The sequence below is a fragment of the Podarcis tiliguerta genome (assembly GCF_965153285.1).
Source record: "Podarcis tiliguerta genome assembly, chromosome: 2".
In the NCBI taxonomy this organism is placed as follows: domain Eukaryota; kingdom Metazoa; phylum Chordata; class Lepidosauria; order Squamata; family Lacertidae; genus Podarcis; species Podarcis tiliguerta.
The window spans coordinates 41,808,533-42,095,512 of NC_139535.1; the positions used below are offsets into that span (position 1 = coordinate 41,808,533).

A 286,980-nucleotide genomic window follows, 5' to 3' on the forward strand; every position below is an offset into this window, starting at 1 on the left:
TATAAATTCCACAAAAGAGGTGGGTCCCACAAAACAAAATATCTTAACTGTCAAAGGCCAGGGGAAATATGTGAGTAACAGCGCAGTCCTGTACATGTTACATAACAGTGCAATCTTGTACATGTCTAGTCAGAATTGTGCCCAGTGAAGAAACTACTTCTGGGTAGGTGGGGTAAGATTGCAGTCTGAATGAATTAGGCCTCTGATCTTCAGCATGCACAGAAGAACTGAGAATAGAATCATAGAATTGTAGAATTGGAAGGGACCCTAGTTGTCATCTAGTCCAACCCCCTCCAATGCAGGAACAATGCCTAAATCAATGCAATAATGTATAATTAAGCAACAAAACAGCCTAACATAGATAGTTCTGTGGAACATTTTACTTCCCCAATTCCAATATATAATATGGAATAGTAAATCTCCCTAACAAAGAAAAAGGGCACTTACTTCTGCTTCCTTGGATTTATTTTTGTTTGAAAAACCTCATAGGGCATATTATAGCACAACACTTTCTATTGTCTAGGATAGGAGTCAGAACTGGACCTGGCTAGGGGCAGGGTGTGTGTAGCAAATTTGACAGGTAGGTGGGACTGGCCACCTGTCAGCTACCTGACAACACGATCGTGATGTGGGGTGACCCGTTGTCAGTGTTCTGAAATCAAAGGGCAATGTCACAGCACTTTGCAATCACCCACAAGCAGCTGATTGGTGGCACTTCAGAGCACCACTTTCAGCGGCCGCATCTGACGCCATATTTGACATTATTCATTTGGGATATTTTGTGTTCCAGGTCCATTGCTCAGAGGTAAGCACAATTATGCTCATGGTCTTTATAACCTGGAAGTATATTGAACACCATAATTTTATCTATGTCTACTCAGTAAACACCACAGATATCAGTGGGACTTACTCCCAAGTAAGTGCCATACTTCCATTAATTGACCTCAGTTTGGCAATTAGGCTTAGGAAAAAGCTCCAAGTCTTGTAAATGGGAGGGGTTTTTTTTTGTAAAATTAATCATTATGCTGCTGCCGGGCAGATCCTCCCCACAGGCCACTAGTTCCTCACTCATGCCATAGGCCAGGGGTGTCAAACTCAAATTCATCGGGGGCCGCATCAGCAGTTTGGTCACCCTCAAAGGGCCAGTTGTATCTGTAGGACTATGTGTCCGCCGCCGCTCCTCGGCTTCCTCCGGCTAAGCTTCCCCTGGTGCACGGGTTTTGCTTTCGTGCTCTCTTTATTTATTTTTTTGCAGCAGCGACCCGTCGCGCGTGGGTTTCTTGGAGGGGGGCGCGCACAGAGCGACCCGCGCGGCTTTCCGAGCCAACCCTCCTCCAGCCCACCTTAACAAGGGCCTAGGCTTGCTAACTTTGCGGCTAGACCTCGGTGTTTGTACACACAGCAGAAAATGTGCAGCACTTTAAAGGTGCAGCGACCCTCCCGCATCCAGCCTGCCTTTCTGGGAGGAGAGGAGGAGGAGGAGGCGGCGGCGGGGGCGGGGGCGGGCGAGTCACCCATGCAGGAGGGAAGAGCGAGCAATGGCCCGGGATCAGGCCTCTCCGATCAGGGCCAAAGGTGAACTGAGGGAGGGAGAGAGAGAAGGATCCCTAGCCTCGTGTGCAGCGGCGGTTCTTACGCGCGCGGACCCCGTGATGGCGCAGCCGGTGTCGTGTGCTTTGCTCCGTCCAAGCGGGCAAAGCGAGGGCGGAGAGCCGGGAAGCAGTCCACATTTCCCAGAAGCAAGCGCCGCAATGGGTACTGCGAGCCAGACAGGCCTTGACAGCGGAGGGCGGTCTCGATTCGGGGCTCGGCGAGGAGAGGGAGAAATCCGAAAGGGCACCGCGCGGCTGAGTTGGGTTGCAAATCAAGTGCGTGAAAGAGTTGCCTTTTGCAGAGCTGGACAGGCTTGGAAGGAGCGTTCCTGCCTTTGTCATTGATAAAAGGGCTTGCGGGGGAAGGGGGGCGGCCCTTACGGACACCAGGAATTGCTGGCTACACGGGCCACATGACGAGGTCTGGCGGGCCGGATTTGGCCCGCGGGCCTTGTGTTTGACACCCGTGCCATAGGCAGTACACCATCAAATACTGTACTTCATTTAGGATCACTCCCCTTTTCCTATTCCAGTATCCTGTCCATGCTCTAGATTTCAAGGTTGATGCAAATACCTATGGCTCTAATGTGACAAATTCCATGCAAACTACCATTAAGGAAAGTGCTTTCTATTCCATTTACTATTGTATGTACATTGTTTCTATTTTCAAGTACTCATATAATTGCTAACGTTTGTTATTAATCTCAGGCACTTGCTTGAGATGTCATGATGGCACATTTTGTACTGTGTGTTTTTGTATTCTGAATTCCTTTCTGTCTTGGTTAAAGATGTTATCGTGTGTAAACATGGGTGTGTTTCTATGTGTGGGGAACAGAGAGGCCAGTTCTGCAAATTCTTACATGCTAATTGCCTGAGTCTTACTGCATGTACAGTTCTCCTAATTTAATGGATCATATAATGAAGTTAAGCTACTCAAAATCTTTCTGCAGGTGTGTAGCTGTAGCAGTATGGCTTAATTATTTAAGCTGCAGCCTTTTTAGTAATATTTTTAAGCAACATTAAATATTAAGAATAAAATAATTACATATTGTAAACAATTAACTCAGTAAGGGAGTTCAGAATAATTTGGATGTGATCCAGTGAAGTAAACTAGAAAAGGGCTTAAATGAACTTATTCAGTTTGTGGAAACTGCCATTTAGAAATGGTTGGTTTTTGACAGATGCTGCCTCTTTTGCATCCTTACTGGTTGTTTGCCATGGTACACACCAGCTCAGGTAGAGTTGCCACCATAGACAAAGGAAAGGCTGCCACACATCTCTGTAATTCTATGATAGTCATCATAAGTAAGAGCCTAATTGCTCTTGTTTGTTATATTTACCATATATAGATGTATAATTTCATCTGCGCTATACATTTAAAGCAGGGGTCGGCAAGGTTTACCAACCATGGGTCGGATCACTCCCACAGAGATCGTCCGTGGGCCTGCATGATGCCAGAACTGGCTTCTGCGCATGTCTGCAGCGCCGGAAACTGATTCTCTGCATGCCCAGACGCCAAAAATCGCGATTTTTGGCCCCTTAAAAATCGCGATTTTTGACATCTGGAAATGTGCAGACGTGATTTCCAGTATCTGCGCGTATGCAGACGTGATTTCTGGCGCCACTTGGTGAGTCGCTGTGCTGCACTGATTTAGTGCAGCACACAGGGGACTCGCCGAGTGGGAGGCTCAGTTCCGGGGTGGCTCATGGGCTGGTAAAACTGTCTTTGTGGGCCGCATCCGGCCCATGGGCCGCATGTTGCAGACCCCTGATTTAAAGCAATATAATAGAATGGCATTCTGCAAAGAATCCTGGGAAATGTACTTTGTTAAGAGCGACAAGCATCAGAGTTTCCTGGGAAGAGGGGGTTGATTGTTAAACTACTTTGGGAATTGTAGCTCTGTAAAGGGCATAACAACTAGCAACTCTCAGCACCTTTGACAAACTACAACTCCCATTATCCTTTAGGAAAAGCTGACAGTTTAAAGAAATATGATACTGCCAGATGGGGCCTAGGAAACCTTGAAGATGGAAAGGTTGAAGAAGCTTCAGGAAAAGGAAATGTGATATTCAGGTTGGGTTTTGTTTTCTTCTTCCTGGAAGGAATCTGGGGGAAAACACATTTGTAGGAGCCATAAGACAGAAACAGCCTGAAGGCTTCTAGCAAAGGAAGAAATGAACGAGAGGATGAGGACGAAGGGAAAAGATAGGTCAAGGTTAATGGAGCAGGCTGCAGGGCTGCAGATGGAGTGGAGAGAATCTACTTCAGGAGCAAGAGGCAGGGAAGGAGGTATGTGTAAGAGACTGGGTATGCAATGTGAGGAAAGCAAAGAACAGACGGGAAGGGTTAATAGAAATTCAATGCAGTTCTTGACTCCTTTTTAAAAAACATTACAAAATATTTGGCTGAGGCAAAAGTAAGGGCTAAGGAGTGAGGATCCTAAATGATGAAAGGGTCACAAATAAAATTAATATTAAGTATTTAACCCCACTAGTGATCCATTTTTTATCAATCATATCATTTTTTATTACTGTATTTTGTGTGTGCAATTTTGTAACAGAGAAATAAAAAAATAGATCTTTGGGAAAAAGGGAATATAACTATCATCTGGTATATCTAAGCATGCTTGGAATTATCTAGCTAAAAATAATATTAATTGCAAGGAAATATGTTTATGGTCAAGGTGTCATGTGTGTTTTAAAAAAAGGAATAATAATCTGTTATTTTCAGTGTTCAGATTCTAAAGTTAAGGCAATATTTCAAAAGACTATACACAAAAAAATGGTTGCTGACATATCATGATACTTGACCTGCAAAATGACTTGAGGCAAATCAAGGGTCAATGTAGAATTTAGATAATAATTTATGGAAAGTTACGCAATACAGACAACCAGTTCTGACTACACTAATCTACTTAGACTTTGCTGCTGCCTGGCAGGTTGCCAATGATTATCAGCAATTTTTTGCCAGGAAAGCTTCCCATCATCCTTTCATAAAAACAAACTAGCTCAAATGCATCAGTTAAAATGCTTTAGGGAGAAGACAAAGCTGTTTGGTTTACAAAATGTCAGCAAATGTCCTCTTGTGCTGGCATATAGAAGGAAAGGGCAGTTCAAAATGTTTTGGTAAAGTACACGTCCAAAGTTTGCAATAAAAATGCAAGACACTAAGTAGATCGTGGTTCTACTTCAGAATAAAAAAATTAAGACATTTTGTAGGCTGCGGTTCTATAATTAAATTTAGTTGTCAGCTCTGTGTGAGAGTAGAACTGTGAAAGCTTGAAGGGGGTTGTCGCTATTTTACTGAAGCTTGAAATGGAGATTGGGGGATTTAAAAGCATGTTTGCTTTTTCAGAATGAGTGAACATTTCAAAACAGTGTTTTAAAATTAATAGCTTCCATAGGGATGTGAAACCTGAGGCCTAAGACCCAAATGACGCCCTCCAGGCTTATCTCTATTTGCTTCCCTGTGACTCTCCCCAGGCCCACACCTCTCCCTGTACCTGATCTGCACCTTCCTCAAAGGCTTGTAAGATGTCATTGAACTGTGATAATACCTCCTGCTTGGCTGAATGGACATGTGCATGTGTAGAAACCCCCAAATTTTGTGTGGCTGAAATGCAGCCTCACAATCAAAAGTCAGCATCACAGCCATTGCTTCACCCAGTTTTTGCCTCTGGTCCCATGCATTACCAGAATGAACCCAGGTCTTCTTGTGCCCACAGCCAAACAAAATAGTCTGTGCATGGGCAGCAGTGAGCCCTCTGCAGCAATTAAGCTTTCCTAGAAAGAAAGAAGAAGAGAGATTTTTGAAAGACAGGATTTTAACTAAGGGCCAAATGACACACTGCATACAAATGTGTGATCCCAACACCCAATATCTACCTTGTTTGAGGAAAAGGAGATTTAGAAGAGGGAGACCCACTATTAAGTAATAGTAGTGATTTGTGATTTTGTAGCGATTTGTGATTTTGATGACTACATCTAGCTACAACCCGATCCCTCCCACCTGCAAGTATAATCACTCAAGAGAATATTGTAGTTTGGGAGCAGTCATAGGTCAGTGGTAAAAATGCATGTTTGTATGCGTACATTCCCAGGTTGAGTCTCTAGCACAGGCTTCCTCAAACTCGGCCCTCCAGATGTTTGGTGTTTTTTTTTTTTTTTGAGACTACAATTCCCATCATCCCTGACCACTGGTCCTGCTAGTTAGGGATCATGGGAGTTGTAGGCCAAAAACATCTGGAGAGCCGAGTTTGAGGAAGCCTGCTCTAGCATTTCCATATTGTAGGATCCCATGTAGCAGGGCTGAGAAAGTTCCCACCATTAGCCATGCTACATCTGAAGAACTACAGGGTTCCCCACCACCACCATTTTACAATCACTGAGTGAGGCTTTCTAGATAGATTATATCTGGAACCAAGGAAACAGGTCCTTTTTGTTGGTTACCCTGCACCTATGAAATTCCCTCTCCCAGGAAATACACATAGGCCCCAATAGGTAAAAAGGTAGCATGACTAAACCGCTTTGGCGCAACGGAACACTGTGACGGAAACCAGAGCGCACAAAGCTCACCCCATTGCGGTGATTCGAACCATCAACCTTCTGATCGGCAAGCCCAAGAGGCTCAGTGGATTAGATCACAGCACCACCCGCTGTGACCCCGTTATTTGGACATGAACATGGAAGTTATTTTGGTCTGCTTTTTATTAATTGCTATGATAAATTTTCAGCAGGTATATTGCGGTTTTAAATGTGTGGGTAATATTTTATTTAGCCAGATGCAGCTTGTCACGCTGGCCACGTGACCCGGAAGTGTCTTCGGACAGCACTGGCCCCCGGCCTCTTAAGCGAGATGGGCACGCAACCCCAGAGTTGGACACGACTGGCCCATACGGGCAGGGGTACCTTTACCTTTACTTTTTAATATTTTATTTACATGCTGCCCGTTATCTGAAGAGCTGAGGACGGTTCACAATATATTTTATGATGTTGATGATATGGTGGCAGTGCTCTTATGATATGATATATTGAATATGATATGAGAGTGCAATTGTCCTATGATGGAGTGGAATATACACAAAAAAATGGATTCAGGGCAGCTAAATTTAATTTATGGCAACTATGACAGTTGCAGCTCAAACCTGTGTATGCTTATTCAGAATCCAGTACAGAAAGGATTGGATGCTTTTGTTTGTGATGGTATATTTTTATAAACATAACTGAATTGCCTTCAGCTGCATTATAAATATATAAACTGAAAACAACCATTGTAGGGGTGCTTGTTTCTTGAGCTCTTTAGCGAGACGTGTTTTTCTTCTGTTTCTGAATGATAACCCTGAAGTCTACAAAGTGGCAGGGATCCAAATAGATATGTTAGGCTGGGGAACTCAAGGGTTTGGACATGCCCAATCATTTGTTTTGTTTTGAACAGCAGACCCCAATGCCATATCACAAACTGCTTTAAAATTCAAAAGAGATTTGCCATAAGCAAGAGGGATCTTGTTTGAGAAACACAATTACAAAGCCTTTATGAGCATGCAGAATAAATTAAATGATTACTTCCATACAGGGATACCTTTTCTAGACCCAAATAATAAAACCTTCCTTTTTGTAAGCAAATAAATAAAATATTGAAGCCATTAAAATACAATTTTCAGCTATTTTCCTAGTTGGAAAAGCCAAATATATATACATTGCAATTTACCCAGAAGCAAGTCCTACTGAATTCAGTAACACTTATTCTCAGGTATCTTAGGGTTCAGTTCAAACTATAACACTGACTATATTTGTAATTCTTGTTTGAATAAAATTAACACAGGAATGAATACAGAGCCCTGCTGGACCAGACTAAAGGCCTATCTAATTCAGCATCCAGATGCCTATGGGAAGCTCACAGGTACAGTGGTACCTCGGGTTAAGAACTTAATTTGTTCCGGAGGTCCATTCTTAAGCTGAAGCTGTTCTTAACCTGAGGTACCACTTTAGCTAATGGGGCCTCCTGCTGCTGCTGTGCCGCCACCGCACAATTTCTGTTCTCCTCCTGAAGCAAAGTTCTTAACCCGAGGTACTATTTCTGGGTTAGCGGAGTCTGTAACCTGAAGCGTCTGTAACCCGAGGTACCACTGTATGGCATAAGAGCAATAGCTTCCTGCTGTTGTTCCCCAGTGACAGGATATTCTGATACACCCTGCCTCTGATTCTGAAGGTAATTTATAGCTATCAGAATTAGTCACTGCTACTTATCCCCCATGAATTTGTCTTTTCAAGGCATTCAGTTAGTGGCCATCACAACAACAAGTGAATAATATGTACCTTTTGCAACTGCCAATTTTTGTAATCAGGTTTATACACCCAAATAAAAAACACTGTATGAGAAGCCTGGCTCAGGCTGCAACACTAAATGCTCTTACTTCGAGCAAGCTTCATTGGAGTTGTGAGTAAACATGCTTTGGATCACAGTCTCTGACACAACCTTAGCACATTCTGTAGGAGTTAAAGGTTCTCATAGTCGAGAGTAGCCCCCTATAGGCAGCTTTAATTTCACACTGTTCCATCACTTATATAAGTAATTTAATGGTAAACCTACAAAGGCTAGAATGTACATTTGATTAAAATGCATTTTCTATTTGCAGTAGAAACATCTACAAGGGACACATTCCAGATAAAATATGTTATTAGCATCATTTGTGAAAGCTTCCCTAGAATATAAGTCTAGATTGAAGAGAGAGAAAACATAGATGTGTGCTTCAAGGCACTAATCTAACTAGTTTTAATCTAGCTAATAATTAGAATGCAATTAATGGTTACATAATGCTAAAGGTTGACAGTACCTTTATCCCCAAGAAATAGACCTACCAGGAGACATAGTGAGGTGCAATTTCCTGGTTTGTTTTCATGTGCATGTTCCTTCCTGGAAAATACGTCAAAGCTCTTTTTAACTCTTTACCATGTAAAATGAAAGAAATCAATAAATTATTAGAGCTCTTCCTCAGAGCTAACTATCAGAGCAACTATTCAATGTTTAATTCAATCATCTGCTTGTTGAAAAATTGATACAGCTAATCTTTGAAGCTCCAGATGAAAGTTCTGTAATGCGATTGTAAAACTTACATTAGTTAGTGTAGAATTTAAAAAATCACTTTACAGAATATGCATGGGGGGGGGACACACACTCTTTTTGGTGTCTTGTGAAACTGCCCTAACACCTTTACATTGGTGATAAGCAAAATGCCACCCCTCTCATCTGGCTCTCAGAGCAGGTCTATATAATCATGTATGTGCTTGGCTAGCCAATCATTTATATTAGTTAATGACCCAATTTTGCACTGAGGAAAGCCAGAAATATTGGCTCTGTCTTAGGGAAACTGTGCAGCTATGTGGTACGGCATCGGATTTGCATGCAGAAGCTCCCAGGTTCAATCCTAGTATTATTTTTTATTATTACTATTTATTAAGTTTTTATTTCACCCCTCACCTGAAGATCTCAGAGTGGTTTACAATATAAAAATACATACCATAATAACAAATAAAAACAATACCCCTCTATAGTTTTAAAGGCCATAGATTATTTAATTAGCCAAAGGCATGGGATTAGAGGAATGCTTCTGCCTGGTCCCTAAAGATGTGTAATGACGGTGCTAGGCGAGCCTCCCTGGGGAGAGCATTCCAAAGTGGGGAGCCACCACAGAAAAGGCTCGTTCTCATGTTGCCTCCCTCTGGACCTCTCATGGAGGAGGCACACAAAGAAGGTCCTCATATGATGATTGCAGTTTCCAGGTCAGTTCATAAGGGGAGAGGCGATCTGAGGCATCTCCAAATTGGTTTGGGAGAGACCTCAGTCTGAAACTCTAGACAGCTCTACGTCACAAAATTCAGAGAAGTGCAGATTTCGAAGGATGGCTATGTTTTGGTTCTCATGTTGCTTTGAGAAGTGCAAATTAGGTAGTATCTCGCTAAAATGCAAACAAAGTTAAATTTCTGCCCCCATCCCAAATCCTAGTGCCTGCTATTTGTGTCAGGAGAAAAGCTCCCATTGGTGCCAGATCAGATACAATTTCAGTGATACCCTAGGCTTGGGTGCAGATCTGTGACAGGGATCTTATGGAGTGTAGAAAAAAAAGTTCATAGCAGTTGCATAGATGCATCCCAAATCAAAAAGAAGTATAGCAGCGGGAAGGATAGAATTTACCCATCCCCACATGAGTATTAAAAATTGCACCTTCAAATTGGGGAGGGAAATATATAGGTGTCGATATATATTCAGGATCAATTCCTGCAGATAAAGATGTAACGTATTTTATAAACCACCCAGAAAGCTTAAAGGGTAATAAAAAGCTTTGTTTGCTGTTATTTTGAAAGTTCCTTTGTAAGTTGCTTTGGAAAACCCTTTGAGAACAGAAGAGCAAGGTAGCAAATACTGTACCCTAAATAAACAGATGTGGGTTGCACATGAATTATGCAGTTAGAATTCTGCTTAATGTTCCTGGTTGCAAATATAGAAGAGAACTGTAGTTATTCTGGCTTCATTAAGGCAAAATCAAAATCGTTTGTTTGTGTGCGTGTGTGTGTGTGTGTGTGTTTGTGTTTGTCTATAATACCAGAATGGGGAAGAGAAGCCTGCCTCAGTGCCTGGGACTGGATCAGATGTCATGACCTTAAGTGCTTCCCAGCCTTACGCCAACAAAGTTGCCGTTTTAAAGGGCCTTGAGCTAAATATAACCGGAGAAGCGCCTGGAACGCTCTATGGCTGCGTATTCAGGGTGGGGAAAAGGCAGATTTGAAAGTATGCGTAGGAAAACTCCTTCCCCTGAGGGTCTGTACCACCAACCCAGTGAACATAGCATATTCTTTGGGAGGGTTGCTTTTAAAAAAAAATCCTTGAAGAAGCTTCCTACACCCCCTCCAAAGACGGACTAAATACTCTCCCTCCTCCCTGCGGCCGCCAAAGGGCTATTCTCCTCCCCTCTGCTTGTCTCCACCCCTATGATGCTCGTTTGGACTCTTCCACCTCCCTCTTCTCGGTCTGCTGTGGACGTTCCCATAGCGGAGCGGGAGGGGGGGAGGTTAGGGGCGGCCGCGGCCCCAGAGACCCGCGTCACGTGGCCCTCCCTCGGGGTTTCTGGCAGAACCGGCTGCACGGCGGCTTAGGGCGAAAGTGAGGGGGAATCCGGCTGCTGCTCGGGTGCCGGCGGCCGTTTCGGTGCGGCGCCGCCAATCGCCATGTCCCTGCGGAAGCCGGGCGATGGCGGCGGCGGAAGCGCGAGGCGGGCGGGCTCCCCGGAGGAGGCTCGGGAGCTCCCGGAATGCGCGCCGGGCGGGCGCCTGATGCCGCTGCTGCCTTGGGACCGCTTCTCGGCCTGGCTGCACTGCGTGTGCGTGGTGGGCTTCGACCTGGAGCTCGGGCAGGCGGTGGAGGTGAGCGGGGAAGGGACGGGGAAGCCCGCCGGTCCGTCCTCCCACCAGGAGAGATGCGGCGGGTTCTGGCTGCAGGTGGGGAGGAGGGCAGGCAAAGGCGGAGCTGGCTCGTTTCCTTTGCCCAGGGGCTGACACGCGTCGTGGGAACGCCGCTCCCCAAGGATGGAGTGGAGACCCTCCCGGCATCTCCCCGGGGCGCTGCGGGTCGGTCGCCAGTTCTTGTGTTTTGCGCCAGGCTGTCTTTGTTGATACAGCGGCTCTTAATCGCTTTTTTGGAGCATTATTCAGGATAATAGTACTGCTGCTTCCCGAGAAGAGGGTGTCTCTATTTTTCCCCCCGTTTGCTGGTCTTGCTCCGCGTAATAATAGCAAAAGCAGACGCGTGTAACGTGTTTTGAAATGTGCGGAGTTTGGGCGGCTCTCCTTTTATCAGCTGCTGTTGCTCTCAAGAGCCTCTACTTTCCTTATCCAAGAGGCTCCGTTGTTTGGAAAGCGGGAAAGGAGGCTGCTTCATTAACGAAAGTGATAGCAAAAGAAATACAGTAAAATAAAAAACAGCGCTCTTGTTACAAGTTCCTTCAAGATTGGCTTGTTTGAGAAAAGTAGCTACTGTATTCCGCCCAGATTCCTTTCCCAAGTACCTTTTTAGTCCAAGATTTGTTTTTCATGTATCAAATGTAATATGTGACTGGAGGCAAAATACAAGGTTAATTGTGATGTTTGGGTCTTATAATTTTCCTCATCAGTTATCCCAAAAACTCAGTCATAAAAATTAGATAACAGCTCTATGAGGCAAGTTAAGCTTGGGAGACATGGGGTGGACTTCAGCATGTACAAGCATTGCATCTTTCTGGATGGAATGATCCCGGTGCCTTTTTTCTCATGACCCAGTCAATTTTGGGGGAGGAAGAGAAAAGGGAGGCTGTGTTGTGCAAGTGAAAGTCCTTGGGCTTCCACTGATGGGGTGCATTAGGAGAAGGCAGCCGAGGGTGATAAGCCCAAGGCTATACTTCATTGCTGAGGATCATTACACTGTGAGCTTCATTGTAAAGGGCCACTACAGTACAGTTGTCACAGCATCATGGTATATTAGTGTTCGTTCAGTGAGCCTGGGAAGTGTAAAAGCCATATCTTAACTCAAGTGAGGGGCAAGGCTGTTCTGCAATAGTTTTTGTTGGAGTTCGGTTCATATCCAGTGCACATAAGACACTGTCATCTATCGACATGCACCCTGATCTTCAGTTTTCATTGGCCTTCACCAGTTTGGATTAACTAAGGGGGTGATTATTTAACTGTTCATAAAATATATCAAGGCAGCTTACAATAAAAAAAATAGAATCATAGAATTGTAGAGTTGGAAGGGACCCTGAGGATCATCTAGTCCAACTCCCTGCAATGCAGGACTATGCAGCTGCCCCATACAGGAAGCAAGCCTGCAACCTTGGTGGTATCAGCGCAGTGCTGTAGCCAGCTGTGCTATCCAGCTACAATAAAAGCAGTCTACAAATATCCATAAAACATAATGAAACGTATCAATAAAACATCAGTAGATAGTGGCTGATTAAAAATAAAAAAAATCATATTCTGAAGGCTTGTCTAAAGAGTACAGTTGATAAAAGACTTCTGAAAGAAGGTAGGGACGGATCCTGCCACATCTTTAGAGGTAAGGAGTGTCACAGGGCACATAAAAGACTTAGTTCCTATGTGTGATTTGTGTTTTCTGAACTCCAATCATGTTAAGATATACATAATAGATTACAGCTGGTCCCAAACATTTTACTCTGGGGGGGGGGAGTATCCTGTAAAATAATGGATTCTATAACTCTAATGTATTTGGAATAGATTAAGTATGATAATCCAGTTTAACAAAATTGTGCGTGTCTTATGATCATAGACCACAGTCCCGAGTTCCAAATAGCAGCCCCGCCCCCCCCCCCGCCCGCCGCAAAATAACCAATTAACTTAGGGTATTTTCATTTGTTTATTTTTTACCTCTTGCTAGCAGTGGCTGAAAGAGAAAGAACCTCCAGTTGTTTGTCTCCTCTTGAGAAAATTAGCGTGCAATGGTCATTGGAGTGTTAAATTTGAATCTAGAAAACCCAGGATGTGTATTCCTGCCCAGCTATGAAGCTCACTATTTAACCTTGAAACAAGTCTATAATAACAGCAAGAAACAACAAAAAGAGTAGCTTTGCAGGTGGTGGACTAGATTGGGTCCCTTCCAACTCTACAATTCTATAATTCTAGTAGTATTGTATATTTAAGAAATCATAAATTACTAAAACGTGATAACTGCATATATGTCTCTCTGGCTCCTTGAAGGAATAGGTGATTCAAATGAACTAAATTAATGCGTTTCACACGTCAGAAATGTAAACCTGTGGCTGTATTCAAAAGTAAGTTTTAGATTCTTCAAACATTTTAAAAATGCACTGTGGCACTTTCCATTTAAATACTGATATCCTTTTAGATCCCTCTGTAGAATTGAAAGCTGACAAATTCCAAAGCAAACACACTTTTAGCCTTAGCTAGCCTATATACATCCGGCACATTATCTTGAACTCCTTAAAATGATAATGTATGGTAAGCAGAGTTGAGGAAGTGGATGACCTCCCCCAACCACTGTGGGCAATTTTGACAGGTGGGTGCAGCCACTAACCTGTCAATTACCTGACATCAGGTGAAGCTTTTTTCTTTGCCTGTGTTGTTTGAAATCAAACCATGTGGGCAAAAGGAACAAATTTAGCACATGTTCCTGATCAGCTGATGGTCAGTTCCTGCAAACTCTGCTTCCTCTGCCATTGCACTTTGAAACCACATTTCATGGGCAAAGGCACAATGGTTTGTAGGCACAGAGAGTCAGCTGATCAGGAATGGCTGCAAACCCTGCAATCATTAGGTCTAGGGCAGGTGAGTGTCTAGCTAGGCTCATGGACTGGAAGTTCCCTAGAACTAATGTTAACTAATGAACATCCAAAAGACAAAATGCTTGCAAGCCATTATTCTGATCAGTAAACTGAAATCTTGTAATGCAATATGGTCTTTTTGGTTCAGTTTAGAGTGACTGTCTTTGAAACTATGGAGGTTTGGAATGTACACAATCTCTAACTGTGATAGCTGAATCAGGCAAAAGGTTAATGGTAACCTCCAAAAAATGATTTATAACTATTATTTTAAATCGGTTTACAAGGCATTTGTAGGATAGCACTAACCATCGTTGCCTTCTTTCGAGATCATGGAGAGCTATGGCTTGAGCAACTTGCAAATTAAGGAGGGAAATGGTAAGCGAGAGGGGAGTCTTTGGCACATTCCTGATCCCTAAACTGCAGTTGAGCTATAGCATGTATTATCAGTTGAAAGTATGCTATAATATAAGATATAAATGGATATAAGTGTAACAGGTTCAGCTCATCTGCACAGAGCTATAAATAGCTGGAAAGAGTTCTTTGTGTTCCAGGTAATACCATGTACCTTGGAAGGTAAAGCATTGTGATTTATTAACAAAAATGGATGATATAAGCAGGAATGAACAGGCCAAAAATGTTTGCAGGGAAATGCATGGAGTTTGTTCCTGATGTTCCCTGGATATCGTTGCTGCCTTTATGTAATGGATTGGATTTTGAACTTTCCAAATGTTGTTTGCAGTGTAAAGTGAAGGGACTGGTCAAGAGAGAAAAAATCTATTGGATGTATGCAAAGCTGCTGTGAATAAACCTTGAAATCTCTAGATGGGGGCTACTGTCTATAAGTGCATACCCCACCATTTATGAGAATATGTGGTCACAGGTATGCTAGTGCATATAACTTTGCACAATTTGTAATGCTGGTAGATTGCACCATCTTTTTCTCGACCAATGCAAGTTTTATCATTTGCAGGTAATACATCCTCAACATGCAAAACTTACAGATAAAGAGGTGAGTTGAAGTTTTAAAATACATTTACGATGGCGCTTTTCTCCTGCCAAAATGTAACTTCTATTTTTCTCCCCTAGAAAACCAATATTTGCTATTTGTCTTTCCCAGATTCCAATTCAGGTAATTATTTATTAGATATTCATGCTGTACGCATATGAAAAATGAAATGCTTCTGTTAACTGTACTGTTAATACCATTGTCGTTCTAATTAATGTTCAATTTTATTAAGTGCATGTGATAGGAAAAAACTAAACACTTATTGTTTGTCCTACATGGAGAATTCAAATCAAGGCTGGCATAGCTGATGGGTCTGAGTATCTGGCCCTTCAGGGTATCTGCAGGGCTTTGGGTCCTTTAGATTCAAAGTTGCTGTGGCACTACCCCATTTCAGGACTTTCCACTAGCTGCCACCAGCAGCTGAACAGCCAGCGGTAGCTCTCTCAATGACGGGGTAAAGCAGCCATCAACATCCTGAGGTGGGGTGGAAGGTTACGATTGCACTGTAGAACTCCGTACTGCTGTTGGCAGGGTGGACGGGACTCCAAAATTAAGCACTTGGAAGTCCCATTGATTTTAAACACTTGCTTAAATGTCTGAATGAAATCAATGGGACTTCAAAGTGCTTAACTTTGACTGGATTACGTCCAGTATGTAGAAGGATTTGCAAGTGTTAAAGTGCTTTTGAGGTATGAATTAATTAACGCAGTCTCATGTATAGGTATCAAATACATGTTCAGCTCTGATCTTTCTTTTTGTTAAAAAAAGTAACAAAGTAAATTCAAGCAAAATAAAACATTTCAAACTGGATGCCCCATGGATAGGATTTGAAAAATTAGCACTCAGTAGTGAACAGCATTTTCCCCCTTTATCACTTTGCAATAGTCTGTGATATTTTCAGTGTGGTTGGTTTTGGGCAATTCCAGACTCCCATTGCATAACTAGGTGCTCATCTACAAGTACATTACAGAAAGCCAGCAACTTACGCACATTTCACTTGTGAAACTTACGCACATTCAGCTTTATGGCAATTTTTAAAATGAGATAAACGGGAAAGGGGGCAAGATTCTGGGAATAATGACTTTGACAATCCTGCCTGCCATTGCACTCAGTGTGTTTTGACCATACATGATTTTGGATTTAGGCGCGATCTCCAGAACATAAGCCCTGCGTAAGTTGGGGACTACTGTACATGCTTTTCATGTTGGAACATCAAAAAGAAATAAATTCTTTTAAATTATGAGGTGGTTAAGTTTGGCTGTTTTATTTATTTGTTTTAAAATGTTCAGCACCTATATTATACTTGCTTTTTCTTTATGAAAACGGGTACCACCAACCTTAGTCATAATTGTTGTTCAGAATCAGCACTGTTGATTCAGTTCTCACATTTCTTTTTATGTTTTTGGTTACATAATATACGTATGTCTGGAGGTTCCCTGGGTGTGGTGGTAGGACATGGCAGAGCACGTTGATGGCAAAAGAGTATGGCTCTGGAATTCCTAGGTATGAGCAGAAATGGGCCGTGAATCTGGCGGAAACATAGTCCGGCCTGTGCATCAGCCTGCCTCCCCATGCTGCGCTGCCTAATGGACAACCATTCCAACGAATGTGTGCTTTCTATTTTAGAGAGCAATTTGGTATACTACTAGCTACATTTATGCTATTATTTCTTTCTAAGCAAATGGGCTAGAGGCCTATTTTGTCGTCGTTTTTTTCTAAGCTGGTTTTCTTTTCTTTTTATAAAGGAAAGGGTTGAGAGACACTGGCCTGCATAGGTCCTTCCATGATTTTGGCCCTGGCCAAACCAATAATTAACTTTTATAATTTTGTTTTTTATTTCACCTTGTGTAATCCTGCACTCCATCACATGGAAAGTTTTCCTCTTTATAGTCTCTAAGCACTGAAGTTGCTTTTTGCCTTAGAATTGGATAATCAGTTCCCTGTGATGTAGTAGCCAATTTGTATGATACTGCATTAACAATGTTCTGGGGAATCTTGATCAAATTACATGTAACTCTCCTATTCAATTTATTGTTGAATACTTCTTTCAAGACACATTATTAGCTACAGCTTTTTATACCAGCATTGCAACAAAAATCAGTTAGTTACAACTTGTGTTTCCCTTTAAAGTTGATTTCCCACCCCAAGAATCAAGGTCTCTATGATTGCTCTTTAGCAAAACAATAACCTGTTTTGGATCAGCATTTTACTGAAGGAAGAGCCTGGTTTGCTGCTGCTATAATTTCTTAATATTGAGCTAATGTTACAGTTAAATATCAACTGGAGAACCTTAGAGATGGAAATTTGAGTATGAATATGGAATTTTGGGAATCAATTTGTAGTGTAAATAATTGTAACCTTAAATGATGAGCTTTTACCCTTATGTGTACATTTTTGTTGTCCCGTAGCTTTTTTCTGAATATTAAAAAAAAATAATCAAATGTATTTTTTTTTAAAATGCCTATACACATGCCCCAAAGATTGCCCAGCCCATTGGATAAATAGTTCAAAGTCCAGCTCTTGTACTAAGATAGTGTATATATATCCTTGCAGTTCTTAATCAATATCTTGTTTAGCTTAGCATTATCACTATATAAACCAGCAAGTACTTAATACTCTTTGTTCTGCTTCTGAAGTGTAGAGCATGGAAAACAGAATGGTCATTATACTGAGCCACTGGCAATAAGAGATGGGAGAAACAATCATGTTTTTTTGTAGAAGTTTAAACAGTTTATCTACTTCTGTTTTATTTGTAATTACTCCATTATGGCATATCTGGTATAGCTCCAGCTCTGGCATATGCGATACAAATTTGTTAGTATTTCCTAAACCTTGTTCGGGTAAAATTTCCCCGTGCCACTGGATCCACAGATTTAAATTGCATGGATTTAAATATGGTGCTTCCTAGTTGCTGCAGAGAGTGCAAGTTTAGTTGCTTTAACACAGGGGTCAGCAAACCTTTTTGCTAGGGGGCCGGTTCATTGTCCCCCAGTCCTTTTGGTGGGGCGGGCTGAGTGCGCAGGGTGGAGGGGGCTTCTCTCTCTCCCCCAGCCCTCCCCTCCCCCTGCCTACCTTCTCCGCCGCTCTGCCTGCCGTTGGGAGCCAGCGCCAGTGCCTCTCCTTTCTGTGCCAGCTTTCCCCAGGTGGGCGGCGAGGCTTCCTATTAAAGCCCAGCCCCCTTCCTCCGCAGGGCAGGAAGAAGCCAGCAAGAGGGAGGGAGGAGGCGCCGGTGCTGTGTGCATGAGGGGAGGAGGGGGGAAATCGTGAAAAAAATGGCAATCACGCCGATCCAAGTGGCAACTCCAGAACCGTCCGCAGGCCGGATCCAGAGGGCAATTGGGCCTGATCCGGTCCGCGGACCTTAGTTTGCCCACCCCTGCTTTAACAGGTAATAATACCGTGGCAGCTCTCGACGATCTCCCTTTAAGCACAGAATGTAAGCCGGGCAATGGGACAGGAAGCCACACCACATTAATACTGCCTGTGGAAACTTTGCTGAACTAAGACAGGAGCTTTATCATGACTCGTTTTCAACTATTCAAACCATTACCCCGTTTTCCTGTGGTTTGGACAGCGATGGTAGGAACTCCAGTACTGTTCAACCTCTAATGCATATTACTGTAGACAGGCAGGAATGGACCCATTCTTGGTGTATACTAAGCATGTGTATTGTGTGTGCACCCTCTTTCTCCCAAGAGAGGAAAGTTAGAATTTGCAAAAACCATAGTATGCTGCTATATTAGTCTAATGGAGAAGCACAGCATCCTGCTTCGGCTGTCCCAGTATGGGTGCTCTCTCTGTCTTTCAAAAGAAAACAGCACAGCTACACCAGACCTTTGTCTGTCTCCTACTGATGAACTCTAGCTGCTGTTAGACACAAAATGACGGGACATTTCAGTAAATGTATTTATTGATTGTATTTACTTTGTGTGTCTCCCCCCCCCCCATTTCCTTTTGGCTTAGGTTGCCTTGGAGACACACAATTTTGTTTTAGATTTCGACAGTCTTCTAGCAGAAAGCTTTCATGGCATTCTCTACTGGACCAGTTTGACAGAGACCTACCCATTTACTTGAAGGTTGGGAAAGTAGCTTATCTTCACTTGGCCAAACATTATACTGTAGTGCTTTTCTGTAACTGGCAAGCAAGTATTGCGTTGATACTTCATAATGAAATTGTGAGGTCCATTCTGAAACTTGTTCTTCAAGAGGCACCGCTCAGCAAATAGCTGGTGGTGTACTGAGTCATGTAACTTCTAATGATCAACATATTATTTCTGGTGGCATGGAAATATTAACTATTATAGCATATTTAATCTTCCACAAATACTTCCACCCTTTGGAAATTTGTTTTCAGTGTTCCTATGTACAGTGTTTTCAAATGTTCTGTTTTGGGGAAACCCTTACTTTGTCAGTTTGTCTGCCAAATGATTCCTGATTATTGCAGAGGAGTATCTATGGTGAACATTCAGTTGTGTATCAGTTGACCATAAAGCAGCAATGGGGAACCTGTGATCCTGCAGACATTGCTGGACTCCAACTCCCGTTATCTCTGAGTATTGGTTATGCTGGCTGGGGCTGAAGGGCCATAGGTTTCCTATACATGCCCTAGAATACATTCAGCACACCCCTATGGTTGCAAAATGCAGAGGGTTCCAGGAACACCAAGTTGTAAACCATTACTGTTTACTATTGGTAACCTATTCAAGCCTTTAAGGGAATTTAAATCTCAGTAGTTTGAATGATTAGTATATTTATTTGAAAGTTTATTTTATTTTAAATATAGTTAGAATCACAGCCCAAGTTAGATGGAGGCATTTTTTATTTCATAGCAGGCTTGCTTTTATTTGCCTCCTTTCTGTGTTCAGATACCTAGTTATAAAAATATAGCTAAACTATGCAAAGATTTTTTCAACAATCTCAGAAAACATTTGCTTCTAAGTTATAACAATGGATTTTCTTACCTTTCATATTCAGATGAGTTGAAGACTTAAGTATTTTTACAGTGCCATATATAGCATTAAGCAAAATTAAATATGAAAACTGATTCTCTTATGAGAAGGAGGCTTATTCTCATTTTATTTTTGTACATAATTGACGCATCCCTAAAGTTGAAATATTGCTCAGAAAGTATAAAGTATTATGGAATGTATTTGTTTTTTAAAAACAGTAAAGGTTTTGGTTTCTTTACAGAAGGATCCTGCATATTATTATGGTTATGTATATTTCAGACAAGTACAAGACAAAACCTTAAAAAGAGGCTACTTCCAGAAGGTAATCTAGTTTTGGAAAGAAATAAGTTCTGTTGAAATCATATAATATGTTTAAGAATGAGAGGTGAATGCCCTTAGTCTTGGCTGTTAATTTTCAGACTAAAACCAGCATGCATAAATGCAAAGTAATATATCCAATGTACAGTCTTGGAGATAAGTAAGTAAAGGAATCATTGGATTACAAATTGTGTAGTTGATTCGCTGGATTTACTGTTGACAATCTGGTTTATTTCCATATTTGCTTTTTGGCCCGCCCACCCCCAATGCAGTGAACAACATATTTAATCTCTCCCTTTTTTAGATCTAGTTATGCACAAGTTTCCAAATGCATGTTAGTAGAAAAACCTTGAACCTCCAGGGGGAAACACGGGGCAGGGGGATATTGCAACTTGACATGGGGGACAGTGGCATTGCAAGGGGGGGCGTGCGCCCTGGGTGCCATGTCTAGGGGGGTGACAAGAAGACACCCCGCGGGCAGAGGATCCTGCCACTGTCCGTGTGGTTTTTGAGTGGCACCAGTGGCAAACCGCTACATACAGTGCATGTGCGGTGTTGCACGCATGTGCTGTATGCAGCGACGCCGCACATGCGTTGTACGTAGTGGTTTGCCGCCAGCGCCGCCCCGAGCACCGTATGGACAGTGGTGGGATCCCTCCGCCACTGCTGCAGCTGCAAGCATAGGATCCCGCTACCATCCATACGGTGCTTGGACGGCGCTGGCAGCAAACTGCTACATACGTCGTACGTAGCCACGCCACTCATGCGTCGTACATAGTGGCACAACGCGTGCACAGCCAGCGGTTTGCCCCACCCCAGGTGTCGGTTAGCCTTTGTTCGCCCCTGATGGGGGATTGGTAAACAGGGAGAGATTAGCACCCATCCCTGCTGATGCTTTGCTCAAAATCACAGTCTTCCCAGTTTGCCCCATGGACTTTCTCTGCATTTAAGACATTGTCACATAATAGGTGCATCATGTAGGTTAGGAACAATGTTACTGCTTGTAGCAGAATAAAAAATAACAGCTAATTATAGGCATTATAAGTATTTAGTGAGGAACTGATGCTTAATTTATAACTCTAAATACCAGTACTGGCTTGAGGAAAGATTAATTTCAGATTATTTTCTTTCTCCTGTACTAGTCCTTGGTTCTGATCAGCAAGCTGCCTTATAGCCACATTTTTCACACTGTGCTTGGAAAAATTGCACCTGAATATTTTGAAAAAAACGAACCTTTCTTGGAAGCAGGTTGGTAATATTGTTGCAAATTACAGTTAACTGCACATTTGTGCTGTTCTGGGGACCTTTTAAAGTTGCAGTGCACTATGAATATATGACATTCAGATGGGGGGGGGGGGGATGCAGCCGAGAAGATCAGTAGGTTGGAAGGTGTTTATTCATGTGTGGGTTGCCAGTTTGCCGGCTGAGAAGCCATATGGCATGACAGAAGCTGTAGCCTTGGTCAGGGTGGGTTGTTGGTAGGTCTCATAAACCACAAATCTTAAGAGATATTTGTTAAGGGAGGGTTTGTTGTTACATGGAAATCCTATTGCTTTATTATTATTTTTCAGCTTGTAGCGATATTGATCGATGGCCACCACCAGTCCCAGGAAAAACCTTACATTTGCCTATTATGGGCATTGTAATGAAGGTAATGCTGAGCCTCTTCCCTTCTTGTTTGCTGTATGAATTCATGCTGTGGCTTTGTAACAATGCAATGAACATTCAAAACCGTAGTCCCTGTATGTTTGCGTTGATTTTATGCTTGTGAGGTTCACATAATGGGTAGGAGCAGAGGGTGTATTTGAATAGAAGGGATAGGTATGAAAATTCTGGTATTCTAGAACTTGAATTTTCCCCATCATATTTAGACTTGTCAGCATGTGTTTCTTTATTCTCCTGAAGCTGGATTATTTCAGTTGGAGTAATTTAAACATGCAATTTACACTGACCTATTGAAATCCATATTACTGAAGAGTATTTATTTACATGAGGCCTGTGGCTGCACTCATGAAATGGACATTGTGTTAGTATTTACTTAATTTACTTCTGTGTTTTTTAAAATTAACATCTCTGTTATTGCTCTTAAGTAATTAATAGTGGCTTCAGTATGTCTCCCTGTTTGTTCTTTGCATAATTTCTTTGAAGACTTCAGATGTTCACAGGGCTAGTACCCATAGGTTGGGATGTTGAGATTGACACAATGGTTTTTAGGGAAGAATATTTTAGTTTGTTTGTTACAATGCTACACATTTTTGTGTTTTTATATTGTAAACCACCTTGTGATCCTTGGTTGAGGGGTCATATCAAAATTGAATAAAAAACATTAATAATAAATATTTGTACCAATATAATTCTAGCTAAGTATTGCTTTCAGAAGTGGCTGATGCCTCTATTAACTTGTCAGTTTAGCATATTAGGTTATTTGTATTATTCTTAATAATAAATGAAGCATATAATATCTGTTTCCTAAGGTGCGGATTCCTACCTGCCACGACAATCCTGGAACAACCCAAGTATTACAGTCCACACAGCAGGTAGTAAATGGTTCACCTGCCACTTAAATACTCCATCAAAACAAGGGGCAGACTTTCAAATGTTATTTCCAGACCTTAAGTATAAGGGAATGTGTGTTCTGTAAATGAGGACTAGCTGTAGAGTTGCAAGTACAAAACTGTAGCGTAGGAATTGGAAAGGGGAAATCTGCACAAACATTTTTTGCAAACAGAGATTAGATTCCATAAGCTTTTCTGTCTGTTAAAACTGAAGCATAGTACAGCTTGCCTCCAAGCCCTGTGTCTTAATTTAATCCTTAATACCTTAAGAAGTTATTTGAAGCCCCTTTAAAACATAAAATTCATATATTAACATATCATCCCTCCAGCACAGGCTTGGTCTGTAGACCTTGGTCTGTAGCCAGTGGCTAATTGAGGCCCTCTAAGCCTCCCTATCTGGCTGTTATGACTCTTCCCATACTCCTCCCTGGCCCTGTTGGTTTTTCCCCCCTTGCTCAAAAGTTTCATTGACCTCTGAGAAGGCCTTTGGCATGCCTGGATGGGAGATAAGAGAGATGTGTGCAGGAAGTAGCCTACTTTAGAAAAGTAAGGTGTGCTTTTCTACCAGAGCTGTAATGATGTAGAATGAGGGGTGAGTAGTTGAGGTAACCATGTTTGCTGACAATACCAAATTGTTCAGGGTAGTTAAACCAAAAGGGTATTGTGGAGAGTTCTAGAAGGATCTCTCCAAACTGTGTGGGTAGGCCATAAAATGGCAAATAAAATACAGTGTAAGCAAGTATAAAGTGATGTACACTGGATTTTAAAAATGTTAATTGCACATATATACGTTCATGGAACATATGGAACACCAGTTCATGAAACTGGTGGCGAATGACCAATAACGAAACCTTGGGGTTATAAGTAGATAGCCCATTGAAAATGTTGACCCAGCAAGCAGCAGTTGTGAAACCCCGTTCAGGGTATCAATTGAAATATTCACTGAGAAAAAAGTAACTCTGAGAATGTTAGTCACTGTAGGCAACAGGCAGAGAAGTCCAAACCCCCCCCCTTTACTTCAGATTGGGAGGATGGAATGAGCAGCGGTATCTTTCTGCCCAGCTCTCCTGGCTAAGCCTCCTGCTAGCCACTGAACATTTAGGTGGGAATTTCCAGTGGGAGCCAGCCAAAGCCCCCAAATGGAGTGGGTCTGGGCCAAGCTACCTGCTATCGTGCTCCAGGCTGGCACAATGTTCTTGCTGCCTGCCCCATGCCTTCCTTCCAAGCTGCCATGAATGGTAGACTGTGGATGTAGCAGGGTCCCTGATGCTCCATAAAGCCCTGCTGGCTGGGAGCGGGTGGGTAGGTGAGGAAAGCTTAAGACAGCAGCCATAAGAGAGCAGGGCCAATCAAGACTTTTGTGATATACTTAGTAAGAGAGTTCATCATCATTTTAAAAGTAGCACAGTACACCCGGCCTTTTATTGCATGATCTGCTGCTAATTTGACCAAAAGCTTTTTGTTTTGCTTTTAGACAGACACACAGGTCTCCATTGCGTTGCCTACTGTCCATGAAGTTGATCTCTTCAGGTAAAAACTGAAAGGCATATTGGCTTAATCTTTCTGAAGTCCTGAAGCTGTCATACCCCATCAAAGAGAGTTTCAAACACTCTGGGTTTTAATCACTGCCTAGCAAATGGATATTGAGCATAAGCAAGGCGTTGTTGGTAATCTAGAGCATACAAAAGGAGGGATTGTTTATAAACGTTGTGGCATGGCAATTAATTTAACTGTATTATTAATATGCCTACAAATATGTATACACTTACCTGGGAGTAAGTCTCATTTAATCCGGTGGGGCTTATTTCTGAGGAGACATGTTATGTTGGTGCTCTCAGTCTCTCTGTTGAGTGCATTGAGAACACAGATTTTCATTACTCCTTTAATATAAACTCTGCCATTTCTCAGGGATACAGTTTGCAAGAGTGTAAAGGGAGAAAGTACGCATATTCTTCTTGCCGCTGGGCCACGCTACTGCAGCCCTGTCCAAATATCTTAGCACCTTTATGCTCTCTTTATAGCAGGTGCAACACAGTGTAATAATTATGTATTTGGCCACCACATAACCTGGCCAAAGCTGGACAGCTGTAGTTGTATGGCCTCTGGCTGTAGATCTATCCACACTTCATATTTGCGGCTTTCCTGTCCCTCACTTTTTACACCCTTCAATAAGCCTCAACGGCCAGGCATATCTAAGACTCTCAAGATGGTTGTGAGCCAAGGTCACATTTTCAGTTGCATGTTTCTCCCCGCCTCTCTTTTTTGCTTTTCTTTTTCTTTGCTCCCGTTCTCTCTGCTATAACTAGAGAGAAAATGAAGAAGAAGAAAAGACTATTCTTGTAAATCTGTTTCAGATGTTTCTTGCCAGTGTTCTTTCACATCCAGATGCTATGGGAGCTCGTGTTGTTAGGGGAACCGCTTGTTGTCATGGCACCATCACCATCGGAGTCTTCAGAAACCGTTTTGGCACTTGTAAGGTAAACATATGGAGGAGTCGAAAAAGCTGCATGACTGTGATCTCACCATGAGTCACAGAATGTGAAGGCTCTAGCAGAATCCTAGGAATGGCTTGGTTTTCATTAAAAATGACAACACCCCTGCGAAACTGAAGAAAAGTTTTGAAAAGCATGCAAAACCGTAATACTTTTGGGGGGAGGGGTATTGCTGATAGTCTGAGAAGAGTCTTCGCAGAGCTTCCAGCCTCACCCTCTGCCTTTTTAGTGACCCAGAATGGTTCTTGTTTTCCAAGGCACTTAAAAGAAAACCACAAATTGTGCAAACCCCAAAACTTCAGGAAACACCTGCTACCCTACTTGCACAAGCTGATGTAATTTGCATTATCTTTTAAGCATGGAATGTGGATTAAATAATAATTACAGTGATTTTTTTCTGAGAAGTTAATATTCTCAAATGCTACAAAATAATGAGTGATATCCAACATTGTGTGATTGGAAGTGCTGGACTTTCCTCCATGTGTGCCCCCAAAGTGGTGTAGTGGTTAAGAGCGGTAGTCTCATAATCTGGGGAACCGGGTTCGTGTTTCCGCTCCTCCACATGCAGCTGCTGGGTGACCTTGGGCCAGTCATGCTTCTTTGAAGTCTCTCAGCCCCACTCACCTCACAGAGTGTTTGTTGTGGGGGAGGAAGGGAAAGGAGAATGTTAGCCGCTTTGAGACTCCTGAAGGGGAGTGAAAGGCGGGATATCAAATCCAAACTCTTCTTCTTGAGCATTCCCCAACCCTCCAGACCAGATTTATGGGGCATTGGAGGTGTCTACATGAGGAAGGAAGTACTGTTGTGCAAGCAGAAATGTGTTCTCCCTGTGGATAGACACAATTGAATGTCAGAAGGACATGGGTTGTGTTTCACCACCAGTATTCGATGGAACTGACCCCATGTACCGGGGCTTAAGCCTCTCTGAAACCAATAGGACAGATTACCATAACTTCAAGTGGTGGAGACTTGGAGTTAATCCCCTAAAAATTCTGTTGATGTCTTTTTAATTTTAAACAAATACATTTATTTTAAAGTACAGTGGTACCTCTGGTTACGAACTTAATTCGTTCCGGAGGTCTGTTCTTAACCTGAAACTGTTCTTAACCTGAGGTGTGCTTTCGCTAATGGGGTCTCCCTCTGGTGCACGATTTCTGCTCACATCCTGGGGCAAAGTTTGCAACCAGGAGCAGCTACTTCCGGGTTAGCAGAGTTCATAACCTGAAGCGTGTGTAACCAGAAGCATGAGTAACCAGAGGTACCACTGTACTTCACTTTAAAATAAGTGAAGTGTATAAAATAAGCGAAGTGTTCGAAGCAGCTTGCAAACACTTCGAAAATAGAATCAAATTAATAGCAAGTGGGACTCAGGACAAAATGTTTTAGTGTGGAGAGTTCCTGTTCAGGGTTTCAGCGAACCAGCTGTGCTTTTTTCTTTGACACTCCATTCATCCCTTCCCCCCAGCACTCATTTAGTCTGCTGATACTTCTAACTAGTATGCTATTTTGGCCACATAAGGATCTACATTTGGAAAATATGTTCTCTATTAGGATAAGGGTAACAGTTCAGTAGCATGTATTTTGAAAGACAGTAGTAAAATAGCAACAATGTAGCAAAATTTATCTGTAAGAACCCAAGAGAGTTTCTTTTTTTTCATCTAATGGACAATGTCAACACCAAGCTGACATCCCTGGGTAGGGGATGTTCCAAAATCATGGAAAAGACCCTGTCTCCAATTGATAATTTATAGAGTAAATTTATAATAATCTCTCTCTTTCCACTCACACACTTTTCTTCTGTGTGTCTGTTTCACAGCTGTATCTCACCTCTGAAGTACTATAGTGATTTTAGGCCTTATTTTACAATACATGACAGTGAATTCAAAGAATATACCACTCGTACTCAGACCCCGTAAGTAAAATGGATTATAGTTTTGATATTTAGACTCATCATTTAATCATAACTCTTGACTTTAAAGGATCCATGTAGAGTAGGGACCTTAGCCTAGGAAACTTTAACAAAAGCCCTGCCCTTCAGTTTTCTAACAGTGCAGGCCACAGTCAACTGTTTTAATGGAGTCTTGTGTTGAGAGATGGAAAATAGAAAGCAACTGATGTTTTGATATATTCCAGTATATAGAGTTTCAACTTGTAGTAATACAAAGTCTGATTACAGGACTGTCAAGACATCCTCCTAGTCAGAATAAACATTTCTTAAATCTAGTAAGATCTTATATGGTAATAATAGGAAAAATAACACCTAAGAGTGAGAATTGCAAAGGACTCTAGAAATAAATTCTGGGAAAACAGGTTGCCCCTTAACACAATATTGTCAAGAAAGTAATGTCATCCCATAAAAAAAGATTCAAGTATGTTTTGTCTTTCTTTTTTAAAAGAAGTATTGTAATTTTACATTATGTCATATTTTCTTGTAGAACATTGTGGACCTGAAGGGTTTTTTCCCCCTTTAGCAGCTTTGTTGATTACTGTTAATGATTGTCAAATGATTGTATATATTTTAAATAAATAAATTTGCAGTTAGGGACCTGCTTTGAAAAGAATACCCTATATGGTATACCAGAATTCCTATGTATGGGTGACATTCAACTAGTTTTACGCAGAATAGACCTATTGAAATTAATGAAAATTAATTAATTAGTCCTTCCTCTTCCCCCTTGCACCAATGAAAGGAGCTTTCCTCTTCATGGAAAGGCTACTGTAGATCCAAGCCTTAGTCTTCAGTTCATCACGAGGCTAATATTGGTGTTTTCTACAACAGACTATCCAGACTGCTTCTCTGGAATGTGGTTACTTTAAATCTATGCAGAGGTTATTGATCTTATTGATAATCTTCCATATTTCAGGCCTTCTGTCATATTAGGAGTGACGAATCCATTTTTTGCTAAAACTCTGCAACACTGGCCACACATCATCCGAATAGGAGATCTTAAACTGTCAGGTAATTTTTTTAATTGACTGAAGATTTCTTCTGCAGTGTACAGAGTATTACAAGTTACTGTCTTTCCTCCTTTAGCTTAGTTAAATGTGAACAAAATATGAAATAATAGGGGCATTATTGTTAAGAAGTAGAGAGGTGGTTTCGATTTAATGAAAATCTACAGGCTGGTTTTGCCTCTTCAGGTTGACTCAAGTCACTTTATAGATTAGACTTTGCAAAAACTGAACTGGAATAGGTATAAGTAGTGATAGGAAAAAAATATGCAAAGTACAGTGGTGCCTCACAAGACGAAATTAATTCGTTCTGCGAGTCTCTTCGTCTAGCGGTTTTTTCGTCTTGCGAAGCAACCCTATTAGCGGATTAGCGCTATTAGCGGTTTAGCGGCTATTAGCGGCTATTAAAGGCTTAAGGGATTAGCGGATTAGCTGCTAAAAGGCTATTAGCGGTTTAGCGGCTTAGAAAAAGGGGGTGGGGAACGAAAAAAAATCGCAAGACTCGCAAGATGTTTTCGTCTTGCGAAGCAAGCCCATAGGGAAATTCGTCCTGCGAAGCGCATCGAAAAACGGAAAACCCTTTCATCTAGCGGGTTTTCCGTCTTGCGAGGCATTCGTCTTGCGGGGCACCACTGTACTATCTTTCATAACGTATTTCCAACTTTTTTGAAATGTGATGAAGTGTACATTTAAACCAACAAAACTCTGCATGAAGCTGAATAAATATGTTTTCATCTATGAAAATATTTTGTAAGCTTGGCCGTTTACAAAATTGTATTAAACTTATGTTTTACATGGTTACACCAAAAGATGTGCAACAACCTCTTGGATGAACATGCCCAGGGCTCTTCAGATCTTAGTATCTGAGTGATTATACTCACAGTGTCTCTTCCTTCATTTTGGCAGGTGAAGTACCAAAGCAGGTGAAAGTGAAAAAGCTAAAGAACTTAAAGACTTTGGATTCTAAGCCTGGTAATGTTTCATCACTATAACCTACTATTTGCAGAATATTGTTATGGGCCAAAACCAGAGGACAATCCCATGGTGATTGTTTTTCCCCCCATAGGTGTTTATACATCTTACAAGTCATACTTGAACAGAGATGAAGAAATCATCAAGCAGTTACAAAAGGTAATTTTAGACTTGTAGTTGAACTATATGAATGCACTCATAGTATCAAGTCTGTTAAATATTAGATACCCTTATCAACAGTGTATTGCTATAGCTTGAGGTTCTCCTCGTTTACTGTGATTGCCTTTTTTAGGGAGTACAGCAGAAGCGTCCCGGAGAAGCTCAAAGCATAATCCTTCGTCGTTATTTTTTGGAACTGACCCAGAGCTTCATTATTCCTCTAGTAAGCTGCTATGTCTATGACACTTCTATACTGAACAATGAACATAACCAAGGCTTTGTAATCTAAACCTTTAAGAAGCTAAAATAAAGTTAATAATCTGAAGAGTAGTCACAGTGGGTTCTGAGGCCAGCTTTTGAACAGCCATCAGAAAATGCTTAAGAAATGTAATAATATGGATTTGCCAAACGCAGAGATTCAACATCATTATTTTTGCATCTATTTGTTGTTCTAGGAACGATACGTAGCAAGCCTGATGCCTCTGCAAAAGAGCATATCACCTTGGAAGGTGAAAATTCATTGATAACCTAAATATTCATTTTGTGAATAGCTGCCGGCTTCTGTGCTTATAGCTGTGTTTCTCTCATAGAGCCCGCCACAGTTGAAGCCATTCAACCAAGAGGAATTTATGAAAACTCTTGAGAAAGCAGGGCCTCAGCTCACCTCTAGATTAAAAGGAGACTGGATAGGACTCTACAGGTAATTCTGTTTTATACCTTGACTATTGCTAAGATTACAGCCTGAGAGACATCCAAATTTCATGTTAAAAATATTTTGGAAGCAGCAAAACAACAACAAACAACCCTTGCCTCTAATGCTGATTGAACTACTTTGTAAAATAATGTCATGGTTGTTGCCCCTTTTCTCTTACAGGAATTTATAAATATGTTTAACTTGTTGTTCACATTAGTAGAGTCTTATATATCAGTGGATTTTCATGACTAATTGATCAACAGTTGGCTACCAGGCTAAGTTCAAAGTGTTAGTACTGATGTACAAAGCCTTATGTATTGTTTGTTTTTAAATTGCTTGTTTTGTGGGAAGCAGTTTATAAATGAAATAATAAAGAAACCTTTTTGAGCTGAAGCAAGAAGAATAGTATACAGTATTCCAAGTGTGGTCACACTATAAATTTGTATAATGGCATTATGATAGTGATAGATGCATGATATAGCATGGATTTAATCTTTTTTTCCCAACTGCTGGGTCAACCCCAAGGTGTTGTTGCTGGTAAATCACCACCATTTCAGAACCCCTGAGCATATACAGTATGTGAAAAAATTTGTTGTAGTGCTGTGCATCATTTTACACTTGTTTACATTGTGTTACATTTGTTATTTTACCCCCAATTCACTCAGTTTGGAGAGGTCCTTTTGGGGACTCCACTTTCTACATTATTATTATTTATTGAGTTTATATACCACCCTGTACCCGGAGGTCTCAGGGCGGTTCACAGAAAACATAACAACATATAAATCAGAATAAAAACAACAACCCAATAACACTCCCGCATTCAGAGAAGTGTCCATTTAAACCTACTCTCTGCTGCCTACTTCACCAACACCTGATCCATAAGTGAACCGCTCCTCTTATTCCATAACTGTTAACCTCACTCAGGAGTCTTTAGCGAAATACCTTGTCGAAAGCTTTTTGAAAGTACGTTATGTCAACCTCTAGCCATATGCTTGGCAGAGCAATCTTGTAACTTTGATTTCGGAGTGTCACCTTGTTCCACTAGTAGAACTAATTTCCCCTTTGTCTTAAAGGCATTTTTTGAAATCGTACAACTTTGACGGCTGGTTCAGGACTCGGCGGAAAGAAATGACACAGAAGCTGGAGGCATTGCACTTAGAAGCGCTAAGTAATGAGGTCAGGAAAAACTGCTTCGCTTTAAGCTTTTTCTTCCTTGTCTTCTCTGTAGAAATAAAAAGCATAATTTGTCCTTGAAAACCCAATTTAAATGGTATGGCCAGTGAGGGCATTTCCACACTTTTCATTTGCCCTGTGCCTAGAAAGCATGGGCCCCAAGCAGTTTTCCCCTTGCCCTACTCCTTTCCCAGGAAAAACCTACTATTTAGCTCTAAATTATGAGCAAACAGCAAGCTGGAGAAAACCCAAATACCTGTTTGCTCCGATGGAGCACTAAGGAGCAGCTTCCCCTGGGGGAAAGTAGTGGAACAAGAGGAAGTGTGGATGAGCCCTGATTAGAGTAGCATTTGTTAATGGCTGGGATCCAAAGGGCTATGCATATTCTCCCTTATGTACATTGGGTCTTTTCAGCTGCTGTCTTCTAACTTGAGTTCTTTGTGCCCTCTGAAATTCTATCCAAAGTCAAGGGACCCTTGGGAGATCAGCACTGCCTTAGGTACAGGGGCTAACACTCAATAAAGTGGGCATTTAAGACATTTCCTAAAGCTCCAATGATAAAAGCCCCCCCCCCCCCCCGTGCTTTCATTGTAAAGAAATTAACTGAATCTGATTTTTGAACATTTTCTTCTGATAGGATTTGCTTTTCTGGAGTCAGAAGCATACTGAAGTGGAAACAGTGGATTTAGTTTTGAAATTAAAGGATAAAGTGGTAGGTAGACAAATTGGTGGGTAAATGTGTTCAACGTACTATTCGTCCATTATCAGTACTTTGTGTTATGTTTCATTCTTACTAGTCTAGTCAAGTATCATCTACTCCATCAGAGCTTGAATTCACTAATGAGAGGTTTCCATCTCCCCCACAGTCTCATTGCTTAACTTGTTCTTGTCGTACTGGACCTGTCCCTAAGACCTGCTGGAATGCTCAATCGCCTCATTTTTTGAGTACTATTATTAGGGGGAAGAGTAGTGATTTTAAAGAAGCTCCATTATTTGGTTTCTCTAGGAGAAAGGAGAAAGCTACAGAGCATGATTATCAAGCCTCTCTAAAGGCCCAACATAATTCTTCATCTTTAATCACAAAGGATACTCAGGAGACCTCTAGAGCAGATTCTCAGTCCTATGGGAAGAGCTAGTCTTACTTGACTTCTGTCTTAACTGGGCAATGGAAATAGCTTATAATTAAGATACTACAACCCCCTCTGTCAGAAAACATTTAACGTGAATGTTCTTCCTCTTCTTATCAGATGAAAACCTGCACAGCAGCCAAAGTGATTCTAGGGAAATCCAGCACACAGCTATCGTTTACTGTGCATGCTTTCCACTCCTGACCAGAAAAGGGTGGGAGGTAGCAGGTTGAGCTTTCTCTGCTGAGTTTCTTGGCTAGACTGGAAGGATGTGGGTTGCAATAGTCCATATCCTAGGTTCATTCTCTCTCTTATTTCGCACTGTTACTCCCTTTTTATTGCTGGGTTTGTCATGTGTCTACTTAAGCCCCCCTTTTTGAGGCGGCTTCCTTGCATGTTCTCCATGGGCACACTTGTTGCTTTCCAGCAGATCTAGGTAGCCATTCCTTTGGTAGCTTGCATTATAAAGGTACATCATTACTATACTTCCAACATTTCCCTACCTGCAGCTTTACTTGAGATTGAAGAAAGTTGCTTGCAGAATATGCTTTCTTGATAGTAAATCCCTCTGGTGGTCGCATGTAGTTACTGAAGAGAACTGCATTTACAAACATTCTTAGAGAATACTTGGTAGCTGTGTTTTCCATTAAATGTTATTTAAATCTGCTATCACTTCTGTTCAGTGTGAGAGACCACTTCAACCAAAGGTTGATTTTAAATAAGAACATAGGAAATTTCCTTATGTCAAGTCGGACCATTGGTCTGTCTAGCTCATTGGTCTGTCTAGCACACTGACCAGCCGTGGTTCTGCAGCATTTCAGAGGAATCTTTCCCTAGCCCTACCTGGACATGCCAGGGATTGAACCTGTGACCTTCTATATGCAAATTCTCCTTTAAAAACTGGAAGAATAATGAAAGCTTATCTGTAAACAAAAAGCCAAATCAACAGATGGCAGCCAAGGGTATGTCCCAAGAGAAGGTTCCAGCTACAGTGAGCTCAGTTTGTATGAATCCTGAATGTACTGAGGCCCTTTTAGTCTCAGTTACACATGAGCCACTTCATGTCTCTTTTTGGATGCTTGCACTAATATTTCGCCAATGTGTGTATTTTCCTGATCCTTCTGTCATGCTTGTTTTCATAAATGCTGACTTCTTATGAATTCTTTTAAGATGACCATGGGTTTTTAATTGCAATTTCTGTGGTTATAGGCCGATGGAGAAAACTTACCTGTGAAACCAGGCACTGTGGAAAAGTTACAGATGCACATTGATTCAATTATTCTTGCACTGCCAGAAGATTTACAGGGTATACTCATCAAAACGGGCTCAACGTGACTAACTGGACTTTTATGCAGCCATATGTACCAGATCGCACATTTGAAAGGTGTAAAGGCACTTGCAAAGAACAGTGGACATGCAAAGTATATGGTACTGGAAACAGACCGTGTTAATACTTAAAACTTTTTAAGCAGCCCCTTAGGTTCAACTTGAATATGGAAGGAAGTGATTTTTTTATTTTTATTTTTGCATACGTTTAAAATTAAGTGCTCTTACTGAACATCTGCATGCATCTTAAACTTCCACAATGCAGTGCAGACACTGCAGAGCTTCTTAAATGGGTGGTGATCTGCCCAATTGTATTAAACTCAGGGGAAGCAATATTCCTGTTGGTTTCAATGACTATCACACTTAATGGAATAACTAGTAGCTGTCCAGTGAGAACTTCGTCTTGATATTTTACTTCCTCTTAAGATCTCAAATGCTAGTCTACTAAATATTATAATTCAGTTCAGTTATTACAGAGCTGATGGCCAAACCTGAATTCATTTATTCAATTTATATCCTGCCTTTCCTACAATGAGCTGTATATGATTCCCCACGCTATTACCCTCACAGCAACCTTTTGAAGTAGACTGGGCTGAAAGATAGTGACTGCTTGAGGGTCAGTGAGAGTCATTGCTGAGTGAACATTTGACCCCAGGTTTTTCCAGTCCTAGTCCATTACTAACCACTAGTACACCACCCTGGCTCTCACACTGGTTTAACAATTGGGATCATCCCTGTAGTCTTGGACACTCCTCCATTTTCCTTCTGTTAGGTCCATGTATATTCTCCCCACATTCCTAATTACAATAATTGGAGCCTGCTCCAGTATTTCAACTGGGAAAACTCGGGTTACTGCTTATCATAGTTTGCAGGGTGTATTGATTTTAAATCAAGGCAGTACAAATCCCAGTTTAAATCAGCAAGAAAAAAAGGCTGGTTTAAATCATTCTCATGGATAAATCTTATTATTTCCTAAATAATGGTGCAAATCTCACCACTGGGGCCCTACTAATTAATAACTAAATTAGTATTTATACTGTTTCATTCTTGTAACCAGGCCTTTTGCCTCACTACATATATTTTGTGTGCTTTCCTTCTTCAACCTTTTAAAATATTTGCATGTAGATTCTTTCTTGCACTTGGCACCCATGACAGTTTGTGAGGTTAAGTTTGGGAGTATAGGAAACTGAACACTGGACAATTGTCTTCTCTTCTCTCCAGCGTTGCTCCTTTCTGCTTCGCTATGCTTTTGCCAAGCCCTAGCCTCACAGAATCAAACAAAAGTAGCAATCAAAACTGAAATGCCCATGACTGATACAACAGAAGTAACTTGGCAAAGTGTAGGTGGAATGTAAATATTAATATCTGATAAATTATCCAATTAGTTCATACATAGAAAAGCCTCCTTTAATTCAATGGATCTGGTATGGTATATGAATATATTCAGTTTACAGTGTAACTTTTAGAGCCAACGAGCTTATATTGAGGTTATTTAATATTAACCTAGTTGGTATTTTAGACTTCATATTTACATTTTTAAAACTGAATTTCACATTTGAAAAAAAACAGGTGGGGAATTGAGCTTTTTAAACAACAAAACTGAAACTAAACATTGCTTTTTCAATCCACTTCGATTGTGTCCCCACCCAGGACTGAAACCCGATTCATTCTTAGTTTTGAGGCAGTGTGATTAGAGGTAACCATAGTCTATGCAGTTCAGATATTACAGCAGCTCAAGCTTATTTTAAACTATGGAAAGGAACATGGAAGCCCAGGGAAGAGGAGCACACAGACTTGTGATTTTCCTCCCTCTCACATCAGCTCTGAGACATCTGAATCAAATGACTTGAGATTACAGTGTGTAATAGTGAATTTACTACCTATCAGGTCACAGATCTGTTTCTAGAATATAAAACTAGTGGTGCCCTCCTTAAAAAAAAAACACAATTAAAATTAAGTGGGTGCTTCTTGTCTAAAGTCTTAAGCTTCCTAACATAAGTCTAAATTTTAAATTGTGGCACAAAGATTAAAATGGCAAAGGTTGATTAACAGAAACTTTGCATAATGGCCATTCCAGAAAATACACATTGAATGTGTTGCGGAGTTTGTTGCACATAGACCAGGCTGCTGAACTAAATGCCTCTTATTTCCTCATGCCCACGCACGAATGGGGAGATGAGAGTGCCTTGAGGACAGCCGCAGCCTTCTTTGTATGGTGGTGGTTAGAGAGAGCTACCTCACCTCCCCGGCCCCACGTTAGGGCTTTATCTTTTCCAGCACCATTATGCACACACGGGGCTGATCATGTGCAAAAACCGCTTTGTGTGTGTGGATTGCCCTTGGTGGGTTGGGGTGATGATCGTTTACACCAAAGTATGTCAGTTGAATAGCAACAGGAATACTAACTTGCATCAAATCAATGTCCGTCCCAATTCTGTTAAGTGCATTAGGTGCTTTGCTATCATGTCATAATACTTAATTTTAACTGCCTTCAAAGAATGTGGTTATGTAAGAAGAGGCTGATTTTAATCTCCTGTTTCTCTAGGGAAGCCTTTTGTGATTCCCTGCTATAACAATAACCTTCAAGTATTCTGTCCACAGGTAAAAGCAACAGACAAGTGTGGACAAGTATGCTAAGTTCAACCTCCATGAGCTGGAGAACAAACTTCTGAAGCTGGGAGCCCTTCTGGGTTTGTGGATGCTTCCTGTGTGATTTTAAATTGGGGGTTCAAAAATCTTGAGACCTTTCACAAGTACTGGAGGCTCCCAGCTTCTGGGTAGTACACATTTAGTGCATTTCTCTCCACTCAACTTACTTTTACAGAGAAATAGAATACCTGAAGAGAGTTAATGTATATACTATAAATACATGCATAATGAGCCATTTCTCATTGTAATAAATTATTCTTGCTAGATGCATAACTTTTTTTTGAACACAAGAACATAGGAGTTTGCTAACTCTTATGAAATAGGACTTGGAGGAACCTTCCAAGAATGTTATACCAATTCTAACATGTACCAGCATATTGTGGTATGTTACCATTAGGAGCAGAAATGCAACAGCTGGGTCAAGATTTAATGATGATCAATACTCCAACACATTTTATTCATTTATTTCAGGCCCGTTGTAGGAGAAAGACTGCCTTTCTATGACATTTTGTACCATTGTTTAGAGTCTTTAATTTTAGCTATACACTACCCTCTGTATTTTTAAGGAGATGTATTTTTAATATTCACTTACATGAATTCCAAATCAGAAGTTGAGAATAACAGGTATAAAAGAGGACTTCGACAATTATGCCACTATTGCATTAATATTTAACTCACTGTTTTGCACAACTAAGTAGCATTTTTAAAATACGGCCATTAAATCTTCATTAACTGAAGCATTGCATAGTATATTGGAACTAGCTACATTAGCTTATTTTCTAAATGTATTTTTTTAAGGCAAATAAATTTCACTTTTACAGAAACTTTGTCCGTGTTTATTCAGTAAACCACATGAAATAAAAACATGTATCCAGTGGAATTCTTACTATGATGAACTTCATTCTTGCTTATAATTCTGCGGCTGAAATCCTATGCATAACTGTGTGGGACTTTTGACACAAGACTTGGGGAAGCAAGCATTGGGTCAAAGTGCATGCTACTTATCAGCAGCAACTGCCTCGAGTCTTGTGCTGCTTCCCCAACTTTGCCTGTCCCTTCTTGCCTTCTTTGTGGACCACACCAGAGACAGACGGTATCCACTTGGTGGTGCTCCATTGGCAGATGGAGGCTGTAATACTTCTGAATACCAGTTGCTGGAAATCACTGGGCAAGGGATGCGGGAGCGCTCCTGTGCTCAAGTACTGTTTGCAGGTTTCCTACAAGCATATTGTTGGCTGCTGTGAAGACAGGACTACCTGGGACATTGGACTGATCCAGAAGGCTACTGTTATGTTCTCCCTTCCGTTTCCACTCGTGACAGTGTCAGGAGCTGGCTAGGTCAGCAATAAAATAATAAAGCACCTGATGGCGGTGAAGTTAACTCTTTATTCAAAGAAACAAAGCAACTCAGTCCTAGTGGTCACAGCAACCCTTCCCTGTAGGTCTAGACCCAATGACGCAGTTCTAAAGACTGAAGATCCCCACCTTCCCAAAGCTTTCTAAGGCTCCTTCCCAGGTTCGTTCCCCAGCAGCCGACAGCTCCATCATCTTGTCTCTCATGGCTCTGCCCTCTTCATTTCACTGCAAGTTCTAGGAGAGCAGGGGAGAGGTGAGCTGGTCACAGCAGGAAGGGGAGACTCCCTGGACTCTTCAGCAGCCTGCCTCACTTGTCTCCTGGCCCCACTCTTTGGCTCTCTGCCACAGCCTCTTCCTGCTCACTAAACCCTGTTACCTCTTCAGCTTCTGACACCTCTCTTAGTCTGCTCCCTCTTCTCTGACCATTCACGGTCATCCCACCACCAATCCACTGGCTCTGAGTCTTCTTCCCTGAGGGTTTCCTTGAGGGCTCTCCAGTTGGTGCCTCCCGCCACTCCTCTGCATCTAGCCAGTCCATGGCAGAAAGATGCCTTCCATCAGTAGAACAACAGCAATTGAATCGTTACAGTGAAACATGAGCCCTTAGGCCAAGAGATAATAGTGCCAAATTATGAGACGGCAGGGCTAAATTTATCAGCAAGGGCAAGAAGGCCATTACTGCTAATTTAAGGGTGCATCTAGACCAACACATATTGCATTTTATTTGAGCTTTAACCTTTGAAGTTCAGGTACTAATAGTTGACACATTTTACTATTTTTAGGATAGATCCAATGCCGTCCTAATGGGCACAATGGAATTCCTCTTTCTCCTCTGCCTTGTGCCCTTCAATGCACCCAGTGAGTCCCCTAACCCACTGGAGCAGATTTTGGGGCCATACAGAGGGGAGTCCTGTTTTCACAAAAGCAAGATGCCACGATAACAATCCATTATGATTATTTTAATTAAGTGCCTATTACTAAAAAGAAAAAAAAATCTTGAAATGACCTACAGGGATCCTTGGAACCAATAAATGTGCTGTGCAGTGAAAAAAAAAATGAGGAAAATCTTCATAATGCACATATTTTTTGACTGTGAACTAGCTTTAGCTAAAGAACCTTTAGTAAATGAGCACATGAGTGAAAACGAAAATATAGCAAAAGAACAAAAGAAGCTCTTTTAATTGAGAACAATGGCCATGGTGAGACGGTTGGAATTCTGTTCGGCTCATTTTCAAGAAGGCCTGTACCTCATTAAGAAGGTTCCAACCTTTTGTACAAAAAAAGAAAAGGAAAAGATGTAGACAGTGTGGAAAACGCTTGGTCTGGGTGCCCTGAAAAAGCATGTGACTTGATCAGCAGAGTTATTGGCACATCAGTGACAAATAGCTCTAGTACAAGGTTGGTAAAGGGTGACATAAACAATACTTATTTTACAATAATAAACAGTTGGTCCTTTCTAAAGTCTTTATGAAACTTAAACACTATCAAAATTAAGTTATTAAGAAAAGCGTTATAAAAAGTTGAAGGGAGCTTTTATGTGGACATACTAGACACTGAAGAGCAATACCTGGAGAGGAATGATAAGTGTGTTTCTGTGCTGTGGTAGCAGCATTCTTGCCTTGAACTCTGCCTCCACCTGTCAACTGCCAGCTGCAAGAATAATAATCAAACAGAACTACCATGAATCTATTTTTGCTGAGGCATCCCAGCCGACCTTTTCCCTGGCTGTAATATCATACCCTATACCAAAACAGTGATCCAAAGCAAACAATTTAAGGACACCTCTGCCTTGCAACACAAGTGACAAGACCTCATCATGTACAGTACTTCATTCTAGTGATTCTGTTACAGATTAGGATTGAGCAGAAGCTATTTCTCTTTTTGTAGATGGAGTTGAGAATTTATTAATATACTCGTATCAGATATAAAATAAGGGACGCGGGTGGTGCTGTGGGTAAAACCTCAGCGCCTAGGACTTGCCGATCGCATGGTCGGCGGTTCGAATCCCCGCGGCGGGGTGCGCTCCCGTCGTTCGGTCCCAGCGCCTGCCAACCTAGCAGTTCGAAAGCACCTCCGGGTGCAAGTAGATAAATAGGGACCGCTTACCAGTGGGAAGGTAAACGGCGTTCCGTGTGCTGCGCTGGCTCGCCAGATGCAGCTTGTCACACTGGCCACGTGACCTGGAAGTGTCTGCGGACAGCGCTGGCTCCCGGCCAGAGTGAGATGAGTGCACAACCCTAGAGTCTGGCAAGACTGGCCCGTACGGGCAGGGGTACCTTTACCTTTTTTTTTTATCAGATATAAAATTACAAATAACCTGTAATCCAGCACAACTACTGATGGGCAATATTTCATAGCAAACATTTATTAACATTTGAGAAGTCTTGTTGCCCTTCCCACTTTGCTTTCATTACAAGCATCATTTATAGACAAATAAATCTGGGGACCATCTACCTGGAGTTGTTTTCATTATGTAGGAATATGTCTCCTTCAAAATTCCAAGGAAATAATTAAACAGGATCCTGAGTTGAAAGGTGAACAGGCACCACTCTCTCAAATGCAGGCAATCTGAAATCATTATGGTCTTCTTCTTCATGAGAAATAACATGATTAACTACAGAAATATATAAGGAGAAAAAAAGGATGTGTCTGTGTCATTAATCCTTCCAGATGAGAAAGAATTACTTTTGAGGGAAGCAGAGATTTGGGGATCCAGGATTTGATTCAATGTGACATTACCAGTTCCTTCTAGTATAATCTGGACAAGTCTCACAAGCGGCTGGTGCAGTGGTAAATCTGCTGTACCACTTACAGCGACAAGTACATAAGACTCCTCCCTGCACCTAGAAATAAAGCATGTCAGGGAGAAGCAGAAGCGCCTAACATTTAGCTTTTAATATACACGATTTCCACCCCCAAACTCTGAAGTGCTATAGTCCAGGACTAGGTTTGCCACCACTGCATTTGCTGCTTTGTGGAAATGAGGTCTATGGCTGCCGGTGGCTCCACAACTACCTTTGCTCTCTAACCATCCACACGAAGGGGCTAGGCCTCAAGCTCAGCACGAGGTGACAATGACTCCCAGCACTCCCTGCTGCAGAAACAGCAGACGGGAAGCCGATAGAAGAAGAAAAAGGAGGGGGAGACTACTACACTTCCCAGCACTCCCTGCGCCTCTTTCTCTCTCACACACACACAAACTCTTTTTCCAGAGGGGCAAGCAGCCGAGCCTCTTGAGGACTACGTTTCCCATCGTGCCTCGCGAGCCGAAAACCAGACCCGCCAAGGCTGCGGCGGCGAGAGGCGGCCTGGGAGCCGTAGTCTTCCTGCGTGTCGTGAGGCCTGCTCGAGGTTCGTGTGGGTGGTGCCGCGGTGAGGATGTGGCGGGCGTGACGCGATTTTGTCCGCGTTGGAGCCGGGGCGGCCGTGACGTGGCAAAGAGAGAGAGAAAAGAGAGAGCTAAGAGAGAGCCAGGCTCCCCCGACACAGATTAGCCCTGGTGCGCGGACGCCGCGGTCGCCCTTCGCCCGCTCCCGAGGCTCAGCTGGTTTCGTCGTCTCTGCGGGAGCGAGAGAGGAAGGAGGAGGAGGAGGAGGAAGAGAAGCAGCGAGAAAGAGGGACCGGGGCCTCTTGCTTTCGCCTTCCCCGCCGCCGCCGCCTTCGCACTCGGCCCGCTCCGCTCTTGCGCCGCCGCCGCCGCTACCTCCGCCCAGCCGGGAGCCGCCATGGGCCTCACCATCTCCTCCCTCTTCTCGCGCCTCTTCGGCAAGAAGCAGATGCGCATCCTCATGGGTGAGACGGGCGGGCAAAGAGAGAGAGGCGCTTCACCCCCCCCTCAATTCCACACCCGCTCCGCCCGGGGTAGCGAGCCGGGCCTGAGGCGACCCCACCCCGGGCAGAGGAGCCGGCGGCCGGTTGCTTCCCTCGCTCCCCGTTCGCCTAGCGAGGGGTGGGGGGGGGAGTGTTGGAGTCTTCGCGGGGGCTGGGATGGGAAGGCACAGCAGTGGGGCGGGCGGGCGCCAGGCAGGCAGGCAGGCAGCATTGTTCGGGCCAGGCCTTGTGCTGTCGGGAGACAAGGAGAGAGGGAGGGGGGAGAAAGGAGAGGAAGGGAGGGTCTCCATGGCCTCCCCCCCCCCCCGCCCTCCTTGCAGGACGTTCTTAAGGAATCCACCTTGGGAGACATTTTTAGAACGAGCGGAATTTATCTTCGCCCGGGGCCTTCTGCTCTTTTCAGGATGTGGGTTCGTTTTCCGTCCCGATGGGCTTCCTGTGTTTCAAAATAAGTCCGGTGCCGTCAGTCTGATCCCTCGTTAACCCTCGGCGCGCACAGAGAGCCTTCGCGTTTGTTGTTGTGATCGTAGGAATTGTTCTTTTAATACATACATACATACATACATACATACACAATACACGCACCATTTTCCTTCCAATGCAGGAATGTAAAGCGAAATGCGGTAATAATTATACTGCAAATAAAAATGGAAGAGTCAGTTACACTGACGGCTGTCTCCTAGTTTTTTTTTGTTACAGACAATTACATTAGCATAACTTTTTTTTCCCTCCCCCTTCCTCTCATCCTATCCCACAACACTTTTGGGATGGTGAAGAATCAGTGTGCAGATATCCACATTGCTTCATATCATTAGTATTTTGGATAGGGTGGGTTCTTAGTATTTGTTAGTTTTTATTAAAATGAGATGCACATTTTGTATTTGCTTTTTTATGTATGGAGTTAAGGGGCATGCCCTGCCTTGTTGGTTCATTCAGTTTAAGATTACACAAATCAATACTGTACTGAGCTGGGTGGTTCACAGAAAGATGCTTATAACTCTTTGCCTGTATCCTGTTGATAGCCTGGTATGTTAACTTAGGATTTTGCCCTAATTATATACAGTGGCTGTTGTGAAAGGTCATTGGTTTTGAATTTGGAATTGCTTTGTTGTCTCAAGGATGCATAGCTGCAATTTTAAAATGGTAAATGTCACCCATATGTGCTTTGTCTTGTCTTGTCATCCTTGGGCAGAGCAGCCCAAGCGTCAGATCCACCATGCTGGAGGGCTTTTGGATGGTGTGGAGATAGCCCTCTGTCCAACCCTGTGCAAGGGAGCTCTCCTATATGCTTGCCCAAAGCTGGTGTTTTTTCCCTTGCCTTGGCCAGCATGAGCATCACACTGTGAATGCATTACTGGCTGTACAACTCCATAAAGCTCCATTTCTGCCAGCCAGGGTTAACATTGCACCCTAACCATTCCCCATCAAATTAATGAGTGCTAGTGTTGTTTTATCCTGGATCCCTGAGTGTCCATGGTCTAGACACAGCTTTTTAAATACCAGCTCTTAATTGTCTCAAATGGTTGCTGTTAAGCACAACACAAGGGGTCTTTCCTGGCGGATCACTTTGCAGCCAATTGAACTATGTTAGTGAGAGAACTGAGACTTAAAATGGATTATTGTTATAATGCATGTGGGAATATCCTATGATTATGATGCTAAACATGCTGACATACCTCCCCTTAAAAATTTCATTTCAAATTCCAGAATGATAGTATGTAGTCACAAACTGTTTTGAGTGTTGAAGTTCTGTTTGGACTTCTGTTACTGTAATCTGAATTTTATAAGGCCAGTGTCTGTTCTAGAATTATCTCTTGTGTTTGTGTCTGAGATGATAATTCGTAAAGGGACACATTGGGCGCAACACTAAACAATGGCATAATGCTACTCAAACAGGCCTACTTGGACTTGAGCACTCCCTCCTCCTTTTTCTTTGGACACATGCCAGAGAAAGAGATTGAAAGAATCCATTTCCAGATTTAAAATAAATTTTGTTTGTCATTACATCTGACAATCACAAACCATGGTTAGCATAAACTATAGTTTATTGGAACAAGTCAAAACCATCTGTGGTCTTGTTGCAATAAACCATCATTTAAACTAACTACACTTCACGGTTTGGATTACTTCAAAGAAGGAAATGGAAGCTTCCAATCTCCTCCTGGCATGTGTTGGAGGGGGAGGGGTGAAGTAGGCTTGTATGTGTGTCACTGTAGGTGAAGCACTCTTCTTAGCAATTGCTGATGAGACAGTACCATGTGTGTTTAAGTTTTCATTTTGGCTGGACTACACATAGATGTGGACTCAAAACCAGGTCATTTATCTCTTCTGCCAGTATTAAAAATACTAAGATGTATTCTGTGTCTCTAGTAGTGCTAAGACTTTTGGAGTCTTACCAACTACTTCAAAACACTTAGCATTCTCATGTTGCTTCCCACAAAGCAGCTGATGTTTGGTTTCTCCCTAGCAATTACTGATATTGTTAGAGATGGTACATTAGATATTTATATTGCTAATCTGAATGGTGATGCTTTCATTATAGTAGACAATCAGCTTTATAGAAAAGTAAAGTGGATCTTTCGTGTGTTTTTCAAAAATATGCCCAACCCATGCAAATACCTTACACACCAAAGATTTTCCTGTTACACCTTCACCTGGACTGTCCTCAATTTTCCCTTCAGTCAAAACCAGTTGCCTTCAGCACTTCTCAATGTACACTAAATAAGCAACTTCATTTTTATCCATCTTTCTTTGCTCAGGCATTAATCAACACAAAGCAATGCCTTCTAGTCTCCCTTATCTGTGCACTTTGAAGGTCAAAAAAAGATGGAATCCTAGCCCTGAAGACCTCCCAGAGACCTCTGAGTATAGGGTGGTATGTAAATTCAATAAATAATAATAATTATAGTCCCCCCCCCTCCTTTCTCACAGGGAACATTTTAGGAGATAGGTACCACATGAAGTGGTAATGAACCTTGCTTACATCTAATACTAACTTATCTGATGGTAACTTTGTTACATAGCTTTAGATTACTGTAGCTTGTATATTATATATCCAGCTTTACCACTGTTGGTGTTAAGAGCAGTTTGATCATCTAGATCTTAGGCTTCCATTAAGGCATCCTAAATTGTTGTTGCCTTCAAACTCAGATGGTGTACAGCTGGAGAAGGGGGGAGGCATTTTTTGCTGATTCTTCCCTGCACCATTTCCCACATCATTCCAAAATTTCATCCATTGCAGAGCAAAAGGTCCCCACCTCCCCAGCAGGAGACTCCTAGAGTGAAGTACCTCTCACTGGAGTTCTGAATCCCAGCCACAGGATTTACAGGTCACAGGAAGATTAGATGGCATGTATTCATGCACTTGACTTTTTCTTTATAAAAACCTCTTTTGTAAATATTTCTTGGCTTAACTAACAAAACAATTTTATAACTTAAAAAACCCAATTTATTCACTGGTCATTAACCAATGCGTTAGAAGTTGCAGATCTTAGATTTGTACATTTTATATACTGTCAATATGTAAGAACATGCTGAATGTATTTTTCACTCAGCAGAGCTTGAAAGAATAGACAGCACATTAAACTTTCCAGCCTGTACGGAAAGTTCTTTAGATAACATCAAAAGAAAGCATTCTCATTTACCAAATGCCAGAAGACAATATAATAAGCACTATTCCAAGATCCTAAATATACTGTAGGAAAGAAGACTCTGCACAGGCTTCTCACATGCAAGTGAAGCACCTGCATGTAGAGGGATCTCAGTTGGACATAACAAGCCCCCTTTTCATTCTTAGGGCTTACTCAAGTTCTCATTCCTTGACCAAGTAGAGGGGGCTAGAAGGAAGCCTCCCATTCCCTGTAATAGCCTGAGGTGGTGATGGGGAATCATTTCTAGTATGTTCTGCAGTGGCATAGTTCATGCAGGTGCAAAGAAGCGCTATGCCCAACATGTATTCTCTTTAAATTGAAAAATTATCAGCCTGATTTGTTAGCTTGGATCCTGAGAACTGTGAGTGGAAGTGTGGTTCCTTGTCCCTTCTTATTCCTTGTAACCCCACTAATCTCTAATAGCTTCTCTAGTTGGTTGTGCATGTTTGAGCAACAATCCCTGTGCCCCATAAAATACTGTTCAGGAGGTTCTCCCCACTTTCAGATAAGCTGTTTTGTGGCTGCAGAGGGCTGTTGTGGTATGTGACAAAGGAGCAGTTTTCCTCCACTCAGTTCTCAGGGTAGCAGCCTCATTGTATACTGTCATTGCTCAACACTGCTTGGTGTGAAATAATGGGTAATAGGGGAGATGCAAAAATAGAAAAGCCGGTTTTTAATATGCAGTATAGGATAATTCTGATAGCTTAGTCAAGAAACGGAAGATACCTTGGACAGTGCCATAGTCCTTGGGCTCTACCCTAGCAACTATTTGCGGAAGGTTTTTTTAAAAAATTAAAGATGCAGTAATTTGTTTTTATTTAGTGTTTTAGCATTCAGTCCCAGATTGCACTGTGCTAAGAATGCAGTGAAAATAATTTATAGCACAACTTAATTTTTTTTCTAGCTCAGACACTGCATTTTAATATTTCCTTAATTAACAATTAAATAGTCCCTAATGATTTACTATTCTGCCAAAAAATACATTCGGTGTACTCAAGTCAAGTACAAGTCAGTGCTGCAGGCAATCTCAGACTACATCTTGTCTTGCACTAGTAAAAGACCTATTCCACTACTATTTGAAGACTTATAAACTTGTTTTATTGAAAAAAATGTACTAAAGCATTTGTACTTGATCAGCTAACAGTAAAATGGGGAAAAGAAACTAAAACATTTTAGTTATTCCATGTAGAGCTGGGTCCATAACCATATAGGGTAGAAACCATAGGATTTTGAGCTTATATAATTTACAGCTGCAATTTATAGTAAACCAAGGTTTCTTGCACTATGTTATACAAGGATAATTTTCCTTGTTTTCTTTAAGTTTTAAGCAGTAAAAAATGAGCTTTGGAAACCGTTTTGGATGCGTGATCTAAAAATGAGCTTTGGAAACCGTTTTGGATGCGTGATCTTTCATTATTGTTTACTCATGTTCGAAATATTCTGAAGGTTCATGGAGAAGAAGGGAATTGCTCTAATGGGTGGGAGCTGCCACAAAATACTGCAGTGTATCCTCTACTCCTAGCAATAGTGATTCTGTTCATGCCATTACTTTTACAAATTTTGGGGTTCCCCTGACCTCTTGTTTCTCAGTTTCCCTATTTTGACTACAGCACTGTCGGCACTCCTTCCCTCAATTCACTGTCAGATGGAGTAATATAGAGGTCTCAGGATTCCCCCACCCTACATCCCACTCAATTATTAAAGAATAAATTCTTTTATGCTCTGATTGCTTTGTGTTAACCTCTGCCATTTACAGTGGTACCTCGGAAGTCGAACAGAATCCTTTCCAGAAGTCTGTTCGACTTCCAAAATGTTCAGGAACCAAAGTGCGGCTTCCGATTGGCTGCAGGAAGCTCCTGCAGCCAATCGGAAGCCGTGTCAGACGTTCGGGTTCCAAAGAACATTTGCAAACCGGAACACTCACTTCCGGGTTTGCGGCATTCAGGAGCCAAAACATTCGTCTTTCAACTATGGTTTGTTAATAGCCAACACTGAGTTTGTTAGCCGTACTCCGAGGAAGCTACTGGGAACTTCATGTTATGTTCATACATAATCCCAAGGACGTTGGTCTCATTTTTAAAAGCAGTAAAATAGTCACAGAAAGCCAAAAACTGCAATTTTCAGTTGATGTTACAGGCTGTCTGTCTCTGAATCTATTTCAGAGAGCCGCACTTCTCAAAATTTTGGTTATCAGCTGTTATGAGTGAGGTCTAGTTTGGATGTAAGGCAAATAAGTGGCTTACTTGACAAACTAGGGAGGGAATTGCAGAGTACAATGAAAGAATGGAACATGTGTTATATCTAGTTTGGTTTACATGGTGTAAAATTATGTCTGAACTAACCCAGAATGGAAATTCTATTTTAAAAAAAATCTTTAAAAGTAATAACTAACTATTTGATTTTAAAATGTACCACAGTCTTTGTTTTTCATTGTCAAAACAGATTTTATGAAATGGGGTGCTCATTTTATTAAACTAATAAACATTTGTTTTCTCTAGTTGGTTTGGATGCTGCTGGAAAAACGACCATTCTGTATAAGCTGAAGTTAGGAGAGATTGTCACTACAATTCCCACAATTGGTAAGCAAGATCAGATACATATTGCCAGTATTAACAACCGTTTTTGTTTAAAACTTTGAAACAAAAAAAAATATATTCTATGTTTTCAGGAATTGATATAGAGCAACTTGCCAGAGAATATGATAGAGGTAGAACTCCTGAAGTTTGTTCCCACACTATGTTTATGGTACATATTACTGGATTTCACAATTCTTGAAAGATTGTGAATTTTCCTTGAAATGGGGGATTCTTTCTTTGGGTAGCAAAGCCAACGAAGAGAGCATCCTAGAACCAATGTAACACTTGGGGATGAAGATGTTTGTGATTGCTACATAGATTTTAGCAACATCTTCCATTTGCTTCCATTGTTAGAAACTCAGATAATAGGCACCAAATGGCTCCTTAAACCAGGGTTACTTACAGTTGCCAAAACAGAATGCCTACTTACCATTTTTGGGCCCGGTAGCTTGAAAGTCGTATTTTTCAATATGACTTTTCCTGAAATTCATTCTGATTGTGCAGAGAAAAAAATAACAGATAGAATTCTACAGGATGTGCTGCTGGTGTGTGAAAACAGTCAAGATCTAGGGATCCCCAGGCATGCACCTCCAGATGGTGGAGACTTCAGGTGTCATCCTGACGTCTTCACTTGGTCGCAAGCGGCTGATAGCCATGTGCAAAAATGTTCCTGGTGAATTTGGAACACTGCTTGCTTCTAAGCCCAGCTTTTCTTCTGACAGGTCTTAATATATTTCTTTGTAATACAGTGGTACCTCCAGTTGCAGATGGGATCTGTTCCGGAGCTCCGGTCAGATCCTGAAGTTTCCACAACTAGAGGGACCGCTTCTGTGCATGCACACGCAATGAAAAACTTCCGGGTTTGCCACTTTTGCAACCCGAAGTTTATGTTACCCGAGGGTAACGTAAGCCAAGGTGCTACTGTATAGACAAATTAAAGAAACCAGAATTGTTCTGAAAACTAACATGTAATAGTCTTCTGAAAATGTTTGGCAAATACCTGCTCTACCTAGAGCTTGAAGCATGAATATGTAAAATTGTAATTGCAGATCTTTGTGACTTTACATTTATTAAATTTATTTCATAGTCCTTTATGAAGTTAAGACACCCCACGCTCTCCTGGTCATTGGGCTCACATCTGCCTAGCTTGAGTAGTGCTAGAAAATTGGTTGCTTGCTGGTCCTTATTGTCATAATTGTGTGTGTGTTTTTCCATTTAGGTTTTAATGTGGAAACAGTAGAATATAAAAACATCTGTTTCACTGTTTGGGATGTTGGTGGTCAAGATAAAATCAGGCCACTCTGGAGGCATTATTTTCAGAACACACAGGTAATTCCTCTGACATATGCTTTGCCAAATCCATTTTCACTCTCTCTTTTGTAGACTGGTGTAAAGTTATACTGCCTAGTAAAAAGATTTGTACTAATACCCCCCACCCCCAGTATAATCCCAATAGCAGCATAGGCCAACACTAACTTTCAGTGCTACTTTAAAACACTGGAATTTTCAAATCGGCATTGTGATACTTTTCCTGAGACCATTAAAGCTACTGTGGACGTAACCAGTACTAAGGCACACAGAATCCAAGCTGTCCAAGGTTTTAATAGGCAATAATTTGCATTCAGTTAGGCCTAAAAGGAAAATATGGTTCCATGTGCTCTTTGTCACCCTTCCTCAAACTAATAAGTAGGCTGTGCTTCCTCTCTTGCTCCCTGCAGCCCTCCATATACATTCAGATTTTGCTTCAGAGGATTGGGGGACCCTCAAGCATATTTTGGGGGCACATGGGCTCTGAGTGGGCAGAGGGAGGGAGACATCTGTTTGTGCAGCCTTGCATTCCACCTTTTAATGGCCTTGTGCACATAGCAGGATGTATGCTCAAGTTCTTCAGAGGCCAAGCAAATAATGATCTGAGTTCAAGAGCCAATTATGACCTTGCCACAGACAGATCACTAACTGCATCAATGAAAATAGTATACCTCTGGAGACTAATGGCCCCTGTCAGGTGGGTGGGTGTAGTTTATTGATGGTTCTCTCTCTTACCTGTTGGGCTTGCAGAGTGAACAGCTGCCTCTCTCTGACCAGGCAGTTCAAATACTTTTTGCTGCAATTTTACGAAAAATTACCAGCAGTGAAACAGCAATGAGGTCTGTGGATCACAGCTGGTGGAAAACATGAGCCAAGCCTGACTATTCACTGATTGGAGCATATTTTGAAAACCTATACTTGTGGTAGGGAAGAAATTTCATTCACCATCATCATTGCATCTGAACAACGTGACTTGGCGTAACTGTTCCACGCATTGCAACAACTATTACAGCCAAACCATCCTAGTGATGTAGAAGCACTCTTGGCAGCCTGCTGTGACAACTTTGTGAATTGCAAATAAAAATGTTTGTATTCATGTTGACTTGGATGACACTGTCACAATAATTCCTCTGGTGAAGAGAGTATTGCTTTCTGCTAGAAGTTGTAATATGTTACTGTTGCTTTAAAAATAAACAATGAGACTAAACTGTTAGTGTCCCTGGCCCTTCTGAGGTGTTAGCCCATTGTGATAGAATAGTTCGCATGGATCTTTGGTCTCTGATACCTTCTGATTTCTTGCATATGTTCCCATTTGTCACAGGAGTAAATATCTTTATAATGGTGACTTCAGATTTTATTTGAATGGTATTTCAGATGTCAAACAAGTTTGATAAGAAATACACTTTCTTTTCAGGGTCTCATTTTTGTGGTAGATAGCAACGACAGAGAGAGAATCCAGGAAGCAGCAGAAGAACTCCAGAAAATGGTAACTGCCTCTAACTCAATCTGAACTCCTTCTGTGTCTGACTCCGATGGTTTAGTCTTCCATTTCTAACAAAATTGAGAGGTTAATTTACAAAAACATCAGATATTTTAGTGTAGGATGTTAGGATGCACTGTTCTGTGTTTAGAAGCAATAATATGAGAGGTGGTGGTTCTCAGAACTTCCCTGTTGGGTTTCAGTGAAATCCTTCTTGCAACTATCACTCTTAACTTGACATAGTGTTTCTTGTCTGAGTTGCTTACATGCACTGATGGTAACTAAGTCAACTAGCTACTGAAAACCACTGGGAGAAATGTGAAGGACAAAAATATTGCCAGCCCTGAAGCCTCCCTAACTTGTACTTTTGGTGGTAACAACTATCAACAGGGGAAATAACTAGCATGGTGTTTCCTCCTCCAGCTTCAGGAAGACGAGTTGAGAGATGCAGTGCTGCTTCTCTTTGCAAACAAACAAGACTTGCCAAATGCCATGGCAATAAGTGAAATGACAGATAAACTAGGCCTTCAGTCCCTGCGCAACAGAACTGTAAGTACCGTAAAGCAAAAATAGTTTGCCATGTGGCTTTCTCCCTATCTTGATATATTCTGTGGGTTGGAACGTATGAATAGCAAGTGCTTTTCTTTCCCATACTATGTAGGTAGAAATACCTAACAAAGGCTATTCTTGGATCCAACTGTTGAGTTCCTCTGCTAGGTTTTAAATCACAGAAGGTTGTTCTTGGAGCTAGTACTGTTCTGTTAAAAGGGACTCAGGTGGCGCTGTGGGTTAAACCACAGAGCCTAGGACTTGCCGATCAGAAGGTCGGCGGTTCGAATCCCCACGACGGGGTGAGCTCCCGTTGCTCGGTCCCTGCTCCTGCCAACCTAGCAGTTCAAAAGCACGTCAAAGTACAAGTAGATAAATAGGTACCGCTCTGGCGTTTCCATGCGCTGCTCTGGTTCGCCGGAAACGGCTTAGTCATGCTGGCCACATGACCTGGAAGCTGTACACTGGCTCCCTCGGCCAATAAAGCGAGATGAGCGCCGCAACCCCAGAGTCGGCCACGACTGGACCTAATGGTCAGGGGTCCCTTTACCTTTACCTTTACTGTTCTGATATTATGCATTGGCGCGGAGAAAATGACTACTATTTATCTTTTCTGATAGTCATAGTTAGTCATAGTTCCATACAATAAAGTCCTGTGTGTGTTTACTAGCGATGGCATCTGTCTTAACCCTTTACATTTTGGGGTGGTGGAATGTCCTGCTTGTATGTTCCTGTCTTCAGCAGTTCTATGGACTGGCTACTTTCCCTTTATGCTGAGTGATGGCTCTTTAAGACCTTTCATTTGATGTTTCAGCTAGAGATTTCATAATGCCTGCGTTGCCCTTCTAGTTTTTCACTTTACTTGGTCTTCCTGCCGTGTTCTAATCTATGCCTTGGCCAAGTGAGCTTCTTTATGTTCTGATGTTTGAATTTGCCTTGCATGATGTGGGGGTGGGCATGAGAATATTGTCTTGGAGAGCTGTAACGTGCTAAAAAATGGACTGTATGCTATTAAATATTTCACTTTCTCATTCTCAACAGTGGTATGTTCAAGCTACCTGTGCTACACAAGGAACTGGTCTGTATGAGGGACTTGACTGGCTGTCAAATGAGCTATCAAAGCGCTAACTGGATGACTTTCGCACCAGGGACATGTTTGATATAAGTGGTCTAGGCTTGTTACTTCAAAATTAGTTTGCATCTTGGTTATTATACAGTACAGTATCTGGAACTGGTTTGGGCAGGATATTACAGCATTTTGACTTATTTTGTTGCCAATTATTCTTCACCCAAGCTATATGTTGCCAGGGTAACAATATGCTTGGGTTAAAAAGAAAACTCCTTAATTTGGAAAAAGCGTATCTTCTGATTTTTACTTCTATTGTTAGCCTAAATGCCTGAATATAGTTGTGACTTTTGAAATCTGTTTGAATGCTTCTTGAGCCCCAATTAAATTAAGTACATTTTAAAAAGATTTCCCCCTTTTCTTCTTTAAGTTACTGATATCTTACTTCATTCCTTAAGACAGTCTGCTGACTTAATCTAGCATTCCATTTATATTTATTTCTCTCTCTTATAAAAACACTTCCTATTATTGTTCGTCAGAAAAATGCTCTAAAACACTATTCAAATATTCTGCACCGAGGAACATTTAATTAACCCCTTGGGTTCTGTCAACCCACTTTTGCCTTTGTGTGAATTGAATCTGATTGGTAGAACATTTTTGTGCCAGTTGCGACAAGCTCTTTGAGGTTTTCAATATTCAGCAGATTGTCTTCCTTTATATTGTATCTTTTTTTCTGTTGTTGCATGTTGCTTTTTGATATCAGCCTGTTTTGCCCAGTGTATAATAGTTCTGCTAAAGTTTACTGTTTATTGGTGAACATATCTTCATGAAGACAGATTTTGGAAAATTCTTCAGACTCAATGGATTAATTTCTTCATAACCTACTAAGAATTATTCTTAATAAAAATGAAACAGATGTATAGCTTTGTGTATGCTCCTTGAATCTTAAGTTTGTGGAACTGATAATATGAATGTGTGACAGATTATTCTTTTTCAATAAACGGAGTTTTTTCTGTACTTTGAACACAAACACAGATCTGAATAGCCTTTGAATTGTTTTCAATTTGGCAAAAAATTAAGATGGGCAGTTAAACTTGTGTACAGTGTAGTTGGTTAATCATCAAGACTAAAATCCTGTAAAAGTGTTTTTTGAAGCTGTAAATCTAAATTAAAATGTCCAGATATGAGAGTACTAACAGTTGAAAATTGTAATAAAGTACAAACTGCCCAAATAGTGTGTCAGTTTCATACTTAATTGGAGAGGACTGCATTGTGCTTGCTAGCAACCCTTTTCCTGTAGTTCACTTGCTTAGAAAATCTAACATCGTCTGTATTTTACTCTCATATCCCTCTTTCCTACGCTGAGTTTTCAGTGTTCCTCCCCCCCCCCCCCATTTTACTCCAGCCAAATTCGGAACTGGCACTTTGAGAGGAAATACAGTAAACCAGAAATACAGTGGTATTTTGGTTCTCAAACGGCTTAGTTGTCGGAACAAATCGGCTCCCAAATGCTACAAACCCGGAAGTAAGTTTTCTGGTTTGTGAACGTTTTTTTGGAAACTGAATGTCTGACACGGCTTTCACTTAAGTGCAGGAAGCTCCTGCAGCGAATCAGAAGCCACTCCTTGGTTTTTGAAAGGTTTCAGGAGTCGAACGGACTCCCGGAATGGATTAACTTCAAGAACCAAGGTACCACTGTATTAGATTCCAATGCTGTATCATTATCTGCAGTAAGGAACTCCCTGAATTCTTATTGTAGTTTATATAGCAGGCATGTCCAACTCCCAAGAGACTGTGATCTACTCCCAGTATAAAAAAAACTGGCAGTGATCTACCCATTGTCATTGGAGGGAGGAGGAGCATGCGTGGGTGGATTGCCCAGAGTTGAGCTTTTTGGGGGGAGGATTGCCCAGAGTATTTTAGCTTTCCCCCCATAACTTTTTGTACATGATAAGGATCCCAATCTACCAGGATAAGCTAGGGATCTACCGGTAGATCACGATGTACTGGTTGGACATCCCTGGTATATAGTTACAATAAGAGATTTTAAGTCCTCACCAGGCTGAGGGCACTTCATGCAGTATTTATGGGATAACTCATCATATAGGACAGGCACAGTTGCTTTTGAAATGTCTTGGATGTTCTTATTTAATCTTTGTGGTCTAAACCACTGAGCCTAAGGCTTGCTGATTGGAAGGTTGGCGGTTCGAATCCCTGCAACAGGGTGAGCTCCCGTTGCTCAGTCCCTGCTCCTGCCAACCTAGCAGTTTGAAAGCACATCAAAGTGCAAGTAGATAAATAGGTACCGCTCCAGGAGGAAGGTAAACGGTGTTTCCGTGCACTGCTCTGGTTTGCCAAAAGTGGCATAGTCCACATGAAACAGAAGCTGTACGCTGGTTCCCTTGGCCAATAAAGCGAGATGAGCGCCACAACCCCAGAATCATCCACAACTGGACCTAATCGTCAGGGGTCCCTTTACCTTTATAAAGTGAAAATTAGTGTGCTTTGCAAGAGAAATTCTCACAGCAACTTCATGCTTCTACAGTCTTAAGGTGTGCAACATTGACTGCTGTACACGTAGGACAGAAGTCTAAAGCAGCAGTAAATGTGAAGGGAACCATTTATTTTTAACACATCTGAATCATGCACTTTCTCCAGACAATTAATTGAAGCATGTGTTGAATTGCCACCTCGCAGAAACCCTGTGAGGTAGCACATGCGTGAACAGAAATCTGAACCTGACATTTTGTGAAATACACAGCTTCTGCAGTTGTGTCTGGAATCTTGACAGCTCTGTTCTTTTTGTATCTCTGATAATTACAATCCTCCCTGTTGCTTTTGTCATAGGGCCAATTAATATTTACTTTGTGTCAGGTGCAGGGAACTTGTTGCTCTCTAGATGTTGGATTACAGTTGCCATCCTTCTAGTTACAGGTAGGTAGCCATGTTCGTCTGCCGTAGTTGATACAAAATAAAAAAAATCCTTCCAGTAGCACCTTAGAGACCCACTAAGTTTGTTATTGGTGTGAGCTTTCGTGTGCATGTACATTTCTTCAGATACACTGAAACAGAAGTCACCAGTCCCTTATATATAGTGAGAGGGTGGGGAGGGGTATTACTCAGAAGGGTGGTGGGAATGGGTGATTGGCTGATTGGTGTGGTAAACCTGTTAACGACTGCAATTGGTCTTACAGGAAAAAGCAAAGGGTGAGATGGCTAAAAATAGCTTTATCATGTATAATGAGATAAGAATCCATTGTCTCTATTCAGACCAGGTCTCCATGGTTTTAAGTTTGGTAATAAGTTGCAATTCAGCAACTTCTCTTTCCAGTCTATTTCTGAAATTCTTTGGTAATAAGACAGCTACTTGGAGATCTCCTGGCAGATTGAAGTATTCTCCTACTGGTTTCTCTGTCTTGTGATTCCTGATACCAGATTTATGTCCATTTATCCTTTGGCATAGGGTTTGACCATCCTTGACGGGAGTTGGAGGCTAAAAGCTCGAGGTCTCCCCATACCTGTTCAATATAGTGTCTATATAGTATACCACTATATAGATCCACTATCACATCACCAGACATACCAGAATCCCCCACTCTTTTCTCCCACCCCCACCACCACATTCTTTATAAAAGAATATAAAATGTGGCATTGTTACACAACACTCGGGTCAGTAATAGGCCAAATCAAGAATTCACAAGAGTTGGAGAAGATTGACAGTAAAGGTTAAAGGTTATATGCTGCTGGGCTTAGTAATTCTTCCATCCTATGTTGGAGGTTTGCAGTGTTTGGGACATTCATGTTCTGAAGAGCAGCTTGAAACAAGTTGATTTACTACAGCCGTGCTAGAGGAGAAGCATAAATAAAACTGATCTACTGAAGTACATGGTAGTGTAGGAAATGTAGTGTAGGAAAGAATACAGCTGAAAGGTCAATGGCAAAGTTAGGTTTTGAAGCTTGTTGAATGTGGCAGAAGTAACTCCAATTGGAGAGTGAATATTTCATGATGAAATTCACTAGACTCAGTGGCTAGATTAATATTACGAGTATGCCTATAATTTAGGTTATACCTATAATCATAGCATAGATTTGATAGATCTTAAGTATTGCCAGTTTATTTTTTACATATGAGGGGGTAACATAAAATGCATCAAATATGGCTTACCTTGTTCAAAGCTTGAAAGCTATCCAGGATTCTCATTCTTAAAGGTTCTGGAATATAATGCTGAACCCAGGAATGGGCATATATTTTGACTCTAAGATGGCAGACCCTCTCTGTTCCACCTCTTATATTTTTATATTTATATCACCTTTCATGGTATATAGTATAGCAGATAGTTTGTCATAGACTGTATTTTCCATTTTCATATAACAGAAATTTCAAAGTAAAGGTAGAAATAGGTAGGCAGCTGTTTGCTTCTATTTGCAAGAAGTATGAACAAGTATCCTTCCAGTTTTCTTCTGGTTGATCTAGCAAATCTTAATCCAGGAGCAGCTAATCTTTTTCCCTCCAGATGTTGGCAAACTAACTCTTATTGACCATGCTGGCTGGGGCTGATTGAATGCAATATCTGGATGGCCACAGGTTAGCTCCCCTCCTTGGACAAAAACATTTAGAGTGGTATTTCTGGCACTTATTTAACACTCCTACCAATAGTATGCTGAAACCACAGACGTTTAACTGCAGACACTTAAAATCAACCTGCAACAAGCGTAAAAAGCGTAAAAGTGCTTTGGGGATTGAGTGGCAAGGTCAGGGAGCAAAGACATGGACTGTTAAAAAATAATAAGGCGCAGTTAAAGAGGGATTTAAAGAGGGAACAGAGTGGGTAACCTACACCTGATTAACAACAGGCAGAGGTTAGGGAAAGACTTGGATAAGTATGGCTAAGTAAGTTGGTGAAGTCCATTCAGGCATTTTCCTGAACATGCAAGGCCCAACACAGATGGTTTAAGGGCCACACACACACAAGCCCTGTCTCCAATATCACTGAGCTCTTTAAAGCATCACAGATACAGCACAAAGGAGGGCTTCTAAGCATTTGTAAGCATACAATGACCCAGTCTGCATGCAGCACTAAGGCAAACCATGCCAAAGCATGAATGTGTGCGGCTATTCACAGGCTAAACCAGGGCTGCTTCACCTTTCCCATGGTCCTCCTACTGCACGTTACCACCAGCTGAGCCCTGGTTTGGCTTAGTGCAAGCCTAGGTAAGCCAAGAACAAACCTTGGTTATAGCTTTCGTCTGGCATTAAAGCCCAGGTTCAGACGGACCATGGTTTAGCTCCAAGTAGTATGATAGCAGAACTGGGGGAAGATCAAATCAGTAGTGTTCTCTCTCTTAATCACTGTTATTAGCAGATAAATCTGTTATTTTTTCACGTGTTCATGCAAGATTGTACACATTGGGGCTGCCCACATTTTGTCTTCAACAGTTCTTGGAGGGGTCACTATGCTCATACAGCTGAGCAAAGCAATGGACTCATTTAACAAGGTACAAACATATCAGAACCTACAGTATATATATGAAGGTTTATACAGTCCACTCCCTCTTTTAAGGGCATTTGTGTTCCCATACTCATTTACCTGTTGCTTAAACTTGTGCTCTAGTCTAGTCAACTTGTGATTACACTACTGCAACTTTCTCTTGTAGACTTTTCCTCCCATGTCACTTTTCCCAAATATATATCTAAATATATAACACGTATACAGATTTATCCTCTCACCCCAAAGCGGCCCTGTATGATACATAACATGACATTTTGAAGTGAATCGTTTCTATGCTGTGAAGCATGCATAACTGGAAATTCAGAACTTCATTGCATAGAGACACAACCAACTAGAAAAATAAATCAATTGCAATATTAAGAGCAAATGAGACAAACTGTATTTTTCAAGTTCTGTTTACACTTCAGTACATTATCAAAAGACTTCAGAATCACTGTAGATTACCTTTTACATACTCCGGGGGGGGGGGGGGGGGAATCAACACTTTCACATATACTCATGATTTTTATTTATTTATGCACAATTATTTTGGTTTACATGGACAGCCCCCCCCCCAACAATGCCTGAGAGCAGGTAATTGTGTCAGATCATTTTTGGAATGCTAACTTTTGATATGGACATTTGTGTTGGGTCAACATAAGTGTATTCAATTTTGGCAGCTTGTCAAGGAATATCTTTTCAAAAGGCAACAGCAATATATTGACAGGGCATACTACTTGCTGAGAATACCAAAACCCTTCTAGTTGTTCCAATTCTTATATAAATTCAGTTTAAACAAAATACCCTTAATCAAAAACCATATGAAAAGGAAACAAGATAATTTAACTTTAAAAGAAGCATTAAACATTGATTGCTTTCCTTATTAGTGTAAAAAAGGGGGAGTATTTGCCATAAGAACATTCTGCCATAAGAACAGAGAGATGAAAATCTGGTTTAACATTCCTAATAGGCATATAAACACTTTTTATCCAATTATCTTTTGTAAAAGCTGGTAGCCAAGCCAGGATTCAAGTTGAATTCTCCTAAGTAGCCCAAATTTCTTGCTTAAGAGAAAGGAACAGATACCAACTTTTTTTTAGTCTACTTCCACTTTAAGTCACATATTAGTGCTATATGATCTGAAGGGTGTGAAACGCTTGGTAAGGCCTGATGAGTGGTTACTTCTTCATGACTTGGCAGTGGAATTACTTGTTCAACCTCTAAAGCATTTGCATCAATGAAAATGTAGTCCAAACATCCATGAAAGCCTCCAACGTAATTAGTATAAGCTGGTTCTCCACAAGCACTTTTCAGTCTGAATGGATGGGCTAAAGACATTGTGCACCGCTGCTCTTCTCCATTTGAGCCCCAATCCTCATGCTCTTCAGCAATGCTGCCACAACTGATGAAACTATATGCTCCACTTGATGGTGTGCTATTAAAATCCCCACAGAATATGACAGGAGTAGAAGGATATATGTCATGTGTTACATGCCTAATATGAGACAATGCTATTGCAGCTTGGATAAGACGGATGTTCCCACCTAAGGACAAAATAAAAATAAGGACCTATTTTTAACCTTCAGGCTTAAAGTCATTTCAACCAATAAGACTTAAAATTCAGCTTAAGTCGTTCAACATCCACCCCAAACCGTCCAAGGAATTTTTATCACCACTTACAAGTACAAGTCCTAGTTTAGCTGAGAAATCTTAAGCACTAACACCCCCCCCCCAAAATAGTATTTAGCCCCATCCATGCTTAACAACAGCTCTTCTGCCTCACATAGTTACAAATCACAAGGGTGTGTCAGGAGTACCTTGGTTCTCAAACTTAATCTGTTCTGGGAGTCCGTTCAACTCCCGAAACCGTTCTGAAACCAAGGCGCAGCTTCCATTTGGCTGCAGGAGCTTCCTGTACTCAGTCAGAAGCCACATCGGACGTTTGGCTTCCGAAAAACGTTTGCAAACCGGAACACTTACTTCCGGGTTTGTGGCGTTCGGGAGCAGATTTGTTTGACATCTAAGCCATTTGGGAACCAAGGTACCACTGTATTTCTTTTCCTTTGGAATTACACACATTTGTCCAGCTATTAGGCTAGGAAGCATTTTCCTTACTGAGACTACTCAGGATGTCAGTTCAGTCAACAGCTCTCATGGAAGGATTCACACACTGCATATGTATTACTACTTGATAACCCCAAGACTTGCTTTATGTGGAGCTGCCCGTGCATCTGAGCTGGAAATTGCAACTAATGCAGCAGCTGTTCACAGGAGAGTGTTGCACTGGTTGTCAGTTTGCTACTGGGCTAGAGTCAAGGTTCTTGTGCTAGTTCACAAAGCCCTAAACAACTTGGGCTCTTAGAACTGTGGCCACTGAGATCCTCTGATTGGATACTTCTGGTGGTTCCCCACATCAGGAATCATTCCTGCCTACTTTTATACGTCTCCAGAAAAGTATGATATTCAGACAGGTCTTTGAAACATGGCTTCTACCCCACCCCCCAGCTTTTACTGATGGCATTGTAATTTTGTTTGTTGTTTAACACATGCTGTATTGTTTATGAAAATGTGGACTAGAAATACTGAAATACATAAATATACTGAATTTATAACCCACCCCAGGGCCCAAAATATACCCTAGAACGGTTCATAGTATTTTTAACAGAATTACCTTTTGGGTGCCAGTATAGGTGGGTGTTGGCAACACAAATCTTTCTGGAAGAATCGTTTGTTGACTGAAGAACAGAAACCTACAAGGAACATGGAAATTACGGTAAGCCAGAAAGTACTGTAAGCTGGCAATGTGCATCTATATTGTGTGCATTCAGCTTTACACATGTGGCGATAGATGGATGGATAGATAGATAGAAGGTGGAAAGGGGGCAGGGTTCCAGGAAAAATGACTTGGGCAACTTCATCCACCATTGAACCCAATGGATTTTTACTACAGTATACATGATTTTCGCTTTGGGTGTGAACCCTGGCACATAACTCCTGCATAAGTTGCAGGCTTACTGTATTTTAAAACTGACTTCTTATAACAATTCTGTGCTTGTAAAGCTACCGGCCTAAAATAACAGATGTGATGTGCGGGTCTCTCATTCACCCCACCCCCACTGTCAACCAGCTGGACTGAACTAAGCTTACTCTATTCCCCTTTCTTTATATCCTGGCATCCATTTCCAAGCCATGTTCTGTTACAAGTAGTGTTTGAATGCACCATTGTTCTAGGCGCATTTTGCGACTGGGAATTTCATTAGCAGCAGCAGTTTCCGAGCTCTGGGCGCAGTACCACAACTAAGATTTCAGATTAAAACGGCAGAGTGGAAGGAAAGGAGGACCTTTTTCTGCCTCCCCACTTCTGGCTACTCTTTGAAGACTGGAGAAGAGACCCTCTTAAGAATATTAGGGGAGTGGGCAGAGGAAGGCCTAGACCATGTGAAAAATCAACGTAATATTTTAGCCGCAGTTCATTCATTTTCAGCACTGTATTCTTGTTATAAAAAAGCGCACCCAGACATTCTGTTGTTGCACCCATAACCTAGGTTTAAGGTACCATTTAATTCCTAGTTTTCATATCTCAGTTTCTAACACTGCTTACAACTATTAAGTGGAACTCCATTTGGAATTGCTAGCTGTAACTCCAGCCTAGCAATCCTTCATTTGACATCAAAGTTGTAGAGCAGGAATAGGGAACCCTCTGGCCCTTGACCCCCAGAGGTTGCTGAACTACAACTCCCAACATTCCTGACCGTTTGGCTCTGCTGGCTGAGTGGATGGAGTTGGAGTCAAACAGCATGTGGAGGGCTACAGGTTCCCTACTTCTGCTCTAGAGGAAAAGAGGCACTTACAGACAACAATGCAATGTCTGCTTGGGGATTTAGGATACATGACTGATGGTCTATTTCTGATGGTTTTTTTTTTTTTTAAAGTTCTGCTCGAACCTAGCTATAGACCAGGGGTGGGGAACTTTCTATTCCCTTATGGGCAACCATCTGGAGGCTGAATGCCTGAGATGGGCTGGGCAAGAAGTAAAAGAAAGTGGCCAGAGCAGTGGATGTGACTCTTACTATTATGCATTTTTGACACACACAAGAATCAAAGGTTTCCATATCCCCTCCCCCAACATAGAAATCTCCACTTAAGGCAAGCAAGAGGCATTGCTACAATTCAGACACATTCCAGCAAGACAAAAGGACCTGAAGAGGGCCTGGAACAGGACCACTGAGGTGTGTGGCCTGGGAAGAGTATAGAGGGGAGAGCAGTTGGCCCCAAAGCAGTGGGATGTAAAGGGAAGCAGCCTGGTGAACCTTTAAGGGAGAGACAGCTTTGAAAAAGGGGTACCTATTCAATTTCTGCATGAAAAGCACAGGAAGCCTGCCTTTCTCTGGATCTGGTCCCCTTACTTAGTTTAGAGCAAACTTCCAGTTCCCTATCCCCCTCTCCCTTTAACTTCTACCTGCAACACAGAGGACCGCTGGTGCACTTTTTCCTGCACCTCCGGATAGGGGGCCAGCTTGTCTCGCAGTTCTTTGTGCAGGGGATCCTCGAGGAGCGCCTGGTTCAAGGCGATGTCGTGCTGGCTGAGGAGGCTGAACTTGTCCCTTCGGTAGAAAGTGGCCAGGCCCTCGTGCTGCTTCTCCTTGATCTTGAAGAGGCCTTCCAGGCCGAAGGCGTCCAGCGCGGGGCCCAGGCTGTCGGCGAAGACGGACTTGTCCACCTCCTGCAGGCAGATGATGTCGGCGCTGTAGCCGGCCAGCTCCTTCTTCAGCAGGTTCTGCCGGTAGTCGAGCTCCAGCGAGTACGGCGCGCAGTACGGGTACAGCACGGTCCGCGAGAGCTCCGTCTGCGCGTAGACGTCGGCCAGGACGTTGTAGGTGACGGTGCGGATGAGGCCCGGCCCGGTCACTTTCTTGGTGTAGAGGTGGCGCGAGTCGAAAGTGCAGGCGCCCGGCCCGGCCTCCACGGGGCCGCTGCTCTCCGCCTCGCGGGGCAGCCCGTAGCGCCGCTGCCCGTTGCCCGGCGTGCAGACCAGCTTGAGGCGCAGCCCGATGTGCGCGTTGCTGGGCGTGAAGACCCGCTCCGCGCCGCCCGGAGCTTCCACCCAGCCGCCCGGAGCTTCCCCTCCGGCAGCAGCGGCAGCCGCTGTCCCCACGGCCGGCTCGGCCTTCTGCTCCTGGTACCAGCGGAAGAGGCAGTCGCGGGGCGAGCCGAACTCGGCGCGCAGCTTGGGGCAGACGGGGAAGCCGGCCAGCAGCGAGCGCGGCAGCTGCAGCTCCGTCAGCGCCGGCGGGTTGCGCTCCACGCGGTAGCGGGCCTCTCCGATCTGAAGCACGGCGCCGTCCTGCCAGGCCTCGGCGTTGGGCACGTCCTCGGCCACGGCCTCGCCGTCCTGGGAGAAGAGGCAGACGGCGGGCGGCGGCGGCGGCGGTACGGCAGCCTCGGCCTCGGCCCGCGCCTTCTTGCTCTTCTTGGCCGCCTTGGCGTGGCCTTTGCCGGCGTTGTTGGCGATGCGCGCCAGCGCCCGGCCCAGCGGCTCCGCCTGGTCGCGCTGCATGTGCCGGGCGCTGCCGTCGCCCAGCACGAAGGACACGCTCAGCTTAGGCTCGGCCGGCACGCAGCGCACCACGGCCCGCTCCATGGCGGGCAGCGCGCCGCTGGCAGAGCCCGAACTGCTCGGCCGCGGCTGCGGCGGCCGCCGCCTCCTCAGGCCGGGAAGGGCTCTCAGCGTGCCGCGGAGCAGGCGCCACATGAACTCGCAGCCGCCACGCGAGCACCATTCGCGCCGCTCTGCCCTGCGCCTCCCGGCCTCGCTCTCCGGCTCTCCTCCGTTGCCAGGCAGGACTCAGCCACTTTGGCTGCCCCGCCCCGCAAGGGACGATGGGAAAAGCAGGGGCGAGAGGCGAGGAGGGCCGGAGCAGGAAACGCGAGGCCTGCTGGGAAATTGTGTCCACGCCTCCCTTAAAAGGGGGAGGGGCCGGGAGCGTGGAGGGAGATGGACCCGGAAGTTGGAAACCTGTGAATCTATCAATAAATCTTAATGCGGGGGTTGGGGTAGAACAAGCTGGAAGTGCCTGGTCGTTATTTCCCAGATCGCATCTTACGTATTTCGCAATTATATTGAAGAAGGCTGGACTTGCAACAGAACGCTGCAGCCGTTTTTTATCAGCCGACGCTCCATGCTAGCTGAGCATGACCTCTTTTGCGGGGGGGGGGTGTCCTCTCATTTAAGGGATTTTTGTCTCATTTTTGTTATGTTACATTTCTTGGGGTTCCTGCCTCCAGCCCTGCTAAGTCTTACCGCTTTGTGTGTGGTCGTAGTTCTCTATTAGTACAGTATATGCAGGTCGGATGTACAGTCAAATGTAGCCGTGTGCAGCGTTCAGGCTTCTCTCAAGCCTGCTGACACTACCCTTTTGTCCGTGGGTTGTGTCATTTTGGCTACCTGAACATCTGAACCAGAGCGAATGGGGGAACATTTCAACTTCCCAGAACATTGTTAAGGGGCCTTAGAATGGCTATCCTGGGGGGGGGGGATTTCCCCCTCCATTACATTACTGTACAGCTTTACATTGCAATACATAAAGAGTTTTAGTGGGTTAAATTGAGAAATAGTTCTTTCGTGAATTAGAATACAGGAGTAGAATTGGTTCTGGTCCATGGGGTCATGAAGTGTCGGACACGACTAAACAACTAAACAACAACAATAGAATTGTAGATTTGGAAGGGACCACCAGGGTCATCCAGTCCAACCCCTTGCAATGCAGGAATCTCTTGCCCAATGTGGGGCTCAAACCACAACCCTAAGAGTCCCATGCTCTACCAACTGTTAATTATGTAATTAGCAGTGTCTGTACTTTTCTGCACTTTATTTCCTCTCACCCCCAGCAGTGTAGCTAGGTGCCCAGGGCTTGCATGTGACCCTTGAGTGCCTGCACTGCCCACAGGTGTGGGGCGCCCTTCCTGGGTGTTTTCCTGGCACTGTGCCCTGCGCTGCTTTTTCCAGCAGTGCTTGGGCTGCTGGAGGGTGGCCATGGCTGAGTGGGAGGCACGGTTGGGCCACCCTCTGGAAGCTGCTGCCCAGTGCGGACCACCATTAACTACAATACTGCTCACCCCACTGTTTATTTATTTTGATTTATTTAACAAGATATAATACATTGCTCAATCAAAAAAACCAAAAGTTTTATATAAAATGTTAATTTAAAAATACTGATAAAATCAGTGGACTTTAAGAACAAGCAGATATAATAAAATTATCAAAATATAGATAAAATCAACCATTTTCTTGGTAGACTTACCTAAACAAATGTGATTTTAGCAGATATGAACAACAATAGAATGAAGTGGCCCCCGTAGCAAGAATCAGCATATGATTTCCCTCCCCACAACCATTCATGACTCAAGATAGTAATTCATACGGATAGAAGTAGACTAGTCCATGAAAGATTATGCCTTCACCAATGTGTTTGTCTTTACGGTGCCATAATACTCTTCTTTTTGCCTCAGGTTAACATGACTACCATTCTGGGCTCCTCTGTTGGATTGGACCAAAGGCCTATATAGCTCAGCCTTAAGGTACCACAGTCTCCCACCAGATCCCTATTGGAAGCCAACAAGCACTGAAATAAAATAATAGACAAAAGGAGAAGGGGCCCCACTAATCTGTTTTAGAATGCTGTTGAAAAGGCCTTCTCTTTCATTCCCACCCACTACATCTCTGTTGACAGGGGAACAAGAAGGGTATCAGAAACTGAGCAAAGGTCATGAGCAGTTTCATGTGAGATTGGGGAAGGTAGTTCTTGATATGCACTGATTCAACACCAGCTTGAGACAGTGCCTTGGGTTTAGCTTGAAAACAAACTGGAAATGAATTAAACTGATTCACAAACAGCACAATATGATATTTCCTGCTAAGCCCAGAAAAAAAAAACTCCAGCCACACCGTTCTGAAGTGGTTAAAGCTGTGGACTGTCTTCAAGGACAGCACCATCTAAAGTGCATTACAGTAATCCAGCTTAGAAGTGATTGAGGTAGCAATCCTATTTATACACCTGGCTCCTACATTTGAGGAGACGTGTATGATTCTACTGCAAAGTTTGGATGCAGGCCTATCAGTTCATTCGAACAGTTTGCAGCGAACCTCCACAGTTCTGCATGCCAGAAATGTTGTGTGGCATTGGGCCATATGATAGAAGCAGTGTTTTTTTTATTAAATCTTATGACAAACAGCATTCTGTAACCTGTATATAAAGTTGTTGTTGTTGTTTAGTCGTTCAGTCGTGTCCGACTCTTCGTGACCCCATGGACCAGAGCACGCCAGGCCCTCCTGTCTTCCACTGCCTCCCGCAGTTTGGTCAGACTCATGTTTGTAGCTTCGAGAACACTGTCTAACCATCTCGTCCCCTTCTCCTTGTGCCCTCCATCTTTCCCAGCATCAGGGTCTTTTCCAGGCAGTCTTCTCTTCTCATGAGGTGGCCAAAGTATTGGAGCCTCAGCTTCAGGATCTGTCCTTCCAGTGAGCACTCAGGGTTGATTTTCTTAAGAATGGATGCATTTGATCTTCTTGCAGTCCATGGGACTCTCAAGAGTCTCCTCCAGCACCATAATTCAAAAGCGTCAATTCTTCGGCGATCAGCCTTCTTTATGGTCCAGCTCTCACTTCCATAATCACTACTGGGAAAACCATAGCTTTTACTATACGGACCTTTGTTGGCAAGGTGATGTCTCTACTTTTTAAAATGCTGTCTAGGTTTGTCATTGCTTTCCTCCCAAGAAGCAGGCGTCTCTTAATTTCGTGGCTGCTGTCACCATCTGCAGTGATCATGGAGCCCAAGAAAGTAAAATCTCTCACTGCCTCCATTTCTTTCCCCTCTATTTGCCAGGAGGTGATGGGACCAGTGGCCACGTAGAGTTTCAGCCTTTCCCAAACCCTACTGGCAGATGCCAGGGTTTGAACCCAGGACTTTATGCGTGCAAGGTGTGTGCTTTGCCGCTGAACTACAGCGCCTTTCACGATCACCTTGGATGGCACACACACAAGGTTTTCTGCCCTGGATCATGCTTTTTCATATTTTGTACAAGTTATGAAAAAGCATGATCCAGGGCAGAAAACCTTGTGTGTGTGCCATCCAAGGTGATCATGAAAGGCGCTGTAGTTCAGCTGCAAAGCACACACCTTGCACGCATAAAGTCCTGGGTTCAAACCCTGGCATCTGCCAGTAGGGTTTGGGAAAGGCTGAAACTCTATGTGGCCACTGCCCACAGTATAAGGCACCTTGCTATGTCCCTATGAAGACTTGGCTTCCCTCTGATTTGAACCAGCATCTCTGATAGCACATGAAGCTATACCAAGTCTACCTCTGAGCAGGTGTAGGGTGCATTTCCTATACACTATGAAGTAAATGCAGGCACTCGGGCGGTTGAAGGATTGGTTTTGGGGCCAAAGCAGCATGGCTGAGCCTAGCCACCACTTTTATCTGGCATAGGCAAACTTGGCCCGCCGGGTTTTGTTTTTTTTAAAAAGACTACAATTCCCATCATCCTTGACCACTGGTCCTGTTAGCTAGGGATGATGGGAGCTGTAGTCCCAAAAAATCTAAAGGGCCGAGTTTGCCTATGCCTGCCTTTTATCATAATTGCGATTGTGATTGTGATTATAAAGGGAGCGTCAAGAGTTCGCTTCAGCAAACCACGTCGTCTTCCAGCGCCCCTCTCTCCGGTAGCTCCGCTCAGCCTCCGGCTCCCTCTGTCGGGAGCCTTCCCTTGCTGCGCCCCGCGGGCTCCATTATTCAGAGCCGGATTGCAGCGCCCGCTCGCGAAGGAGCCTGGGGGAAATGGCCGGCCTCTTGTCGCCATAGCAACCTAGGCGTTGTTGACAACGCGCTGCCGCTGCCGCCGGCGACGAACCGCGAAGCGTGTGTGGAGCTCGGCGTCGACGCAGCTCAAGCCCGTTCCTGTCTCCCCCAAAAAGGGTAGCAGACTCTCCGCCGCCCGCCAAACTTTCGCCCTTCTTGCGGGGCTCCAGCGCTGAGAAAGGTAAGCAGCCGGGAGGCGAGTAAGGCCGGAAGTCAGACCGGCAGTTCTTTATGGGCCAGGGGTCGGGGAGCCTTGGCACCACCAGCAAGTTGTTGTTTTGTTTTGTTTTGTTTTGCATTTGCATACTGCCTTTCATCTGTCCATCTCAGGGCAATTCACATAAAAAGCATAAAAAGACAAGATAAAAATTCAAAATACATAATAAAAACTAGAACAGAACGAAACAAGAACCTCTTCTTATAAAACACCCTCCTGGGTTTCATAAAACGAGATGAGCTGCTTAAAAGCAACATTCCTTTACCTCCAGGAATCCCACATATGCTGCGGAAAAGAAAAACACTGCTCACAAGGTGATGCTGGTGCTAACTATTCAACAAGTGCCATGGCACTGACTGAGAAGAGGTTCTGGAACAAAATCCCAGTGCAGATGGATCGCCCCCTTTAAAAGCATGACAGTTACACGGACAGGGCTAGACAGAGGCACTTTTGCTTTCTCCACCCCACCCGCCATAGCAGCTGCTCTTCTGTCTTCACAACCTCTGCAGAGGACTTGAAAAGTGACTGGACTTACATTGGTCTATTTGGCAAGCTTAGTGCTGCTTAAAGTGATTTGTTCTCCAGGATTGCAGATGGGAGCCTTTCCAAACCCTACATAAATATACCAGGGGTTGACCCTGTGGCCTTCAGTGAGCTACAAGATACTACCCAATCCTACGCATGGTTTCTGCTTGGAAGTAAGTTACACTAAACCTGCAATCCTGTGCATGCTTACTTCAGAGTAAGCCACCTTGAATACAGATGAATTTACTTGCAAATAAATACATATAAAATTGGGCTTGTAAACAAGCCTTTGGGAAAGGACAGTTCTATCCCCATCAAGCTCAGCTCCCTCATATTAAATTAGTTGGCACAAGATTTCAGTCCTAAATGCACAGTGCCATATTATGCATGCTTACCTGGGAGCAAGCACTGTTGAACAGAAAATCACACTGCCATCTAGCAGAGCTGTTCTGAAAAGTGAAGGGCTCTTGTCATTAGCCCCAGTCAATGGCAGACTGGATCGCTTGCACAAGTATGCAAGGCACTTTGAGGATAAAATTGCTTACCTCTGTGCTGAGATGGACTCTAGAGTAAATATAACAAGTCCAGGGAAGGAGTACAGTTCGCTGGCTGGTCCAGTTTTATAGTCTCAGTTTCAGCTTTTGGATCCTGAGCATATGGACAAAACACACAGTGGTATGGAGTATCATGTGCCCTCTGGACCCTTTTCCTATGTGACTTGTATGAACAAGCCAAAAGAGGTTGCCTGAATGGGTCTGATATGCGATGAATGCATTGCTGCAGGAGAAGTCGGTGCCTGCCACTCTGAAGGAGGCAGTGGTGCAACCACTGCTTTAAAAACCCAGATTAGACCTGGAGGTTTGCAACAACAACTGCCTGGTTGCAAATATCCCCTTCTTAGGAAAAGTGGTCAAGCGGATGGTAGCAGTGCATCTCCAGGCAGAGGCGTAGCTGGGGGGGGGCAGAGGGCACTGGGCCCCACACTGTGGGGGGAGGCACTTACTGTGGGGCCTGCAGTGCACCTGAGCCACGCAACTCTCCTGGGAGTGACGTGGTGGCTTGGGCGCCTGCAGGTTCTGCTCTGCTCGAAATGGCAGTGTGGGGCTTGCGTTCGCCTGCCGCCTCCCCCTCAGCCACCCTACAGCTGAGGGGGAGGGTTTGAGGGGGAGGACAGACTCCTTGGAAGCTCTACATAGTCCATCCTGTCCCAGCTTGCCCCACCCCATGGGTGGCTTGCCCCCCCCCGGGAACTGGACATGCATCACCCTGGGCACTTGAGTGGCTAGCTACACCGCTGTCTCCAGGTACTCCAGGAAACAGTTTATGTAGCTAAATTCCATTCTGGGTTCAGGCCTGGTTTGGGAGAAGAATCAGCCTTGGTTGCTCTGATGGATGATCTTTATTGGGAAAGAGACAGGGAGAGAGTGTTCCTGTTGGTTCCCCTCAATCTCTCAGCTGCTTTTGATACCATCAGCCATGGTATCTGAGAGTAGGGAGCTGTGACACAAGAGTGCTGTACTCTACTACAGGGTCACTAACACAAAGTGACATTTGGTGATACCTACTTGACCCCTTAGGATCTTTTGGTCTGTGGAGTACCATGGGGTTCTATTTTGTCTCCAATGCTGTTTAACATTTCTATGAAGCCATTGGGAGTGGTCATTAGAGATTTCTGAGATGTCATCAGTATGTAGATGATACTCAGCCCTGTATCTCTGTACCCATTGAATCAGGTAAGTCTGTGCAGCTGTTGGACCAGTGCTTGGATGCAGGGTGTGGAGTGGGTGCTGGATAAATTAAAATGGAATCCAGAAAAGATAGGGTCCTGTGGGTAGGTAGTTCCAAGATCCAGGAGTTGGGGATGTTGGCAGTTCTGGATACAGTTGCATTCCAGAGGTGCAGAGGAACAGGTACATAAACTGTAGGTGCTCTTAGAGCCATCATCAGAATTGGATGCTCAAATGCAAGTGCAGTTTAATCATATGAACATTATTTCCTTGTTATTTTAGATGTCAGCTCCAGGAAAATCTTCACGCTCCCCTGATGATGACGACGACGATGCGTGGAATGTTCAGCTGCCACCTATAGCTTTGCCCTCCACATCCCAGGGTTTGACAGAAAAACAAAAAAAACTAATGCGATACCGAAGAGTCAAGGAACAGCAGAAGATGCTTAATCAGATCATGTAATATTCCTGTCTCTTATGTATTATATGTGGTATTGTCAGTCTAAGACATAAGCAGGGCCATACTGAGTATCCCCACACTCACCTCCAGCGACAAGCAGTCCCTCCCCCAGCATCAGATTATACAGCGTGAGCATCTGCAGAGAGATGGCCTTAGCGCATAGAATTGTAAGTGTGAAGGCCCCTTTCATGCAAAAGTTTATGCTGTATACATGGACATTGAGGGGAGGAGTTACTTAGTGCAGGGAGGTGCTACTGCTTGTGACCCTGTTCCCCTCTTGTGTGTTGGTATAGTACACATGGGTATAGTACCTGAACAGAGCTATTATGAAAGGACAAGAGTTCTCACATCACTCACTGTATCTTTTATCAAGTGGTAAGTTCTATGCAATGAGGATGGCTCCCATCCGTGCCTTGAACTTCTCTACTGCTAGGAGGATGCTAACATTTCAACCAGCCACTGGTGCTCTGCTTCTAACTGCTGCTAGCCATGCAGACATTGGCAGTTGAAAATGTGTATATCCACATTGTGAAAAGCTTTACTTGCTGATTTTTGTACATCATGACTCAATATTTCTATCCCGCTTTTCCAACAACAAATGTTGTGCTCAAAGCAGTTCACAATAATCACAAACACATTTAAAAAAGACATTGTGGTAACTATACTATCAAACACAATAACATATAAATAAAGCAAGCAACTTTATTTAATGATAAAAGCAAAAGAACAGACCAGGGCAATTTTTATTTCCTGATCAGTTGGCAGCGTTACCAACCAGCCAGTTATGCTGCTTGGAGCAGCTTCACATTGTTACCAGTACAACAGTTATCAACCCACTCTTCATACTGCTAGTATGATATCTTCAAATCATTTGTGCCTAGATCACCTTCAGATTGGACTACTGTAATTCACTCTGCATGCTGTGCCAAGCCATTATTGCCATATCTGATGGGGTCAGCAAACTTTTTCAGCAGGGGGCCGGTCCACTGTCCCTCAGACCTTGGGGGTCGGACTATATTTTTTTTGGGGGGGGGGAATGAACGAGTACCTATGCCCCACAAATAGAGATGCATTTTAAATAAAAGGATAAATAAAAACACGCTGATTCCCAGACTATCCGCAGGCCAGATTTAGAAGGCAATTGGGCCAGATCCAGCCCCTGGGCCTTAGTTTGCCTACCCATGGATTAGATGATCCGCCTTGCCCTGAAAAAAACCCTCCCCCTGATTCCATATAAGATTAGGACTTGTGAAAATTTGTTGTCTGTTGAACATCAAGAGTGATCTTTGTCCTTTACAATTTAAAGATTCTAATTTAAAACTTTCTAGTGTAGGTTATTTAGAGAATAGACTCTTTGTTTAGTTTTATTCTTTGTTAACTTCCCCCTTGTTCCTTATTTCTCCATCCTTAACCTCAGTAAAGCTTCTTAATCTGATATTTTGAAATCAGTGACTGGGGAGTTACTTGGTAGCTGTCTCTTCCAAGATTGAAAATTCACCAGCAGCTCTTGGAGTTTTGTTTTGTTTTTTTGCTCAGGAGGCAGAGTAGATTGAGAGGTGATGGCAGATGTGTAAGCTGCAGTGTTACAGCTTGGTATTGCCTTCAAGCCAGTTGAGCATATTTGTAGCACCACCCCCATGTATGCGTTCCCCATGCATTTGGTTCAACATCTGAGTGCCTTCTTCATGTGCTACCAATAACTGAAGTGCAGTTGCTATACAATAGAAGCATGGCATTTTTAGTAGTGGTGTCAGATTTATGGAGTGTCCTTCAGGAATGCACACCTCCCCCAAACCTCAGGGAAAATAAGTATCATTTTACTACTTTGTAGTTTGATATTTCTTATTCTGGTGATTTGTTTGTTTGTTATTTAGTAAGTAAGTAAGTAAGTAAGTATACCACCCTTAATCCAAGGATCACAGGGCAGTTTACAGTATAAAAACCTCAAAAATACATAATATACTAACAATACCCCCCTCCCAGTTTAAAAGGCCATAGGTTGTTTAATTAGCCACAGCCCACTGCAGATAGAATAGGTTATATCTTTTTAAAATAACATTAATAAAAATATAGTAATCAAGCTGTTTAAAGTAGAGGCCTACTACACTATGGGACACAAGATTTAGCCAATCACCATTGTGTAAATTCAGATTCTACTCCAGTAAATAAAGATTTTCCTGGTCCTGGGGAAGATGGATACATGTGTGTTACAAGTCCGGTGAGTATACTTCCGTAGCAGGCTCACTACCAAAATGATGTACATCAATACACATACATTTTGTTACAGTCAAATGTATGTTTCAAACGTTTCAATTTAGGGTAGTAAACAGACACCAGAGGTACTCCAGGGAATTTAGAATACTGGGCTATTGCCTTCTGTTGTCTGATTGTTGTATGAATCATTAACTTTATTGGATTAGGATCTTACCTGAAAGTAAGTTCTACAAAGATACACCGAGAAAATATGGACAACATAATGAATTACTATCTAACCTGGCCCACCTTTACATAATTTCGTTTGATTATTGCTGAGTGCCTATATGCTGATGGAATAATTGTGGAAGGGGACAGACAAAAGACTAAGGGACCATTTCTTTTGCTGTATCTTGTATTTCTGTTCGAATCATTGTTTACAGTTTTCAGATTTAACTGAAAATTTTACTTCAGAGTTAAAGAGGCCCAAAGAGAGTATGAAGACGCCACAGATGAATTTCTTAGAAGAGAAGCCCCGTCTCCTATTCCACAATTGCCTTTAACTGTACGTTTCTCATTTATTGAATAATTTCTTTGGGTTCTGTTGTTGTTGTTGTTGTTAGATTATTGCAACACAATATGTGTGGTGGGCAGGCATAGTGCATTAATGACTTACTGTCCTCTTGAACTCAACCCAGCCTCACCCCTTCCTTTGTCTTGGAAAATCCCTATTGCAGGCCAGCATTAAGAACCTTGCCAAGGAGTTGATAAACCAGATTTTCTGGTTTATCATGATTTACTGTGAGTTAGTAGCATGCTAATGCATGTTACCTGGTTGTTCCCATGCACCTGCATGGAACCTGAATTCTGTAGTAAAGTTTCATCAAACACATAATCCACAAAGATTTTTGGTATATCTAAGACCTACGCTCATGTTGCATCTTTGGGAGGAGGACAGAGTTACACGCAAAGCACACACTGCCTCAGCCACTGTTCAGAGTAATTAGATTATGTTCATGGGCATAGCTGGGGGCAGATGCCCCCCTTAAATCAAGTAAATAAATAAAAATAATGAACTAAAAGTAGAAACTGTAGAAAGATTTTGACAGATTTTTCTGAGCACTTGCGATCAAAAGGAAGTAATTTGAAATAACTGTTGTTGAGACATTTCATTCCGAATCTGCTAGACGGAGCCAGACAGAGGATGATGACAGGTGGGTGTCCTGCTCCCCCAAATCCTGGCTGCTGCCCCCCCAACAACAAAAATCCTAGCTACGTCCATGGTTAAGTTCAAAATTCCTGTCACCTCCAGAAAAGCAGAAGATTCTACTTAAGCCAAAGAGGGATCTAGAGACTCAAGCAAAAATATCATGGATTCATACTTGCAAAAACAGTGCCATTTGCTAATGCCCGCACTGCTAATGTTGTGTTTTGATAAAAGGATTGTGCATCTATACTCATTACTAGTTGTCTCTGTGTGTACTGCGCTTTTTGGTAGGTATTCCTGGCCTCTGAGTATTGTGCTTGTGTCCGTTGTGCAAGTGGACTAGTGTCCAGTTTATGGAATTGCATTTGATTGATAGAGATGGCTTCCCTTCGCTTTCTCATAATAACGTGTAACAAAGTTACTACAGGTTAGATTTGTAGTAATTTCAGGACCCTAACTGGCCCCCTCTTTTAGGATAGATCTCTGCAAATCTGCTTCCCTTGCCCTTTCCATTTTTCTCACCCTAGTAAATTTATTTGGATCCCTGGGTACAATTCAATTAAGTTGTGTTCATGGAATGAGGTCCACTCACACAACAGGGCTCCCCCACCCCCTGCTTCCTATATGCCCTCTGAACCTCCTAAATCTGCTTTGGATTCTTTGGGCAACCCACGAAACAGGTTTCAAGGGAGGCATGGGGAGGAAAAGGGGAGAAGTCTTGTTGCATGATCAGACCTCATTTCATGCATGCATGTTGAATTCTGCCCCATCTCTTTGCAGAACTGTACTAGTTGAATGAGCTACGCTATTGTAAACTTAAGATAGTGTGAAACAGGGAGCTTAGAGGCAAGGAAGTGTTTAATAGGAAAGTAGTTGGCTCACTTTCCTGCCTTGAGTGAGAGATCAGCGTTCTTTATTGCTTCCTGTCTTAGTAGGAAGTTGTGTCTTGAACTGGTACAAAAGTTTATATAAAGCAAAATCCTAAAAAAAACCATGCATATACTTTGGTCATTATGAATATTTTAATTATCAAAAGTGTTCACGGGCATATGTGTTTCAAGAATAACATTTAGCTTTTAAAAACTCATGCATAGCCATCAATAGGTTGTATTGGAGGCAAATGGTGTTTCAGTCAACACCAGAAAAGCTTACAGTTGTGATGATTCTCAGCCCCTATTGACATCAGCAGCCCTTACGTGTATTGCATCTACCAACCAGCCAGGAAGTGCTCAGTAGCCTGGTGCTGAATGAATTGACCTCTCCCAGCAGTTATCAGTAAAAACATGCTTACCCTCACTGGGTGCCACTGCAAACAAATGATTTCTTGTTCTATTTTGTGATTATTTCTTGATTTATATAACATATTTTTGTTGCATTTCCCCCACAGATGAACAGTGAGCAGAAACAAATAAGAGTAAGTGTTGTTTTTTTAACTTGTTGCAAGATTCTGATAGATTCTTTCTAAAGAGTGTGTACATAAGGAATTAGAAATTATGTAAATATGTCCAGTATCTAGTTGCTGATCTCTATATGGAGAAGTAACATAGGCCTGGTTTGCAGGTCACAGTAAGCCAAACTATGGTTTACTGGGACCATGTGAACAAGTGAGCTGCTTTTCCCCTCCCTAGTATTCTTTACTCATGCACTGTGTGCTGAGCTAAACCAATATAATTTATGCTGTTTTGTATTCTAGGTGTTAGATTATATAGTCAAGCAACGTTTACTTTTTTACTTTTTTGCTAATACATTTTTTGCATTTAACTGAAAGTTGCCTAATTTCCTTAATAACTGATCTGGTCGTGTCAACCAGATTGTGTTCATGATCATTTCATTGTCATTGTCATGTCATTTCAGAACAACTATCTCTTTTTGAAGAATTGTGTTGAAAGTAATCCAGTAGTGCCTATTCAGCAAGAGTGGTTAGAGTCCATGCTCACTTTGGTACCTAATAATCTAATGGAAGGCAAGGGCAGAATGAAATTGGTGGAGGAGCTCTTAGCTGAGATAACAAATGATTATGAAATGAGCATGAAGAGATACATGGGTGAGTTCCACTAGCAATATTGTCTCATGTCTATACAAGTTATATTCCACCTTATGTTTATGTTGATACTGCAAAACATCCATTAGCAAGTTATTTTCCCCATATATACCTACAAATGCTTTTGTAGAACATAAAGCATATTTTATAGCTGGTATTTTATTTTAGAGGAGCAGTAATGTAAATCAAACAATAATAGCTTTCAGCTACATAAAATCTTGACAAAAGAGGTACCAAAAACTACATTATTTTTTTTCTTTATGACGTTTTCTGCATTCTAATTTCCTTCAAAGCATGCTTTTATTTTTGTTCTTCGTAATTGTTGGTATTTGCATAGCACATCACATACATCACCTCAGTACAGTAGCACGTCTGCTAATGTTACTGTCGGGTAACATAAACTTTGGATTTTGAAAGCGGCAAACCTGGAAGTGTTTCACCACGTGCACATGCTCAGAAGCACTCTACCGCACCGCGCACATGCGCAGAAGCGGTCCCTCTGATTGCAGAAACCTCGGGATCCGACCGGAGCCCCGGAACGGATCCTGTCCTCAACCGGAGCTACCACTGTAGTGCTGTCAACAACTGTAGTAATTTATTTATTTTTTTACTTTTATATCCTACCTTTCCTTCAATGACCCCAAGGCAGTGCACATAGTTCTCATTTCCATCTTACAATGATCCTGAGAAGTACTTTAGTCTGAGAGATAGTGAGTCCATGGCCACCCAGGGAAGTTCATAGTCCAGCATTCTAAATAACTTGCATCTTAAGCAAGTGTTTGGTTCTGGGGATCCACATGTAAATGCATGCTTACCTGGCTTTGAGAAGGAGGTATAAGGGTTCTGGCAGTGTTCTAGAGCCATGTCCCCACTCAATTCACCAACCCTGGTAAGCAGGGCGCCAGCCTTTGGGGAGAAGCCATGAGAACTCTAGGACACTGCCAGAGCCCTCACGCTTCCTGCCCAAAGCCTGGTGCCTGCCTTACCCAGCTTTAGCAAGGAAGAATTAGTGCTCTGACAGCAACCCACAGCACTCACTTACCACTTCCCAAAGCCGGGTAAGCCTTTGATCGCAGCTCTGCATGAGTGGGTTTGGGAATAAATAAATGGAGAGTAGGTTTCTTCCACTCGTCATTTATTTATTCCCCACCCCTCCTACCTGCTCAGAGCTGTGATCACGTAAGATAGCTCAGTTGGTAGAGCATGAGACTCTTCATGTCAGGATCATGGGTTTGAGCCCCACATTGGGCAAAAGATTCCTGTATTGGAGGGGGTTGGACTAGATGACCCTCATGGTCCCTTCCAACTGTACGATTCTATGATTTAGTGATTCTAAGGTGCGAGTTACCTGTACTACACCACTGCCATTGTTATCATCCCTATATTGTAGGTGGGGGTTGAGGCTAAGAGATGGTGGTTTACGTGCTTGTGGGTTTTCCAGGGGTATTTGGATGACCCCTGTTGGGAACAGGATACAAGTGAGTTCATAGTTAAGGCAAGACTTGAGCTTGGGATTTTATAGTCTCCACACTGCTGTCAGACTAGTGTTCGACCGAGTGACTCCTCCGGTCTATTCCTCTGACGATGATTAACAACCTGAGCCTTTGATAAGGCTCCAAGCATGTTCCCCCATTACGCAGAGTATCCAGCACAGGGAAGGACGAGATAGTATGAGCTACATGGCTAAAGAGTTTTATTTCTCACTACGCAGACAGAAAAGAAACATCCTCTCTCTGTGAGAGCAGAGAGCAACTGAACAACAAAGGAACAGGAAACCAGTAACATCACATCCGTCTCCTGTCTTCCGTGAGACTTCCAACAGTCTGGAATGTCTCTGGAATGCAAAACAGAGTCTTGTGATTCCAAGAGCACTGCACAGTGGCAACACACAGAAACCAACATCTGTACCCTTACTTGACACATGCCAATATGTTTTTTTTTAAAAAAAAATCAAAATCTCTGTGCTAATATAAAATGTAAAAGTTGTTTTCCCATAGTACCTGAGGGAACACATTAAAAAATGTAAGTCCTGTTGATTTGGTTAGTAGGAAATTTAAAAAAATTAGGTAGCATTCTTTAAAATAATGTTTCCTAATTTATAATATTGTTACTCCCTTCAGTTGTATAAATGTTACAATTTATACATATGTTACAGTGCGAAGTGTTCTTGTCAAACCAAACGTAAAATTGCTTGAATATGAGAAAGAGGAACCTTTGCCGGTTGAACCTATGTGAGTAAATTAAATTAATGAATTCTTTAGGGTCTAATCAACCCACCATTTGAATGTATACCCAGTACAAGGCACCCTACTCACATCTGTAGTTTGCTGGTGGCTAATATTGAGATGGCAATTCACTATGAGCTGGTTTAGACATAATACTAAGCCATAGTTTTGTGTTGGAGACATGGACCTACTCTTGCTTCCCCTGCTTTAGTGCAAATATAAGGAAGAGATTGGAAGCATTCCCCCCCCTGTTTTTTTGCTAACCAAGTTTGTCGTTATGTCCAAACTGGGAATTGCAATTAGTGTTAACTATGATTGATCTGAACGATCTATGATTGTAAACCATGGTTTCAGCCATATTTAAAATTAACTACAGTTTGTCCCAGTTCAGACATAATGACAAATTATGGTCATTTGAAAACAAAGAGCAGATTTTTCAAACATAATTTCATAGACGTTCCACATCATTATTCCATTTGAGTGAGCATATGCAGTTGGAGCAGCAAAAAGATCACTGGAATATGAGGCTAGGGGTTGAAAATATAATCTCTTGAAAATTGAGTTTCCATGTCCTTGTATGGAGATGGTATTAAAATGCATTAAGACCATGAACATGAAATTAGTTACAGCAGGCGGTGTGGGCGGGTTGTGAGGATGTGACCCTGGGCAACAAAGAGAGGAGGGGATACACTGGCTGCAGCTTTAATCACATCTTTTGTGATTAAATTTGTGGATGCCATGTGCAAGAACTAAAGTGTGCCTTAGGCCTATAACATCACCAAAGAGAGCATACTTTTTCATGTGTGAATGCAACATGTGCAAGAACATGATGTTGCAATACTCCCACTCTTTTAAATGGGTCCTATGCAGGAAAAGCTAAGGAAAAGTTGCCTCTGCTATGACCTGGCAGATATTAAAATGAGCAATGCTGTGTCTTGGAGTTGAGTACTCCATTGTGATGGATAACCACAAACTGAAACCTCTTTTTTTTAAACTGGATACGTTTTATTTTTTATTGGGAAACACAGCACTGTCTTTAAATGATCTGAAACATTTAATGTGCTGCAATAGTCCCCCCATCCCCCTTTATAGCATTTGAATTAAATGATTGAGATTATTGGAATTTCAACTTTTGAAACCACAGAGAGGCAGTATGCTTCTTAATACCAGTTGCTGGAAACCACAGGGGTGGGGGGAGAGAATGGCTGCTCACCCTTCCCAGGTGGGTGGTGGTTGCGGACCTTCGCCCCCATCCACCACAGCCAGCGGCAGAAGCCCATGTGCTTGCCAGCCATTAAGTACTGAGCTGGATTCCCTGCCAGAAAGTCAAAACTAAATGGGCCAATTAGAGGCCCTGCTGGAGGGGCAGTGCCTTGCCGCCTGGCCAGCCATTCATTGGCTGTGTGCCATGCCCACGCAGGCAGCAATGCACAAAAAGCCGGCTGTGGCTGCTCTCCGCAGCACAGTTGGCCAAAGAGAATACTGTTGCACTGAGATCTTGCTTGTGGGCATCTCATAAGCATCTGTTGCTGGGCCAGAAAGGCCACTGGCCTAATCAAGCAGCCTCTCCTTCTGTTCTTATGCTAGAAGTGTGCACTCTGTCCTCTTAGCTAGAAACTTTCTGAATATTGAAGGATCTTAAGCAGTTGGTGAAATGGTGCAGCTTAGATTCTGAACCCCTTGCCTGAAAAGTGAGTTCATGTACAAGCCATCTTCATACATTGGTGATTTTAAAGGCAAAAATTATGTATGATCCGCTTCTATTTCCGATTAAGCTTTGTTACATGGGCTTCTGTTTAAAAGCTTAATTTTATTCATTTCCTCCTCTCTCAGAGGATTAGACTTTTCCAGACCCTGGCATAAAAGCTTTCTACAAGCAAGAAAACAGATATTTGCAAATCTACACATTCTGCACCCAACTCTAAGAATTTTACTGGATATTGGTTACAAAACCTTTTCAAAGTTACTTGTAGTAGATGTGTCAAATTTCAGGTAAAGATGTTGTTGCATTAATATTCTAAATATGGTGTGTACGTGTAATTCTAATTAGATTCACATAGCATGAAACTGTGGAAGACAGGAGTGCCTGGCGTGCTGTGGTTCATTGGGTCACGAAGAGTCGGACACGACTAAACGACTAAACAACAACAAAGCATTAAATTGCAGTTTATTTTATGTAAAATATGTTTAATGTGTCATACTAAGACCACAATTCCTATTGAATTTAATTAGATTTACTTCCTAGTAAGTGAGTTTAAGGCTGTAGTCTAATATCTTTACATGCTAGTGATGTAAGGCAGCCAAAATGAAATGTTGCTGCACTTATGATATCCTATAACTATTATTTTCCTATATATTAATGGCAAACTCATTCTCTCTATGGATCCTTATATAGTGAAAGGGGCACCCCTCATGCAAAAGAGTGAGGTATTGGCAGCCTTGGGGAAAACTCCCAAGGTTTTCAGAAGTACAAAATATTTAGGGGGAAAAACCTAAGTGGGAGGGAAACCAAAAACAGCCCTATGAGTACTGACCACGCTCAGCAGGCACAAAATGCTGACTGTTGAGAGACTAACAGAAAACTGAAAGGAAATGGGGAATGGAATGGAGTGTCCTGGAAGTGGGTATCACCAGCTGTCTGGAACCCTGAATAGGAGCATGTCATACTGCAGTGTTTTGTTGAAGGTCCTATTTGTGTTATCTTTGGTTTGGAGGCTTGGTTTTTTGTTTTTTTTGCAACTGATGTGACTAAGAGTCTTGATATATAAGATATGGGCTCAGTATTTAATTTTTTAACATGACGTTTTTATTGTGTATACTAATCACATTTTTTTCTGATAAGCAACATAATTACATGTGTTTCAATGCAGCTTCCCTTTCCAGACCAGTCTTCTCTTCTTAATATATAGGTCCAGGGGCCCAATTGAGTATGAATCTCTTCAGAATGATGTGTCTATAAACTGCTTAAAAACTGAAGAAAAGTTATTAAATACATGGTACCCGAGGGTTATCAATCTCTTCACTAGAAAAGAAGCACTGGAGGGTGTAAAGCCCGACAAAGTTGATAGTTTCTATAATTGTGTGTCTACACTTATGTCTAATCAGGTAACACTAATTTTTCATGTCAGTAACAAATGTGTGTCCTATCTAGAGCCTCTGTTGTCCCACTGTGCATCTTCAGAAGTCCTGAGTTCCCAGATAATTTTAACAGACAAAGAACCCTCTGCCTTTGTTGAAATGCATACAAACCCTCTTGTGGAAGAAGTAGAGCTTTGTGTGTGAATCAGAAATTCTGCACCTGCTTTACTCTACTTCTATAGTATGTACTACTTTTGCAGCAAGAAGGTGGGAGAAGGGAACAGTAGCGTTGCTATATTTCAAGAACTGTAAGTCCAGACACAAAAGTTGTTAACCTTTTTTGGGGAAGTCAACAATGAATTTGTATTGGATGTAAGTTTGTTAAAACTTTTGAAAACTAAGAAAAATTAATTGGCAAAAAAAAAGAAAAAAGAAATTCTGTACCTGCAAAAGTTCATTTCTTCAGGGTGCGTGTGTGTGTGTATGTGTGTATATATATATATATGTATGTATATGAGAGATAATATTTATTGTCCCCCAGCAGCTGGAGATTAATGTTATTTTTTAAAAGCAGGAGAAAATAATATTTCACCATACAATGTTAGGTGTCATTCTGAATATTCTGCATGAAACAAATTAACATTGTAAGTTAATTTGAGCCCTGAGTGTTTCAGCAGATTGGCAGGTAATAAATGGTTTAAATTAATAAATGCAATTCTCTACCAGTGAGGGCCCCAAGCAGACATAATATTTAGGCTGTACACCTGCCAGAGGAGTGGCAGCAGAGAATCCCCTCTTGTTAGCACCCGCAGGAGTGGTACAGATGGTTCCTGTGGTTTGTTGCTCTAAATTTTCATGCTTTACTTGAAATTTCAGAATTTGCATTTTCATATAATTTGGAATTCTTAATGCTGAACTAGATTTTAGGCCTGGTGTATTAAAATAATTATTTAGATGTCTCTAAAATACATGTTGCATGAACTTGCTATGATTGGGAGTGGGGGGTTAGCTTTATGTGGTTATTTATTGGCCACGTGCAATGAAATCTACCTGTAATTTATGTATTTTTTAGCTAAAGGAATTATTGAAAAGAACGGTTGAGGCTTATGTGAAACTATTTGATCTTGAAGACCAAAGACGTCTGCCTTTGTTTAAGATGGAGCTAACTTTTGATGATGAGAAAATGGACTTCTATCCATCCTTTCAAGATCTGGAAGATGCTATTTTGTTTATAGTTCTTTTGATTTCACAGACTCTGCAGGTTGTTTAATCTGTTGTTACTTTATCTCATAAATTCTTTAATAATTTAAGTAACTTACACCTCAGGCCTCATATTCTATATATTTCAATTGAACACAGGTAATCATAAATGTTACATGCCAGCTCCACTGTTGAATGTATTCATTAGTCATCTGTAGCAAAAAGCAAGGGTTTTCCCAGAAGGGAGTTTGTTGTGAAATCCCTGCTGCTGATGCTTGGACATGTATTTTTTTTGCATTGTCCCCACAACATCATTGTCATCAAATGCCGGCCCATACTTTTTATTCATTTTAGCAGATTGAGCTCTTCTGCAAAAAATCAAATTAATAAAAATTATTATACAGTGGTACCTCGGTTTTCTAACGTAATGTGTTCTGGAAGACCATTTGAGTTCTGAAATGTTCAAAAACCAAAGCGCAGTCACAAAAACAAATTGGTTGCAAGAGAGCTCCTGAGATTAGCAGAAGCCACGTGGCATGTTTGACTTCTGAGGCGTGTTCGAAAACTGGAGTATTTCTGGGTTTACGGCATTCGAAAACCGAAATGTTCGTCGACGGAGGCGTTCAAAAACCGAGGTACCACTGTACATCCACAGTCACTGTGGGGTGTGGAGCCTCATTAACACATTTTTGGGGTTGGTGACATTCTGATGGGTGTCCGGTGTCAGCGCTCCCAACTTCTGTTTGCTGCTTATCTCAGCATGACCAAGACATTTTGTTTCTGGCAGACCACACGTGCTGAAAGCACACCCATATTTCAGCAACCTGATTTGAAGAAACAATTCACTCTGGAGAAAACTGTAAACACGTTGTGCTTAAAAAAAATGGCGGTCATGTACATGACCTCATTATTAGTATTGCATTATGGCTGTGGTTTATTCGGGGGGTGGGAGAATGTGTGATTGTGCTGGTAGTGGTAAGGGCTATTCCTATGGGCTGTTCCTAATTCTTTGGGGTGTTGTCATCCATCTCACTCCAAACTACAGACTGATATACCTATCAATCTGGTTCAAGGCCTCAGTATTAAAAATTTTAAAACAAACAAATGGAAATTGATATTCTCCCCTTCTCCCAGAATACAGCCTTCCATTTTGCCTAATGATAGATATCTATTCTTGTGCTGTTGTGCATTTTTTAAAGGGCCTATACACAGATGCAGAAATACCTGCACAAATGTCAGAATGGAAAAGGGTAGTGGAGGGTGCGGTAGGAGCAGTTGAGGGTATGGACAAAATAACAGAGCCCAGACACATTCTGTGAAGCTGCACCCATTGGGCACGAAATGTCTGATTAGCAGTAAATATCCAAATGGAACGTGTGGAATGTAACATGTTAATCAAGCACACATAACAGAACCTGATCAGCCCATTTGTACTATAAAGCTTCCATTTGAAAGTATCCAAAGTGTGATGGCAGAATCTGTAGATGAAGCAAAATAGCTGAACAGTCAAATCCGAAACAAATTGCAAAGAGGCTTAGAGAACAATTTGATTTAAAAAAAGCAATGTGCAGCATGTTTACTCGCAAGTAATTCTAAGTGCATATTAAATTAATGTTGATCACTGTAAGGTGATATAAAACTTTTCTAAAAGTTGAGTTATTCTTTTGGATGTGTTTTAAGGAATCATTGACAAGTTTATTTATTATTGCTTGTAATCATTATGAAATTGCAATTTAAAGGCCATAAAGAACTCTTGCATGTTTTGAACAGAATGTCCAGGCAGTACATTCCTGGCTAGCCGGTGGGACCACAGTTACAACTATTGATACGGAACTTCCTGAGCATGTTATATCATGGGCAAACGCTGTACTGAGGGAAGCAATTAATGAAAACTTGAAAGGGCCAAAAGCACAGTTGGAGTATTATTGTAAGTCATTGGAAGTGGAGCTTTGCAATATAGTGGTCTCAAAATAACCTTGCAAAATAATAGTTAACAAACTTTTATTGTGATGGTTGCTTTGCAGTAGACAAATATGGCTGGCTAGTAGATGGGACTGCAGATGATCGAATAAGAGAATTTGTATCTGAGGAGCATAGTTTTGATGAATATACAGAGGTAATTTTCCTATATAATTACAGGTAAATCCAGCTTGCAAAGCTGTAGTTAGGTATGTTTTGTCTCTGGATTTAGCACCCCCTTTTAGACAGCCACATGTGTGTGACTTCAGTTGTGAAGCACATAAGTAACATTTATCTTCTCCCCAACACTCTTTCCCATGCATTACAACTGTTTATATTTTTTGATATGTTAGATCAACCCCCCCATGTTTTCCAGCCCTGATTTTGAAAAAACCTATTCTTTTTCTTTCTCATTTAAATCATGACATCATCATGCCTGTAGGAATAAAATGGTGTTTGATTCTGCTGCCCTAGGGGTGAACACATTTACATAGGAAGAAGTATAATTTTGTTGCAACAATATTTTTTTAAAAAAGGAAAAATAATTAAATTAACCCCCATAATCATGTACATGTCTGTCCACTGCTTCCTGCCTGTAACAACAACAACAACAACAATAATAATTTATTATTTATACCCCGCCCATCTGGCTCGGTTTCCCCAGCCACTCTGGGTGGCTTCCAACAGAATATTAAAATACAATAGTCCACCAAACATTAAAAGCTTCCCTAAACAGGGCTGCCTTCAGATGTCTTCCAAAAGTTTGGTAGTTTTTCTCTTTGACATCTGGTGGGAGGGCGTTCCACAGGGCGGGTGCCACTACCAATAAGGCCCTCTGCTTGGTTCCCTGTAACTTGGCTTCTTGCAGCAAGGGAACCACCAGAAGGCCCTCGGCACTGGACCTCAGTGTCCGGGTAGAACGATGGGGGTGGAGATGCTCCTTCAGATATACTGGACCGAGGCCGTTTAGGGCTTTAAAGGTCAGCACCAACACGTTGAATTGTGCTTGGAAACATAGTTTTAAAAGAGAAGAAAGAAGGCTGAGGTGACCAGCACCAGCCCTGCTTCCATGAACTCTGACATAATCATACTGGCCCAGGTGCTGATGCCAGGCCTTTTTGTTTGTGCCTCCCATAGTCTGACCCCCTCTTGGTGGTTATTAAGGAGCAGGCTGGACTTTAGCCCCAAGCTCCCAGCAGCACAGCTGGCAGCTTGTGTTCTGCAAGAATAGATAAAATGTATTGGCTGCTATTGGAACGCCCCTCATCTCCTGCTCTCCAAGTCTAATTCAGTTATACTGTATTAAAAGGCAGCGGAAGTTCTGAAGTTCCACATTCTGTCCTATCTGTAGCAAGAGAGATGAGACATTTTGGCAGCAGAGCACTGCGTGTATGTGAGTGGACAAAGGGGAGACAATAGGAGGCCAGAAAGAAGGCTGCAGCAATCCTTACAACCACATCATTTTATTAAGGGCAGTCCTCCAGGGATTGCTTGGTTGGATAGAGCAACGGATGTGACTCTTACTTTTGTATGGTGCACTGCATTCCAGTCATAGAGAAGCCTACACGCACAAATCCCTCCAGGCAAGCACGAATCATTATCACAATTCAATGATCCATGCCAGCCAGGCAAATTACTAAAGGAAGGTGTGGAGTAGGGCCAGTAAGAAATGTTGCCTTGGCAGAGTCCTGAGAGCTGGATAGAGAAGTCTCAAGGGTCACATTTGTCCTCCATGCCTGAGGTTTCCCACCCCTGGTACACTGCATAGGATTGTGGTCCTATTCAAGAACGTACATGTTTTAAAGACTGCAGTTTAAATTAACAAATGTAATGTTCTTTTGAAGTTTATAGATGACTTTTTCAGTCTTGCAAAGGAAATCATGAGCTTGCCAATGATTGCTCATTTCCCTATGGTGCGATTAGACTGTGAAGATTTGAAGCAAGGTTTGAGCGACAAGGCAAAGAGCTTTGCAAATAAATTATTGTACGTAATAGCAGAAAATCACAAATCGGAAAATAAAATGTAAGTAAATCGTGCTATTAATCATCTTTCACTTAAAATAGCTTTTGCCATATATATAAAACATTGTTAATTCCACCCCACCCCGCTTTGTGTATTATTCTCTAGAATAATGCTTGTAATTCACTGTTGCTGCACACTGCGATCCTGGCCTTAAGCTCTGCTGTATGATGTCTACATAGTACAGTGGTGACTGTTGCCCTTTGGGGCTGGTGGGTCAGAAGGCAGGCTGGTCAACAGTAGTTGGAGCCAGAACCAATGACAGGCAGAACCAATGAGTTCTGCCAGAAGCGAGCCCGCAATAAATCACACGGAGTAGGTTCAGTTAACTCTTGATTAGAAAAGCACTCTGTACAGGAGTGCTAGGTCTAATGAGCACAGCGACTCTCTTCAGTAGGTCTTGCAGATACTAAAGGTCCCTGCCTTCCTACAGCTGCCCAGGTCTCCTCCTCTCCAGGGTTTCTCCCAAGCCATCTGAGACTATACCAGTGTGCCTGCCTTTGGTCCTCCTGCTTCATGCCTCTTAGTGTTTCTTATTTAACTGCGGCTCTTTTTATTTTCACATTACTAGCATTCTTGGTTTTGTATTTAGCATATGTTTAACTGTCTTATGTCATATTAAATGCTGATGATTATAATATTGCTAAGCATTTAGATGGTAATTTTACAGATAGTAATTTGTGCTTTCATATATTGTGAGCCACCTTGGAAGGCTTATTCCAGGAAGATGGCATTGCAAGTGCTGAAAATAAGTAAATCTGTAAATAAATAAAATTATATAAGCAAAACAGAAACAACCAAGTTTTAAATGGTGCAAAAGACTATGCAAATAGCTGGGGAAAGTTTGTGAAGGGAGGCAGGTCTACTTGACTTAAGGCGGGTAGCCCTGTGCCTTAGAAGATGGTGGAGAAATGTGCCATCTAATGTGTCAGTGAGATTGACTATCGAAGGCCATTGTAATTCAAGTTGGGATTGAGACAAATAATTCTGTCAAAGCTGCCTTCCATAATGGTAGGTGGATGAACTGCTTAGAATGGTGATACATTGCTTCCAAATGAGTTTTTATGGATTCTGTATTCTGTCTTGAAGTTTGAACACTAGGTGGCAGTCATAGCCATGTGTGTTCCCCCCCCATCTTCAAAGCTGCATTTCCAGATACACTTACCTGGGAGTAAGCTCTATTGAATTCAGTAGAGCTTCTTTAAATGCAATTACTCCCCCCCCATTAGATAAGTTAAATAATAATGTTTATGGTTCAATGAAAAAACAAATTATTTCTCTTAAACTGGCATATATCAGCATTAAAAATTTTTTTTAGGATATGCAAGGAATTTGAGACCATCAAAGTACGTGCATTAAAACCTCCTGAGACAACAGAAGAAATGATGGAAAGCATAGTATATATAGACAAGGCTAAAACCGTAGGAATCCATAGTTTATATGAAAGGATCAAGGTAAGGTATCATATACTTTTAGGGTTGGGTTGTTGTTGTTTTTAAACTAAATGCACAATGATAGGTGGGATGTTGATTTAAAGCCATTTAACTTCAACTGGCTTTTCATTTTGTGCTGTTCCTTCTTCCTTTTTTCACTATGCGTACTGTAAGCGCCAGCATAGTAGAACCCAATAAGCTTTACTCACCAAGTAAACCTGCTCAGGCTGTACAGCTGCAACCCTATCCAACCTGAGGGATGGGTACATATAATCCTCAAGGAAATTACTGAACCATTTTGGTTTGGCTTCTTTCCCCAACCTGGCCACAACTCCTAGTGACTTTGAATGGCTGGGCAAAGGAAAAACAAATCTGCTGGACTTAACATTAGGGACACGGACACACACACACACACAATTATGGGATAAGAGAGAAGGGAAAGCAAACAATAGAAAGTTCTACATGCACTAAAAGGGGAGGGGCTCTTTCCTTAAGACATCTTGGGGTGGGGAGATGGAACACAAGTATGTACAGAAATTCCAACTATGTTGAGTTTTTGGGAAGGAAGGGAGAAAAGGAAGATCCCAGCAGTCTTTCTCAACTGAACTCTAAAGCATCCCTTTCATTGTCTCAGTAAAGAGAGAGCAACCCCCTTCCATCCATCCAGGAGCAGGGTAAAGACTGCATTGCCTCACTGCATCCAGTTAGGAAGCTGCAGTATTCCACTGGGTTCAGCTTGCCTTTTGAATCTCTCTCCTTTGAATATGTGGGCTCTTCTGGGGCAACAGCAGCAGCAGCTGTTTGCCAAAGCAATGTATTTAGTTTCTGTTCTGGAGGGGAAGGTGGGCAGTGGGCCTAAGAGCAACTCAGACTGTCTGGTGGCCTATAAGCTACTTGGGGGCCTCCTAGCATGAGGCCTGCATGCCAAAGCAATGTATTTAGTTTCTGTTCTGGAGGGGAAGGTGGGCAGTGGGCCTAAGAGCAACTCAGACTGTCTGGGGCCTCCTAGCATGAGGCCTGCATGGAAGAAAGATAACTTTCAGACAGGCTGCAAGAAATGGTGGCTCCTGTTAATTTAAAAATAGATATAAACTATTTAACTATTCACTTTTCTAGGAAAGTCAACGGCGAATGAACTACCTCCTAGATGTTTTTACCTTTGACCCAGAAGGCTTGACACTGAATGCCGCTGTCCTACTATGGCCTCAGAATATTAATCCCATCTTTGATGAAAATGATGAAGTAAATATATGCATTTTTATATCAGATACTACACTATGTGAAAAAGCAACGCTTAGACTGCAGGGTTGGAAACACTGGTACTCTTGAGAGCTGATTTTGAAGCCTTCTGTGGGTCATGTCTAACATTAGAGGACAGCTGAAGTTGGTCTGATATCGTGTAGTATAGTGACTCTAGATAATGTTCACAAATCTTGATCCTCATGGATGCCTGCCACTAACTACTTCTCTGTCTTATAGCTTATTGAAAGGTCTAAACGTAAAGGTGAAAGTGACTTACTGGCCAAACGTGAGAAACTGATACTGGAAATAGATAGGCAAACTCGTCGTATGCACGAGTTTACAGAATACCAGGATTTGGATCGCATGCAACAGGTCTGTGGCACATGGTGTAAAGGGGATTTTTTACTTTGCATAAGGAATACACATTCTTTGTGTGTAACGGTGAAGCTTTATCTATGTGCTATAGTGCTAATTAAATTTAGCACTTTGCTGTTGAACAACATAATGGAATTTTGTTGCTTGGATCAGGGGTCACCAAGCTTTTTAGGCCCAAACCAGGAAAACTGTTGTGGGCACTACACATACACCCTGCAACCATGCACACATGACAACTGCATAAGCAACATTCATCATAACCACACACTCATACTTTCCCCAACAGCAATTAGTCTTGAAAAGAAGTGTTATTGACTTTTTTCAAGCCTAATGTGTGGGGAGTGATCTCCCAAGAGAGTGCATCTATGGAGGTAAGAGTCAGCCTCCCCCACCCTGAACTGCAATCTCCATGAAGATCACTCCTCCACACAACAGTTGGGCTTGAAAATAGCCCTTTATTGGTGCCAATATAATTTACCAATATAATATATTTATCAAGCCTATTTGCAGCAGGGAAGGGGTGAGTTATTGAACCTTACCCAGCAAAAAATCCAACAAAATCCATCCATAAGAATCCAACAGCAGCTCATACAGTGGTTCACTAGTACACTTCCAAATTCCACATTGAAGCTCCATTGAATGGTAAAGGCAAATGTAAAGGGCCCCTGGACTGTTAAGTCCAGTCACATTTGACTATGGGATGCGGCGCTCATCTCCGCTTTCAAGATAAGGGACTCAACGTCTTTACCGAAGAATGTTAACTGGCATGGGTGGAAGCATGAGGGCTAATATATTTTCTCCTTGCAGGCACTCAGTAGTCATCTTCATGTATGATATTGAAGTAGCAGTTGCCTTTGCTCTACTTGCATCCTGCACCTTATAGAAAGGGCATTTGGTCCCATTCTACTATTCCATGGTACTCAGCAGCAGAAGCTGCTAGTCCACCATCAAACCACTCATCTCACAAGCCACAGCTGTCAGTCTCTCAACCTCTTGAAAAGATTATTGCATTAAACTAGGGGAATTCACTATTCACATTTATTTAGAAGTAAGTGCTACTGAGTTCAGTAGGGCTTACTCCCAAGTACATGCCTAACTGAAGGCTAGTGCAGTTGGATTTGCCTGTTGCACAACATTAAAACTCTCCCATCTGCTAGCACAAGAGACTTGCACTCACAGGTGAGAAGATTGGATACAGCCTGTTGTCTTGTAATGTTAAGGACTACTACATTATTAAGTGAATTGCCCTGTATTTCTCAAGAGAGATAAATCTGTTTCCAGTATGTGACCGACATGAGAACAATGCAGAAACGCCTTCAAGATGCTGACGAAACTGTTGCCTTCATTAACAAGGAAGAAAAGCTTTTTAATTGGGAGCAGACTGAATACCCAGAGTTGGAGACCTTAAAAGTTAACATTGAGCCCTACCAAAAACTTTTTGCTTTTATATTGAAATGGCAGCGGACTGAAAAAAGGTAATTATATATACAGAAAGTGACTGAAATTTCAAGGGTGCTTTTATTTGTCATAGAAAAATGTGTGACCAAGTTTCTTTTTTAAAATTAAATTCTTCTTTGTTTTAAGTAATTCTGTTTGTCCAGAAGTATGCATTCCTGGCTAATGTAACAAGGCTGTAATTCTTGGTGTCTTATGGTTTATATTTTACTTCACCATGTTATGTGATGGGTTTCTTTTTATGACCCATGATGCATTAAAAACGTTGTTTTTCTTATGATAGATGGATGGATGGTGCTTTTTTAGATCTCAATGGTGAAAGTATGGAAACGGAGGTAGATGAGTTTTTTCGAGAAATTTATAAGACAGTAAGGTTCTTTCAACAAAAGCTAAAGAAAGCTGAACTAGAGAGAAAAAAGTCACTGCAGCGGAGAGCAGTAGTAGAAGAGAGAGTAGAGGAAGAAAAGAAGGACAGCCCAACTATTTCAATGTGTACTGCAGTAATGGAGCAAGTTAAAGATTTCAAGGTAACTGGAGATCTATAAAATTAAGATGGCCTTAACATGGAAAATGTTTTAGAGTCTGTTGTACAAATATTATTTGAGCACTTGAAAAAAATATGTGGCCTCTTCATGAAAGCTCACAATCCCCCACATCCATAACATTGAATAATAAGATACATTAGAAATTATTTGAAGATCTAAGCTACGTCCAAGGGATAGCTCTGTCAATAGAATATGAGATTCTTAATCTGAGGGTTGTGGGTTTGAGCTCCACATTGGGCAAAAGATTCCTGCATTGCAGGGGGTTGGACTAGATGATCCTTGTGGCCTCTTTCAACTTTTCAATTCTAGGATTAAAGATTTTAGATGAATAAAACATAATTTCCAAGTGATTTTAGTTACAACGGTGACAGTTGTTTTGCAATGTGTTTTTTTTTCAACCAGGAAAATATCCCTTTGGTGACTATACTTTGTAACCCAGGCATAAGGGCTCGTCACTGGAAACAGATGTCAGAAATTGTTGGCTATGATTTAACTCCAGATTCTGGAACTACCCTAAGAAAGGTTTTAAAGCAGAACTTGACCCCTTTCCTAGAGAAATTTGAAACTATAAGTATGGGAGCAAGCAAGGTAAGAACAAGCATACGCTTTTCTGCCCCAGCACAGATTATTTTTTATTTAAAAGACTTCTATTCTGCTTCTTAGGACAGTTGCTTCAGAAAGTGGTGTGCAGTCCATAAAACTGTCAAAATTGTTAATTTAACAATTGAGTTAATATAACTACCCAGCCTGGATAGCTTGGTTGGTTAGAGCGTGGTGCTGATAATGCCAAGGTTGCATGTTCAATCCCCATAAGGGACAACGGCATATTCCTGCGTTGCAGAGGCTTGGACTAGAAGATCCTCAGAGCCCCTTCCTGCTCTACCATTTTATGGTTCTAATATAAGATTTCATATATCTTAAAAAACCCATTGCATTTGAACAATAAAACTATTGGACAGTAGCTTCATTATCTGATATCCCAATTTAAACACCAATTATAAGAAGGCCATTTAATGTCCATTCTAAAAAGATGTGTCTTCAAACAACGTTTGAAGGATATCAGATATGATGAAATTTCATACATAAGAATCTGTCTGAAATGAATAATAATAATAACACCATTTATTTCCCTTTGATGTAGGAATTCTCATTAGAGAAAGCAATGCACACTATGATGGATACCTGGGATTCAATTTCCTTCCAAATAAGCTTATACCGTGAGACTGGTGTTAATATTCTGTGCGCCGTCGATGAAATTCAGACTATTCTGGATGACCAGATTATAAAAACCCAAACAATGAGGGGATCGCCCTTCATAAAGCCTTTTGAAAAACAAATGAAGGTATTTGTAAACTTTTATGTATATAGCTTCCTTTTATTCACTTCTTTTGTAAAGTGTATACAGTACACTTTTGAGGCACTTGAAGGAAGGTAACAATTTCTCTTGAGACTTTTAAAAAAACCTTAAATTCATAAATTTATTTTCAGATTTGTTTGTATCTCATCAGACCCCAAGAAGCTTACAATTCAATTATAAGAAGCAAAATATTGTGTCATTCATGTGTTTAAATCACTGCAACTAAAATATAACCCTACATCTAAACTTGTTGGTTAGTTCAGATGAAACTGAAACTCTGGTAAGCATTAACCATGGTTCATGTCTGTCCTGATGTAAACATTAACCATGATTAAAGCTGGCTGGTGAAGTCTGGAGAAATTTTATGTGCTAGCAGGAAGAGAGTGGCCTTTTTCTCAGCCATGGTTAAGAGGTCAGAAGTGGTAGCTCAGATTGTCCCCAAAATTAAAGAATAAGGGACTTGCGAGTTGAATGTTTTGGCTCCTGAGCACCGCAAACTCAGAAGTGAATGTTCCGCTTTGCAAACGTAATCCATTCTAGAAGACCGTTTGAGTTCCAAAATGTTTGAAAACTAAAAACTCAGTACGGAAGTCGTGCGTTCAAAAACCAAAGCATTTATTTCCGGGTTTACGGCGTTCGAAAACTGAAACAGTCAACGGAGACGTTCGAAAACCAAGGTACCACTGTATATATATAAGTTGTTTTATTTTCATGCCTTTTATTTTGTCTTTTGCTTTACATGCTATGGATGTCTTATGCAAATAACTATACTGTGTTTTTTAAGGAATGGGAAGATCGCTTGATTAGGATTCAAGAGACTATTGATGAGTGGTTGAAAGTACAGGCTCAGTGGCTTTACTTAGAACCAATATTTTCTTCAGAGGACATCATGCAACAGATGCCAGAGGAGGGACGTCAGTTCCAGACGGTGGATAGATACTGGAAAGACATTATGAAATACTGTGCCAAAGACCCCAAGGTGAAGTAGTAATGATGAGCCTGTAGTTAGCAGGTGAAACAAACCACAAGTTCTTAAACTATGCACAAGCACATTTCAGGTTCTTCTTTCTTTTCGTAGCCATTGTGCCCACCACAAAGGTCGTATCTGCCAGAGAATACAAAATAGCAGTCAGAATTAAAATCAAGGCAGTCCTTGTTAGCACACAGAAGATCTTACACATACCCTCAAACAGAACTTTTTTCAGGGGCAACTAGGGATTGGTTGCAGCTGTAAGGGTATTGGCGGCAAGCCTTTCAGTTCGGGTGGCGGTTAGGCATTGGAATAATGTGTTGTGATGTGTTGAAGAGCTAGGTGTGGCCATCGCCTATGCCCTCAATTTTTGGGTATTCCGTTAAAGGAATCTGGCGGTCGTGTATTCTGTCTGATGCCTGCTTGGCGGGAGGCCATGGCACGACCCTCGGTGACATCAGGGGAGAGCCTATAGTTGGATTAGCATCAGCAGGCTCCACCTATTGGTGGATGAACCCCCCTTGTTTTGGTCATCCAATGCCTAAGCCAATACCTTTTCACTGCTGTAATCAATAAAGTTGTGGCCTTTTCTTGCCCATAAACCTTATATCACGTGTCCTGGTGTATTCATTCCACATCGCGGGGGACGGGTCCTCGAACCCACAACTCAGTTTCGGCACCTCAGGAGGGGGCCATTGGGAGGCATTCATGGTGAGTTCCTGCAACTCTTTTTCTAGAAAAATAGCACTGCCCTCAAGGCTCTCCTTATCCCAACCATATTTACGAATTCAAAGAAAATGTAGACTGTAACTAAAAACTTCAGTATACTTGAGACTAATAATTAGATTTTAAAAACTGACAAAAGTTGTGGATGAGAGTTAGTGGGTCCATCTACAAACAGGGGCGGAGATCAGGTGGACAAATACAATTGGTACTCACTGTCTTCATTTCTCCCCAATCTGCAGTATGCTGGGGGTCTCCCCCACCCAGTCCACATTCCCCACCCAGTGAAATTAATGGTGTGGGCTGCAGCAAAAAGGAAATAGCACTGCTGGCAATGGATGCAGGGCGGAACAGAAAACAATGTCTTTTTATATGACCAATGGATTGATATTCTGTTTGTATTACAATTTTATTCTCCACTGTAAAGGTGTGCTTATTAAATAACCTGTTGTTTTTTAGGTTCTTGCTGCTACTTCATTGACAGGCTTATTGGAAAAGCTTCAGAATTGTAATGAACTTCTGGACAAAATAATGAGAGGACTGAATGCATATCTTGAGAAAAAGCGTCTCTTTTTCCCGCGGTATGCTGAGTGTTGATTGTCATTAAGCTGGAATAAATATTTATTATTCTCGATTAGTATTTGATTCCAAACAAATATATGCAGTCATAGAAACTTAATGCATTTGTACTTTCTTTTCAGCTTTTTCTTCTTGTCTAATGATGAAATGTTGGAGATCCTGTCAGAGACTAAAGACCCTCTCAGAGTCCAGCCTCACTTGAAAAAGTGTTTTGAGGGCATTTCTAAACTGGAATTTCTTTCCAATCTGGACATTAAGTCAATGTTCAGCACTGAAGGTGAACGGGTGGAATTTATTTCAACAATCTCAACTTCTGAAGCACGAGGTGCTGTGGAGAAGTGGCTAATACAAGTGGAAGATATCATGCTGAAAAGTATACATGATGTCATTACAAGGTCAAGACTGGTATGTTTTCCGTTAAATATATAGAATCTGATCTTGCCAAACATGCATGCATTTCATTTATTTGATTTCAGGCTAGTTCTGTTCTGTTTTTAGAATCCTATTCTTTTTCTTCTTGCTATTTAAGCAAGTAAAAACTGAAGTTACTAGAGGCAGAATTGCACACACACACAAAAATCATAATGGAACAATGAATTCAATGAGAATTTTGTATCTGTGAGGACTTAGCTATATTGTTCCACTTACTGTCATCCAACATATAAAACTGGATTGTTATAGCAACTAATACATTAAATTCTTTCTTAGTAAAATGTAAATGAGAACAAAGGGGGGGGGGGAGTTTTCTGATATGCAGTCATAGCTCACGTTGCGTCCACTTCAGGTTACGTGTTTTCGTGGTGCGTCCTGCGACAACCTGGAAGTACTGGAATGGGGTACTTCCGGGTTTCACCGCTCGTGCATGTGCAGAAGTGCTAAATCGTGCATGCACAGAAGCGCTAAATTGTGTCATGCACGTGTGCAGACACGGCGCTTCGGCTTGCATCAGTTCCGTCTTACAGACGGGCCTCCAGAACAGATCCGTTCCATAACACAAGGTTCCACTGTATTACATTTACTTAAAATGGGGGTGGGGAAGCTGCGGCCCTCTAAGTGTTGTTGGACTCATAACTCTCCCATCTGCCCCATTCAGTATGACCAATAGTCGGAAATTATGGGAGCTGTAGTCTGGCAACATCTGGGGAACTTCTCCAGTGGACACTGCCCAGTCCTCTTCATGATACTGCTAGTGCCCTTGAGATACTCGCTTCGGATGAATTCAATGAATCCCTCCCTATCACTGATCTAAAAGACAACCTAGATATAAATATTTTACAATACTGGACACAGTTATCTGTGTTCAATCTGTGGAAATCTGTGATGTGAACACATTATAGAAGGAGGAGGGGGAGACTAATGAATGACTTTTTTGGAGTGGTTGATATGGAAGATGTTGGAGATTGTCCCAGACATAAACACTATACAGTGGTACCTCAGGTTACAGATGCTTCAGGTTACAGACGCTTCAGGTTACAGACTCTGCTAACCCAGAAATAGTACCTCGGGTTAATAACTTTGCTTCAGGATGAGAACAGAAATCGTGCGGTGGCAGCGGGAGGCCCCATTAGCTAAAGTGGTACCTCAGGTTAAGAACAGTTTCAGGTTAAGAATGGACCTCCAGAACGAATTAAGTTCTTAACCCGAGGTACCACTGACCTTTTTATAAGGGAGTGAGCACTGAGTGATTTCATAACAATTTGACTTCACCTGCAGAGACACACTCCTCCTCCTCAGACTGATGGATGCCAACAACAACAACTCTGATTTCATAATAGGTTGTATAAATGATTCAGCATAATAGTTTCAGTGGTTAGTAGTGATCCTGTTGGGAAATGTCTTTTACTTTTCCTAGGCATATCCAGAAACAGAAAGAAAAAATTGGGTGAGAGAATGGCCTGGTCAAGTAGTTATTTGTGTCTCACAAATGTTCTGGACAAGTGAAGTACATGAAGCCATAGCTAGTGGCCCAGAGGTATGGTGACACAAATCTTTTTGTTTCCTTTTAATGTTTCCTAGCTTTATTTTGGTACTTTGTTCACATTGAGCCATATTCAATTTAGATGTTTATGAAATTGTCACCAGCCTCTTTGAATTAATAATGCTTGATATAATTTCATAAAATAAATGTTTCATGTTAATTTTCCTCTTTTTCCCTTGAAGTAAAACTGAACACAACAATTAAAAATGAATCCTAATACTCAGGCAGGTATAATTTGGAGGGACAGATAAATGTCAGATACTGAATGTGCACAAATGAGCTCTTGAAATGTTTCACAGTATTTGTGTAGAAAATTTCAGGATAAAAAAACCCTGAGGATTTTTCATTGAAAATTGTCTTCTGAGAAATTTCAGCTCTAGTATATATGAGAAGCTGTTGTTCATTTTACCTTATGAACTCCCAATGACGTAAATACTTTTGTAATATTACATGCCAGCATCCCAATCCAGCAATTGTCTTTTTGGTACAAGAGCTTTACACACACACACACACACACACACACACACACAGGCTTCTTCTGCTTCCAAGAGCTTCCCAGTTAATTTTGGTGCAGAGACCATGTTCTTGCTCACACAACAATATGTGCTATCTCTCTGTCTATCTATCTATCTATCTATCTATCTATCTATTTATTATATACTGCCCTTCATCAGAAGATCACAGGGTGATTTACAACATAAAAACACAAAATACATAACATAATAGCAAAAGAACAGTAAATATGAATGGGAATATGTTATGCAAGCCAGATCTACCTGACTGGGACATCTATATTAAAAATTGGTATAGCAATCACTAATGAGCTTTTGAATAAATAAATCACAGGATAATAATATAGAGAGACCACTAAGCTTCCTCTTGGTAGTTGTTTGTGGCAGAATTTATCAAAATCCATTTTCATTCTGCAGGGCTTAAAGAATTATTACGCTAACCTTCAGTTTCAGTTAAATGATATTGTGGAGCTGGTAAGAGGGAAGTTGTCTAAACAAACAAGGACTACACTCGGTGCTTTGGTTACTATTGATGTACACGCTAGAGATGTCGTCCTGGAAATGATTGAAAGTGGTATGCAACCTAATAGCTTGTTCTTGTTTGTCATAGAATAAATGAGAATATTAATACATTGCCAGATATTTCTCTGTTGTTCCAGGAAATCATTGCTTTTTAAACTAATCTTCTCAATGTTAAAATATTGATTTTATTATTTTAAGACATACAGTGGTACCTCTGGTAAGAACTTAATTCATTCCAGGGGTCTGTTCTTATCCCAAAACCGTTCTTAACCTGAGGCACACTTTCGCTAATGGGGCCGTCAGCGCACAACTTCCGCTTGCATCCCAGGGCATAGTTTGCTACTGGGAGCATCTACTTCCAGGTTAACGGAGCTTGTTACCCGAAGCGTTTGTAAGGAGGACAGTACGTAACACAAGGTTCCACTGTAAACCCATTGCTTTAAGTGCTTTTTTTCCTAAAATAATTTAGCGGTACTCTCATTTTGACTCAAGAAAATCACCATTTTATAGTTCAAATCAAGAAAAATAAATACAGTAAATGGACAAAAGTACAAAGATTCACAACATGTTTAGGGGTATGTGTACCCCTGCGTACCCCCAGAAAAAAGCACTGTTTAAGAGGAAAGAAAAATTGGAGCTGACAGCTGCATCTTCAAAACATTTTGTTTCCCCTTCCTACTTCATTTCCATGGTATGCTGAGGAGTAGAGCCTAAGACATTTTCCATGATTGTATTATTTCAGGTGTGTTGCACGAAACAGATTTTCAGTGGCTTGCTCAGTTACGGTATTACTGGGAGTATGAGAACGTCCGGGTGCGCATCATCAATTGCAATGTAAAATATGCATATGAATACCTTGGCAACTCTCCTCGACTTGTCATCACTCCTCTTACAGACAGATGTTACCGCACTCTGGTATGTTTTTTAATATTAAATTGCTAATAAGAATTCTTATAAATCTGAATTAGCTACAATGAGGCATATTCTCCACCTATGCTTATGACAGTAGCTTGTAGAGATTTTGTCTTGTTGAGGTTCTCAGAACTACTGTATTAAACACTCTAACAATAAGGGAAGCACTCTTGACTCCATTAAATTCAATGGGACTAAAGCATTAATGTTCTCTTTACTGGATACATAGTTTAAAATTTAAAACTGATTCTGATTAGCTGTAAATAAAATTGTGAGACAAGGCAAATATAGATCCTTTTGTGCTAGATTGCAGATCTCTTAGTAATGCAGCAAAAAATGTCTTTTTAAATTGATCAGTGAATCAAAGAAAATAACACCTGTGCTGTTACAGGCTATTTCATTACCACTATGAAAAAGTTGAAGAAAATGTGATAAAGTTGACATTAGGAATGAAGAATGGAAACAGAAAAATGGGTGGAGAAATAGAGACGATTGATGTGCATGTTTGCATTAGAATTTGCATAGGTGTATTTTCCCAAGCGGAACAACAGAAACCTGGGATAAATAGATGAATAAATAATGGTTTAGGGTGAGAGAGAGCAAAAACAAAAGAAAAGAAGAATTTGGTGGGAGGTGAGAATGCAGTGACAAAGTATGTAAGGCAATGTGTAAGAAAATAAGGGGGAGGGTACATGTTTTCTACAATATTTCATCTCCGCCATATACAACTGGATGTAGGTTTTTTTGTATCCAAACATTGTGTGACTTCTGAAATATTTTCATGAACTTTTCTTATTCTTAGATTGGAGCATTTTATTTAAATCTTGGTGGTGCTCCAGAGGGCCCAGCTGGGACAGGTAAAACAGAGACCACCAAAGATTTGGCTAAAGCTCTTGCCGTGCAATGTGTTGTCTTCAACTGTTCTGATGGCCTTGATTACCTAGCCATGGGGAAGGTAAATTGAACCCATCTTTTATCGTCTGATTTCCAATTTTTAAAGGTGGCACTGTTTTTCATTTTCAGTAGATGCTAATCTTTAACAAAAACATTTAAAAACAATAACACATACCTTGGTCACACAATCCAATTGTGCACAGAACTGTACAGTTAACTTCACAACTATCAGGTGAATCAAAGGGGCCCACTCTGAATCAGGTGCAAAGCCCAGGAGACCCCATAAGGCAGCCCCTACCATTTCATCCCTAGGGGTGAGAGGAGACCAGCAGCGCCTCCTATTCACCAAGAGGCTGCTGTAGAGGACTGTGTGTTCCTTGGAGGCCAGATCTGCTAGCCCTGTGGATCCTGCTGCCTGAGGTGGTCACCTCATCTTGCCTCATGGGTTGGCCAGCCCAGGAAGGCCTTCTCTATTCCTGGAAGTTACAAATATCAACAACTACTAAGTACGTTGTCAAGGAGGGCATCCATCCTAATACTTAAGCTGCAGTCCTATGCAAACTTAACTTGGGAGTCTGAGTAAACTTGCAGAGGATCTTTCTCTTTAAGTACAGTCGTACCTCGGCCCCCAAACACCTTGGGAGTCGAACGTTCCGGATCCCGAACGATCGAAAACCAGAAGTGAGTATTCCAGTTTTCAAACGTTCTTTCGGAAGCCAAGCTTCCAATGGGGCGTCTGCGGCTTCCAATTGGCTGCAGGAGCTTCCTGCAACCAATCAGAAGTTGCATTTTGGAAGTTAAACATTTCAGAAGTCAAACAGACTTCTGGAACAGATTCTGTTCGATTTCCAAGGTACAACTGTACTTCATCAGTGCGTTGTGCTTTTAAACTTTGAGGGGTCAGGATAGTTTGACAAGACAGAGGTTGCTAATGTGTCCAAACCAAACAAGTTCTGCAGGTCTTTTTAAAATTGCAATTGAAGCAGTATCCAGGAACATAATTAATGCTGCTGCAATCAAAGAATATACATTTGATGTGATTTGCTTGGGCACTTGTGAAACTCATTCTAAGGCAAGTAATGTACTTCTATGCCAGCTTTGGAACTGATTTTAAAATGTTCTTGCAAAATTATTTTTAGTGTTTGAACAGCCCACAGCCACACATGAACTCATACAGCCCTTATAAGTTAAAGTACAGTTTCTCATAAGAGTGCTTTTGATCTGATTTAATTGGTTTCACTACTTCATCAGCTCTTATGGGGTTGGTTAAATAGCTGTAACTGGGAGTTAGGAAACATGAAGAGAACAGACTTCACTTCCATCACTGCCTCTCTGGTATTTATGTATTTATTAAGTTACTAGTAGTTGATCAGGAGGACTACTGTCATGATAGCTGTAACAGGGAAATAATTCCTGCTTCTCCACAGAAATCATGTCCTGTACACAGTCTAAGCAAGCAACAATTATATAGAGGCACCCCATTTTTTTCATTTGCCTAATACAGCTAGATTTGATGAGGCTGTAAGAATAGTAGTAAACAAATGTTCCCAAGGCATCACAATACTCCTAGTTATATAATGCCTGGCTTACCATTTTGTTTCTAGTTTTTCAAGGGGTTGGCTTCTTCAGGTGCTTGGGCCTGCTTTGATGAATTCAATCGCATTGAGTTGGAAGTCCTGTCTGTAGTGGCTCAGCAGATCCTTTGCATCCAGAGGGCTATACAGCTGAAGCTGGAGACGTTTAATTTCGAAGGGACTGAACTGAAGCTGAACCCCAACTGCTTTGTTGCGATTACTATGAATCCAGGTTATGCAGGGCGCTCTGAACTGCCGGACAATCTCAAGGTAAAATAGTGAAAGAAAAACCATGTTAACTGAGAGTCATTTCAGATACTGCTTTTAAAAGCATGATTTCTCTAAAAATCATTTTGAGATCTGTGCATACTTCTAAACTCCTTTCAGGAGTGAGACTACTGCTGGCTGAGCTGTCCTAAGGTGAGCGGGGTGGGGGTGGGGAGCCTTTAAAATAAGAGTTTGTCTTACTCCACCCTTTTTCAAGTGTAACGTCTGCTGGATTGCTAGGTCATGTGACTGAGCTGAATCAGTTTTGAGTAGGAGTAAACCTATCCCTACCCCATGTTCCTGCCAAGCTCCACCACTCCTCCAGAATGTACCCTTCTCATGACTGAGCTGGCTGAGTCCCAGTTGGGCCAAGATGAAGAACTGAGATACTCTGGCATATCTCTGAGCTGCAATGAGGGATTTTAGTCAGTGTAGCCCCAGCTGAACCACAGACCTGCCTATTCCAAACTCTGCTTATCTCAGCGGATTTTGCGTTTGGCTTGCTCCCTATGCATGGCATATAGGTGGTAGTCAAATAGTAGCTTTCTTGCACTGGATATTCTTGGAAAAAACAGCTCAGTAGGTTTTTTTGTATGGCTCAGCTTGGATGGCAAGTCCTTTCTTCTTTAATAAGAGGGTGCTTAGCAGCGATGAGATAAAGTTTCCAGAACAATTGTATGAAAATTCATTAAACATTTGTGGAGGTTTTTTTTTGTTAAAGTGAAAGACAAATGTATATATTAATAAGCATACTAGTGCCACTGAAAAAATATAGCCTTGGAGGGGGGGCAGAATTGCCATACTTCCCCCCCAATTTGTTCATATATTTTATTTTTCGATTTTTGAATTTTTTAACAATCATACTTTCCTTGATGTGCCTTTTAGGTCCTCTTCCGAACTGTTGCCATGATGGTTCCTAACTATGCTCTCATTGCCGAAATCTCTCTCTATTCATATGGGTTTCTGAATGCGAAACCTTTATCAGTGAAAATAGTAATGACCTACAGATTGTGCTCGGAACAGCTTTCATCTCAGTTCCATTATGACTATGGTATGCGTGCAGTCAAAGCAGTGCTGATAGCTGCTGGCAATCTAAAACTGAAATTCCCTTTTGAAAATGAAGATATACTGGTAAGTGGCACATTATTAACTTGACATTAGAAATAGTCATTAGTTCTCAAATGGACTTAGAGCATTTTAGTATCTTGCTGTTTTATCCCATCCCAGTAGCATTGGTGTAATTTTTCCATGTATGAAATTTAGAAGATCAGCTAGCAGATGTCTTTGTAGTTCAGTGGTCTAAAGCAGTTCAGTTCAGTGATGTCAGTACACAACAGACTTCTCTATGACCAGTGAGAAGTGCAAAATGAGGAGAGGGAAGAGCCTGAGGAGAGTCCCAGGGGCCACATTTCAGCCCCGGGATCTGATGTTCCCCACCCAATTTAAATGAATATTTTTTTTGTGATGAATTATAAATAAAGTCAAGAACAGTACAGACGTACCTTGGTTTTCGAACAGCCTAGTTCTCGAATGTTTTGGCTCCCAAAAGATCGAATCCTGGAAGTGACTGTTCCAGTTTTTGAATGTTCTTTTGGAAGCCAAAACATTCGAGAACTAGGCTGTTTGAAAACCAAGGTATGTCTGTACTGTTCTTGACTTTATTTATAATTCATCACAAATTCAGTAGGGCTTCCGCAGCTTCCGATTGGCTGCAGGAGCTTCCTGTAGCCATTCAGAAGCCACGCTTTGGTTTTTGAACGTTTTGGAAGTTAAACAGACTTCCGGAAAGGATTCTGTTCAACTTCCAAGGTACGACTGTACTAGAAATACCAGAGAGAGTCTTGTGTGTCCTTAACGACTGTCAGTTACATTGTGGCATAAGCTTTCATATACCAGACCCTCAGAGTACCCCAAAATTATACATGTAAGGACTTTCCCCAGCAACTGTAATACCAGCAGCAAGTGGGGGAGAAAGGTACTCCTCGTAAAAGCACAAGTGTTTTATGTGGCTTTGAACTATGTTTGCTTTGTCACCTATAGTGTTCTCCCAGGCTGTGATCAACATAGAGATCAGCAAAATCCTTAGATGGATTGCAAGTGTTAGGCATACTGATTCAGCATAACTAACACTTACAAAGCCCTTTCAGTCTAGAGGTCATAGAAGTGGTTTGCCATACCCATTGTAGGAGTGAGTAAAGTATCCCTTTCCCAGGTCTGTATCAAGATGGGGGAGCAAGTGGAGGCACATGCCCCAGGTGGCAGGTTAGGGGGAAGCAAAGCAGTGTATTGCTGGGTAGACAACTCTTCTAATAAGTGGAACCCGGCCAGAATAGAGTCACTGAGCATACACATGCCTCTTTCCTCCCTGATGACAATGTGCCATGGCTGGCTACAGCCCACACATCTCTTCTCGGCCTTTTGGCTAAGATCCAGTGTGGCATCTCTTCTAATAAGCAGGAGTTCCACTTATTAGAAGAGGGGTGGCTATAGAAAGGCCCACCTCTTTGCTCACCCCATAAAGAAGAAGGTGAGAAGCTGCTGTGGCAGAAGGAGATGAAGGGAAGAAATGCTCTCTTTTGTTGTGCTATCACTTCTGCCACCAAGAGAAGGAAGCCTGCATAGACCATGAAGGGGGAACAAACATTCCACTTTGTGACTTTCCCATGGTGGCACTGCCACCAAGAGAAGGAGTTGTGTGTAGGCATTCTTCTCTTGGTGGTGTCAGCGGCAGCAAGAGGCAGACATGAACTTGCAAGAGAGGAGAGTAGCAGTAAAGACTTTTGCCTTCCTATAGTTAAATATGTAGATCCAGCACTGCCCTATCCTCCCTCCCCACAACTAATTTCTCTTTGTTGGAGACAAGTTTTGATTCATGTTAGGATTGTATTGCTTTAACTTAGCAATGTGGTTAATTATCAGCTTGAAAGAAGAATACTCGTAGGAGACACAGTGCAGTTGATAGAACTTTGTTTTTATTGCTGAGCAGCTTAATATTTGTGATATAAACTAGAACATTATTTCTGTCCAACTCTGCTGCTGTTTCTCTTCCTTTGTTCAGCTCCTTCGATCAATCAAAGATGTAAATGAACCTAAGTTTTTGTCACATGACATACCTCTGTTTATGGGCATTACAAGTGATTTATTCCCTGGTATTAAGCTTCCTGAAGCTGACTACAATGTGAGTATATTTTTAGTGTATTGTTCCCCAGTAATTCTTCCAGTATTTGACAGTTTTAGCTCATGCGGTTGTCTGTTTCTAACTGAATGATGTGCTGTGTCTATTTTTTAAGTGGATTGTTTTCAAAAAACTTCAGTTCACCCAGTCTTACCATGAACCCAAAGTCTGCTTCAGAACTTGATGTGTTTGCTTATTTTATTTTCTCACATTTATATTCAGCTGCTCTTCAATCATGGAACCCAATGTAGTTGTGGTTCCCAAATGGTCAACCATTCAGGAACTGATCAGAGTCAGACCTGCTCAGCTTTAGCAAAGTGGTAGCCTCAAGTACCTTCCATCACTTCCATCAATTCTCTGTTTGTAGAAGTCCGCCAGCATTTGTAATAGATAGCAAAAAGGCTTCATCCTTTTGCAATCTTTCAGTATCTACTTTAGGCTGCACTGCTACATGCGTTGTTCTTTAGTTGTTTAGTCGTGTCCAACTCTTTGTGACCCCATGGACCAGAGCACACCAGGCACTCCTGTCTTCCACTGCCTCCCACAGTTTGGTCAAACTCATGTTCATAGCTTCGAGACCACTGTCCAACCATCTCGTCCTCTGTCGTCCCCTTCTGCTTGTGCCCTCCATCTTTCCCAACATCAGGGTCTTTTCCAGGGAGTCTTCTCTTCTCATGAGGTGGCCAAAGTATTGGAGCCTCAGCTTCAGGATCTGTCCTTCCAGTGAGCACTCAGGGTTGATTTCCTTCAGGATGGATTGGTTTGATCTTTTTGCAGTCCATGGGACTCTCAATAGTCTCCTCCAACACCACAATTCAAAAGCATCAATTCTTCGGCGATCAGCCTTCTTTATGGTCCAGCTCTCACTTCCATACATCACTACTGGGAAAACCATAGCTTTAACGATACGGATTTTTGTTAGCAAGGTCTCTACTTTTTAAGATGCTGTCTAGGTTTGTTATCGCTTTTCTCCCAAGAAGCAGGCGTCTTTTAATTTCTACACACACTTACCTACAAATAATCCCCACTGAATTCAGTGGGGCTTATTTATGAGTAGATGTGCATGTGATTGCACTGCTAGTAATCCTGACATCCATCTCATTCCTACTAGGTTTATCTTCCTAGTCTCTTAGTAACTTGTCACAAACGTCCCTCAAGATTTTCTTCAGCTTCCAGCTGCCACTGCCTCATGTCATTTAAAAAGAAGGTCCCCAGTCTGATGACAGCGGTCTCAATATACAGTACATACGTGTGCCTTATACATGTCTATTTAGAAATAAGTCTCTTTACTGTATTTTCAATTGAGCTTACTCCAAGGTGTGTGCAGAATTGCAGTTGAAAGCTTCCGAGTAACATGTATATGATTGTGAAACACGTTCCTATGATTTTGCTCAGTTTTAAGGTGCTCAAAGAGCTCCTTTCATTTTTATTTCTTCATATCCTTTTTTTTCTTAACTTGGTAACTACATAGTATCATTCCTTTTGTGACTCTACAACAACATAGCAAAATTCTGTTCATTTCTGTAAATGCATAATTTCACCTGGTTTGGATGTTTGTTGAATTCAGATTACCATTCTCTAGCCTAGTTAAACTCAACTGAAACACTTACCGGTAATTGACAATTCGAGTTGCATTTTAAGAAAAAGAAGGAAAACTGAATGTTAATCTTTTTTCAAATGAAAAGTGTGTTTGTGTACATGTGCAAATGCATACCAGAAATGAGAAATAGCTAAGATTTACCTTTTAAAATTTCAGGATTTTCTGGAATGTGCAAATGAATGCTGTAAAGCACACAATGTTCAGCCTGTTAAAGTTTTTCTAGAAAAGATGATACAGACCTATGAAATGATGATAGTTAGACATGGGTAAGTATAATTATGATAAATAATATTCATAGGTATGGGGTTCAGAAAATGGCAACCAGCCTGATCAAAGGGATAGAACAACTCACATCTGAGGAAGTGTTGCAGCATTTGGGACTTTTTAGTTTAGAGAAAAGGCAAATAAGAGGTGACGTGATAGGGAAGTTAAGAAAGTTATACATGGCATGGAGAAAGTATACTTCTATCCTTCTTGGTTGACTGTGCAACCAAGTTCTTCATGGAGAACTTGATTGTACAGCTGATCCCTGCAGAAAGTAGGGTTGAATTCACAGCTATGGGTGGTGAGTTGAACACTGCTGGTTTGGCTGCATGACTGAGTTCCCTTTAGGAAAATCAGTTACACCACTGATCCCTGAAAAAATCAGCTTAGTAGTCCTACTATAGGAGCTCAATGTTCTAGCTTTTGCAATAATAAACAGTTAAATGTATGTTCATGTTTAGTCATGAGACTTACTGGAAAAAAGGAAAATACCAAATAACAACTTTTTATTTATCAGTTTTATGCTTGTAGGTGAGCCTTTTGCCGGGAAGACCAAAGTTTTGCATGTGTTGGCAGATACACTTTCCCTTATGAATGAACGTGGGTATGGGGACGAAGAAAAGGTAGTTCACAGAACTGTGAATCCAAAAGCTATTACTATGGGACAACTTTTTGGAAGATTCGATCCAGTATCTCATGAGGTAAGTTAATCACAAAATAGAACGGAGGAGCGGGACGCAGGTGGCGCTGTGGGTTAAATCACAGAGCCTAGGACTTGCCGATCAAAAGGTCGGCGTTTCGAATCCCCGCGATGGGGTGAGCTCCCGTTGTTCGGTCCCAGCTCCTGCCAACCTAGCAGTTCGAAAACACGTCGAAGTGCAAGAAAGATAAATAGGTACCGCTCCAGCCGGAAGATAAACAGCGTTTCTGTGTGCTGCTCTGGTTCGCCAGAAGCGGCTTAGTCATGCTGGCCACATGACCCGGAAGCTGTACGCCGGCGCCCTCGGCCAATAAAGCGAGATGAGCGCCGCAACCCCAGAGTCAGCCACAACTAGACTTAACTGTCAAGGGTCCTTTATCTTTACCTTTTTAGAGCAGAGGAGCAGGGAGAAATAAAAAGTACCTTACAGTAATGAACCATATAAGCCCTTGGGTGAGGTGTTAAGGGTTGGGGTTGGCAGTGGGGAGGGTAGGTGGCATTGTGAACAGTGTGGGCAGGGACAGCAACCCTTAGCATGAATACATATTCATACAAAGAAAGGTAGTATTTTTGCACATTCTCCGCCTAGCTCATATTAATGGTAATATATCTACATTTTATTCCAAAGTGTGTCCAGAAAACAATTTAAGCTTAGCTTTTTCCTGGATGTTTATTTGCTTAGGTTTTGTCCATTCAGTAGAACAGATTACCATATTCAAATGATTTACACAATTGGTTTCTGTTGAATGCTTCCGTCAAATTTTAAAAAGTCTTTTGTCACTTATTTCAGTGGACAGATGGCATAGTTGCCAACACTTTTCGAGAATTTGCTTTAACTGAGACACCTGATCGAAAATGGGTTGTTTTTGATGGTCCTATTGATACCCTTTGGATAGAGAGCATGAACACTGTGTTGGATGACAACAAAAAGGTAATGCCTAAGTAATCCAAATACATCAGGCAATTGTAAATTTCATTGTACACAGGTTGCACATTGACAATAAAGGTGTTGTTGTTGTCGTTAAAATTGTTCAAGGAATTTTAAAATGTATTGAAATAAAATAGGTTGAGAAGTTACTCATTGAGCCTTGACCCCAAATAGCTAGCTCTTTGTGTAACTACAGCACAATTGATATCACAGATGCATATTGGGTTTCAAAGAAGACTTTTAAAGAAGAAACACTTACAGGAAAGAGGAAACTGGAAAGAGTGCCAGTAGCAGAGCTGATATATAAGCAGTCAGGTCTTTTGTCAAATCATTCTAACATTCATTCCATATCATGCACATCTAATGTTATCAACATCATCATTATTACTTCATTACATCATTATTTCTGGCACTCATGTTTATATTTTTGAGAGGCACTTTGTTTTCTAAGCTTGTAGTACCAGATTTAACAATAACTGCAAGTAGGAGCCAGCTTACTTGAGCCAGTCAGCACACACTCTTGGAAACCTGTCAGCTACTAGGTTTTCTTAATTCTGGGAGGAGGGGGAATTCATCGTAAAACTAATATGCTTTACAAACTTCTCTCCCAGAATTTCTCAGGACCCTATGGCACTATAACTGACTAAATGCCAGGTTTTGTAAGTAGCAGAAAAACTAGCTTAAGAAGAGTCATACAGAACCAATGGATGCATATATATCCAGTATTCGGTACAATCTGCACTGATATCCAAATCCAATTATGATTTCAGTATTTCAAGGCTTATTTTTTAGCGCAAGGACTCAGTCACGCAACAGTTTCTGAGTTGCATTAAATCTTAACTTAGTGCTTCCTCTTTCATTAAATAATTGTTCAGTGGAACTATAGTTTTAGATAGGATACTAAGCATCAAAAAACAACAACAGCAATACAGTGATTGTGGAGCAGAGCAATGGCCAAAAACTGGATATTAATAAATTAGCATTTTTCCAAATTTGATTATAGAAGATCCTGACATTTCAATAAATGAGATAAGTAGCAATACCTATACATGCTCAAATTTTCCAATACCCTCCCTATTTCAAATTGGGGTTAAACAAGATAGGTTGCTTCTGGTGCATAAAATTTGCAGCAGTCTAAAACTGGGTGTGGGTTTTGTTTTGTTTTTTTGTTCTTAGCTTTGTTTGATGAGTGGAGAAATCATTCAAATGTCCCCTCAGATGAGCCTCATCTTTGAAGCTATGGATCTGTCTCAGGCTTCGGTATGTTAAAGGCAAGATCTAATAATTCACAAGACTTGAAATTGGAGATATAATGAAATTTTAAGAGAGATAAATATTATTATCCTGCAGCCTGCTACAGTCAGTCGTTGTGGAATGATTTATTTGGAGCCTTTACAGCTGGGCTGGTTGCCGCTTGTAACATCTTGGTTGAGTACACTTCCTGAACCTCTGGACCAAAAGGAGTATCAAGAACTTTTTGAAGATCTCTTTAATTGGATAGTACCACCAGCATTAAGAATGCGTCAGAAAAAATGCAAAGTAGGTTGTTCTAAAAAAAAATAGTTTAGTATGTCTATTGTTAAGTACGTGGGTTGGGTCTACAGGTTTGTTTTTTTTTTGTTAAAGGTGTTAAGAGTTGATAGGAGACGGTAATGCTAACCCTCAGCTTCCAGAGTTTCTCACTGTGACAGGCAGGGATCCTCCCAGGAAAGATACTCATGGAAAATCTCAGTTTTCCCTCAGTGATTCCTTTCCACAGTCTTTGTCTGGAATAAATCCCTATCCCCATTAAGGCTCAGGCAGTGATGGAGTGATTGATAAGGCATCCCTTGAGACCAAATTGAATTTCCTCCTTTGGTTCTCTTAACTGTATTAAGTTAGTTTAAAGATCTTACCTTTTAGAAGGGTACTGGCTGGTACCTCTCTGAAGTGGATCCTGACTAATCCAAAAAGAAAATTGAAGTGTAGGCGGGTTCCCACGAGGCAAGACACAGCGATAACAGCAAGAATCTTTATGGAACTACATACTGTAACTGGGAAACAGGGGCAAAGCAACTGCTTATATACATTCCTGAAAACCACTGAATACATAACAAAAATAGTAAACACAGTTTGCAGGCAAAGAAACAGAAAGTAGAAGCATGGAGTCTAGCTAAAGCCTAGACAGGAGAAAGAAAGAATCCACTGTTGATGGGATTGGCGCAGGGTAAATAAAGAAATATTCAGTCTTACCATAATGAAATCTATTGTAAAACATGTTAACTGAAGTGAAGGAATTAATGTTGAACCAAGACAACATCAGTTGGTTTGCTGTAGTATTTTTAGTAACTATTTTGTGATCTTTATCAAGTCTATACGGAACACACACACAAATATTAATCAGTACACATTTTAAAAACAAAAGATTATTGACTGAAATGTTCTATAACTGATTAAGTTCATGAGGCATTTATATATATATATATATATTTTAAAAAATCTTTTACTTTTATAGGAGCTGGTTCCCACCAGCAATAGCAATAATGTGGTTTCTCTCATTCGGCTTATTGAAATGTTGCTTAGTGACGCGGTGGAGAAGGAGCCTACCAGTCCACACATCCGCAAATGGATTATGGTTGGTCTGATGTTTTTATCTTTTCGCTTCTTTGAGCAAACTGTTTGAGTTATTTCACCCCACTTGAATTGAATCCATATTTAGTAGCGTAGCTGGGGGGGGGGTGCACCCCTGATAGCACTTACCTTGGAGGTGGCACACTAGAGCCCAAGGTGACATGGAAGTCCAGGTGCCCCAGAGCCCGGCACACTCTCCCAAAAGCAGTGCAGCCCGGGGCTGGGCTTGCAGCGCTCTGGGTTGCTGTATCTCTCCCAGCCACCAGAGGGCAGCCGAGAAAAACTCAACTGGCACCCACCTGCTACCTCCCCCTCAGCTGCCCTCCAGCTGAAGGGCGCCCCACCAAGAACATGGCAGCTTGGGCTCCAGCCCCACACTGCTTTTGCAAGCAGTGCTGGTGCACACACACTGCTTCCCCCTCAACCGCCCTCCAGGTGGAGGGTGCTGGGACACAGTTCTGGCAGTGCGCTCTGCCCTACCAGCTTGCTCTGCCCCATGGGCGGTGTGCGCACCAGCCCCAGGCACTCCAGCGGCTTCCTATGCCACTGTCCATAATTGACATGAGTTATGTTTCTCTCACAAGATTCTCATGCTGGAGAAAGGAGTAGAGGTGTGTTTTGCTGATTCTGTCTCCTCTGCACACCCTGAAAAGCTGCTGCACCTGTGGACCTTCTGGAACAGCATATGGTGTGGTGCTTGGGGCTGCAGTGGGAAGGTAGAATCTGCAAAATTGCCTTCAGTTAGCAGGTTGCCTTCATTGGCTCTCAGGGCGTTCCGCAAAGTGACAAGAGCCCTTCTATTCACAGAAGGGCAAATCTAGACCCAGCCTGCAAGAGATTCTTAAATGGGTAAACAGACTTACAATTGCAGTCCCAATAGGTTTATTACGTAAGTCCCACTAAGTTCAATATCCAGAAAACTGGCTGGAGGATTGCATCCTCAAAATATTCTTTTTGCTATAGATAAAGAGTATAACTTTAAAGCCTTTCAGGTGAGATTTGCCATGATTACATTGTCGTCCTCGTCATTTCTTTCTCTTTTTAAAAATGGAAGGGTTGTTTTGCTTTTGCCACGGTCTGGTCCATTGGTGGAACCTGTGATGGTGACGGTCGGGTTCTGTTTGACGCCTTTATGAGGGATATTATAGCAGGGAAGATGGACAATCATCCGATGCCTGCAGCTGTGGGGAAGTGGGAACATCCGTTTGAAGAGAGAGGCTTGGTGTATGATTTCATGTTTGAGGTACGGAAAAATGTATATAATTATTAACCAGTATTTGAATTTCTTAAATATTTCATTAGGAATGAATAGCTGTTGAAAGCCATAGAATTTGAAAACATGAAGCTGCGTTATACACCTATATATATGGTACATCCACAAAAGATTTGCCTTCAAATATAGGCGTAGCCAGGATTTACTTTAGGTGGGGCAGGCTATGTTTGTGGGGGGAACAGAACTGATTTATCTGCAATGCAATTGGTCAGTTAAGTATTTTTATTCATTTATTTGATTGGGGGGGGGGGAGCTGCCCCCCCCCCAGCTTTGCCCATGCCTTCAAATGGCTTTGCATTACCTGGGAACTGCATGACACATACAGTTGGAAATACTGTATGGTATCAGTACATTCCCACTGTTTGCATTAAAAGCAATTAGAAGAGGGCTCATGGACTTGATACATGGGCCTCTTGATCTGCACTTTCCTTAACAATGAAATATGTATGCATGTTTATGTTTATATATAAACAGGACTGCATAATAGAAGCAAGGTTGCTGAATTATGTGCCTGAATAATTACTGCCGTGTTGTATATGTGTTAAATAAACCTAATAAATTGCTAAAATATCGCTTACATTTATTTTTAAATAGATATTTTGCAAAAAGGGCTAGAAGTACATTGCTGCTGCCGCCTTCTACAAGAAACCCAATGAGACAGGAGAGAAACAAAAGAAAAGTCTCTTCCTCCTCTTTCCCTTCCTCCTTGTTTTTGCAATATGCAATAATGAGGAATGGCTACAAATAGAGTGCGGAGACAATAGATGTACCTTTCCCTTTTTGTTTTGTAGCACAAAAAGCCTTAATAAAAACTTTTTTAAAAAAACACAAGTCAGCTTGCAAGGCGGAGGTTTTATCTTCTTTCCTTCCTTTTCTCTGCAGAGATAAGAAAGGAAAGGTTTTTGGAAGTAGCACAAGCACTAGTTTGCTGCTTCTTGCAAAAACTGAAAAGAACGAGACTTCTCATCCTTTTCTTCACAGAGAAAAAAGGGTATTTCCTCCTTCCAACTAGGTTTTTGCAAGGAAGCTGCAGTGAGGCCAAAGCTCAGTTTGAATAAGTGAAAACACATTTCTTTTCCTCTTTGGGGAAGGAGGAATTTATTATTTATTAATTCATTGCATTTGTATCCCACCCTTTTTCCTCCATAGAGCTTAAGGTGGTAGACAAAGTTCTGCTCCCCATTTTACCCTCACAGCAACCCTGCAAGGTAGGTTAGGCTGTGAGAGTAAGTGTCTGGCCCAAGCTCACCTAGGGAGTTTCATGTGGATTTGAACCCTAGTCTCTCCCAGCTTAAGGGACACGGGTGGCGCTGTTGGTTAAAGCCTCAGCGCCTAGGGCTTGCCGATCGAAAGGTCGGCGGTTCGAATCCCCGTGGCGGGGTGCGCTCCCGTTGTTCGGTCCCAGCGCCTGCCAACCTAGCAGTTCGAAAGCACTCTCGGGTGCAAGTAGATAAATAGGGACCGCTTACTAAGCGGGAAGGTAAACGGCGTTTCCGTGTGCGGTTCTGGCTCGCCAGAGCAGCGATGTCACGCTGGCCACGTGACCCGGAAGTGTCTTCGGACAGCGCTGGCCCCCGGCCTCTTTGAGTGAGATGGGCGCACAACCCTAGAGTCTGTCAAGACTGGCCCGTACAGGCAGGGGTACCTTTACCTTTACCTTTACCTCTCCCAGCTCCTAGTCCAACACTCCAATACACCACTGTGCTTTATGTCAAGTAAGCCTTTTTATATAAACACAGCTGTGCACACCATATGTAGAAGGAGCAAGAAAGAGAGTGAGCTTATTGAGCCCCAGTACTAAATACTTGTTAGGAAATTCAAAAATATATTGCAATTTACCCTAAATATGTAGCAAATTATATTTTTTAAAAAAATCTTTTTTATCAAATTTTCCACTTTAACAATCCAGTCAAATCACATTAAATATTCCAAATTATACATATACATATAAAATAATCTGAATATTCTGCAAAATTATAAATTTTTAATAGGACTTCCCATGCTTCAAGTTCGGAGGGTACAATATTATACGTCTATAATGCTGATAATTTTGAAACCATTGCTTTGAGATTCAATTAAATGTTTTAAAACAACTAAATGCTAAAAGCATCAAGTTGTAGTGAAACAATTTTGAATATATTTTAACTGTACCATATCATTTGCAAAACTTTATTTCTGCGTTTCTTCTTAGATGAAAGGCAAGGGCCGTTGGATGCATTGGAATGAAGCCATTAAAAGTATCAATTATAGTGATAAAAATCTTAAGGTTCAAGACATTATAGTCCCAACAATGGACACAGTGAGATATACCTATCTGATGGAATTGTGCATTAAATATGGAAAGTAAGAAAAATTTCTTCCTATAATAGTGAAAATGTTTTCATTGTTCATGAGATCATACTATTCTAATAATGTTATTAATACTCCAAGAAATACTCTAAGAAATAAAACCCCCAGAAAAACAATCCTCTTAGATTTGTGTCCAGCTGGGGTTTTTGTGTGCTCCTTAAGTTTCCATAATAATAAATTGGGGGGTTAATTCTGAGAATTGTCATCAAGAAGTAGGGTGCTAAGTTTCTTTGAATTGTTCCCAACTGCACTTTTTAGTATGTATGTTCCAGCTCAAAGCCATGGCTCTTGCCCAAGATCTATGTGAAAAGTTTCCCATTTGCTGAAATAAATGGTATAGATGCACACAGCACGCTGTTGAAGCTAACTGATTGTTTCATATTTAACCCCGGTTTAATGTTGGGGCTTAAATGCACTGATTCATCTTATTCAAGCTGTGCAGACTACTGGGGATCCCTGCTGATACACACACATACACACACACCAGACAAATTGGGCCATTATAAGAATTAAGATGTGGAATAATTGGATGGCTCAAACTGGACTTTGAAAAACAGTAAAAAAAAAGAAGTGCTAGATGAATATGTTTGTGAAGCGTTTCATGATTTGTATGCCACCACCAAAAAGGCCCTCTACCTGACCTCCAAAGTATCCAGGTTCATTTGAGGGAAAAGTAGCCCTTTGGATACCACTGTTTAAAGGTATCCAATGGCTTTAAAGGTAAACTATCACTTTGCATTGTGTCTCAAAAGTAAGTGACACTAGTTAAGAGTTTAGAAACATTAATCTACACTAGTCTGGTCTTAAAAATATTCTTTATAATTATATAATTCTCAGTTATAAACTCTGAAATACTTATTGTTCATATAAAAAAACTTGAGTTGTGAATAAAATTACGGGGACCAACTCTGTAATATAATTCAGGAATTGTAGCTAAGAGTCTTTTGCCTAACATATACTTCTACATCCCATTTTATTTATAGTTGTTCTCTTACATTTCTGTGATTTTAGCTATATATTTATGCAAACAGAAAAATGTGATATGTTTATAAATCGCTGTAAAAATGCTACCATCAACAGTCTTTATTTGTTGAGAATTTCCAAGCATTATGTTTAATTTCCAAACAATATGTCTACACTAATGAGAAACTAATACAAGTATATGAATTTCTTTCCAAGACCGCTGCTTTTTGTGGGACCAACAGGTACTGGAAAATCTGTATATGTGAAGGACAAGCTAATGAACCATATAGAAAAGAATCTCTACTTTCCATTCTTTGTTAATTTTTCTGCTCGAACCAGTGCCAACCAGACTCAGGTTGGTAAAAATAAACAGCAGGCTGCTTTTGATGCAAATGGGCCCTCGGGCAGTTTACAACTGCATATTTCATTATATAATAAAATTGTAAGGCTGTTGTCATGCTGCAGTTTGTATGGCTGTCAGCATGTGGCCATGGCAACTCCTCTGTGACAACAGACCAGCAAGCAGGCGAGCTAGCAAGCATGGTTGGGGAATAGGTGAATGCAGTCAATATAAATTAATAGAATAAACTTACCTTTAGACACACCTGTATTTATTATAGAATACATGCTAGAATTTGATGGATTGGATCCAGAGAAAAGCATGGATAACAAGCTGGCAGAAGCTGATTTTCCTGCTCCCTTCTCTCTCCAATAGATCCCACAATATTCCCCTGAGGGCTGCTGAATGGGGTGGGAGGATGAACAAACTTCTGCGAGTGGAAGGCAGTAAAAAAGTCGGCTTTCACCAACCCCATTATGCACACTTCCCTCTGGAAACAACATTAACTGTTCTTTTGAATGAGCTGGTTTTAATCCTTAAGAAATATGTTATGCTTTTGAATTTTAGAACATTATTATGGCCAGGCTCGACAAGAGACGGAAAGGAATATTTGGCCCACCTATGGGAAAGAAGTGTATAATCTTTGTGGATGACATGAATATGCCTGCATTAGAACAGTATGGAGCACAGCCTCCTATTGAACTTCTGAGACAGTTTTTTGACCATGGCATCTGGTAACTATTCAGACTAAATTATTTTTATGTACATAGTTAAAAGAAAAGTGTAATTTTTATCAGTTTGCTTTTATGTAATGCATTTGTATACTAGATTTGTGAACATTGGCCAAAACTTTATTTATAAGTCCCAGACTACTGATATTCAGAGTGTCCATCTCTAATTTTCATCTTCATCTAACTTTCTTTTGTTGTTTTGGCTGAAATTAGTCATAAAAATAAAGGAGGTATCTTATGTTGATGTAATGTGTTCATATAATTATTGCTGCAGAATACAAACTCCATGATACTATACATGAGAGATTTCCAAGTGCAGAAGTACTGTTCCATTTATAATTGTCTGATGATCATACTTCTATTTCTTTTGAAGGTATGACCTAAAAGATACAAATAAAATTGTATTAGTTGAAATACAGTTGATGGCTGCCATGGGTCCACCAGGTGGTGGAAGGAATCCAGTCACACCTCGTTTTCTGAGACACTTCAACATTTGCACGATTAATACCTTTAGTGATGAAACAATGGTCCGGATTTTCTCTACTGTTGTATCTTTCTACCTCAGAGCAAATGAATTTATCCCAGAATACTTCACAGTTGGAAACCAAATTGTCAGTGGCACTATGGAGGTACAATGCCAATATATACACTGCATTTCTGGTTTACCTGCACAGGCAGAATATATAGGTGACTTCCAGCCGGGTCAGAGGGTCTCAAAGGCATATCAGTTCTGAAAGGCACGTAGCTGGTGTTTTTTTAAAAGAAAGGCACATGAAAAGGCTTTTGAAATTAAGATTTCAGAGGGCAGTTCAGACATCTCTGTGTATGTCTGCACATGCACATTCAATTAAAACTCCTTTTCTTGACTCAAAGTGCTTTTTACTGTTACAGATTAATTAGACTAACTATGGACTAACCATTTAGGATGAAAGGTATAGCCATCTATCTGCCTATTCTGGCTAGTTTCCAAGGGGAATAGTTTCTAATGCTACTTTCTCCTTTAGTTTGTTCTTCATGTTTCTGCTGCCAGTGGATGGATCGCAAGACAGTCTGACCTCTCTAGGAAGGCAATGCCAATGTCTGAGAGCAACCGCTGAGAATCCCTTCTCCTTCCCACCCCCCCAAATCTGCCTGTGAGGGGGGAGGGAATGAGAGAATGGCCTACCCAGAATATCTCAGAACCTGGGCAGGTTCATATGGGAGAATGTAGTCCATCAGATAGCCTAGCATTAAGCCATTATGATGACTGCTTACCTTCTATAGTTCAATCTGCAATACTGATATTGTTCAATTTAATGCCATGTAGTATTATTCAGTTCTTCATATATTATACACAGCTATAGAGGCTCCAGTACTGATATTTCAGCTGTTTTCTGACTTCACTCTTATAGCACTTTAAGGATGTGTCGGCATAGAGGATATTCAGGAATCTGATGCTCTGTAGTTATTCAGCATCCAGTCTTCTGTGGTCCTTCCCTTTCATTGTAGCTCATTTATGGCCAGTATGGACATTGTCTCAAGGGCAGAGCAACAACAATGCAGTTTTTCTTTTAGATTCTGCATTCACAGGGAAATATTCTACATGTACTAAACCAAGAGTGCAAGAAACATCTGTGTGCCCTAAGTATGAAAAGTATTTAAGTACAAAACTTAATTTAAATAGTTTTGTTAATTTTTCTTTCAATTTTCAAGGTATATAAGAAGGCCATGGACAACCTGTTACCAACACCCGCCAAATCCCATTATACATTCAATCTGCGTGACTTTGCACGAGTTATCCTAGGCTGCTTGCTCATCAAGAAGGATTCAGTTGTAAACAAGCATACAATGGTGCGTCTTTTTGTACATGAAGTATTTCGAGTATTTTATGACCGCCTTGTGGATGACACTGATAGAGCTTGGCTGTTCAAACTAATGAAGGATATTGTGAAAGAACATTTCAAAGAATCATTTGATGCAGTGTTTTCACATCTGAGACAAGGAAATGCACCAGTGAGTATTCATATTGTTCATTACAAGATGATCACTCTTTTTCTCTCCCATATTCATGTGTATTTCTGCCTGACTAGTTTTATTGGAACCAAAGCAAAACCATAACCACCTTGTATCATTCCATGTGCAAAAAGCAATCTTGTCTGTTGGGGATTAGGAAAACATTGATATTATTTATGTACATATAGATACATAAAGTATCTCAATTGCTGTAAATAAGTCTAGCAATTCAAGATGCAACACTTGATAAGTAATGCCGACTAACAGACAGACACACTACTGAGCTGACATGCATTTGTCACAGATATAGTAAAGACACTGTGCCGTTGTCATAGCAATTGGCTCGGCTGAGCTTGCACCTGTGATTAGTTCACCCATGAGGTGATTTATGCTATTGAAGGAAATTAACTCCTGCTCATGTCCAGTTATTTCAACAACACACACACACAACACACAACAATTATAAAATAATAGACATTTTGTTAGACACAAATAAATAAGTAGATAAATATATTTATTTGAGACCATATGTATCCCGTATATTTATATTACGAAAACATCACAGCTGGGTTGCCTGTGCCCATGGGGCCAGATGCAAAATGTCAATGACTGAAACAGCAAATATATATAATTGTATAATGTTAAGTTAACAAAACAAAACCAAAAAATGAAAAGAAGAATAACTTCTATTGTGAATGTATATATTTAAATTGTACATAGAATTGTCAGACAATTGTCTTACAATTTGATACAGTTACTGAGGACCCAAATGGGTTGGGTTATGACTCCCGTCCTGTGACGAAGGCAGGAGAGCAATGAACTCTGGGAGGGAGGCTCAGTCCCCTTCAGTTTTTTCTCTCCTGTCTGACGGATCGGGTCCTTTTCTCCCGGCTCTCTCTGATCTTCTCTGTCAGCTAAGTGTTTTTACCTTTAACAGTACTTCATTTCTACTCCTTTTTGGTTCCCTCCTATATCCTTTCACTTTATAGTATTGTGTGCGTGTCCGTTTTTAAACTTTCCTCATTTCTTTTCTTATCTCTGCTCAGGAAAAACAACAACAAAGAAACAAACCTTTCCCTCTTAGGTCTTACTTTCACTTTCCTTCCCATTCCCTTGCTTCCTCTAATTGACTGCAGGCAAGGGTTTATTATTATTTTTATTTTGGATCCCTAACGTGCCAACGGTTTTTTCTCTCCAAAGTGACTGTTGGCCTCTGCAACTGTCCTCTGCCATCACTGGCTCCTTAGCAACAGTTGCCACCACATTCCGATTGGATTACAGTGGTACCTCAGGTTACATATGCTTCAGGTTACAGACGCTTCAGGTTACAGACTCCGCTAACCCAGAAATATTACCTCGAGTTAAGAACTTTGCTTCAGGATGAGAACAGAAATCATGCTCCAGCGGCACAGCAGCAGCAGGAGGCCCCATTAGCTAAAGTGGTACCTCAGGTTAAGAACAGTTTCAGGTTAAGAATGGACCTCCGGAACGAATTAAGTACTTAACCCAAGGTACCACTGTACAATTTCTCTCTCTCTCTCTCTCCTGTGGATAGCATTCATGCACTCCAACTGAGGATTGGAAGTGTGTTTTAATCCACAAAAACTTATGCCACAATAAATGTTTTAGTTTCTAAAAGGCACCACAAGATCCTATGTTATAACGGGGCCTTTATTACCTTCTTAAAATAGGTTGTTAAGACATTTAGGCTTGCTTATTTGTTTATTGCATTTGTATCCTATCTTTTTCTCCAAGGCACCCACGGTGGCTTGCATAGTTCTTTCCCTACTCATTTAAACTCCACAACAACCCTGTGAGGTAGGTTAGGCTGAGTGGCAGTGACTGGCCCAAGGTCACCCAATAAGCTTCATGGCTGAGTGGGGATTTGAACCCTGGCCTCCCAGGCCCAAGTCTGACACTCTAACTGCTATGCCATAGACTATATGCGATTTATTTTCTGCCAATAGGTAACTGAGGAAGATATGAGAAATCTGTTGTTTGGAGACTACATGAATCCAGATCTTGAAGGAGATGAAAGACTTTATTTTGAAATTCCAAGTGTACAAATGTTTAGTGATGTTGTGGATTTGTGTTTGGATGAATATAACCAAACTCATAAAACGAGAATGAACCTAGTAATTTTCAGGTGCATACCTTTATTTATTTATAATGATTCATGTGGTACTTTGTCTTAGGGTTTGTATGGATTATTTCTCTTTAGAACTGTGGTATCTGGGGCTGCTTCTGAGGGTGCTTCCAGACAGAATTTTACTTATGATGATCCACTTAATCAAATGACTTGCTGATTCTCACCAACTATCTGTACAATCTGCTGAAACATGTCAGCTGTTTCAAAAAGGCCACAGCTGGTGGTATACACATGCATTACCATGAAAAGTCTTAGTAAATATCTTCTCAAATATCCACAGTGTGTAAAAGACTGTTTGCTTTAAATTTAAATGCACCTACTCCTACAACTTATAAGGGGGCAGCACTCTTTCATGATCTGGCCAAAAAGTCTAAATCCAGAGTAGTAGTAACAACAACAACAACAGCAACAGCAACTTATTACTTATACCCTACCCATCTGGCTGGGTTTCCCCAGCCACTCTAGTGGCTTCCAACGGGGGATTAAAAATACATTAAAGCATCGGTTATTAAAAACTTCCCTAAACAAGGCTGCCTTCAGATGTCTTCTAAACGTCAGATAGTAGAGAGTGAGTAGTGAAACTCCCTTCCATGCTCCCTAAGGTCATATAGTCTGAATCGGATAGCCCAGTGAAATAAAATAAGTCAATGCCATATTTCAAATCCAGACAGAAAAGTTGTTGAGTTTTTTAAATTTTTGCCCAAACTTTTAAGGAAATTTGCACTTCCGACATAGAAGTCAGATTTTCCTGGACATAAAGGTGATTTCCTCCCGGACAATAATAAATACTTAGCTAACTGAGATTCTGCCCCCTCCCCCCCAACATAAATCCTAGCTATGCCCATGAACTAGAGTGAAGTGTTAGTGCTGCCCACTTAAGCCAAGGTGAGGGATTATCCAAAGAGAGAGAGAAATGAGAATACTCTCTGGGAGTCTGTATAACTATAAGCACTAGATTTGTGATTTTTGTTTTTAATAGTGATGTATATATATATTTTGTGATAGGTATGTGCTAGAACATTTGTCTCGGATATGCCGTGTGCTCAAGCAGTCAGGAGGTAATGCCTTACTTGTTGGAATGGGAGGAAGTGGGCGTCAGTCCATGACTCGTTTAGCTACATCTATGGCAAAAATGAATATATTCCAACCAGAGATCTCTAAGAGCTATGGAATGAACGAGTGGAGGGACGATCTGAAGGTAGAGGTTTATATATATTTGCATTAGACTGGAATCAGTAAGCTTTATATTGCTCAATGCTATCTTATTTATTGGATGCAAACTGTAACTTTACAAGTTGGGAGCCTAGGAAAACTCACAGGAAGATGCAGTCTCCCTTTATACCCAAAGTGATTTCTAGCAGGAAGAATGAATTGGTTGTGGGGAAATAGTGAGGGTGGACTCCAATCTGAGCAGTACAGTGTGAGGAGTGGAGTTTACATGCCAGTTCCCCGTGTTGTATCACTAGTCCCGAACCTGAGTGCTATTAAAAGGGGATTAAATGCAAGAGCAACTTGCTCCAGCAACTCCTGTCCTGAACAGAACAGTAAAGGGCAGCTTTTATGAATTAAACTTTTTAAAGCCAGGTAGTTAAAAACCATTCATAACTATGAACTTTTGCTTGAAGGGAATAAACCTCCCCACAGCTCTTGCTCTTCCTCTGGCAAGTAGCTGGGGTGTCCTTTCCCCTCAAAAGACAACTGATTCTTGCAGCAGAGAAGAGGACCAACCATCACCATCAGAAGATTTACCAATCAACTTCTCATTTCACTGTTCTGTTTTTTACACAAATTAAACATTTCTGTACATCTAGCGTAGGCATACGCAACACATTTCATTAGGATGTGCACCCAGGAATATTTTTTTTAATGCAAGCATTTATTGAACACATTTAAGTACATTTATTGTACTTAAATATTTGTTGTTGCTTTTAGAGTCTTTTGAGGAGTGCAGGCGTGAAGGGCTTGAAGACTGTATTTCTGATCACAGACACACAAATTAAGGAAGAAGGATTTTTAGAAGATGTTGATAGTGTGCTAAACACTGGAGAAGTCCCCAACCTTTTTGCAGCTGATGAAAAGCAAGAAGTTATGGAGGTGCTATGATGAGAAATGCATAATTTATTACTTCTCGTAAAGTATAATGTTACAATTAAAATAAACATTGCTTAAAAAAATATGTAAACCTACTGCTTAGAATTCAGTTCAAACTATTAATTTCAATGGATCTTTTTAAAGAAGGACTTGGCTGAGTACAACCATCTGCTTTGCTAAGACAAGTAGCTGATTATTTTTAATTGCTATGTGCTATTTCCCTTTTAAAGATTAAACATTAAAGAGGAATATTTCTTATGCTCATAATGAGGTCATTACATCTGATTAGGAGCTCTTATAAACTAGTTTAACAGGCATGATTTTCTTGCATATTAACAAAGATTGCTGATATCTAACTTGCAACTAGAAATAAAATTTCTTTGTCTTATCCTGCATAGATTATACTACTTATTTTTTATTACTTTTCAGAATCACGTTTTAGAATTTTTGTAATTCTTTTTGGTACATTTATTGTCCTTTAGGGTGTTCGTTCAGTAGCCCAGGCAGGCAGTAAGCATGAAGAGCTCAGTCCCTTGGCTTTATTTGCTTTCTTTGTGAACCGCTGCAAAGACAATTTGCACGTTGTGGTAGCCTTCAGCCCAATTGGAGATGCTTTTCGCAACCGACTGAGACAGTTCCCATCTCTCATCAACTGCTGTACTATTGACTGGTTCCAGGTACTTAAACTATGTACTGAGACTTCAATATAGCTTCCTCAATATAGTCTGGCCTATAGAAGCTTGCTTTCGCCTCTCTTACATGTTCTCTCACGTTGCAAGAATTATGTATGCCTCCTCCCATAGAGAGTAATCCAGCTTTGTAAGTACCATGTACATCTGTTACCAGGTCACAGTGAATTGGTGGGAACTTGTGCTATAAATGTAAGGTTGCTTTTGTAAAAGCAAAAAACTAAAAACTCCCTCCACAGCAAATTGTCTCAAAGCACACTGGTTTGTATTATAAAGTGTGCCATTCACAGGCAATCTGACATTCAGCTCTGGGGGTCTTTTGCTGTTGAGAGTTGGATTACTCCAGAGTTTGGCACCCCAAGAGTTAACACAGACAACAGAGATAAATCAGAAGTAAATCTGATTACATCAAAAGGGAATTAGCACGTTTACGAAAAATCTTAAAATCAATAAACAGCATGCTTATAGTAGGCTAAGTTTAGAAGAGGTTAAAACCTATGTAAGAGTTGTTCTTAACATATGCCTGGAAATACACAGAAGAAACTAGGATGCAGTCAGGAAAAGGCAGTGGGGGATGCTGGTTGAAGGGGTAAGGTGGTTCTAGAAAAAGAAGATTTGTGTTGACTGCTGCAGCTTGTTTGCCAGGGGAATAAGAAATCCAGAAAGTGGAGCACAGACATTGACTTGCAGGAAAATAATATGAACCATTCCTCCTTTCCCAAACTGCTAGCAGCAGATTTCATGAGGAACTCCTGATGGGGACATACTCAAATATGCTGTGCTATGCTTAAGAATGAAGAGAATATCACAAGTAGTGTTTCTATTCTTATGTTTTCCAGCCATGGCCTGAAGATGCTCTTGAGCGTGTGGCTATTAAATTTTTGGAAAGGCTTGAGCTCACAGACAATGAACGTCAGGAAGCTGTTCCCATCTGCAAACACTTCCATACTTCTGTGTTGTCCCTTTCTGAAAGGTGGTCTTTCTAAAATACATTCATAAAGCAAGCTGTTGTAAATAAAAGGAGAAAGAGGGAAATGCTAGAAGGGAAGAGAAAAGTTTTAATGTTTCTGATCAATAATATTAAAATAATATTGTTAAACAAAATTAAAATTTAGTACAGAAATAAACAAAATATTTTAGCAGTAATGCTTGAACACATTATGCAAGCCAGCTTTAGATTATCTCATTTATATGACTTGAATTTACCCAGAGTAAATAGACTATGAGTAGCAAGAGCCTCATCCTCAACTCAGGATCAAATTAGAAGCATGAAGTGTGTGAATGGGATCTCTTGCATTATTTCTTTAAGCAAAGAGATGGAGAGATTCAGATAAAGATTATGATGCTGGAATGTTGCCTCCCTCCTCCCCATATTCCTGATTTAGATCTCAGCCTCTCTTACACACACATGATATTTGTGTATTTTCCTCTTCATGGCAAATCTCAGCTTCATAGGGGAATAAATCAGGTAAATGGGCCGATGTGTTTGCTTCTCCCATGCACCACCTCAGGTAGGAATGGAGAATAAATTAAAAAACAACAGCACAAGATTCTGTTCACAGATCCTCCATGTCATATCTAGTTTGACCCTTAGCTAAACTGATGGAATAGGTTTTACTAGTGAGTCATTCTGTTATAGCTTTCCCAGATTGTCTTTGTACAACAGTCTCACTATCCTTATTCAAAACTGAAAATAATATTTACCGTATTTTTCGTCCCATAGGACGCTCCGTCCCATAGGACGCACCTAGTTTTGGGGGGGGGGGAAATAAAGGAAATTTCCCCCCCCCTTTATTTCCCCCCCAAAAGCAGGTCGGGGAAACCCAACCAGGTCGAGGAACAGCGGGATGGCGGCGGTGCGCCTCCCTGCTGTCCCCCGAGCTTGTGGGGCTGGCCGATGTCTGCCTGGCCTGAGGGGCGCTCTGCTTCAGGGCGCCCTGCCCGCCGGGCGGCAGGCTGCTATCCGCAGCGTGGGGAGCACTGCGGGGAACTCCTGCAGGGTTCCCCATGCTGCGGATGTCTGTCCGGCGCGCGGGGCGCTCTGCTTCAGGGCGCCCCGCCCGCCGGGGGCAGGCTGCTATCCGCAGCGTGGGGAGCGCTGCGGGGAACTCCTGGAGGGCTCCCGATGCTGCAGATGTCTGCCTGGCGCGAGGGGCGCTCTGCTTCAGGGCGCCCCTCACGCCAGGCGGCAGGCTGCTATCCGCAGCGTGGGGAGCCCTGCGGGGACCTCCCGCAGGGCTGCCTAGGCTGCGGATGTGTTCCCGAAGCACCGGGCGCTCTGCTTTCAGGGCGCCCGACGCTCCGGGAAGCAGGCTGCTATCCGCAGCCTAGACATCCCTGCGGGACCGACCCCTCTCGCTCTCCAAGCTTCAGCGAAAGCCTGCATTCGCCCCATAGGACGCACCCAGATTTCCCCTTCATTTTTGGAGGGGAAAAAGTGCGTCCTATAGGGCAAAAAATATGGCACCCCACTAGTAATAAAGAGCAGGAGATAGGCTTACTCAAGGGAAGAGGAAGCCTTACAGATTTAAGGGGGGAAAGGAGGAAGACACTTGGAAATTGCACAATCAGTAAGTAACACAACTGCATTTCTAGAAAAAAAATGATTGTCTGAAAAAGCATTTAGTATCATAACCTTGCAAAGTTTGACAAATATTCAGGTAATATCAGATGATCAATGAAACAAATAGATCCTTTTGTTTTAATACCTGGTAGAGTGCAATACTTCTTTCTCATTCCACAGATTTTTGAACCAATTGGGACGGCATAATTACGTTACTCCTACCTCCTATCTTGAACTTATTGCTTCCTTCCAACAACTTTTGACTCAGAACCGAGATAACGTCATGAAAGCAAAGAAAAGATATACTAATGGCTTAGATAAACTAGCTTTCGCTGAATCTCAGGTATGTCCATTGTAACTAAGGTTGCTTACCCATTCTTGGTTTTCATGTAGTGTGAAGCTGTGATTTGTTCAAGTATTGGCATAAGCTCAACACATCATCACCCTAGTTACGATGTCCTTGCAGCTTTTCAGCTGCTCTGGGCAACAGTCAAACCATACCATATTATTTCTCTGATGCTGGTCAGAAACACAGATACTATTCTCTGCAGTGTAGTCCAGAATCCCAACTACAGTGGTGCCTCGCAAGACGAAATTAATTCGTTCCGCGAGTCTCTTCGTCTAGCAGTTTTTTCGTCTTGCGAAGCAACCCTATTAGCGGCTTAGTGGATTAGCGCTATTAGCGGTTTAGCAGCTATTAGCGGCTATTAAAGGCTTAGCGGATTAGCGGATTAGCTGCTAAAAGGCTATTAGCGGTTTAGCGGCTTAGAAAAAGGGGGTGGGGAGCTAAAAAAAATCTCAAGACTCGCAAGACATTTTCGTCTTGCGAAGCAAGCCCATAGGGAAATTCGTCCTGCGAAGTGCATCGAAAAACGGAAAACCCTTTTGTCTAGCGGGTTTTCTGTCTTGCGAGGCATTCGTCTTGCGGGGCACCACTGTATCCAGAAGGGTGGTGAGGAGATGTGGGTGGGGCACTGCAGCTTCCCAGGCTTCTCAAAACAGATTGTTGCTCATGCTTAACAAGAGCAAGAAGGAAGGGGTGAGGTTCAGGAAGTGTGGTATGGTGCAACCATAGTTGCACTAAAACAAACCACAACTTAGAGAAAACACAACAGGTAGCCTGGTTTGTTTTGCCCTTTGTTTTCATTCATTTGTTTCTGTGTGCTCTGTGTTTCACTCCTAAAACTTGTTGATTGTGTTGAAATTAGTTTTATTCTATCTTTAGAGCATATTATATTCTGTACTCTCTTCTTTTTTTTGGTAACTGTTTGGATATTTAAATGTAAACAAGTCTAAAAATCTTTCAAATGAATGAATCAATCATGTTGCCTTATAATACTTTGCTTATGGCACTATCCAATGTTTGTTCAGAAGTAAGGCCCATTGCGTTCAGTGGGACTTCCCCCTAAGTAAGTATTTCTTAATGACACATTTAAATGCTTCATTTATCTTTCCCCCCCATATGCCATACTTTAAAACAACTCATGGAAAATTGCTCTTCATTTTAGGTTGGTGAAATGAAGCAAGAATTAGTTGATTTGCAGCCTAAGTTGGAGCAGGCTAAAGTGGACAATGCCAATATGATGAAGGTAACGTTTCTGTTCCTAAAGATGTATCAATGCTGCAGCGCACACAGTGGTCTAAATGATGCTGGTGTAGCTTAACTGGGCATCTAGCAAAGGGCAGCTGGGGAATGTCCAGTTTGCTTTATTTCAGGCCAGTTGCAATCCAGTATGCTATTTGTTAATTAACAGGTTAGGTCTAGATTTCTACACACACATGCACTTTTATTGAAATATCAGCTGCGGCCCTTTTTGTAATAATTTCACTCTACCACACTGCACCTCAGGGAGGGTGTAACTACAAAGTGTGCCTCTAGCTGTGTTATATCAGCTGATTGGAATCGGGGCTTAGAATTTTAAGTAAAGTTCTCCTTTATAACATCAATTCATCTTTTCTAAAATAATAGCTTTTCTGAATAAATTAACAAAGAAATCTGATGGAGCTCTACAGGACTATTCTACTACATGGAACATTTCATGTCTTCTTTCTTTAGATAATTGAGAAAGAATCTGCAGAAGTTGAAGCAAAAAGCAAAACTGTAAAAATAGATGAAGAGCTTGCTACAGAAAAAGCAACAGAAGCCACAGCACTGAAGAATGAATGTGAAAGTGATCTTGCAGAGGCCATTCCAGCCCTAGAGGCAGCATTGTCTGCACTTGATACACTGAAGGCAAGTTAAATAAATAGAATAAGAACATGACCTGGAATTATTTTGATATGGATGAATTGAAGGGGAGGTCCCAAAGCTTAGCAGTAGAGTACATACTTTGCATGTAGAAGGTCCCATTTTCATTCCCTGACATTCTAAGCTCAAGGATCAGGTAGCCTGTGATTGGAAAAACCTCTCCCTAAAGCCCTGGAGAGCCATGGCCAGTCAGAGTCAAACTGCAGGTTATGTTAATCACTAGGTTTGCCCTCAAATACAATATTTTGTTCTCCCCCACATAATCAGCATGAAGAGTCCATTCTTGTTCAGGACACTGGTGTGTGGGATAGGGGACTTTAACCCTTTGGTCCCTGCTGTCCGGATCAGACATTTCCATCCAGGCCTGTTATTTGCATGATGGTGGAGGTGATGGGGAAGTTCCTATCGGAGTGAATGGGGCTTTTCCCCATACCAAGTCATGGTGATTAATGTATCAGCAATTTGTAGAGTTAACTTCTTGTAAAGGGTTCAGCTTAGCTTTACTCTTTTGCCTGCTCATATTTTAATATATGAAGATAAAAATGAATTAATTGGACCATGGATTTCTAAAGATTCCAGCTGCTATATGTTGACATAAATAAGTCACATAAATGTTATGTGTTGACTTATCATATTATTAGGTAAATCCTAGATATAGGTGAAAAATTCAACATGAAGACTGATTTTGTTTTAATATATCATGTTTTAAGGCATTCTATACTGTAATAGAAGTCAACAATCTATTTCATTCTAGCCTTCAGATATTACAATTGTGAAATCAATGAAGAATCCACCATCTGGTGTTAAACTTGTTATGGCTGCCATCTGTGTCATGAAGGACATAAAACCTGAAAAAGTTGCAGATCCTTCAGGGATTGGAGGAAAGGTAAAAAAGCTGACAGTAGAACAACAAATATCTAATTACAAAATTTCTAGGATGTATAAAGGGAATATTTTTGATCTTCAAGCATGGAAGTTTTACTTCCTCATGCAGGAAGCTTCAGCTTCCATCACACTGCTCAAAATCTCATGAAAAATGTGAATTACATTGTTAATTATTATCTGAATAGCTCTTTAGCATCTTTTGTATTTTCTTATTTTCTTTTGTGTTGAAATATTTTACATACTGCTTTAACTTTCTTTTAAAGATTTTAGACTACTGGGGACCTAGCAAAAAACTTTTGGGTGACATGAATTTCTTAAGAGATCTGAGAGAGTATGACAAGGATAACATTCCAGTAAGTTTCGTATGTATGTTCTTATTTGCTAGAGTCAGTGTGAAAGTGGCTTCCTTCCTTCCAATTTTCTTTTTTTATAACAATTTTTATTAATTTTTCAGTTTATACATCTCAAAATAAACATTTTACATAATACCATGTAACACTTGACTTCCCTTCTTCCCCTTTCATAGTTCATTTTACTTATCCTTACTGCATATTTTACTATAGCCAATCTAATTGTTTCTCCTTTACCATACTGTTGAATTTATCTAAATGCTACCAGCATTTAATTGTACACAATTATTTTCTAAATATTCAGCAAAAAATTTACACTCCTCTTTGAATAAAGATTCTTCTTGCTCTCTTACTCTATAAGTAAAACATACTTCCTTACTAGGGATCTCGCTCACTTTCCATCTTTGGGCTACTAAAATTTGAGCCGCCGTGGTTGCATACATAAAAAATGTGGTAAACAGTGGGTCTTCCTGGGGAAACAGCAGGGCAACTAAAAAAGCTCTTGGGAAACATGGGACAAGCAGAAGTGTGGCTGTACATGTACACCATTAGTGCATGCATTAGCAGAAATTGAATTACTGGATCCTAAATATAAATTTATAGTCAACTTTATGTAATGTATTTTTCATATAGGTATCTGTGATGCAGAAGATTCGTGCTGAATATCTAACTAATCCTGAGTTTGATCCCCCTAAAGTGGCCAAAGCATCCTCAGCAGCGGAAGGTTTATGTAAATGGATTATGGCAATGGAAGTTTATGACAGAGTAGCAAAGGTATGATTATTTACCTTATTTTTTCTCAACACTGAAAATTATTACATAATGCTAATTTATCCTCTAGGATTCTCACATATACACCTGATGTATACTGCATCTAAATATAGTGGTTACCAGCCCTGGATAGGCTTATCCTCAGTGATTTGTCTTATCCTTTTCAAGTCATAGTGTACTAACCCTAGAATGGGCTGAAAGTGTCTGAAAGATTCTATTACTGAGCAGTGGCGGAGCATAAAGAAACGCTGCCCAGGGCAGGATGCACCCCTGGGAGGGGTGTGGTGCAGAAGGAGCCCCCTGCTGCTCTCCTTGCAAAACAGTGCAGGGGGTGGTACACTTGCATGCCACAGTTAGGAGAGTGAGTGGCAGCATAGCCAGCCACCCACCGTCCTTTCTCCATTGGGTGGGTCTCTCTGCTCCTCAGGTCAGGCTTGACCCATGGATGGAGGTGCTGCAGCTGGGCACCTCACATGCCTGCAGCCTCTCTTCCCCTGGGTCAGGGTGGAGCTGGGGTGGAGCTGTCACAGCTGGCGGCTTCTCTCCACCACGGTGGAGCTTTGTGCAACACAGCTCAGCCAAGGAGAGAGACGGCAGCTCTCTGCCACCAACTCTCCATTCGCCCTGGGTCAGATGTGACCTGGGAGCAGAGCTGAAACAGAGCTGCATCTGGGCATAAGGAAGCTTTCTGGGTAGCTCCCTCGCACCCTGGAGTCTCTTGTGGGGGTGCCCCTTCCAGAAAATGCACGCAGGGCAATGCCCCGCACCCCAACCCGACCGCTACACCTCTGCCACTGAGGGTGAGTAGATCTCGGTCTTGCCAGTAGTGAATGGAAAGCTAGTTGGAAAGCCCATATATTCTCTGAGGGAAGGGATACAAAAGTGGCAAGTAGACAAACAGAAGGAAACAACACACTGACCAGTTAGCTGCCAAAACCCCTTAAAATCCTGCATATGATTTTTTTTGGCCAGTATACATTTGCTATAATAGGCATCTGGGTGAAAAAAGCCCAAGGTGCAGTATGAAATTAAAAAGTAATATTGAATTTACTTCCAGTGTAACCAGAGTTTACAGAAAAATTAAATGGGGGCGGGGACTTGTAAACTAACTAAAAAAGAAAACTTAATTTTTCTTAGGGCACAAGTCTTAACCAAATGCCCGGTGCATGGAAGCAAGCAATGTAACCCACTTACCTGAGAGTAAATCCCACCCAGATACACCGATTTCATGTATTTTTCTAGATTCATTTTATATTACTTTATCACCCATAGTAAAATTTAGTAAAATTCTATTAAATGTATCTAATAGGTGGTTGCTCCTAAGAAAGCCCGTTTAGCAGAAGCACAACAGTCGTTGGCACAAACGATGGCATTACTTAATCAGAAAAGAGCTGAACTTCAAGCGGTTGAAGACCGTTTGGAAGCATTGCAACAAACCTTTGTTGAGAAAACTGAAGAAAAAGCTCGCCTAGAATTTCAGGTGGACTTGTGTGCTAAAAAGCTGGAAAGAGCAGAAAAGCTTATTGGAGGACTTGGTGGAGAAAAATCAAGGTCAGATGAAAATACATTCTAGCAAGAACTAGATTTAAGACACACATTTTGTATAAAATAAATTATATTTAGTAGAATACACAGAAACATTTTGAAATGAAAAAGTTAGCTTACATAAATAAAAAATTATCTGTATTTCAATTGTTTAAATAACATACAGCATGATTTTTAAATAAGATACAAATGCCATTTTTAATCCTTATAACAGCTCCCATGTAACTGGAATAAATGCTGATGAAATAGGCCATTTTCTTTACCTAATTTAATATTGTGTTTTCCCCCTAGGTGGTCTAATGCAGCAAATGACCTTCAAAACACATATGATAATTTGACAGGAGATGTCTTGATATCAGCGGGAGTGATAGCTTATCTGGGTGCTTTCACTTCTGGATTTCGACAAGAGTGTGCAAAAGATTGGAGCAGGCTATGTAAAGTAAGATTGTGTGAAACTAGTAGTTTTCATCCAGTGTGCCATAGCACCCTGGGGTGCCTTGAATGATGGTCAGGATGCTGCAGACAACACTGGCCTCTGTCCCTCTCTCCTTCCCTCCCTCCTCTGATGCCCTCTCACATCTTTCTCCCAAAGGCTTGCATAGCTGTTTGTTGCAGCAGCCCTGGCTACAAGCTCCCCAGGCAAATGATGCCTCTGGGGCTGGCCAGGGGTTGCTTCCCAGCCCCCTGTGGGGCAGTTTGAAGAAGCACCTCTCTTTGGGGCAGAGGGGCAGCTCATAGACCAGGAGTGGCAGCTGCCGCTGCCCAGAGGACTCCCAAGGAGAGGGGAGAAGAGAGGAGGCTGAGGGAAAACTCCACAAGGGAGGGTGTTCGAAAAAGGGTGAGAGGCTGCCCTTTCTGCAGGCAAGGGGTGACACAACTGGGCTCCTGAGCTCCACAGGGGTGCCACAGAAAGAGTGTAGTTGGTTGTGGCAGCCCTGGGCCCATAAAAGTTGAAAACCTCTGTGTTAAAGTATTGTTATTAATTTCCAGAACAAAGTCCTCTCCTAGTGCTGGCTCTTTCAGCAGATCTCATATCTACGTACAGGTCAGGGAACAGTGAAATGTATTTTGTTGATTATGGTGGGTGAGTTTCAAGTGTTTATGGGGATTTTTAAATTAATGGAATTAAATAATTATTGATGGCTTTGATAGGAGTTCAGTGTAGCACTATGGCAATTGTTACATTAGTGCAAACATTTCAGCTTGCCAGGTGGAATGAAAACTCCCTCTCTTTCTTCCATGTACTGTTTTGGGGGCTTTCCCAACACCCCCTGAGTCAATTTGGGGGTGGGGAGGTAGAGGTGATGGGGGGGAAGTCCTATTGTGCTTGTAGAAGTCTATGAGCAGGCTTCTGCTAGCAGGACTTGTTAGTTGAATCTTGCCCTTTGAGTTGCATCCATTGCTAGTGCTGCTTTGAGTAGATCTATTAAAAAGAATTAACATGACTAATTTAGGTCCATTTATTTCAGAGGGTCTACTGTAAGAAGGACTAACATTGAATACAACATAATGGGACGCATGGCCTGATCCTTTGTCTCTCATTTTGCTTTCTTGTTGATTTAATGTTACCTGAAATGTTTGGATAAACTTTTGCTAGGAATGTGATTGACTTGTCAACAGATGGAAACAATATAAATAACTGGAGAAAAAGTCAGCAGCTTCAAATAATGTATGGCCAAGTTGTATGCAAGGATCCCCACTTTCTGGGCCACTCTTGTCAGTCCAAGGAAACACACTCGAGTAGGTTTCAGGATTTTAAATGTGGTTTTGTGGCTTTAGCCAAAAACAAAACAATCCCAACTCAAGAAACACCCTCTAAGAGCTTATTAGCCAGAACATATTCATAAAAGGTGCCTGATCACCTCATCTGTCTCCTGAGAAATCTCTATGTGGGACAAGAAGCTACAGTTAGAACTGGATATGGAACAACTGATTGTTTCAACATTGGGAAAGGAGTACGGCAAGGCTGTATATTGTCTCCCTGCTTATTTAACTTATATGCAGAATTCATCATCCGAAAGGCTGGGCTGGATGAATCCCAAGCCAGAATTAAGATTGCCGGAATATCAACAACCTCAGATATGCAGATGACACAACATTGATGGCGGAAAGTGAGGAGGAATTAAAGAACCTTTTGATGAGGGTGAAAGAGGAGAGCACAAAATATGGTCTGAAGCTCAACATCAAAAAAACGAAGATCATGGCCACTGGTCCCATCACCTCCTGGCAAATAGAAGGGGAAGAAATTGAGGTAGTGAGAGATTTTACTTTCTTGGGCTCCATGATCACTGCAGAGGGTGACAGCAGTCACGAAATTAAAAGACGCCTGCTCCTTGGGAGAAAGGCGATGGCAAACCTAGACAGCATCTTAAAAAGAAGAGACATCACCTTGCCAACAAAGATCCGTATAGTTAAAGCCATGGTTTTCCCAGTAGTGATGTATGGAAGTGAGAGTTGGACCATAAAGAAGGCTGATCACCGAAGAATTGATGCTTTTGAATTATGGTGCTGGAGGAGACTCTTGAGAGTCCCATGGACTGCAAGAAGATCAAACGTATCCATTCTTCAGGAAATCAGCCCTGAGTGCTCACTGGAAGGACAGATCGTGAAGCTGAGGCTCCAATACTTTGGCCAGCTCATGAGAAGAGAAGACTCACTGGAAAAGACCCTGATGTTGGGAAAGATTGAGGGCACAAGGAGAAGGGGACGGCAGAGGACGACATGGTTGGATGGTGTTCTGGAAGCTACAAACATGAGTCTGACCAAACTGCGGGAGGTAGTGGAAGACAGGAGTGCCTGGCATACTCTGGTCCATGGGGTCATGAGGAGTTCGGACACAACTAAACAACTAAACAACATTCATAAAAGTTGGGTTGCATTCAGCTGATTCTCCATTCTTAGATGTCTCTTCAGTTCAGCGGGTGTTTCTGTGAATGGAATCTGGGAAGCCCAATTTTGCAGATTCTCTCTTCTGCATCCTTCTGTGCCCCCCCCAACTGCTCCAGTGTGGTTGGGGACCCTTTGAAACATGGTGGGAGGTGGTGCCAGGGAAGGCTGCAAGGGCATTTGTGAAAATTGCCCCTTTCCTTACCGTTCAGAGAAGCCTCCACTGGAGCCAAGAGCCTACTATGCATAATTGTATATAACTCATTGTAGTAGCTTGGAAAAATATTTTTGTGATTGCCTGCTGTGTCCTTTCCTCATTTTCTGTCACCTGCCCTGCTAGAAACTGAGGTTCAGTGCAAGCCATTAACTGGTTTTTTATAAATAGATACTTGATATTAAGGAAAAAATTATTTTCTTTACAGGAGAAAAATATACCTTGTTCTGAGAGCTTCTCCCTGAGTAAAACACTTGGTGATCCAATAAAAATTAGAGCCTGGAATATTGCAGGTCTTCCAACAGATCAGTTTTCTATAGACAATGGTGTGATTGTCAACAACTCTAGACGTTGGTAGGTAATGCAAACCTATTATTTTGCTAAACTAATTTAAAATTAGTTTACTGAAGTAATGCTTTCCATAACGCTGATTCAGTTTTCTAATATTCTTTTTATGATGGCCAAAATTGTCCTCAAAATGATTTAAATATGTATTTGACTGCTTGTTGAGAATATAAAGTGTCAAGTACATAAAATAATCATGACAGTCTGAATACATAGAACATAGGAAGCTGCTTTACACTGAGTCAGACCATTGGCCCATCTTGCTCAGTATTTTATACAGCAAGGAGCCTGTGGTCTTTGGTATTGGAAAGTGAATGTCCAATGTATGGATGAGCTGCCAGTCAATTTTTGGACTAAGGGAGAGAGCAGGAGTAAGGAACTAATGATGGAGGGTCCTTGGGCATTTGCAGCAAAATTGATGAGGATGGGGGTGTGTGTGTTGCAAAATATTGTTACAGGTAGGTAGCCATGTTCGTCTGCCATAGTCGAAACAAAATAAAAGAATTCCTTCCAGTAGCACCTTAGAGACCAACCAAGTTTGTTACTGGTATGAGCTTTCGTGTGCATGCACACTTCTTCAGATACACTGAAACAGAAGTCACCAGTCCCTTCTATATAGTGAGAGGGTGGGGAGGGGTATTTCTCAGAAGGGTGGTGGGAATGAGTGATTGGCTGATAGGTGTGGTAAACCTGTTGACGACTGTTAATGACTGCAGTTGGTCTTACAGGAAAAAGCAAAGGGTGAGATGGCTAAAAATAGCTTTATCATGTATAATGAGATAAGAATCCAATGTCTCTATTCAGACCAGGTCTCTCCATGGTTTTAGGTTTGGTAATAAGTTGCAATTCAGCAACTTCTCTTTCCAGTCTATTTCTTTTTTTTTTTTTTTTGTCTCCCTGCTTATTTTTTTTTTTTTAAATTTTTATTAAGGGTTTTCTTGTTTTACAGAAGTAAGTGTAATGCCTCGTTGTTGTTTTTCCATGTAACATTTTTACAAATCCATTTCATTTGTTGAGGCATTAGGGGGAGAGGAAAAGAAAAAAGAAAGAGGGGGTGGAGAGAGGGGAAATGGAAGGGGTTGGGGTTGGGTGGCGGTGTTTCTATTGTGTTTAATGTATGTAGAGTTTGGGGTCAGCGTTGTTTGTGTTGTTTGCTTGTGTTCCTTTGGTGGTGAGAGAGGTTGGGGTTGGCCTAGGGTGTGATTGTTTGCTTGTGATTGGCTGTGGTGATCTTTGTTTTCGTATGTGAGTGAGGTGGGTGGGTGTTTTGGATCAGGTTAGCCATATTGATTTGTATGCTGTTGGTGGATTTCCAGTCTATTTCTGAAATTCTGAAATTCTTTTGTAATAAGACAGCTACTTGGAGATCTCCTGGGAGATTGAAGTGTTCTCCTACTGGTTTCTCTGTCTTGTGATTCCTGATGTCAGATTTATTGTGTTGATGAAATGAAACAAAATATGGGGGAAATATATTATGTCAAACTTCATGGGGTATCTGAAGAGAGAGGCTGACTTTGATCACATTCTCCTCAGCGATGATATATGTCATAGAGAGGGTAAAAGCATTTGGTTTGCATTTCACTCACTTTGCCTATGAATCAAAAAGGCAAAAAGGTGCATATAGCAGCAAAGCAAGTTAAATTTTGATGCAGTAGGGGAAAGCCTGAAAAACTGCAACTATTATTTTAGCTAGTAATTTAAAAGAATTGTAGTCTTTGAAGGGGAAAAGAGTTACTGACTCAAATGCCAAATCAATTTCTGAGAATGAGGGAAAAAAATATTGTAAAGGTGTAGCCCAGTAGTCATAAACTAGTAAATCATTCAGATTATGAATCCAGAGATTCCAGTTATATAACCATACTGTGGATTCTATTGTAAAGTTCCCTTTGAGATCCAGTTCGAAAGCATACCACCACGAGTAGATAAATAGGCACCAATGCGGCAGGAAGGTATATGGAATTTCCATGTGCTCTGGCACTCATTACGAAGTCCCATGCGCCAGAAGTTTAGTCATGCTGGCCACATGACCCAGAAAAGCTGTCTGCAGACAAACACTGGCTCCCTCGGCCTGAAAGCGGAGATGAGTGCCGCATCCTATAGTCAAATTCAACTGGACTTAATGGTCCAGAGGTCCTTTACCTTACCTTACCTTACTATTCTAATGTGTTTTTAAAAAGTAAATTGCTGTAGGCAGTAATTGATTATTAAGCATTTGTTCTTTTTTTAAAAAAATGAAAATCTGATATGTTGCAGGCCGTTAATGATTGATCCCCAGGGTCAAGCAAATAAATGGATAAAAAATTCCGAAAAAGAGAACAGGCTGAGTGTAATAAAATTCACAGACACAGACTACATGAGAATTCTAGAAAACTGCATTCAGTTTGGAACTCCACTTCTGCTTGAAAATGTTGGAGAAGATATTGATCCTTCACTGGAGCCTCTGCTTCTTAAATCAACTTTTAAACAAGGTACAACAAATCATTATGATCTCCAAACTATATTGGAGTATTTATTGGATATTTCTTGTACACTTTATTGCATTGTGTAATGCTTTTCTTTTTATTCCTTAAATACTGCTCCATAGCAACAGATGAAGGTAATACAAGAAAGCATGTTTGAGTTTAGATCTTTATTTTATGAAATAGTCTGCATGCAGTGTCTTGTATAGTAATAGACTGAAATAGAAGAACCTTAATACTATTTTCTTTAAGATCGAGTTACCATACTGCATATACAATAATCAGTAATGTTTTGTGCTGCTTTGATCACTCTCTTCTGATAAGCAGCAATTACAAAGTGAAGAGAGCTAGAAGGACCTATTTTAAAGAAGGACCAAACTTAATTTCCTTAAACAGTTGTATAAAGGATAATATTTTGGCAGGTGCAGATATTCTTGTCATACACTCTGCTAGTTTTAAATAAAAATAAGAAGCCTCACTCTTTTGCCAGTGACTCAGCTCAGTCACAAAATTTGGTTTCTCCTGAATGCATACAAATTAATTTATACCCGTTTTAAAACATCTAAGAGGGAAACATTTGCTTAATGCCACCAAAATACACACTAATAGCAGTAAGGAAGTACTTTGCTTCCTCTTCCCTGCTGTTGCACCAATGAAGGATCCAGCCTGGCCATGTGAGAAGTAAAAATATATACATCTTTCTGTTTAATTCTGGTGCTGCAGAAGAGCCCATAGAGAAAAGCAGGTTTGTTGTTGCAGTACCAAGGACAACACCAATGCCTAATGAGCTACTTGCTCCAACAGAGGTTGGAAGCACACTGAGTCCTTTTGAGGCTCTGCCTCCAGTCCATCTCTCCAAGGCTATGTCTCCTCATTTCTCATTTCTTTTAAAGTGTCAACCCTCTCATCTGAAGATAGGCATTTCTGCATTCCAGGGCCTCCCAGCTGTCATGCTCCCTGTCGTGTTGGGCAGGAGAGGCATTGTGGAAGGCATTCAGTTCCTCAGACCCAAGGGAAGGTGTCTATGAGGGTTTCTGGCTGTGGTTCTAGGGACCATGGTGCGGTGAGAGTTGGTTCAGTGGTCTTCTGCCTGCCAGTCTCAGGTTCAGTGTGACCTGTTTACCAGCATTAGGTAGAGCAAGGAACCTGGTCTGGCTCCTTAACACCACTGTAGCCTCCAGCTCAGTGTTCTGGTCACTGCTGACAATTTCTCTTGAAGCAGGAAAGTAGGCAGATTTTAGACACCCAGGTCCCAGGGTTCCCATTAACAGTTCAAGTCACGCAGCCATAGGAACATGACTTGAATTCATGTTGAGACTTGGAGAAATCAAATGGATTCTCTTTAGTTTTAGCTCCCTTGAATTAAAATAAACATCAGACCTTTCTGAAAGCAATGCAGAATGCTGTCTAGCTCCTCTGCATTTCTCCACTGCACACTTTGGATGTTATTCTGCAATTAGGAAAGCTTGATTGCAGAATATATGTTGTTTGTGAATAGGAAAAACAACTAAATATGTTTGTCTTTTCAACTCCAGGGGGCATGGATTGCATTCGGCTTGGTGAAACAATTATTGAATATTCCTTTGATTTCAAATTTTATATTACCACCAAATTAAGAAATCCACATTATTTGCCTGAACTAGCTACCAAGGTTTCTTTACTCAACTTCATGATTACCCCAGAAGGACTTGAAGATCAGCTTCTAGGCATTGTTGTAGCAAAGGAAAGGTAAATGTTCATATTCTCCACAGGGCATTTTTGAAGGGTGGCAGGTGATGGGCTTCAATGTGGAGTGTGGCTCCTCCCTGTGCAACCAGCATAGTATGTAATATTTGATATATACCCTTTTTCTAGACCAGAATTAGAGGAGGAACGGAATGCTCTTATTCTCCAGTCAGCCAGCAATAAAAAACAACTAAAAGATATAGAAAATAAGATTTTAGAAACATTGCAGTCTTCTGAAGGGAATATTTTAGAAGATGAAAGTGCTATTACGATTTTGGACTCTGCCAAACTAATGTCTAATGAAATTACAAAGAAACAGCAGGTAAGCAACTTCAGGGTTCGTAAGTGATTGTTGTATTAAATGAATGGTGCGCTGTTTGTGAAGTTATCCAAGCTCAGGCTTGGAGCTGAACCTCAGGAACCTGTAAAACCAAGAACATAGAAAGCTGCCTTATCCCAAATCAGACCAATGGGCCAACCTCTCTGCATACAAAGCAGCTGCTGTAATACAGAGCGTTTCCCTGTCTCAAAAGTAGCTTTAACAGGTTGCTGATGACCAGAATGGGACCCATCCCTAGTGTGGTCTGCAGTTACTGTATTGTTAACATAAATTTCTTTACCTTTAGTTTACATGGGTAGAGCTGGTAGGGAGGTAGGCAGGTTTGTAGAAATTTCCTTTTTAGATAGGTGCAATGACTGATACTGCTTGGTGAATCCAAAAAAACTGAGGGGAATGCGCCTGCCTCCCAGAGTGCTTTGATCTCCTGCCTCCTCAGGAGCCCCAAGCCTCTTCAACGTAGATCAAAATCTGAGTGGGAGAAGAATACCTGGCAAGCCCCTCTCTTGCATCTCTGTGCCCTTCCTCATCCCTAAGCATTATCACTGCCCCCAGCACTCCCAAATCACACTCCTTCCTTCCATTAAGGTTAGTGGTGGCTGCACAAACATAGGAACAGGAGATACTAAAAAAAGGGAACCTTTTCACTCTGCTTCTGTTGTTCTATTGCCCTGGCTAACAGCATGATCGAGTGCAGAGAATTACTGGAACTGCTACTCAGAACTTGTAGGAGTCGTTTTTGAAAACGACAGTTCCCATATTCTCCTTATGCTGTAACACTATTAACAAGGGCAGTGGAGGGGTGTGAAGGAGGCAGCCTCACCTGTTGTCACTTCTGCTCTCATGCTGCCAATGTAAACAATGCAAAGCAGGGGTGGGAGACCTCAGTCTTGGGGTAAAAAGAGCATTCAGAAATACATTATACCAGGCAAACTTGCTTGGCAAAAGTGTTTATACTAGAAGAAATTCACACAAAAATGCTGATAAAATTTTCATGATCTTTTGAAAATGGAGAGGTGGTGTAGAAATGTTAAGAACTGAACTTAAGATTGGCAAAGTGAGAAACACAGAGAAACTGAAATAGACAGGTTTGCCCATCCATAGGTGCTTGTGTGTGTGTTTGAAAACCTCTGGCTTTGTCATAGCTGAAGTGACTGTACAAAGATAAGAGTCACATCCATTGCTCAACACATGTTTGCATCTCATCCCACCCTCCATGTTATGTGTCCCCACAATGGAATATAACCCTCAGGGTGAAAACATTTTCCTTCTCCTAGTGTAAAGGATCTGGTTCCTCTGATCCCTGATTCCAGGTGTCCTTCATTCACATCAATATGCTTTGCATGGATACATTATACCCTATCCCACAGTGGGAGTCGGATCATAGGACTCGCTGCACAAGCCATGACATTATACTGACATTGCACGGACAATTGCTGTATGAAAATATAATGAGAAAAAGGTTTAGGGCCAGCCTTCTACACTGTTGTTTGTTGAAAACAAGGGGAAGTGCCATATCATGTGCTACATTTGGACATCATTTTATTAGTTTCTACTAATAAATATATTCTCTTTAGATTGCAGAAAAAACTGAAATTAAAATAGCACAGTCTCGAGAAGGCTACAGACCTATTGCAAAGCATTCATCTGTACTGTTCTTTAGTATCGCTGATCTGGCTAATATTGATCCTATGTACCAGTATTCTCTCAGTTGGTTTGTAAATCTTTACATCAACTCTATTCATGACAGGTGAGCAGTTACTAACTTTAGTTCTTTGATTTCTGTTGTGTTTTGAAATACTGAAGCCAATTTTTAAGCACATGTACCATATTATTCCAGGTATAAGACGCCCCCGATGTATAAGACAACCACTATTTTTTTGGACCGCAAACATTTTTTTGGGGGGTGGGGGGATGCAGAAAGTTTATTTATTTCTTTAGATCAACATTTTAAATTAAATATACATATATGTCCTTTCTTTTCTGTTTTTAGCAACAAGTCTAAAATCTTGGAAAAAAGGCTGCGATATCTGAATGACCATTTCACATACAACTTGTATTGCAACGTTTGCCGTTCCCTGTTTGAGAAGGATAAGCTGCTGTTTTCATTTTTATTGTGCTGTAATCTTCTAATGTAAGACGCTCTGTTTCCTGGAATCTTTTGATTAACTAGTAATAGATTGATTTTTTTAGGCAGGAGCATCTTAAAAACAAGAAAAGCAGCAGTTATCTTCCAAGTACCAGTGTTTTTGCTCTGGGAAATTATTGCAGCCAGGGAGCCTGAGGAACCTGCTTGCACCACAACTAATGAAGTAGGGGGTGTAATTGGACTGTGCAGATTAGCCACTCTAGCTATTTTGTCAGATGGTCTCATTTCTCAATTCTTTGCCTCTTTTCTGTCCACACGTTTCCTTTCATTTTTCCATAGACACTTCTGCTTCAGTCTTGGAGGGTGCTTGACTGTTGAATTGGACTGGGGTGTTCCAGCTTGTAATTCCACCACTGGATACTATTGGTGAAATTGCACAAGTGCTTCCCCCAGTCCCTGTACAACCCAACTATGCTACACAAGAGCATTAGTAAGTGTAGGTAAAAAGTAAAGGTAAAGGGACCCCTAACCATTAGGTCCAGTCATGACCGACTCTGAGGTTGCAGCGCTCATCTCGCTTTATTGGCCGAGGGAGCCGGCGTACAGCTTCCGGGTCATGTGGCCAGCATGACTAAGCCACTTCTGGCGAACCAGAGCAGCGCACAGAAACACCGTTTACCTTCCCGCCGGATCGGAACCTATTTATCTACTTGCACTTTGACGTGCTTTCGAACTGCTAGGTTGGCAGGAGCAGGGACCGAGCAACGGGAGCTCACCCTGTTGCGGGGATTCGAACTGCCGACCTTCTGATTAGCAAGTCCTAGGCTCTGTGGTTTAACCCACAGCGCCATCCCGTGTGTAGGTAGGAATGAATAAAAGCAGATGGAGGCATGCTTTCCAGAGAACCACTGGCTGTCAGAAAATGTGTAGTAAGTTTGTTACAAGTAGGACATGAGCTCTGACCCAATTGCCCAGAACAGCATGTCATTTTAACTGCAGGAGCAAAAGTTTATAAATCAATACATGGACATTATTCTGTGATTTTTTTAAAAAGAAAAGATTATGTCACATAATTGCATTTCAAACTAGAATAATGATGTAGGCTTAAAACAACGTTGTTTTTTTAAAATAGGGCTAAAAAAGAAATAGAGCACCAAGAATTTATGTTCTTATTAACTGGAGGAGTTGGCCTCAAGAGCAAATACAAGAATCCAGATCCATCTTGGATACAAGATAAAAGCTGGGATGAACTCTGCCGTGCAAGTGATATGACTGCTTTTAAAGGACTACGGTAAAACAGAAAATCTGCTGTAACATTGCTAGTTTTGTTTCCTTGGGGTACAAGCCCTCTCCAATAAATGTAGGGAGGTGAATGAGTGCTAGGTTGTGGCTTTCCTATAGTCAAGGTCAGTACAAGGTGACCTTAGAGCCCCTCTCCAGCAAATACCAAGTAGTGGACTTCTGCACCCTGCCCTGGGCCCCACCCCATATACCGTATTTTTCCGTGTATAAGACTAGGATTTTTTCCTAAAAAATAATGTCCAGAATTTGGGGGCATCTTATACACAGATAGATCTCCCCCCATTTTCTTAAATCGGAGTCCCCCAAAATAGAGGGCGTCTTATACATGGGGGCATCTTATAGACAGAAAAATACGGTACATACTGTTAGTGCAGTAGTGATATTGGCATTGCAATCCCCCTGCCCTACAGACCACCTAAATTCAATGAAGCAAGACATGACAACTGATACATAGCAACAACTTAATTGGCTACAGATATAAGAGGTTTGGCATAGGTAGAACCACCCACTTCTGGCCTGCCTGCTGCCCAACAAGCATGACTTCTGGCACCACTGCAGCAATCTGCTGGGTGCCTGAGGACCTAGAGCAATTTTGGAGCTACCACGGGGCCCCACACTCCTTGTGGGTCGCCCACAAGCACCATGAACTCTAGGAAAGGTTGACATCTGGAAGAGCTCTTACTAAGTGGAAAGCTGAAGTCTAAGCATTTCTAGTTTACACTTTCCGTAGGAGTCATATAGCTGAAGAACTCAAAGAATGGCGTAAAATCTATGACAGTAAAGAACCCCAAAATGTTCCCTTACCAAATCCATGGAATACAAACCTGAATGAAATAAAGAAGATGATTGTTCTTCGATGCCTGAGACCTGACAAGGTAAAATACATGAATGTGATTTCAAAAATGAAATAAAACATAAATGCATTATTGGTTTCTTTAAGGCTATTTCAAATATTCAGATCAATTTAATATTAGTTTCTTTAGGAAGATTGCTCTTAAGCTATGAGCTGAGTCTACCTATGTGTGTATTACAGTCATTGACTACAAGATTTAGATTTCTATTTCTTCGAAGTCCCTAAATAGTTACCATTTAGTGGTCCTAGATGAAACAAGCTAGATTTTATGTTTTTTTGCAACAAAATCCTATTTTATGCTGAAGATTTCTTTTAAAACAGATTTCACCTGCTATAACCACCTTTGTGACTGACAAACTTGGAAAGAAATTTGTTGAGCCACCACCATTTGACCTAACAAAAAGCTACTTAGATTCAAATTCTACAATCCCACTCATCTTTGTTCTGTCTCCTGGAGCAGATCCTATGGCCAGTAAGTTAAACGCTGTGGTGCATTTTTCTTTTGAATCAGTCTTCCAGTTAAGGCTCTTATTCATCATGTGTCTCTGAAAGATTAATTTGAAACTCTGTATATTTTAAAATCAATAAAAATTACTTAATATTTTTTACACAAATCTGATTGTTAGTCATCTGCATTTATAAGTGTAAATGAAATGATACAAATAGCTTCAGTTTTGCATTTTGTACTCCGCCTTTTCCACTTAACACAGAATAAAATATAACACCTTTCATGACAGGTCTTCTGAAATTTGCAAATGACAAAAATATGATTGGAAACAAGTTTCAGTCCATATCTCTGGGACAGGGACAAGGACCAATAGCGGCAAAAATGATTAGATCAGGAATGGAGGAAGGGACTTGGGTTTGCTTACAAAACTGCCACCTTGCTGTCTCCTGGATGCCAATGCTAGAGAAAATCTGTGAAGAGTTCAGTGCTGAAACTTGCATTGGCACTTTCAGACTCTGGCTGACTAGTTATCCATCACCCAAGGTACTTTTATTTCCCAAGGATCCATTAATGAAAGATGTAACAATCTATAAAATCATGTTATAGGTTTTCCATGAGTGCCAAACTGTCCCATGGGTCTTCATTTCCACCTGGCGTCCAAGGCAGGAAATGCATGAGAGTTGAGGAATTTGCAACTGCTTTCTTTCCTCACTTAGTCCATCTCCTGCCTTCATCTGCTTTGTCCTGTGACCTCTTTGTCCTGTGACCTTGGCTCCTCTTGTTTGATGATTTGTGTGTGTGTTGTCAACTGCGTACTTATAAAACTATTTCATATTCTGTACTAAATAAGAGGTGCGTAATCTGTAAATGAGCATGCCTTTTGCCAAGTTTTTCAGCTCTTCCTTTTTTAAAGAGAAGGATTCTCTAGCACCACCACCAGAGTCAATGTGTCTACTTTGAGTAGGACTAGCATTGAATACCACCCTTTTTATACACAGGGTGAATATATTCATGTTGCTTTTGTTAAATTCTCTTATCAAGGTCTGTTGTTTTGTAACAGTCAGAGGTTGAAAGGAGAAGCTTAGGAAGTCCTTTTAAAGCCCCACCCTTTCCCAACCCCACCCTTTCCCATTTGGGGCATGACTTCTCCATGATAGCTCCTGGGCCAAACTGGGAGGCCCCGTAGACCAGGTTTAGTCTGGGGGGGCGCAGAGTTTCCCTGTCCCCTGGTGCACTTTAAGGTTCTCAATTGTTTGTTTGCATCTGCAGCTTTACCTGCCACACACATCTGATATTGTCTGTATGCAGCCTTGTCTGGCAGTCCTATTTTGTCCGTTGATCTGAAGACCCCTTGTGCCTGAGATAGCAGGACACAAAAAGAATAGGAGTATTAATTATATGACAATATATTGCATTTTTGTTTTGAACCACTTTCTATACCAAATAATTGAACAGAAATCATAATGCGGTGCTGTTGCCATACTTGTTTTTCCTAGTTCCCAGTAACCATTTTACAGAATGGTGTTAAGATGACAAACGAGCCTCCTACAGGCCTTCGGTTAAACCTGCTTCAGTCCTACGTCTCCGATCCCCTTTCTGATCCTGCCTTTTTTGCTGGGTGCCCTGGAAAGGAGCAGGTAAATTTTCTCTTGGAAGTTGTTAACATGTTAAGTATCCACAAAGCTTCTTGGCTGTTTTGCTTGCTCAAGATTGTTGTCTTCAGTATGACCTTTAACTTTAAGATTTAAAGTACAGCAGGGTTGCATCTTTCACGGGAGTTACATTTGAGGGGATTGTGCATAAAGCTGAAACCCTGTACTGTACTGTACAGTTGTACCTCGGAAGTCGAACGCCTTGCAAGTTAAACGTTTTGGCTCCCGAATGCCACAAACCCAGAAGTGAGTGTTCCGGTTTGCGAACTTTCTTTGGAACCCAAACGTCCAACATGGCTGCCGCGGCTTCCAATTGGCTGCAGGACCTTCCTGCAGCCAATCCGAAGCCGCACCTTGGTTGCCGAATGTTTTGGAAGTCGAATAAACTTCCGGAACATATTCCGTTTGACTTCTGAGGTATGACTGTATACTCAAAATAATGCTGGAACTTCCCCCATGCAACCATCCCTACCTTTCTGAAGCCAGCACATTGAGCAGGCCTTGCTTAGGGGGCTCTGAGAGGCTCCTGCATGATCTCGTGGGAGCCTCCCAAAACCCACAAGAGACCTTCCCACATTCCAATAAGCAAGTCTGAAAGCTGTTTCAAGGCCTGGGAAAGAGCATTTAAGGCTTGCGTGCATTTATTTTGTGCAATATCAGTTGGCCAGTTGCCAAGCACATGAAGCTGTGATCACTCAAGTGAAATGTGTGCAAGTTGCAAGTCAACTGTACAGTATAGACCTATATTTTGCACGGATGTATGGTGCCTGTATTCGCCATAGTTTGTTTTACAATAGCTTCTGTCCACGTATTTTCTATCATCTACCTGTTAGCATATATTCTCCCTCTGCCAGACAAATAATTTGTAGGCTTTCTATTCAGCTTGCTTCTACTAAAAAAATGAGGAGGAGGAGGCCTATCTCATCCTTTCAAATAGATCAGGGCAGCAATAATACCACCACCCCATTTTATTATTGCTGAATATAGTGCAAAATACTAATCACTATAGAGAAAAATAAATTTTATTTTTGAGTATCTGTGAAGGAATAGAACTTTCAGCCATGCTGCATTGTGTAGTACAATGGTTTATTTCTCCTTTAAAAGCTCTCCTGCAATAGGAGAGTCAAATGTTGAAAGTTAAAAGTTAAAGGGGATGTTCTGCCAGGAAATTATGCTCAGGGGAGGGTCAAAGGAACTCTAGGAACTTGGAAATGGAGGAGACATAGGCAACTGAAGTTCTGGAGGTTAAAGGATGTTTAGTGGATGCAGCCAGAGAAAAATAAAGATATCCACTTAGGTATGGACTTACTGACTGTAATGGGACTCCTGAGATGTATCAGTATTATTCAGGATAATGAGAGATATCATTTAGTATATTAGGGTTGCTGTATTTCAAAAGGTGAAAATCCAGACACAAAAGTTGTTGAGCTATCTAAAAAAAAAAGGGGGGGGGAGTTTTTGAGCTATTTTTAAGGGAAATTGCCGACACTGCTGACATGGATTGCCATACATCTAGATTTCCCCAGACATTTCAGCAATTTCTGCTGAGACACTGTTCCCGACAGCAGAATTCTGGCTGTGTCTGGGAAATTTTGGGTGCATGGCAACCCTAGAGTATATATATTTATCCTAATATATCTAGTAATATACATGTATGTAGATTGTATATAGATTGATATACTTTCTTCAGCTTTGGTTACATTGTCCTATTTCCATTTGTTTTTATTTCCTAAAGAGATGGGAGAAACTACTCTTTGGAGTTTGTTTCTTTCATGCTCTTGTTCAGGAGAGGAAGAAATTTGGGCCTCTTGGATGGAATATTCCATATGGATTTAATGAATCAGACTTGCGTATCAGTGTAAGACAGCTTCAGGTAAAGATATTTATTCCTTCTGCAGCTCATCTAGGGCCTTGGTAAAGAATCGTAAATAGATTTCACTTGTGCATTAGGGTCCCAATGTTGGTACAAGTATTCATCCTTCCTTTTGCATGAGTACCAAGACTTGTTGTCAACAGCAATTTGGTGATGTCTGGGAAGTTCTGTGCAACACAGCTCCACTGTGTAAAGGAATTTGGGGTGGTTTGTGCAAAAAAGGGGGAGTGTGGGTGGCAGTTGTTCTTTATGAAAGATCCTGAGGGATCTCAAAAAACAATGCCAGAGTCAGTGTTAGCTAGAACAGTGTTCAAGATTTGCTTGTTTGTTTGTTTGTTAAAAAACACAGGTCTGTAAGTACACTTGCCAAATAATAGGATGTTGCTTAATCTGTAGCTGCAGACTATAGTTTCTGTATGCTGAAACAAGCCTTTAGCAGTTGGCTAATCAGCGGTTAGATATGCTATGTTAAAGTTATTCAAATACTAGATTCTGATCAAAGAGTTCATATATGAATTATGCACCTTTTCATCATACAAACCATCTGTAAATTAGAGCAAATAAGAATGTAAGGTATTATGTCATGTATAGCCTGGATGCTTAGAACAGTAATTTCAGAAGTTCCCTGTGCCACTTCATTCGTATATTCAGCAATGGTTATTTAAATAAAATAACTGAATTGTTTTGAAAATCTAAATTCAATGTGGTTCACAAAATTTATATATTATATGTAGGGTTTCATCCAATGCTAGACCTACTTAAAAATTGAAATTAATGAACAGGTTTAACTTGGGTCCACTCACTTCAGTGGATCTGCTCTGAACAGAACTAGCATTGGATATAGCCAGTAATATTGATAAAATGTGATATGCATAGAATGCTTTCAGTTGAATAAATTCATCAATATTGCCCAAACTTTGTTTATCTGTTGTACTATGAGCAAGCCATATCATAGTGCAAAGTTGTTTAAACCCACTATTTTATTTCCAATTTCAGTTATTTATAAATGAATATGAACATGTTCCATTTGAAGCAATATCTTACCTTACGGGTGAATGCAACTACGGAGGGCGAGTGACAGATGATTGGGACAGACGTCTACTACTAACTATGCTTGCTGACTTTTACAACCCAGAAATAGTTGAAAATCCTCAGTATTTATTTTCTCCTAGTGGCAGTTACTATGCCCCACCGCGGGGTACCTATGATGACTACATTGAATTTATTAAGGTACTGCCTTGTTTCTCTGTACTTGGGACATATACCAACTTTACTTAAAATAGGGGAAGGGAATGAGACTTGTGGGACAGAGCTTTATCTCCCAAACCCCTGCGGGCCAAATTTAAGGTCACACTGATGTTAGGTGAGGTGACACTTTGAAGCCTCAACGATTGCCTTATCCTTGCGACTTCAAAGTGCTGTGCAGGTCTCTGTGCAAGGGGCTTGCAAGGAGTCTGGTGTGGCCTTTTGAAGTCCTGATGCTCAGCTGATCTTTGGAACTTCAGAATCCAAGTCAATCAGCTAATCATTGGAGGTTCAGAAGCCAAGTGTGTGTAGTCTTTGAAACTCTGCAAGGGGCTTCTGAATCCCTGTTAGCTGATGGGCAGTACTAAGAAACCCCTTTTGGCCCAGTTCAGCTGACATTTAACTACCCACAACTGATATATGACATCAGGTGATTGTCAGGTGACTGTGGATTGGTCACAATGACTTAGTGAGCCAAATGGGGAGGTCTGGCAGGCCTAACTGAGCCCCCAGTCTTGATGTTCCCTGTCCTTGACTTAAAGGGTCTCTTTCTGAAATCCTTAGTCTATAATGAACTTCATGTGGTTTGTTCTAGAATCTCCCTTTCAGTCAGCAGCCAGAGGTGTTTGGATTGCATGATAATGTAGATATCTCAAAGGATCTCCAGCAAACAAAAATCCTCTTTGAATCTCTGATCCTGACACAAGGAGGAAGCCATCAAGGAGGGTCTTCAGGTGGTGGTGACACTGCTTTGTATGAAATTGCAGATGACATCCTGAGCAAGGTATTTAGTCTTTCCTAGAGAAATTTCATGCTCTACAAGCACAGACCCTTCCTTACACAATGAGTTTTCTTTGCAGAAGGGGGAGACTTTGTGATATATTTTGTATTGGTACCAATGCTGAAATTGATCGTGCATTTTAGGAGTACTGAAGCAAGCACATAGTATGAGATTCATAGCAAGATCAGTTTCATCCTTCAAATCTATAGCTTCAGAAAAGTGCTACTTTTCTGTTTCAGTCACCATCAGGTTTCAGCCCCACACTGGAACCAGGTTAGAATTCCTGAAACAACCACATGTTCATTGTCTTCATATTGCCCCATCAACAATGAGTCTTAAAAAGAGTAAAACGACAGCATTAGTCACAGCAATATTAATCTGTGCCTCACTGGCTCATTCGCCTGTGTTGCTTGTTTGTGTATTTGCACTATATATGTCAAAAAGTCAGTTCTAAATGTCACAAGAACCATTTACATATGAGTGGGTATATCACCTTGCCATTTCAGACAGTTTACCCACAAACAAGTGGCAAGCCTAAAGAGGGTACTTCCTTTGCAGTGTCTGTCCAAACATTGTAAGGGACATTGTATGAAAGTTACCGTATTTTTCGTCCCATAGGACGCACCTAGTTTTTTGAGGGGGAAATAAAGGGGGGGGGATTCCCTTTATTTCCCCCCCCAAACCAGGTCGGGGAACAGCAGTATGGAGCCTGTGGGGCTGGCCGATGTCTGCCCAGCGCGCGGAGCGCTCTGCTTCAGGGCGGCCCGTGCGCCGGGCTGCAGGCTGCTATCCGCAGCGTGGGGAGCCCTGCGGGAACTCCCGCAGGCTCCCGATGCTGCGGATGTCCGCCCGGCGTGAGGGGCGCTCTGCTTCAGGGCGCCCCACGCACCAGGCGACAGGCTGCTATCCGCAGCCTAGGGAGCCCTGCAGGAACTTCCGCGGGCTCCCCAGGCTTGCTGATAGTTTCCTGAAGCCTGGAGAGCGAGAGGGGTCGGTGCGCACCGACCCCTCTCGCTCTCCAAGCTTCAGCGAAAGCCTGTATTCACCCCATAGGACGCACACAGATTTCCCCTTCATTTTTTGGGGGGGGAAAGTGCGTCCTATAGGTCGAAAAATACGGTAATTTATTTCACGAAGAAATAGATTTCCTTAGGACAAAACAAAAGAGGAGCCCTCCTCAAAGACATGGGTTGGGGTTCAGATGCAAACTGCACTACCTATTACTACTGTGGCCTAGGAGATTACCTGGGGAAAACAACTGGTATAGACATAGCCAGCTTTATGAGGTCTGAGCCAGTTAGATATTCCTGTTAATACTTTTTTCATTGCAAAGTTCGAACTAGTGAAGATTAATTTGGTAATGATTTATTGAGTTGCGCTGTGGTTCCTAAAAACCACCTTCAATTCCCATCTGAATTATATGACAGCACAGAATTATCTAGAAAGCACACAAAGAGGTAATGGTGATGTTGTTGTCAATAAGAATTTGACTATCATTCATTCAGCATGAGCTTTCATGTCAATTTATTATGTTATCACAGAATTAATAAATGAAAACCTATTTACCTATTTACATTTGTCAAAATGGAAACATATGTCAACATTTCTAGCTTCCAAGTGATTATGATATTGAAGCTGCACTTCTCAAGTATCCTGTGAGATATGAAGAAAGTATGAACACTGTGCTAGTACAAGAAATGGAGCGCTTTAACAAGTAAGGGGAATTATTTTCTATACTTATATTTTACGGCATTATTTTTTAAAATATATTAAACTCCCATGGATTTCATTAATCCATGTAATCTTACACTAGAAACAGTTGATTTTGTAGTACAGCCATCATAACATTGTAGTATCGTTTTTGAAATTAGTGGATACAACATTTGCAGGCCATTTATAACTGGTAATTTTAGTGATATATCTGTGTTTGTGTTTCTGCATATTTAGTTTAATACGAACCATACGTACAACTTTGGTGAACTTGAAGAAAGCCATTAAGGGACTGGTTGTGATGGATTCTGAACTGGAAGCCCTTTGTGGCAGTCTCCTCGTTGGAAAAGTTGCTGAGAACTGGGCTAAGCGTTCATACCCAAGTCTGAAACCACTGGGAAGTTATATCCTTGATTTCCTAGAAAGGCTGAAATTCTTACAGGTAAAGCAAGAAGTATTGTGTTACTAAATACTGTAAATTTCTAATAAATGAATTAGTTTAATAAGAAATAATCATAACATTTGGAATGTATTTTGGGAATCTTGTCAGTAAAGGAGTTTTTTGCCAGCATAATTTACTTACATAAGTTTGTAAAATATGATAAATCTATAGCCAGTATGTTAATCTCCTTTTCTTCTTTTAAGGAATGGTATGAATCTGGAAAGCCCTGTGTCTTTTGGCTGTCAGGGTTCTTCTTCACGCAAGCATTTTTAACTGGAGCGATGCAGAACTATGCGCGAAAATACACTGTTCCTATTGATCTACTTGGATATGAATTTCAGGTACAACGAGCTGCTTAAGCCACATTTTTCAGATTGGATACAGCTTGCTACTAATCTTTGGTGTTCATATGCTGTAAAGGGTTTTATACCCGTTCCTCTTTTGTTGTGTGAAGTCAAGCACTTGTTCAGTAATATAGCTGACACAGATCCAAAGAAATATAGTAATATAGCTGACACAGATCCAAAGAAAACTAATTTCACATGCCGAAGGGGACTTTGGCTTATAATTCTCAAGCAGTTGCCAGGCCAAGTGGTCTACAACTTTTGAAGTTAAGGGGACTTTCAGAAGCAATTGTGCTTACTTCCATACTAGAGCCCTTTAATGCTTTTAGAGGTTGCTTTTCCATAATTAGCTGGAAGTGGAATTAAAACAAAGCACTTAATATAGTGCTGTTTTATCCAACAGTGCCCTTTTCCGTAACCAAGATCCTTCCACAAGGGTTACTCACAAGTAAGTCGTTGTTGTTTAGTCGTTTAGGGGACACTGAGGAGCTGTGAGGATATGGGTGTGTGTGAAGGAGTTGGGAGGGAATGGAAGGTCCAAAAAAATATTAAAAACATTAAAAGCAAGAATACATCTCTAAAGCCAGAAAACGTGGGGAAACAACGTCAAGTTGCTAAGATTGCCATCAACCTTCACGTTTCAAAAGTACAGGTGAACCAATATGCCTTCAGTCTTCTTCTAAACACCATCAGGCATACCTCCCCAAGGAGAGAGTTCTACAAACAAGGGGCTATCACAGGGCTCACAGCAGTCAGGCACTGGAGGCTTACTTCCTGTGCTGTCAGTGTTCTGGTTCTTCAGCAAGCACAGCAGATGAAGTTTTGTGAGTCAAGGGTACCTTCTAAGTTGCAGTACCAGATGGTTTGAATGTTGTTAGCTAACTCCATAGGCTAGTCCAGATCGCCCCAAATCTTTGCCTCAGAGAACGAGCAGCTCATTGCTGGGAGTAGCTGCTGAACAGTATTGAAAAGCCCTTGCTCTGTCATGCCACATCTGGTTTTCTCCTCTGCCTGCTCCAAAACCAGCCCATCAGCCCATCTTAGCCCATGTTATGACCCTGTGGCCCTTCAGAGACTTGCCTGCCTGTTCCTGAATCAGATCCTCTCTGTGCCCTGGTGCACACTTTTGTCTCTGAATGCAGTTAATGCCTGTGTAGCAAAATTTGTTTTAAAATGTAGAGTAGAAGAGGTATAAATTGCAAGACTGTTTGGGGCGAGTAAGATGCCACTCTTTCAGCCATTGTCAACAAGAAGCAGGAGATGGGTAGGGCCTTCAAATAGAAAATTTTAAATTAAAGGCATAGGAGCACTGAAAAGCCCCTCTAATGCTTTGGCCGTCTGTGTTGGAAAGTTTGGTGCCATAATAGTGTTTCCAGCACCACCATCGACACCACAAACCATCTGACAAAACACAACAGGATAAAAAAAATGGAACTGCAACTTTATTTATTCTTTGAAAATGTATTTCTGTTTTGTTTAGGTTATTCCTAAGGACACTTCTAAAGTTGCTCCAGAAGATGGTGTTTATATTCATGGATTGTTTTTAGATGGAGCACGCTGGGACAGAAAGAAGTTAGTAATTCAGTAAATGTGCAGTTAATTGGCATGTGTTAAAGTGCTTTCCCACATCCTTCATGCATGCTAATATTTAATTTCTTTTAATATCTTGACATATTTTAAATATTGAAATAATATTTTAAGACTACAGTACTTTCCTCTATCAAATTAGATTGAAAAACAATATGAATGTATTTGTTCTAGCCATCAAAGCACTTTTTATAAATATAGTCATGTATTATTTGCTATATTGATTTGAAGACAAACTTCTGCTTGAAATATTTGAAAGCATTCTCAACAGTGGTAGTATTCCTACAGCATGTTACAATATCAAATCATGATTTTAAATTATTTTTAAACCGGCAGAGGGTGTCCTTTTTCAGCCTGAGCACCAGATGGCAGAACTGTCCTATCCTCTATGGGTCACTTTACAGTGGTGGGTGGGGCCACTCACTTGTCTATTGAGTGATGTCAATATTATGATTTTTTATTATTAGATTTATATCCCATCATTCCTCCAATGAGCTTAAGGCGGCATACATATCCCCCTCTTTCCCTGTGAAGTAGGCTAGGCTGAAAGACAATGACTGGCCCAAGGTTACCCAGTATGGATCATTGGTACATAGGGATATGAACCCTGGTGTCCCAGGTTGTAATCCAGCATTTTAACTGCTACACAAGAACTTGCTGCCGGTGATGATCAGCTCACTGGCAATGACAGCAAGCTCTCCTTTGTCCATCTGCAGATGCAGCCAAGCATCTAGCAAAACTGTCTCCACAAGAAAAACGTCTGTTTGTAGGTTAGGGCCAGCCCAAGACATTTTGACAGCTGAAGTAAATCACAAAATGGGACCACCACCCTTCCACTGGCAAAGAAGGGGTGAGTGAAGATCTAAATCAGGAACAAGCTCATTAGCTTCATTAGCTCATTAGAGCACCCAGAAAACTATTTTGGAGCAGTTGTTTTTTGAAGTTCAGGTTTATGACATCTTTTAACTTCAATCTTCCTTTCTTCACAACACTTTTTTCTTTTTCTGCCCCCTTATTTCTATTACACTTTCTTTTTCAGATCTTCTTTAGTATCTATGCCAGTATTATGTGTGTTGTGTACAATTGTTTTTCACTGTCCTTTTTTTTTCTTTCATCAGAGGACTTCTAGCTGAACAATATCCTAAAATACTCTTCGACGCAATGCCAATTATATGGATAAAGCCAAGTAAGTAAACTGGATATTTGGCAAATAATAAACTGGAAATGTCCCATTCTACTGTATAGTAGATCTCTTTCATCTTCAGTGACCTCTTAGATTGCTTTGTTTGCACTTTCTGACTATATATTTTATTTTTTATGTTTTCCTAAATATCTGGAAATCTTCTTTGGAGAAGAGATTTACTCTTTTCCTTCCTATGTATTCTTTTGCTGACTTAATTTGAAATGCATGTTTTAAATCTGAATCCTGGACATAGTTTGGAAACTGCAACATAAATATTTTTTCTTTTGGTAGTGACTGGTAAACAAAGAAGAGTAGCATTTTGTTTCATGTTTGTCCATGTAGTGTCCTATTCGTCAGGATAACATAAGCATGACAAATGAATTATAATTATTATTTAACATATTTGTGCATTACCCCTGAAATAGAATATATATATATATATATATATATATATATATCTGTGTGTGTTATCAAAGGGCCATTATTTCAGGGCTAAATCTGTAAAGAGTCTGATTGGATTGCAAGTGGGTGAACTTAATGATGAACTTAGACTTAATGGGTAAACAGAATTGTAATTGGGTCTGTGGCTCCTAAGTCAAATCTATGGGCTCACTTTCAGACTGTCCTTAAATAGATAGTATGTGATTATTATCCAGCACTGCATTCTTTTACTTCAGCATCTCTGTTAAACTTTAATACCTTTTGACAATTCAGAAGTTAATAGTATTTGGAAATCAATGTATTTCTGCATATACATTAAGGTCAATTACTCAGCTCCTTACACATGTAGGAGCTTGGATGTCATTCAGTATCAGAGCTGAAAAGCCAAGCAGCAATGTCATCTGTAGTACCTGTTGTAGGACTACATGACACCTGCCTTCCCCACTCGGGTGCCTTCCAGATGTTCTGGACTATTTTTGACTATGGGTGGAGGGCTGGCTTTTCTAATGCTCTCTGATGTTAAGCTCAAGCAGACTCTGGGTGCTGTTGGATCCAGTCCTTACTTTGGCTGTGCTGGTGTCACGCAGTGTTCCTGTCACTGGTGCCCAGTTCCTGGATGAGGGTTAAATTTAATTTCCTAGATATGTTTAGGTCTTGTTTGATTTTATTCACTAATTCCTGCCAAACCACATCAACAGCTTACAGAGCTGAAAGAATGAGTATATTTTTGAATAAACAAATAGACGTAAAAGAAAAACAAGCAAACCATACTCCCTGAACTAATTTGTCAAGGAGAAGTCTAAGCTAGAATCTCCTCCTTGACTTGCAGATCTGGTAGGTGTAGGATTTTTAAATATACCCTTGGGGCAGCCCTTATGACTTTGATAGCCCCCCCTGCCGCCTGAATTCATACAATCCAGCAACAGATGCATCATGTTGGGTGGCTGTTCTTTTCTGCCTCTTGATCAAACTGATTCTGCTGTGTTACAGGGTAGCCTACAAATTGTTGCTTACATAAGTTTGAACAGTAATTTTTTCTTAGGCTCTACTGAATAAAAAAACATATTTATTTAGCACTGAAATTATTTATGCAATACAGTATTCTCAATATTTTTTAACAGAGCATAATAAAAATTGTTTTTTTTTTTCTCCTTACAGCAAAAAAATCAGCCATAAAAAAATCAAATGCTTACATGTGTCCACTCTACAAGACAAGTGAGCGTAAAGGAACCCTTTCGACCACTGGGCATTCTACTAACTTTGTCATTGCATTAATGCTATTAACTGATCAACCAGTCCAGCACTGGATTAAGCGAGGGGTTGCTCTGCTTTGCCAGCTGGATGACTAATGTTGAAAAACTCAGAATCAAAACAGGACAAGACGAGGGGATTTCTTCCCCTAAGTGAAGAACTTTGTTACTGATGTAGTTTGATCATTTGAACTTCTAAATTGATTGCAGTATTTTGAATTTAAAAATTAAACGTGATTGTTATTCCTTTGTAAAGTTACCGATGTATTCTCCTGTTCTTTTGTAACAATATTGTCAGTTGCTAGGATAAAATAGTAGCTTACTTAATGTAGCAACAAGGCATTTTGAGGCTGTTGAAGGATCACTTTCCTGTTGCTTACAGATGTTGGTTTTCCCCTCTCAACTCTTAATGTCCATTCAACTTGCCCAGAGCAGTAGTGTGGATTCAAAAGAAGTGGTGCAAGGCATCACATGAAAAGCAGAAAAAAAGGTGCACAGGGTGCTATTCAGAATAACAGCACTAGCAATTGCCTAGCATCCTGGAAGAAGAGAGTCTATATAACCAGTGCCAGCTACCCACTAGTGAGCACCTTCTGTGGTGCAGCATCTGCTGCCAGCAGCCAGTCACTCAAAGCTCAAGGAGAAACCGTGGGGAGAGTCTCTCTCCCACCCAGATGGTGGAGAAAGAATGGTAAACTTAAAAGTTGCAATGTGACATTGTACTGGCCAGGATTAGTTATGCCCACTCTGGCACAGCGAACGCAAAGATATGTAAATAAATTAGAATATGTAAATAAATTGGAAATTTTTCCTAAGCGTTTGTCTAACTAAAGTTCAGCACATTTATGTACTATTGATTTCAATGATAATTGAGAACCCGTTGGTTTATCTTGCACTAAAATCAATGGGACTTTAAAAATCCTCAAATTTGGGTGCATCACATCCCCAGGTTTATGAAAAGTGTAGATAATATGTTGTCTGATATTTATCAGTTTTTAATGTATTGTGTTTTTGAAGCTGTTTTAATTACATTCCCATACATTTAAGATATTTCTGAGTGTGTACTATTGAGAAATGTATTTCCTTTAGCAATTCTTGAATTGTGATGAAAAATGTCTAGCCTTCTGATCTTTTTTTTCACATGTCAGGTTCATGTCTCTGAATTCTGCTAACCTTCGTGTAATCCTCATGGGGAAACTTGTGGGCATGCATAGCAGAGTGTCTTATGGTCAGGTATTTATAGTAAGTTATTAATGGATATGGGCTATGCAAGAAGCAAAGGATCATTTTTCAATACATAAAACGTCATACTTCGTTTTAACATTTGCTTAGAGTGTGGGGTCTTCTCTGTTTCAAATGTGGAAAAAAGGTGAGGAGGATTTGTTCTTTTTCTTAAATCTTTTTAATGAAATTCTAAAAGCAACAATAAAAACTTTAAAGAGTATATATGTACTTCTGGCATTTTTAAAATCCTATTGCAACTGTAGTACCAAAAACCTGCATGCTTTGCTTTAAGCCAAAATTATTGATGGTAAAATGTTTGGTAGCTTAGTAGATAAGTATTTTCTGTTTCAAACTGCCTCTAGCCACATGCTTAGTTTCAAAATGTTTGTAATACTTTTTCAGATATCTATTTGGTATCCATGAATAGTAGAAACCAGAACCATCTTACCATAGGGAGTGTTGCCTGAACAGTAATAGAGAATAACATTTCACCATATTTGCAATATGCATGGCAAATATTAGTGCTTTCATAAAGTAACCAGATCTGTATAACAGATCAATCTGTATAACAGATGTAAATACTTGTCTGTCAATAAGGAAAATATATGTTATTATACTTTATTTATGAAGTTAAATTCTGAGCAGTTTTACTCCAGAATTTCTTTTGGGGGGGTTGTTAATGGGTGCAATCCACTTTGTGTCCTACATGCCTTCCAGAGTACTTGAAGAAATTGCAAAGATGTCCACAACATCTAATGTTATGAGAGAAGAAAAACTTTTCTCTATCCACTTTCTCCATGCTATGCAAAGTTTTGTAAGCTGCTATCATGTCACCTCTTCTCTAAACTATAAAGTCCCAAATTGTGCAACCTTTCCTCGTAGGGGAGTTGCTCCAGGCTCCTGATCATTTTGATTGCTGTTTTCTGAACATTTTCCAACTCTACAATGACCTTTTTGAGGTGGGGCAAGAACACAACAGCTGTATGTTCCCCAACAGTTAAACAAGTATTGAGCAAAGCAATAGTAAAGGTCAAGAATAGATTTCTCAGCATCGCATCTGATGTGATCCCTTTTTTCCTACCATGGGAAAAATCTGACAGTGGGCAGGAAATCAAGTTGTTGCTTTTTAAAAAAGAGATCAATTGAGACTTTTAAGTTAAGACATCTCTGCTTTTGTTTCAGCTCTATTTGTTTCTGATTCTATATATTTATTTCCACATATATAGCTACTAATTTTTCTGGAAGTGCAGAAGAAATAAAAGAATTAGAAATCATCTTTGAAGCATAGAACAGCTATTTGATCCTACTTGTTTTCCAAGATATGTGGTTTTAGCATGTACAATACTACAGATATATATGATGATGTTGATGATGACATTCCAACTCAGTATGTCATTCAGCAAAGTTTGCAGGACATTCAGAAGAGTGAGAAAGAGGCTACATCAAGAAATGACAGGTATGTATGTCCTTCTAGATATTGTTGAAACTTTTGAATGTGCGGCTTCAAAACATAGCACTGGATGCCAGCACTGGTGTAGCCAAGGGGAGGCAGGGGGAAGATGCTCCCCCTAAATCCATCAAAATCAATACAAATCTGAGGTTCTGCCCCCCCCCAACAAAAATCTTGACTACACCATGCTGGAGGCTATAAACTCTTTCAATAGTGTTGTTATGGTGACATTCAATGATTTTGCATAATGTTATGTACATGGGTTTTTCTCCATTTTATGTATTTGTTTGTGTGTGAGTGGTTATCATGATATATGTTATGGCTAGTGAATAACATAGTCATTTTAGTAATGATTCATCCGAAGTGAAGCATTGTACATTCATTAGCCACACTTTTACAGTTCCTTTCCTCAGAAGATTCAGAAGTCTTGTTCACCTGTTGCACTGGAAAAAGAGGCAGGCTGTCTCCATACAGCATTGTTATCATCAAAATCAGTTAATTAAGTTTCTCCTGACTTTCCTCTCAAAGTTGCCTAGGGTGGCAAACAACAAGGTAGTAAAACAAAACATTTTTTTAAAGTATTTTAAACATTTAGAAACAATCACATACAGACCCTCATAGCTTCAGCTGCAAGATGTCTAAGGCTATGGGATGACACCAGAGAAGGAGAGCGAAAGAGAATTTTAAGGCTGGCAGTTGCATTAATGATGAATCCTATATTCTCCCAAAGTATGTCCACTACTGAATGCTGCCATCAAAGGTGCCATTGTGTGTCTTTGAAATGGCAGCCTTTCCCACACTGCTCCAAACCTCCTGTCAGAATTCTGGTGACACAGACAGCAAAGGGCTTTTAAATCCCATTTATTTCAGTGGGAGAATTAAGCCCTCCGGATGATCTATGCTGCTGCAGCTCTTTGAGACAGGGGTCGGCAAACTTTTTCAGCAGGGGACCAGTCCACTGTCCCTCAGACCTTGTGGGGGGCCAGACTGTATTTGGGGGGGGGGGATGATGCAAGAGCACCACGAGCCCCGGTGGCTGCTTACCTGTGTCTTGCGAGCAGCAGGGGCTGGCGGCAGCAGCAGAGGGACAATGAGCAGTGTGCGAAAGGGCTCCGGAGAGGGGTTGCTTAAAATGGCGGCTGCTCGAGTGCTGCTGCTGCTGTCACCAACAATGCCCAGCCCCCTTCCTCCTCTAGGCAGGGCGGGGAGAAGCCAGGAGGAGGGAGGGAGGAGGTGCCGCTGGCGTGTGAGGGAGAGGAAAAGAACGCACACACGTGCTGGTGATCCACGCAGCGATTCCCAGACCGTCCGCGGGCCGGATCCAGAAGGAAATTTGGCCTGATCCAGCCCACGGGCCTTAGTTTGCCTACCCATGCTTTAAGATATCGGAATGGGAGACCTACAGGGAACCATGAGTGAAATTAAATGTCACACTATTATGAATGTTCTGTCTGCACAAACATTGCCGCTTGCCAGATTGAACAATCTTCTCTCTTCCCCAGATTGGCAAAGGCTGCTTGAGTCTTAACATACTTTGGCGGAGTTGCCTGCAGCGTTCAGTAGCTCTTGGAAAGCACTGCCCATAGGCCATTGTTGAGCTTCAGGGGATCAAATAATTACACTTTAATTTTTCTTTTAACTTGCAAGCAGATATACTTCTGTGTGGCTAAATAAGCCCCCTAAATGTGCAGATATCATTACCTTATTTTTAGTGCTCTTGTTTTATTTCTAAACTGATAACTGACCATCCAAGCACGGTATTAGGGGGGATGATTCAACAAAAAACACCAGAAGAAACTGAGCCAGACCCAAACGCCTCGAGGGTAAAAAACAAACCTATTAAATGTCTATTTGGAGTGGTAACAAGTGAGCATTGTCTCTTGTTTCTTTTCATGTTTGGGGGAGAAATATCCTGAAGGAGCAATGCTAGGAAGCTGTGCAACAAGAGGGAGAAATTAATAGTTTTGGCTGATTTTAATTATTATTTTTGGTTGTCTTTCAGCTTTAATTTTGCTACAAGTACAGATTACAGGAAGATCATCACTGCCATTCGGACAGTTAAGTATCTGCTTTGACTTCTTTGGGGAATTAAGTGGGATTCCGACACAAGGAGGAGTACTTTATTTCCTTTATCTTGCACAGACTTTTAATGAACTGGATTCATTAACTGATAATGAACCATCAAGTGGTGTACATGGATGTGTGCAGTGCTTTTTTTCTATAAAAAAAAATGTTTAGGGGTACTCTCATTTTGACTCAAGAAAACCACCATTTTATAGTTCAAATCAGGAAAAATAAATACAGTAAATACAATGAAACTGACCAATCACCACACTAGATTCCAACTCCTGCTTCACACATTAAACACTCGCTTCCGTCTGAGACTCAGGAAACACCGTGACAGGAAATGAGGCCACCATCGGGGGTAGCAACGGAACTGATGATTCACCATGCTATTCAATGGAACTGACGATTCACCGGGCTAAAGAAGAAACTTTTTTAAAAAAATAGTTTCTTCTCCCGTTAGATACACAAAATGTTTAAGGGTCTGTGTACCCCTGCATCCCCCCCAGAAAAAAAGCACTTGATGTGTGAAACTTCCCCCTTCACCATTTTAATTAGAGTTCATTAGGGTTAACAATGCTCATATATGTCTTTGGACATAAAAGGCATGAAGGGTGCATTATTGTGACCTCTTTCACCCTTAACAGGTGAAGAAGAGGCTTTGCTTAAGTTAATGAGGTGTGGCTCTGCTTTTCGGGAAGCAGACCAGCAAGGGTGCCTTCCTTTACATGAAGCTGCAGCACAACCCAACAAGAATATTCTAGAAATAACTCTGAAAGGTAAAAGGATCTCCCCCCAGCTTTGTTCTCAAGTCAGCTTTGTATGTTCACTTGGTGCCAAAGCCATGTGTCTCTCCTGATTATCTTTCAGCTTCACACCCCGTGGTGTGGCAACTGACAAACCTGAAAGGGGAAACACCTCTGTTTGTAGCAGTGGACAAATGTCTTGAGAAAAACGTCAAATTTCTCCTCATCAATGGTTTTAATCCTGATGTGAAGAATGAAGAAGGAGATTCTGCTTTAATTATTGGTAAATCAAATTGCAGAGTTTCATGTAGTGATTTTTTGGGATGCCTTTTGTGTTTTTTTAAAATAATGTGAGTGTATCAAACCTTTTTCTCATTTTGAGAAAGACTCGGGGGACAATTGTCTATTTCAGTACTGGTCAAATGGCAGACCTGAATTTGACTCATTCCGCTTGTCTTACCTTTTCCCCTCTCTGAGCCGTGCTGGGACTAGGGGAGGAGTCCAAGCTATAGACAGGGGTGGCAGGGTTGAGGTTTGTGACTGAGGGACAGCACTCAGATCACCTTGCCCTTTCTTATTTCCCCTTTTGTTTGCAGGGCATCTAGGTGTGCTGCAAAGCTCTGTGCCATGGAGACCCAGCCATACACCACTTTAAGTTGCCCAGAGGCCCTCTGTACCTTTATGAAAGGGTTTGCTTTGGATAGGAAGCTGCCATTGGCCCACACAGTATTGTCAACACTCACCTGGGTTTCAGGAAGGAATCTTTCCCAGCCCCACCGGGAGGTCCCTGGAATGGAACCTGAGACCTTTTACAAATAAAGCATGTGCTTCTCCCCATACCTTGATCAGCTAAGATCAAGCAACACTTTCTGCTGCCCTCTTTGGTTGCACCCCATTCAAAGGGAGGCCCACCATGAATCGGAAGGAGTTCGGGAGGAGGTTCTTCAATCTCTGAAAAACCCAGCACAAGACTGTAATGGTTCTAGGGGTTGCTCGTGCGTAAGTTGCCGTTACTCCTGGCTAGGTTGCCTGGTTGAACCTTTTTGTCTGGACAGCCTCAAGTTTCGTGGCTGCCTCAGTCGCTGGCAGCATCTGTCAGTGGGCGTTTATTGAACCTCTTCCAGCATAGAAGCTGTTTGACGCCCAGTCTCCTCCTACTCTGCCTGCGCGGAAGTCTTCTGCGCAAAGTGGGTGTGGGCAGCGGAGTACCCGTACTCTCTCCGCTGGTCTCCGGCGAGGAGTCCTGGAGCCACCTCTCCGATTCCCCCATCTGCCCCCCTTCTCCACTGGTGTTGCGCTGATTTCCTTCCCCAGCGGATGGGCTACCTCTCTCCCTACTGGGACCCTCTCCACCATCCCTCTGGAGCCTCCTCTCCGCCTCCAGCTCCGATGGCAGTACCCTGACAAAGACTGTCAATATTAGTTGCATTTTGCTAAATTTGGGACTGAACACAAAGTCTGATTCTAAGTTTAGCCCCTTGCAGTGCTACATGACCTTTATTGCTGCATATAAATAGCATGAGGCAGCCAAGCAATGGCTTCTCCTGTCTTGGTTTCACAAGAGAGGGAAGCTTTTGGATTTGATGTCTTTTTCATTAGCCATGTAAAATGCTGCTCTTTCTTAACATTTTACAGCAATTAAACACAATTCGTACGAAATTGTCTCCTTGCTGATACAATTTGGTGCCGATGTCAATCTCCAGTGTGTCAACAAGAGGACAGCTTTACATGAGGCGGCCAGGCTAGGCTTCAAAAACATGGTGGAGCTTTTGCTTTGGTCTAAAGCAGATCCGGATCCACGGAGTGCATATGGACTCACCCCTCTCGCACTGGCAGCGCAGAATGGGCATACAGAAATTCTGGAAATTCTATTGCGTAAAGGTGAGGACTTTCATGCAATTCCTTGGAAGTTCAGTGGTGCACCTAAGGCTAGTTTTTCTGGTAATTGCCAGAGCAGTCCTGTGATAGAATGCTGTTCTAACTAAGGGAACACAGGTATAGAATTTAAAATACTCTGTACGGAGTGGATGGCACAGATTTTTGACCAGGCATATACAGTACATATATGTTTTTTCTCTCGGTCTTTGAATGCTCATTCACAGCAGCCAACCCATAATGATCTGTTGACCATAATGATCTGTTGATAGCAAATCTTAAGGAGCCAATGCTGATGGAGAGGTGTATACACTGGGAGTTTTGCAAAACTTTGCTGGGTGAGCAAAGTAAGAAAGACCTTTGCTAAAAAGTGCTCATTCAGCATTCTCAGTTGGTATATCTGGCAAGCATCTCCAACACACATTTATGTTTTGTGTTCACGGATACCAATTCAGCTACTACAAAAAAGGAGCCAAGAGACATAAAACATAAGGTAGATATTACATTACAGTGAGCATTGAAACATTGGAATGAAACTCAGTGTATATATTCAGGACATGATTGAAAGTTCAAAGGTCACTGTGGCTCCTGAGTGTGGGAATTTTGTAGACAGCCCATTCTGGGTGTGGTTGCATTTGCATTGAAGGAAGAGGTTTCTAGTTTGGGGATACTAGTGGCAAGTTGATTCTTTAGCTCCATCATACCTTCAGAACATGGATGTAAGGCATAAAGGACAAAGAAAGGATGGATAAGGTTTTAGAGGCATCAGGAAGCAGAATGGGAACTGAGACTGTAGTAGCAATTTGATGTATGTGTGTGGATGTGAAGAAAGAGACCTGCTAGTTTGTGAATGTGTTGCGCCACTTTTGCCTACAAGAGCCCTTTATTCAGGACTGGTCCTGTTGCAGTGTAATACTGATTCCAGTATTTGATCCTGCAAAAAACCCCAACTTATTCCAGCACAACTCTTTCTGAAAGAACTAGAATTCACATTATAGCAGTCTGGGGTGCTATAATGAGGGTGCTAAGTACTATTGCACTAAATCTCTGTTGCTCTTCCTCCCTTAGGTGCCAATGTTCTTTCCCAGGCATCTGATTGTGCATCCATATTATTTGAAGCTGCTGGAGGAGGAAATCCGGATTGTGTCTCTCTTCTTCTAGAGTATGGAGCTGATGCTAATGTAGCAAAGCATTCAGGTCACCTGCCCATTCACAGAGCTGCTTATAGAGGACACCTCTTGTGAGTTATGAAAGCCAACAGGTTATACAATTGGGATGGAGGTGGGTGGGTGGGGTTAGTGGAGTTAGTCATATTCCCGGGGCATGTCAACACTGCCTTACAGGTCGGCTCTCTCCCAAAATCTGCCTTGTGACATAACTATTTGCGGGAGATGAGCAGGGCAATAATTTATCATATACTCATCTGCAAGTTTGATGTAAACAACCTGATCAAAACCTGAAATGATGGTGATAATAATGATGAAAATAATAATAATGATGATGAAAATAATAATAATAATAATAATAATAATAATAATAATAATAATAATAATAATAATTATTATTATTATTTATTATTTGTACCCTGCCCATCTGGCTGGGTTTCCCCAGCCACTCTGGGCGGCTTCCACAGAAACCAAAAATACACTAAAATATCACACATTAAAAACTTCCCTGAACAGGGCTGCCTTAAGATGTCTTCTGAATGTCAGGTAGTTGTTTATCGCTTTGACTGATGGGAGGGCGTTCCACAGGGTGGGCGCCACTACCGAGGCCCTCTGCCTGGTTCCCTGTAGCTTTGCTTTTCGCAATGAGGGAACAGCCAGAAGGCCCTCGGCGTTGGACCTCAGCGTCCGGGCAGAATGATGGGGGTGGAGACGCTCCTTCAGGTATACTGGGCCGAGGCCATTTAGGGCTTTAAAGGTCAATACCAGCACTTTGAATTGTGCTCGGAAACGTACTGGGAGCCGATGTAGGTCTTTCAAGACCAGTGTTATGTGGTCTCGGCGGCCGCCCCCAGTCACCAGTCTAGCTGCCGCATTCTGGATTAGTTGTAGTTTCCGGGTCACCTTCAAAGGTAGCCCCACATAGAGCGCATTGCAGTAGTCCAAGCGGGAGATAACTAGAGCATGCACCACTCTGGCGAGACAGTCCATGGGCAGGTAGGGTCTCAGCCTGTGTACCAGGTGGAGTTGGTAGACAGCTGCCCTGGATACAGAATTAACCTGTGCCTCCATGGACAGCTGTGAGTCCAAAATGACTCCCAGTATTTATACCCCGCCCATCTGGCTGGGTTTCCCCAGCCACTCTTGGCAGTTTACAGCATATATAATAATATGTCAAACATTAAAAACTGCCTGATACAGGGCTGCCTTCAGATGTCTTCTAAAAGTTATGTAGTTCTGAAAGGAGAACGTTCTAAAGGGAGAGTGCCACTACTGAGGCCCTCTGCCTGGTTCCCTGTAACTTCTCTTCTTGCAGTGAGGGAACCAGCAGAGGGCCCTTGAAGCTGGACCTCTGTGTCCGGGCTGAGCAATGGGGGTGGAGACTCTCCTTCAGGTATACTGGGCCAAAGCCGTTTAGGGCTTTAAAGGTCAGCACCAACACTTTGATTTGGCCTTGAAAACGTACTGGGAGCCAGTGAAGATACTTTAGGACCAGTGTTCAATGGTCCCAGCAGCCACTCCCAGTCACCAGTCTAGCTGCCACATTCTGGATTAGTTAGTTTCCAGGTCACCTTCAAAGGTAGCCCCACGTAGATCGCATTGCAGTAGTCCAAGCGGAAGATAACCAGAGCATGCACTGCTCTGGTGAGATAGTCCGTGGGCAGGTAGTGTCTCTGTGCAGTCCTCCATGCAGGTTCTGCACTTGCGCAGAACCCTTGTACAGAAGCTTCTAGGGCTAACTCAGTAAATGTTTTGGGTGCAAAGGTCTACCAATTCAACTGAAATGCATTCCTGAGCAGACAACATCCCACTCATTTCTTTTCTTTCCAGCAATACCACAGCAACATTTGGACCTTTCTCCTTTCCTTGCATTGTTGTTGTTGTTTTGTTGTTTAGTCGTGTCCGACTCTTTGTGACCCCATGGACCAGAGCACACCAGCTTTCCTTGTAGCTACAAACTAAAGCTTCCTTCCTTCCTTCCTTCCTTCCTTCCTTCCTTCCTTCCTTCCTTCCTCTCTCTTTCTCTCGCTCATATGTTTCCTCAATTTGCATTTTATTTTTGATATATTTATGCATTTTCCTTTTCCTCTTGGGATCTTTGTCTGCCCATGTGCCTATGGCACTACGTTACATCTTTTGAAAAGTGCTGAAGTCGTCGGGACAAACTCCCAACACATGCAGCTACCACCTCTCCTCTTTTGCCTGAGTGAGGAGCAACAAATGACCTGTTGTCCTCATTGTCAAAAATTCATCAAGCTAGAGCTTTCTCGAAGAATATTTTGATTTGATTTGTTTTGCTCCCTAGAGTTGTACAGATCTTGGTTCCAGTGACGGACAGTGATGCCATCAAGGAGAGTGGAATCAGTCCAGTTCACTCTGCAGCCGCAGGCGGACATCCTCAGTGCCTTGAGTTCCTTCTCAAATCTGGATTTGATGCCAATTTTATGTTGCATCAGAGAATTCGCAAAGGCTATGACGATGAGAGGAGGTCAGCCTTGTATTTTGCTGTCTCTAATGGGGATATTGACTCTGTTCAGTTGCTCCTGGATGCTGGAGCCCTACCAAACCAAGACCCAGTTAACTGTCTCCAGCTGGCCTTGAGAATGGGCAACTACGAGCTCATTGGTATCCTGCTTCGCCATGGGGCCAATGTGAACTATTTCTGTAGGGTTAATACAACACATTTCCCATCAGCTCTGCAGTACACGTTGAAAGATGAAGTAATGTTAAGGATGTTGCTGAATTATGGATACAATGTTCACCGCTGCTTCGATTGTCCTCATGGAGCCAGTGTGCATTCCCAGTACATATTTGAAGGGTGGACCTCAACTGTTATCAAAGACACAATGGTGAGTGCTTCTGATGGGAGGGAGGACTGCTTACATTTGCACCATCTTCTGATTTGCCCCTACAACACCCATCAGGCTATTTCCCCTCAGTTGGGCTCCAGAACTGTGAGTCTGCATATGACTGGATATTGTCACAGTGGAAGAAATAAGCACTCTGTGTATTAGCATTTCAAGGCAAATAAGGAGCCTAATAAATGGGACTGCAAAATCAAATGCTACCCTTAAGATGGCACTCCTTAGAGTAAATAGCTAGTATTGGTTATCATGTGTGCAAATGGTGTTATTTTTTTCTGAACTGAATTTGCTGTATGGCTGGTTTGCTTTGCTGCAGTTTTGGCCAGGGCTTTACTGGGTTGAGTCCTCTAGGGGACTTTAATAATGCAAAATGCTGAATGAACTGGTCTCAAATGCTCTTATTTTTTCTCTTAGTTCTGTGAGGTGATAACAGTAGCCTGGTTAAAGCACCTGTCCGGGAAAGTGGTGCGTGTGATGCTAGATTATGTTGATCATGTCAAGATCTGCTCTAAGCTTCAAGTTGTACTTCAAGAACAGAAACTCTGGCCGGAAATCCATGAAATTTTGAGTAAGTGTCAAATACATTTTAGCATCTTGAGAAATGTGATATTCAAATACGAGGAACAGAGCATGTTGCCCTCAAATTACCAGTTGCATCACATTTGAGGGTGCAAACTTGTCCTTGCAAGCGCCTCCCAGAATCCCTAGATCAGACCTATTCTTCCAACATTCAAGGCATAGGAGCTCCAACACTGGAGCCTCCCTTTCTGCAGCAACCTTGGTCCAACCAATGTCAGTGCTCTGAAGTCAGCAGCCTCCAAAGGGATGTGGCAGGCAGTGGTTGGAGCCAATGGGAGGAAATGTAATGGCAAGGTTGGGTAGGGATGTAGCAGTGCAACGTTTGTATTTCATTCACCACCACCCTTAGAAGCTTAAAATATCATTAAAACAATTGCTGGATATGGGTACAAAGATCCACCAGGTTTGGTTTTGATAAATGTGACTCAAAGCCACAATACTCAATGTAATTGTTGTGGGTCATACTGACATCACCCATGTCTCTATGAAGTCACCTAGACTGCCTATAATAAACCCTTCACTGTATTGTAAGGAGAGAGACATGTACACTTGTGTTATCCAGACTTCTGGATAGAAGATGACTTGTCGGCATGGTGCACATGTCAAGGTAAGCCGGGAGCAAACCTTGGCTACACATCGTGCTTAAGGAGGAAAGCGTTTAACCACAATCTTGCATTCATTCACGTTAATCCAAACCTTTGCTTAGCTGCTGAACCACACTAAGCTAAAAGGACTAGGGAGGATCAAAAGTGTTGTGATCTCTTTCTCAGCAGCCACCAAGTTCATGTTGAGCCATGGTTTGGCTTAGCATTATGTGCAAATGTCGACATTGTGGACCAACAACCTCTCCAACTGACTGAGCAGAGCAGAGCAGAAAAATCCTAAGGGTGCATCATTTCTAAGCCCCTTTGTGTCTGCCAGGACAAAAAGAGTGGATATGGGATGGTTATCTGTTTTCTGTCTTGCCTATTTGGCTTTAAAGGGGGGCGGGAATCCTTCCACTGAGAAGGAAAATAACTTTGCAAGTTCCCAGGTTGGCACACTTTTTTGGCCTATCTAGGGGGATGGTGGGGGAACAAGGGGGCTTGGGACTCAGCAAATCCAAAATATCCCCAGCACGCTGCCAATGGATCACTAATGATGTGATAATGATACAGTAAGGTGTGTATTCAAATACTGAGTACATGATTTATATCCTACTCAGCACACTGTGTACTTGCAAGAGTCAATCCACAATGGGATCGCTGAGCTGACACCTGCTTTTCTGCTTTGATTGATCAAGGCACTGGACCAGTTGTCACAGCTCACAATTTGCAAAGGTTTCAATAGGACAGAGGCTACACATGACCAAAAAAAAGTTTGATGTAATAAAAGTATTAGCCTTTTTTATATCACACTTTGCAGTGTTCAAAGTGTTTTCAATTACTTCTCCATTCAGCCTGAGAGCTTTTTCCTATCCATGCAGAACAATCTGTTTACTCAAGTGTAATTCGCACTGTGTTCAATGGCCCTTACTCCTTGGTAAATAGGCATAGGTTTGCAGCTTGAGAGTATTACAGTTCTTCCTATCTTGAGAGCCATTTATCTCATAGTGCCATTGCCTTCCGTTAAGAGTTTGGGTGTAATCCTTGACGCCTCCCTTTCCATGGAGGCGCAAGTTACAGCAACAGCCAAGGCGACATTTTTCCACCTTCGCCGCATCAAGCAGTTGGTCCCTTACCTTTCCCGCCCCGACCTGGCCACAGTGATCCATGCGACGGTCATCTCCAGGCTTGACTACTGTAATTTGCTCTACGCAGGGCTGCCCTTGAAGCTGTCCCAGAAACTCCAGCGGGTACAGAATGCTGCAGCGAGGCTCCTCACGGGGTCTCTGCCATGGGAGCATATTCACCCAGTGCTTTTCAAGCTGCACTGGCTCCCAGTGGAGTACAGGATCAGATTTAAGGTGCTGCTTTTGACCTTTAAAGCCCTTCACGGCCTAGGACCCTCGTACCTACAGGACCGCTTCTCCTGGTATGCCCCATGGAGAGCCTCAAGGTCCATAAATAACAACACCCTAGTGGTCCCAGGCCCTAAGGAAGTTAGATTGGCTTCAACCAGAGCCAGGGCCTTTTCAACTCTGGCTCCGGCCTGGTGGAACGCTCTGCCTCATGAGACCAGGGCCCTGCAGGATCTGATTTCTTTCCGCAGGGCCTGTAAGACAGAGTTGTTCCGCCTGGCCTTTGGCTTGGAACCAATTTGATTCCCTCCCTCTCTTTCTTTTTTCTTTTCCTTCTCCTCCTGCGATGAGGCTACATTTTAATATTTTAATGTTCCATTATTTTAATGTTGTACTTTACTTTTGTTTTTAAGTTGTAATCATTCATCTTGTTTTTATTATTGCTTGTAAGCCACTCTGAGCCTGGCCTTGGCTGGGGAGGGCGGGGTATAAATAATAATAATAATAATAATAATAATAATAATAATAATAATAATTTTTATTTATTATTATTATTATTATTATTATTCAGATGTTGTTCACAACTCTGGGAAGCAAATAAGTCATATTTTTAAAAAATATTTTTAAAAATATTTTAAAAATATTAAATATTTTTTTAAATAGGATTTATGCAAGGTCGTGCTTATAGATATCATTGGCACTCCCACCAGATCAAGAAGTTTCAAAAGCAGGCCTAATGATGAATGCATGTTTTCTCCTCCTCCAGCAAACACCCGTTCTCTGCAACATCTTTGTCGTCTGAAGATCCGCAATTGCTTAGGACGCTTGCGTCTACGCTGCCCTGTCTTCCTTACATTTCTGCGATTACCAAACCGTTTGAAAGACTACATTCTCTATAAGGAATATGATCTCTATGGACAAGGAAACCTCAAAGGAATTTACTAATGCAGGTATATATAAAGTTGTATTGGGAGGGGGTCCTATACGTAATTATGTGCATGTTTAAGTTGTAGCTATTGGAGTCCTTCTGTTTGTGAAAGAGTTGATTTAGCCCAAGTATGTGGCAGCACAGAGACCACAAAGAACGAAGCTTAAGTAATGCAAAGTACTGCAGTTTCTTCCCCTTTTACATCTCTGGATGTCAAACATCCCAAGGTATAGAGACTGATCCGCTCATTCTTTGCAAATTACATATAAAGCAGATGGATTAATAAAACCCCAGTCACATCAGGAGGGACATGGTTTCAGTTTCTCTAATCTAACCACACTAAAATAGTTTTTTTAAAAAATTATATATAAGCTCTTACAAACAATAAGAGCATGTTTCTTGTTCTATTGGAAATAAATAAAGACATTATTCCAGCTGTTAACTTTTTTTATTAAGTACAATAAATGATCTCTGACTATATTAAATATATGAATAAGATTCCTGAATGACTGACAGACTTAAAATACATTTGACAAAATTTCAGGATCTTTTTAATTTTTTTGGATAACATGATGATGGTGATGACCTTTGAGGGAGCAATTGCAAACAAAATATATTTTACATAATCATTACAGAAAACCATCTTCTAAAATTGACTGGACTTTGCCAAGGTCCTTCCCAGATAGGTTTATTAGTATCTAGAGTTCAGTCTGCAGTTGACAATACCAACTTGACAATCACTGGATATTATTAACAAGTATTCAGGGAAACTGTATTAGATTCTTAAAACATGGCAAAAAATCACAATCACTAGAACAGGACCAAACCATTACATTACTGTAAGAATTTGACCATCCACTACATTAGAAAAGTCACCCATAATAATTATACAAGCTGCTTTGCTTGCATATAAACCTCACTATAGATCATTGTTCCTTCAGCTGTATGCTGGTTTATTCTTTCTACCAGCTTACAGCACATGATCTTAGTCTACTGGTTGCAAATTCAATTTTGCAGAGCAAGGAGTACTCACATAAGGATCTTTTAAAAAGAGATGTCAAGGAATAGTAATTAAAAAATTAATCTTCACCAAACTTGGGTGTTAGTGCTTTTTTTTTGGCAGAGAACACAAGTGAAAATGCTGATCTGATTTTTTTTTTTAAACCTCAGATTCACATGCAAACAATTAAAAGGAATGCATTTCAATTACAGCATGTTAGGGAAGAGAAGGACATGCAAAAATATGTTTCATTTTGCTATATTTCTGGGTAACACAGAAAAGCACATCTTAGGAAGCTCACTTCTCACAAACATTTAATAATCTTCCTTTCTTCAATTTTTGGCCTTGAAACATTGATCATTCTAGTTTACAAAACTGAAGTATAAAAGATATAATAAAGCAATTGTGCTCACTGTGGAGTTTAGCTGTTCTGCTCCTTGACAGCACAATCATATACATTTTTACTCAAAATTAAGTCCCACTTGAAATGTGGTAGCTTACTCAAAGACCTAATCTGACAATGGGGGGTGGAACGGTTTCACTCTTTATTTCAAAAATAAAAGGGAAAGTTTGCTTCATGACATTACCGTACACACTAGAATCTTCCAATATGAACATGTTCTGGGTAGGAAACCTCATTTTAACATACAATTTGAAGTGTGGCACTGGTGAGTTATGCATCATGACCATACTGACAAAATTGCCAGATTTTTAGATACAGCGATCATGTCTAATAGTAAAACTAAATGAACTTGCCCAGTGATCAGATTTTTTTTCATGCCAGCTAGCATCCAAAGGCAAGAAATGCATAAAAATTCAAGCAACTAGGTTTCTGTGCTCTTTCTCCTGGCCAGTCCAGTTCCTGCCAATTGTGTCTAGCCAATTGTGCTCTCTTAGTCTCCATTTGTTTCTCAAAAATTGTAAAAATAAAATACAATGGTCAGTAATGTGTTGTTTTTTTGCCCACTATCCATCTCTAGAAGCAGAACCAGTGGATATGCTCCCCGTTCCATGGCTGAAGGATCTTATGCATGCTTCCCTTCTCCCCAAATATTCCTCACTGCTTGCACTCTGGAAGCTCCAGGAAGAAAAGGCACAACCGATTCTTGGCCTGGACATGTGTGATTCTCAGGAGTGCTTCATTTATTGGTGTCACACCCTTGGGCCTTGCCACCTCAGCCAGATCTACTGTTACAGGACCCAGTATTACAAGAAGAACCAGGGCGGTTGAGACAGCATGGTGCTTGAGCAGCAATGTTTAAGTCGAATTGACTTCTCAATGTGGAACCCATTGTGGAACTTTCAGAAAATTATTTTGACCTTACAGCATTCTTCTGTTGAGTCACTGAAGTCTATGCCTCTCCTGCTCCTGTCCTTCCAGGTAGTGTTCTTAGTTGCAATCACACTGGATTCAGAGTTAGGTGCTCTTTCTTTAGCAAGATATCTGTGCTTTTTCATAAGGACAGTGTGATATAGAGTTGTTCCTTCTTTTGTGCCAAAGGTTAACATTAGCTTCCATGGCAAACACTGTCAACTTTTTGCCCTGATCTTGTCCATTCCCTTGGTGTGAGAAAGGCGATAATGTACCCTTTTAATGCCCTCCTCACATCAACAGAATGATAGACTTTAGACAAACAAAGCCCTTTTTGTGTCTTTTCATCCTACAACCTTTAGTTAAAAGGTGCCATCAGCTATCACAGCATGTTGGCTTATAACAGCATTTATTTCATCCTATGAAGCATTAAAGTTACCTGTAGCAAGAAACATTATGGTTCATTTAAGTAATCCCACTTGCTGGACTATCATTCAAAAACATGGCACTGTTGATCTCGCCTGAAACATGTTTCGTTGATGATAGTCCATCAAAGGGGCAGGGTTTCTGTTGAGGCAGGTGATTAGCTGTGGGAGGAGCTTATCAGTGTTTGCAGGGCAGCGGCGCGCGCCTATCGGCGCGCGCAGTTTGAACCATCTTTTAGATTTAGGGGAGCTAGTCTCAAGCCCAAAGACACATTCTCAAGATGGAGGGGGAGGGAACAGCTGCAGTCGCCTGCGGTTCCTGCGCAATGTTTGCCATCTTGCCAAAGGTTGCAGGCAGCTTTACGTGCAGCAATTGCATGTTGATTGCCCTCCTAAAAGACAAAGTCCAGCAACTGGAGGAACGTGTAGCTACGCTCCAAAGAATTAGAGAGCTGGAGCTCTTCTTGGAAGCAACAGAGCACACCGTCTCCACCAAGGAGGAGACAGGGGACTCCCCTGAGAAGGAGGCTAGTTCACCAACACAGGAGCCCGATATGTGGAGAAACGTGACTCAAAGAAGTAGGAGGCCCAGGGTTCGCTCTGATTGTCTAGAAATACACAATCGCTTTGAGGTCCTCTCCCCTAGCATGGAAGACGAAGAGCAGACTCCATTTGAGGATCTCTCCCTCATTACAGTCGATCACGTATATGAAGATGAGCAGCAAAGTCAGTCCTCAGGGAATGTGCAGGCGACCTTGGAACGGACCGCTCACGGAAGAACCCTGACCAAACCTAAGAGAAGGCGTGTAGTGGTGATAGGGGATTCCCTACTGAGGGGAACAGAAGCAGTGATCTGTGGGCCTGACAAGATGTCTCGGGAAGTGTGCTGTCTCCCCGGGGCTAAGATCCAAGATGTAACTGAACGACTGCAAGGAATCATAAAACCCACTGACAAATACCCCTTCCTCTTGGTTCATGTGGGAACCAATGACACTGCAAGCAATAGCCTCCAGAAGATCAAAAGAGACTACGAGGCTCTGGGCAGGAAATTGAAGCAATTAAATGCACAAATCGTCATCTCATCTGTCCTCCCAGTTGAACGACGTGGCCCAGGGAGAGAGAGGAAAATAGTGGAAGTAAACAGCTGGCTTCGCAAATGGTGTAAACAGGAACGGTTTGGATTCTTAGATCACGGACTGCAGTTTCTTGAGGATGGACTTCTGGCAAGCGATGGGCTGCACCTCACAACGGTTGGGAGGAATGTTTTTGCCAAAAAACTAAGAAACCTCATCAGGAGGGCTTTAAACTGACTAATGTGGGGGAGGGAGACAGTGCTCCTGAAGGTAGGAGTCTATTAATTGATGAAGATGATCATCCAAATGTCATAGACCAAATGGAGCAAACAGCAAGCAGACCTAGTGGTGGGAGGAAAAAATCCTTAAATAAGAGACACGGGGGAATGACTAATGGACTTCAATGTCTGTACACTAATGCACAAAGCATGGGAAATAAACAAGATGAGCTTGAGCTCTTGGTACAGCAAACTAAATATGACATAATAGGCATCACTGAAACCTGGTGGGATAAGTCCCACGATTGGAATGTAAAAATGGAGGGATACAATCTATTTCAGAGAAACAGACCAGACAAGAAAGGAGGAGGAGTGGCATTATATGTCAGGGATGTGTATACCTGTGAAGAGATCCAAGATTTAGAACCTCAAAGCCAAAGTGAGAGCATTTGGGTCAAAATTAAGGGAGAGAAGAATAATAGTGACCTCATTGTGGGAGTTTACTATAGATCCCCAAGCCAAACGGAGGACATAGATGATGCCTTCCTGGAACAGATGGCCAAGCATGCAAAAGGAAGGGAGATAGTAGTAATGGGGGACTTCAATTACCCAGATATTTGTTGGAGGTCAAACTCAGCCAAGAGCATAAGGTCAAACAGATTCCTCACTGGCCTTGCAGACAACTTCATTGTCCAGAAAGTGGGAGAAGCAACAAGAGGAACAGCCATTTTAGATCTGGTCCTAACCAATGTCGATGACCTGGTTAATGGGGTGGAAGTGGAAGGATCATTAGGCGCAAGTGATCATGCTCTTCTGAAGTTTACTATACAACGGAAAGGAGCAGCCAAGCATACTAGGACTCAATTTCTTGACTTTAAGAAAGCCGACTTCATAAAACTTAGGGAAGTGCTGGGTGAGATCCCATGGACAGTAATACTAAAAGGAAAGGGAGTTCATGATGGCTGGGAGTTTGTTAAGAGGGAGATAGTAAAAGCACAACTTCAGGCAATACCAATGAGACGGAAACATGGAAGGTGCCTAAAGAAGCCAGGGTGGCTATCTAAAGAACTTTTAACTGAGTTAAGATTAAAAAAGGATGTGTACAAAAAATGGAAAAGGGGGGAAACCACCAAAGAGGAATTCAAACAAATAGCCAGCACGTGTAGACACAAAGTCAGAAAAGCTAAAGCACAGAATGAACTCAGGCTTGCTAGAGAGGTTAAAAGCAACAAAAAAGGCTTCTATGGGTATGTTCGTAGCAAAAGGAAGAACAAAGAAACAGTGGGGTCACTCAGAGGAGAAGATGGTGAAATGCAAACAGGGGACACAGAAAGGGCTGAACTCCTCAATGCCTTCTTTGCCTCAGTCTTCTCCGATAAAGAAAACAATGCCCGACCTGAAGAATTTGGAGGAAATGATTCAGCAGAGGAAACACAGCCCAGAATAACTAAGGAGATAGTACAAGAATACTTGGCTAGTTTAGATGTATTCAAGTCTCCAGGGCCAGATGAACTGCATCCAAGAGTATTAAAAGAACTGGCAGATGTGATCTCAGAACCACTGGCAGTCATCTTTGAGAATTCCTGGAGAACAGGCGAAGTCCCGGCAGACTGGAGGAGGGCAAATGTTGTCCCTATTTTCAAAAAGGGGAAAAGAGAGGACCCAAATAATTACCGCCCAGTCAGTCTAACATCAATACCAGGGAAGATTCTGGAGCAGATCATTAAGCAAACAATCTGTGAGCACCTAGAAAGGAATGCTGTGATCACCAATAGTCAGCATGGATTTCTGAAAAATAAGTCATGTCAGACTAACCTGATCTCATTTTTTGACAGAATTACAAGCCTGGTAGATGAAGGGAACGCAGTGGATGTAGTCTACCTTGATTTCAGCAAGGCATTTGACAAGGTGCCCCATGATATTCTTGTAAAGAAGCTGGTAAAATGCGGTCTTGACTATGCTACCACTCAGTGGATTTGTAACTGGCTGACTGACCGGACCCAAAGGGTGCTCATCAATGGTTCCTCTTCATCCTGGAGAAGAGTGACTAGTGGGGTGCCACAGGGTTCTGTCTTGGGCCCGGTCTTATTCAACATCTTTATCAACGACTTGGATGATGGACTCAAGGGCATCCTGATCAAATTTGCAGATGACACCAAACTGGGAGGGGTGGCTAACACCCCAGAAGACAGGATCACACTTCAAAATGACCTTGACAGATTAGAGAACTGGGCCAAAACAAACAAGATGAATTTTAACAGGGAGAAATGTAAAGTATTGCACTTGGGCAAAAAAAATGAGAGGCACAAATACAAGATGGGTGACACCTGGCTTGAGAGCAGTACATGTGAAAAGGATCTAGGAGTCTTGGTTGACCACAAACTTAACATGAGCCAACAGTGTGACGCGGCAGCTAAAAAAGCCAATGCAATTCTGGGCTGCATCAATAGGAGTATAGCATCTAGATCAAGGGAAGTTATAGTGCCACTGTATTCTGCTCTGGTCAGACCTCACCTGGAGTACTGTGTCCAGTTCTGGGCACCACAGTTCAAGAAGGACACTGACAAACTAGAACGTGTACAGAGGAGGGCAACCAAAATGGTCAAAGGCCTGGAAACAATGCCTTATGAGGATCGGCTAAGGGAGCTGGGCATGTTTAGCCTGGAGAAGAGGAGGTTAAGGGGTGATATGATAGCCATGTTCAAATATATAAAAGGATGTCACATAGAGGAGGGAGAAAGGTTGTTTTCTGCTGCTCCAGAGAAGCGGACACGGAGCAATGGATACAAACTACAAGAAAGAAGATTCCACCTAAACATTAGGAAGAACTTCCTGACAGTAAGAGCTGTTCGACAGTGGAATTTGCTGCCAAGGAGTGTGGTGGAGTCTCCTTCTTTGGAGGTCTTTAAGCAGAGGCTTGACAACCATATGTCAGGAGTGCTCTGATGGTGTTTCCTGCTTGGCAGGGGGTTGGACTCGATGACCCTTGTGGTCTCTTCCAACTCTATGATTCTATGATTCTATGATTCTAAGCCTCAGATTATATGTTGGGGTAAGGGCAGCTTTCAGTCAGCATTATCTTCAAATGAATTTTCTTTTAATGTATTGTTATCTGTAACTTGTAATTTGTTTTACAATTTCTACTTTTTAACATGTTCTTCAAATTTTATGTTGATTTCTGTTTGATATATAACTGGGATGGGGAAGTCGGTATGGTAGCAATGCAGATTGTGTTACAGTGGTACCTCAGTTCTCAAATGCCTTTGAAGTCAAACATTTTGGAATTCAAATGCCAAAAACCCAGAAGTAAATGCCTCGGTTTTCGAACGTACCTTGGAACTTGAACAGGAAACGTTGCTTCCGTTTTGAGTTTTCCATATTGAGGCTTGCGTTTTGAGGCTTCCGCTTTCAGTTTTCGAATGTTTTGGAACTCGAATTATGTTAGAAAACCAAGGTACCACTGTATTTCTATTTTCATGTAGCTTTGTGTCCTGGTCATGTCGTGAAAGAGGCTGGCTAGGACAGAGTGAGCAGAATAACCTGCTTTCTTGAATTTGATGCATTTCCTGCCTTTCTCACTTGAGGGATGATTACCCAAGAGAAAAACCTTTCAGGTTAGACCAGTGGCCCCTTTTCTAGCAAGTTGTGGGACCTGTACACACTACATAAACCAGATACTTGCAAATTCATGGTTAGATGTCTAGATTTTTGCAATGAGAATTCCACTATTACTCAGGTATAAACGTACTCTCCCTTAATACTTCGAACATACAGATTATATATGGGAACAATTGACAGGTTTCAGTTCCACAAAGAGCATTAAGCCCTTTGAGATCAATATTTAACAGGAAGATAAAAAATAACTGGTTATATAAATGAGAAAATTTGGTATTTATACACATTATAATACAGTGATTTAACATACATGTATACACACACATATACATATCCAAATTGCAGGTGACAACTGCTAGAGGTTAGCTTGAAACATGAGAACAAAGCAACTCATCTGTCAGATGAAGTGAACTGGCTATATCAAATTTTATATTTGAGCACTGTTAAATATGGCTTTAAGGGCTCAAAAAAGTGGTATAATTTAATATAGATTTGCCAACTGAGCTGCCCAAAAATATGAAGACTTAATTAAAATTAGTCTACCTTACAATGAAGACTACGAACTATTTGGGTGGCATTCCCTCAATCTTATTCTAAGGGAGACAGAAGATGGCACTACTGCTCAATGGGTTCCTGCAGTCCATTCGGTTTACTGGAGTGATATCCCTCTCCTTCAGATAGCTTAGAACAGAAACACCCCCAAAGTGTCTTAACACGCATTACAATGAAGTGTTATAAAGGCCAAAATGAATTTCCCCTCCCCAGTTCTCTGGAGAAGGGTGGAAAAGGTCTGGCGTATTCTGAAAGGTCCTGAATATTGGCTGCTGCATTTTCTTTTGCTACAGAAGAACTAAATTCTCCTTTGGGTTTACTTTTCCCCAAAGTTAGGTGTTCTTAGTAACTGAAAACCTGCTGGGGTTGAAAGAAGTGATGCCTAGATTTTGCAACGCTTGGGAAGAACATTGGTTTCTTCTCTCACCTTGTTTCTAAAAAGTTACTAAATATATTTTGTTGATTTCTTTTAAGAAGTGATTTAGATAAAAGGCAGACCACATGAGAAAGTGGTGAATCAACAGATTGAAATTGATTTCTTTATGTTATCTATTCACAATTTGAGTTGGTTGCCGATGCCATGAATGGGTTGGGTATTATCTCGTCATGTGACAGAGGCAGGAGAGCATTTAGCGAGGGCTCCTTCCCACTCAGCGGCGAGCGCCTCAGGAGCAGCCAAGCGCCAGCCAGGGAGCTGGGGGCGGGCCTCGGGGGAAGGGCCAAGGAGGAAGCAAGCTGCTCCGTGGTGACGGAAACAAGCCCGGCTGGGAGGCAGGCGGAGGCAGCAGCACTAAAAAGCCGAAGTTTCACTTGCACATCAAGACACTGACAGATGATGTGGATTACAAAGCACTTGACATTTGCTGACTGTTGGCGATGAACTGCCTTTAGGATGGGAAACTGTTTATGATCAACATGATTGATGGACCATATCAATCTGAACCAGGCCAGGAGGAAGAGGAATGAAGGAAAACAGAAATCAGGCCTAATAACTGAGGTCACTGTCAAGAGAATGGCCAAGATCTCCTCAGGTGAGGGTGAAACGGGGAGGGAGGGAAAGTAAACAGCCCCTGAAAACATCACCACACTCTGGAAGATCTTGTTGACCAAACCCCTGCACGGAACTGTATCTGCATGAAGACCAATGCCTGCCATTGTCTACCTGGGACATCTCCTCTCCAAACCCCACCTGCGGGCGAGAGAAGGATCTCTGGTGGTGAGATGGGTGTCCTTAGTTTCTTGCCTCCAGTTATGTGCATTTCTGACTGGTATCTTTGCCTTGATTATGTGCATTGTATCGACAGCCAGTGTGAACTGGAGAGTGTGGCGTGTAGAAAACTTCAAGGAAATGAGCTCTGGAAATGTCTTGACAACCCTGCAAGGAGCTCAGGGAGCATCTGCAAGCGATGATGTTGGCCCTTCAATCCCATGGTTTCCTGATAAACAAGGAGAAGAGCTGCCTTGAGCCATCACAGCAGCTTATCCATCTGGAAGCCAAGCTGGACACAGTCAAAGGTTTGGTGGCTCTGTCTCCAGAGTGCACCAACAAGATCAGAGCAGCAGCATCTCTGCTGAAATCTACCAAGGAAATTGATATCAAGCATCTATCGATAATCCTGAGCCTCTGTATATCAGCTTCTCAGATCACGCCCATCGCCTACAATGGTTTCTGCTTCCTCATCAATGGGCAATCACTCACAAGCATTGCAATGTGCTCAAGTTACCTCCACTGGTCAGGCTGCCAATGAGATGGTGGGCGGCAGAATCCAATATACAGAACGGAACTCCCATTCATGATCCGGAGAATTGTGATCATCGCAGATGCCAGTTTTCAGGGTTGGGGAGCTCATTATCAAGGTCACTTTGCACAGAGGTGCTGGTCACCACAAAATCAGAAGCACTCGATAAATTGGTTGGAGCTAAGAGCTACCAGGTTGGTGATGTTTCATTTTGCACATCGACCATGTGCTGCTGCACACAGACAATTCCACCACAAAATCACACATTTGCAGGCAGGGTGGGACAAGACCGATTTCTCTGCAAAAAGAATCATTGCTCCTCTTCAACTGGGGGAGGGGGAGAGGAACACCGTTACTCTTGCAGGGGACAGCACTTTACAGGCAGATTGGCTGAGTCGCTCCCTTCTCAATCTGGGGGAGTGGATGCTCAACAGGCAAGTCTTCCACCTGATTCAGGAGTATCTAGGTCCATGTCAAGTGGATCTGTTTGCAATAAAGTTTCATGTTATTTTTCCAGGTACAAAGACAGTCAAGCCGAAGCATGGGATGCCTTGATGGTATCTTGACCAAAATGTCTCCTATATACCTTTTCCCTGCAGTCAATTTTGCAACGTGTTCTCCAAAAGATCATGATAGAAAGAGATCATCCTGGTGACCCCTTTCTGGCCCTGCAGGCCTTGGAAGTTGGAGCTCCAAGAGCTAGCCATCTCAACACCTTGCCATCTTCTGGTGTTGTCCTACCTACTGCAGCAAGGACCCTTGTTCCATCCAAATCCATAGTGGCTATGTTTGACTGCATGACATTTGAACGCAGCTGTCTGAAACATCAAGGGTTGGATACAGCTGTCATCTTCACCATTTTGGCCTCATGCAGACCTTCCACTGTGTGGATATATCAGGCAACCTGGACCAATTTATCAACTTGGTGTTTCTACAGTGAAGCTGTGTCCATGTCCACATAAGAGTTCATTTCCAGAACTGAAGCTCTATGTGAACTATGTTACACTTTCAATGCATGGGCTACAAAATGGTTTGAAACCAAATGCTTTAAAAAGGCAAGTTTCCGCAATACCTTCAGTTTTGTGCACTACAGGTCGTGCCCCCATTTCACAAATTTGCAAAACTCATTAGTTAAACGCTTTTTGAGGGGGGCATTTCTGCAAAATCCATTAGTAGCACACTGTTTTCCTTCTTGGAGTTTGCATATGGTGCTGGCAGCACTGCAGAAACCACCGTTTGAAACTTCGTGCAAGATATCTGTAAAGCATCTATCCTTTAAGGTTCTCTTCCCTGTAGCCATTATGTCTGCATGTTGAGTGTCTGAGTTGTCTGTATTATTGGTAGCTAAACATCTGTGCATCTTTCACAAAGACAAAAGGGTTCTAACAGATCCTTTTTACGGAAGGTCCTTTCCCACTTTAATGTCCAGCAAGAATTGGTGCTACCTAGCTTTTGTCCAGATCCAAAACATCTGAGAGAGAAAGCGTGGCACAACTTTTATGTTTGCCTTACACTGAAGGTGTATATTGAAAGGACATTAGAATCACTGACTCCTTGTTCATATCCTTTCAACTATGGGTATAAAGGTTGCTCCTTCCACCCTTGCAAGGTGGAGCAGGGCTTGCATACCTCTAGTGTACGAGTCACGTAAGTTGCCTCTGCCGTTGCACATATTGGCTCATTCCACTAGATCATGGGTAGGCAAACTTAGGCCTGGGGTCCGGATGCAGCCCAATCGCCTTCTAAATTTGGCCTGCAGACAGTCAGGGTGTTTTTACATGAGTAGATGTGTCCTTTTATTTAAGATGCATCTCTGTGTTATTTGTGGGGCCTGCCTGGTGTTTGTTTTTTTTTTCTCTCCAAAATATAGTCCGGCCCCCCCACAAGGTCTGAGGGACAGTGGACCGGCCCCCTGCTGAAAAAGTTTGCTGACCCCTGCACTAGATCAGCAGCAACTTCAGCTGCGTTTATAGTTAATGCTCCTTTATTAAAGATCTGTAAAGCAGCTACTTGGTCCTCACCAAGTATATTCACCAGGCATTACAAAATGGACCTGTCTGCTTTGGCTGACGCTATCTTTGGGCACGCAGTCCAACAGGTGCCCTAGTCACTGTAACTGCAGTTGGGACCCGCCCTAAATGGGAAAGCTGTGATACGTTCATCCCATTCATGGCATCAGCAATTGAATCAGACAGAACAATTGGTCTTATCTGAAGAATAGATTTGATAGGCTACTGATGACATGAATGGGACCTCTCCCTGGTATAGACTGTAGTGATACTGATAATTTGGTTAGTTGCTGCATTGTTTTCAACGTATGTTTATTTAAAGTTTACATATTGAGCCAGGAGAGAGGCAGGCATATGTAGAGAATTTTCATTCCTACTGTAAGTTCAATGCCTGTTGGAATTCGGCGAATCCCATAAAACTGAGGAATGACCGCACCTGCCTCCCAGGGTTCTTTGCCCTCCTGCCTCCATCACATGATAAGGTAATATTCAAGTCATCAGCAACCTATCAAGTCTGCTCTTCAGGTAAGACCAATTGTTCTTTTTGCATAAACTAAAGGATCTGACTATTGTAAAAACAGATGCACTGTTTTGTATTAATAGTATTACTTTACTGGAGAAAAAGGCCAATACATGTTTGATATAACTAAACTTGTCATGCACTTGCAATTAAAAATGATCAAGAAGAAGAGGGTCAGCATAATTTTCCTCAGTGATTCAGCAGGTTTATTGTAAATGCACTTATGCTGTATGTGGAACTGTTTCAGTAAAGGTAAAGGTACCCCTGACCATTAGGTCCAGTCGTGGCCGACTCTGGGGTTGCAGCGCTCATTTCGCTTTATTGGCTGAGGGAGCAGGCGTACAGCTTCTGGGTCATGTGGCCAGCTAAAGTCTTGCTAAATGGTATTTAGAGAAATTGTGAAAATATGGACATGGATCACAGAATCAGTTTTATCTGAAATAATAGTTGGCAATGTCTCCATACAAATAGTTCTTCTCATCTATTTGTATTTGTTACAAAACATATTCGTACATTACCAAAACACATACTGCAATTGCAGCCTAACTTCTAATATGTGCTTTAATGTCTCTGACACCCTCCACACCAAAGTGCTTTGAAGTATAATGCAGAATAGCCAAGGGCAGTACCACCAAGTACATTCTCAAGTAAAAATAGCATTGCAGCATTACCAGTTTTCCTGAACTTTTCTCTGCTGGCAATTCAGTTTCAGACATGTTTAAACTACAAGCAAGCACTCTGTTTCTGTTCTCAGTAATCTTTGGGAATCAAAATGAGCTTTGAAAAAATAAGGAGTCACAAATTTATTATAGCAGAGCCCTTCGCAGGACTACACTCCACTTCATAATATTAAATTTGTTAAGTCTTTAAAAGAGTCAAAGGACTCTGTTTTTGCCACAACACACTAAATGGTTATCCAATGAAGGTTGAAAGTGAAGACAAAAGCTTTTGTCTATTTGCTTACCTTATACCATTTTTTTCCTCATGAAATTATCTGCACAGCAAGGCAAGTGAAGAAGAAAAAAAGATCCATATATAGCGATGTATACTTCTGCTAAGTTTCACCCTGGTACCTTATGATATGGAAGAAAGTCCATATTCACATTAAGCTGGCTGTTTAAGAAAAATCAAAGCACAATGGAGTTTCATCTAATAAAGCAAACCCACCACCTTTGTTTCTCCGACTTTCCATGTCAGACAACAGGTCCGAAGACTTGCACACCAGAGTCACTTCATGCTTCAGATTCTCGTTTCTTCTTTCCATCTTCTCCCAAATCACTGTCTTCCGACTGACTACTGCTAAGGACTACAAATTGTCCCTCCCCAGTGCTCTGGTTGGATCTACTAGAAGCAGCTATTAGCCGGCTTTGCTCTTCCAAATCCTGAAAGAAAGCATTCAGTTTTAAATGGGACTTTCCATTTTAATTGCATTTATACAGATTTATGCTGTTGAAACACTTGGAATACCAGTGTAGATCACCACATCCCCCAAAAGGTATTACAGAGCTGGAAAAGGTGCAGAAAGGGTAGCCTACAAAGGAAGTTTACAACAATGTAAGATTTTTGTTTTAGAAAAAAGGTGAACAAGGGAAGTAAGGGAAGATACAATATGGTTTTATAAAATTATGCAAAGTGATTATATTAGAATCAAGAATATTTTAAAGCCATCCAAGTCTGTGGTTATCAGCGTATTTTCTGACAGTGAACACTAAACCTTCATTATGTGTTATGTGAAGTAGTACTGCCATTAACTTCATTAGGTGAATACAAACTCCAGTGTGAACAGGGAGAAAAATCTATCCACTTTCTTAGCACTTTCATCTCCTCTAAAAGCCCAGGCTCTTGCAAATTCTAAAGCTAAATTTGCATTGTAATTTAGTCATTAGAACAAATCTGTTTTCTTGCATACAAGTTCTTTTCCAGGTAAAATTTTCTTGCATATAAATTCTTTTCCAGGTAAAATTTTGGCAAACAACATACCTTTTCTATTTGTTTCTGTTTACTGAGTTCTTTTTGTTGTTTCTCTTTCACTCTATCCATTTCTTTCTGCTTTTCTGATGTTCTGCGATCCTGGAAAATTAAAAAAGGCACAGAACCTTAATAATTGTTAAAGTAATTTACTACATCATAAATACTTGATGAAAAATTGCATTAGTAGGTTATATAGTATGTTCCATGGAAAGTTTCACTTCAGAGAATTGATGTATGTAGCAAATATTTTTAATAAATATCTGCTGCTGCTCTTCAAAATAGAGGAACTGCCTGCATGATTCTGCATGATTCTTCTGCACCATCAGATTACAGCAGAAAGGCAATAAACCACCAGACCAGATAATTTCTAGACTGAACACTGTTGGCAACACTAACAAATACTAGTTTGAAAAGGAATTTCCTGTCTACTTTGCAATGCTGCAAGTTTTTTGTTGCTTTTTTAAACTAAAACTCAGCATGATTTCATAGTGACCACATGCCATGAGTTAATAATACTTTAGTGGCAGATAGTCATGAAGCATGTTCTCAAAAGAAGGGCAATGGGTAGGGATTTATAAAGCCCCAAAACCTGGAAAAGTGGTTTCAGGCAGCATGTCTAGTCCTTAATTTGAGACAATGGCCTTTAAAGGCTTAAGGAACTCTGTTCCTGTAAATCAGAGATGTCGAACAGGTCAATCATGATCGACTGTGGAGGTTTTGGTAGATCGCGGTCAATGGCTGGGTCCCTTTTCTTAGCATTAGTAAAATAGAATTTGGCTCCGGCCCCTCACCCCGCCCTCCATTGTTGCACGATCTGCAGAATGGAAGACGGAGTTTACTCAGTGAGGCTGTCCCCCCCCCCCCCCCCAGATCTGCTGGTGAGTGGCTGTTCCTCTTTTTCTCCCAAAACCCATAAAAACGAGGCTTTCTTCCTCCCTAAAACTCAACAACCTTGCCTTGTACCCCTAAAAATCGTGGCTTTCTCCCCTCTCTAAAAAAAAAGTCAACAACTTTGACCTGAAACCCCCCAAAATGGGGGTAGATCACTGCCAGTTTTTAATTCTGTAAGTAGATTGCAGTCTCTTGGGAGCTGGCCACCCCTGCTGTAAATACATTCCTGTTCTCTAGCTCAAGGTGGTTAAATGAGGAGTCCCAAAGGATGCTTCTAATTTTGCTTTGAAGTTAATACGGTTTTTCTTCTCCAACTCCTTATAGCTAGCAACTCATGCCAAATGCAATGCAGATCTGAATTGCTTTACTAAAGTGTTTGCTTACAGGTATCTCTGTAAAAGTCAGTATATGGATGTTCAAAAAAAGTTAAAATTGGAATTAAAAAAGAAATCATAGAATAATTTGCAGCTTGCATCAGAAAAGTTTCTGATGGCCTAAGGAGTGATCTACTTCAGCATCTTTATTTTACTTGTCGGACACGACTAAACAACTAAACAACAACAAAGAAGAAGAGTTTGGATTTGATATCCCGCCTTTCACTCCCTTTAAGGAGTCTCAAAGCGGCTAACATTCTCTTTTCCCTTCCTCCCCCATGACAAACACTCTGTGAGGTGAGTGGGGCTGAGAGACTTCAAAGAAATGTGACTGGCCCAAGGTCACCCAGCAGCTGCATGTGGAGGAGCGGAGACGCGAACCCGGTTCACCAGATTACGAGACTACCACTCTTAACCACTACACCACACTGGCTAAACAAAACTAAAAAACTTTCCAAGCTTGCTTAATATATTTCCAATTGGCATCCATTCACTGTTAATAAAGAACTTATGAAACAGAAATGTTTCTCCAGGGGGAAAAAGCACTGGAAGAAATGCAAGCCCATAGCACTGGTCATAGTACATTTAAGAAGAAACTGGTTAACAGAACATGCTAGAAGTGGTTAATAGGCAAAATATATTGTGTTATTGAAGATGCCTAAACTGATTGCCTTCAAGTTCCCTTCAGCTCATTAATTCTGCGGTGCCAACAGAATGCATACATATTTTACATCAAATGAAAGTCTTACCAATTCAGCATGAAATGCTATCTGTTTTGCAAGTCCCACAGAGTCACAAATCTAAATGGGAGGGGGAAAAGGAACACACAGTCAGTAAACATGATCAACTGTGACCATCTTTAAATATATAATTAAATCACATTGCTGCAAGTATAGAATAGTTCAGCATATTGGAGAACTTTAGCTGGAGCATGATAAATACCTTTTCCCCTTCATTATTTGATTCGAATATATAGCAGACTGAAGTTGGTCTACTGTCTGCTCTCCCTGCTGAAGTCCGAAGCACAAATCCAAAAAGCCGTTTGTTTTCCTGGTGTGTGGCATACAGAACTACATTTGGCAACGGAAACTGTTAAGAAAAAAATGAGAGAACTTTAAAGCTCATTGAATACCAGATAAACATATTTAATGTTAGTTGCTGGGCCAGATGGGAGTTGTAGTTCAGCAACATCTGGAGGCTGCTGTTATAACTTAAAAGCGTTACAAGTTACACATGCTGGTGTAAATGTGACACTACTGAATGGATGTTATATGATAAATATGTGGAACCTGAACCTGTTAAGTTGTGGTAAAAGTACACATAGTAAATGGAAGGTAAGCTTGGGTGCAACTTATAATTGACAGAAAACAGAGAGTGTACTGATGTATCATGAAGCATGTTTCTATAACTGCTTTGATTTTAGCAACTCACCCTGAGTCTTGTAACTTGCGTCTGAGGGTCAATTAACCTAAAAGTGTTAATTTAAGAAACTATAAGTTATGGTACAAAGAAAAAGAGAACTGTAATTAAACACTGACAAATGTGCTGGTTTGGAATGAGAATACTTACTTTAAACAATCACATGTGACCAACAAATGTGATTCTGTCATTCTGAAAATGTTGTGTATAGCTCGAGCTGCTAGTATTTGGCGCATTGTTTCATAAACAACATCAGGACTTTCATCCGACTTCACCTCCATGGATCCAAGGAATCTTACAATAAATAACTGATGTAGGATAGAATCTGGAGCAAGCACATTTTAAACAAAATGATATGAACAATGTCTGGGCTTTCTAGAAAACCGGTGGCCTTGGCTTAACAGAATAACAATACACTGCCCCAATTTTCATACATTTAATTCAATTTCAATTACTTTAAAAGGATATAGCAAATTTAAGTGTTCCCCAATCTAAGGACAAGAAAAGGCGCTGTCAAATGAAAGCTGTGCTTCTTTGCCTTTGGAGATGAAGACAGGAGTATGCAAATCTGAACTTAATATATTGTTTATCTCTGTAGATCATGGCATAAGTACAAGATTGACATAGGTTAAACACGACATGAGATTCTCCATCTTGAACCTTGCTTGACCTTGGGTACAAGCCTGATGCTGGCCTCATCTCAGGAAATACTTCATACCTTGCAAATCAAGCTGCTAGCAAAGTCTATCCAAACTCCTGAATGGATGCCTTCAAGCTAATGGTACAGGAGGCAGACAAAGAGATGGTTCAGTTAATCACTCACCATCAAAAGTCTTTCACCCTTTTGTCAAGCAAACAGGATGGCCAGTTTTCAGTTATTTTCTCCTCAGGATGAACAAAGTGTGAAATGGACAGGAACACTGGGAGAAAGACAGGAATTTCTAGTCTCAAAGCCTACGCCACTTCCCTACTAGGAGGTATTAGCTATGAAAATTATTAAAACTCCAACTAGGAACTGTTTAATTCTGTTCAGGCTCAACTGCAAAAGTGTTTGCCAACACTTTTCATCAACACGTTTAGAAGAAGGAGGAGGGGGCTACAGAGATTATAATTAAATACATATTCAATTTAAGTACAGTTTTGCCCTACCTTCTGTTTCTGATTTGGTTCCTCCAGATTCTCCAAATGGATTTGTTCGTCTGTTAATAATAAATAATAATAAAGTGATTCTTGCACACTGAATCCCAATAATCTAATTCTGTATTATAACAAAGCAACAATCAAGATTTTAAGATCATGTGATGATACATGCAGCAATGGGTTTCACAACACAAAATTTTTGAAGATCTATTCTACTGAAGAACTGCTGCACTTCAGTAAAAATCAAGTGAAAAGATCAGTAGCTTGGAGTACCATCCCAATGTTTTAGCTAGAAGATCAAAAGCAACCCATGAGAAACTTTTATGTACCTCAATTCTAGTCTGATAAGTTAGCTAATTTTCTTTCACTTGAAAAATACAATGCAAGATTGCAAGTTGCAAACAGAGCAAAAGGCCATCTTCTCCAGTCAAGAATGCATACCATCCCATTTATTTGTTATACTATTCGGTTATAAACAACTACCATTTAAAATACAGCTTTCTGAAAGCATTAATTGGATTTAGTGTTAAAAGAAACATGGGCTACACATGACTATCAGCAGACGTATCATTAATTGTAGAATTATACTTGTGAAAATTCTCTAGGCTTCTAGTGTGTATCACAGGCATATGAAAAACTTTAACAAAACTTAAAAATTGGGTCTTATTTTGTTAATAATACTTTTGAATATAGTGGGTGGTATTGAACTAAGTTTTACTCAGATTAAATTTACTGAAATTAATAGGCCCAACTTAGTCATATTCATTAATTTCAGTGGGTCTATTCTAATTAAAACTTAGCTGAATACCACCCAATTGTATAATACATTCAGAGCTTATGTTTATCTTCCTAGGAGATGTGACCCTAGAAGCCTAGATAATTTTCACTAACCTTTTTAAGCTTAGAATGACAGTCATCAGTCTGCCATCACCACCTGGAGGCAGGGCTACCACATTTCTCTTGAGTTTCCAAGAGGAAATGCCCAAAGTGCTGGGGCAAGCAAGCAGTAGGAAAGGAAAACATGATTTTTTGGGTGTTTTTTTTTTTTTTTTTTATAAAAAAACCAAACAGGTTAAAGTTTGCTCAGAAGGATGAAAGAAGTCTGCTGCAAGAATTAAGACATTGCACATAGAGGTTCAAGCACACGCTTTTCAATTTGTGCATTATTTTGATTTTGCAGCTCTTCTCTTACATTGCAGATCTGGCAATCCTAGCCCTTAAAGGACTGAGCCAGAGGCTGTGGAACCAGACACTTTCAGAAGCCAGCCCCCTGCCCTTACCTGCGTGCATTCCTCACAGAGTTCTAAACAGGTAATGGCCATGTCAGCATACACCTTAATAGTGGCTGCATGCTATTCTGGTTTCACTCTTAACCAAAGATTTGATATTTGCTTCAAGCCCTTAAACTTAAAACTTAATTAAAAGCAAGCCCTATTTAGGACTAAACAAAGTTAAAGCTGATGAAAGTAGTTGATGGTAGACTGAAAGCATACAGCCATGGTGGGAGACAGCAAGCTGTCCCACAGCATGCTCCTCATCCCATTAAAGTAGCACTGGACACGTCTCCCTTATTGTCTGCAATTTGGTTTCCCCATTTTAAATTGCTGTAATATGTATTTTATCTTCTGTAAATCACTTTTGAGTGGCACATAAATTATCAAATACTGTAAAGAATTGTGAGCATTAGTCTGCCTAGGCTCAGATACATCAGTGGAAGGCATTATATATTGTAAATCAGCAGCATGTGCTTCAGTTGTGTTTTGGCACTTGTACATCTTTTGTTGCTCTTATCTTACCTGCCTGCCTGCCCTGAGGATTTTGCTTGGCCAGGTTGATCTTCGCTTACTGGAGAAATAATGTCAAATTGTATAGGAGTGTCAGGTGCAACAAGAGCGTCCAAGGAAAGAGCTGATAGAGATGCTGAATCAGATCCCAAAGACCCAGTGCTGCTAGTACGAGTCGTGGGAGGACGAGCCTGTCTAAAAAAAACAAGTAAGAACAGAAGGAATTGTCTCAAGCTATACAATATTTTATGTTTCAGTGGATTCTGAGGAAATCCCTAGTCATCATCATTGTCATCATCAATAATCACTTACTTCCTTCCCACTTACCAATCTGAAACTACCTGCCAGTCATCCCACTTCAAGTCAGTATAATGGTTTTAAATAAACCACCTGAAACTCAGGATCACGGAAACACCCTAAATCAGGATTGCCAATGCAGATGCTGGACTGTAATTCCCTTCATCTCTGCCCATAGGCCATGCTGGCTAAGACTGATCTAAGGCTGATGGGAACTGGGTGTCCAACGATGTCTGAAGACAGCTCAAAGCCTATCTAACAGTTACCCTCACCATCAATTCAGACACTTTAACAGAATGGTCATGAAGAATAATAAGCAAGGGCCTAAATAAGATAATGTGATAATTCCTCAGATCATGTGCAGGTCAAACAGGCTATTAAAGTGACATCCCTACAGCATCCATTCCATCAAGGTGTAAGAGAAGTATAAAGACAGGACTGCAGCTCCCTTCCATTAGCTCTGCTTAAAGACAAGGAACTTTATACTTCTCTCCAAATGTTCCCATTCCTATTGTTCTCTGCAATATCTCTGTAACTTAAGAATTAGTGCCCAAGCTTGCTTTTTAAAGACATTAAATATTAACTGCAGCTGGAACTCAATATTATGAGAGTTATCCCACATACCATTCTCCCAAATAGCACCTACTAATACATCAGAAACACATAATAGGGCAATTGGAAGCATCAAACCCTATGAGCAAAGAAGCAATAGTGAAATGACTAAATTGTTAGATACAGCTTGCATGGAAAATTACTTGACGCTCTGTCTTAGCCTAACTTCCAGACTTGCTAAAAGAGAAATACAAAGCAGAAGGGGAAGAACATCCCAAACAGGACCGTTTTAGAAAGAGCCAACAAACTTCACAAATCCAAATTGATACTCAGACAAATCAAAGAATTTAGATTACCAGCAAGCTCTCCCTAAACCAATGGGAGCCACTTCTGCAATAAGAGACCATCAATGAAATGTTTTTACAAAGCTAACTTTGAGAGGAAATGCATGGCAATTCATTGCAAGCTTTAAGTAACCTTCAGTGATATTTTAAAACAACCCCAAATAACCATCCAAACTTCACTGGCTCCTGGAGAAATAACCAGGTTTGACTGAACATAATCTTTAAACAGTCTGCTGTTTTACAACTTACACAGCTGGTCTCATGCTCTCATGTCTCTGCTGGAAGGAAGGAGAGGGGGTAACAGCTTCTAAAGCCGACTGATTTACACGTGCAGCAATTTCCTATGTTTGCAGGGAGGGCGACAAAAAAAGGAGTTTCCTTTCAGTTAAATTTGAATATACACTTCTCACTGACAGTCATATAGAAGCTGTGTGCCAACTGTATTTTACCCTCTCAAAAATTATTTTTATAAATAATTATGTTTAAATCTTTACCCTGCTCCATTGTAAGCATTTTGGCAAATGCAGTAGACACATAAGGGTGCAAATGGCATATTTCTAGAATAAAGAGCCTTGCTGTACAAGAAAAGAATTCACATCTCAGAGCTGCTTTGCATATTTCTTTCCCAAATACAGAGTGATCTTTATAGTGAAAATGCAATTTATAAGCATCTAAATGATAGCAGAGGTGTATTTATCACATACTGATGATGAAGCTGATAGATACAGGCACCCCCCTCCCTACTTATACAGGTGTTATGTTCCAAGCTGCTGTGTGGATAAGCAAAAATTGCATTAAGTGGGGAGAGCACCCTCTAAATGCCCTCTCTGCCACTTTTTCTCCAGTCCACACCAACAATACTGTTTCCAACACTGAGACTGGCTGGAACCTGGAGGATGCGCAAAAAAGTGGCTGCTGCTGCTGCTGCACTACTGCACACATCTGCTGTTAGTTGGGGAGGCTGAGCAGCTTAAACAAAGCCCCCACTGTGCCTCCAGTCTCTTTGGGGCTTCCTCACTGGCATCCTCTTTGGGCTCCGGGGAGAGTCTCCTTGCAAGTCACAAAGACTCTCCAGCTCTCTCCCACCATTTCCAGGTTTGAATTAAATTATTTATTTATTTGCCAGTGCTGCATGGTCACACACGAGTCAGCTATGTGTAAGTGGTGGTGGGGAGCCTGTATAGCGTTTCGTTTTTTCCAATTTATTGGCTTGGAAAAGTATAAAATATTTAAAATGGAGCAAGTAAAATCTTGAATAATTGGGGCTGTCTCATTATCAGTACTCTAACAAATTCCATTCATTCTCTCCAGTACAAAGCATTACATTTGACTTCATTATGGCTGAGAAGGAGAAACTCCATGAAACTTTCCTCTCTCCATCCAATTACTGCACAATACAATTTGTATCATTTACTAAAGACACAAGTGCAAAACTATAGGTAAATTTTAGTAACTCATTTTTGCCATGCAAGCCTTTGGTATGTCAAGGATTTGTTTACTTATAGCTTCAGACTTTATTCCAAATCATGGTGAAGAAGAGTCTACGTTTGCACAATGAATGAACTGACAAATTGAAGTTACAGCTATAGTTGTGTCTCTGAGGCAGCTACAACACTGAAACAGAAAAGCTGAACAAATGGAAAACAAAAACAAGCAAGTAGCTCTAAATCATAGTATGCTTAGGAAAGCAGTGTAAGTAAATCGTAAATGTAGGTTTAAACCTGAAGTTTCATACTCCACACTACAACTAATTTATAAAACACTCCTCTTAATTTCCCAGCACAGACTAGATTAGGAAATTTCATTAAAACACAAATTTAACTTTTCATTTATGTTTATAAATAAAATTTACTCTGACATTAGAAGAAATAAATCACATTACCTCTGGGTTTTCGCTTAGATAGATCTGTTTGGAGATGTTGTTTATTGTGCATATCCACTGAAAAAGAAAGCCAATAGGTGCAACTAAGTTTACAATAGTGCAAAATCTTCTTCCACATTTTTCACTCCATTTTCTCCATGTAATTTGTTTCCTCTACATGTTCATATTTAACTTCTGAAGCAGCTAATTTTTCAGGGAGATTAAAAATGTGATTCATCTGATCACAAGGGGGCAACAGTGGAAAGTCACAGGAAACCAACAGTATAGAGATTCCAGATAATGCTGTTTTTAAAATAAAAATTATTGAGCAAGCTGTTCATACCTGGTCAAAAGTACAAAGAATTCCTTACAATGACCTACTGACAATACTCATTTCAGTTGTTCATAATGGTACACAGAATAAGTCTAATAATAAGGTGACGAATTAATCTCATTGTGCAAGCTTTTCTTGAATTACTTGGAATTTGGTTGGTTCTGGAAGTGAGAATTCCAGTTATGACTCTCTGGGTACTTTTGATGATGCCATCTTTTTATCTGCTTTAATAAGGTGCGCTGAATTGGTTTTACTGTGGTGGTGTTTCACAGTGTACAGTCAACTTTGTCAGATGCTCATCTTTTAAGTCTTTGAAGCGCCACAAGACAATCTGTAATTTTAGCACTCATTCTTGTGCAGCAGCTTACCTCTTCATAATCTTTTCTGCTCTCTGCCTGAAGAATTGAAGACCTGGCAGAAAAGTAAGTAAAAAGGAACAGATTTAAATATATTTCTCAAGGGAAATTATAATATAATATAATATAATATAATATAATATAATATAATATAATATAATATAAGGAATTTTGATACTATTTACGCAGTGTATTTCTTTACTAAATATAGGATTGACACTTTGCTGCTTTCTAAACTATAGCTAAAACACTCCAGATAAAATACACTCCAGGTGTATTTTTCACATTTGGAAAGTTTATCTATGTGCCATGGGGCTTACCAAGTCCCAGGGGTGAATAGCACATATCGAGCTGCGTCCATGAGCTAAGCAACTGAGACAGCCACTCACTGATACAAGAGTGGTAAAAGTCAGCAATCTTGAGGTGTCTGTTATAACAAGAATTTGGCTCTGCCTGGGGTTGTGCAATACTGTCCTCTCAGTAAAAGAACAGAGGCGGCAGGCAGGCAAGCAGCAGATAATGAAGAGTTCAGTAGAAAATAATCTAGGGCTAGATAAACCAAAATAATTTTAACTAAGAATCTAAAATGGTAATATACCCAATATAAACATTTGTTTTAATGAGCCTACTCCAAGTAAAGCTTGAATACAGCACATCCTCTCATTTTTTTGGACTACAATTTTTTTTTAAAATTTCAGCACACAGAATGATATCAAGTCCTGATCAACTGATCTGATTTAATATCAACAATTTGGATTTTACTAGAAGTTTTACATGCCTGCCATTTTCTCCAATCTGATGGACAAAAAATGAAGCCTCCCTCCCTTCTACCCACACATTCTCTCTTTAATAATCCCCCCCCCAAACCCAAAGTGCTTTCAATTTTCTCTCTAACGGCTACATTACTTAAAACAAAAGAAACAAAATACAAACTTTTTGCCATCAAAAGAGGTTATCTGAAAGCAGTATCTTCGGTCTTCACAATCCACAGCCATTACTGAACAGTTGTCTATATCCATAACAAGTCCTCCAGCTACATCACCTCTTGCCTGACTCATTAGGTTTCCACCCTGAGTGAAGTAAAATTGTCTGTCCCAGCTGGAAGACACCAGCCCCGTTTTACTGAAAATTAAGAAAAGAGGTTAACTTAATATTTTACTAGCTGGAGGCGAACATAGGCAGGCATCTCCACACGGAAGAGCTTTCACAAATCCAAGGCCTGCTGTAAAGTTCATATCATCACTTCCCAATCTAACAAGAGTGTGCATGGCAGCTATTTTATCAGTCAAGTGCCTTTTATCAGCTCTGGTTGATAAGACAGTTTTGGTCATTCCTGGACTGATATAGCTGTGCCACTGTGGTTCTGGCACTGGTAGCCTCAATGCTGGATTATTACAATGCAATACACTCTATGTAGGGGTTCCCTTGGGCTTAGTCTGGAAGCTGCAGCTGATACAGTAAGCAGCAGGTAGGTTGTTGATTCAAGGTTTTGCTTTTAGCATTTAAAGTTCTCAACTTGGGACCAGGTCCCAAGGAGACTGGCTGACCCCATATTTCCCTGCCCAGCAACTGTACTCCTTTAATGGGGCACTGATGCGTGTGCCACATACTTCAGAGATGCACTTAGTAAGTACTAGAAACCAGGCTTCTAGTATTGCAGCTCCAGCCCTCTGCAACAAGCTACCTGAAATTAGATAAGCACCTAGCATCTCGGTATTTAGGGCACTATTAAAATATTTTGTTCAAGAATGCTTTCCCTGAAGTGTGGCCCAGTCATGTTATGGAATATTAATGAATTAATTATAATAAATGATTTTATTGGTGTTCAGTTTTCCAATTCTGTAATCTTTTGTATCTTATCTTATTGTACACTGCTTTAATACCTTTTGGCTGTGAAGCTGCTTATAAAACTGCAAATAAAGAACATAAAAAGTCTCTACCACATTAAGACAAAAGCATACGCATTGCATTTCAACTTTGTAATCTAAGCATTTACTGGTGGCATTCTAGCATAGTTCTTTAAAAATACTTTGATTTCAAAAGTTCTTTTTGCAAATTCTTCTATTAAATTTTCTACATCACTTGCCATGAAATGTAAGTATGTCATTTCAAAATAGTTTATTCAACACAGTGTTAGGGGAAAGATTAGAAACTTAAACCATTTCAAATATTTGGAAGACATACGAAATACTCCTATTTTTAAATGCACATAGCAATAATTCAGGTCCTACAAACTAGCTTAGGCTGTTGCAATTCATACAAAGACAGAGGAAATTGATTCTTACTTTCTTGCATTAAGATAACCAGCTTTCCGAGTAAGGTGCCGCTGGACAGGAAATTTTGTAGGATCAGGATCTGGCAGGTACAATGGGTCACTGGCTGCCTCCAAGTCTCCTATAGTCTGCTGCATAGTCTCTACGTCATGGTCCATTTCCCTACGAACACTAAACAAATTGGGCAAATGCTTTAGTTTAACTGTAATAAGTATTTTTTAAAAAAGAAAAAGATGTTAAACCATTCATTTTAAAAGAAAAAAGTTAACTTACTCCTGAACACTTGTCCCAATATTTGTTAAAAATTCTTCCAGTTGTTCAGAAAGATTTTCTGAGCCCATCTTAAAGAAGCTTATCTTTTAGAAAGGAGAAGCAAATCATTTAACAATTAATATTTAGGTGTGTATAATGGAAATTAAGATTCTATTTTTAAAGAAACAAAAATATAGCTACAGATGCAGAGCAGGATAATCAGTCACACTATATGATTAAGTAAAGAGAAAACTGAGAAAAACACAACCCCTATAAGAGACTGTATTCACAATTTCTCCTAACTAAAAGAATAATCCCCACTAATTACAAGGAGGAAGAACTATACAGACTGTACAGTTTTCTAACTTCTGCTTATATATGCCTTTATCTCCTCAAAAAGCTTAGACAGATTCAGTCTCCACAATTTATCTGCATGTTGGGAGTCTCCCCACACCTCACCTGTCACACTCAAGGACTTGTTCTGTCGATACTAAATGCAAATGGTAGCACAAGGCAGTCCTATTTCCTCATGTACTGAATTTTCATGCAACTGGCATATTTATTTTTGAGGTTTTAATATTTTTAAATTGTTTTAAGCATCAAAAACACTCCTATAACACTAGCACGCCTAGACGTAAATCCCAAGTACACTTATTATTTAACCAAAATAATTTTATGTACACATCTCATTTCGCAGACATTCACCTGAGCTTGCATGTATCCTAACAAGGGTTCCAACATAGCAATTTTCTTCTTATACTGCAGAGTATTTAATGCACAGAAATAATGCATCATGGTCTGATGTTGCTTCTTCCGGGAAGTATATACATCTTCTGTAACCTCATACTTGACCTGAGGAGAAACAGAATTTCTGACTCAAGGCAGTGTATTGTGCCAATGAAATGACTGTTTTACATGACATTTATTAAGTAACAACTCTTTTTTATTTTATTATTAACATGTTATGTTCACAAACACTGTCCTATATAACTAAAGTTACACAAACCATAAAACAATTAAAATAATAAATTAAGATCATCAGAGCAATAAAGCCAATCCCAAAGCAAGCTTAACCAAATCCTTCCAAAACCTTGGAGAACAAGAATGTTCTAAGTAGCCCATCAAGGATGTGGCCGCCTGTGCCTCAAGGGAGAACTAGTCCCCAGAGTCAGGAACAACCACCAGGAAGGCCCAGTGTAACCTCCACATACAGCAAGCAACACTTGCCAATGAGACAAGAAGGGCTCCTTCAGCCAATTTCAGAGCCCAGGCTGACTGATATGGGTAAAGATGTTGCATCAAGTACGTAGGAGCCAAGTTGTGCAGAGCTTTGTATGTTAACATCAGCACCTTAAACTAGGCCTGGCAGCGTATAGTGTTAGATAGGCTGCACTACAGAACATATGCACCAGCTCTCTTCTGATCTATTTCAACATCAAAAGCTCAGTAGAAAACCAAGGCACAATTTAGGCTCTGGAGTGTGAGGTGTTTAAGAGCAATCCTGCCAACTGCCTCTCCTCTCCACCTCACCATTCCAGAGCAAGACCAGGGCCTCAGCAGGAGCATCAGACGTGTTAAACAGAAAATCCCCCAGCAAATTCAGGAACTCATGAGATTTCATAAGCCTCTAGGGGTAGATCATACTAATCAGTCCCCTCATACCTATGGAGGGGAATTCGGTGTCAAGTAAAACTATACTAGGAAACAGACCATCCATGAGAAAGTATTAAGGACAACCACCCCAATCACAGAGCCAGATAGGTCCACTGTGTGGCAAAGCCCAGATCAACGATCACCAGCAATTGGGCCACTGTATGAATATAATAATACCCCGCCCATTTGGCTGGGCTTCCTCAGCCACTCTGGGCGGCTTCCAACAAAATACTAAAATACAGTAACCCATCAAACATTAAAAGCTTCCCTGAACAGGATGCTGGACTAGCTGGACCACTGGCCTGATCCAGCAGGCTGCTCTTATGACATAGCCCCATGGTTGTCATGGAGGCCATGAATTCCTGAGCTGGACCTAAGAAGACAACCTCAGTGTGGATGCTGAAGTCCTCAGTACGACTGTCTGTGGATTCTCCAACACCACCTTTGAGACCACCTCAGCCAGCTTTGACAGGAAACTATTGGATAGTAGGGTGGGTGGCATACCTAGAGGATGCCTATTTTGTCTCTTTGGTCCAGCACTAAATTCCAATCCTCAAATTCAGCACTCAAGCACACTAGCTTCCTGTAAAAGAGATGGCATTTTGATAGATGCAACACCCCCTTTCTCTACCTTTCAATCTATGCTGGTGCTGCTCCAAATTACCCAGGAGAGGGTAATTTGGAGTTGGTCCACCCAACCAGATCTCTGCCACAGCAAAGCAGCCTCCTTATTCATGACCAGGTTGTAGTTAACAGGCATTAAGCTCTGGAGATTTAAAATATAAACACCTCATGTTTTTAAAAAAGAACTAATGCCTTCTCCCCATTCTGCTGTAGTGAAATACGTATTTTCAAAGAAAAATTCCACATGACACATTTACAATGGAACAATATATATTTTCTATGCAAGACTGTCTGAACTGCTGGAGGTGTGTAACAGTTAATATAATTAAACATGTGCATCATTTAAGAATTACCAGATTTTGTAGCCATTCTATAACATGAAATGTAAGTGCTGTATTGAAAATTTCTCAAACCTTCTCATTTTCTCTTTTTTTTGACAGTCGACTATATCTGGTGATGGCAGTATCATGATCTGCAAAATGAAGTTTACACTGCATTTGAGTAGCAGCTACAAAACAATTTAAGTTTAAGGGACCCTTAGGGTCCCTTCCAACTCTACAATTCTATAACACTGTAAGTGCTTAATTTAAGGATAAAATAAGCTTCTCTTCACAGAAGCTATGGTTCACTACCCACAACAGAATTGTTTAAATTATGAAATGCCATAGTAGGATATTTTAATACACAATAGCTACTAAGATTTCCCCCCATGCGTTTAGTTATTCCGGAAGTATTTTAATAGTTTTTGAGATATTATTATGGTAAGAGTTTGCTAGCAAATTGAATGCCAAGGGCTTACCAACCTGTAAAGAGTTTCCTCCCATCCACTGTGTTTAAAATAACTATGTCTTCAAACTTTCAAATTAAAGGATACCTACTTCAGCCAACAAATTAGCAAAAAAACAACAACAACACCACTGAAGCTAGAAATGGAGACTATGTTAATGCTTCACTTCTCTCAAAGCTCTGCACAACATCTGTAAAGCCTCACTATTTTCAAGAGTTCAGCCATACGTCATAACATTAAAGAAGTGCCAGAGAATTAACATTTAAGGTATACTTACCATTGCTTGAGATCTGAAAAACTTCTTTCAAAGTCAGAATCTCTGAAATGAATGCATTTTATTTAAGGAAGCACATAATATCAAAGCAGTTTTGCTAATTGTACTATAAAATATAGAAAAAGGCTTGATTTAGGGTTTTATAATTGGACAACTGAACATTCAGTACAGAAAACCAATTTTGCAACTCTATTTCTGAAAAAAGATCCAAGTAAATGTGCATAAGGGTTCAGCCTTATATTTCTAAATGTCTAATAGGCATTGACTACTGCCTATTTTCTTTTTTCAATTAGCCTACTTTTCCACTCAAAAGTGACTCTGAAGACCAAAAAACTGCAATGAATAGTAATTTTCAAAGTATCTAAAATATAATACTGGAGTTCTGTTTACTGAAACCAGAGTATGTTATAAATTCAAATTATGTGAACTGAAGCATGATCAACTTCTCTACATCATTTGTGACAGTAACTACCATACCTTTTAGATCTCTTTCCTTGAACTGGGTAATGGGAAACATCATGGCATCAGCTAATTGAGTTGATAGTACTGCATGACAAGAACTGAGCTAAGGAGAGGGAAAAACCACAAAGGTACACAATTTTATCTGCAGATAGAGATTTCTCCTGTTTCACAAATACTTCAACTAATGCAAACATCAAGTTTCAACTAAAGTAACTTACAAGTCTTCATTAAAAACAGCAAAGGGGGCACAATCCAGCCAAAATTAAGCACTTCGACATTCTAGTAATGCCAATTAAAGTTACCTACAGCCACCCCAGTTTGCACACCCTTATCTGGAAGCAAGTGTCACTGAACTCTCTGAACAGATATGCACAGGGTGGTCCTTACAACTCATTTCCTTCATAAAGTCTGTCCTATTCTTTCGACCTTCAACAGGTTTTAGTTTATTTATTTGTTTCCTAAAATTTGGTTGTAAATTGATTGTAAAAACTTCAAAGTGTTTATTCATGGTATTTGTGTAAGTTAGGTAGCAGGGTCTTTGGACAGGGACTGCCTTATGAATTTTGTACAGCAATCAAGGATCTAATTATTTCCCCCTCCCCAACCCCACCAATCTCTCACACCTGGCCAATCTCCCTTCCCCAACACCTGACCAAACTCCCCACCTCCTCCACTCATCCCACACCAAATCCCAGCCTGCTTCTTTCACATCTTGCTCAAACAGCTCTTCCCTCACAGGTTGTTATGTGTTTAATGGAGATAGGGTGCATGAAAGAGTGATTTGCTGAAGCACTATATGAAGCATCCTCACATTCCTGGAGCAGCACTTAAAGAACGGTGAGACGTGCTTCAAATAGTGGTTTGGAAAATTTATCCCTGAAGTGCTCCCTCCCCCCCCCCAACATATTAAGCATCTCTTCTTCCTCAGCAGCTGGCCTAGGCTGGCTCTCCGCCCACACTTGCTCATTTGTTTGCCTGCTGCTCTCTTGTTGCACTGAAGTTGGCATGGCCGCCTGTGGGTGGCCATGCAAACTATATCATCACACCTACAAAACTATAGTATAGGGAGATATAAAGCACAAGGAGGCTTGCCGATCCGAAGGTCAGCGGTTCGAATCCCCGCGACGGGGTGAGCTCCCATTGTTCGGTCCCGGCTCCTGTCAACCTAGCAGTTTGAAAGCACGTCAAAGTGCAAGTAGATAAATATGTACTGCACTGGCGGGAAGGTAAACAGCGTTTCCGTGCGCTGCTCTGGTTCGCCAGAAGCGGCTTAGTCATGCTAGCCACATGACCTGGAAGCTGTACGCCGGCTCCCTCTGCCAGTAAAGCAAGATGAGCGCCACAACCCCAGAGTCATCCGCAACTGGACCTAATGGTCAGGGGTCCCTTTACCTTTACCTCATTGACAATTACATTCTGGAGATTAAAGTAACATTTAACATAGGCTAAAAGCTTTCTCTAACAGTCGCCTGTCTCTTCAACAGTTAAACACCAATTTCTTCAGCCATGAAATGCTGTCACCAAAAGAACATAACTATTAAACTTGACTTCTTTCAATTTATCAGGAACTACGCCTTTTAGCACAATGGGGTACCAATCCTAAACAAGGCCCTCTGGTACAATTACAGCACTAACCATGAATAACAAGTAGGACGTTACTCTTAAATGAACTTAAAGAAATGCAGAAAACACACATGCTCTGTTGCTTTAGAAGCACAACAGGCCCTTCCTAATTTAAATCATTCTACTGAGACTCTTCATTGAAAGAATTGGACTATTGCAAACCATCACTATGATTTGTAAATACACAAATGTGAGTCTAAAAAAGAACAGCAGCACACATACAAACTTACCTCATCTATCACTTTTGCAAATTGCTGCAAAGTAGAATTCATAACTTCATCATCACCTCCCAAGGGAAAGCGCTACCAAAACAAAAACATATATTTTACTCAGAAGTTAACCTCCGTTTACTTTTCTTATAAAGATTTAGAACAACACTCCAAAGCTTTAGTAAAATATGATTATAGGCCAAGAAAAAAATGTATTTATGGAACTTTTTTGAATGAACATACCTGACAAAAAGACAAGTTAGCTGATGTTAGTAGAATGCCCATGTTGTTCTAAAACTGATATGTTAAATCTGCTTATTCGTGGTGGTTTTAACTTGGATGCTGTTTCTTTACTAGTCAGGTTCTGTGTTTTTAACAGTAAGCATGACATGAAGAAATTAAGCAAATGGAGCTTTCCCTGCCTGGCACAGAAATAAAGAAACAGGAAACACTTCACCTCCTTAATTCCCACATGACTGGCTACTTTTAAAGCTGAGGTAGTGAATGTGTGTTGCTGAACTACAGTTCTGATTTTCACTGGCCAGACTGGCTGGGGCTGATGGAAGGTGGGAGTCCAACAACAACCAAGGAACACCAATTCCCCGCCCGCCCTGCATTAAATGAACATAAGCTGACCCAGTATAAGAGGCTAGCAATCTTCAGATTGTAACATAAAATTGTAGAGTTCTAAGAACATAACCCAAATATGTTCATTCATACCTGTTTCTCATATTCCTTTAGAAGCTTTGAAGTCAAATGTGTTGCTGCACTTAATTCATTCTGGTTAAGAAAAAAAGACAATAAATATTTCCTACTTTGCACTGATAATGAAAATATACTGTAGATTTCATAAAAACACCACACAACTGCAAAGAGCCACTCTGGGTGCATCATTATGGATTATTTAACCATGGTAGGGTGGTGCTTAGCTATTAAGTAAAAAAAAAGATCTTTTTTGTCATATCATAAATTTCACACTTTTGAACCAGAAGCTGCAGATACCAGGCATTTCTAAGTTAAACCAACAATACATGATCACACTTAGATTGCTGTTAAGTCAATGTAAAAGGGACCATCATTCAAAACAAAAGGCAGCATCATTCTCTCTAACAGCAAGATTAGTCCCCTGCCAATCTGTTTGGAAGAAAACCCAACAAAGGAGAAGGAAGCTTGCTGCATCCCTGGGGGAACGACAAGGTATGTCGAAGTATACATATATTTAAAACTACACCCACAAAGGGGGCAGTTAAATAGTAATAATTAGGTGTGCATGCATGAGCTCATAGGTGCTGTGGTGGTGGGGAGAGAGGGAAGAGGGAGAGTAGAGTTCAGGAAGGCAGTTATCATAGCTTTGGGAGCAGCCTCAGAACTCTGAAAGGAGCAGCTGGATAGTGCTCCAGAGCAGGTGAACAAGTTAACCAGGAGGAGAACAGCAGCTGAAAAAATAAGCAAATAAAAACCAAGGAAAAGACACATATTCACATGGAATGTGGAGTGTGAAGTAATGGACAGAAAGGGAAAGAATAGAAAAAAAGAAAAGAACCAAAGACACATATAGAATATAGAAAACATAAAAGACACTATTTTGGAGAGCTAACTCAAGAGTAGCTAACATATGCATTCTGCAATAATCACCCTACCTGTGCATCATAAATTCGGTGCATGGCTTGATATAGCTGGCTAATGTATCGGGAAATGGCTGCAGCATCTTCTTCAAATACACCCAGCAAGGAACGTGTCTAAAAATAACAATGTACATTCATAACATTACAATTATAGTGTAGTAGCTAGATTTTAGTTTCCAGGGACTCAAAACATATTGGAATGAAATGTATTGCTACTAGGCATTTGACATGCGTCTAGCAGTCATGAAGCAGAAAGCACCTCCTAAGACACTACCACACTTCTTCAGATACACTTCTTTAGATACAGATACACTATCTGAAGAAGTGTGCATGAACACGAAAGCTTATACCAAGAACAAATTTAGTTGGTCTCTAAGGTGCTACTAAGGGACGCGGGTGGCACTGTGGGTAAAACCTCAGCACCTAGGACTTGCCGATCGTAAGGTCGGCGGTTCGAATCCCCGCGGCGGGGTGTGCTCCTGTCGTTCGGTCCCAGCTCCTGCCCACCTAGCAGTTCGAAAGCACCCCTAAGTGCAAGTAGATAAATGGGTACCGCTTTATAGCGGGAAGGTATAAACGGCATTTCTGTGTGCTGCGCTGGTGCTGGCTCGCCAGCTGCAGCTTCGTCACGCTGGCCACGTGACCCGGAAGTGTCTTCGGACAGCGCTAGCTCCCAGCCTCTTAAGTGAGATGAGCACACAACCCTAGAGTCGGACACGACTGGCCCGTACGGGCAGGGGTACCTTTACCTTTAAGGTGTTACTGGACAAACTTTTTATATATATTTTGACTGTGTCAGACCAACACGGCTACCTACCTGAATCTAGAATTATGGATAATAGGTTCATCGATGGCTACATGCTGTAATAACAAGAACTTGAACTCGTGTCTTTGAAGACAGCTTATGCTTCCAGTTAGGGGAACCTGATGACAAACAATGGGCACAGCCATTTCCAGCATGTCCTCCTTGTGAGCTTTCCATCCACCTAGCTGCTAATGAAGACCAAGTACAAACGCCTCAGGTTACAAACGCTTCAGGTTCCAAACTCCGCTAACCTGGAAGAGTTACCTCAAGTTGAGAACTTTGCCCCAGGATGAGAACGGAAATCGTGTGCTGGCGGCGCAGCAGCAGCAAGAGGCCCCATTAGTGAAAGCACGCCTCTAAGAACAGTTTCAGGTTAAGAATGGACCTCCAGAACGAATTAAGTTCGTAACTAGAGGTACCACTGTACTGGAATATATAGCTTCTGGTCTATGTAATACACACACAAACAAACACAGAGGGGGAGAGAGGGAAAGACTAACTTTACAGCTTCTGGTTCAATTTAAGATGTCCCATAAATCTCAAGTTTCAAAGAGCATAAACTTCTGTATTTACTTCTTTTTTGGGGGGGGGGGATAAAATCATTTATTCTATATCCTATATACTATTAACAAACTCAAAGGTCACATCCACATTTTACATTTAAAACACAGAGCTTCTTCCCCCAAACAACTGTGGGAACTATAATTTGTTGAGGGTGCGGGGAATTGTAGCTCTTAGGGTAAACTACAGTTCCCAAGATTCATTGGGGGAAGGCATGTGCCTCAAGTACATGAATGTGATCATAGTCAAGCGCTGACCCTTAAATAGCCAAAACAGCTATTTAACCTTTATGTTTGCAGAAGTACAAAAAAACTTTAAACCCTATGGTGCAGACCTATTAACAACCGTGCATACTCAGTGACCACAGATCATTGAGCAGCTGTTTGAAAAAGGGAGGGATGGAGCAGGAATAGGGAAGCTACAGTCCTCCATGTTGTTGGACTCATCAGCTCAAGCCAACATGAACAATGATCAGGGACATGGATGTAGCCACAATTTATTTTGGTGGGCAGGCTTCATATTAGTGGGGGCAGAACCTTAGTTAGTTAAGTATTTGTATTGATTTACTTGCTCTGGGGGGGCAGATGACCCACTGCTCCCCCTTGGCTATGTCCATGGTCAGGAATGATAGCTGTAGTCCAGCAACATCTAGAGGGCCACAAGTTCTCCCCCACTGGCCTGCTATTTTCTTATGCCTATCATAGATCATTATGGATTCCAAAGAAGGCATGAAATCCATTTCAAATGCCAACACCTATAATGTATGCCCTACTTTTTGTATTGCTGACGATGAGCTATTTAGAAGTGAAGACATTAAAACTGGAGCCACCACCCGAGCTCTATTTACTTTGGGATTTAAATTGGAATGACAAACACTACCTAGGTGTGCTTGTAAACTACTAATCAGCTTACCATGGACACTTGCCTAACATCAAACTTGCTGTTCTTTTGGTGCCAGAAAGGACACTACATTTTTAGCTCATCTTTTATTATTCAGCTATATGAATTTTTACTTGATTGAGCAAACACCATTTTAAATATTTATGTTTTTATTTGTGGAACTGTTTAAATACTGCACCTCTGGAGTAGTAGAACAGCCTTTATGCTGCTATTTGAGTAGTAGAAGAAGAAGAAGAGTTTGGATTTGATATCCCGCCTTTCACTCCCTTTAAGGAGTCTCAAAGCGGCTAACATTCTCCTTTCCCTTCCTCCCCCACAACAAACACTCTGTGAGGTGAGTGGGGCTGAGAGACTTCAAAGAAGTGTGACTGGCCCAAGGTCACCCAGCAGCTGCATGTGGAGGAGCGGAGACGCGAACCCGGTTCCCCAGATTGTGAGACTACCGCTCTTAACCACTACACCACACTGGCTCTTAGTACAGTGGTTTTTGTCCTAACATGGTAACAATACTATACCTGAAGGAGCGTCTCCACCCCCATTGTTCTGCCCAGACACTGAGGTCCAGCACCAAGGGCCTTCTGGCGGTTCCCTCACTGGGAGAAGCGAAGTTACAGGGAACCAGGCAGAGGGCCTTCTCAGTAGTGGCGCCCGCCCTGTGGAACACCCTCCCACCAGATGTCAAAGAGGGGAAAAAACTACCACCAGACTTTTAGGAGACATCTGAAGGCAGCCCTGCTTAGGGAAGCTTTTACTATCTGAAGGACTATTGTATTTTGTAATCTTTGTTGGAAGCCAACCATAGTGGCTAGGGAAACCCAGCCAGATGGGTGGGGTATAAATTTATTTATTTATTTATATTATTATTATTATTACTGTAGTACTGTCATGTTAAATGATCTCTCCATCCTTATCTTATGCATGTTCATCAAGAAATGAGCTCAGTGGAAAATAATTTTGACAGATATTGGGATTATAGCCTTATCTATTCATTTTATAATTTATGTGCAATCACATGCCTTCAAAAGTTGAGTCAAAATGAATTTTTAATAGAATGTATATTTTCTTCTCCAAAAGGAAGTAAACCTATTAAAATAGTAGCTTCTGATAAAATATAATGTGTGTAAAAACTTATTAATGTTCTAGACTGGTGTAGCACTGTGGATAAGAGTCAGGAACGCTATGAGTCAAATTTTGCTTAATCAGTGAATTTAAGTAAGCTACAGTTTGTTCAGTGTGCGTTGCCTCCAATCTTTCAATTTGTCATCATGACAAAATCAGAGTTGATCCAGTTCTGCAATTCAACAGAGCTTCCATTGCTGGTTAAATGAGACAGTGTGAAGTTAAAGTGTACGTGTAACAAACTTCAGTTGTCTTATATAGGGGTGTGTACTAATGGATATGCTCTCAAAGGCCCCTTTGGACTCTGGAAGAGAAATTATTTTTTCTGTAGAAAGAGTCCTTATGCTATGCAAAGCAAGGGAATGAAACTTCACACTTTGCAGATACAAGAATTTAGAATAAGAAAATGAGGTTGTGATAAATGACCCTGTATGGGTACAGATTCCTGTGATGCCAATAGTACAATCCTATGCTTACACTTTATCAGTTGAATGCTCAAGCTTGAGAACTTTGCTGAATGTTTTTGTCTGCTTGCATGACGGATCTTTGAGTTATGCCAAAGCTTACCACTTTCAGGGAAACCTGTTTATGCTAGTTTGATGAGGAACGTCTGTAAAGGAATTCTTGTACATTGCAGAGGGTATTGAAGCATCAGTAGCATGCACAGTTGATTCAAGAGTAACGCTGTCCAGGTCTATATCACCACACTGAGAATACATTCTAGATTCCTAGAATATGTCAAACTGTAGCTGAGAGTTGTAAAGCAGCATTCCTCAAACTGGTTCAAGGACCGACAGTGGCCTGCAGCCCACTTTCTGGTCCTGCCTCAATGCTATAACTCACCCCGATTGTACAGTAGACTTTTGGTTGGCTAGATGCTAGCAGCAGCAGCTCCCTCATTCAGAGGAGGAGGGACCCCTAAATTTGCTTTGGGGCTTCCTCCAATCCTCCAGACCAGTTTGGAGAAGTTCATTGCACTCAATGAAGTCATTCCACAAGCACAATGATTTTTGGATGTTGGTAATTCTCAGCAGATGGTGCTAATTTCTGCATCTATCCAACCCCTGCAGCACAATTTTGTGATTGGTGGACCTCAGTAATTTTTAGTTCTCAAATGGGCCCCAGGGGGTAGCTTTATAAGGAGACTGCTAGTAATGAGCGCACTTGCCCACATTGCTGATTTTCTGAATGAAGCATCCTTAAGTTTTTGAGGAACCCCAGAACACAGTTTGAAAACAACTTCATTAAGATATAGGAAATTATGCATCGTACCCCTAAAATCTGTTGTGCTTCAAGGTCTGATTGTTGTTTGTTAATCAAGCTAGCAGCAACTTGAATGCCTCTGGTCTCTAGAGAATCCTTTTTTGAAACATTTTATACTTTAATTCTTGCCCATTTACATCTTTAGGGGAAAATCACCATCCATCTTATTGATGCATGATGAACTAAAGCAGGGTAGCAAACACTGTGCCCTCCAGATATTGTTGGGTTAGAACTCCCATCATCACCAGCAAGCGATGGTGGGAGACATAGTGCAACAATATCTGGAGTGCATTATGTTGACTAACCCTTAACTAAATATGACGAGGCCTGCTCGTCTTTTTGGAATGAGATAGTCTTTAAGATAAGGTAGATGAGGTAGAAGTATGTTCTAGATTTAATGAATATCTAGACTAGGTCTAGATCAATTCCATATTTTATATGTAGTCCATCTCTTACTTAGTATAAAAACTCAATCTAACAAAGTTGCATCTATCGTACAACATTTGCACATTAATGTTATTGCTGTGGCCAGCTCCATAAACAGGAGACTGCAAAGCACTACTCTGAAAGCTTGTTTAGATGAGATCACAGGAAGTGTAAAACATCTCTTACACAGCAACATATGAGATAATGAAGCCAATTATTCAAAAGAAACAGAAGATGCTAATCACCATCATCTCTTTCCAATCTGGTCACATACCAACTCAGTGGTTGAAACAAGGTTTTCAAAGCATTACTGTATATTGTTACATGTCTTTGCTTTTTTGAGAATCAACAGGCAAGCATCTGTCAAGTTTTCTTGAGACAGTATGTGGTTCACAAGAATTTTGTTATATTTCAGTTTTTAAAAATGAATGTTTAATTGTGTATAGGAGTGGACTGCAAGGTAACTGTACCTGAAAACAATCACACTTACAAGAAAACAAAATTCAAAGTAAATGTGCATAAGGCAATGGTACATTATTAAACGTAATCTTTGAACAGGTGTCCCTACAAGGCAATTGAGCTAACACTACATGTAAGGCAACAGTTTTAAAGCCACTGATAAACAAATCCACCAAATGTAGGAGTAAGGGTGTAGTGAGGAAACTGAGGCAGCAATTTCAATAATTGCACAGCAATTTAAGGCAGGAACAGATTTCACTGGGCTCAACTGCCCTTACTAGACTGTCTCCCTTGACTCTGTGGGACCTGAGAAAAAGACCTTCAGTGGGGTGGGGGAATACAATACTGTATAAAAATCACGATAACGCTGAAAGAGCTCTTATGTCCCACCCTGTACATACCCTCCAGATTTTATACTCGACAGAAGCAACATCCCCATTTAACCCCCAACAGCCCAAACATGGGGAAAGGAGACAGTGCTTTCTGTACACTAGCCAAGGACTTAAAAAAAAAAAAAGGAGTGGGGAAGGCCTTTTGGGTTTGATTATTTTTGTGCCTAAGACAGTCGCGTGATTGTGCTTCCTGGGACTCCATTTAAGCGCCCCGTGGCGACTTGGAAAAGGGCAGGGGGCCGTCCCCAAACAAGTCTAAACGCTGAGCCCACGCAGAAGACCATTTCCCCACAGATTTAGCAGAAGCACTTCTGCATGCGAGGTGCAGCAAACCCTCCGTGTCACTTGGAGAAGATGCTACAGAGGGCGAAGCGGAAAGACCAGACCGCGGCGGGACAGTTTTTGCACAGGCTCCTTGTAGCTATGGAGTCGCTCGTGAGGCGGCGGTCGGCGATGGCGCGGGGGGCAGATAAGAGAGGAAGGAAGGAGGGAGGGAGCGAAGTGTTACTATTCCGGGATGGTGGCAGCGAGGGATGGGGCTCCGCAGCCCACCACCAGCCCGCCCGCCTCGCGGCGCCGAGGGCCCTCAGCTCGCTGTCTCTCCCGCCGCTTCCCCTCCTTACCTGGGGGCTGTCCTCCAGCGTCTCCTCGATGGGCAGCTTGTCTATCCCAGGCATGTCGGCGGACGGATCTCCACAGGCCGGACCGGCCCAGCTGCCCCCTCACGCCGCACCCAGCTGACGGGTCTCCACCCTCGCGCTCTCGCCCGGCCGCTCGCCCGCCGCCTGGCACCTCCCCTTTCCCTCCTCCCCGAGCAGCCACAACAGGGAAGCTCAGGAAATCCCGCCCCGGCACTTCCACGCAGTGGGCCGCGGCTGCGAAGGCCGCCGCCTCCTCCCTCAGACGCGGCGGACCGCGCTCCGCCTGCTTCCCATTGGCTGAGAAGGCGGCCACTCCGAACCGAAGAAGCAGCAGCAGGAGGAGGCGCGCGGCCTCTTATTTATTAATCCGGATCCACAGGCTCGCTCTTCTCTTGGCCTCTCCTGCGGGGGTTGTTGCGCCGGGGCTGGCGGCCTTTCCTGCACTGCCTCCCCCACCCCGTGTGGCCCTCAGAGGGTTTGCGGCTGGTCGCCCTCTGCGCGAGGCTCACCTGGGAGCAAGTCCTCACCGGTCACAGCGGGGCTTCTCCATGAAGCGAGGGCAAAGGATGGCACAGGCACGCCATGTTGCGTGTCATCCCAGCCGCCGCTTCCGATGCCCTTTTCCCCCTCCCAGCCCCGACTCTTAAAATTACTGCTTTGCGGCCTAGCACACATCTCTGTTGCTAAGTGGTTCTTTTAAACACGGTTTTATTTGTGTGTGGCTTTTTTGGCTTTTTTTGCTTTACAATATTTTATTCTTTGGATACGAAAGGAGAATGGGTCGAAATATATTAAGAGGCATGCGGAGCCTGGGATCTGCAAATTCCAGATGGATTTGAAAATGATGTCCATAGTATTAATAACTGCCAGCTGGTTAACTCATTAGGAGGAGGGAGTATGCTCTGCTTATCCAACATTATGCTTACCTAGCCAAGAGCAAAGTGTCTGAGGCCAATCAAAAAGAATTGATCATATATTAGTACTGTTTTTAAAATAAAGTTCTACTGAGCACTTTAAGAATACTGTTGTGAGTTTGCCAGGGTCAGTCTGGATGACACCCATGGGTCCCTTCAAACCTGTGATCCAGTGTATGTGGGGTGGAATCTCTGTGAGGAAACCAGTTGAACCTGTTCCTTTGGTAAGGTAATGGCAGGCAGTATAATAGTGCTGTTTACATTAGCCGTGCTGCCATATAGACAAGTGGGGTTAACTCTGCCCCTACTTGGAATCAAGATCACCTTGAAAGGTAGAAGAATGGTAGCCAGGTTTTTGTGGGTAAGTTTTGGCTGATACTGGATGCTGAAGAGACAGGTATGTCATGCTCTGTGCTGGACCCAAGCACTGGCTTGGAGCTTCCCTGGAACAATGGAGAATTGATATGTTTGTGTGTTAATGCTGTGAGCTGATATTATGCTTAAATTGTATATATGTGTAAATGCAACCACATATCCTAAAGACACCAAAATCTCTATTGACCTTCACTCCAAGAAAATAGAACCCTAGGTAAGCACAGAAATCCCAGCAATCTCATTGCTCAGAGACTGGGATACATGCAGCAGTACATTAATACAGTATATATAAACCCAAGTCATTATGATAAGAATTACTCCGTTATCAAATATTTACCATGTGTAATACAAACTGACTTAGAAAAAGTAAGACCTTTAATGAAATGATTAACTAGCAGTGTAATCTAATGTCTACTCAGAAATAAGCACTATAGTATTGAATTCAGTGGTTCTTACTCCCAGGTAAGTGTATAGAACTGCAGCCTAGGCCATTATGGTTTTTTCCTGGTTTGACCTTTTCCCCTCTCTTTATGTATACTGAGATGGCACTGGCTGGGCTGCCAGATGCATCAAAATAGTACATCAAAATAGTCCAATGTTTCTTTTTTTAAAAAATTAGGAAATAAATAAAGCATAAATCAAAATTCCAATGTACTGAAGTTACATTACCACCAGAAAGCATAATAAGGCTGCATTTGCACTTACTCTCAAGGTGCAACCATGTTTTTTAACCCATTTCAGAGTAAAATACTTTTCTGCGGTAGTGACTGCATCTTTAGGAAGATGAGGGACACTGTCATTAGTTACCCATACTACATCTGCCATTCACTCTTTACATTTAAATAATAATAATGATAATGATAATAAATTTTATTTGTATCCCGCCCTCCCTAGCCGAAGCCAGGCTCAGAGCGGCTAACATCATACAAATAACACAGTATACATAAAAACAGGCATCAGTTAATTAAAATACATCTTCAAATTAATTCAGACAAATTAAAATCTGGACAAATGGCAGTTATCATGTTAAGACTGAGAGCAGTTAATACTTGCCAGGACCAGCTGTTTTCACTGATCATATAAGGACCTGTGAACAGGCTGGGGGGCCTCCTTCACATAAATCGCAATAGAGGTGAGGAACCTCAGGTCAGGCAGGCCAAATGGAGCCCTCCAGCCTTCTCTATCTGCCTGCAGAACTCTTTCCAGGCCATACCTTCTCCCTAGCTACACCCAGGCTCCTTATCCTAGGCTGCACCCCTCACCACCCCTCCTGCTTGCCTAGACGGAAGATAAATACAGACAGTTCACTGGCAAAATTGGAACAAGTATAGCTAGATAGTTACCGTACACCTTGAGAGCACTGCTCACTTCAAGAGTCCAACAGATAACAAAGGCTCTACAATAAACTTTCAAATACTGTTTTATTTGTAAATGTATTCCCAAAGAAGAGCAGAGTTTGTATACATACTGGATTTTTAAAGTTGAACATGTTTATGGGATGTTTTGCACTGCTGCAGATTGCTTGCTGTCTTTTCCCACATTTCATTGCTGGGTTTCCATCTGGTGCGGAACAGAGTGCTCTTATTTCCCTAGGTTGTTGTGCACATCGCACTGAACTAAACTTTGGCTGAGCACGGACGTGTGGCTTGGTTGGAGCTCATATCTACCGGTAATTTGCTTTTCCCTGGTCCTTTTCAAGCGTGTGCTGAAATAAGCCAAGGATTGGCTTCATGTGTTCTCTGAATTCAGGCTTGTGCTTAACCTGTCTCCAGACAGACTTTGGTTACAGCTCATGGTTAGTCTAAGGTTACCAGATTTTTTTTCAATGAATCCGGGGACACTTTTCAACTTCAATAGGAATGATAGGATTTTGTCAGGGGATTGATTTGTAAATCCAGGGACTGTCCCTGGGAAACGGGTACATCTGGTAACCTAAGGTTAGTCTGGAGAGAGCTTAACCGCAAACATGGGTTTGGTCAGCATACTAAGCCAAGGCAGCAAAAAAGGACTTGAAAGGAGCAAAGCAGGCTTCAGTAGTATGCCATACATAAAGTAATTTATTTCTCTGGTTTTACCTTCCATGGAAGCCATTCTCAGAAAACAAACTATGATAAATGCAAATATTAACTGATTATTAACTCAAAATAATGTAAGCTTATTATTCATAGATTAATTAAGCTCTCATTTTTTAAATTTCTTTTGAATAAGGAATTAAAGAGACTTTAATGTTTTTAATAACTCTATAATTTACCTTACCCCCAAAGCTTACACCAATAAATTGCCAGCACTAGATGGCAGCATTATAGAGCTATTATTAATGTTAATGTTCTTTTCAGTACAAACTACTGTAGAACAAAAAGAAATAATTTAACATTCATTTTAAAATAAAAAGTGACACAAAATGGCACAATTCACCTATGCGTCTAAACCGTTATTCCTAACTCAGGGGAATTCTGTGGATATAGCGTATCTTGATTTCAATGAGGCTTTTGACAAAGTTCTCCATTATATTCTTGCAGAGAAGCTGGCAAAATGTGTGCTGGGCAAGGTGGATTTACAGCTGGTTAAATGACCCAACCCAGAGCGCTCACTAATGGTTATCATCCTGGGGAAAAGTGACAAGTGGGATGCCACAGGGTTCTGTCCTGGGTCTGTTGTTGTTCAATGTTTTTATAAATGACTTGGATGAAGGAATTGAGAGGATGCAGATGACATCAAATTTGCAGATGACATCAAACTGGGAGGGGTAGCTAATACCACAGAAGACAGAATCGGAATTCAAAATGTCTTTAACAGATTGGGACAAATACAGAACTCTACATTTAGGTAGGGAGAACCAGCTGCACAAATATAAGATGAGAGACACCTGGATTTCCAACAGTAAATACTAAAAGGATTTAGAGGTTTTAGACTATAAGCTTAACATGAGCCGACAGTGTAATGCAGCAGCAAAAAAACTAATACTATTCTAGGCTGCATGAACAGAAGTATAGCGTCCAGATCAAGGGAAGAAATAGTACCACTCTATTCTGCCTTGGTCAGACCACACCTGGAATACTGTTTAGGGAAGCTTTTAATATCTGAAGAACTATTGTATTTTAATATTTTGTTGTAAGCCTCCCAGAATGGCTGGGGAAACCCAGCCAGATGGGCGGGGTATAAATGACCAATTATTACTTTTATTATTATTATTTATACTGTGTCCAGTTCTTGGTGCCACAATTTAAGATGGATATTGACAAGCTGGAATGTGTTCAGAGGAGGGCAATCAAGACAATCAATGGTCTGGAAACTAAGCCTTAGGAAGAATGGTTAAGGAGTTGGGTATGTTTAGCTTGGGAAAGAGACTGAGAGGAGATATGATAGCCATCTCAAATATCTAAAGAGCTGTCATAGTGAAGATGGAGCAAGCTTGTTTTCTCCTGCTCTGGAGGTAGGACCCAAGCTAATGGATTCAACTTACCAGAAAGGAGATTCCAGCAAAATATCAGGAAGAACTTTCTGACAGTAAGGTTGTGGAGTCCAGAGATGAAATTGAGTTTCCCATTCATACTTTATTGGAAAAAATACAATATCCCAAAGACAAACAGTACTGATGCATTTAATAAATGTATTTAACTTCAACCTTCTTTTATATGCTTTAAAAAGGTAAAGGACCCCTGACAGTTAAGTCCAGTTGCAGACGACTCGGGTTGCGGTGTTCATCTCGCTTTATTGGCCGAGGGAGCTGACGTTTTGTCCGCAGACAGTTTTTCCAGTTCATGTGGCCAGTATGACTAAGCCGCTTCTGGCGAAACCAGAACAAAGCACGGAAACGCCGTTTACCTTCCCGCTGGAGTGGTACCTATTTATCTACTTGCACTTTGACATGCTTTCAAACTGCTAGGTTGGCAGGAGAAGGACCAAGCAACGGTAGCTCACCCCGTTGCCAGGATTCGAACCACCAACCTTCCGCTCAGCAAGCCCTATGCTCAGTGGTTTAGACCACAGCGCCACCCACTTTTTACATTAGTTCATTATAAAAACTAGGATAGCAAAAACTAATTATTTGTGATACCTAAATTCCAATTGACTTAGCACATAAAAGCAACTCCCAGACACGAGGTTGGGCAGTGTGTATGGATGACAAGACCCCCAATCAGCCTCACTGATGTGGTCACTGGCGGAGGAAGAGGAGTGCAGGGGGAGCACACCACCCCCGGCAGCAGGATCCTGGTGGGCTACCATCAGGGCTGCCCCCGCTGGGTGCCACGCCCCTGTGGGTGGCGTGCCACGCCCCCGGGACGCGCATGAAGCTCCGCCACTGGATGTGGTCCAAAGGAAAGCAGAACAATATGTTTGGCACCAGCTTGACTGCAGGAGTTGCCGGAAGGAGTCATACAAGACACCATCCATAACAGATTCTGATATAAAAAGGTGTACTTTGCAACTTGGAGCAGACCCACTGAAATTGATGGAAAATTACTTAACTGATTCCAGTGGGTATACTATGAGACTGACTAATGTTAAATACCACTTCCCCCTAAGCAACAGTAGCATACAGGGTACAATCCTGCTTTTTTAAAACAAAAGGTTCCTCTGCTATTGCTTTCACTGGGATTGTTCTCCAAAGTTTTGTACAAGTATTTGTTGGGCTCCTCTTAGAATATCAGCATAAAATTACATCAGCATAATACAAGTGCTGGGGGCTGGGGAGAAGCAAACAAATTTCTACCTTTTCAAACTACTTAGTTCAACAATTCCTGTTAACTAATCCATGCTCTTGGAAGACAATTACACAGAGCTCTGACAACATTGCCAACCCATTGCAGTGTGCCTTATGCCAAACACCATTGTTATATTATTGACCATGTTCACTATTACATATGCATATGAAAAAACAGAAGCTTTTTCATCAGGATTACCCTAATAGCATTAAGAGATTATTTTTAAAATTTCATTGGAAGAAAATTCACTTAAATGAGATTACTTATTACTTGACTGGTTTCCTATCATGCTGTTATGTTTAGGTAAGTGGAGTCCCTTAGAATGCTATTTTTTTTAAGAAACCTGATTTTATACATTAATGATTTCAAATAAAAGAGAAGTGCTATATTTGTGCGCTGGTTCTTTTGAGAAAGTTAAGTCTGATGCTCTGGTTAGACGAGATAACACTTTTTGTCCCTCTTGGTGCCCCCCCTGGTGTCACCATTAGTTGCTAATTACTTGCAAACAAATAAACAATTAACTCCTCCTGCCTCTTGGTGGGAGAATCTTCATTGACATGCTAAAACTTTCTAATAAAAGATTTTAATTAATGACGTGGCGAATCCAACCCCCTTGTCAACAAAGCTATAAGGAGGAACTGGGAAAGAAAAACCTGAACTATGGTGCATTTGGTACCTAGGCTGACAGTACAAGAATGGCAAGCAGATCACTCTGTCCTCTTAATGCAACTTCTCACAACCATCAGGACAAATCCAATATTGGGGAAAGCAAAAAGGCATCTTGTTCATTTTCCATTGAAAGCATTTTGGGGTTAGAGCGGACAAAAGATGGCACAACTGCTGCAAAGCCACACAGGCCATGGATGGATAAATGCAGCGATTTGGGTAAGAGGGAAACCTTCATTTCTGTTTTCTTAACTTTTTAACCTGAGTTCAGGGCTTTAAAAAAGATAATTAACAAGCAGTGTGCATCCATTAAATAAGCTGTAAAGAAAAAATCAGGTTGTTATCTTTCAGTTTTGTCTTTCTTAGGTTTGAAACGTATAACCCAACATTTCATGGTATTAAAATACTGCATTTGTGACTTTGCAGGGGAGGATTGCAACCCTTGTCTACGGTTTCCTGCCATTTCCTATGCAATCCCATTGTTTAATGCGATCAGCTACCCAGAGGCAGAAGAAAGGGTTCGGAAATGTGAAAACTATTTTGCAGTCAATGAAAAGCTTTCTTACAAAAGGGAATTGAGTTGGTACAGAGGTAGGAGGCCAAGAACTGCATTCACTCGAAGCCAGGTAGGGATTGAGTACATTTAACCTATTCATAAATCTAAGAATGGATGTTTTGCTTGGTGCATTGTTTAGTAAGAGGGTATTTATTAGCAAGAATCCAGAAATGCCTGTTTCACAAAAGTCTGTACAATCATTCATTTACTGAATAAAAATACGTATAGATGTTAACATGTAATCATCACTGTTGTTCAAAATAGCTTAGTTGATTACTGTTGATTTGTATTTAAGTTTAGAATCTGACCTCAGTTTTGATCAGGCGACTCAACTTTATATTTTGCTGCAGTGAACAATAAATAAGTAATAGTGTTCCTCTTTATTCTCCTTAGATTGAAATACTGGAAAATGTTTTCAGAGTGAACTCTTATCCTGGGATTGATGTTAGAGAAGAACTAGCTCAAAAATTGGATTTAGATGAAGACAGGATCCAGGTAACTTTTGAATAGCATTATTTGAATCTTTCTGTGATTATGTCTGTCTGTCTGCTTAGCAGATCTCGCAGTGGTTGGAAATAATAATTAACTGCAGAGATTCTGACTCCTACTGTTTTGGGATTGCTTTTGGAGCACTTTATGGGAGAAAACAGGACACTGCATATATTTGCACTCCCTAACTGCACATATATTTGCCTAAATATAAACTTACTATAAAAGAAATGCATTTTATTTAACCCGAAAGCATGTATGTTACCAAGACTTGGAAGTGTGATGTCTTGATTGTATAGTGAGAGGTAACTCATACAGAATTCAATTATCTTTACTCCCAAGTAAGTGTGCTTAGGATTGCAAGAGAATGTAAAATTATGATTATATTAGGAATTTATATCAGCAAAAACTAAGGCTACAATTCTAAGCATGCTTGCCAGGGAGTAGGCTCCATTGAACACAGTGGGGCTTACTTCTGAGTAACAATGCATGGGATTGGGTGCTGTATGTTTTTCAAACTTTTGTTTAGGTGGAATGAGAAACTTAAAATAGGATTTGTTATAACTACAAAATGATGAAAGTGCATTTAGCAATCTAAGACTTATTATCCAACATTTGATTTAAAATTCCACATAGTTTTAACAACTTTCTTTTATCTGCCTTCAAACAGACTGAAGTTAGGTCTAACTAAGTAGACACAATTTGTATTTTCTAACCTGATTGCAACTTGTTTTGGATGCTGTTCAGAATACTTTCTGACTGCTTCAGGTGCTGATAGATGGACTTTTATCTTTGTTTTAACTGCATCATTTAATGCTTTAAAAGTCAGGTCTCTTTTTTGGACTGCAGTGGATGACCAAGCATCCACAGCCAGCACTTTCTAGTAGCTTAGAAGTCTGGATAGATCTGCATCAGAGACTGTGATAGTCTGATTTCCTAAAACCAATCACCAAATGCAGCCATTCCACAAGTTTTCTTCTCTCCTTTATCTACAAAGTGTTCATTTCAATCTAGCACCCAGCTTGGGTATGTCATAGCTCAAAGAACATAAGGAGAGCCCTGCTGGATCAGGTCAAAGGCCCATCTGTTCCACCATCCTATTCTCACAGTGGCAATATTTTATGTTAGTATGTGGTGGTACACTGAGGCTTCATTTTCCAACATAGCCCTTTCCTTTAAGTGGTGCTATGAAGATAGTTGATCTGTAACAAGCGTACCTTTTTTCCTTTTGAACAATTTCAGATCTGGTTCCAGAATCGCCGGGCAAAGCTGAAGAGATCCCACAGAGAATCTCAGTTTCTAATGGTGAAAAACAATTTATCTCAAAACATGATAAAATAATAGAATCAACCACCCAATACACTAGTGTATTGCTGAAGCGTGATGTGAAGCGTTCATAAACTGCAAACTCTTATCGAGGAATTATAACGTTACCAATTTGCTTGGATGTTAGTCAACTAGTTCTGAAAGAGAAGAATGATTTTGCGAAGGAAAATAAATGGTGATCAAAGATGGGGAACTTGCGGCTCTCCAGATGTTATGGGACCCCAACTCTCATCAGCCTCAGCCAGCATGGCTAGTGATCAGGCATGATGGGACTTGGAGCCCAACAACATCTGGAGGGCCACAGGTTCTCTATCCCTGTAAATACTATTGTAGTCATATTCCTATTACTGGGGGGGGGGCATTTTCTCTAACGGCTTAATAGCTTATTTTCAGGGGAAAGGTGGGGGGGGGAGCTATTTTTGCAGATAACTAACCAAAGGAGGTAGTGATGCATCATTGTAAATTGTGAGGACTAAACATACAACGGGGCGGAGAAGCTGTGACTTCCTAGATATTGTTGGACTCCAACTCCCATCATCCCCAGCCAGCATGACCGATGGTCAGGCATAATGGGACATTGAGGCCAACATCAGGAGGGCTACATACATCAAGGAGGCTTTGCATAAACTTGTGTAGCTCAGTTTTCCCTGCAGCTGTGTCTCTGGCCCTCAGGAAGCTGTGTATGTATGGGGCCTGCACTATAAAATCCAAAGGATCCACATGAGAAGCTAAGTACAGACAGCTGCAGGGAATCCTGTTCTGGCAGAAGCATTTCTCTCTGTAAGATTTGAGTCTTTTCTGCTATGTTTCCTACTATGATCCAGAGATGTGCAAATGTTTGTTGGGCGATGGTGGCTATTGACTTAAAAAAGGCTTTTTGCCTGGATGTTATGCAGCGGCATCCCACTTTGTGTCTGTGTGTCTCTGCTTGGTGGGACCTTCATGAAAAGAAGAAAATGACATTCACATATGAAACCAACATATAGAATATTATGGGAATCTTTGCAAGATCAATCCCTGGGGAGGGAGAGCGAGCATTTTGTACCTTCCCACTTTCCTCAGGAAACAGATTGCTCCTGCGATGATCCCTTTGTTGGTTTTTTGGAACCATTTCAGCTCAGTGTGTATATATGCCAAGATTTGCCAGTCTGCAATAACTACAACAAAGCTGATCTTTCATAGGGTGCAAAGGCAGTACGTGTCCCGTCATTCTCAGAATGAAGAAAACTTTGGCTATATCATAAATACCTGCTTCCCTCTCCACATCTTTTAGAAACCATGTTGTTTGTATTTTATACTGTAGCAGATGAATTGCCTGTTAGTTTCCAGGGGAGTTTAAAGTGCTGATAATGACCTTTAAACAGTTCAGGACAATATTATTTGAAGGACTCTGTCCACCTGTATGCACAAAATGTTGCCTGGCCCTTAAGATTAGAATGTAAGATTTAAGAAAATCTTAAAGAACATGAAAAGAAAGAAATAACAGATAAGATAGGAATAGAAGCCCACAAAAAAGTAAAGTATTTAGGTATATGGTTAACAGCAAAAAATATTACCATATATAAGGATAATTATGTAAAAGTTTGGCTAGAAGTTAAAAGAAATCTTGAAATATGGAACAGGATGACTCTATCCCTTTTAGGAAGGATCACAGCAATAAAAATGAATGTGCTTTCAAGAATGTTATTTCTTTTTCAGACAATACCAATAATAGCAGGGACTGCATGCTTCAAAGAATGGCAAAAATAAATTTCAAGATTTGTCTGGAATGGGAAAAAACTGAGGATAAAAAATAAGATACAGATGTGAAAGAGAGAGGTGGTTTCTCACTTCCAGACTTAAAATTGTATTACAAAGCTGCAACCCTAATATGGATCCAAGATTGGATCAAACTTGACAGAGAAGAGATAACAGACTTGGAAGGACATGAAAATAGGTTTGGATGGCATGCCTATCTATGGTACGGAAAAACAAAAATCCATAAAGGATTCCACAATCATATAATAAGAAGAGCGTTGCTAAAAGTATGGGACAAATATAAAGAACTATTAGAACCCAAAACACCTTGGTGGTTATCACCTATTAGTCATTATCACTAAAAACATTGGGGGGAAAGGGAGACTGGCCGACAGATAGAGAATTGTTAGTAGAATAGGAAGGGAAACTAGAATTGAAAGAATATGAGGAAATAAAGGAACATCTTCAAAGTTGGTTGCATCATAAGCAGCTAAAATATATTTTTTAAGAGGACAATAAGAAAGGCTTTTTATACAGGGTTTCTAAATTTCAAAAGGAAGTAATAGGAGAGAACTCAAAATTGTAAAAGAAAATGCATAACATCCTTTTGGAATGGGAAACGAAAGATGAGGAAGTGAAATCAGTAATGATCAAATGGGCGTAAGACATAGGCCACAATATAAAATTTGAAGATTGGATAAAACTTTGGAAAGTAAATCTGAAATTTAGAGACTGTATATTGTTAAAGGAAAATTGCATGAAGATGATGTATAGATGGCACATCTCACCGGTGAAATTGGCCAAAATATATAAAAATGAACAGAGGGAATGTTGGAGGTGCAAAGAGGTTGAAGGGACTTTTTATCATGTGCGGTGGGATTGTAAAAGTGTTAAGGTATGTTGGGAAATGATCTACAATGAATTAAAAAAAATGTTTAAAATAACATTTGTTGAACGACTAGAAGCCTTCCTGTTGAGTATATTAGGACAAGACCTGCCAAAAGAGAAAAGGGCATTATTTATGTATGCAGCGGCAAGAATACTACTAGCACAGAATTGGAAGACTGGAGAAATTCCAACAAAAGAACAATGGCAAGAAAAACTGATGAGCTATGCGGAATTGGCGAAACTGACACACAGACTTTGGGAAAAGGACAATAGGGATTTTGAAAAAGTGGGAACCTTTTATATTATATTTGCAGATACAAAGAAAGAATATTGATCTGATGGTAAGATTTAAATAAACATTCACAACTTTATGGATAGAGAATAGATAATGTAATAAAAGGAAAAATAGGCTATTTGTAGAAAATAGCAGAATATACTAATGAGGTTAATAAATCAGAAATGGAAGTTGAGGGAAGTCCAAAAGGGGGGAGGGAGAGATGTTTATGTAAGCTGTTTGTTATAAGTATATTTGTAACTAAAGAAAAGGAAATTAATAAATTTTAAAAAAAATTAGAAAAGCTTTGTTCACATGGCCACTGTCAATAAGATTTCTTAGACTGGCAAACACTAGGGGCATGGGCTTTTCAGTGGTAGCTCCATATTTGTGGAATTCACTCCTGAGAGAATTGATGTCTGGCCCTGTTTGTGTTAGCTTTAAAACCTTCTTTATTTCAATTTGCTTTTAATAAGGTGAGGACCTGAGTACCTAACTGTTAAATTGTTGTGTTGTTGTTGTTTAAAAATCTGTTTTATCTGGATTGCTGTACTGGGTTATATTGTATTCTAGAACTGCTGTTTTTAGTTTTTGAAATTGTAATGAGATGTTTTAGTTGTATTTTATGGTTTAAAATGTTTAAGTGGACCACCTTGGGAGGCCTTTACCCTGAAGGTGACATATAACTTTGGAAAATAAATAAATAATGCCCAACATGTTGAGTGTGCTATTTTGCTAGGGGGCATCTAAAGAAATCTGCCAGAAATCTGTAGCCAGATGAAAACAACTTGAAAACTTCAACTGTTTCAAAATACAGCGGCCCGATTGCCTTTAAAGGTCATACAACTCCCATTCTGAAACAGCTGCGTTGGTTGCTAGTTCATTTCTGAACTCAGTTTAAATGACTTAGGTCCCAAATATCTGAGAGACTGCTTCTTTCCCTACAGGCCCTCTCGGGCTTTAAGAGCAGCAGAAAAGGGGCTCCTGATACTAGCTCTGCAGATTTCAGAAGTTGGGGATTGGGTGGCCCAGTAGAGGGCATTCTCTGTGGCAGCTCCTAAATTGTGGAACTGCCCACAGAGGTGCTGGTGAATGCTGGAGACACACCTCTTTGCCCTGATCTTTGCCATATGTGTGTTTTTAGGACCCACCCTATGCATAGCTGTCAACTTTCCCCTTTTTTTAAGGGAAATTCCCTTATTCCGAATAGGATTCCTCGCAAGAAAAGGGGAAAGTTGACAGCTATGACCCTATTCCTGTGACTGTAGTGCAATTTTAAGTATTTTTAATATTGAATTTTACTTTGTTGTAACCCGCTTTGGGACCTGCTGGTGAAGGCTGGTTAATTCTTTTAATGTAGTTATGATAATGGTAACAATAGATAAACTATTTCAAAACTGCTTTATGTTTACACTGTAGACATACACTAACGAAAAGCTGGTCTTTCCTTACACAAAAACTGCAGTCTGTTCACAGATGCCACCATACCTTTAAAGCACATACCTCCTGCCCCCCTGCAAGAATACAGGAAACTGTAGTTTACCCCTCACCTGTAGTGTCTTTCCTGGCTTCCTAACACAGCAGGTTGCTGCTGCTTAGCAAGGGGAGGGGCAAGGTGTGTGGGGAGTTTGGTGCAGTGCAGCACATGGTAGCAGAATTGGATTGGCTCCAGGAGAGCCACAAGTGTCCCAGGCATACTGCCTCACTGGCTGCTACTGCCCATCACAAAGCTACAATTACTGGCACCCTTGACAAACACTTTCCTCAGGGAATTATTGGGCAGCGGATGTGCTTCAAATGTACGGTACTTCAAACGTTATTATGTGCAATCTGCTCCTCTCAACTCTATGTTCTTGGATTCTAAGCCGCTCCTCTGTTCATGCAAAATGGAGGAGATGAATTTCAACCACTTCCTCCTGCAGTTTTCACAGGCACCAAATCCCTCACCAGTCTCAAGGGCCCTCCAACTGTCCAGGATCAGATTGGCAGGGGACTGCAGGGGGAAGGGGCAGATAGGGAAGCCCCATTCCATTAACCTTTATTCTGTTCCTAAAAGCGAAGTTCTGATCCAAGCCACTGAGTCATGATTTTTCATATGCAGGAACTACTGCAAAGTGTACGATGGAGAAGCCATATTGAATCCTTGTGTGGCTTTCTCTTTAGCCATGTGAAGTGGCAGTCCTACTGTGTTTTCCTGAAAAGGATTACAGAACAGGTCTACTTGTTTAAAATTCTCTTTCAAGGTTGTTAATCATTGTTCAGATATACAGTAAATAAATAGTCTAGCATCACATAGTTGGGATTTTAAAGTAACGGGAGGGGTTCATAAAGTAAAACATCATCTTTCTAAACAAATGCAACTAGTAGGATCTCATTCTGGGGTTGGAGAAATATGCTGATTGTAATTTTTGCGTCTCATTGCTATTCAACTCTCACTTTACAAAATTCTCCTTTATATATCTTTCAGCTAAGAATTCACTTTATGCCTCTGATAAGGTGGGCTCGAGCCCACAAATGTTTATGCCATAATAAGTTTGTTAATCTTTAAGCGGCCACAAGGCTCTTTGATTGTTTTTTTCTCCCAAATGAAATCCAGGATCCAGTATATGTGGAACAAATGCAAAATACTTTTCCATTGGCTTAACAAACTTTTAATGGGCTGCTCTAATACAAGGAAATGTTACACTTAACAAGGATTTCTGAAGTTTATTTTACTTACTCTGACAAAAGACATACTGAACAAAAGATTTGCAAACACCTTCATTTTGCTCATCCTCCCCTTTCTGTACCTGTGTCATTAAATGCCACTAATTTGAGATCTTTGTGACTCATAATCTCCAAACCAGGGTTGTTTAGGAAATCAATAGATGCAGCTAATGTTATTATTCAGTGGATTAACTCACTGTTTCCTTAATCATTGTCTTGTTAATCTTATTTGCTTTTTTTTCTCCATTCTATAGAACTGATTATTTTGTAATTGGATCAATGTCTCTAAAGCCTCATTTACTTCTGGCAAAAAAGTTTGGAAAATGCCAAAACAGCACTGTAAACGGTGTAAATTAACTTCTGACTAGGAAAAAGAGTGTCTTCAATGATCACCAAGCAGAACAAATGCCATCTCCGCTTACCAGAGAGATCTACATTTTTCATGTAACTACTGGACTGTAATGGAGTAATTGGAAATCTATAGTAGCATGCCAATGGCCTTAACCTGGAGAGACTGAGATTTATAACATTGTTTTGGTGTAAATCCCATGTTGCTCAGGAGGAGTTACTTCCAAGTATACCTGCCTATGGTCAGTCTCCATAACTGCAGCCCTTAACCAGTTCCTTACACTGTCTGACCATGGATGTGGGAGTAAGAAAAAGTATACAGAGCTGCGCAAACTGGGTACTTTTAAAAATTTAATTTGGAATGCCCCACAGTAGGTAAAACGGATTCCCAGTAGTACTGAAGTAATTTTCAGATGAGTTATTGGAAAGTATTGAGCACAGTTGCCAACATAGCTGGCGTAAAGTTTGCATTCCATTTTCACCCTCTGCAGAATGACCTCTGCATGAGTAATAGAAAACAAATCACTACACTTGGCAAAATTACAAAATGCAGTAAATTGAATTCCTCCTAATCTCTGTGGTGGCAGGGCACTTGCTCTTGGCAGTGAGATACCGGAGTGCCAGCATTATAAGCACTACATTTAACTGTGGGCCTATTCACTTGCTGTTTTACAAGAAGAAAGCTCAACTCGGTACAAGTCTCAGACAGGTCCCAGCACCAGAGTGAAAGGACGACTTGTCTCCTTGGACTAGACAGAGAGAACCTAATACTGTGTCCTGTGATCTCTAACTTTTGCTCATTAGAGCAGAGGAGCTGGTTGCTTTAGTTATAAGCGTTTAAAAATACAATAAATTAACTGTGTTTGTTTTCCTTCGGCACAAGGTCTGATCAGCTCCATTTCACTGATTGTAACCATCTTGCCTGCTTTATCTAGTATACCATGATCAGGGTTGTTGTGTGTTTAAGAGGGTGTTTGTATTACGTAGCGGGCTTTCATTGGAATGCATATATATGCCTCGTTTTCCTGGAATTTCTAGATTTTCATAGTGATCTGTACAATTTGTGAAGAATACAGTTTTTAACTGTATGATGCACAAATGTGATTTTAAATCACATCATCAGAATGTATTTCCCACTTCTGCCTGCTCACTACACTCTTCTGCTGATTTTTCCTGTGTGCTCTCTCTCTTTCTCTCCCCATAAGCTTCACATCTCTTAATAGTCTTAATAACTGTGATGGTAAAGTCATTTCCCAGGGTACCCCTGCCTGCATAGTGTTTGTTTTTTGAATGGCTTTATCTGCCTTCACTCCACTTTTCTAGGAGTCATATTTTATAGGAAAATGTGAACACGAACACCAGTCTTCCGTTGTTTATGTATGTTGTCTTTTTGGAGTTTATTTAGCTCTTGTATTGAATTGCTTAACACTGCTCAGTTGAGATGCGATTTATATAGAAGATGCAAAATACTGAAAAATCTGATAAGAAAAAACTTGGCTAGCACAGAACAGGGCAATATAGTAGCCACACCAATAAGATAGTGATCAAGGCCCTTCATCTCACAATTCTATTAAAATGGAGATGTAGGCAGCACCAAAAAGAGAACAAAGGGGGACACATTTGCATAAAAACTGTATGTGTTAATGTATACATATCAATGCAAATTTAGAAGTAATTGCTGTCATTTAAATAGAAATGTAGCACATCTCACTAGGAGAATTGTGTCCCTGCTCAGTCTGGTGCCCAAGGGCTAATTCTTGTTGGGAAACCTCCCCTCCCTGCCTCTCTCCCATGGTTTAAACTGGACTTGGACCAGACAGCCCTTCAAATAGAGGACTGTCCTCCATGGAGTAGGGCACATGGCCACATGAAATCCTATACATATTTACTCAGAAGTAAGTCCGCTGTGTTCCAAGAGGCTTTATTCCTAGGGTGACGCTGTGGTCTAAACCACTGAGCCTCTTGGGCTTGCCGATTGGAAGGTGGGCAGTTCAAATCTCCGCAACAGGGTGAGCTCCCATTGCTTTGTCCCAGCTCCTGCCGACCTATCAGTTCGAAAGCACACCGGTGCAAGTAGATAAATAGGTAGCTCTGCTTTGGGAAGGTAAATGGCATTTCTGTGCACTCTGGTTTCTGTCATGGTGTTCCATTGCACCAGAAGCGGTTTAGTTATGCTGGCCACATGACCCGGAAAGCTGTCTATGGACAAATGCCGGCTCCCTTGGCCTGAAAGCGAGATGAGTGCCTCACCCCATAGTTGCCTTTGACTGGACTTAACCGTCCAGGGGTCCTTTAGCTTTTACCTTACTCCTAGGTAGGTGTGAGTACTACTGCAGTCTCATTCTCACAAACAGGCAGGTGAAGTACTAAACTGATTTCCGGTTTGTACCTTTTCAGTCTGCGGTTGGGGCCCCCAAAAATGCCCTGCACCCAGAAGGTGAAATGTCAGGGGAAAGTCTAGGCTAGAACACTTTCCCCCTGACATCTCACACTTACAGTCTGAAGTGCCCCTGAAACAGGTTTACCTCATCTATTTGTGAGGACTAGGCCCAAGTGGGGACATGAAATCCAAACCAAACTTTCTAACCACTGCCTAACACTTCCGCCATGAGGGAAACTGTTCGGCAACATGTATTGTTTCCAAAGGAGCTGCTTCTGAATTTGTTCAACATTTTTGGTGTCTTCTCAGCATCTCACAAATACCACAGCAAAGTTTGGGTTTTGTGTGTCACCAACTCCCTCTGGTGGCACCGTGTAGACTTGCAGTTTTAAACTAGTCAAAAGAAAACCTTGGTGACCCCAAGTTTGACAAGGCCTGTTTTACAAGGTTAGAAAGCCAGCAGACAGTAATAAACAAAATTCTATATGGCTTAAGATGAAAACAGTCTGCTGAAAACAAGAACACTATAATGTTATGATATGAGATAATTGCACACTATGTTATTCACACCAGACAGAATAACAGCTTAAAAGTTTTGAAAAATGCAAATTCAGATTAGGGCAATACTGTTATTAGCCCAACCCAAATGTCATAAAATAGTCACCTTCAAGTTCCCAGAAATCTTCATCAGGCCTTTAAAAAAGAGAGAGAGAGAGCTCAAGGGGCAGGAAGGGAAAGATTTAAGCTGGGTGGTGTTAGCCAAGCTGTCTATGTCTGCATCCAGTAAGTTTTAGATGGTGTCTGGGAGGAGCCAGCAGGCATTCAAATGAGACACTTTCAGGTGCTTGCTAATTTCATGTTGCACAGAGGCCCCATGGGAAGAACAAAAATCATATTCACTGTGTATTATTGCCCTAATATGGGTGCCAGAATAATAGGGCTAAGTCAAACAAACCTCACAGTTGCATGAGCCTAGGCTGACTTAGGACCAAAGTAGACCTGACTTTAACTACATTATTGGCTCTTGCCTACTTCGTTGTTGTTTACCAGATAGCTACAAGGGTAGGAATCTGGATTAGGACTGTTGTTGATGTTGACTGTTGCCAAATCTCCAGGATTTCAAGCAAGAGTCCCCCAAGGATTGAACCTGGGACTTCTTGTAGGCAAAGCACCTGCTGTAACACTGACCTATGCCCTTGACCACTCCTGATAAAGACCACCCATCTACCCACCCAATTATTCCCTTTTGTAAACAAAAACCAAGCACACACATGTTTAACATCACTTCTGGTTTGGCTCTGAAACATCTGACAGAGTCAAACCTTTGGTTTCTCTAGTCAAATACTATTTGCTGTGCCTGGCACTTACTTTCCAAGCCTCAGGCAAAAAAATTTCCCAGCCCTTCTACCTGAGGTGCTTTTTAACAGGAGATGCCAGGGATTCAACCTGAAACGTTATGCATGCAAAACATGTACTCAAGTCTGTCTACTGAACTGCAGCCTTTGAAAGCAAAGTGCTCTACTGAATTCCACATGGATCAGGGTTTGGCAAAGGCAATTGACTGCAACCACAGCTTCTTAATTTGGCTTTCATACAATGAACTAATTCAGCCAAGAGCACAGCACCTAAGGCTGTTTCAAAATCAGAGCTGTCATGGGGGGAAATGTAGGTCCTGACTTAACCAGTAGCATTGTTTTGTTCTATGTACATAGGATTACTTGAGATTAAAAGTAATGGCATGTTTTCTTCTGCAAAGCCTTCAGAACAAAAAAATATGGGAAACTGTTAGGACAGTGTTTCCCACCCTTAAGTTGCCAGCTGTTTTTGGACTACAACTCCTATCATCCCTAGCTAGCAAGACCAGTGGTCAGGGATGATGGGAATTGTAATCCAAAAGCAGCCAGAGACCAAAGGTTGGGAAACACTGTGTTAGGGTAAAGGAAATGCTGTGGGGGACACGGAAAATCCCTAAGGGGAATTTTTGGAAATTACATTTTCAGAGCTGGAGGAAGCTTGCGAGTGGATGGGAGTGGAGAGGTGAAAAAAACAAAAAGAATAAGTCTTTTGTGGACAATCCCAATTCAAAGTGCTGGATTTAACCTATAAAACTAATTGGCAACCAGTGCAATCAGGCCAGGATTGGTATTATATGCTGTCTTTCCCCAGTGAGCAACATGGCCACTGAATTCTGCACCAACTGAAGTCTCTGAAGTGTCTCCAGAGGCAGCCCATGCTTTGCAGTAATCTAACGTAGAGGTTGCCAGGGCATAGATGACAGAAGTTAGGCCTTCCCAGTTCAGATAGGGACACAGCTGGGTCCCCAGCCAAAGCTGATGGAAGGCACTCTGCACCACTGAGCCATCTCAGCCTCCAGTAACAGCAATGGATCAGAAAGACCTCCGAGTCAAGTACCTGCTCCTTTAGAGGGAGTATGACCCTATCAAGAGCAGGCAACCTCCCATTCATTCGTCTAGGGAGGTGCCTGCTAACAGTGCCTCAGTCTTATCTCGATTGAGCTTCTGTTTGTTTACTCTCATCCTGTCCATTACTGAGGCAAAACCATCGGTCCAGCATATCCACTGCCACATCTGCAGATGTAAAGGAGAAGCTCCGGAAACAACCATCCAAGTAGGACCAGAACCATCGCAATGCAGAGCCACCCACCCCCAACCCAGACAGCCACTTCAGGAGGATACCATGTTACTGAAAGCAGCTGAGAGGTCAAGGAGAGTTTATTCCTCTAGAGGGCAATCTTTGTGCATCTTTACCCCCTTGTCCTATGCCTGTTGTCTTTGTCCATGGAGTTTTCTTGGCAGGGATACTGGAGTGCCTTGCCGGTTCCTGCTCCAGGTGGATCACGTTTGGTCAAAACTCTCCACTATAACCTGTTCATCTTGGGTGCCCTGCTCGGCATAGTTCATATCTTCTCTGAGTTCTTCAAGCCCCTTCGCCACAGCAAGGCAGTGATCCACGAAGGGGAATAGGCATCCATTCTGAAGGAAATCAGCCCTGAGTGCTCACTGGAAGGACAGATCCTGAAGCTGAGGCTCCAGTACTTTGGCCACCTCATGAGAAGAGAAGACTCCCTGGAAAAGACCCTGATGCTGGGAAAGATGGAGGGCACAAGGAGAAGGGGAAGACAGAGGACGAGATGGTTAGACAGTGTTCTCAAAGCTACAAACATGAGTCTGACCAAACTGCAGGTGGCAGTGGAAGACAGGAGTGCCTGGCGTGCTCTGGTCCATGGGGTCACGAAGAGTCGAACACGACTGAACGACTAAACAACAACAACAACAACACCCCCTTGTCCTATGCTTCAAATTTCCTTCAGGAAGGCTGAGCTGTGACTCCATCAGGATACTCCAGTGGTTTTCAACCAGTGTGCTGTGGCACCCTGGGGTGCCTTGAATGATGGTCTGGGGTGCTGCAGGCAACACCAACCTCTGTCCCTCTTTCCTTCCCTCCCTCCTCTGATGGCCTCTCGCGTCTTTGCCTCCCAAAGGCTTGCACAGCTGTTTGTTGCAACAGCCCTGGCTACAAGCTCCCCAGGTGAATGATGCCTCTGGGGCTGACCAGGGGGTGTTTCCCAGGGCCCTGTGGGGCAGTATGAGGATGCACCTCTCTTTGGGGCAGGGGAAGCAGCTCACAGACCTGGGGCAGCAGCTGCAGCTTCCTGAAGGACTCCCAAGGAGAGGGGAGAAGAGAGGAGGCTGAGGGAATACTTCACAAGGGAGGGTGTTTGAAAAGGGGTGAGGGACTGCCAGCTCTGCAGGCAAGGGGTGACACAACTGGGCTCCTGAGCCCCACAGGGGTGCCACAGAAAGAATGTGGTTGCTCAAGGGAGCCGTGGACTCAAAAAGGTTGAAAACCTCTGGGATACCCTTTAGTCAGACCTCAAAGAAAGAGAAGGTTTTTTAAACCAAGCTATTACAAGTGGCAAGAAAAAAGGACATGCTGGAAAATATTCATCTACAGTGGCGAAACACTGCAAACAAATGATGTGCAGTTACAGTTACCATGTGGAGCAATTTAAAGCAACCCAGTATGTAAACCAGCCCTTAATTAAGTTTATACAACAATTATTGACAGCTAAAAAGCCATGTAATGCCATTTCCGTTTCATTCTTCCACAAAGAAGCTTCCACACACACCCCGCTCTCCACTATCCAAAATACTTTCACCAGTACAAATCTGCTCCTGCACTGTACATTCACAGGTAAGTGTTATCATGGGGGGTGGGGGGAGGCAAAGAAATATCATCAAATGATCACTCATTCTCTTAACCAGTGGTTCTCAAACTTTTTCTCTGGGCCACACTTTCAGAATAAAAATTTGCTCATGTCACATGAAACATTTTATTTAAAAGAAATACACTGTAAAACAAAAACAATCAATTCCTAGCTGTGCTTGATTTATAACGTAGAACATAACATAATTATGATATGATAACGGGACATCCAGAAAGTATAAAACAATGCAGCTACAAAAAAAGATGAATCCTTCCCCCAAAATAATTATAAACGAACCTCTTACCTGCAAATATAGGGCAGAATGTAAATTTAATAAATAAATAAAAATATGTGCCCTAAGTATGTATATAAACTCAATTATTTGATAGCCTTGTAAAGATGCAACCCTAGAGACATTAATTTGGAATGATTCCCACTGAACTTCATGCCAAGGGTGTGTACACATATTTGATTTCTGTGTGCGGGGAATGTATCTATGGGGAAATTCTACATGCAGGGAATATAGGAGCGTGGATGGGTGTATGTGAACACATGGAAGCCAGTTATCTGCCAAATTAAAGTGGCGCTGTGGGTTAAACCTCAGAGCCTAGGACTTGCTGATCAGAAGGTCAGCGGTTCAAATCCCCTTGACGGGGTGAGCTCCCGTTGCTTGGTCCCTGCTCCTGCCAACCTAGCAGTTCAAAAGCACATCAAAGTGCAAGTAGATAAATAGGTACCGCTCCGGCAGGAAGGTAAACGGCGTTTCTGTGCGCTGCTCTGGTTCGCCAGAAGAGGCTTAGTCATGCCGGCCACATGACCCAGAAGCTGTACGCCGGGTCCCTCAGCCAATAAAGCGAGATGAACGCCGCAACCCCAGAGTCAGTCACGACTGGACCTAATGGTCAGGGGTCCCTTTACCTTTAAGCCCAGCCCAAATATATTTTTTGGGGGGGGGGGGGCTGAAGACATAATCATCAACCTAATGGCCACTGCCATTTCAAATATGTAGATAGTTGCTATAGTTCTCCTACATGAAGGCATGTATATAGAAGTGCAGGTGAGCATCCCAAAATAAGCTTTTGATAAATCTTTGTTGTCAGCAAAGCTTTTATCAACCCCACCCTTTCCAGACAGATATAATCACCACCCATTAGTGAAATCCACAAAAGCTCTCTTTTTGTATTCAAAGTGACTGCTCTTCCTTTTCAAGTACATGTTGGTACAATGGACAGGTGCTTGTGGATTTCCCTAGTAGAATAGCACCTTTACAGCAGAACTGTAGTAAACTTAATTTTTGGAAGATGGATACATGTATTAGATTATTTTGAAGTGTGGAGATTTTATTTGCTATGATTTGGAACTACCTAAGTTCTGCTTCAGATACCAAAGAAACTATTATACACCCTTCTGTGGAAGAGCTGTTTAATTTAATTTAATTTAATTTAATTTAATTTAAGTATTTATTTAAAAGAAAGAAAGAAGATTACAGAAAGGGCACCTCCAGTTGGAGCACTTCCATTTAACAGGTAAGTGGCCTATGTTCATTTCCCTACATGTAGAAAGTTAGTATGACAGGTAAGAAGAGCCATAACTGACCCCCCCCCCTGCCCAATAAAATATTCTGGCTTTGTTGGTGTGGTACACACCCTTGACAACATTGCGTGTCAAAACACATCTCTTTGTTGTGTGAATTTATGACCTGTTGTGGCCAATAACTTATTATGGATAGCACACCCCCTATTCCTTATTACTTTTGACATGTTCTGACTGGTAGGTGTGGACCCCGGAAAAGCTTTGGAATTGATGTAATTCAGTGCTTTATTGTAGACAGCACTGTCCTGGATGTGTGGGTGCATGATTTATGATGGCTCAATAGGTTTTTTTGGGGGGTGCACCCCCAGTTCCTTATTAATTTCTACCTATTTTTATTATGGTTTGTGAAGGAAAGCTTTTGGCTGAATGCATTTCACTGTCCTATATGCGTGTGATTTGTGGCAGTCCAAAGCTTATCTTGGGGTATGCACCCCTACTTCCCTTTTAATTTTTTTAAAATACATATTTTGACTTTGATTGACATGGGTGCATGAACTTGAGAGTGTCTCGCACCCAAGGAAAGTTTTTAACTGAATGTAATAATTGAAATCTCATAGAGGACTGCGTCCTGGATATTGTGTGGCACTCAATTTTTGAAAGTGTACACCCCCAATTTCTTATGAATTTCTACATATTTTGACTTTGATTGACACTGGGTGCCATATTTGACAATGTCTTGTGCCCTAAGACTTTGGGGTGGATATGATTGAATACTGTCTCATAGAAGACATTTGCCTGGATGTGTGGGTATATGATTTGTGGTGACCCCAAACTTACTACAGAATGCATACCCGTAGTTTCTTATTTGTTACTGTCACTTGAGATTATCACTCATTCATGAGCACTGAATAAACGTTTTAGTGCTTCAGTTTAATTAACTACAAATCCAAAATTTTGGATCCCATCCAAACTGGTGCCAAAGTTTTGTAGTCGCTTTGTAGGGTTTTTGTAGTGTGTCAACTGTAGAATATTGCCATAGATCTTGGAGGGGACAGTCCCCTGGTTAGGGAGATATATGACATGAGGCATGCCCAAGCTTCCTTTGAGGTTTCCAGCTGAGTTGCGTTTTAAACTTTTGTGCAAATAAGAAACTGAGAACTAATAATCAAATTCAGTATCATGTAGGAAATTGATTTCCAGGAGCGAATAACTGTTTTCAGTGACTCCTGTTAACTAATCCACCCTACAACCCAAAACATAATTGCTCGGAAGCAAACCCAGTTGATTTAAGCAAACGTTGCATTGAAATAAGTTAACTTTGCTAACAGTCTAAGACCAAATTCTAGAAGCATTTTTCTTAAGTATTTACCTAGGATAAGTGACATAAGGCTGCAGTCTACATTTCCATCACACACACACACACACACACACACACACACACACACACACACACACACCACTTTTACAGCCAAGAGCACAGCAAAGTGGTATTCCCTGCAGGGAGGGATTTATGGCATTCTTTTATGCCAGTGCCAGACATGTGAGTTTGGGTGTAATATATGTGTACTAAAATCTCAGGAAGATCCCCCCCTCCCACAAGTGATAGAAAGATTGGTGGGAAACCTCTGATCACTCTGCAAAACTGCTTATTTTACTGTTCTTATTTTGAGATTTTGCCCATTTCCTTAGGGGGACTGTCATACTCCACATGTCTCCTCCATCTGGGAGCAGCTGCTGAAGAAGCTTGAGAAAGTTTTTAGCTTGCAGCAAGGAGGAGAATGGCAACTAAAACCATCTGCAGAACTCATTATGCTGATAGCCATGACTTTTGAGTGGGCTCCAAGTCAAAGGTATTCATATTTATTCGGCAACAAGAAGCTGTTGTGAAGGAAGAGAAAACTGGATTTGAAACCCCAACATTGTGCTAAGGAATCTGCAGCATTTAATAGTATTTGCCTTATTGCTTTATTTTGCCATTAGAGTACCTCGAAGCGATGGGCTTTAAGGATTGGGTAGGAAGCAAAAATATTAAAGGGCTAGTTATATTGTAGCACGTATTCACAAGTTGTGGTTATACAATAGAATGTGATAAATTTTAAGAGCTGGAATGTGTAACTGTGACAAAATACTAGAACCTGTCTGTTTTGTGAATTGAATCTGTAACCATCTTACCATCCTAGGGTCAAAAGTTCAGCCTCCCGGAATCTCAGGTTGTTTGTTCCTGGAATGTATATTGAAACCAGTTCTCACCTATTAAGTGTCTTTGCCTCTCCACTACAATTTGTGTCTTCCTGCCTATCTGGGTGGTAAGACAAACCCTTTTAATGAGACTCTTAAAAAGCATAACTGGACCTTATGCTCACTCACTTGGGGCAACAACAACAACAACAACACCCTCAAAGCTGTTTACAAAATGGTAAAAATAAAACTGAGAAGAATTAACAAACCTACTTTAAAACATACAAAAGTTAAAATACTAAAACAGATAAAATTACCTCAACTTTCTAAGCATCTGGGTAGGCTTGTCTATTCTTAACAGGACCTGAAAAGAATACAGTGAAGCAGCCTAAAGGTAAAGGTAAAGGTACCCCTGCCCGTATGGGCCAGTCTTGACAGACTCTAGGGTTGTGCGCCCATCTCACTCAAAGAGGCCGGGGGCCAGCGCTATCCGAAGACACTTCCGGGTCACATGGCCAGCGTGACATCGCTGCTCTGGCGAGCCAGAGCTGCACACGGAAACGCCGTTTACGTTCCCACTAGTAAGCGGTCCCTATTTATCTACTTGCACCCAGGGGTGCTTTCGAACTGCTAGGTTGGCAGGCGCTGGGACTGAACAGCGGGAGCGCACCCCGCCATGGGGATTCGAACCGCCGACCTTTCGATCGGCAAGCCCTAGGCACTGAGGCTTTAACCCACAGCACCACCCGCGTCCCTAAGCATCTGGGTAGGCTTGTCTATTCTTAACAGGACCTGAAAAGAATACAGTGAAGCAGCCTGCTTGATTTCAAAGTGCAGGTGCTGCCACACTAAAAGATTGAGTTCTTACAAATGCAAAATGAATATTTATGTCTCAGCCATAAATTCATACAAATGGTACACAGGTAAGAAGAGTCTGTTCCCATGCAGAATTGCAATGTCTCTTGAGTTTGAATGTCTCTTGAGTTTGTCTCTTGAGTTTGAAGTGTCTTGTATGACTCAGACTGCAATCCTTTATCTACTTACCTGGGAGTAACCTCACTGAACTCAATAGGACTTACTATTTATGATAGACATGTGGTAGGATTATACTGTTAGTGTCCTCAGATTCTAGCTGCCTTCTAAGTGATCAACTTCCTAGTGATATATCACTGATTTCTTCCAGATGAGACACAAACATTGCTTTGTTGCTAAAACTATATTGAATAAATCAAAGGAATTCCTCAGCTTTCCATCTCTATCTTCAACATTTAATACCCATGCAAATCCAGGCTGCAAACCTAAGCATGCTTTCTATGGAATAAAATCCTCCACTGAACACCATCAAACTTACTTCTGAGTAAACATGCATAGGCAGGATTGTACTGCACATGCATTAGTGAGAATGCTACTTCCTTCTTGCCTGAAGCTATGCTCTCTTGGCCTAAATAAGTCCTTTTTTGTTTAGCTGATTCTTTGCCCCACTGTTATTCACAGCTCTTCCATTTAGCAGCATTGTCAAACGTTCAAAACATTGCTTGATACAACATAGAGGAAGGATTGACAGTAGTTTGAAACGCCACCTAAATTAGATTTAAATAACTGTGTCTAAAGGCTATGTCAGCTTTACATCTGGCGGCTGCTGATCTGGTTCGGTATGAATGGATAAGGCGGTGGCAGCTACCAGAATTAATCTATAGTGACAAAATATGCTAGTCTCACTTGTGAACACTGAAAGGCAACTTGGAGGAATTCGGAAAGCCCCCTTTTCTGTATGTCAAAGAGAACACAGAGTCAAACAAACTAGATAAGTCTCAGAAGGGGCAGATCTTCCTCCATGGGATTGCTGTGGTTAGCAATACCAGGCTATGAAAGTAATTTAGCATTGGAGACTGTACCATTGCCCCTTGACCCAAGGGAGATCATGTAATGGAGAATGAAATCAGGGAGGCATCCAAAGGAGAAAGTATTACACTGAACAAATGGCCTATGGCCATGCAATGAAGGGGCCAGGGCTAAAGATGTAGCCCCACAAGCGCTTTGAACACATGTCTACCCGTCACACCAGTTAATGTCTCAGTAGGGCTAATGTATACTGCAATATACAGGAGGTGCCAGCATGGATGACAAGCAGCGGTAAGGTAGGTATTAGAGGCAGGAAGCAGAGACGAGGAATAATTGGACTGCTGCTGCAATGGAGAGATGTAAAGAGTATCCACAAGGATCTCCTCAGTCTTGGTAAACGGGCATTCAAATGGCAATTGTGGTTCGGTCTCAAGCTCACATAATGGGATCTGAACTGGCAGTTCTAACCAGGAGAACGGATCTTGGGCCAACACTGAATTAAAATGCTAGCAACTGAAAATAAATCTGTCAATGTGATAATGTTTTTAATAGAAATATAAGATCTTACCACTTATGGAATACTGTGTCCTGTCCTGATCACCAATCCTTAAAAAGGATATTGAAGAGCTGGAAAAGGTGCAAAAATTGGCAATGGAAAGGATCAAGGGGCTGGAACAACTCCCCTATGAGAAAAGGTTATGATATTTGGGGCTTTTTTGCTTGGGAAAAAATCTGAGTCAGAGGGGCATGATAAAGGTGTATAAAATTATGCATAGTGTGGAGAAAGGATATCTGATGTCATTCGATGAAGCTGAAGGGTACCATGTTCAGGAGAGACAAACAATAATATTTATTCACGCACTGCATGGCTGAGCTATTGTTGCCACAACTCCTGCCTGAAACCCAGGAGAGCCATTGCAACTCAATGTAGACCAGCCTTTCTCAACCTTGGATTCCCATATGTTGTTGGACTACAACTCCCATCATTCATAGAAAGCATGGTCAGTGGTCAGGGATGATGGGAGTTGTAGTTCAACATCTAAGGACTCTAGGTTGAGAAAGGCTGAACTAGATGGGCATGTGGTCTGAGCTGGGATAAGGCAGCTGCCTACCTTCCTACCTGACTGGCCACTGTGGAAAACAGGATGCTGCTCTAAGCTAGCCAGACCTTTGATCTGATTCAGTAGCGATGAAGTTTTTATAGGAATGTCCTGCTAGCCCAAAGGTACAGTTGCCAGTAATTATTGCCAGCACATATCTCATGGGAAACCAGTGGTTTACAGTGGGTACTGTGTCAAAATAGGAGATTCAACCCTACTCAAATGTGAAGCTTAATAGGCGATATTGGGCACTGTGTTTCAGTGTAACAAACCTTATATGCCTGAAGTGAGGGTATTTTTGAAGTCCCCCCCCCCTTTCGTCATTTGAAGGGGTTGCAATATCCAAGTGTGTGTGTGTGTGTGTGTGTGTGTAAATGCCTATGAGGGTACATCAGCCTCTACCAACAAACCCTGGACTTTGTGAAATTCCTTTTAATAGGGAAACCCTGGAATCTTTCCAAGGACATGGGCTTATCAAGTCGGATGACTCTTCTTCCAGTTCCGTGGTAAGCAATGAAAGAGGGGGAAACAAGCGTTTCTACTACTTTTGCTATTCACTCCAAACTCCCTATTTGTGGATTATGAGCGCTTGTACTTCTAGACGTGTAAACACCCCAGGAGTGAATTATTTGGTGTTCTTTGTCAAGATCCAAACCTCCACTCTTTTCAACTTTCTGGGTTGGGTTTTTTTTTGGGGGGGGGGGGCTTCTTTTCTTTTCTTCTTGAACAGCTTCCCCTTCTCCCTTTGATGCAAGGGGAGAGGAAGGAAAGAAACAGTCTCACTTCATTTTACTGCATCTCAGATGTTGCAAATTAAATAATAAAGCCCTAAAAGGCCGGGGTGGGGGAAACACACACACAGAGAGTAAGGGGCGGACAATTGACCTCTGCACCTAGACACATGGTAGTGGTTGTCCAGCCCCTCCCCCTTCCCCCCATCGTATCCTTGGCAAGGTAGGGGTGGGGGCAAAGGAGAAAAGAGAGAGAGAGAGCGCTAACTGTATAGACATATGTCTCTGCGCCTTGCTGCGCGCATGCGCGCCGTTCCCCTTTCCCTCCCCTCCGCTCCTTTGCCTTCTCCAACCTGAAGTTGCCTGTGGAGCAACTTCATTCGGGGCTCCGGGCGCTGCTGCAGCTGCAAGGCAGACGATGGCACCTTGGCTGAAGTTCTGCTCCTTCTTCTTCTCCCTCACTGCCTGCTTCGACGGCCCGAGGCTGGCCGTGTCCGCGGGAGGGACCAGCGGCAGCGGGGGCAGGAAGGGGCCAGCGGGAGATGCTTGTGGCTGGAAGGTAAGAGAGAGAGAAAGAAAGAACAAACGAAAGGAAGAAAGAAAGACTCTTTTGTGTTTGGCTTCTTTTTTACGCGTCGGCGGTGAGGTGACTTGAGCAGGCTTTCCCCCCGGGGCTCCCTTTGCTTCCTCTCCCTTCTTGCACGAGTTAGCAGGACTTGGGGGGAGAGGTGCCCAGAGGTCTGTCAGGAAGCGGGTGCCTGGCGGGGTGGGCGAGGGAAGAAGCCCTGGAGCTCCGCGTGCCGACGAGCTTGCAGGTGGCGCGTCTGGGCTGTTGCACGGGCAGCAGCGTGCAGTGCAACCTCGCAGCAAAGGGCAGCGGGAGACATTTCTGCAACGGGGGCAGCAGCTCCCACCCTCTCTCTTGCTCTGCCACTGAGTACTTACTTTCTCCCCCCCCCCCTCTCTCTCTCACACACACACAATATCACATCTCTCTCTCGCCCCCTCTTCTTATGCGGCCGTTGCTTTGAAGCGCTGGCATTTCTGCAACTTTCGGGGATGGCTCGGTGGCGGCGGAGGTTGGCTGGATTTTCTCACCAAAGGAACTCGGGGAAGGAGGAGGAGGAGGAGGGAGGGCGGCCGAGGGGAGAAGCCAACAAGTGGGAAGTCACTCAACAGGTCTTTTATCCCCTCCGCCTTCCTCCCCCCTCCTTAACTAGACCTGCCCTGGGAGAGAAGGGATAAAAGGCGATCGCTTGGGCTTTGTTATTTTAATGATCGGAGGCTGGTTTGGCTACAGGCCTAGTCATTAGACCGAAGGGGAAGCGGGGGGAATGGGTCTGCTTGTAAGGTGATAAAAGAGTGTTTTAGGGCTTTACCTTTTGTCTCTGTTAGCAGCTTTTGCTAAGTTGCGAAGTTTTCTCTACCACCCCCACCCCCTTGGGTTTCCTGAGTGTGATTTGTTGTTTTATTTATGGAAAGAAAAAAAGGACTTCTGCAACGCTTTTTGGGGATTTCTCTCCCCACACCCATTCCATTTTCAGCCTTATTAAAGATTCCAGATGAACGCTTGTCGAAGGGCATGAGTGACTTTCATTGCCTCCCCCTTTTTGTTAGACTGTCACAGAGATTTCCTTGGATTCAGATCATAACATTGAGTGAGGGGAAAAGTTAACAGCAACCACAACAAAAAACCAAAAACTGGTAGAATTTGTAGCGAGTAGTTGTATGTGTGCTTACAGGAAAGGGCAAGTGTCCACAAAAAATACTTTTAAAGGGGGGGGGGGGCGAGGGAGTACAAAAGAAGCCGAAACGTTTGCAAAGAACTTAACTCTCCAATGGGTATATTATTTGCATCTTGGATTTTGTTAACTGATAGGTCCTGTAGGAAAATGCATTCAGCTGCTGCTTCGGTTTAGTGTTTCACATAACAAAAGTGATATTTGATTTGCATATTTTAAAGCTGCACATACATCTGGTTCTGTAGGTCAACAGCACTAGCTTTTTTAAGGCCATAATGCTTGACTGATTGTGGTTTGTTTGTAATGGATATTCAGTGATCTGACAGGAAGTGAATTTTCTGATAAAACTGAGGCAAGAAAAAAACATTATTCATTTAAACCTTATTTTTTTTAATGCAGCCTTTTGTAGATTTATGATACGGTGTGGGGGAAAAGCTGACACGTTTTGTACTGTAAGAACAAACTTAAGGTTGTAATTTGCTTTTAAGCACTGGGATCTTTAATCTGTATGCCAATCACTTGTTGGAATACATTTGTCTCAGATAATGTAAAATGTATACAGACCAGGAGCCTGCAGTTTTTATTCTGGGGGGAAAGTTTTAGGGACTACACACAGAGAGCTTTTCCCAAGCATTAACTGCAGGATAAGACCCATTGTCCTGTTTGTGTATCTTGGGCTGTATGTAAGTTTTGAATAGACTTGACATACTATTAAATGACTGATGGCCCCTGTAACACATTGTCTGCTCTGGGGCAAGGCTGCCTTTGAAGTGCTACCCTGTAGGAAGTAAAAAGACTATTTGCTCTATTAAAATTCCTTGGTATTTCCTCTGTTTAACCACAGGCCACTTCCCCTCTGCCACTCTAAACACTGCAGGGACACTGACTGATTGAAAAGGCACAAGCCCTGAAGTAATTGCATCCCATTCAGACAGATATTCTTAGTGTAGCTTATTTATAATGAGTTATCCTAGAAATGAAAGATGGGTACAATTTTTTTCCCTGCCTTCTTAAGAAGGGAAAACAAAAATAGGCTCATTGACTTGCACAAATGTTCTCAGGCTGAGGATTGTGATATTTCTTTAGTCGATTATCTGTTGGTAGCTTGTAATTCAACCTTAAGTTTGTTTATTCAGAAGTTAAGTTCCACAGAGTGCCCTGGGAAACGTCAAAGATGGTAAAATTTAATAAGAGTATAAATATTTGTAGGCTAATTATGGAATAGCAAGTAGCATTCAGAGTGTGAGAGCACCATTATTTTGATATCACAATAAGCATGTTTTTCAAATTTCCAGTTATAAAATTTAATGTTGTGCATAACTTAAAATTTAATACCTTACAAGGGGGGAATATCTTATGGGGGGGCAGACGGCAACATTTTTTGCTGTGGTGGTGAATAACTGAGGTCATTGGGATTTAGAAAGTGTGTCTATGCATATTTAAGAAATAACAAGCCCCCTCCTTGAATTTGGTGAGACTTACTTCTAAGTAAGCATGAAAAAGATTATGCTGTATGTTGTATTATAGCTATTGGCTAATTAAAGCTGTGGGGGGAAATTATGACGACCTTTTAATAAAGATTAGCTGCTGTTTCCAGCAGCTTAGTCTAAAAGATGATAGGGTAGAACTGAGCCATGATGTGAACTTGCCCATTTTTGTTCTTAAAATACAAATTCTTATTCTTAACCAACCAGTATCTATCTATCTTATTATGTTTTATAGATATTTAGTGGTTGTTTTTTTAAATTTTGTAAGCTGCCTTGATTTTTTTTATAGAAGTGCAGATCATAAACATTCAAATAAATAAATAAATCATAAAAGGAGTGCTTGCCAATGACTGGGACATTTTACTATGATATAATAAATATGACCGAAGAGTAAAACATCACTGGTGATTGACTAAAATAATTCTTCTGGATTTGAAAACTAAAAATAATGTACTTTTGGGGTTGATTTATGTCAAGTACAAAGGGTAATAGGCATGAGGACCTTTAAACTAATTCTGTACTAGTGAGTTGTATCCAGTGCTGTGTTATTGGAGTTCTGCTCACGCAGTGGGCTCCCCCTTCCTCTCCTCTCCACATGCACCTCAAAAACTGCTCCAGAGGGGCCCTCCATTCTCTGGCGCAGATTTTGAGCATGTGCTGCAGAAAACAGAAGGGAGAATGTCCAAGGGTATGTCTGTTGCACAATGGAATGGCAGCATTGGATACAACCAATTGTGTTGTGGTGGAAGAATAAAAGAAGTGTTGTGTATTATTTTATCAGTTGTATCACTTTTTAGTGTATCCTCTCTCTGGGAAAAAACTCCATTTTTTTAGTTTCTAGATAAAAATGTCTTTTGTGAAATTTTGAGAGCACCTAATAATTATAATATTCACTAATGCTATTAACTAAATAATAATAATAATAATAATAATAATAATAATAAATTTTTTATTTATACCCCGCCCTCAGCAGCCAAGACCGGGCTCAGGGCGGCTAACAACCAATAATAAAAACAAGTTGATTAAAATACAACTTAAAAACAACATTAAAACATTAAGATGCAGCCTCTTCACAGGAGGAGAAAGGAAAAAAGAAAGAGGGGGAGGGAATCAAATTGATTCTAAGCCAAAGGCCAGGCGGAACAACTCTGTCTTACAGGCCCTGCAGAAAGAAATCAGATCCCACAGGGCCCTTGTCTCATGAGACAGAGCGTTCCACCAGGCTGGAGCCAGTGTTGAAAAGGCCCTGGCTCTGGTTGAAGCTAATTTAACTACCTTAGGGCCCGGGACCTCTAGGGTGTTGCTATTTATGGACCTTAAGGTCCTCCGTGGGGCATACCAGGAGAGGTGGTCCTGTAGGTACAAGGGTCCCAGGCCGTGAAGGGCTTTAAAGGTCAAAACCAGCACCTTAAATCTGTCCCTGTATTCCACCGGGAGCCAGTGCAGCTGGAAAAGCACTGGGTGAATATGCTCCCATGGCAGAGACCCCATGAGGAGTCTCGCTGCAGCATTCTGCACTCGCTGGAGTTTCTGGGACAGCTACAAGGGCAGCCCCGCGTAGAGCGAATTACAGTAGTCAAACCTGGAGGTGACCTTCACATAGATCACTGTGGCCAGGTCGGGGCAGGAAAGGTAAGGGACCAGCTGCTTGATGCGGCGAAGGTGGAAAAATGTCGCCTTGGCTGTTGCTGTAATCTGCGCCTCCATGGAAAGGGAGGCGTCAAGGATTACACCCAAACTCTTAACGGAAGGCAATGCCACTAATTGGGCCCCTGCAAGAGAAGGGAGTTGGTCCCTCATCCCCATACCATCCCGACCCAGCCAGAGGACCTCTGTCTTCGAAGGATTTAGTTTCAATCGGCTCCCATGAAACCAACCAGCCACAGCTTCCAAATATCTGGTCAGTGTGTCCGGGGCCAAGTTGGTATGGCCATCCATCAGCAGATAGAGCTGAGTGTCATCAGCATATTGGTGACAACCCAGCCCAAAGCTCTGGACAATCTGGGCAAGGGGGGAACATAAAGATGTTAAAAAGTATCAGGGAGAGGATTGTGCCCTGCAGCACTCCATACACCAAGGAGTGGCGCAACAACATCTCCCTCCCTAGCGCCACCCTCTGTCCCCAACCAGAGATAAAAGAGCACAACCAGTTACGGGCTATGCCCTGTATCCCCACATCGGCTAGGCGGTGGTCCAGAAGATCATGATCGACCATGTCGAAGGCTGCTGACAAATCTAAGAGAATCAGCAGTCCTGACCCGCCTCGATCCAGTTGTCTACGGAGATAATCTGTTAGGGCAACCAGAGCCATCTCGGTCCCCAAACCAGGACAGAACCCAGACTGAAATGGATCAAGCCATCTAATTAGGGGTTTAAGTCATGCAAACAGATTTCTACTATCACATGGTTTAATGTTTACTGCAGCTGGGGATATAGCGCCCATGGATGCACATATATTTCTTCTTTACTGTAAGCAAATTGTAGAACACTGCATCAGGAACACCAGCTGCGGCAGCGCCAACCATCTGCTGGGAAGGAAGGATAAGTTCAATAACTTGGTATCCACAAAAAGTGGTCCTAGTTAATAACGGTACTGTTTTGTTGCTGCTAATGTCTTGTGCTTCGTTCATGATTTGGGGGCAGACAAATTAAACTTCAAAATGTAATAGTAACACCACTTCCAATGAAGGAGAGTCTATAACCTCCCAAGGGAGTCTGTTCCTCTGCTAAACAGCTCTCACTGCCAGAAAGTTCCTACTGATATTTAGTTGGAATTTCCTTTCTTGTACGTTGAATCAATTGGTTCGGATCCTAGCCTCCACAGCAGGAGAAACCAAGCTTGCTCCACCTTCCATGTGACAACCCTTTTGATATTTGAAGATGACTATTATATCGCCTCTCAGTCTCCTCTTTACCAGGGTAAGCATACAAAATTCCCTCAATAAGGTACCATCCAATAATCTTAGGGATTCTACTCCAGATTTGTGTAGGGTTTACTTCTTAGCTTTTCCTTCTCCTGAAGATATCCTGCAAGCCAGTGGAGGTTTAGGATCAGAGTTTTCCTTCTCCTAGATGGCTCACCTTCCCAGGTTGATGAACCCCATCTGCCCCTCTATGGCAGGTGCAGAAATTGCCTTGATTGTTGGATCCGCTATTGGTCTCATCCATGAAGTGTTAGTAATCACAGCATCTTTTTCTAAGTGTTTTCTTATGTGTTCTAAGACCTTTCATTGTAACAAAGCCAAGGTGACCAGTTGGTAGTCACCTGGGTCTAATAATAATAATAATAATAATAATAATAATAATAATAATTAATAATAATATAATTATTAATACCCCGCCCATCCAGCTGGGTTTCCCCAGCCACTCTGGGTGGCTTCCAACAAAATATTAAAATACAATAGTCTGTTAAACATTAAAAGCTTCCCTAAACAGGGTTGTCTTCAGATGCCTTTGAAGATGGGGACAACATTTGCCTGCCTCCAGTCCACAGGGACCTCACCTGTTTTCCAGGAATTCTAAAAGATTATAGAAAGAGGCTCTGAGATTACATCCGCAAAATCCTTTAGTACCCTTGGATGCAGCTCATCAAGTCCTGGAGATCTGAATTCATTTAAAGTAGCCAGGTGTTCCCTTACTACCTCTTTTTCTGTCTTTGGTATCCCTCCTGGCATTGTTTATTCTGTTATCTTCCAGTTGGACACTGCTTTCCTTTTCCATGAAGACAGAGGCAAATTAGTTGTTGAGCTCTCTTGTTCTTCCTCTTGCTTTTGCTCTTGGTTGTTTTTTTTAAATGATGCTATTTTCTAATGGGTAATTAATAACATTTTTTTGGTTTTGTTGTTTGTATGTTCCTGTTCCTGTAAGTAATTTTGAATTTCTTCAGGGGTAAAAGGGATATAAGTTTTTCAATAAAATAAATTAAGAATTTGCAAGCCCAGATACGTCTTCTAGTTTTTTGTGTGCAACGATCTTTTAACATCCAAACTTCATTGTGAATATTGTAATTATGACTTCTGATGGGAGTGGAGCTATAGAGTGATAGAAAAGGCACACCCAAATATATACCTCCAGTAGGCTTCGTTAAACATGGTCCTGTTTCAATGATCAAAGGTAAAATTGGTTGTGTTTACCTGATATTAGGATCCTAGTCTTGCCACTCCTTAAACTAACCATAAGATCATTTTACTTCCACAGTTATGTTTAGTGACTACCTGGCATGAATGCACTATTGTGGATTCAATGTGGTTCAGCTGATTTTTCCCTTGATCTACTAAATGCCCACTCTCATGTCTTTTAAGTTAACACCTTACATTAGAAACCTGACAGCACCAAATTATCGAAGGTTATTCACCAAAGCCAGACTAAATGCTTTTCCTTCTGCAGTGTTGGATGGCGGGTTGAGAGGAGTTCCCTACCAGGGCAGACTTTACACGTCTGTAAAGCACTTAAAAGATCCTATTATTTAAAAATAAGACGATGAGCTTGACATGTCTTGTCATTTCTATTGTTGTCCTTTTCCCTTGAGGGAGCCAGTGTGGTGAAGTGTTGGACTAGGACCTCGGAGACCACAGTTCAAATCCCCACTCAGCCATGAAGCTCACTAGGTGACCTTGGGCCAGTCATAAGAACTTAAGAATAGCCTGTGGGAGGCAAATAGCCAAAAGCCACCCAGTCCTGCACCTGGTTCTCACAGTGGCCAATCAAATGCCTGTGAGAAACCAGCAAGCAGAGCATGAACACAAGAGCACTGTCCCCTCCCATGGGTTCCAGCAAGTCCCTGATTCTCAGCCTAGCCTACCTCACAAGGTGGTTGGGGGATTAAATTAGGTGTGGGAGATACAGGTATGCCACCTTGAGCTCCTTAGCTCAAGAGAAAAAAGGGGGATCTAAATGCAATAAATAAAATCTTGTCCCTTCTAGGTTTGGGGTGGATTCCCCACCCCCACCCCTACAGTTTAGTAAACCGTTGACTAGGATGTGGTGTGAAGGATAAGTGACTGCTTCACATCTGGCGTCAGCCATGAACTTACAAAGTGTAAGTTTGTAATGAGCCTGCCTCTATCATTGTCAGTCCTGGTATCAGTAATATGGGAAATAATACTGACTTCCTTTATAGGGTTGTTGTAAGGATTACAAACAGATAAATGTACTTTCAGGTACATGGAAACGATATGCCAATGTTAAGTATTGTCATTACTACTGCCACAACTGTTATTTACTTCCTGTCCAGGCTAAGTACAGGAAGCTGAATTGTGGGATGGTAGACAAAGCAGTGGTAGAATAGTATTAGGCTGTTTTCCAGGCTACCACAAACTCTAGCATCAGTTGTTGAATGGGGTAAGGGCAAGTATAGTGAGATATTATATGGATCTTGAGTAGATAGTAAGGGCCAGGAGCTGGAAAATAATTATGTGCAAGGATATTTTAACATTTGGATGTACTGTAAATTGCCCTGCATGTCATTGGAATTTGTAATAATCACCACCTATTTATATTATAATTTTTATTGCACAGTTCAAGGGTTCAAAGTGCTCTTCATCATGCCAGCCCTCAAAGCTGGACCAATGTAGTCCCCATTTTCCCAATCCTGTCTTTCTAGGCACTTTCTCGTTATTCTCCTGCCTCAGGCTTCTGTTTGGTCCAGGTCTCTTTGCCTAACCTTTTCCCTAGGCCCTTCCCTTCTGCAGCATATGAATAGAGCAGAGAGTAATGAGAATAGCATATGAATAGCTCAGACAGCATGAAAACCACTTAGCCATCAACTTAGGATCAGAGCAGTGAGCAGGGCATCCAAGAGCAGTGAGCAGAGCATCCAACGAAGACCTTTTGGACTGTCTGGCCACTCTGATGATGAGAGACGGATAGCAGAACAATAATAAAGGCAAATATTTGCAGCAGTTTTTTCACTTTCAATGGGAAGGCTATTCATCTCCCTATATCAAAACTGACAGGGAATCCAGGTTTATATATGTAGTGGTATTTCTGCACAACCCATTGGCATGCGTCTGATGTGCAAGTGTGACAGAGCTATGAAAGCCACTTCTACAACACATTATTAGCCCAATGCAGGCGTTATTTGTTCCCTTTACGTAACAATATGGGAGCAAGGAGCAGGGGTTGAGCTGAGTAGCCCCATCCCTGATTTTCACTCTTTGTAGGTCAGACCCCCCCTTGGCATGTGCACATCAAGCACAAATGACTGGGCAGGAGGCTTCACATGTATAGCTGTATGCTGTTGATGCACACAGGAACTTATAATGCCTGAAGCAGTGGAAAGCATAGACTGCGACTTGCTTAAACCCCTAAATGTATTATCCAGGTTTTCCTCCTGTAGTACTGGAGACAGGCATTTCCTGCCGAGATTCCTTTTTTTTCAAGCGTTTAGGCCTTTAAATTGCACTTGTAGACTGCAGTTGGTTGTATTTTTCACTAATAACTCTTTCACTCTGCCCAACATTCTGCCTACAAGAGTTAATAGTGAAAAGTACGGTTTCAGTCTTTCTTATTACTTTTCCTTGTAAGTGAACATGCCCAAGCATCTCTGCACCTTGATTACAAGGAGGAGCCAGCATCAAAGAGTAAAAGGCACAGATAAGTTAATTCTGTGCTTATAGGATTGTAAAGTGTTTCCAGTTAAAACAAATACTTGCCCAGTAATCTGTTTAGATTTAATTTTTCTGAATTAACTTTGCTCTTCTGCACCTGACTTCTGTTTCTAGTAATAAAAAAAGCTGTGAACTGTAGGTTCTCTTTTAAAATTATATATTTTCTAAAAGACTTTTAAAAACTTGCAATTTGTGTCACAATTAATTTAGTCTCCTCTGCACATACACACCCATTATAAAATACTTTGCCATTAAGTACTCATCTCTAGTAAGAAGGGTTTGAGACACAAAATGGTATTTAATTACCTTTGCATGGTTTTGTTCTCATTTTAAAGATATATTTTAAGCATTGAACACTCCCTTGCCTCTTCTAAACAGTATGAAAAGTATATTGAGTAGTTTGCCATGAATGGACTCAGTGGTGGAGCAAAACCTGGTAGAGCATATTATCTTAGCAGGCAGTCTTAGGTTTTAATTTCTAACCCTTCTCTGTCTCCAGTGGGAGGGACTAGATATTTCTGATCTTGCTCCTGACCATATTCAGATCCAGCCAAGCACTCAGTGACTTCCCTGACTTTTTTGTATGTAGCTGTGGGAAAATTCCTGGTTGGCTGGCTATGAATTAATGAAAATCCTTACAATGCTTCACTAATGATAGCTCCTGCGGGTTTAAAAAAATGCTATTGCCTTTTTTTAATTTGAAGGAGGTCATGGAGGTTTACAGAAACTAAGAGAAGGTAACATCTGGTTGTGCTCTGCTGATGGCTGCTTTTGTGTGAAGAAAAAAAGTTATGGTGTTTCTTCAGCATCAAACGCTTTCAAGGTGATCCTCATAAGAATTCCTTCTAAAATGTGCTCCACTCAAGCTGTGAGTTCTAATTAATAGTACTCTTCTGAAATGCTGGATCTTACTGTTATACTCCCAAATTTCTAATACTTTAATCCCAAAGGATTACTAAACTATACTGGTTTGATAATTTATGTAGTAGACAGTTGAGTTTTTTTAAAAAGCCCCCCCCCTCCCCTTAAGACGTTTGATGATAAAATAGACAATATAGTGATTCACCTATGAATGTCCAAGCTATAATTGGTCTTAAGCAAGACTGAAATAAGGGTTGATACCTTCTGTGCATAGTGTGTTTTTCCTTGTGTGCCCAGTTATGCTCTTTGAAATCCACCGAGGGCATCTACTTAATGATACCATCTGGGTTTCTGGTTCAGCCAGGAATTTGCATAAAGAGTGGTGCTCATGATGGATGTCTTCCAAATATGGAAATCCCTCCTGCTTCAGGGTTGTAAGAGTTTAAGCCTGAGCACATTCTGGAAATACTCTAAAAGAGGGTGGGTATCCCTCACTTTAGGGCCTGTTCTGGACCCTAAGCCTCCCACCAATTTTGTTAGCTGCAAAAAGAAAAACATAGACACAGCATTGAGGTAGGTAGAGTTCTGCGCCCTAATGGAGATGGCAAATTGTCCCCTTCCCAGTAATCCAAGCAATCATTTGATTTAAAAGGGGGACTAAACCACCTCCTTTGCTGATCTGTGTGGATCAGTTGAGGAGTGGAGCTGTGAGCTTGTATGTGCTTGTATGCATGTGATAAAGTGCATGAAAGAGTGTGAGAGGGTGCACCTACTTTTGTCCACACACAACATGTGGCCCCTGCGGGTTCAGTGGACTTGAACCTTGATGTCATTACTCCTGCTAGAAACTCTGAAGAGCTACTGCCAGTCAGTGTAGACCAGGGTGAGGAATCTGCCCTATACCTCACAGGTCAAACCTGACAGGTGGGTGAGGCAACTCACCTGTCAATTACCTAACATCACAGTGATATTAGGCAATGATAATTGAGACTTCAAAGCACCACACAGCGCTTCTAGAGAGCTCTGTCCTATGCTTTGGGCCCCTGCTGATCAACAGTGATTGATGGGTGGAGATTTCAAGGCTGCTTTCAGCAGGGGCCGACTTTGCAACCAAGTTCCTCATCTCTTGTCTGCCCAAACATGATGTTATAGTGTTCCACTATTGAAGAACGGTAGGATATAAATGCTAGAAAATAATAATAGACACTGTGCCATATTAAGCATGGAAGAAGTTGGTCTGAGAAGATTGGGATAGGTGGGAAGTAGCACACACACACACACACACAAATTTAACATCTGCAAAAAGCCATTGGGAATGATATTGGGAAATTTGGAGCATGGTGTCACCAGTGTGGCAGCGACATGCACCTCTACTTCTCCATAACTCCATAATAGCTGTGCAAGCCCTGGACCAGAGTCTGAATGCAGTGGTAGACTGGATGAGCAGCCAGCAAACTGAGTTTGAAGACTGAGACAGAGGCTCTGTTTGTGAGCAGGTGGTTCCCATTCTAATTTCTCTGAAAGAGCAGGTATGCATCTTTGTCATTAGAAGTCCAAGTGACCTCTGCTTCATGGTATGTGACAGGGGATGTAGATGCTGCATTTAGACTACAGTGCTCAAGCTGTTTATGCAGGTGTGTTTGCATGCCACGTAAGTTTAACTGATGTTTACTGTGTCATCTAGCATAGCTTTCTTCAGTATCATTTCTCATGATACAATTCCTGTGGTCCCATCTTCCTAGCATTTTCAGACAGGTAGCTAAGTTAGTCTGCAGCAGCAAAAACAATGAAGAAGACTGTGGCAGCTTCAAAGACTGGCAGATTTATTGTGGCATAAGCTCTATAAGCTCTAGTCCACAAACTTTATGTCATAATAAATCTGTTAGTCTTTAAGATACTACAGGTCTCTTTGTGGTTCTTCCTGCCATGAAATCCAAGTGTTTGTTGGTTAGAATGCATGTTATTTTTTGCAATCAGGAAAACTTTCAACCACTTACTAAATGCCACCATGCACAATGTGTTGTAAATAATGCATTCTAGCGGTACATGAATTATTTTAATTGGAAATAAAGGATGCATCATCAGTCCAGTGGGAATTTCATTAGACTCCAGGTTCATTTTGCAAGTGAAATTTCAGCAAGGTCTGCTAAAGTTGCAGAAACACCCAGAGAACCTTTAACAATGGCAAGTAAGAATCTTTGCTTTGCATCTCATCTCAAATGTAGCATCTCCATCAACACAGTATCCTGTAACAAATACTCTTGTATCTGGTATGCTATTGATGTGGAGTTAGGGGCATTCCAAAATACCAACACTCTTTTGTTTTTGTTATGCAGCCCCAAAATGCGCTGGTGCATTTGTCACAACCAAGGAAATCATAGCAATTTTTAGACCTAGAGTTGCAAAAATACAACATAAACCTTGTCAGTTAGTAGTGCAATAATACATTCAATTATAGTATGTGTGTGTAAAGAAACTCTGTCACACATTTCTCTCCATTAATATGATCCTGGGTTTATGCCTGAGGAGTTAATGTTCTGTAATTACTTAGCCGTCATTACACTTATACTCCAACTCCTGACCAAAATAAAGTGTAAATCACAAAAAAGAGGTTAAAGTGTCAGTAAACTCTGTCCCTTAACAGGTGACAAGCTCTTAATGTGTGGTGTTGCAGAACAACAGCAGAAACAAAAACCCTCCTATCTTTTATTCATAAGTTCAGGATAATACCAGAGGGTACAGCTTAGGTATCTCCAAATAGTTGCATTTCTAAGATTAATTCACTAATCATGCCATTGACTTTTTGAGTAAGGACCACTAGCTGTGAAATGTCATGCAGAGTTTTTAAATGGAACATTCAGTTTGCTAAAGAATGAGCTGCAAAGACAGAACTTTCTCTTTATGGCTGTTAGCAGTAAATGCAAGAATCAAAGCCGCAAACTGAATGAAAGGCTAAACCCCCTGTATTATCCAACAGTTTTAATAGGTATGAATAACTATGTTCATTCCACCTTTGTGATATTGGACATGTGTGTGTTCCTTGTTTTCCTTTTCCTTTCAGAATTTTGCTGTATGCAACGTATTTTTGTGATAGGTTAGTGTTTCTATTCAGTGCTTTAAAAATCTGCTGGTTTAAAATCAGAGTTAAGGCTGTCTCTTGTTGCTCAAGTTCTACAAAACAGGAAAACAGGAAAAAAATACTGATGCCGTTGCTGACTTGCCCTGTGATGAGCACTGATGTTGTGCAGTGTCATAAATTGTGCTTGTTTACAGCTTACCTTACATGCACCTGCAGCTTCCCTTGGTCTTTCAGGCCCAAATCCAGATGGAATGATGGAGTGCCTGGGACCATCAAGAGTGTCCCATATTGTCTTGGTTCTGCATTGCCTTATGAAACATTTGACCCTTACTGCATTGCTAGAGGAATCCTTCTGTGACATGACCCCTGGCTGTTTGTTCCTTATATCAGTAACCGGTGGGATGGGTTAACATTAGAGATTGGGCCACCTTTTAGCACCCTTCGTCCTCCTTGCCACAAAGAAGCTTTTCATGTGTCACTACAGAAGACTGAATGACAAAGAGATTAAAAATTTCTTATTCTGGATTTGGACCTGCAACCTGAAGAATGAAAGGAAAATACTAATTCCACTACTCACAAATGTTGTTTGCAATTCATGGTTTGTCTGGAGCAACAGAATCCATGTTCAAGTGACACACTAGGCCAAGCCGTAGCTTAACTCATGGCAGCACAGCAACAGGAAGATTTATGGGAGGAGTACAGTAGTTGCAGTCTGTCTGTGGGGACGCAGTGTTTGCATGTTTGTGCTATAATCCATGGTCCAGTTTAGCATGATGTGCAAACCTGGCCTTAGTGTTTTGTGCACTAGAGTTGCTGCACCTGTGGTGTCAGTCAAAAGTTTTTACTTTTAGAGAAATGGAGGAGGAAGTTGGAATCCTGAAGAACAGCAAATCTAGCGCGTGCTAAACCCTCACCTTCTTTCCCTGGTCAAAATAAGACTAAAATCTGCAGTGATTTACTTAAGACCAGTGCCAGAGAATTGAGGCTCTGCCTTGTAAATGGGTACCACTGGAGCATTTGGAAGTTAGTCCTGTTCATGTCACATTCTGGTATATGTCCCATCAGTACAGGTGAAGCTTGTAACCTCATGTTAATGGCATAGCACCAGTTAACATAGTTGGAAGCACTTCAACCTGTAAATTCTATGGCCATGGCTTCCAATTTTCCTAGCTCTCTCATTTCCTTATTTTCATTTGCTACTTGCAAATAGCAAGGTCTGGATGAAAGGTTTTTTTATAGTTAGAATTATAGTGGTACCTTGGTTTAAGAACAGCCCTGTTTACACACTATTCGGTTTACAAACTCTGCGAAACTGGAATTTGTGTCCTGGTTTGCAAACTTTACCTTGGTCTAAGAACGGAAGCTGAATGGTGGTAGGGCACCGCCAGCGGGAGGCCTCATTAGGGAAAGTGCACCTTGGTTTAAGAACGGTTTCGGTTGAAGAACGGACTTCCGGAACAGATTAAATTAGTAAATTGAGGTACCACTGTATTAACAGGAGGTTTTATGTACAGATCGTAATTAAATATAAATTAATTATTTGAAAAATCCCTAATTTTAGTAAGTATGACAATGTATTTCTGGTCAAAGGAAACCAGGAGGGTAATTGACAAGAATAACAACTTTGATTTGTTTTAAAAATAAAACAGTCTTGATGCTCTTAAATTTTCTGCTGTAGACTGAAACTCACCTTCTGCCCAAATTTGTTCTAATCTAGTTACATGGAACTTTTATTATTGCCAAATGGCTCAAATAATATCAAGGGCTTTTGAATTTAATTTTTTGAATTCAAGTTGTGGGTCTGTTTAAGACATCTCTCTTATTCTCTTTCCCCATTGATCAAAGTAGAGAAACCTGTGCCTCTGTTTTTGTTGCACACATTGACAGTCTATGGGTAACATTACATTTTTTCAGCATGAAACTGAACACTCTAAATCCCTAAAGCAGTCTCAAATGTATGGTTAATAAAAGAATTTATTGTACTGGATGTCATCTGTTATATCACTCTGGGAACAAACCTGGCAGTGAGTGGACAGGAAATATTTCCATTTCAAATCACTACAATCTTTTATGGTCTAGGGCAAAAGTGTCTAATTTCAGCAAAGTCACTGAATAGTGTGTAATGAAGGCATTTTAGTTGATTAAATGCATGTTATCACTTTTCAAACAAACTTAGGGTGTTTTCTTCCCCCCTCTGTGCTTTTAACAGAAGCGAATATTTCTGTACATATTATGTGTGTTCTGTCTGCAGTACTGAGCGCTAGAAATATGTTTTTCCCCCATTGGCAGAGAGAATAGTATGTATTTCCAGATAAACAATTGGGCATTCCCAGGAGGTTAGCAAGAAGATAAGCTTGTGAACCATAGCCATAGCACTTCGTAGTTTTAAAGGACTGCTTTTGTAATCAGCTACTTCCTCAATGGAGAAGCTTGAGGAGTTGCTCCTGTGTAGCCATTGCTGCGTACTTGGCATGCTGTTTTAACTGCAGACTGCTTCCACCCCTCACTCACTCCACCAGTGCAAAATCTGTGTGAATGACAGCCATTTGCGTGGAAACTAAATGCAGTCACAATGCAGAACTTGGAAACACAAGTCAGGTTTAATAAGGTGCCGTAGCCTTTGCAGGCAAAAGGTCCTGGGGCCATTCTGTGGCATCTCCAGTTAAAGCAATCTTGAGTAGTAGGGCCAGGAAAAGTGTCTTCCTGAGACCAAGGAGAGCCTGTGCCCCACCTGGAATGTGCTTTTGTGTCCAAATGAGCTGGCCTTAACTGAGATGAATACAGAAAATGTTTTGCCTTCTTGCTTGATCTTGGCCAGTAATTGGGAATTACAAAAATAGTTGATTCTGTTGTTTGACCTGACATTACGGCTTTGAGAGGACAGTGGGATTGGGACCTTCCCTATTGTCATGGGGCAAGAACTCTTTTGGATGTTGATATGACTGCCCAGAAGTGGGGGGGGGGGGAGATACTTTGAGGATAGATTTGTTTTGTTTTAAAATATTCAAAATGCTGCCATGTGGGGCTTTCCTGTTCAGTGGTGTGTGACGGAAAAGTTTGTTTTGCTGGGCAGGTTGGGTCACCAAGTGTTTTCTTTTCCCCTGCCAGCAAACGGTTAACGAACGAACGGGGTCCAGGAGGGGGAGTTGAAAAGGAGAGGATTTTGAGAGGGAGGTTTTTTTTTGGTTGGGAGAGAGGGAATGAGAGGAGAGAGAGTTGGTTCTGGGTAGAAACATCCACTCTGAGGAATATATCACAAGCTAGAGAAAGGAGTCTCTGAGCTTAGTGTGAAGGACGGTGTGTGGTGTCCTGTAAGAGTAATAGGCCAGGAATTAACTGGGAGGCTGAGGCTGAGCGGGGAGAAGGAGAAGATGTGAGAATACAGTCTACTTAGGTCTCATTCCAGTCAGGAGTGGAGAGATTTTTCTACAAAAAGAGAAGACTCTGAAACCAGTTCAGAGGGGTGTGGTGATCCCTTGGGTCTGTTCCTTGGAGAACCTCAGGAGTAGGGTTGTCTAAGGCAGGCATAGGTAAACTCAGCCCTCCAGATGTTTTGGGACTACAATTCCCATCATCCTTGACGACTGGTCTAAGGGGTGTGTAACTGACAGGAAGTACCACCTTGTTTAAGAACCAAAGTATTAAGCAGCAACAGCTGTACAACAACTGAGAAAGAACTGAAGTGAAATAATATTATAATCTGAAGTATCTTATGTTTTACCCACTTTGTGTCATAAACTTCCTTTGTTTATTTGATCAAATCCTGCCTGAGATGCCAAATTGTTAAGTTTTCACTCACACAAATCCCTCACAAGATAATCTGGGGTAGTTTGTAGGCATTCGTGGAATTGGTGTTCTGTGAGGTGGGTGCACTATATTTAAGTGAGGGCGGGCCCAACGGCGCCAAAGGAAAAAGTGCTGTCACATGGTGCAGCCAGCTTTATGCTCTGCTGCAGAACCTGAGGTTCTTCCAAGCCTGCTAATTGATACTCCCTCTTGTGACTGGGTGGTCCTTTGAACAAGGACACTTTGAAAATTGATGTTGAAGGCAACTTGGTGGAGGCTGATTCAGACTGAGGCAGAGGCACTGGGTGGAGGGTAGTTTTAACCCTCCAAGTGCTATTTTGCCACTCTTAATTCCACACCTTCCTTGTCCCAAAGCTGCCCTTTGTCCAAGGAAAGCAAACTTAAGTACCACTATCAGAATATCTTTAAATACAGAATTCATCAGGCCTGGTGTCCTAGTTTGGCATCTACTGATAGGGATTTTCCCTATAGGTTTTAACTGCCATAGTTGCTTCAGAAGAAAGAGAGCTGTCCCCCTAGTTTACAATGCATGATTGTCTTACATAAGCCAATATATACGAGATGCATTTCATTAGTATGTTCAGGCTCCCCATCAGAGTGTTGTGCACAATTAAAAAGTAAACACACAAACTCAACAAGCAGAATTGAAAAAGGCAGCATAACAGTTCAGCATAAAAGTATACTGGAGCAAATAAAGCCTAATTAAAATGTCCCCAATGGGTACCTAAATAATGACACAATTGGTGAGCTTTCCTGGAATGGGCATTCCGTAAATGGACATGCCACTTATTTTCAAGTGGTAGTGGGGATTGGAAGAGAGACTCTGATGTGGAACATAGCATTTGGCCAGACAGTCCCAAATTTGGGTGGTAGAAGACAATCTTACAAGTTGGTGTGTATTAAAATATTTTTAGTCTGGCTCTCATCCTTTTGGATACCAGGGTGGTATATAATGAGCCTGTTAAAATAACATAAAACAATAATGCCAAACAGTCATCATATACAATTTAGAGGCAGCTACAATCATACAGCAGAAAAAACCAACGTAACTTAGAAATGCTTGGAGAAAAACAAGTTTTCATCTGTGTGTGCATAGCAAACTACAGTTGCTTTTACTTGCTGACTCCCAGTTTAACTCCTTATCATACAGATAAGTGAATTACTAAAGCTTCTTTGTTAGAACTATGAAATTCATTTTCTATTCTTTTTCTCATGCAGATATGGGCAGGGAGTGGGTGGGTAGAAGTGCTGCAGTAGAGTTAGAGAGCACATGCTCTACACGCAGAAGAGTAAAAAGAGTAGGTAACTGGTGGTGGGAAAGACCTCTGCCTAAAACTCTGGAGAGCCATTGCTAGTCAGAGTAAGCAGAAATAGGCTTGGTGAACAAGTATCCTGATGTGGTAGAAGGCAACTTCCTAATGTCTTGATGGGGTACATAAATATGACACAAGCTCTGTTGTCAGACTTCCAGTCCAATAGGTTAGGCACACAAGCGGTCATCACTGGAAGGAAAAGGAAGATAGGGAGATCAGTTGGAAAAGGTCTGAATGGAAGTTCCGTGTTTTAAAACTTGTGTTTCAACCCAGTCTTGGCTAGGTGGATTATTCCTAGCTTATGCTATTGAATATAGGGAAGGGTTTTTTGCATCTACGTAGCTAACTGTGACAACTGTCCACTCTGTGGTACATTGAGAGAGAGAGAGAGAGAGAGAGACAGACAGACAGACAGACAGAGGATTTCATTACATCAGTGGAGTACATTGAGTGTATTTGTATTGGGCATGACTGTCTGTTGCATCTCGAATGGTGATGCTCAAAACAGCTTTACTTAAATTAGGTCTTATAAAATTTCAGTACTTCCTCTTTCCTCTTAAATGATCAGTTCAGATGTCCAGGTTAAAATTTCCACTGCAGAATCTTGTGATCCTTGGAATAATTTCCTTTGTTCTTATATTCTGGGGGACTAGTGAGTTAGGAATACAGAGGGAATTGACTGGAAGTTTGTCTTTTCACCTTCAGATATTCCTGTACTTCCCAGTTTTTCTTGCATGAAAAGGAGACTTTTGTTTCTAGCCAGTGGGGATATTTCTGCAGCGGTGGGACAGGAATTATATATATATATATGTAAATTTGAAGACACAAAGCACACAGTTGCAGTGTGTGTTTCTTTTTGATCCTTTGCATTCCTTCCCCTGAAATCTCTTCCAACTTCTTAGTATGGTATAAGTATTAAGAAAACGAAAGATGGAATTTGCATTCAGCGCCCCCCTCCCGCTCCTGAAATGTGCATACTTCATTTTCTCCCATTCCTGAGGAATCTATTGAAACCATCTGTTGGCCCATCTCCAGGTGCTTGCTAAGGTTTTAGAGACGGAGGCTGCATGCCACACTTCCTGTGCTCCTCTAACCTATGTTTATACCTAAGTGGATAGTAAGCGGAACTGTCAATATTGAAATTATTTATCATTTCTCTGCAAAGACTGCTAGGAGAAACTCTTACTTGGGAGTAACACTCTTACTTGGGAGTAACTACACTGAGGTGGATGAGCCTTGCATAGGTTGCATTGTTAACAACTTGCTTGGAACAATGGAGATGTTTCTACACCTTATATCTAAATTACCACTGGTACAAAATAGTAAACCTTGTTTTTCTTGGGATAATGTAGAAAAGAGCCTCTCATTTCATTTCTGATTTCAATCATGCAAGTCCTGGTTTTTTCCTGCTCTTCCCCCCTCCCCCCCCCCCCAACTATACTCCTGCTATCAAGACAGTACAGCTTTTATGGTATGCATGTTAGCTTGGATATACGCTCAGAAGACTTCTACCATCACTTTGCTAGCTTTTGTTGAAAGTGACATATCAGCTTGGACGTCTCCTAGCAAGCGACTTGCATAACAATAAAAATGTGGCAGTCCAAGCCTGTTCAGAATGTCTCTACTTGCAAAAGGCTTGAAAAAACAAGTATAGTGTTGTCATTTTGGCAAGCGGAGCTCTGCTAATTTCCAAGCTTAATGGAAGACTTCAGAGGGCACTTGCTGTGTAGGCTAAGCTATTGCCACTCTTTTCGGGTCCATGGGCACTCTTGCAAACTGGAGAAGCTATCATGAACACACACACATAGACACCACAACATGCATGGCAACCACAAATACATGCATACACACCGGCTTCCCCTATGCAGTCAGTTAGGCTTTTGTTTTTCCCCCAGGGTCTTGTTTCCCCCACCCCTGCCTGCTGAAATTAGGCTTGAAGCAAGCTTTAGGTGTGGACTGGCGAGGAGCATTTTTGCTGCCAGGGAGGTCATAACCGGAGAGCGATCCTTCTGTAGCTGTGTCCCCCTGAAATTACCCTCTGTGCTGCAGCTGGGCTTGCATTAAGCTGTTTATTGGCTACAGTAGAATTTGCTATATGGGCACCGCTTTGGTGACCCTTGGGCTTAACCTTCTGTTGCAGGTGGTACCTTGTGCTTTTTAAAATCATGCTGTCCTTAGATAAGCCACTGTGAGGCAGAACCTGCCAACAGTGTGATTAAGATAGGGCTGTTAATGACTGGCTAATTATGAGCCTTTGCTTCCCCAGTTACCCTGCTACAAAGATGTTTGTATTTAATCTAGCACAAGAGGCTCAGCAATAAGCAACAAGGAGGTTTAAAAAACCTTAAATACTAAAAGTGCAGTTTTTAAAAAACTTTGTTTTGCTTATTTTACAGTGCAGATAAAATAAAATAAATATTGAATTCCTCAACATGCATTTATCGAGGAATTCAAGCCCTGCTTGCTACAGCATGTTGGAGACTCATTCATGCTGTCACACAACTGCTAGGTCAGTTCTTCAATTGCTTTAGTAGCATGTTTACCACTTCTTTAAGCAGGTCTGGCTGTGTTTCAAATACAGTAGCCATGTGCATGGGGCATACTGAATTGTTATTAGGGCAAGCAACAATACCATTCAAGAAGTGCAAGAACTGTCCCTAGGTTTCCATAAAAGGTGGAACAATGGGATTGGAAACACACTTTGCCTTTTTGCTTTGATAGAGTATATCATTCAGTTATCACGGGAACAGTCCTGTCCCATATTTTAGCAATATGGCTGTAAAACATAACTTTTACCAGGGATCTCTTAAAAAATACGCACACATCTATTTCTCTACAAAAATGAGACTTTTCATAGTTCATATTTGGTCCTTTCCCATATTTCTTTCCTTTGACACCCAATATCTCACTATATGCTCTGTTTGGTCTTAAATCACAGAGGAATCTAAATGGGCCACACCTGTCTCTTTGTATCAGCAGGGTTTTAGCGTTCCGTTCTTTTTTGGAAACCAACACCTGCTAACTAGCTGAAGCACAGTAGGAGTAATTGCTGCTCTTTTATTCTGATGCAGTCTGCCTGGGTTAGGATTCCAAAAACCTTTACAATATACCTTTTTCTATTCATAGCTCGATAAAGAGTGGCTCTGACAACTTACACCAACAGGTATGTTCAAAAATTTGAAATGTTTACACACAATGAGCAGACCTAGATCCAGTTGCATGAACTTTCCACCTCTTTTTGTGTACGTTTTGATAAGTCTAACACTGCATTTAAACTGAAAATGGACATTTTTCTTAGTGTAGTGCATCAGTTTATCTCGGCTTCCTCAACCTCGGCCCTCCAGATGTTTTGAAACTACAGTACCCATCATCCCTGACCACTGGTCCTGCTAGCTAGGGATGATGGGAATTGTAGTCCCAAACATCTGGAGGGCCGAGGTTGAGGAAGCCTGGTTTGTCTCCTTGGAAAACAGTACCTTTTGCACAGGAAGAGGCCACTGAAAAGAAGCAAAACAAATATTTTCCTGTTACCTAAAATATATAGGTTGGGATCCAAAGAGCTACCTTGGGCAGATCCAAGGCTTGACCTCTAGGATTTGTAAGTTTGAGCAGCAGTCGTCTCATGGACTGCTTTTGAAAGTGCTCTCCGTTTCCAAAATGGTATGCTATGTAGCAGTGCTATTTTTCTAGAAAAAGAGGTTCCGGAACTCACCATGAACGCCTCCCTCTTTCTCTTAGAATAGCAAAGGCACCCACCTGAGAGGTGCTAGAACTGAGTTTCGGTGAGTTACCCCTGAAAAAAGCCTTGCTATGTGTCATGGTAGGCTGTTGCTTGAGGAACATGTACTCACAGCCCCCGTGGATACGTATAACTTGTGTAATTATTTCATTGCCAGACATTGTACGTGCATTACATACGTAAGGCACAATCCAGCCAGAGTTTATCATTTTTAAATTTGTTGAGTTTAATGCGTGAAGCATTCCCTGCTGAAATAAAATCAATGGGCTTGATTATGCTTATACTTTTTTAAAAAAAAAGTTGGAAGTTGGAAGGAAAGGGACTAAAAGACAAAAGATGCAATGTGTTTAGAGAAAAGAATTATTTGGCATTCAGTTATAAACTTAATCTTCTCAGTCACAATTTTGCCTAATGATCCTGCCAAATTATTTGAAAACATTTCTGTTGCCTAATTCAGCTGCTCTGTTAGCACTTAACAATAGTTCTGTGTATAGGAGTCTTCCTCTTTCCTCCTTTTGGTGCAGTTATAAAGAGAATACGCATCTCCTTTTTCAACTAGCAGCTGCTTGCCGTTAGGATCAAGCCCCAGGAACTGTGGTTAGTGTTAACAACAGTGTATTAAAAACAAACCCGAATCACTAACCATGGCCAGTTACCTGAAAATGAAAGCAAATGCTTCTGATCTCCTCCTTATAACCATGCTGACAAAGGAGAAGGCCCTTAAAATAAAAAGCAGGGGACTGAAGGGTAGGGTGTTGCAATGATACTCAAATTTTCTATTTCCCTTGCTGAAATACCCCTTGCTCATGGGGGTTGGGCTTTGATGACATACATTTGGTGTTGGGACAAAGAAAATGTTTGGGACTGCTGCTGACGTGCCACCTGCCTTTAGTCTCGCAATGGAATGGGTTGAAAGTTGGACACAGTGTTTTGCAGTGGTTCTGCTCTTACCTGCAGGGCCAGGTCTAGAGAGTAAATACTTCAGCTCCCTGGCAGTTATGCTGTAGGATGCTGCAAGGCTCTATCTTGTCTCCAGTGGTGTTCAACATAGGTACAAAACTGTCAGGGGCAGTCATCAAGAGCAGGGGTCAGCAACCGTTTTCAGCCGTGGGCCGGTCCACCATCCCTCAGACCATGTGGTGGGCCGGACTATTTTTTTTTTGGGGGGGGGGAATGAACGAATTCCTATGCCCCACAAATAACCCAGAGATTCATTTTAAATAAAAGCACATTCTAGTCATGTAAAAACACGCTGATTCCTGGACTGTCCGCTGGCTGGATTGAGAAGGCGATTGGGCCGCATCCGGCTTCCGGGACTTAGGTTGCCTACCCCGATCAAGAGGTTTGGAGCCCAACTTTATTCCTCTCTTACATCTAAATCAAGTGTGGCTCTGCAAGTCCTTAATAGTTGACTGGGTGCTGTCCAGTAAGCAGAGGCAAAGTCTTGATAAGACAGTTTCCTTGTCGGTGCGTGGGTGGCTCCTGTCTCTTGGAATTAGGTGGTTTTAATGGGGTTGTCACCACCCAAAGGAAAAGGTGCATAGTGTGAGGTATGCCTTGATCCACTATTGATGCTGGAGGTCTAGGTGGCCAACCACACTGGTTATTAACGCGTTTTATCATCTATCTACCTGCTCACTCAGATCTTCCAGTGAAGTTCTTCTGCTTGAGTCCAACTTGTGACAGCCAGGAGGATTTTCTGTCCTGTTACTTCTAAAAGCTCCCCTATTAGTTATATGAGATATAAGGTAAATCCCTAGTGCTCTTGGTTCTTGGCACTTGCTTAAAAGTTTACTTTTTCTCCTGGACCTTTGTTGGTGATTAATACCAGTGTTTATCCTGACTGCTGCATTTATTCTATTCTGAAAGTTTTATTGAACTACATTGTGACTTCTATGAAAGCTAATATAAATTATTTTACATAGATAAATAAATGTTTTTTATTTACCTGCTTTAACTATTAAGCTCATTGCTCTGAGTTCTTGTGATTGGAGAGGAGGGGGCAGGCAGGAGAAATCCCTGTAATCTCCAAGAGAATTTGGAAGGAGGACTCAAATGTGTAGCGTCTGGCATTGTGAAAGAAAAGGAAGTATCTAGTGACTAGATCAGGTCGCCAGGAAGATTACTCCCTGGAAGGTTGTATTGTGCTCTCAGGAAGTCAAAACATTAACTGTGTTAACATGAGAACAAAGGGTTTTTTTCCATTCCAAAGGAAGAAACTAAGAGATATAACAGACAAAATAGTGTATTAGCAGAAAAGGACAAATTGTTCAAGGGTAATGCCCTAACACCTATAATATTTATCCCTATTTTTTTTCTTAAATTCAGAAGAAACTGAAATAGCTGGTTTTTGACACAGTATGCTTTGTGGGTAGGAGAAAGAGGTGAGATGTATTGTCTGTATTGCAGCCTTGCCCAACCTGTGGTGCCTGGGGCTGATGGTGGCTCTTTTCAAACTCTAAAGCGTGCAGAGGCTACCAGGTTGGCGAAGGATGCTGTACTGAGTAGTAATTGTGACTTCAGCTTTCATGAGTTAGTGTACTGTAGTACTGGGTGCTGTTTGAGTGTTGTTGTTGTTTAGTTGTTTAGTCGTGTCCAACTCTTCGTGACCCCATGGACCAGAGCACGCCAGGCACTCCTGTCTTCCACTGCCTCCCGCAGTTTGGTCAAACTCTTGTTGGTAGCTTGGAGAACACTGTCCAACCATCTCTTCCTCTGTCATCCCCTTCTCCTTGTGCCCTCAATCTTTCCCAACATCAGGGTCTTTTCCAGGGAGTCTTCTGTTCTCATGAGGTGGCCAAAGTATTGGAGCCTCAGCTTCGTGATCTGTCCTTCCAGTGAGCACTTCCAGTGATTTCCTTCAGAATGGATACGTTTGATCTTCTTGCAGTCCATGGAACTCTTAAGAGTCTCCTCCAGCACCATAATTCAAAAGCATCCATTCTTTGGCGATCAGCCTTCTTTATGGTCCATCTCTCACTTCCATACATCAGTACTGGGAAAACCATAGCTTTAACTATACGGACCTTTGTTGGCAAGGTGGGCTCTCTGCTTTTTAAGATGCTGTTTGAGTAGCAGATGTCAAAACCTTACGCAGCTATGAAGCAACCTTGTGTCAACCACTTCTCAGTCTGCTCTGCCTCACAGGGGGAGAAATCAGCCCTGTGGTTCCTTTAAGACTTAAAATGATTTATTATGGCATAAGCTTTCATGAAGTTGGGTCTGCTTCATTGGATCCATGAAGTGATTGTTGTGAGGATAAAATGGCAGAAAACCCATATAGTCTGGATTGAATTCAAAGTTTCCATGCCATTCGCAGAAAAGGAGACTTTTAATGAGCGGGGCAAAAAAACTTTGGATTCAATAAACTGCCTGAGCTATTTGGAGAAAGACTGAAGTAGAATGCGGTGTCAAAGGAGGTATTCTTTTTCATGATCCAGGTGTTCCATTCTTACAGAATCTACAATTTGCACAATTTTCATTTGCAAAAAAACGGATTCCTTTGTTTCTTAAATATTGAGTTAATTATACTGTGCAAATGTGCACCTCTTTTCCATTACTTGAATTTTGAGATGTCATTTTTGAATACTTTCACTTGGAAAGTAGTAGTATTGTGAACCTGCTCTCTGATGTCTATGCCAGCTTTCTACTTGTGTTGTTTTGTTGTTTAGTCGTTTAGTCGTGTCCGACTCTTTGTGACCCCATGGACCAAAGCACGCCAGGCACTCCTGTCTTCCACTGCCTCCCGCAGTTTGGTCAGACTCATACTGGTAGCTTCGAGAACACTGTCCAACCATCTTGTCCTCTGTCGTCCCCTTCTCCTTGTGCCCTCCATCTTTCACAACATCAGGATCTTTTCCAGGGAGTCTTCTCTTCTCATGAGGTGGCCAAAGTATTCTACTTGTATTCTAAAGTATTCTACTTTCTACTTGTAGGGCACATTAAAATAAGCCACCATTACCCCTGACTTGCAGTTGGAAGTGGTGCATCCCATACTATCACTTCAGGGCTCAAGCACTACAGTCTCACCTTGTTCATATATATACACTAAATCGATAATTACAGGCATTTTTCTCTTTGTGTGTGTGTGGATAATAGCCTTTATTTAATAATTTTAAAATAATTTTTAAAAGTCTGTGTGACCAGAAAATGTGTGTATTGCACAGCGACTAACATAGGCCTGCTGCAGAAGAGTGGGTAAAACTTGTTTTGCGCACATGCATGTCCTTTATTTGATAGTTGCAACATTAAGTGATTGATTACTTCTGATTTAATAGAGTATCACAGATAAAACTTCAATATCTTTCCATATAATAAAAATGTAAGAATGTCATTGCATGCAGGCCACATTGTAGTGCCACATCACAATCCCAGTTTTACATGAAGTCAGGTGGGGTAGACGCTACAACAGGAAAAGTGATAGTTTAAAACAATGGCAGAAGTTTGAGTAAAGTGAGGGTGGCGATACACTGAGAGGAAGAAAGTGGCTACAACTTAGTTGAAGTATATACCGGTATGTGTGTGTGTGTGTTAGGAGGTTAGTCTGGCATTCCTTTTTTTAAGGCACTACTCTAGCCAAAATACAGCATTTAACATTAATTTATATAAACATTTCTATCAAATATTTCAGCAACCTGAGCTATCTTCATAGAGTTTGACAATTTGAATAATAAAGCCTTCAGTTTATTAAATAGCGCTTGCAAGTAATATTGATTATTTCTTTCTTTGTGTTCAAACTCAAAACCAATTGTTTCCTTCAGTTTGCCTTGTGGGAGCATGAAATTAGGAACATATGCATGCTAATTAACAACATATGAAGGATAAATTGTGATTGCTGTCTTGGTCTGGTACACAGGCTATGCTTTGCGGGGTAGTGATTTCCTACCTCCAAGACCCAATCTATAAGTGCAGGCACAGATCTATGTGTTTAATAAGGATGTTAAAACTGATGGCATGTCTTTGTGCCTGTCTCTCCACATTATTTAATTTTTGTGACTTTACATGGGATGGATTTGTAATATTGGAATGGGTCTAGAGTTTACACCTTTTCTTTTTGAAGAGTCTGTTTGATGTAACTTGAGATCCATCTTGTATAGTCAAAATACGCTTCATTGTGATAAATCTCAATCTCTTGTTGAGTTTTCTTTGGATGGTTGTTTGTTGTTGGACTGTTGTTCTTTCATTGTTGCTCTAATCTGAAAAAGAAATCACACACACACACACACACACACACACATATTATGGGAAGTATAACATCTGAAGTATAGAACTGCAGCTTTGGGCTCCTTTAGAAACATGGGATACTATTTGTGGCAAATCTGAAAGTACAAAATAACAGAGATATTTTTTGATATTGGGCCTTAGGAAAACATTGATCACATAAACTAATCAGTTCTTTTTCCTGATTGATAAAGGTAGGAATTATTAGTAATTCACTGACTCACTACATATCGGTTAGAAAGGGGACCTGAATTAAGCTGCTGTAGATAAATTCCCTCCTGAAATGAAAGAATATGAGAAGCCATAAGCAACACCTTTTGTTGAAAAAATGCTGTATAATTTCATTTGGCGTTCAAATCGAGAAGCTGGAATGTGAATAATTCCTTAGGCTCTAGCCAACTTAACTCCTTTCCCATGTTTCTTCACTTTGTTTCTGAGTCAGTAGCTGCTCTGGAGAGTAAGTTCAGTGAACAAAGTCAGGGATTTCCTGTTGTGGGCCCTGAAATGGTTTATGCTTAAGGATCTTTGCCTTTCTCAGGTGCCTGAAACTTGGTTTTGTGCATGATTCACTGGCTTAGAGGTTAGCAAGTCTAGATAAATTATTAATACTGATCCAGCACCTCTTAAATTTAATGGGAACTTTGCTTTAGATCTCTGATTCCAGAAGCTCTTATTTGGCAAGGAATGCAAAACCATTATTTTTTACTTCGGACACTTATAATTAATCGTGGGTTACAAGTCATGTCCATTGGAAATAAATGTTCCTCCTCCTCCTCCTCCTTCTCTGGCGATCACTCGTAGCTGAGTAAGACTGTCTTCCATAAACACTGTTTTAACAATGAGTCCATAAGTGACTGTGGAGGCCAATTCTGGATCCACACGTCCTTCCACAGTGGGGACATTGGTTTCCGGGCGGGAGTTGATCACGGTGTGGATTTGCCAAGAGTGCCTTCCTCTTAGCACGTTTCCCCATTGCGTCCTGAGTTTGAATGTCTTCAAAGCCCAGGATACCTTTGGTAAAGGCTGTTCTCCAACTGGAGCGCTCACAGGCCAGTGTTTCCCAGTTGTCTACATTTTTTTTAGATTTGCCTTGAGACAGTCTTTAAACCTCTTTTGTTGACCACCAGCATTACCCTTTCCATTTTTAAGTTCAGAATAGAGTAGTTGTTTTGGAAGACGATCATCAGGCATCCGCACAACATGACCAGTCCAACGAAGTTGATGTTGAAGAATCATTGCTTCAACACTGATGATCTTGGCTTCTTCCAGTAAACTGATATTAGTTCACCTGACTTCCCAAGTGATGTGTAAAAGTTTTCGGAGACACCGTTGATGGAATATTTCGAGGAGTTGGAGATGGCATTTATAAGTGGTCCATGTTTCAGAAGCATATAGTAAGGTTGGTAGTACAATCGCTTTGTAAACAAGCATTATGGTTTCCATGCGAATGTCCTGGTTCTCAAACACTCTGCACGTCAATTGGGAGAAAGCTGCACTCGCAGAGCTCAGGCGATGCTGGATTTCGGCATCAATGTTGGCCCTTGTGGAAAGATAACTGCCTAGGTAGGAGAAGTGATCAACATTTTCCAACATTACACCATTGAGTTGTATTTGTGGCGCTGCAGAGGGGTTATTTTGTACTTGTTGGTGCAGCACTTTGGTTTTTTGGATGTTGAGTGTTAGGCCAAGCTTTTCGTAAGCTTCTGCAAAGATATTTAGGATGGTTTGGAGGTCATCCCCTGAGTGTGCACACACTACGTTGTCATCAGCATACTGAAGCTCTATGACGGAAGTTACGGTAACCTTACTCTGCTTTCAGCCTGCTCAGATTGAAGAGCTTTCCATCTGTTTGATATATGATTTCTACTCCGGTGGGGAGTTTCCCTTCGACAAAGTGTAGGACCATGGTAATGAAAATAATGAATAGAGTTGGGGCATTAACACAACCCTGTTTAACACCTGATCCCACTGTGAAAGGTTCACTTTGAGAGCCATTGTTATCTGTGATTGTTGCTGTCATATTATCATGGAGGAGCCGAATGTTTACGAATTTATGGTTCAGTGAACTATGGCTAGTTTACAACCATACATGCATATACTGATGAGATATAAGACCTGGTTAATATTATTATTGCTCTTAATATTTCTCAGATGACTTGTTTGAAAAAGATCAAGGAGACTTCCAGGAAAAAGTACACAATATAAAACAAAACAATTTAAAAAGCAACAATGTATTCATTTAATACAAAAACCGCTATTGTTTTGTGCCCCATAAAAATGGACAGAGTCAATTTACAGAAAGGTACACTCTTTTGATGGTATTTTTCTTGTTGAATTTGATCTTTGGCAAAATTATACAACTCTTTGTGGCTTCACAGTAAGGTACAATTTGTACCATAGGTTCTGCTGCCTGATTTCAATCGTTTGCGCTTTGAATCTGCATGGATTGGCCTTCATGAAATTGACCTCCTTCTGTGTACCAGTTACTGATTATATCCATTTATTAGCCTTTACAAGTAATTTCTTCACACTGTTTACATAACACTATCATTTATCATTCTACGTTATAGACTGTCAAGTGCATTGTTGTTTGCAAGCTTTTGTAGTTAGTATTTCAACTTCTGTTAAGCTAGCATACTCCTAAAACTCAGATGATTGTTTCCCACTCAATGAAACTTGGGGTCAATTCATTTTTGTGTGTGTGTTACCTCTCAGTTCTGGTGTGTAGACCAAAGGATTTTTATAGCAAAAGCCCCAGGCAAGAGAGACTTGCTTTTCAGCAATAATCGGAACAAATTAAAAGCTGCCCATAAGTTCAACTAATGTTAGTGGCTAATTGACAGGCTGTGCAGTCCCGAGGCAATACATTTACATTTATAGTTAAAGTAAGATATACCTGAAACAAGTCTTAATTGCGAGCTAATTAAATAGTGTAGCTGCGTGGTAGTTTGAATTTCAAGCCCATGTGTCTGTAGGTGTTTTATTAAACTCATATGCTTGGGGAACAAAGTAGTATGCTTTCAAGTTCAAAGCTTATAAAGGAAATGACCATAACAGATAGGCACTTATTAGTTTAGCCATTGGCCAATTTAAGGTCCTTATTCATTAGTTAGGCCTCTGGCTGTGTTGCAGAGGCTTGGGGCCAAATAGTATATACCTGGCACTTTCATCCTGAATACCAAAATAATAGTAACTAAAATAGCAACATTTCAAGTGGGCCTCATTTGCAAATAAATTGCAATTGTTGTTCTTAGGACTTCTGGCAGCAGGTCCTGTTTGAATGACTCACAACAATACTTCACTTATGCTTTCATGTTGGAATACTTTTGAAAATGTATTTATTTTCTTTCGTTTATCTTCCACCTTTCTTCCATCAACTCAACAAAGTTATGAAAAGGGTTGAGATAGAATTCTGTACTTACAAATTGGGAATAATAGCTAACTAAATTAGTTGAAGTCATTCAGAAGAGAGTTGGGACAAATGGTATAGCATTTATAAAGTTCTCAGTATATTCCAAAACACTAGCCATTAAAGTAGTATAAAGAGGCATTCATATCCAGATTGAAAACGTAGTGTAAACAAACTCAGCCCTTAATAGTCATTCATGATTTGGGGCCAGTCACTGTCTCTCAGCCTAACCAACCCTCAGGGTTTTTGCGAGCATAAAATCAGAAAGGGGAGGACCATAGACACCAGCTTGAACTTCTTGTAGAGATTGTGGGATATAACTGTAACCAATAAATATTTTCAAAACATTTAATTTTGATAAGCTGCTTTTTAGGGCTAGGACCTAATGAAAAACATGACTGCTCCCAAACAACCCTGGGAACTGTTAAGATTTCTGAAAATTGTAGCTCTGTGGTGCAAACTACCCTTCCCAGGACTATTTGCAGGAAACCAGGTGCTTTCATCCTTGGTATATGCACAAGCTTTTCTGCTAGGCTTTTGATTTATTTTAATTACTATCTGCTCTATTTTGCGCACTTGGTGTTTAAATGTTCTCTTTTGTCATCCTTTGGTATTTTAAAGTTCTGAATCGCCTGGGGCAGGAAGTTAAAGGCAGAAAAACAGTACATAAACCAACAGAAGTGAAATGGATAGCACAGTGGTAGCACATTTTGAAAGGTCCGTTCTTCTGACTCTGCTTGGCTTGGTGTATAGCTGTTGTGGTTTTAAAACACACACACACACACACACACACACAAACACACACACACTGCTCAGCCCAACACATTAAAGAAGCCTTGCTGCACCATTCAGAGACCGATAATTCTCCTCAGGGTGCCTCCTGAAGCAAAATCACTTCTTCACCCTGCTGCCTGGCAGGGCCAGACCCCCACAGGAGCCATGTGCTGAGGCAGTTATGAATGCAGAATACTTTAACCTGAGGAGGCTGACAAAGAGGATCTTTGATAAGCTGCACATGTTGTCTCAATGCTGCATTGTCATGTATAGAGGGGATTGTGAGAATGGGCATTGCTCTTGACACCAAATAGTATTCAGTGTTGCAGTATAGCTCACCTTGTTCTTTCTCCTTTTTCAGCAGTGTGTTTTCCTACTAACTAGGCCCTGGATTTATCATCAGAGGATTGTTGCAGATTGTATGGTGCTTTCACACAGCAACTAATCCAGTCCTGACCACTATGGCCTATGTTCTCTGTGGCAAGCACTCGTAACATAAAGTGGATGAGTTTACCATAGGCCAACAACAAACCCACTATAGTAAAAACATTTCGCCCACCCTTTTTGTGGCTGGCCTATGTTCTTGTTTAGTAGTAAATGACCGAAAAGGTTTTCATCTGCTTCTAACAAGGCATAATTTAGCGACAACAGAAGAGACTACTGGGAGGTAATTTTGCCTCCTTCCTGTTTCAGGAAACCCTTTTAAACTTGATATGCTCAAACCTAAAGATAAGATAAGCAAATGAAAAGGCAACTAGACAGGGTAGCCAGATTACAAGGTGCACTCTGAAAGCACTAAACAGTATCTGTTTTGATCCTTTAAGTAGCAGTTTACATCTCCTTAAAAGAGATTTGACTCAGATGCTAATTACAGCCGGATGCATTGTTTTCCCTTCCCTACACCTGCTTTTGACTTTTAAAGTTGGTGAGCAACACTACAGGTTTATACATGCTTCTGATGATACAGAATCCTTTTGTTTAGTGCAGCACTGTTACCAAACATGGCCTCCTGCAAATTTGCAAGAGCGTGTCTAATCGAGACACACCATGGTTTTGTAGTTGCTTAAACCCCTATGAAGGACTGGGGGACAGGCCATAGCTGAGTGGTGAAGTATGGGTTTTTCACCCCAGGTCCAGTCTCTTGTTATAAGGTTTTTTAGGTAGCAAGACTGAGAGAGATTCTAGAGAGCCAGTGTACCATCAGGATAGACCAGGGGTGGAAATGCTTTTTTGCCTGTGGGCCAAAACATGTAGTATAGAAATTATATGGCAGGTGGCCTAATCCCTTGCACTGGAAAGACACACTTGTCAGCTGGCTGTTGAAGCATCCAACCTGGATGACAGCCCTAGCAGCCCAAGATGCAAGTAGCTAGTTATACTACACTCTGCATTGGAGCCACTTGATACTACAGTGGAACCTTGGTTCTCAAATGTAATCTGTTCCAGAAGTCCGTTCGACTCCCAAAGCGTTTGAAAACCAAGGCGCAGCTTCCGATTGGCACAGGCGCCCTGGAAACAATAGCCGACAACCGCATCAGACATTTGGGTTCCGAAAAACGTTCAAAAATCGGAACACTTATTTTCGGGTTTTTGGCGTTCAGAAGCCCAAATGTTCGAGAACCAAGGTTCCACTGTAAAACTTGTGCTTCTGTTGCTAAGACAGTAGAGACACAATTGTCCCCAAAGCAAGACCAATATGTTTCACACAACTACTGAAACCCACACTGTGCCTTGCATAGCTTGTTGCTCCTGCTTTATAAGAAGAGGACTGAATGGAGGCTGAGGAAGAGATAGCGTAACTATGCATTCCTCTTGCTTGCCTATGTAGAAACCACTGACTGCTGTTTGGCTGCTGGAATGTAGTGGGTAAGAGTTCCACCCCTTGCTCTGTCCACCACGGACATATGGCTCTCGAAGATTACAGTGGTACCTTGGGTTACAGATGCTTCAGGTTACAGACTCTGCCAACCCAGAAATAGTACCTTGGGTTAAGAACTTTGCTTCAGGATGAGAACAGAAATCGTGCGGCAGCAGCAGGAGGCCCCATTAGCTAAAGTGGTGCCTCAGGTTAAGAACAGTTTCAGGTTAAGAGCGGACCTCCGGAATGAATTAAGTTCTTAACCCGAGGTACCACTGTACATTTGAGTGAATGTGGCTCTCAGACTAGAAAGATTTATCCTTCTCTGCTTTGTAACTATATACCTATTAGCATACATCCCTTGGGAGGAACTTACAGAGGACTGCTGAGTAATAAATAATAATTGTATCTCATTGGGATTCCTCTACATGTTTTGTGAGCACAATTAGTATTCATTTGTAACCTAATACTGCCAGAAGTTTGATTTTCCATGTTTTATTCATTCTATTTTATTTATGGCATTTATAGCCCACCTTTTTCTCAGAGGAGCTGGAGGTGGTGTACATGGCTCTCCCCCTCTTCATTTAACCCCCCACAACAACCCTGTTAGGTAGGTTAGGCTGAGAGGCAGTGACCGGCCCAAGGTCACCCAGTGAGCTTGATAGCTGAGTTGGGACTTTTAGTGGGGTCTCTCAGGTCCTAGTCTGACGCTCTAACCATTACTCTCACCACATGGCTTTAGAAAATATGGAATACTTTTAAAATTGGCATCCTGCTAAAATGGATAACAGTTTTCCTCTGAGCTAGTAAGAGTATCTGGCATCTTAAAGCAATGCTTGAACAGTAAAATCCCAACCCAGTAAATAGTCATAATTGGTCAGGTATTAGTGCTTTATAAACAGTGAATGTCTGATCAGCAGCTGATTTAAATTTTAACGTGGAATGGCTGGAAGCTGAAATGCAGGATCACTCAGAACAGTTCTCCAATACATTCCCACAGGATGAAAAGCCTCTTAAAGTGAAAAACAAACTTTTAGCCTGGAGTTCCTAACCTAAATTCACTTGTGTTGCAACTCTGTAGGAGGTAGGGAATGAATTTAATCCATTGATTGTACTGAGAGAATAGAAAACCGTGCTTGGTTTTCCTACCACAATTATAGAGGCCAAGAATAGTGCTGAGGGGTGGTTTAAAGAAGCTGCCCAGGCAGGTTTTGCAAAAAGCTTTGTGAAAGAAAGGAAATAGTCAACTGTAGTTGGATAATATAGCTATTCTTTTCATTATTCATTCTTGAGTATCAATTTTTAGTGGTAGTACAAGATGTTCAAAGTGTTGGAACAAGGGTAGATATTCTGTGTAGGCTGCAAATTCAGATGTCTGAAAATGCAGTTTTCTTTACTGAAGAGTCTTCAAGTGCTGGTGTGCCTCCTTCCCAAGTTATGCTATTACAACATTACTTTAATTTCGGTTAAGCTTGTTCTATGCAAGTATTATTTTATTTACCTGAAGAATAAGTGTTTGTGTGTGTAGAGCTAATTTTTCACATGTTCTTGATTCCTTGTGTGCAACCTAAATGCATTAAATAGCTATCACAGTTGTATGGATTTCATACTTTTACTAGGTTTCTTCCTGACTTGTGATCTGGACAGGTACTCCTAACAAAAGATCACTTGAAGCACAATGCTTTCCAATGGAGGCAATTAACGTTCAGCTAAAGTCATCAGAGATGGAAGAGCCAAATGAATTCATGTGTGAGCTGAGTCCAAGTTATCTTCAAATTCAAACTTTTCTCTTGTTTCTCTGTAGGCTTTATCGCCAATTGGAAAGAATCCCGGGTTACTTAATATCACCTTTAAGTATGACAGTAAGTTCTCCTTCCTGTTTCCTCTGGAAACAAGTTTACTCATTTCATTTGTTAATGTATTAAATTAGTTTTTAACACCATGTATTGAAGTAATCTATTTTTTTAAAAAAAATCAACAGTGATAATAGAGAATTGTTGAATTAGCACATTTTATTTAGTTAATCTAATTATTTAGAGCAGAGTGGCTTATCTCCCAGACGTTGTCGAGCATCAGCCTTAGCCAGCTTTGTTAATGATCTCATCATGGGAGTTATATTCCTGCAACATTTGGAGGGCCAGAGGTTAATGCACCTAATGTAGGCCTGTTACAGGTAACAACATAAAAAACTGTGTGTGCATAATATGTGTCTCTACCCAAAACTTGCCTCCCCAGCCATTTATTTCATGTCATTTATAACCCACATTTCTGCAAAACAAAGCATTCAAAGCAGTGTACAAGCACAATTTGTAACAACATAGACGATTAAAATGATAAATCAATAAAAAGCAACCTCACCAGAACAAATAAACAAAACAGTAAAATTCAGAGAGCTCTGGTAACTGAGGGATGCCTGTTTGAATAAGAATTGTCTTATGTTGCTCATCTAGAATGGAAAGAAGCCTGCTGGATCTCACTAGGGATGGTGCTCTAACTGCAGCAACACACTTGTTCACAGAGAAGAGAATTAAAGGGCTTTAAGCTACTTACATCCTATGGCATGCTTATGCAAATAAGGCAGATGATACTGCTTTTTACTGGATCTTTGGTTGGGTTATGGAAGAAAGGAAGTCCAAGGGAGCCGTTCTTGCATACTCTCACTATTGTAGTTGCTGCATACAGGGTATTTCATAAAGGCTACAGCTTTCATCACCATGAGGAAATAACAGAGACTAGAGAGCCAGGCTACGATCCACCCATGTTTAACCCCATAAAAGTGAATAATCTACCATGTTAATTCTTGCTGAATTGTGTTTCCTTGTTAACATTGGACCCTATCTCATAGTACATAAAATTTTGTCATTAATAGTTTATTTCTAATGTGGACCATGGATACCTTTTTCCCACCTTTCCATAGTCAGTATTCTTAAAAGCTATTTTCTGTCAAGTACAAAAGATTTATTTACCCGAAATCTGTTCTTTGTTCTTCTGAAAAGAAATCAAAAGTAATGGAATAAGATTGTCATTTTTGAGCATAAAGCCTTAGCAACAGGAATCCGAAAATGGAAAGCTAGCTATTAATTTGACCCAGATGTTGCAGGAAGCTCTTGCTCAAAACTTCCTATTAAAAGACAGGTTTCTATTTTTGCTAATAGGAAGCTCTTGCTGTCCTTCATTTGAATTGTGCAGCAGAATAGGAGCTTTCACTAATTTATAGTTATATCATGGTGGTGATCTCAGAGCAGTCATCTACAGAACAGAATTATGAGGCTTGATAGATAGCAGGAACATCTTCTGCAGAACTTTTTTTTAAAAAAAGTATATTGGCTAAGCTTGTGAATGTGTCTTTGCGTAAGGCCTGGATTAAACGTATTTCACCCGATTGTTCTTTCTTTAGACTGCACTCCTTATTTGAGCTCACTGGGAAAGCATGTAATTGGTGATGTACAGAACATCACTATTAGCCAGTATGCATGCTCTGATCAAGTTGCCGTGACAATACTGTGGACAGCAAATCCCATTGGTAAGTAGAATAAAAAAGAAATTGTGCTCATGTGCCCTTTGTAGTAGCAATTAGTTGATGACTTCTGTTCATGGATGCTCCAAGTAGAATTGTTATTGTCACCATCCGGTTCTTCTCAAATCTCCTGAAATTAATCCCCCTAAAATTTGGGCTAGAAACTTGAGAAAATTTGTTAGGAAATGAGCTGCAGGCTGTCCAAATAAGCTAAACTAAGCACTCTAGCATGAAGGACACTTATTTGCAATGTTTGAAATGGTACCCTCCCCATTTTTAAAAAATGGCAAGTTCTGTACAATTGCTAAATCTTTAAGAAGTCCTTTGAAAATCACTTTCAGCCCAGATTAGGTTTGAATGGTTGGGAGCATGTTTAACCCTCTCCCATTAAAATCACTGGTTCTTAAAGGTGCATAATTTGATTCATCCCCCTCTAGGTTAGATTGTTTGTGCCTCTCCTGCTTTCCATTTACAATTGTGATTTGAGACATGCTTAATTGGAAATAGATTTTAGTGAATTCTTGTACCTTCCAAGAATAAAGTAAGGAAAGTATAAACAGCATTTATAAACAAAATTCAATGCAGGGATACACCTTACAGAACAATTGTGTCTTTCAGTGTGTGTTTAAATCTGTTAGCCTTTCAAAAAGGGCTGAGGTCATGAACTGATTATAGAAATGTACTTTGCCGAAGAATTAGTAAATATATTTTGTGGAAATAGAAAAATCTAAAGCTTGATAACATGCAGCTTACCGCTGATGAATTTTGAATTGAAAACAATGAGCAGATAGAGAGAAGGAATGTGGAAGTGATACTCAATGCTTGGAAGAGTGCAGAGTTACTGAATTGGTAATCTGCAGCTGCAGGTTTGGCTGCATCCAATCTCCACGGGATACAAAGCTTGGTGCTTTCTCTTGTAATGATCAGAGGTTAATCCTTCTGAAAGCATCAAGAGAGAACTGTAGTTGAAGGATCTCAGGTAACAGGGAGCCCGTTAACTCTTCTCTTTCATGGTCTATATGTTAGCACAAACACTGCTTTTGTTCCTCTAAATATTAAGAACACAGTGGGTGGCTCATTTGTATTTCCCATTGCAAGATCATTTAGAGCCCTGAAATAAGATATTCGTGTGTGTGTGTGTGTGTGTGTAGTTTCGAAACCTGCATTCAAATGCAACAAATATCCAGAGTTAAACTATGGTAATCCAGTTTTGGTTTAAGTACTTTTGGACTATGGGTGTGTCCCCCAGTCTTTAACACAGTTATCAGGCGCTGTGCTTAGATTCTCTTTTTTTTCTTTTCTCTTTTTTTTTTCCCCACGTGCACAAGCTGTTACTTATGTTTTTCCTGTATGGGCCTACGGCCGTAATAAATAAATTGATTGATTCTCTTTTCACCTCAGCCTCTTACTCAGAATCTGTTTTGTTCATGAATGGTATAAGCACTGTAGATTGCAAACTTAGCCTTTCTTCTAAAGTGTGTGTGATTTACAAGATTCTTTGTAGGCCAGTTATGCAAAGCACCTTGTCTTAAAAACAGAAAGAAAGAAAAAACCCACACTTGTTTCTGAGCCTTGTAACCATTGTTAACATGATCCTCATCCAAACCAAATTTCACCTGACGTTTTCAGTTGTTTTCAGAACTGTAGCCACTTTGAACACTTCTGAAATTCAGTAGGTGTTTTGGACTTTCTTCCTATCTCCAAGCTTGAGGCCTGGGGCTCTTTCAAATTGAATTGTACTTTGGAGGCCCTGTTTGCTGTTCATGAGAGGTGCTCTCAAGTGCTCCTCGGCACATGCTCAGGGACACAGGCCTGGCATCCAAATGCCTTGGCTGTGTGCCAAGGTCAGACAACTTTTGTGGCTGCCTGCCTCTGAGCAGGATGTAAGCGCAGCTTGTGCTCATCATCTAGCAAAGTAAGATAGAGGGGCTACATGTGCTATTCTGTGCTACACGTGCTACATTAAAAAAGAAAAATGTGGTTATTTGCATGTTGGCCCCAGGCATTTTAATATCACAGAGCACTCTTCCAGCATTAGCTCAACGCTGTGGGAACCACTTTAGTGTGGCTTTTTCATATGATGCACCGTTAATAGTACAAAGTTTTTTTGGAGGGGAAGGTCACATGGGAGGAACCAGCTGATGAATATATATCCATCGTATATAAAACACACATACACATCCAGCCTTTAAATATGTATTTGATTTTTGTTTAAATGTATGCAGGTATTGAATTTCTGAAGGGATTTCGAGTAATACTTGAAGAGTTGAAATCAGAGGGAAGACAATGTCAACAGTTGGTCTTAAAAGACCCAAAGCAGCTGAATTCAAGTTATAAATGGACTGTAAGTAGTGTATTTTGGACGCGGGTGGCGCTGTGGGTAAAAGCCTCAGCGCCTAGGGCTTGCCGATCGCATGGTCGGCGGTTCGAATCCCCGCGGCGGGGTGCGCTCCCGTTGTTCGGTCCCAGCGCCTGCCAACCTAGCAGTTTGAAAGCACTCCCGGGTGCAAGTAGATAAATAGGGACCGCTTTATAGCGGGAAGGTAAACAGCATTTCCGTGTGCGGCTCTGGCTCTCCAGAGCAGCGATGTCATGCTGGCCACGTGACCCGGAAGTGTCTCCGGACAGCGCTGGCCCCCGGCCTCTTGAGTGAGATGGGCGCACAACCCTAGAGTCTGTCAAGACTGGCCCGTACGGGCTGGGGTACCTTTACCTTTAAGTAGTGTATTTTAAGGAAATAGTATTTTTTTAGAAAGTGTTGAATAATTCAGGTAAAAAATCCAGAACTATTATTTTATGAGAAGCCTATTTGAAGTTAGTGGAGCTTCTTGGTACATGTGACTTTGATTATTGGAACACATTTTCCCTGTTTTTATCAGAGCACAGCATACTACATCTCTTTGAAAATTCCCTTGCTTACCTCTTTGCAGCAAGGAAATATGGTAGTTATATGAAGTGCCAGAAGGAAAGTGTATGACTACTTTGCGGGGGGCGGGGGGCGGGGGGCGGGGTTGCTTCTGATAAGAATATTATGGGACAAGCCAAGAGACTTCTAGCTTCTGTTTATACCAAGAACCAGCACTTTATGAGAGAGAGGCTTTTACAAACTCCTGACTCCCACCAGCCCTAGTCTCTGCAAAATCATGAACCCGCCTGTGCCCCTCCTTAAGAGAGTTGTTAATTAAGTCATTCAAAAAAGTAAGGGGTCTAGTCCCCTTTTGGTTCCCATGTGCTTCAAGCACTTGCAAAGAAGAAAGATGGCAAATAAACATACTTGCACTCAAGTTGACCATGCAGCAAGCTTTAAAATACGTTACTGACTGGCTTTAATTTCTATCTTCTCTTTCTCTCCCCCCCCCCCAACCATTTGCAGGGAGTGGAGTCTCAGTCTTTTCTCAATCTGAAATTTGAAACTGACTACTTTGTGAAGGTTGTCCCTTTCCCATCCATTAAGAACGAAAGCAACTACCACCCATTTTTCTTCAGAACTCGGCGTAAGTACATTGGCAATTGCAACTTTCTGCTTTTAAAGGTACCTGTGTCTTGTGTCTTAAGCAAAGCAGGTAGCAACTTGAAACGCCAAAGTTTCCACTTCCAGCTAAAATCTACTTCAAATAAATTTGGAGGCCTTGGAAAGAAAGATGGGAATAGGAATCACAGTCAACAATACAGGAAGTGTTAAGAAATGTTTTGATACATTAATAGTAAGTTCATTTAATGGCATTCAGATTGCTCTGGCCCTCCCCCCATCTCCCCATGATTGCTTTTAGGAAGGTAAAATAGCATTATAAGGTTGTGTCTCTGCTTGTCACCTATCAGGATAAGATTCAAATGACATTTTCAGCCATCCTATGAGTAACCTGATTGTCTGAATCTATTTTTTCAAAGCTTGATGCTATAATTGCTTGATGCTACAATTCAGCAATTGGTTAGAGACCCTGGGGTTCTGTTTTTCTTCTTCTTCTTCACGTAGTGAGGGTCACATGACTTGCTGGTGTAAAGGAGGTCCTGCTTTTTATATGATGCCCAGCAAATTTATGGGAAACTGCTATATTTGTGTAAGCTATTTGTTGGAATCCTTGACCTGCCTTATTCCAAGGACTCTAGGCAGGTAACAGATAAATAATTTTTTGACATTCTGAAGCCTGTGATATAATATATGATATAACCCAACCTGGACTCATCAAGGATGAAAGGAAGGATGTATACTTATTTGTAAAACCTGAGTTTTAAAGAATCCATTGTTTTTTTTTCCTTGCTAGCCTGTGAATTGCTACTGCAGCCAGAAAACTTAGCCTGCAAACCTTGTAAGTATTTGCTCAGCATTCCTTGAATGAGGATTGTATAATTAATAATTTTCCTAAAATAGTAATTAATGTTTAAATATCTCTTCCTTGATAGTCTGGAAGCCAAGGAATCTGAACGTTACCCAGCAAGGCTTTAATATGCATGTGTCTTTTGACCATGCACCGCATAATTTTGGATTCAGATATTATTATCTGCACTACAAACTTAAAAACGAAGGACACTTCAAACAGAAGACTTGCAAACAGGTTGGCTCAGCATGATTTATAACATGGTTCACAATGCACTGTACATGAAACTGTTAAGCATAAAATTCCTGTAGGGACAAGTTTTTGAAAGAGATTCTTTGGACAGTTTCCTTTTTGAGCAGAACAAATAAAAATCTTCCGTACTGGTTGATAGGCATAAATATGTCACATGGTTTCTATATTTGTTCTAGCATTCTAACAGACCAGACAACATTTTACTGCATGAAACAGGTTCCAATGTGCTGGGGCTCATCTATGTTAAAATGTATCGCACAAGTTGATTGATTGTAGTTTAGTGGTGTCCAATGCTTTTTAGCAAATAAATTTGACTAACTGATAGTTAAGTGTTAACAGCTCTGTGCTGGCGGACCTAATTTCCAGCAGATTTAGGGCACAGTTCCTAAATACAGTCGTACCTTGGAAGTTGAATGGAATCTGTTCCGGAAGTCCATTCGACTTCAAAACATTCAGAAACCAAAGTGCGCCTTCTGAATGGCTACAAGAAGCTCCTGCAGCCAATCGGAGGCCGCAGAAGCCTTGTCGGATGTTCAGCTTCCAAAAATAGTTCACAAACCGGAACAGTCACTTCCGGGTTTGCAGCGTTTGGGAGCCAAAACGTTTGAGAACTAAGCTGTTTGAAAACCAAGGTACGACTGTATAGGAGTTAACATTGGCTGAAGAGCAGTAGGATTCAGCAGAAGCTCCACTATGTTGATGAAATGAAAAACATGCTTCATCTCAACAGGCACACAGAATCTATGCACCCAGCCCACTGGTGGAGTGGATGAACAAGGGCAGAGTTATGGGCACCCATTTCAGTGGCAAAACAGCTTGCCAGTCCTAGATCTGGTGCCATACTTCTCTCTCAATGTACTGGCCTGTGTGGATTGGCTCCCTCTGTTTGTGGACATCATTTGGCATCAGCAGCAGCATGGCCTCTGATTAGGGAAGAGTGGTAGAATTTCCAGGAACTGTGTTCATGCATCTGTCATTTCGCCCCTCTGTTTTTCAAATTGCATGTTCCCTCCCAGATTGTGTTCTGGATATAGCAGACCTGCTGCCAGTGTATCTCTGATTGTGATGTAATATGAGTGCGGGGTTGCTGTGCTCATCAGTGTACTTAAAGTGAACTTTCTGGGATGAGGTTCACTGATTATTACAGCTGAGTGGAGAATATGCTACGTTGCTCCCAGGAATTTCTAACTAGGAAAACCCATTGGGAACACTCCCACTAAAGTTAAAACATTTTTGAATGTAATGTTTTTTTCAATAGGATAGATTTCACTGGGTGCCCGACTTATCCATTGAAATCAATGGGATTTGAAAGTGCTCAATATTGCCTGGATCATGCCCACTGTGCAAAACTTGGATCTCTTTCAATCATTCTGTGCCACAACAATGGGATCACAGCAGTTATTTCTATTCACATTGGATTGATCCACATAGAATAGGATAATACAGTATTTAGACTTTAGTACTGCAGCATGTAAAGTACTTGATAGCACAGACATACACCACAGTGTTTTCATCATATATCAGTATGCATGCATGCTATTTTTTTGAGAGTGAAAGTTGGGTTTAAATTTTACAAGTGCTCCTGCATTTTGGGGGTGGGGGTTGGGATTTTTGTTCTGGGTTTTTTTGCAACCTGAGAACAGTAAGCAATGTATCTGGGCTAAGGGTCGTTTAAAGTTGTACATCCTTCTATTGAATGCTAATGTAAGGTTTTCACCCAAAGGCCACAAGAACTGCAATTCTAATTTCCTTGGGTTAAATACTGATTGCTTTCAATCATATGTATTTGTCTTTGGAATCTGCTCCCTTGGGCAGTCTGATATGCTTGGCTCTGAACCAGCTGAGCCAGTCTGTGACTGCAGCAGAGTTCTCATTTGACTCTGGGAAGGAACACAGCCCTGTGTTCACCATTGGATTTTAGGTCATGGGCTCTGATTTCTTAATGTGAGACACTAAGTGGTTGGGAAAACCCAGCCAGATGGATGGGGTAAAAATAATAAATATTCATTCATTCATTCATTTGATCAATGACTCCAAAGTCTTTGGGCTTAATAACATTGTTCTGTGTTTGCCTTTATTTGTACTGGATGAATTTCCAAATTGATTCCTTTTTAATGGGAGTGCACCTTCTGCTTGGCATTCAAATGCATACAAATGACTTACAAGAAAACAATTTATTTCATATCTCTGTAGGAAAAAAATACAGATGTCACAAGCTGTATTCTTCAGAATGTCTCACCAGGAGATTATATAATAGAGGTAATGCAATTATTTGTAGTCTGAGAAGTTGGGGCTCACAGAAATTGTTCTCCTTCAAAATTAAAGGTGTCAGCATTCTGCATCTCCTTTGAAGCTCGGAATGTAGTTAGACAATGCTACATCATTACATTACTGCCATGGTGAAAAGGTTGCTTATTTTCAAATAAAAAATAGGGGTAGTAGCTTGAAATCAAGCTATCTTTGTAACTCTTGATCCAAAGAAGAGTTTTAAACCTTGATTCTTATCTTATTAACACTAACATTATTTGTGGGTTAGAGAGACTCTTCAACATGTTTGAAGTTTTTTATTTTTTTCAAATATGTCTAATTAATTTCATAGCTCTAATTTGTGTTGTTGTTGTTGTTGTTTTAAAAAAGACAAACTGGTTCATTCATGTTCAGTGTGTGGTTGCTCTTTGTTTACTGGATGCTTCACAGTTGATTCTGTGAAATCAATTCTATTAAAAAGCATTGTGAGGCAATACTAAGCTTCTGTATTTGATGCTTCTGTATTTCACACAGGCAAATCATCACTTTTATTCATCAAATGAATAAAAAGTGTACACAATTCTTATTTTACCAGTAACATCACTTTTTTCTTGACTCATGGGTACTTAGTAGTGATTCTTATCTCTAAAAATATAGATATTGCTATAAAGCATTTAAAATTTATTTCTCCTCTCTCCCTTTTTTAAAAAGCTGGTTGACGATACCAATACAACAAGGAAAACAATGCATTATGCATTAAAACCAGGTATGATATATTTCTACTTGAAAGAGATGTTAATTTGCCATTTTCATCTGAAGAATAATTCATAATCTCCAGTTAACTCCCAGTTAAGGTTAAAAGTTATGGGCCAGCTCTACACTGACCCTTTGCTCTGAAAGTTCTTACAGCTGTGGTCTTTCTCCATAGATCACTAGAAAATTGCAGAGGTGGACCACTTAATGATTATTCCGCCTGTTGCAGCAGTTGTAATGTGCTGTGCTTAAATGCTATATGATGTTTCATTTTATTGTAATTGCTTCTTTTTATTTCTTATATTGTATTTTGCTGCTTCCTTTATTTCTTATATTGTCTTTACAGTTTGAATTCCATAGAATTCAGATTGTGTTTTTCACAGACATGCTGCAGACCACTTGAATGAAGCTTGTGGTGGTCTGCAGATCACAGTCTGGGAACCCCTGCATTACATCACAAGAAGAGGGCAGAGGCCCTTCCTCTCTTGTCAGTGCTGTACCCTGTGTAATGGGTTATCCACACAATGTTAAATAGTGTGAAGCATGTTTGAGGTTGGGTTGTTCTACAAGGCGGAGTTTGTATAGCAAAGCCATTATGATGCCCTCCAGAAGTTGCTGAACTCCATTTCCCATCAGCCATAGGCAAGTAATTGGGATGATGGGAGTTGTAGTGCAGTCTAATCTAACAACATCCAGAGGGCACCCTGTTGGCTGCCACTGGTGTATCACCCTCTACTGTGTGCTAGTTTCCCTGGATTGATGGTGAATTCTATCATTGTGATAATTGATGGAAAGATATATAGGGTGGAGGAATTTTTGCAATAGTGCCCCCCATACCAATTACATAGAGATGGGAGAGTGGCCCTCTATTTCTGATGCATGCACTACAGTGGACTTAATAGAAACGAACAACATACTGCAAATATATGATTTAATATAGCAGTATTGCAAAAAAAGAAGCAATTTAGATAGTGTAGGCTTGCCATCAATGACAGTAGGAAGATGAGATCGTTAAGAATATCACAATTTGAG

General features: G+C 41.4%; 8 protein-coding genes and 3 long non-coding RNA genes across 23 annotated transcripts in view; 7 read left to right on the forward strand and 4 right to left on the reverse strand.

Annotated features, from left to right (window-relative positions):
* Nucleotides 1-10,590: 10,590 nt before the first annotated feature.
* Nucleotides 10,591-37,111, forward strand: DENND6A (DENN domain containing 6A). Its single transcript, XM_083419865.1, has 20 exons — nt 10,591-11,009; nt 14,886-14,924; nt 15,002-15,044; nt 18,885-18,997; nt 20,112-20,192; nt 21,331-21,436; nt 21,760-21,839; nt 22,663-22,725; nt 24,218-24,273; nt 25,098-25,220; nt 27,052-27,147; nt 28,100-28,194; nt 29,094-29,159; nt 29,254-29,318; nt 29,452-29,541; nt 29,774-29,827; nt 29,909-30,018; nt 31,086-31,188; nt 31,823-31,897; nt 33,522-37,111. The coding sequence occupies exons 1-20, from the start codon at nt 10,815-10,817 to the stop codon at nt 33,645-33,647; spliced, it is 1,779 nt and encodes a 592-aa protein (XP_083275991.1). The 5' UTR covers nt 10,591-10,814; the 3' UTR covers nt 33,648-37,111.
* A 542-nt stretch (nt 37,112-37,653) lies between these two features.
* LOC310667522 lies at nt 37,654-40,765 on the reverse strand. 2 transcript variants are annotated; one of them, XR_014506306.1, is made up of 3 exons: nt 40,659-40,765; nt 39,191-39,293; nt 37,654-37,877 (listed from the first exon to the last, which is right to left on the reverse strand). It is a non-coding gene; the product is annotated as an uncharacterized lncRNA (long non-coding RNA). The 2 variants fall into 2 exon arrangements; XR_014506307.1 differs by lacking the exon at nt 37,654-37,877 and adding an exon at nt 38,805-38,910.
* A 69-nt stretch (nt 40,766-40,834) lies between these two features.
* ARF4 (ARF GTPase 4) lies at nt 40,835-53,335 on the forward strand. Its single transcript, XM_083420065.1, has 6 exons — nt 40,835-41,435; nt 47,623-47,703; nt 48,920-49,029; nt 50,423-50,494; nt 50,912-51,037; nt 52,079-53,335. Exons 1-6 carry the CDS (start codon nt 41,369-41,371, stop codon nt 52,163-52,165), a joined length of 543 nt encoding a protein of 180 aa, XP_083276191.1. The 5' UTR covers nt 40,835-41,368; the 3' UTR covers nt 52,166-53,335.
* Nucleotides 53,336-57,969: 4,634 nt separating this feature from the next.
* On the reverse strand, nt 57,970-63,546 carry PDE12 (phosphodiesterase 12). The gene is made up of 3 exons (XM_083419852.1): nt 62,052-63,546; nt 60,264-60,342; nt 57,970-59,136 (listed from the first exon to the last, which is right to left on the reverse strand). The coding sequence occupies exons 1-3, from the start codon at nt 63,342-63,344 to the stop codon at nt 58,694-58,696; spliced, it is 1,815 nt and encodes a 604-aa protein (XP_083275978.1). The 5' UTR covers nt 63,345-63,546; the 3' UTR covers nt 57,970-58,693.
* Nucleotides 63,547-66,761: 3,215 nt separating this feature from the next.
* On the forward strand, nt 66,762-158,464 carry DNAH12 (dynein axonemal heavy chain 12). Of its 3 annotated transcripts, XM_083420181.1 has the most exons (74): nt 67,198-67,630; nt 70,201-70,376; nt 73,045-73,135; nt 75,165-75,191; nt 75,632-75,821; nt 77,974-78,049; nt 79,877-80,035; nt 80,953-81,148; nt 82,194-82,382; nt 84,092-84,248; nt 84,346-84,437; nt 86,125-86,303; nt 87,619-87,754; nt 88,850-88,975; nt 89,213-89,347; nt 90,632-90,825; nt 91,089-91,332; nt 91,753-91,938; nt 92,492-92,692; nt 93,492-93,686; nt 94,860-94,981; nt 95,102-95,384; nt 96,832-96,951; nt 97,887-98,043; nt 98,734-98,906; nt 99,706-99,858; nt 101,402-101,641; nt 102,524-102,769; nt 104,697-104,816; nt 106,570-106,679; nt 107,195-107,378; nt 108,168-108,308; nt 109,482-109,565; nt 109,656-109,844; nt 110,800-110,919; nt 111,970-112,158; nt 114,380-114,531; nt 115,717-115,855; nt 116,408-116,574; nt 116,945-117,200; nt 118,264-118,563; nt 120,531-120,709; nt 121,718-121,910; nt 122,645-122,806; nt 123,286-123,480; nt 124,332-124,465; nt 126,236-126,398; nt 127,564-127,644; nt 128,112-128,288; nt 129,058-129,189; nt 129,452-129,541; nt 130,172-130,312; nt 131,619-131,860; nt 132,146-132,293; nt 135,163-135,308; nt 137,553-137,767; nt 139,294-139,486; nt 139,613-139,805; nt 141,398-141,570; nt 141,814-141,954; nt 143,042-143,200; nt 143,942-144,086; nt 144,386-144,536; nt 144,802-145,055; nt 146,009-146,149; nt 147,900-148,037; nt 149,034-149,267; nt 149,878-150,066; nt 151,674-151,777; nt 152,011-152,215; nt 152,419-152,556; nt 154,040-154,131; nt 155,265-155,332; nt 156,929-158,464. In XM_083420181.1, exons 2-74 carry the CDS (start codon nt 70,201-70,203, stop codon nt 157,117-157,119), a joined length of 11,901 nt encoding a protein of 3,966 aa, XP_083276307.1. In that variant the 5' UTR covers nt 67,198-67,630; the 3' UTR covers nt 157,120-158,464. The 3 variants fall into 3 exon arrangements, 2 of the variants coding, with proteins under 2 accessions (XP_083276307.1, XP_083276308.1); XM_083420182.1 differs by lacking the exon at nt 123,286-123,480; XR_014506315.1 differs by lacking the exons at nt 144,386-144,536; nt 144,802-145,055; nt 146,009-146,149; ... (7 more) ...; nt 155,265-155,332; nt 156,929-158,464 and having other exon boundaries at nt 66,762-67,630; nt 141,814-142,409; nt 142,772-143,200; nt 143,942-144,034.
* Nucleotides 158,169-184,484, forward strand: ASB14 (ankyrin repeat and SOCS box containing 14). 5 transcript variants are annotated; one of them, XM_083421350.1, is made up of 12 exons: nt 158,169-158,389; nt 159,471-159,700; nt 161,697-161,756; nt 162,406-162,537; nt 162,629-162,787; nt 164,140-164,385; nt 165,448-165,619; nt 167,851-168,394; nt 168,824-168,977; nt 171,694-171,877; nt 173,836-174,725; nt 178,917-180,571. In XM_083421350.1, exons 2-10 carry the CDS (start codon nt 159,601-159,603, stop codon nt 171,870-171,872), a joined length of 1,746 nt encoding a protein of 581 aa, XP_083277476.1. In that variant the 5' UTR covers nt 158,169-158,389; nt 159,471-159,600; the 3' UTR covers nt 171,873-171,877; nt 173,836-174,725; nt 178,917-180,571. The 5 variants fall into 5 exon arrangements, with proteins under 5 accessions (XP_083277476.1, XP_083277477.1, XP_083277475.1 ...); XM_083421351.1 differs by having other exon boundaries at nt 158,316-158,389; nt 173,836-174,756; nt 178,785-184,484; XM_083421349.1 differs by having other exon boundaries at nt 158,316-158,389; nt 161,697-161,748; nt 162,402-162,537; nt 173,836-174,756; nt 178,785-184,484.
* A 381-nt stretch (nt 184,485-184,865) lies between these two features.
* APPL1 (adaptor protein, phosphotyrosine interacting with PH domain and leucine zipper 1) lies at nt 184,866-212,112 on the reverse strand. Its single transcript, XM_083421196.1, has 22 exons — nt 211,972-212,112; nt 205,439-205,537; nt 204,519-204,578; nt 203,820-203,891; nt 201,982-202,069; nt 201,508-201,549; nt 200,857-200,915; nt 198,872-199,018; nt 198,188-198,270; nt 197,927-198,085; nt 196,575-196,763; nt 195,654-195,696; nt 194,973-195,029; nt 193,340-193,431; nt 191,910-192,092; nt 190,123-190,172; nt 189,124-189,298; nt 188,986-189,022; nt 188,497-188,643; nt 188,304-188,354; nt 186,299-186,388; nt 184,866-185,700 (listed from the first exon to the last, which is right to left on the reverse strand). Exons 1-22 carry the CDS (start codon nt 212,023-212,025, stop codon nt 185,551-185,553), a joined length of 2,127 nt encoding a protein of 708 aa, XP_083277322.1. The 5' UTR covers nt 212,026-212,112; the 3' UTR covers nt 184,866-185,550.
* LOC310668689 lies at nt 185,975-190,215 on the forward strand. Its single transcript, XR_014506797.1, has 2 exons — nt 185,975-186,241; nt 186,275-190,215. It is a non-coding gene; the product is annotated as an uncharacterized lncRNA (long non-coding RNA).
* Nucleotides 212,113-217,022: 4,910 nt separating the features above from the next.
* On the forward strand, nt 217,023-224,634 carry HESX1 (HESX homeobox 1). Of its 3 annotated transcripts, XM_083421825.1 has the most exons (6): nt 217,023-217,118; nt 218,731-218,869; nt 219,077-219,276; nt 219,600-219,701; nt 220,938-221,000; nt 222,720-224,634. In XM_083421825.1, the coding sequence occupies exons 2-6, from the start codon at nt 218,848-218,850 to the stop codon at nt 222,768-222,770; spliced, it is 438 nt and encodes a 145-aa protein (XP_083277951.1). In that variant the 5' UTR covers nt 217,023-217,118; nt 218,731-218,847; the 3' UTR covers nt 222,771-224,634. The 3 variants fall into 3 exon arrangements, with proteins under 3 accessions (XP_083277951.1, XP_083277949.1, XP_083277950.1); XM_083421823.1 differs by lacking the exon at nt 217,023-217,118 and having other exon boundaries at nt 217,126-218,869; XM_083421824.1 differs by lacking the exon at nt 217,023-217,118 and having other exon boundaries at nt 217,126-218,869; nt 220,938-224,634.
* A 16,597-nt stretch (nt 224,635-241,231) lies between these two features.
* IL17RD (interleukin 17 receptor D) overlaps nt 241,232-286,980 on the forward strand; it is a 52,047-nt gene continuing 6,298 nt past the window's right edge. For 2 of the 4 annotated variants that reach the window (XR_014506626.1, XM_083421171.1), the window contains exons 1-9: nt 241,293-241,525; nt 276,668-276,725; nt 278,261-278,386; nt 280,606-280,724; nt 281,754-281,874; nt 282,643-282,687; nt 282,782-282,933; nt 285,142-285,207; nt 285,907-285,961. Coding sequence is in view for 3 of the 4 variants with exons in the window: in XM_083421171.1 (XP_083277297.1) it covers nt 241,385-241,525; nt 276,668-276,725; nt 278,261-278,386; nt 280,606-280,724; nt 281,754-281,874; nt 282,643-282,687; nt 282,782-282,933; nt 285,142-285,207; nt 285,907-285,961 (883 nt within the window). In the remaining variant the exon portion in view is untranslated. Of the gene's footprint in view, nt 241,526-265,178; nt 265,351-276,667; nt 276,726-278,260; nt 278,387-280,605; nt 280,725-281,753; nt 281,875-282,642; nt 282,688-282,781; nt 282,934-285,141; nt 285,208-285,906; nt 285,962-286,980 lie in introns of those variants that run through there. The other 2 variants (XM_083421173.1, XM_083421172.1) reach the window with 2 other exon arrangements.
* The window catches only part of LOC310668704, a 32,215-nt gene continuing 13,006 nt past the window's right edge, over nt 267,772-286,980 (reverse strand). The window contains exons 2-3 of the long non-coding RNA XR_014506809.1: nt 281,917-282,008; nt 267,772-268,797 (exon numbers count right to left, since the gene is read on the reverse strand). This is a non-coding gene — a long non-coding RNA (uncharacterized lncRNA). The remainder of the gene's footprint in view (nt 268,798-281,916; nt 282,009-286,980) is intronic.

Bases quoted from the DNA above. Each gene is read 5' to 3' on its own strand.
- DENND6A (XM_083419865.1), top strand. From the start codon at position 10,815: ATGTCCCTGCGGAAGCCGGGCGATGGCGGCGGCGGAAGCGCGAGGCGG. The intron at 29,160-29,253 runs GTAATGTTTCAT...TTCCCCCCATAG, and splicing joins GACTTTGGATTCTAAGCCTG to GTGTTTATACATCTTACAAG. The intron at 29,319-29,451 runs GTAATTTTAGAC...TGCCTTTTTTAG, and splicing joins TCATCAAGCAGTTACAAAAG to GGAGTACAGCAGAAGCGTCC.
- HESX1 (XM_083421823.1), top strand. From the start codon at position 218,680: ATGGCAAGCAGATCACTCTGTCCTCTTAATGCAACTTCTCACAACCAT. The intron at 219,702-220,937 runs GTAACTTTTGAA...GAACAATTTCAG, and splicing joins TAGATGAAGACAGGATCCAG to ATCTGGTTCCAGAATCGCCG. The intron at 221,001-222,719 runs GTGAAAAACAAT...TTTCTTTTTCAG, and splicing joins GAGAATCTCAGTTTCTAATG to ACAATACCAATAATAGCAGG.
- ARF4 (XM_083420065.1), top strand. From the start codon at position 41,369: ATGGGCCTCACCATCTCCTCCCTCTTCTCGCGCCTCTTCGGCAAGAAG. The intron at 41,436-47,622 runs GTGAGACGGGCG...TGTTTTCTCTAG, and splicing joins GCAGATGCGCATCCTCATGG to TTGGTTTGGATGCTGCTGGA. The intron at 50,495-50,911 runs GTAACTGCCTCT...TTCCTCCTCCAG, and splicing joins CAGAAGAACTCCAGAAAATG to CTTCAGGAAGACGAGTTGAG.
- APPL1 (XM_083421196.1), bottom strand. From the start codon at position 212,025: ATGCCTGGGATAGACAAGCTGCCCATCGAGGAGACGCTGGAGGACAGC. The intron at 196,764-197,926 runs GTAAGAATCAAT...CTTAATTTTCAG, and splicing joins GGTTATCTTAATGCAAGAAA to TAAAACGGGGCTGGTGTCTT. The intron at 195,697-196,574 runs GTTTGTATTTTG...CTTTTCTGCCAG, and splicing joins ACCTCTTTTGATGGCAAAAA to GTCTTCAATTCTTCAGGCAG.
- PDE12 (XM_083419852.1), bottom strand. From the start codon at position 63,344: ATGTGGCGCCTGCTCCGCGGCACGCTGAGAGCCCTTCCCGGCCTGAGG. The intron at 60,343-62,051 runs GTAGAAGTTAAA...TGTTCCTTGTAG, and splicing joins AGCGGTCCTCTGTGTTGCAG to GTTTCTGTTCTTCAGTCAAC. The intron at 59,137-60,263 runs GTAATTCTGTTA...TTTTGTCCTTAG, and splicing joins CCTATACTGGCACCCAAAAG to GTGGGAACATCCGTCTTATC.
- ASB14 (XM_083421349.1), top strand. From the start codon at position 159,579: ATGTACAATACTACAGATATATATGATGATGTTGATGATGACATTCCA. The intron at 159,701-161,696 runs GTATGTATGTCC...GTTGTCTTTCAG, and splicing joins GCTACATCAAGAAATGACAG to CTTTAATTTTGCTACAAGTA. The intron at 168,395-168,823 runs GTGAGTGCTTCT...TTTTTCTCTTAG, and splicing joins CTGTTATCAAAGACACAATG to TTCTGTGAGGTGATAACAGT.
- DNAH12 (XM_083420181.1), top strand. From the start codon at position 70,201: ATGTCAGCTCCAGGAAAATCTTCACGCTCCCCTGATGATGACGACGAC. The intron at 139,487-139,612 runs GTAAATGTTCAT...CCCTTTTTCTAG, and splicing joins ATTGTTGTAGCAAAGGAAAG to ACCAGAATTAGAGGAGGAAC. The intron at 155,333-156,928 runs GTAAGTAAACTG...TTCTCCTTACAG, and splicing joins AATTATATGGATAAAGCCAA to CAAAAAAATCAGCCATAAAA.